The following is a 243,793-nucleotide window of genomic DNA, read 5'->3' on the forward strand; positions in this document are numbered from 1 at the left end:
TCTATAGTAGGGTCTACTATGGTTAGGTCTAAATTCTGCTTGCTGAGGTATGAGAAGTTTTATTTCTGCAAAGTATCTAGGTAGATATGGAGGCGATTTACAACGATTTTCTCCATAAACTTCGAAAATACATTTGTGAGAGCAATTGGTCTGAAGTTACTTGAGTTATTAGCGGGTTTGCCTGGTTTTGGAAGTAGTAAGGTACTTGAAGTCTTCTATGAATTGAGAACGTATTCTATATGCAGGCTGACGGAGTACAGCTCGGCTAATCTGGTGTGAAGTATCGGCGGTGCAGCCTTTAGGTGTTGAGTGGTGATTTTGTCAGGTCTGGGTACAGTGTTCTTTCGACGTTTAATGGCGTCCTCGACTTCCAAGGGTTGAATGGGTTCTAATAAGTTGGTGGCTGATGGATGGTGTTGATCGGCAAGGTCAGCTGCTGACAGATCTTCATGATTGGAGATGATAGTTTTGATAGTCTGAGCAAGACTTTCAATATTGCGTGCACTCTTGGGGTTGATGGAGGTTCCTGTACCTTAGTGGTGCATAGTGTTGCCAAATGTTGGAGTTTATCGGCATCAGTAGAAAGGTGTACTTGTCAATGACATTTGGAAGTTGTGCTCTTGTAGAGGTTTTGTGATGTTTCTTGATTTCTTGCCAAAATTGGGAAATATTGCTTTTTTGCAATTCATTGAGCTTTATACAGAAGAAATTAAACTTGTCTTCTTTGTATTTCCTGATCATGAGTTTTATGGATCGGTCGATTTAGCTCAAATTTGGTGATGGCTGAACGATGTTTATTATACAATTGTTGTAGATAGCGCTCGTGGCGAAGGTTGTTGAGGATATCTCATAAAAGTCGATTCGTGCCTGGAATTATTTTGTAATAGGAATGAATTGTTGATCCGTGTTCTGAATGCAGGTGGAAATCGTGTTGTCAGTTTCTTCGATTGAGAGTGGTGTAAGTGCTGTTGAAATTCTCTGCAGGTCTGCTACCAATGCTTCTCTATAGCCACCCCAATCTGCGTGTTTGAAGTCCTTTATAGTTTTGAATTCTACTGGATATTTTGGGTTGTAAAGAGTTGTGTGTAGCGCAACATGTCGGAGTGAAGACTGTAATTGAAGCAAGAGGATGGGCTAAATTTTAGCAGGCCTACAGTGCAGAAGATCTTTTTCTGTCTTGGTGTCAATTTCATCAGCTCGTTGCGTTGGTCTTTTAATCTTGAGTTGTATTGATGGGATAATCATCATAAATTGAAGAAGTTTCTTTCCATTAGTGTTTGATGTAGAGTCTCCAAGCAGCTCGTGCTGGGAATTAAGATCCAAGGTCAGCAGTAGGTTAGGAATGGTTGCGAGGTGATTGAATAACGGAAACTAGTCAGTGACCTTGGTACTAGAATTATTGTGCATCTGCTGCAAGTTGAACTTTGATAAACAAGGCTGTGATCGTGTCTGATTGTGTGATAACCCTGCATAGATGCTCTGATTTTTTTGCGTAATGTGTTTCATTGATGATAGCTATGTCTATAGCATAATCCTGAATGTAGGTTAAGAAGTTCTAGCATTTTAGTGCGAAGTCCCTGAATGTTGATGAATAATATTTTGGTATTATTGAGTTTGGATCTTTCCTATACATTTGTTGTTTTACACATCACGTCGTGGTTAGTTTGATTTTGGAATATTGAGGCAGACCTATCCTTGAGTTGAATTCAATGCTAATTTTCTCATGGAATATTACCGCTGTTGCCTTTTTAATGAGCAATTGAGTTTGTCTGCTTCATTGCCAGAGTTAGGACGGCAATGACTCATTGGATGATGTTTTGTGTAATTTCTTCAATGGCTTCGGTGTGTGGGTTTTGCGAAGAGGAATTTTCTGTCTGTGTGGACATGCTGTCCTGAGACGTTCCCTGTTATTTATTATGGGCAACAGGTGCGTCGAAGATTTTTAATGGAACTGGTTTTGTTCTATCAGTGGGATATAGTGTCTTAATAATTGTGTTGATGTTCTCAGGTGTGATTGTTTGTGGTCGTTTCGGGCAGGTACTGCCTCCTGTTTTGTGTCCTTTGTGCATTTCGCATAGAATGGTCTCTCTCCAGTGATTCGGCATGCAGGTGGCTTGATTACGGCCATATTGCTAAACATTTGAAATATGAAAGCGGTCGGCCTTTATTTCTTGATGTTTCGATTATAGTGGTTGTCAATGATAATACCGTAAGACTTTGCTTTGCACAACATTTAAGCCATTTTAAAGAAAATCGCATGTAACTTACAAACGTATAACACTGTATTTTAAACATATAATAGCTAGATATATAAGGAAAACATTCGTGCAAGTTAATTAGTAAACATTCAGTATGACCATAGTTGTTGAAATATAAACTTTGGTGCAAAGTAACCCCATAGTTTGGGTTACTTTGCACAACATACAAAAAAGTTTGTTAAGATACGAATATAAAGTTTCTGTGCAATGTTTTCCCTTCAGTATTTATACATTTTACTTTCTACACAAAACTGTATACAGTTTACAAATATTGATAGTAAAATGAGAGTACTGGTATCGATACTTAGTATGAATTACCAATATTTGTGAAGAAAATTATGTATTTTCTGGTACCAGCACATGAACCACATTCTAATAGTTTAGCATATGTCTCACACAAATGCCAACTCAAAAACAGAAAAAAAAGAACTGATTTGCCTTGGTTATTCCTTATGTCGAAGCCTTTGTGTCTGAAGCCCCTCTCAAACTACTTTTCTGGATCCGCCATGGTTCATAATTTATTTTCCAACAACAAATTCATCCGACATCTACCTAAATAGGAAATTTACCTAAATTTAGAATGAAGGAGGTTCGAGTAGTAATAATTTCCTATCTAAGCAATATTTTGAACCGGTGCAAAGTAACCCCGAGTAGAGGCTGAAACCGCTTTCTCTCAGTTTTACTTTTTTTATGACTTTAAAACGTTTCACATTTCAATTTCAACTATGGCATCAGTCCCATTATACACAGCAGTATTCTACGAAACTGACTTAATTTTGACGGAAAATCTTGTACGTGAAATCTTTCAAATTTTGGCGGTCTTGACAGTGACTGCTTTCCATACCTCTATAACAACGAACCCTCTCAGTAATTAGAACTGATATTAACCAAAACATTATAGCCAAAATACAGTTAGATGCAGTCTTGGGAAGTAACGTAACGCAAGTAACGCGTTACTTTTTAAGTAACGTTTCCTAGTAACGCGTTACATTTTTTCGAAAGTAACTGTAACGGTAACGCGTTACAAATTTTTAAGTAACATACCTAGTTTGCGTTACATTTCGGATGAGTAACTGCAATATATGTATTTTTTTCAGAAACAAATGTTTCTTACCTGTAAGTGAATTTCTCAGAATGAAACAATCGAGCATGTACGTATGTCAGTGACTGACAGTCACCGACACACAGAGAAACAGATAAGTTCGTAGCGCCACTTGCTCTTTTTGGAAGATGAGGACAGCCTTAGGGTAATCACGTGCACTGATTGCAAGCACCTGGAAGATTTTGTCGTGAATTTTGACAGCTCCAAATCAATACATTCAGTGAGTGAACTAGGAGTGCAATGATACCGGTAGTCTATTTTACTTTGATTGGTGTTGTTTTTATAAAGATGGAGAACGAAAATATTTTACCGTTAGAACATTTGAAAGAATACTTTTTTCTGAAGAGCTGAGGATGATGGTGGACAGAATTTAAAAGTAAACTGTCTGAAGTGCCCCGGCGGAAAATATTTATCAACAACTAGGGTGACAATTAACGATATACAGTAAGGGATTAATATGAATAAACTGTGTTCTGATGAGCAGGCCTACTTTATTACTAGAATAGTTTGCTGATAGTATGTAATATTGGAGTTCATTTAGATCAATTTGCTTATCCTAGAGTCCCGTTGATTATAGAGTTTGAAACTAAAAAGCATGCATCAATTTTAAGAGTTACTGGCAAGTTTTGATTCACCCCCAGTTCATGTGTTCTCATTTTATTAGTTGTAGTGTAATATTTCTCTATATCCTGTATTTTAAATTTTACATAACAACATTGTTATTATTATATAATTAGTTTAGCAGAATAATAATAAGCAACAATTATTTCTAACGCATAGGAATGAGCAAGGGTCAAGCTAGAACTCGACTCGACTCGAATTTAAGTCGAGTTTCGAGTCAAGTCAAAGGTAATATTCTCGAGTCGAGTTCCGAGCAGATTCAGTTTTCGCGTCGAGTTTCGAGTCCAGTCGAGTTTGATAAATGGTTCGTTCGTTTTAACTCGTCTTGAAATCATGGCCTGATTACACTGGGAAGTGAAAGCCATGAGAAATGTAAGCTAAACGGTAATATGGAAAACTTTTAGTATTGCTCACGAGAGGTGACACTGCTCGCATCTCGTCTCGATAGCGAGACCACAAGAGATTTTTTATAACGAGCTCAGCTCGGCTCGGCTCAACTGAGTAGATAGTTCGAGCCGGCTCGCTTGGGGTTAACCATCGGCTCGGGCGGGCTTGGTAGGGATGAGACATCTGCTCGGTTCGGCTCAACTGAGCCGAGGGCTCTCGCCGAGTCGGTTGGGTGAGCTGTTGGCTCGGCTCACTTCTCGGTTCGGGTCGATAGTGAATGAACCTGTGAGCCGAGCTGCTCGAGCCGTTGACAATTCTAAACCTGGGCCGAGCAGTTTTGAAGATATTTGGCCAGTGCCCTATAATTTTTAACAGTGTTTGGCTCGAGCCCGAATATTCAGCCTAGACCCTCAACCCAAATTCAGAAGCTCGTAAGCAATATCCTTGACTCCTAGACTTCACGACTACCGAGGTTGGCAATGAACTAGTTTTTTAATATTCAAATACAAACCGCCTATCTTTCATGTTTATATACAGTGTTGTTATAATTAATAATAATAATAATAATAGTGGTAGTAATAGTAGTACGGAAAATTGAAGTAATAATTTTTTTCGCATATTTAAAGTTTCGGACCTAAAAGTAACGCGTTAGTAACGCGTTACTTTCGAAATAAAGTAACAGTTACATTTTTGGGGCAAGTAACGCGTTACATTTTAAGAGAAAGTAAAGTAACTTGTAACGCATTACATTTTTACAAGTAACTTACCCAACACTGGTTAGATGTTCTATCTTACGGTGGCAGTTGAAACTTCCTCCTTTACTGTTCATGGTTTTACCGCTAGAGGACTGTGAAACTTTTTTCATATTTTGTGCAAAGTAACCCCTGATGTGCAAAGTTACTCCGTCTTATGGTACCATTAGTGATCAAACCACTAAGTGGTTCCGGGTTATATGAGAAGACGCACATAAGGGGTTAATGGCCTTTATCAACTTAATTCGGATGAGATTCTAAAAATTAATTTTTTTGATGCAAAAGTTCTTTGACTTCGGCAGTTGTGTAGCTTTGGTCAACACTAGTGATGACACACGTGAAAGTTGCCGTCGCTTATTGAGGTTTCCGTCGTTTTTCCTCATTGCTCTTCCATGTTTTCTCATAGCTCAGATCAGTGGATTTGAAAGTATGTCCGAAAAGTTGTCTGTCTATGAGGGAGGCGAACTTGATTCTAATGCCTCGTATGTTTTTTTTGTAATTAAAAAAAATTGTGTATTTGGCATTTGGCATTTGGCAGTTTTCTGCCGATTCTGTTGTTAAGGGCTTTCTTGTCTTACAGCTCATAGTGTAGGTTACTAATAGTAACGCAATTGTCTTCTTGTTGGTTGAGTAAGTTGTTCTTGTGGAGCATCCGGTGCAGCTTCAGTCTTGTTGGGGCCCTGTCAGATTGATCATCACCATCATGAGAGGAGGTGCTTCCTGAGTCGTAATCTGCAATGTCTGCTGAGATCACCTTGATGTATGAGGCGAATGGGTACAGAGTCAGGGTCAGAGTTGCTGGTGGTGCTATCCTGTTCTACAGGACTTCGCGTGGTGGAAATAGCTCAGCGCCGAGAGGGATCTCCGGGGAGTCTATAGCTGGTAATAAGGCGTGAACTTGTGTACCTTCTTTAAATGATTCCCAAATGTAACTGTGGTAGCGTAACTTATCGCTCCGATATTTACGGAGATTTTCTAGTTGATCAAATTCTGCTCCTTTTTTCAGCGATTTATTTTGGGTGGGTTTTCGTAGAGTTTTGAGGTTCTTGCTGCTGCTTCCCGTTGTATTTTTATTCATGGTTGCCATGGTGAAGTCCTGGAGAGTGATTGAATCTTAACACTGAGGATGTCCTTTGATTAGTTCTTCAGTGACAAAAACTCCACTAGAAGGGAGGTTCGTTGCTCAGTAATGGGAGGTCATGTAGAAGAAGTAGAGTAATTGATGATGTAGAGAGCTACTTCGTATAACACCGCAAGGTATCAAGGACTGTTGTGTTGTTTGTGTATATGAATGTGCTAGTAGTAGGGGTTCTGAACTAGAATAGGGTACAGTCCCTTTGGACTAGGCTATTCCTACGTGCTTCCCGGCTGTCGGCAAAGCCTGTGTATACAATAACGTTTGTAAGACAGGATCACTAGAAAGGAGAAAAACGTATTGTAATATGTAATGTTACAGAAACACCCACATACGACATTTCTAAGAAATCAATATTATATATATCCCTAGGCTCCAGCCTACTCAATGCAGGCGCTAATCCAGGCCTCATCATCATTTTCAGTAATACGGTTGGCCAGGGTAGTAATATCAGGTTTCTTTACTTACACGATATTTAGAACCTGATGAAATTTGCTAACAGATAGACAAAGTAATAAACTCCGTTTTCCTATCATCTATACAGATCTTTGGCCGATCAAGTGGCGCTCGTTCAACTAGGTGATACGCCCATCCAAGGCGCCAATACTTCTGGACTAGAGTTCGATACCTCTTAATTCAGATAGTTCCTCTATTGTCTTACGATGTTGAATCAACAACGGTATAATTTTAGTGGTCCCGCCGTGAGTAAGAAATTCTGCATGCCAAAGTTGATAAATGGCTAACTAGGAACTCAGTAATATATTTATGCAAATTTTTAAACTTTCATTTTGTTGTTTAATGCTTTCTATCTGCAATAGTTTGTAAATATTGATAGATATACGACAGGGAAAGAGATCGAAAGCTTTCTTTTTGTAACATGACTATGTAATACTTTCCTTGGTGACAAATTATAACAAGGGGAACATAGTCAGTGAAACGAATTCAGAAGCTACCCAAGTGCAAAGTTGTGAAACACAGACTCTGTGGCCAAGCCGAACCTGTTCCTGCCCGAGCTCGGCCTTCAAATAAAGTTATCTTTATTCCATAGACGATTGGTTACTTGCCTTCCAAGTTTCCTTCAGATCCGGTCAGTAGTTGCTGAGAAATAAAGTAGGCCTACCAATATGAGCTGAACCTGACCCTGGCCGAGCTCGGTCTCCAAATGTAGCGAGAGTTGTCTATTCCTTAGAAAGGGGTCAAAGTCAAAGGATAAATGGATCGTTTTGTTGAATTATAGAGCTCCGGGATTATGGTTCCTTGCCTTCTATCTGTATTAGAATGGCATCTTGGAACGAATCTAGTACTGAGAGTTGTAAAATGAGCGGAAACCCATCGCGTTACCTACTAGATCTTTTTATTTTGTCTTTGAGCCATAGAATAAGCAGAGTCCACAAGCAATGGGAAGGTGGCAAGTTCAAGTTACATCTGTTTACCATCCCCGCAAGTGGGGGGAGGGGAGGGGTGTCCAGCTTGTAGCTGCTTTATCCAATGTTATTTACATGTGTTTGGAAGTTAAGTTCGGTTATCCGAGTGTTATGCTTGAGTCTCGTGGTTCTGCTTTCTTGTTGAGGAGTTTGTGTTGTCCATCGGCTGCTTGAGGATTGTTTTACTTCGTGTGATTCTTCTCTCTTGTAGAAGTGCGTTGTTTCCTCCGTGAATATTGCATAAGTGAGAAACTAAATTATTTACTTGAAAAACTATGGTTGTGTGTTCATTGTCGATTAGATTTTTTACAGGTATATTAGCCGTTTTTGCAGTTTTATGTGTCTTTCTTCGGTGATGTTGGTTCGTTTCTAGTTTTGTATGTGTGTAATGTGTGTGTGTCACCATGCGTAAAGGGATTATTTTCTTTAAGAATTTGCTGCGAAGCTTTCTGTGTGTCTTTGTATAGCAGTGGCTGTTTTGCTGGCGCTATTCTCATTGTAAGAATGGAGGCCTGTTTCAATATTCTTAAGGTTGGTATCTATTGGAAGTTGTCGAATTACTTCTTTTACAAATGGACCTTTCTTAGCCATTTCCAGGGTATATTGAAGTTTGAATTGTTTACAGATCTGTATCAGTTCTTCGTACTTGACTTGGGAATGACACTTGAATTTGATGTGATCCTTAAAGGCTGCACAATATGGAATGTCCTTATACACTGCTGATGCTCTAAGGGTTAACTTGTAGCCTTTGTTAGTAGGATAGTCATAAATGGGAGAGACTTGATGTATAAGGAAATACCTTCTTTGTGAGGCTCGACAAGAGATGTACTGCGGATGTCTCGATTAGAAGTAGTGGTGGTGGATATGTCCATCTTTCCTCCCCTCTAGCATATCTAGATGGCCTCAGATATAGCAACATTGTTACAACTGTTTGTAGTGGGTACAGCTACAGTAACCACTGGTCGTGGTTTTACTTTGAATTTAGCCATTTTTAAGGGTTGTCTTCTGGGAGTTTCTTGGAATCAAAACTTGACTGCTCCTGATTAGGGCCCATCTTCACCTATTGGTTAGCTGAATTATTTCGAACAAGGGCAGGTGATGAATCGATTCCGGGACAAGCAGGAACCACGTAAACTTCTCTATGATGTGATCGAGTACCGTATGTGTTTCTGAACATCAGGAACATGTCACTGTACTTTGCATGATGTCGAGAGTATTCAACAAAGCGGGATCCGCAGGTATCTCCATCTCAAATCTTTTGTGCCGGTCGTAGAGAGGCTCTGCTTGCCCACTCTACTTAGTTCAGATTCAGCCAGTAGTTACCGAGAAATAAAACAACATGCGATGCAAGCCGAACTTGTCCTCGGCCGAGTTCAGCCGTCAAATATAGCAGTCTTTATTCCTTCGATTATGGGCTAACCTTACGCCTAGAGGTATATAAGAAAAGTAGAATCATCGGGAATAAATGGGCCATTTTACATGTAACCAGAATAAATTTTCAATATAACTGCACTACGGGAACGGGGCAAGCTTGAGCCGGGTCATCACCTCCTGGGTGCGCCACTGGCCCAGTTGTTTAGAGGAATATAACTGTTTTGAAATATCAGCTACCTTGTTTACACACTGCATTTCAATGGAAATACAACCGACAGTAATTTAGAGTTAATTCATTTACACGGATTCCTCAACTCGGAGCTGAACATCGTTGTTTTGAAATGATTTATTTTCAGAAGAATACGCGAGTCCTTAGGGATGTAGCAAAGGCGACCTCTTGCTCCAGAAATCTCCGGGATGTGTAAAATCGATTGTTAAGGTGCACTTGTTCTTTCTTGCTATCATCTCCAACTATCAAAACAAAACCGATTCCTTTGATATTCTGTACACAAAACAAACATTTTTTTTACACTAAGGATTTATCCCTCGGTTGGTCGGTGAAGGCTTGTCTTTGCAATAAGTCTCTTCACCGTCCCACCAATTCCATCTCAGGGATCCTTACCGTGACTTGTAGAAAAAAATCTACTTTGTTTTATATCTAAGTCTTTCTATGCTTACACACGTTACATAAAATCTTTCTATTCTTATATCGTGTTGCTGACCCATCTGAAAAATAATAGATCTTCCTGAAGAAATTCAATCAGCTTCTTTTGAAATGCATAAACAGAGCTTGTATTGCAAAGCAATTAGGCCTACTTATAATGCAAAGATATTTGTTGCAAAGATCTGCACATTCAGTCCTAAAGTAGACATAAAAAAAGGTAATTCAGTCATTTTCTCAATCTGGATTTCATTCTGGACAATAAAATGTATAATTTTCCGAGAAACTTCAATTATAATGCACTTATTTGACATTAAGTTCTCTTTTCTTATGAATTTATTAGTGTATGAAATGATATGGACTTACATTGTGGCTTTCATTTTTTAAGACTTATTTTTACATTAAGGCCTGTTAATGTAAAACATCCATCAGTGTAAACATGAAATTAGTAAGCTTTTAAACTTTTCGATTTAAGAAAAAAATCTGCAGGAAGGACTTCCGACGCCAGACACATTTAATAGTTTCTGCAAACTCTTGTAGCTATACATTTAGTTCAGCAAACCATATCCTGTGATTTCAAGTCTCTGATTATACGGGCTCCGTGTAACTTGGGTTCCTGTCACCACGGCACGGCGCGTCCTTAGGTTGCGAATCGAGGATAAGGCTCCTAGATATAGAGGTTAGCTGCGAATATACTAAATAAGCAATCACGGACAAACGACATGGAGTGGTCCTCCAGCCTGGGGATTTGAGTAAGGCTAACAACCTCATCTTGTAAAAAAATGACAATTGTTCAGAAACATTCACAAAAGCCTCGGAGAAGAACTGATAACTTGACACGACCTTAGCAAAAGAAAATGGACATGAGATTTGGAACATGGAATATTAGAAGTCTTTATAGGGCAGGCGCGTTAAAATCCGTAACGAGTGAGTTAGAGAAATACAGGATGGACCTAGTAGGAGTTCAGAAAGTTAGGTGGAAAGGAAATAAATCTGTGAATTCCGGAAATTTTACGTTCTCTTACGGAGAAGGAAATAAAAATCACCAGTTAGGAACAGAGTTTTTCGCTCACAAACGAATATCACCAGCAATTAAACGGGTTGAATTTGTTACTGACAGGCTTTCTTTTATTACTCTTAAGAGACGGTGGTGTGATATTGTTTTAAATGTACATGCCCTAACTGAAGATAAGGATGACAATATAAAAGAGAGTTTTTACGAAGAAGTGGAACGGATTATTGACCAACTCCCGCGATACCATATGAAGATTCTATTAGGGGATTTCAATGCCAAGTAGGATGAGAGGATATTTTCAAACCAATTATAGGGAACGAAAATCTGCATCAGGAAAGTAATAACAACAGTGTTAGGCTCGTGAACTTTGGAACATCCAAAAACCTAATCGTGAAGGGTACAAAATTTCCACATCGTGACGTTCATAAATACACTTGGACCTCACCAGACGAAAAAAAAAAAAAACACACAATCAATTCATCATGTTTTAGAAGAAGGCAATCTAGCATCCGGTCGTTTAAAGGAGCTGATTGTGACTGATAACCACCTGATAGCAGCGATAATAAGAGGAGTGCGCTAGTGTTGAGGATACTTGGATTCAAATTAGAGACAGCATTAAAATTTCAACAAAAGAAAAATTGGGACACGCTTAAATACGTAGGAACAAACCATGATTCGACCAGGAATACATTAAACTAGTAGAGAAGAGAAAACAGGCAAAATTACGTTGGCTACAAAATCCGAATGAAATAACTACACAAAATATCGTAGACATCAGGAGGGAAACTTCCAAAACTTTTAGAACAAAGAAACGCGATTTTTTGAAAGCTAAAATTAAAGAACTTGAAGATAATAGTAAAAATAAAAACATTCGGGGCGTATAAAGGGATCAACGAATTTAAGAAAGGCTATCAACGTCGTGCTTATATATTAAAGAAATCTGACGGTACAGTTCTCACTGACACGGATAGCATCTTAAATAGATGGAAAGATTTCTTTGACGATTTGCTTAACACACAGACAACAACTAATGCTTGGAGAAAAGATACACACCGCGGAACCGTATATTCCAGAACCCAACCGAATAGAAGTAGAAACCGTTATAAAGAAATTAAAGAAACACAAATCTCCGTGTGTAGACGAAATTCCGACTGAGTAAATTTTAGCTGAAGGCGAAAAATTGTGGAACAAGATACACAAACTCATTCTCCTTATCTGGAACAAGGAAGAATTGTCACAAGAGTGGAAAGAATCAATCATTGTTCCAAATCACAAGAAATGCGACAAAACTGACTATAATAATTATCGAGGCATTTCTCTTCTGTCAACAACCTATAAAATCCTTTCAAATATTATATTAGCAAGATTGACCCCATACGCAAATGAAATTATTGGAGATTATCAGTGCGGGTTTAGACGAAATCGGTCAACTATCGACCAAATATTTACCATTCGCCAAATATTCGAAAAGAAGTGGGAATACAATACCCCAGTACATCAACTATTTATTGATTTTAGGAAGGCTTACGACTCGGTTAGGAGGGAAACATACAACGTTCTTACAGAACTTGGAATACCGAGAAAGCTAATTAGATTAATTAAGATATACTATGTTTAAATGAATCTCAAAGTAAAGTCTGGGTAGGAAATTTTTTGTCCACGAGCTTTCACGTCGAAAATGGCCTGAAACAAGGAGATGCGTTGTTGCCATTATTATTTAACTTTGTTCTGGAATACGCTATAAGGAAAATCAAAGATAGCAACCAGGGCCTCGAGTTGAACGGTATTCACCAGGTTATGGCATACGCTGATGATGTAAATTTAATAGGTGATGATAGGAAAACAATAGAAAGAAATGCAGAAATCTTATTAAACGCTTGTAGGGACATGGGTTTAGAAGTAAATGCAGAGAAAACTAAATACATGGAAGTGCGTCGGGACCGTAATATGGCAAATTATGGATGCGTTAAAATATTAAATAATACTTTTGATAAAGTGGATACTTTCAAATATCTTGGAACAATATTAACAGACGAAAAAAATATTCACGAAGAAATTAAATGTCGACTAAAAGCAGGGAATTCGTGTTACTATTCGGTTCAAAATCTCTTGTTGTCGCGAACTCTGTCGAAGAAATCGAAGCTTAAAATATATAAAACGATAATCATGCCTATTCTGTATGTTTGCGATACATGGTCGCTTACTCTGAGGGAAGAACATAGACAAAGTATTTGAGAACAAGATCCTGAGACGAATATTCGGAGCCAAGAGAACAGGATCGAGGAATGGCAGAAACTTCATAACGAGGGACTACATAGTTTATACGGTTTACCAAACATTGTTAGGGTCGTCAAGTCTAGGAGGCTTAGGTGGGCAGGTCATGTAGCTAGGATGGAAGAAAGTAGAAACGCTTTCAAAGTCTTGGCTGGAAGATCAATCGGGAAACGACCATTAGGAAGACCTAGGCGCACATGGGAGGACAATATTAAGATGGATCTTGCAGAGATGGAAATACAAAGTAGAAACTGGATCCAGTTGGATAAGGATAGAAGTCAGTGGAGAGCTTTTGTGAACGCGGCATTGAATCTCCGGGTTCCATAGGCCATAGAGTGAGTGAGTTAGATTATAGGGCTTTCAAAATTGAAAACATTCATAATTTCTATGATTACATTTGAGATAAAAAAAAATCCCCATAAATGAATATGTCAGTTAATAGATTTAAGATAAATTTTCCAGCTACGACAGAAAAATACCTTTTAAATTAAATTTTCCCTTGTTGGTTTATGCTGGTTCTTCTGCACTTTATGGCAAAGCGTATATTTTGCTGGACTTAGTTTCTCTTCGTTTTAGGGTTGCCAGATTTTGCGTTTTTCTGGCATTGTATGTTTATTTTCTGCTTAAAACTAATAAGTGTTATATTTAAATTTTCGTATATACTAAAAGTCTATATAAAAAGTAGTCGTCCCAGAAAATGAAAGCATATATCCCTTCAAAATTATTCCTAATAAAAATCACAAATCCCTGTGAGTGAAAATGTTTGAGGTGATCCGTAACAAAACCCTTGTTACTTGGGTATTAGGATGTTTTTTTTTTCTTTCATTTTACATTGTTTACAAAAGTGAAATCATACAAAACATTGTATCATGCACCACGAAACATGAATAAATCGTTATAGATTTAAAAAAATGATTGGCCCAATTATACATCTTCTAAAATATATGGATATAACATTCATACATATACATACATACATACATACATATTTGCCCATTCAACTGTTAAAACAAAATGAAACACTGGCCATTAACATTATTTTCTTTAAATTATGCTTCACAAGTTTTGTCCAGAGAGGAGAGGCTGGCTCGAATTGCATTGAAATCGGATTTCATAACGGGTGGCTCATTATTGTTCACAAAAATTAGTTTACAGTCTTCGTCGCACTCTTCAAAGAATTGGTTCCGTTGGTCGCCATTTTTTAGTAACGATGGTCTACTCTCCGAATTCTTAGATGGCGACGGTGGTTTGTACCTAGCACTGACGTCCTTGAAAATTAAATAGGAACATGGACGGTTCACTGATTCACTTTCACCGTTCACTGGGTCAGCGTCTGATTCCGGACAGACGCCACTTGGAAAGCTAACAGTCGGAGTCACAGGGATATAGAGAGAGCTTTCCTCACCATCGAACACTAATTCAGTGTCACCTATTGGCACATATTCTGCTTCTGGTAAACTTTGGTTCGCAGCTAATTTAGGGCTGTTTGACTCATTTGATACTGTCTCTGCGGTTGGCACACTGGAATCTTTTCTCTCGACAATTGTTTTAACACTACAATCACTGAAAGATTCTTTACAAAATCCCATTGGCAAATACTCGACTTCTTCACTAAGATTAACACCATTTCCATCCATCGGGAGATATTCCACTTCATTAGAGGTCTCACTATTCAACTCGTTGGGCTCAGTTAATAAGGGTTCAGGTTCGATTTCCGGTATGATCCCTAAATGAGGGCTCATGGGAAGATACTCTGCATCTAATTTGTCACTCTCCTGAATTTCCTCGGCTAAACAGTGTTCGTTTTCACACACGAGTTCTTGCTTTGCTACATATTCTAAGTTCTCTAGCGCCCTCCCGTCCACCTTACCCTCCCTTTCCAGATCTTGCCAATGTCTGGTGCAAATTTTCGGGCTCTTTGGCAGAGTGTTGGAATGTTGGATGTGATCCGCGACACTTAGGGCGTCATCCAGAGTCTCCAGTTCTTCGGGAGACGACGAACAGCGAAGACTGTCAAGGGAAGCGGATGTGCATCGGCTCGATGGCGACCGTGAACGTGAAGGCACAAAGTCTATTTCCGAAGCTTCCTCAGAAGGCGGCAACACTACTTCACCGTTAACCTCGATGCAAGGGGTGCTTGGGGTACTGGGATCAGAGCAAATGTTGACACTTCGACATGCCTCTTTTCTTCTGGTTCTGGCTGTATCACGACTAGATTTCATTTCAAAATCCGTGCAGGTAACACTTCGATGAATTTTGTTTGGATCATCCATCGGTGATTTCACGGGCAAACTTGAAGGTTCCCAGACAGTGCTGCTGGTAGATGTCCTTCTTCGTGGACTAGGGTCACGGGATAACAATCGTATGAGTGCTTGACCGGATTTGCTTAATAACTTAGGAAATAACTTGGGAGATTTCGGACTCCCGTTGGGCGTTGGAGATGAGCTGCGTTGTTGGCGTAAAGAAGTGCAGGAGATCGAGTGGGTTCTGTCAATCTGTCCGTCGATGTCATCGGCAACACCCAGATATTTTTCCAGGTTCTTCCTATGGCCATTGTAATGATCTCCCTCTGAAACATCTCTGTTGATTAAAACAGGTTCTGAAGTTTTTCTGGTTCGTTCGTTCGTATTGAATATTCTGTTGTCGGTTGTCGAAGATGTACTAAAGTCGATGGGTTCCATAATGGATTGTTCTTTCGAAGGTTCATTCTTGCCAAACCCAAAGAATCGGAAAAAGTCTTTATGTCTGGGAGTTTGTGGTGTATGACTCGAAGATGACTTTCTTGGGGGAAGAGGAGGAGGATTAGTCTCTGCCCCGTTGATGATGCTCAGTCTTAATTGTTCAACATCGTCGCATTCAGCGATGTTTCCTTCCTCTATTTGATGCTGAAGCATTTCCGAGACGCTGTCTGGAATCTCCTCATAGACTCCGGAAGCGATGGACACTGAGGACACTCGGCGGTTTACGAGCATTCGATGGCTCCATCTTTGGTCCAACGAGCGAAGAACGTCCTCATCAATATCTTCGTCGAATTCAAAGTTTCCAATCAGCTGCTCCTCACCCAAAGACTTCTTCCGGAGCTCCACCAAGTCCTCGGCGCTGCCTTCCGCTTCTGGATGTTGGATTGGGGGTATCATGAGATCGAATCCAGCCGAGATTAAAGGAGGGCCAACGTTCTTTACACTTGTTGGTGGTGATGAAAGTCTAACTGATGGATCGTAATATGTTGAGAGTCGAACTCCGGAATCGCATGAGTCAGTACTTGAAATAGTACGCGTTCGAAAGAGAGGGTAACACGAGAAGTCAGGACTGCCAGCTGAGAATGCGTCAGACAGACGTACCCCGGAATCCCGGTTCCCAGCGTCACCGCTCCAATTCGACTGGACATCGGAAGAGCTCCCGCACACCGACAGAACTCCAAAGCTTTGTCGCTTGGCCGCGGAATCTTCTGCGAGGCACGAAATGTCTGTCTCACTCAAGCTGCGGCGACGCGAAACTGTTGCGTGTGTTGCGGGTTCCCTTCCAATGGACACAGCGGGTCGCCTTTCTCCAGCTGCCAGCTCCACGGTGCTGTGTGCCCGGCGTCTGGATAAAGGAGAGTCCTCATCCAGTTGAAGGTACCTCCTCGTTTGAGCCTCTTGCTCTGGAGACAACGGAGACAAAGGAACTTCATGCATCTGGCGAGTGGAGGATTGAGATCGAACCCAACACAACAAGGAATCAACAAGGTCAGGTGCCTGTTCACTGAATAAGTAGATTTCGCCAGGTCCTGCAGTGCACAATCTGGAAAGAAAGAAAAATAAATTAATTGTAACGTGTGGTACGCGAGTATGAAGACTTATTAATTGTGTTTTACAGAACATGAATAAGGAGAATTTTTTTTTACCTCACATGGAAACATTTAAATGTATGTACTCTGCGGTATTCGTGATTTGTTATTTACCTCAAGACTAATATTAAGGGAGTTGAGTAACCTTTGTTTTTAGCCAGTTGATTTAAATGGAGAATTCCTTTTTCATTGAAAGGAACAGGATATTAATAGTTTGGTTTTAGGCCTACTTATTCTTGTTCAAGACTACTAAAGTTTTCCTCGTTTTCTCAGTTTTACATTATATGTAGGGTTATTTTGTGGAATATGGGCAGTCCGATAATATGGGCAGAACTAAGCTTTTCATAGTACCACTGGAAGAGGAATTAGGTAGAAACGAAACCTGGTAGTTGGGAACACTGTTTGGAGTATTGGCACAACGAAGAGACAGCGTCGTGGTGTTCGGCTTCAAGTTCGTGGTATTTTGGAAGAAAAAAGGGAGGCAATCTGCATATTTTCTATTGTACATTTTATTGTTTGTAAAATGTAAGGTATTGCAAATAAGAGATTCACGCGAAATAAATGTTTGGGTAGAAAAGTCACCTTGGTGAATGTAATCTGTGAACATTGCATCATAGTTATCCGAAATTGGAGTGGACTTGTACGATGTCTTCTTGCTGCAGTGTTGCAACTTACTAAATAATATCACTATGGGGAAAATGAGCACATACGTTTTGTATAAAACGGGCAGATGCATTGAACATAGGATAAGTACATTTTGGAGAAAATCGAATAAAAGGATTCGCATAGTTAAGAAGTTCTTCATCATGAAAGAATACAGGCATATTTGAAAATACATATTTCTGAAAAATTATAAATAAATTTACTAAATTATTTTCTTCACTATTGTACTTAAGTAGCATTACAACTTGACTTCTTTCTATTCGATTCGCTGAGTGGTCACAACATTGGAGAATTAATCCTTCGATACAATCCTTAGCATTAATATTGTATTAGGTACTAAATGTGAAAATATATAATCTTGAATCGAGCACAGGATCCATAATATTAGAAGTGACCATATGAGATTTAAATTATGCGATTAGTAGACCATCTTCCTCCTGGAAGTCACATTCATATGACTGATAGCGGATACATAACTTCTGAGGTATTCTTCTCTTTCATCAAACAGTTTGTAGCGTATTTTAGTGTTACTTTAGACAACACCGCGCTTCTACTTGTGGATGGTCACGACACTCATTGTAGTAATCCTGCAATGCTGACATATTGTAAAGACAATGGGGTGTGCTTGGTGTGTTTTTCTCCTTACACAACTCACTGGCTGCAACCAACAGACAGGTCTCTCTTCAAACCATTGAAGAAATACTTTTATGAGTTTGTGCAAATGTTTGTGCGTAATCACCAGGGTCGCGCTTTCACCAAACTTGAATTTTGTGACATATTTTCACAAGCATGGCAAAAGTCAGCACATGTAGCAAATGCCACCAATGGATTCCGTGCAACAGGAATTTGGCCGTTTAATCCACATGCAATTCCAGACGAGGTTTAATCGGAGATGACGTGGAATGTGCTATCCAAGCAGAGTCTTCGGCAAGACGATCTACAAGCTGCAATGCAGAAACTTTACAACAACCTGATGAAATTCCAGGTCCCTCCGGCATGCAACGATGTTGCACAAACTTACAGAGGCAACAGCAACACCTTCCTAGAACAACTCTGACTTTATCAACACCATCTGTTACACCCAACCCAGCGAATACGGCAGCAATTCATCGCGAGAAAGCTTCACAACAACCTGATGCAACTCCTGGTCCTTCCGTCATACAACGATGTAGCAAAGGCTTACAGAGGCAACAACAACAACAGCTCCCTCCCACAACACTTCTTTCATCACGTTCGTCAGATTCGTCGATAAGTTTGGTGGAGGACCAACAGCAAAGTCTACCAGACATTCTTCGTTCTATTTCTCCCGTTCCGAAGATAAAGCTCTCAGTCAGGAGAGTGAACTCTCGATGTCGATGCACCAGAGAACTGACTAATGACGCGGAAATAAATGAATCAGTTGTTAGAAAGAAAAAACGAGAAGAGAAGGCAAATTTTCAGCCATCAAAACGAGGGACAAAAGTAGCAACAAGCAATTGTGTTCAATCGAAATGTCCTATTTGTGCCGTTGATTTTTATTCTGAAACACATGGACAAAGGTGGGTTGAGTGTCAGATGTGTGCGTTGTGGTATCATGAGTTGTGCGTTGGTACCGGGTCTCGAGGTGAGTTTATCTGCGTTAAATGTAAAATATAATACAGACGTTGCAGTGAAACAATGCTCATTAGAGAAAAACTGTACGTGGTGTATAATGTATCCAAGTATGAGCGTAGTTTGAGATCGTGGCTTTGATCTCTTATTATTTTTGTGTTTCGTAATTTATTGTTCTTACTTTTTCATATTTTTTGCATTTTCTTTTCGTGAATAATGGATTAAAAACGAATTGGTTAAAACAATTATTATTATAAGCAAACAGTACGCCTGCCCATATTATCCAAACTACCTGCCCATATTACACATATACTTCGGTTAATATGGGCATTTCAAGTAAGGTTAGTATTTAATATTTCCTCGCAAGACCCTTACATATTGGTGAACATAAAATCCATGAAATGGTAAGTAAGGTATCATTCTATGTTTCTGTAACATTCCTTGTCATATTATCTAGTGATGAATATAAGTAATATTACATTTTGTTTTTTTCTGCCCATATTACCCAAAATTACCCTAATATTATTTCAATTAAATTTTATTTGTAAATTTAATAACAGAATTTTCACGAAATTAGGAAGATTTCAATAGATTTGAAAAAGAAATAAATAAAATTTCAGTTCATTTCAAAGAAAAAGCTCTCAATGCATGAGCTACAGAGCATATATATTTTTTCACGCACTAACGCGGACTAATTCAGGAGAGTAATGCTCCCGGAAGTAGGAACGAAACACGCAATTCTGATTGGTTGGCGTTATCTATTTGTTGCCACATTGCATTCAAATAGCAAAAATGAAACGATTGTTGCTGTCGGTCTTCGTGTTCGAGTGGGCTTGCGCTATATTCTAGTAGTGAAATTCTCTTTTGGCGTGAGTTCAAACCCGGCCCGAGGAAAATTTTTCTTTACATTTTTTAACACTTTTTAAATTAAAATAATATGAAACTAATACTCAGAAAAGTTATTTACTTACTTTTGTATAGATAAGTAGTAGTAGTAGTAGTAGGAGCGGGTTAGAAGCCCCGCAGGGCTCGTTTTGTTCCCCTTGTACTCCATGATATAAAGTTTGTCACCAACTTAAAACAATTGGCTAGGATAGCGCGTAAAACAGCTGGCTAGAGTAGCACGCGAAAAAAAACGTACTTCTGGGAGCATTACTCTCCCGAGCGGGTCGTGTTTTAAGTTGGTCACAAGGAACCAGGTGAGGTTAGATTTACATCGAAGTTGCACCACCCAACTGTGATGTAATGTCACGTGGTATTATCATGAGGATCAAGGTGGAACAAAAGTGTCCTGCGGGGCTTCTAACGTTCTTCGCTAGCTCAGCTGTTTCGTAACGTAATTAAATCAATTTTTATGCATTATGTATTACGTACAAGGGAAATGAGTATTATTTGTTATCTTATTTTAATAATAAAAGTGTTATGAAAATTTAAAAAAAAATTCCCTTGAGCCGGGTTTGAACCCTCGCCAAAATCTATTTTCATTATCAGACCGTGCGCTAGCATACTCGGCCAGGAAAACTGATAGCAACCGGCGTTTGATTTGTGCCATATGTATGCTACGTGACGAGAAATGAATAACTCCAACCAATCAGAATCGTGTATTTACCTCGTAAGGCTAGAGTCGAGCGTGATTAAAATATAAACGTAGCTACAGGATGAACATGGTACTGATATTCAACACCTTTAATGGAATAATTAGTGCAAACACTGACAAAAACTTTTGTTTCAACCATAATTGTTTACTTTGCGAAAGCTATTGATAGAAAGATAAGCTTATAATGCATTTCACAAAAATTTATCATCATTCATTCTCGGAAAATTCCGTTTGCTGAGGTAAGAAGAGAGCCATGAGACTACCAGATGTATACTTGGGAGATGGACAAGGTATGTTCTCCTATTAGTGTGATTCTGAAAATTTCTAGAGAATAAAATATTTGACGTATCGGTGGCGTAGTGGTTAACGCATCGGCATCGGAGGTTCCGGGTTCAAGTCCCGTTCCAATCAATTACTTTTTCACTCTTTCTGTGTGTTGCAAGATTCGCAACTATAAAGGATTTGGTATGTAAAATAAAAGATTGGTTATTTGTTCATTTCATTAGTATATAAAATATTTCAATTCATTTCTTCTCTCAAAATTATGAGAAACAATATCAAAGAATTCATCCCTCTGTGGTTAAATCTTTTAACATGAAAATTTTGTAAAAGCTAAGTTATATTCGAACATACTTGACTAATTTGCAATGGCGTATTTAGGATTTTATTGCGGGGAGGTCTATATAAGGCGTGAATAAGCACTTATATTTACTTATATTTTTCCTTTTTTGTGCCGACAAATTTTAATGAAGTTGTGCATATAACAAATTGATTTTTGGGGGGGCTTGAGCCCGATAGCCACCCCCTAAATACGCCACTGCCAATTTGTATTCAGTATTCTGCATTATTGGAAACATTTTCTGCGTTTTAACGAACAGATTAGTTTGACATTTCGAGACTAAACGTGTGGGCGTATTCGTTACGTTGAATTGTGATTTCATGATTATGGTTTTTGTATTATGCTGTTATGTAACATAATTTATGAAGAATAGCAACTCATTTTAAAAGTGATCAAAAACATTATTATTATTTATCCGAGATGCGTTGTTCGCAGTGCAGTCTGCAATGAACTGAGCTGAAGGTGGTGGTATAAAATGGGCGATCGTTCTGATTGCCAAGGAGATATGTTTCTTAAGTTAGTTTTGTGGGTTCTGACATACACTTTACAATGTTTATAATATGCTTTATCACTGTTATTCCTGACTTCTTTAATTCGTTTGCTAAATTCTTTATCTGGGAGCCATGGATTTCAGAAGTTTTTGTTGCAACTCCATTTTACTCATTATGTTTATATGGATAATATAGTAACAACTAATTTTGCGATGTTCACACAGCTCCGTACAGCTATTTGAGGACTAAGTATTAACTGGTATTAAGGAGTAACTATTTTAGGACTAAGTATAAACTGGTATTAAGGAGTAACTATTTTAGGACTAAGTATAAACTGGTATTAAGGAGTAAGTTTAACTATTTTAGGACTAAGGACTAGGTATTAACTAAGGCAGCAACACAGTCTCTGATACTACAAGAGTGCAAAAGCTCAACACAAGGTTAGTGTTGTCAGATCTGTAGATTAAAAAGTACTAAAACAAAAATTGAGATAGTATCGAACGTGTTAGCTTTAGTAAAACTATTGTTCGTTGTGAATAGAATACTAAAACAGATAAAACTTTTAATGTATAATATAAAACTAATAAATGGTTATTTCATACATGAAAATAGCGCATTTTCTGAAGAGTTATAGCCTGCTAATAATTAAAAGGAGCCCAAAAAAGTAGCATGTCGCCCAATTTAAAAGTTTGGTAGAAAGAGCACTTAAAATGTCGCCCGATCTGCTCCTTATAGCTAAATCTGGCAACACTAGTATTTATACTTAATTATTACAAATTAGAAACGAACTTCCATTCAAAATAAACAAATATTAGTTTAAGTAAAATGCAGAAATTATCGTAAATGAATAACTGAACAGGACAACAAATTTTAAGTTATTGTAGTGAACGTTCCATTACATCATTATTCCTTTCTTCAAACTAACTGTAAAACGAGATAATATTAAGATTTGGACAACGCAAAATATAGGAGTAACTATCAGATAGAATTTTAAGAATTTTAAACATACGTATTTCAACTGGCTTGACCAAAGCTATTTCCGATTGAAAACAACATGTCGAGCAGGGACGTGCACAGGAATTTATTTCGGGAGGGGTCTAAAGCGTTTCGGGGGTGTCCAAATACAATTTGAAGCTAAATTGTATGAAAATTTCTAAAATTGCCCCTAAAAGTAGACTACATTTTCAAAAAAAAGTCGGGATTTCGGGGGGGGGGGGGTCCGGACCCCAGGACCTACCCCCTGCATATGCCCCTGATGTCGAGAATTCTTACAATTATTCATCCAGTATCGTATGTTCTCCAGATTTTAATAATCCCTTTGCTCTTTTACTTAATTCGAATAAAAAGGAAAAAGGGTGTGACTTTTCTCTTGAACTCTTAGGTAAGTAAAATTTTGTTAGACTAATATACACCCTCCATTCCAAAAGAAACCGAACGTTTTAAAAAAAAAAAACAAAAAAGCAATGTACATTTTGGAACAAATCATTTTTATTAATCAATGTATTCCCCTTCTGCATCGATATACATATTTGCACGCTCCAACAAGTTGTCAAACGACTTCTCCATGTCCTTTATTGGAATGGTCTTTAGGACGGAGGTCGTCGCCTTCTCAATGGCATCAATCGATGCGTGCCACTTTCCTTTCATCGCCAAATGCAGTTTCGGGAACAGATAGAAATCGCACGGAGCGAGATCTGGTGAATAGGGCGGATGATGCAACCGAATAATGTGATTTTTGACCAAAAATTCAGTTACAAGTCGCAAACGATGTGATGGTGCATTATCGTCCAAAAGAGTCCAACTGCCGATTTCGCGATATTCGGGCCGAATACGACGAATTCTTGCCAGCAAACGCTTCATGACGCCCAAGTAAAACTCTCCAGTGACTGTCTGGCCGGGCTGAACAAATTCTTTGTGGATAATTCCTTTTGAATCGTAAAAACAAATCAGCATCACCTTAACTTTTGACTTCACCAAGCGACTTTTTTTGGGTGTTCCTTCATCCGGTGCTCTCCATTCAGCACTTTGCAGCTTTGTTTCGGGCTCATATTCAAAACACCACGTCTCGTCACCAGTTACAATCGATTTCAAGAAGTTTCGATCCTGCCGAGCACTTTAACGATGTCTTTGCAATGCGCAATTCGATCAACTTTTTGGTCTTCGGTGAGTTTGTGTGGTACAAACCGCGAATTAACCTTCTTAAGGCCCAAAACTTCGGTCAAAATGCGGTATGCGGTTGTTTGAGGAATGCCTAATTCTATTTCAATAACTTTCACCGATGATTTTTTGTTATGTTTGATGAATTCACGCACTTTTTCGATGTTTTCTTCCGATAATCCGGTTCTGGGACGGCCTGATCTTTCGTCATCATCCAGCGTCTCTCTACCCGATTTGAATCGCCTGAACCACTCGTAAACTTGCGTACGGGATATACACTCATCACCATATGCATTTTGTAGCATTTGGTGCGTTTCACTAAAAGTTTTACCCAGTTTAACACAAAACTCAATTGCAGATCGTTGTTTGAAACTCATTTTCCGACCGATGTACACAACACACTGACAGTTGAAACGCAATAACTTTGTTGCCGTGCATCCAAATGTCATGACATTTATACCAGTTGTCAATGAGGGACTACGCCATCTACCGGTAAAATATTACAACAGATGGCACTAGTGGTACTATTTGTTTTCAAAAGTTCGGTTTCTTTTGGAATGGAGGGTGTAAATGCAAGGATACATCTTATAGCAAAGCCAAAGATTTTACTTTTTCACTTAAGTTATTAAATACTTGTGTTATTTGTATTTCATTTTTAGGATATAGTATACATGAAGCTGCATCAGTTTCCGAAGGCGCAGGACGCTCATACTTTTAGGGATTATTCATTGAGTATGTACGAACTTACAAAGGGGGTAACAAAGCGACTTTTATTTACTTATCGACTGATACGAAAATAAAAAAGAACGTACCTGTACTTCATATCTGCATGTGCAGTGCCCTTGTACTTTATTTATGACTATGTGTGTGTGGGGAAGGGGGGGATTTAACGCATATCGTATGTCTTGTGCACATGGATACTTCTTACTATTGCACTACGTAGAAAATTTATGGTATTTCATGTAGAAGTGGTAATAGAACACAGAAGAAACGCAGATCAGGGGGTTCTCATGTATACTATTACCCATTTTTAAATTCTTTTTCATACATTAAGTACAAGGATATGAACTACAAAACTATGTTTCGAATATGTAACTAGTTACGATCTAAAACACAATCGCATACTTTCTATATATTTACTTGATAAATACATGGTATGGGATGGGGGGCACAAGAACATGATGATTACTAGTAATTCTCCAAGTAATCATCATCCATTTTTGACATTTTCTAGTTTAGATATGCTGTAATCAAAGAGGCACTCACTAATTAGCAGGCTTAACATGGAAGGAACTGGTCACTTGTTTGATTGAATTAGGATTTAGCGATTCGTTCAGCAGGGAAGCCATGTAAGAAAGATCTGGACTACAGTTCAATGTGGGATTCGAACCACATGAGCACCCGCCGGAAATCGAACCCGGGTCTCCCACGTCGAAAACGCATATGTAAATCACGAGTGGGCTCAAGAACTGGTCAAGTGGTATAATATATGGAGTACAGTATTGTATGGTTCAGAGACTTGGACATTACGGAAGTTAGAGATATTTACAGCGCTTCGAAATGTGGTATTGAAGGAAGAAGGAGGCGATAAAATGGACGCAGAGAGTAACAAACGAAGACTTTTTTTTTCATAACAGGTAGGAGAAAAGACGACGTTTTTAGCCAGAAGCCTTCATAGAAAAGTCAATTAGATTGGACACATTTTGAGAATATATTGTCTTCTACATATCGCCATGGGGGGAAGGATGAAAGTAAAGTAAGGAGTAGGAAGAAAAACACAACTTATCGAAGATTTGAAAAAATAGAAGAAAATATTGGGAGTTCAAGAGAAAGCTGAAGTTCGAGAAACAGAGAAGAAACATTTCTAAGACCTTAAGTTAAAAATAAACTATTTATAACTACCAATAACTCCAACGATTTTAAGAGTATATATCTGTGTTACATGGCCGAAACTGTAACACAGATATATACTATTAAAATATATAGCTATACTGCTTTGGTCAGTTGGAGTTTTATTAGAAATTTTGAATTTTCCAAAGCTGTAATGAATAAAAAAACTATTCCTAGTCTCAGAATCTGCTGACAGGTGAATTACTAATAATAATAATCTAATCTGTCTTTTGAATCTATTTGAGTATACCATTCGTGCAGTAGGATAAGTATGCCTAATTTCGCAGTACCACATAACGTGAAGAATTACGAGCTTGGGTAAAGTTATGAAAGTAGTTCTCCGCATGAATAATAGATGGCAGGTACTCCTTTATGAGAAGAAACGACGTCCTGCTCTTCCACCTGCTGGGTCCCTCAGAAACTAGATGAAATAGAAAAAGCAGTAGAATTTTTCGTGCTCGTTGGGACGTGAAGTACAGCTGCTTATTTATCAGGTATTTGTAGCCAGTGATTTATCTACAACCCCCAACATCTCCAATAACCCCCTAAAATTTTCGGACACCCCCGGTAATAATTTATTTAACCCCCCAACTAGGGGATGGAATATTAAAAAGATTAATTTTCTTTCTGCCTAAAGCCCTCCAGGACTTTGTAGAAAATATTTTAAATGATCAGAAAATTTTTAGGGAAATGCAGCACCAAAAAGCTTGAACCCTAGCGTGTTTGTATGCAGTTCGAAACTCATGTATAAAATGGTTATAGTAACGAGAGCGGGAACTACATCCAAGCGGTCAAAATGCAAGGAAAATTCTGACGATGACAAAAACCAAGGGAAAAATTACAGGAGTATATATTGGCCTACCAGTGCACACCCTATACGATTATTTTTTCCCTTCAATTTTCATATATCCTAAAATGTTATCTATTTTTTCCAACTAAAATAACTTTTTCTTTCCTTTAAAATGCTGAAAACTCAATAAAACGTAAAAATGTTATAATAAAAGTGCAGATCTGCTTTAATTACTTTCACACATACCGATTTGAAAAGTTCTGGGTATTCCTATTTATTATACCTTTAATACATTTGAAATACGTTAATTACAGTAAGACCATTCATTTTAATTATGAAAAGTAACCGTGATTCTACTTGATTTTTAAAAAGTCGTTCTTGTGTGGTAGCATGTAGGAGTCTTTTATTTTGAGTAATGTATAAATATCTATTTTAATTCTATAATACTGATCAATTTTTTTAAGCAAAGATCAAAATGTGAAATATATTATATACTTACTATAACAGTCTTACGTCTTTTATTGGGTTTTCAGCATTTAAAAAAATGTTATTTCCGTAAAGTCAAGAATTTCAGATAATATCTAGATGCATAACAGTTGAAAAAAAATCATTATTTTACTAATCTGTGCCTATGATTCTGTCGCTTGAATTTAGTCCGTTTTGTCTGAATTTTCCTTGGGGTTTGTCCTCTTGAATTTTGTCCTGCATTCGTAATTACCTGTTTGGTAATTCTAACAGAGGCTGTAAGAAGAGTAACTACTTCTTCAAGTCTCATCATAAATTTTAGATGTTATTCTTCTTGTTCTTCTCGGAAAACTGACGAGGATAAAGTTCTTTATCAGCAGTGTTATTCACATCTACTTTAATAAAGATGAATGTAATTTAAAAAAAAAAAACTGCAGGCAAATGGCAAATTGATTGACAATTGCAAGAAAGCAGTTTGACATTTGAAGCATAAAGAAAAAAAAAAGTCAAACGAGATTGTGATTGTTATTAGAGTTGGAAACATTGAACATTGCTACGAATAGTTAATGTGCTGCCATCTATAAACTTACTTTTGATAAATTGACCTATCGAACCTTGTAGTTTTGCAAGGTAATAAGAACAGTCAACATGTTATAATATTGAGAGTGAAATTGTTTCGAAATTGTGTCGGGAAGATGAGAAGTTAAAAGAGAATAGTGTATTGTGGTTTGTATAAGGAAACGGGAGCATTGTGAGTGCGTGATTAATATTCCCTACTTCTAAATTTATAACCTTTTTTTTTTATTTGTGAATTTTCGGTTAATCGACAAGGTGAGTATTGGTCACCCACTTAGGAATGGCCCCGACTCCTATTAGATCATCTGTGCATGTACTTAGTAGTATTTGTTTGGTAATTGATTTCTAAGTTAGATTTTGAGACTAAATGAAACCTTCAAATTTAAGTCGAATTATTATAAATTATTGGAAATTGAATGAATTGTGAAAGACTAGCTAAATTTCGCCTTCCGACATTAAACCGTGATTGCGAGGCAGTTTCACCAAGGAATCGGTTTGTTATTTGTTATTATATATTTATATGTTTTCCGTTAAATTATTTGTTATAATAAATTGTCTCAATTGAAACTGATTCCTTCTAATTTAAAAACTGTTTAATAACCCTTTCTCCAAGTCTTGTTTTCCGTAACCACTCGGAAAATGCAGTGTACTTGTCGTTCCCTTTGACATGATTGCTGCACATTGTAACTGAAACGAGCATCAAATAAACTTAATTCGGTATAATATCAAATTATTTCACTAACTAACTAACTAACTCTATGGCCTATGGAACCCGGAGGTTCAGTGCCGCGTTCACAAAAGCTCTCCACTGACTTCTATCCTTAGCTAATTGCATCCAGTTTCTACTTTGTATTCCTATCTCTGCGAGATCCATCTTAATATTATCCTCCCATCTGCGCCTAGGTCTTCCTAATGGTCGTTTTCCTATGGGTCTACCAGTCAAGACTTTGAAAGCGTTTCTACTTTCTTCCATTCTAGTTACATGACCTGCCCACCTAAGCCTCCTAGACTTGACGACCCTAACAATGTTGGGTAAACCGTATAAACTATGTAGTTCCTCGTTATGAAGCTTCCGCCATTCCCCATTCTCGTTCCTCTTGGGTCCGAATATTCTTCTCAGGATCCTGTTCTCAAATACTTTCAGTCTATGTTCTTCCCTCAGAGTAAGCGACCATGTTTCGCAACCATACAGAACAAGAGGCATGCTTATCGTTTTATATATGTGGCAAATTATTTCACATCAATATTTTATTCATTTTTTCAGTAGTTCATCTCTAACATGCTAAGAGTCACAGTACGTAAAAAAGTGCCACAGTTCACATCCTCAAGACATGTTGGGCCATATATTAAGTAAACAATACAAGAGGATGCATAAGGCGACTCTTAAAAGAGAATATTAATGTTCTACATCATAACTTCTTTCTTGGCATCATCTTATCAGCTGATTTGTCTTATATACATAATTCTATACTACAATATATACAATAGTATCATATATACTTCTATTTTTATATTTATATTGTCAATGTAAATAGCAGCAATACAAAATATCAATATCAATATTGAAATACTTATTTATTTTATTTTATTTATTTATTTATTTTTGTAGTTTCAATCAAATCAAAAAGGTCAGATAATCAGAGATAATGGCCGTCTTACGCATCCTTTTGCATTGTTTGCTTAATATTTGGCCAAACATGTCTTGAGGATATGAACTGTGGCACCTTTTACGTGCTGCGAGCAGTGGCGGTTTTAGCGTGTAGGCCGGGTAGACACGGGCCTACCCAAAAATTTTGAAAAATATATTAACACTAAAAGATACAATAAAGAGTAAATATATTTTCCACTTTTTATATTAATGGTAAATAATTATTTAATAAACAGCATCAACCACTGCTGTAAAAGTAATTACTTATTGTCATTAATCAATCAAATATTCATATGTATCCATACGCGAGGGAGCAGACCTACCCAAAATTAAAATTTTAAAGCTGTACCTGACTGCTAGCCTTAGCATGTTGGAGGTGAACTACTGGAAAACTGAATAAAATTTTGTTGTGAAATGACTTGATACTAGACAGAAGTAAGTTTGTTTTATCTTCTTTACAGCTACAATGTCAAACGGCTTTCTTGCAACTGAGTCAATCAGTTTTGCATTTCTGTGCAGGTAGCTTTTTTTATTATTATTATTTAAATCGCATTCATTTTTACTGAAATAGATGTGAATAACACTGTTAATAACAGAACTGTATTTAGTCATTTTTCCGAGAAGAATAAGTAGAATAACATCTAAAATTTATGATAAAGAAATAGTTATTCTTCTTACAGAATCTGTTGCAATTACTAAAGAAAAATTATCGTGAAGAAATCCCTCCATGGATAGAATTCCTCGTCTTGAAAGATAGGCACAACGGGAATTCTCGTTCTGCCTAAAGATAAGATAATTTAAAATGTTTTCTACAAAGTGCTGCAGGGCCATTAGGCAGAACGGGAAGACATCATTAAAAATCTTGCTATTTTGGTTCTAAAAAACAGATTGAATTCTTGTTTTTAAGTGCCAATAAAATAAAACTACTTACTTTCGACAAGATAAATTTTCAAGCAAAGCACACAACGCAAGATTGAACGGAAATCAATCTTTACACGGCTACGATCATCACAACGTTTGATCAATCGATTGCCAACGATTTTATCTCGACGTCACACCAAGCATGAGAAAATTTACGCTAATTGGCTCTGGTTGAGGAAGGAAATCCAATGCAATCGTTGGTTGCATCAACGAATTTTAAAAAGTTTGTAAAGAAAATGCTAATTAAAAAGACGATAATAGTATACGACACTAATGCAAGATTGCAGCCCCCAGACTTTTTTGAATACCTCCTTAAGTTCAAAATTCTGGATAAATCACTGTTTGTAGCATAGGTGTTAGAGCATAGTGTATCATGTGCATGTAAATGTGTAGAGATCACAAGTAATGTAATGATATATGCAAACTACTGGAAAACTATCCCTGACAGCGAAATTCTCATTTCAAATTTGAATTTATCGCTGTAAATTCCAGTAGAACTACAATTTTCATCCCACAAATTGAACCTTTGTAAAACAGCATAATTCATCCCTACAGTGACCGCGAGGACTCATGAAGCCTGTGCACTACACAAATCATAGAACTCACGTGTGATGCATCGGAAGAATTGGGGACGGTTCGTGGACCTGCCTTCCGAATACACTCTTTAGAAAAAGTGAAATAGCTGCAGTGCACTAACAATGTTGCCAAACTTTGAAGACATGGCAAACGAGCGAAAAAAAAAGGACTTTAAAACTATAACGTCAACACTAACAGTTATTCAAAGTAAATAGTAATAATAATAATAGTAAAAATATAAAATAATGACCAGAACAAAACAAAACTTGGGCTCCTTCGTGGCTAAGTGGTTAGCGTACGCGCCTTTGGCGTGGGAGACCCGGGTTCGATTCCCGGCGGGAGCTCATGTGGTTCGGATTCCACGTTAATCAGTAGGTCCACGTCTCATATAGCCTCGCTGCTGAACGGGACGCTAAACTAAACTCAACTAAAATCAACTCAAAACAAAACTTAGCGGCAATTCGACAACACTGTACTCTCAGGAGATGTTCTCCGTATGGGGCAAGAAACGACACTGGCAAAACTTCATGGGTGGGGGTTTACGACGGGACACACCTTCGTGTTCTATTGCTTGGTGAAATTGGCGAATCTAGGTCAAGCTTCACGAGTCCTCGCGATCACTATAACAATAATAAGTACAGGGTTGGCCTCGGTCATACAGGAGCATGAGCCATCACATTTTAGTGCAAGCGCCAAATATTTTTGACCAGATTTTTGTCATCTTCTAAGCAATGATATCATATTGGAGAGTAATCAATTAACTGAAACTGTTATACAGACCAACTAAAATACTGATTATTGGTTTCGTTTCAAATTACCTACACCGGTGTTTATTGATATTAAGGAGGGTAGCATTTTTAAAATGACCTGAGGCAGCAAAAATTTAAAATACGGACCTGGGGTTGTCCAAAGATCCAAAGTATGTTAGGAGTGAGGGCTGTACCAGAAATTTCTTGGCGATATAACTATTTTGGTTATTTAAATTGAGTTAATGATTATGGCTTTTACTGTTAGTAAATTAATTGACTTTTTATTTGAAGAAGTTTCTATTCTGCAAATTATTCGATGAAAATTTTGTTAGCTTAAGGGAAGTGAGGAAGAATTTGGAGACAACACAAGGAGCAGTGGATGCACTTGCACTCTACTTACCCTGTTGTTTGAATGACGCAGATTTTATTTTGGTCTTCTAGTCTCTCGGTACTGGCCACATAGAACCTCCTCAGGTGCTTGACATCCCACGTGACCTTCACTTCACCAGTGGCAGGGTCGCGGATCGTTATGTCGTCGGTCCTCAAGGTCAGGTGACCATAGGCGCCAGTTAATCCTGACGCCCCGGAATAAGAGTTATCAATCAAGGAGACTGGAAATCCCACTTCCACACCTGCAAAATACATATGAAGAAGAGATTTGTCCATTAGATAACTTTAAAATAATAAATCCTAATCATAAAAGGGAACTTATCAGTCTGTGTGAGAGGATATTCTAGATTGTTATGCAACCTTGCATAAGAATTTGTAATCAGGAGCGTCACTTCAGATTTTACTTGGGGGGGGGGGGGCAAGAACCCTTGATTCAAGTAAAATTTCTCGTTTTTCACTGATTTACCATTATTCTTTTGATAAAGTCTATATAAATGTCAAACTCAGGGGGGGGCAATTGCCCCTCCCTGCCCCCCCTAAATGACGCCCCTGTTTGTAATGTTCTTTGTAGAAAGACAAGGGGGACAATAAGAACTCCTTGTAATGAACAGGGAACGTCTCGGTGTGTCACACTAATTTCTAACAGTAAACAGGCACGCTAATAGATGTCTCTATGTGCGCTATTACTTGCCTGCCTGATCGCTAGTGATGTCGCTACCTGCGAGATTGCTGTTGAATAATTACATAAAAAATATGGAATTTGAGGTGGTTGGTGAAGAAGCTAAACTTCAAATCAATTTAGCCCCGTTAACTTCCACAGGAAATAATTTAAACGAGAACCATATTACAACCGAGAACCAAGCCCATAACAAGGCTTTAATTTCATTCCATTATTTATTTATTTATCAACCGAAACTTTTTCCAACGAACTATATTTCATATTCTGTCGTGCTGGCCAAAGAGCCGTTCATGCTATAAGCAACCCATAGCCCTCCTTGCTGATATAGTGGCTTTGATGAACATAGTTTCGGGTTCGAATCCCGTTGGAAGATAATTAAAATGTTAAACGCATTACGGTGGTTCGGATTCTGCCTTATAGGCCTACCGTAGATCCAAGTGTCATATAGCCTCGATGCTGAAAGTGAACGCTACACTTCCAAAACAACATAACAAAGGCAATCAATTTATCTAATTCCTACAGAAAATGTCATCAATATTAAAAGTTAGAGATGCTAAGACGGAACCTTGTGGTACTCTGTCTTATTTGAGAAATATTTGAATTCTCCATTGATAAACAATCTGAGCGAGTTTTGTTAAACATGTTTTGGAGAAATGCAACCTATTATTATGAAATCCTAATGCACGTATTTCCTAAATTGCCGTCGTTCACGCAAGAAGCCTGTTTTCAAATACTGTACTTTAGAAATACTTTTGATCAGAGTATCTCACTATCGGATTCAGAAGGGTCGGATTCCCTCTACAGTAATTAAATGGAGGTTTGCATTACGGAGGTTTACACTATACAAGAATAAAATAATGCACTATTAAAAAGCAGCCTTTATGCGGGGAGGTCGCCCTGGATCCACCAATGTAGTCTATTTATGATAGTTATTGTAGACTTAGTTGTTCTAAAACCAAACTGAACAACTAATTAGGTTATAATTGTTAAGAACTTTCGTTGTATACTAGCTGAACCTACGCTCTCTACACAGCGAATCATTCACATATATACATGAATCTCCTTGTCATTCCTCACAACATCTGTACATGACCCTTTACAGACACAAATGGAAGACGTCTTAATAAGAAAATCAGCAAGGAGTACTATAAAGGGGAGGTTTTTCGATTATTTTTTCAATATCTCGCTCGCACAGTTTGCAAGATTGGGCCTACTTCCGGTTGGAGTTTCTAATTCATGTATGATCAGTGTTTTCTTTCTTCTTGCATGCAGTATGTAATAAGCAAATACATTACATATACAATTAATTATAATGTCAGTGATATATAGTGTTCATTGGAAAAATACTCCAAACAATAAAAGTCATCTTGCGTTAGACTAGAAAAATGGTTCGTTTTCATTATCAGTTGACCATGAAACAAACGCCTGAGGGAATACAACTCCTATACACACCTGTGCTGTGTTGGAATGTGTAAGTCATAGGATATGATGCTTTACTTTTTTTTTTTTTTTTTTTTTGTAATTTCAACATTTCCAATGCAGCTCTTAAAAAATGTAATAAAGAATTAACAGTCACGGTTTTTAAATATTCAATTGAAACTGAACAATCTACACAAAATTTGGAATAGACCAGCGAAAACGGCACTTTCTAGCACTTGTGGATTTCGAGATCTCATTATCGAAAGGATTGGAGACAAACATGTAAACTTTTCTTTGGAGACAAACATAAACCTAGCATTTTAATACCACAGATAAAACTATACAACACATTTAAGTAACTCATTAACTGTATTTATTATTTTTAAGTATATTGAGCAGAATCTATTATATTTAAATGCTCAATCTAATATTTATCCATTGAAATTGCCCTCTGTGTTATTCTTAGATGAGCCTCGATGTTTCGTATTGATAATTAAGTGGCTCGGAGGAATATAATAATAAGTGCCACTTCTAGTGACATTGAGTTATTAAATGGAATGAGTTGGGATCAAACTACAGAACAGTAAGTAGGTAGTTTTTTAGTTCGAAAATGAGTTAATTTTGAGTTTAAAGTCCCGTTCAGAAGCAAGGCTATATGAGACTTGGACCTACCGATTAACGTGGAATCTTAACCACATGAGCTCCCACCGGGAATCGAACCCGAGTTTCCCCACGCCAAAGGTACGAACGCTAAACGCTTAGCGACGAAGGAGTTCTAATTAGGTTGGAAATGTACCTGCAGACATGGGAGAGGAAGCATCTTTGGTATATGACATTGCATTTGAATTGTATGGGAATTGTACTTCTCCGGTTTACTTGTAAGTGAGAAAATATGACATATCATTCATTGTCTTCCACAGAGTTCTTCAGTTAAAGACACTGCACTTAAAAACACAAACCATTAGTATTAACTTTGGAAAAGATACCTAAATCATAATTTTAAATTTTAATTTTGTAAATTCACTAGCCTCTTCGCGTAGTAAGAAGATGGAAGAGATAAAGTAGAAATGTAATTTGATGATACAGCGCCCAGGAGATAGAAACAAACAAAACCCAGCTAACTGACTCCCGTGATCTTAATGCCTCCGCCGAGGTTCGCCCTAATGGAATCAGCAAATTACATCCTGGCGCGTCACTCGGAAACAGAAAACAAGTGGAGAACAACAAAGCGTGGGCACATGCTACACAGGAGTTGTGTTAAGCAACTAAGAACAGCACTTCACTTTTATGAGTGCTACAGCTACAACGGAATTTTAGGAGACGCTTCTTCTTATCCCATTTGTTTTACAGCATCCACACGAGTCATGAATTCTCTTACACGTTTCACTTGCCAGTCATCAAAATATTCAAAAACATTTTACATCCGTTTAATTAAAGAATATATTAAAAGGATGCAAATAAGCAACAATATTTTACTGGTCCAAGGAAAAAAAAAGCTACTAGGCTACATCTCACAATAGAAATCATTTACTTACCTTTGGCATGATATTAAATATTCGCCCGCAGCGATGGTTATTTGCATCCCTGATATTATATTATCTATCTATCTAATATATATATATATATATATATATATATATATATATATATATATATATATATATATATATATATATATATGGCCGGATTTAGGGGGATGCACCGGAGCACGTGCACTCCCGTCCGTTCTGAATATACACTATCTAAAGTGAGGAACTGACAGTAGAAATAGCAACACTTTCCTAAAATTTCATGTCACATTTCCGTTTCGGGCTTAAAAGAAAGTGGTTTTGCTAAACACAATAGTTTAAGTCAGTTCCTCACACACATCAAATCCTGGATCCGGACGATTATATATATATATATATATATATAGGCCTATATATGTACCCTCAAAAACGGAAAGCAGATTTCAAATCCTAATAAAGTGAAATTAAAATGAATTTACTTCCAAATGTGAAGGTATATTATTCACATCACATTCGCCTTATGGAAACATATGCATGGCGATTACAAAATTCAATACAGCATTCAGTGGCATAGCGAGATGGTAAGAACAGGGAGGGGGGGGGGCAGCCAGAACCCACTCGGAAACATATACAGAATGATATGTATTTATATCATGAGTTTTACAACTTTTCATGGGTTCTGCAGAAGTTTTCAACTTAACTCTCTTCCGATGGATATTATGGCTAGGTTGGATGTTGACATTGTGAACCTCAAGGTATTGTTTTACATTTTGCGTAATAGAAAAAACTGAAACAAGCTATATCTAATATTTCAAAAATTTTCCAATAAAGAATTAAACGCAACGCATACTATAAACTTCCATAAATATACATATTAATAGCTTCAATTATATTTGTCTTTCAAAACACTGGAGACCTAGGCCTTCCACAGACTCATGCTAAATCCCGCAAATTTGACTTTATATCAATTTACTTTTGTCAAAAAGGTAACAAAAAAAAATATCCGTAAATAGAATAAAATCGCTTAAGTTGATTACTTGTGTTAAACTAAGTCACATGTTGATAGAGTAACAAGTAAATCTAGTTTCAAATTTGTGAAACCATGATCGACTTTTAAACTATGCAAATTCAATAGTTTTAAAACCAAGTAGTCGATTTATAGCTATCGGCTGCAATAGAGGAATCATCTGAACGAGGGAATCTGTTCATCTGACTCGGAATCCCACGTAGCCTCTCACGTTGGGGTTCCTGGTAACTCCCCTAATTATCAAATCGTAGCCTCTCACGTTGGGGTTCCTGGTAACTCCCCTAATTATCAAATAGTCATGACTGTATATAGTCAGAAATCACATATTTATGCAACACATGTTTCATTGAGGTGACAGCCCCTCCGGCTCTGCACCATAGTACCACGTTTTATATACAACATTTTTGGTGCACATATCATGTGCAGGAACAAGAATTGTGCTTCTAGACCAATTTAGTGGAAAGATATCTTGTTTTATATGGAACCATCCTGAAAATAAATGTAATTTACGTCAAAAAAAAAAAAAACAGACAAAAAATTGGATAACTTTGCCTCCCTTTCTCCCTCCATACCATGTAATGGACCACTTCATTTCTTCACATACAATGTTTATGTCTGTACCCCAAGGGGGGAATGACCCTTCCAAAAAACTTAGTGCAAAAACAAATTAACCCTACCACCCCTCCGCCGTAGTAGCCCTTCATATAGCGACGGAAAGCTCCATCCTTTAGAAACACATTGATACTGAATTTATCTTCCTACCTTATTAAGGACTGAGTTAAAGGTTTCATGCTTCGACACAGCAGTTGTGTCATTGGGCGGTTAAAGATTAAATCTGTTCTTTGCATATTGAATTTACATCTCCTTTTGTTACCGTTTTCGCTCTATGGAAATGGATATTAGAACCGGAAGTAATAGTTTTCTACTGTTTCCGGTTGCAATAAACGAGTCAAGACAGAGATAGAACCTGTTTTTGTGGTACCAAATTCATATCAGAAGCATCGCTATGACGATCAGCGTTGAAATTCGAGATATATTTCCACCACTTCCGGTTTGAATAAAAATTGAGACAATAAAAAGTGGGACTAATAATAATAATAATAATAATAATAATAATACTTTTACAGGATCCCGTAGCATTAATTTAAACTAACTGTACCTGCGCTCTCTACACAGCGCATCATTCACATATGAGCATGAATTTCCTTGTCATTTCTCACAATATCTGTACTGTTCATGTCCCTTTACAGACACAAATGAAGGATGTTTTGATAAAAATTGGCAAGGGCTATCATAAAGGGGAGATTTTGTCAATATCGCACCATTCGCAAGATCTGAACCTAGTTCCGGTTATAGTTTCTAATTCATGTATGATCAGTGTTTTGTTTCTTCTTGCATGCAGTATGTAATAAGCAAATACATTACACACACAATTAATTATAATGTCAGTGATCTATGGTGTTCATTGGGCAAACACTCCAAACAATAAAGATACATTTTAGACTAGAGAAATGGTTATCCTTCGTTTTTCATTACCATTTGGCCATGAAACAAACGCTAGAGAGATATACTAACCTCCGTATTAGGGATGGCCAGATCCGGATATTTTTGGATCCGGATATCCGGATCCACTTGGGTCCGGATATCCGGTATCCGGATATCCGGACACTGGATCCGGATCCGGATCCGAAAAAACGGATCTTGGATCCGGATCCGAAAAAACGGATCTTGGATCCGAATCCGAAAAACCGGATCTTGGATTCGGATCCAAAATTTCGGATCTTGGATCCGGATTCGAGAAACCGAATCTTGGATCCGGATCCCAAAATCCGAATCCGAAATTTCGGATTTGAAACTCCGTGTCAGAAAATTCGGGTGTTTCGAATCAGCAAAATTTTCGAAATTATTGACAAAGTGATTTTCATTCCTATGCTTAAAATAAGATTTTAAGACACTTTTGGTATCTGATCGTGTGACAGCCTTGCGTTCTCTTCATTCCAAATTTGATTGAGTAAAACTGTCGACTTAGGTGAGAGCAATCTCATTGTCAGATTCGATTCTAGTGGAAATACTTGACCGAAAAGGTAGTAAATCTTTTTTAAAGCGGTCGTCCTGATGGAAATTTGTCCTTTGTTTTCTGTAACACTAGTCAAATGCTGGGATGAAACCTTAGTCTCAAGCTTCTTCATTAGACTCAGGCTGCTTACTTTTCTAATTCTTTCTGAGTTATTGTGGTCACTGAATGAGGTCATTTCCTAGTTGTGATGGGCTAGGCCATTGCTAATGGAACAGCCCATAAAATATAGATCAAATCAAATTAAGGAGCAACTTCCTTTTCTTGCTCTTGATGAGCTTTTTTTCTTTCTTTAAAAATACGTTTCTCTGTGACCGTACCACTCCAGTTAGAATTAAGAATTGTAGTAGAGATGAAGTTCTAAATGGCAATTAATGTATCAAAATCAATGTATTAATGTACTGTATGTGTATACAAAATACCATATGGAGGCACGAGCAGTAACACGTATCTTTGTAATTAGTAATCCACTACTTTAATTCTGCATAGGTTGTATAAGGAGCTATATCATTCATGTAAACACATAGGTGGAGCCAGGGAGAGGGCGAAAAATCGTTCGCCCCTACCCAGCGCCACCATTAACAGTGTACTTTAGTAGTAATTTGTGGCAATTTCAGATCATCTAAGTAATTTTTCACTGCTAGCATCCCCAACCGCCCCCTCCAGGAGTCCGTTCTGGATTCGCCCCTGCGCAAACATAATATACAACTCATTCAAGAGTACATTTTGGTAGCTTTTTAAAATTTTTATCTTAAAGGATTGTCATTTCTCGTGGCTACTTATGCAATTTTGTCCACAGGCATACATGCAATTTCCAGTCATTACGCAAATACATTTATATACTGTACTTAATAGACCTCGGCTAGTTGGGGGCTTCGCCACTAGACCCCCGTTACTAGGGCCTCGCACCACAAAAGCCTCTAATCATAATCAGTTTAAAAAGAAATGTCTGGGGATTTGCCCTTAGACCCTCTGATATCTCATTTGATCGGCCTATGACCTCGTACCTCGTAAACCTACAACCATACCGAATCTCAGTTCAAATATCAAATTGTATGTAATAACATTCTGGTAACCCGAGACATACCGAATTTCAGTGCGAGTACATGGGGGCTTTCCCCCCAGCCCACACATTTGCTCGGTCTACGGCCTCGCACATCATACGCCTGCAAACATAACGAATTTTTATGGGGCCGCGGTGGCTCAGTGGTAGAGCGTTAACCTCCGGAGCTTGGGGTCCCTGGTTCGATCCCAGATCGCGCCGTGTGGACTTTGTGGTGGACAAACACCGTGCTCGTGGGTTTTCTCGGGATTTTCCTGTTTCCTCCCACTTTCTTCATTTCATTTATTTCCCATAATCACCGTCTCCTTTAGCCTAACCGGCATAAACGTGGGACGTAAAACTCAAGGATTTCATTTCATAACGAATTTTTGTTCAAATAACAAGTTTCATTTCTCTAACATTCCAGGATTCCGAGGTATAAAAGTCTTTTCTCTCCTCCCCTTTTCTTCTCCTCTAAGACATACATCAAAAAACGCTTAAGTACATACCTAATTATTTCAAATGTAAAGTCCAAATACCAAATTCTATGCTCCTAACCTTCAGAGGTTCCCAGAAATCGACATGGTATTATAATAATTACAATCCCCACTCTCTTTCCTTTCCATCTCTTTTCTTTTCCTTTTTACTAAAACGTCAAAAAACACTGAAACACATGTCAAATTATTTTCAATGAGAAATGCAAATACCAAATTTCAAGTCTCTAACCTTAAAGGATATAACATATTAATACAGTAATTGTAATCCCCACTTAATTTTCTTCTCGCCCTTTTTCTTCCCTTCTGGGCCATATATATATATATATATATATATATATATATATATATATATATATATATATATATATAACGTTGAAATACGTATCTAATTATTTTAAGTGAGAAGTCCAAATACCAAATTCCATGTTTCTAACCCTTTAAGTTTCCAAGATATAGGCATATTATTATACTAGTTGCAATAATTGCAATTACCACCCGCTCTTTTACTTCCTATATCTTCCCTACCCCTTCTAATTTAAATATCAAAAAGCACTTAAACAAGTATCAAATTATTTTCAATGAGAAACCCAAATATCAAATTTGAAGTATCTAACGTCAAGAATCATCAATATTTTCCACCCCGTTTCCCCCCTTCCTCGTCGAATTTCCCAAAGTCCTTCCTTAGTGGTATCCTACGTCACAAAGCCTATAAACTGTCCAAATTTCAGGTTTGAAGCTTATGCGATTTGGCCTGTACGGTGATCTGTCACTCACTCACTCAGTCACTCAGGACTTTGCCTTTTTTATATAGAGAGATTTAAGATTTTATGGGAAAGCCATGGATTTTGTCCTAAGGCCGCCAGTGTCTTAGAAATGTAATAGCTTTGCTATAAAATTTAAGCAATCAACTGACTGATCTGCGTCTATATGTATTATGTAAAATACCGCTTATGATATTTATTTTGCTCGTAATAAAAAAAAAAAAAAAAAATAGAAATGATGACGAAAATTCAAAGACGTCCATGATTTTAGCGTAATGCTGCAGGAGTTTAGATCATTGAATTAATCATAAGAGCCGACTGTATAAGATAGACTACATTAAATTCCAATGTGGCACAAAGAAAATATGCAGCATTACTATGCAGTTTTTCAACGTTATAACTCATTTTGAAAATATTATCATAGGTCTCACAAACAATTGAATTTTAATCCTAACTCGATTAATATATAACAAAAGGCAGATCTATACAACTACTGACTTGAGATGAAAGTGGCATACTTGTAGTACGTTTAAAGATATACTAAAGACTAAATGATGGGGTGTGCGCAACAATGGTCTACACCCTGAAAAATGTGAAAATGACATTTTGATGTAATCTTTTGTCATTTAAATTGAATTGTCTTCCCACTGAGTTAGATAAAATTCACCTAGTAAATTTTATACATATGGATATTTTAGTTCTGAGTCTCAATCTAAGGCCTAAAATATTCAAAACAGGAGTCCGAATCTGAACTCGAAACTTCGGATCCGGATCCAAGATACAAAACTTCGGATCCGGATCCAAGATCCAAAACTTATAGGATCCGGATATCCGAGATCCGGATCCGTCTGGCCATCCCTACTCCGTATCCAAATGTGTGGCGTTGGAATGTATAACTCGTACGATATGATGCTTTACTTTTTAAACTTTTAATGTTTCCAGTATACCCCTGAAAATGTAATGAAGAAATAACTGCCATTTTTTAAATATTCAAGTAGAAATTAACAACCTACAGAAAATTTGCAATCGATCAGTAAAAACGGCATCTTTCTAAAGCTTGTGGTTTCCGAGATATCACTGTCAAAAGAAACGTCCACAAACGTATAAACCTAGTATTTTAATATATAGATACTTAAAAGTACCAAAAACTGAAAAAGATTGCAACGCACTGACCATGTATACATCTTTCCAAAGTATTTTTTTTTTTTTAAGGGGGAGGGAAGAGACGTTTGTTTCTCGAGCGTAAGTGGTAGGAAAAACGAGAATTAAGGAATTGGATACTTAGAAGGGGTGGATGTTTCCAGCGCTTCCTACAACAGAGGATCTTACTGTAAGAATCGTGGTATTCTAGAATATACGTAGCACGTAAAGTATCAGTTTTAACGATTATTTCCTCAATATAATATTCCTAAAAAATTTACTGCTATTTCCACTCGTATTCTCAAATGATAAAAACCCACGGGTGTATTGTGTGTAATTCTTTGAAAAAGTCCATATTATCCACAAAGCAGAGCAGAGGCTTAGATTTCAGCATCTGTGAGGAGAGTATTAACAAGATTCTCTTCAGAAAGAAATACGAGTGAATGACCCTGCCAGAGCAGATGATCAATCACAGTCAAAAGCCAGTCACCCAATCCCCTCAGTTGTTCATTGTGAAAAACACCCCTTGAAGGCGCCGGATTGTCTGATGCGTGCACACATCGTGTGAAATCCAATGAAACACGCAATAGGTGCCCGCACTGACTGTTATCTGCCCAATTGATGTAAAATAGCCAGACATACGTTTATGTCTCGTTGGGAGTATTATGAGTTTATAAACGGGGAGGCTTTCATTGGATTCTGTCTGACCTTGAAATTTTCAAGAGTTCTTTTTTATTCCACAAAATTTGCAATAACAGCTGCTGTGTACTCTTTCCCTTCATCTTACTGTTAGACGGAACTAATCCAAGTATTCAGAGATAAATAGGTTTTAATAAAGTGGGAAAATCACCCTCTTCCTTTTAATAAATTGCTTAATATATACTCATGACACTGCCGCCAGTTTGACATAATGACCCTTACAAGAGGAAGTTTTATCTTAGATCTCCGACACGATTTTTTTTTTTTTTTTTTTTTTAATTTCCGCTAATCCTATCAGTTCTATGAGAAACTTTTAAAAGGGAAAATTCACAAAAGAATGCATGGTAATCCAATGAAAATCGTCGTCTGTAGACCAACATACATTATACTGTAGTAGGTAGATTGAACGTATATTTGCGATGCAAAGAGTCTTTATTCGATTCCACGTCATGTAATTTGTAGTTAGCATTATGTACAGAATTCTTCCATTCACGTCTTCCCAGTAATATATATAGTCGTTGATCCAGGATATAATCAAGGGAGGGGCGAAACCATAGTTTGTCGCTTTATCCAGCGTAAAAACAGTATTGAAGTCCATTTTATCCAGTATATACCTGAGGGTCAAGGGGGGAGGGCTATAGCTCCTATAGACCCCCCTTGGATCCGCCCGTATTATATAAACTATTTCTATTCTACCAAATTTTCTCTATGATTCACTTGCATTTATCACTGGTCTCTCTAAATCTCTATTTAAATGACTGATTTATTTATCAACATATGTCTTTCATAACTACTGGCGCAAATCCCAGGGGAAGAAGGGGGGACATGTCCTTTGGAACTGGGGGACAGTCTCCCAATAATCCCATTTAAAATGTGTTTTTCGGGGAGAAATGTGTTTTTGGGGGGATTTGTGTCCGACTGCCACAAAAGGAAATGAGATGAAATTGATGCACCGCCAGAAGAAGTCTCAAACCTGCCCCCTTCCAATGTTGAAGACAACTCTACTCCCCTGATCCTCCACAGCATTGTTTCTCAACTTTATAAATATTTTGAACAACGTTTCAATGTTATATATGAAAACGGTCTTACAAATTCCCCTATAATATTGACAGATTTTCGCCGATGCTTATAACAATCATTTTCCAAAGAGACACTATGAACTATAATAAACAAGAGAAAAATATGATAAGCGTAAACTAATACAAATAATATACAAAAAAAAAAAAAAATCTACTACTTGTATAAACTCAGAAGAAAAGGCTTAAAAATATGGTTTCATTTAGGTCTACTGGTATACTTGAGGTCGCATGGCAAAGGTTACGAAAAGTTCGCAACTTTTTATGTTGAAATGAAATGGTAAATCAAATAACCATGAAAATATAAGGAGTTCTTTACCCAAGTCGTATGTTCGTTACCCTACTGCCTGTCATTTGTGTTCCTGAAGTCCAATAAATGCGTATTCTAATTTCGAATAATATTGTAGTGCGCCTCCTAATTTTGTGGAAATCTTTTCATTAGAGTGTACTTGAATATCTTCTACTTGTTCCTGGTATTTATATAGTTTCTCGAAAGTTACCTTTAGCCTCCCACAACAGCCAACTGAACATACAGAAAAATGCCAGACACAATTTTGCTTTAAACAATGTCACACATTCGGACTTCGTTGGAATTAACTCTATGGCCTATAGAACACGGAAGTTCAATGCCGGGTTAACAAAAGCTCTCCATTGACTTCTATCCTTAGCCAACTGGATCCAGTTTATACTCTGTATTCCTATTTCTGCGAGATCCATTTTAATATTGTCCTCCCATCTGCGCCTGGGTCTTCCTAATGGTCGTTTTCTGATTGGTCTTCCAGTCAACACTTTGAAAGCGTTTCTACTTTCTTCCATTCTAGTTACATGACCCTCCCGCCTAAGCCTCCTAGACTTGATGACCCTAACAATGTTTGGTAATCCATATAAATTATGTAGTTCCTCGTTATGAAGTTTAGGCCATTCCCCATTCCCGTTCCTCTTGGGACCGAATATTCGTCTCAGGATTTTATTCTGAAATACGAGTGTTGGAACAAAACACTTATTTAAGGAATTGAGAGGAAGGTTATTCGAATAATGTTTGTACTAATCTCAGTTACATCTAGTAGCAGCTAGTGAACAAAGCACTTCGTCGTGAAACGTCACATCTTTAATTTTCTCTTTTCCTGGCGCGGGTAAGTTCACGCGTCCAGGCTATACCAAGTCCTGTTCCCTGTTGGGCGTAGTTAACGCTTTGGTGTACGTGTTTAGTCTGCAGAATAGAACCGTATGCCAAAGCGCTGAAACACGACAAAGGCAGTGGCTTTGTGGTATACTTCGGAGGCGTTAAAACATTCCAAAGACACGGAATTCATGGTATAATCCGAAGGTGTTAAAATACGCCAAATCGAGAGACCTTGTGGTATACTTTGGAGGAGTAGCGTATCTAGAAGGTAAAAACTGGGGGAGGGAGCAGACAGAACCCAGACTATGATAGGTATTAACTTACTATTAACATTAAAATTATATATAAATAATAGCTAAAATTATTTTTCACTCAAAATCTGGGGGGTCTAGGCCCACCCGGCACTGCTTTGGAGGCGTTAAAACACACTAAGAACACGAAACTCACGGTATAGTTTGAAGGCGTTAAAACACGCCAAAGCCAGGGAAGGTTTAAGGTCAATATTCAATATTAAAGTAAATAGCGAGTGTCTACTTTCTTGATTGTACGTTTCCCAACAAGCATATAAAAATATGTAAACAGAAAATAAGTTAATATGTATATAAAATCTTACCTTAAGCGACTCCTGCCAATATATTGCTAATAATTTGAAAGAATAATCTTAAGAAGAGATTGTCTGCAAATCTTTGTTCACATGTACACTCAATGATATTAACGGAAATAAGAGAAAATCTAGTTTCCTTGTTTGAAGAAAATTATTTACCACTACGCATTTATCATTAATACGTCAGTCGTTCTTATTTCAAAGGTCTCTCTCAAATTGAGTTATCATTATTTTTTTGTAATTCAGGTGATCAATTGCTTATAAACTGACAGACAGGCTTATTTACGAAACGGTGAAAAAAACATACTACGCAAACTATGTGGAACGTGGCTTCCAATCCGAAATATACGAATAAAATCTATTCCTTTGCTCTTTTAGACTACATTAATAGAAAAAGCTTGAAAATGAAATCTTTCAGTTTAACGTCCCACGGTTATGCCGGTTAGGCTAAACGAGACGGTGATGATGAGTAATGAATGAAATGGTGGAATGAAGAAACTGGGAAGAAACGGGAGAAGGTCGAGGAAACCCACGCACACGGTGTTTGTCCACCACAAAGTTCACTTGGCGGGGGCTGGGATCGAACCCGGGACCCCAAGCACTAGAGGTGAACGCTCTACCACTGAGCCACCGCGGCCCATGATTAAATCAAGTGAATGATGGAATGGTTGGTAGAATGAAAATGTGCGAGGAAACGGGATCATCCAGAGAAAACACACGGACACGATGTTGTCCACAAACTTAGGCGGGGATCAAACCATGTACCCCGCCCAACAGAGGTAAGCTCCTTAACATCAAGCCACCATGCCCCCCTTAGGAAGGGCTGGATTTTAAGCACTGCAGCCATATCAACACTTGATTCAATACTTCCAAATATAACATAACCTGAATTTAGAAGGCAACTGATAGCCACATTAAACATTATGTCAGATGTCAAATTCGCTATTAATGAGGGTTTTGAAGACAGTTCCTAGGCAGTGTCATAGAAAAAGAAGACAAGACCTGGCCTATCACTATGAGACTTCAGTACGAATAACTAATAACAGTAAATGGATCATCCATTCGAAAATATTTAGCTATGAATGCTGCTGATCCCAGGCTTCATCGTTTATGTGACAGTTTGAAGAGGCTGAAGAATTCTGATTTTTAGAAAAATTGAATGAATAAATATATGAAGCTACACTCCTTAATATTAACAAGTAAGATTACTTCAGCGATTTTCTACCTGTACTAACTCTATGTCGAAGCCTTTCCTGTCTTCCTTCTGACAGGATGATTTCACACTGTCACAATCTATGTTTGCTTATAGAAAGAAATATCCCGTACAATGAGATATTTTAACAAAAATAGACAGTAAGTGGCGACAGCTCCTTTCAGTGCTGACTGTGGGTTCAAGGACTACAGGTTGAAAACCAATGGTATATTTATTCTATATACATATATGTTCTTGGTAATTCGGCAATCCTTAATTAATTTAATCTCAGCTAAAAAAAAAAAATGTCTTACCTTGATCAAACTTGTAAGTAGAATCTGGAGGTCTGAGTAAGGATCGAATCTTGTTCATCCAGCGCTGGCTTTCAGTCTCGCACTGCCCCGCCAGGAAAAGCGCCGGCTCTGCTTTCGATAGCAACACAAATGCATAAGGCCTTGACCTGTGTTGGGCAGAAACACAGAATAACACCATTAGTAAAAGAAAAGAAAAAAATATTCTTCACCCTGTTTACGTCAAAATACACCTTTCGCATGGAAATTAGAATAATAGCTTTGTTGTATGCTTACGTCAGGGCTTTGTCACGTCGCCATCGCAATTGGGTTTCATAAGTTCAAAAGAAGCTTAAGGAAAAAAAAAAAGAGAGAGCTAAGTATACTGGGTGTAGTTGTATAGGGTGCATCAAAAGTGAGATTGAAGTGTGAGAAGCAATATAATAAAAAAATTAAAACTCAAGGTGAAGAAGAATTAAGCGCCATCGGTCCCTACATTTCATTATTCTCCCGAGGTTTGTTGTTGTGAATGAGATATACGAGCAGCAGTCAAAAAGATCCCGGAATGATGGTGATTTTAGCTTAGCGTCCCTTTCAGCAGCGAGGCTATATGAGACACGGACGTACTGATTAACGTGGAATCCGAACCACACGCCGGGAATCGAACCCGGGTCTCCCACGCAGGCCCGTAGCCAGCCCAAAAACTTAGGGGGGCCCGACTGAAGTTAGGGGGGGACGATCCAACCATATGATAGTTCATCACCATATTATAGTACTTTTGCAAGCCTACTGTAAAACTTTTAGGGGGCCAGCAAAAATTTAGGGGGGCCGGCCCCTCCTAGACCCCCCTGGATGCGGGCCTGCTCCCACGCCAAAGGCGCGTACGCTAACCGCTTAGCCACGAAGGAGCTCTTCCAGAGAATGATGTTGACTTTCAGTATTAGCGATGCAATCACAATGAATCTTATAGGGTACAGTCCTTAGGTTATCTAATTATGAATTTGATAAGTGTGAACAGCTCATAACAGACAGTGTATGAGTCGCGCAGCTGAACGGAGGAGTGTGTGTGGTCATCAGTAAGAGCAATGTCACAGTTCGAGCAACGCGCAAAAACATCAAATTCAGATGCAAAATGGGAAAATGTGCTTCGATAGCCTTAAAAACAGCTTACCAGTGACAGCGCTTTAAGGAAACAGCACCGGTACCCATTTCGCAACCGTAGAACACATCAAAACCAACGCGAGGGCTGAACTTCGGAAGATACCAAAAGAGGTCTTCGCAAGGGCGCCCATCAGGGGGGGGGGGGGCAAGGTGGGGCGATCGCCCCCTAGAGGAAATTGTACTTCAGAATATCAAAAATCCAATAGAATTTTTACATTCGTTACAGCAAAATTGGAAACTATTTTTGAAACGTCGCTTATACTTGCCTCGGAAACCACAACATGGGCGCCCTTGGGCCTTAGTTTTTTCACCAATCGGAGGAACGGTGGAACAAGTCTCTGTGTTCCGAAGATGCCTACTTTGAAGATGATTAAGTAAATATGTATTTACATTGTGATAATAAAGAGTTAGAACAGAATTCCGGGAACTTCTTGACTGCCCCTCGTACAACTAAATAATACTATCACTGGAATAGATACATCAATCAATCAGCATGCACTTGGATCGCAGTACCATTCCACCAAAGACAGTGCAAGTAGAATATTTTAATCCATATTGTTTGATAGACCGCCTCGCACGGTTGTCGGCTGCTTTCTATCTACGAATTGAGTACATTTTGAGTTTAACGTCCCTTTCAGCAGCGAGGCAATATGAGACGGGATCTACTAATTAACGTGGAATTCGAACCGCATGAGCTCTCGCCGGGAATCGAACCCGGCTCTCCCACGAAACTTTATCTACAAGTTCAATGTCTAAACCATAGATTTAATCTTTTTCCAAACTGATCGCTGCACTTTAAGTCATTGTGTAACACCGCTAGTATGAAGGATGAGACCCTCTATTAGGCCTACCAGAGGACAGGGCAGCTGAGGGAGGTTCAATACTGTTGCTAGACAAAGGCCTCTCTCGAACGTTATGACTGAGAGACATTTAATACAGTGAGAGACAGTTGATACACTCAAGCCTCTCTCCGAATTCTCTCCTGCCTCGATTTGACTAGCCTCACTTATGTGCCCCGCCTTAAAAGTGGGTCAGAGGCGCTATTCTATCCATAAGGCTTGAATCTAGCAAATTTACAAAATTTATATAAACTAAGTATTTATGCATTAAAGATGAAAGAAATAGCTCTTATAATATATCACGTGTATTTTTGTTTGAAGTGAACATGTGCGTGTATTGCAAATATTACGTAATAGTTGTTGTTGATGTGCCGATGGTCGACAAATTTTCTTTTGTGTGAGTGTTCGCACCTTTTAGTTCGCGTGACGACTTCTCCAAACCCCTCCCCGTCTCCCACGCAATTACACCAATATACGTGTACATCACATCTTGTAGTAATAATTATAAGATACTGCTGGTGAAAGTCCTTGGGAAATAAACACAACAGGGAAATAAACACAACAGGAAAATACAAAGAGTATGGAAAGAAAGAAGAACCGCTACACAGGAAATTTGTTTACAAATGTACGCTCCTTAGCAACTTAAACATACAATACTTAAATTATTTGGTGTAACCAGTGGCGTATTTACGAGTTTGTTTCGGGGGGCTTTGCTAACTTTCGGGGGAGGGGGCTTTGCCTGGAAATGTGAAAATTCTGCAAGATATTTACTTTACTATACTAAGTAAGATTTCGGGGGAGCTTAAGCCCGGAAGTCCCCTTCCCTAAATACGCCACTGGGTGTAACAGTCCTTTAGTTTCAGGCACAGCCCAGATCAAGAACTCGAATCAATCATCTGTCATCGATATAAGTACAATCGTATCCATAGGCAAAGTAATATAAAACAAAGCTATTAGAAGATCTTTCTTACAAATCTAAGTTTCAAAAAATAAAATAAAATAACTCTGGACGCTACGTAAAAATTGAAATTCGAATTCTTCAACGGTTCAACAATGGAAGTTCCCTACCGCCATCTGGATGTCAACAATTCTCCGCATTTCTTCCTACCCATCACTCCCCACGGAAAAAGTATTTATGTATTTCAATGTCCCTGATAGGGCAATATGCTCCATTTATTATCAAGTGGTAAATAAATAAACACATACGATACATTACAATATGAAAATATACAGAGTCCGCCAGAAAAATGTATACACTCGTTTTTGTCATCCTGTATCACGATACTGGCATTGAGAATTCGCCCCCAGAAAGCAGAAAGGTGCTAAGCGCCAAAATGCAAATTTCTCAGGACATGAATAAAAACGAATGAAACATTAATTAATTCCAATTCTCTCTCTTTTCTACAATTCAGTTTTCACTGCAAACCTTTGATATTGTCTCGTGCCACTTGTCTCATTTCTGCACAACATTAAACATGAAATGGGTGGTCATTATATGCACCTAGTTCGAAATCAAGGAAAGTGGCGCTTAGCACCTTTCTGCTTTCTGGGGGCGAATTGTTCTGAAATTTAAATATGTTGTAGTACGGTTTTTCGCTCAACAGATGTCGGTACTGTCAGCACAGTTAATAAGATAAGAAAATGGCAGGAGCACGCTTGACGTTCGAGCAGCGTTAAGTACTCACATAACGATTTTTTATAGAGGGACTTTGGCTACGGGCATATAATTTGAAGTACTCACCAACGACTTCTATAAAAAAAATGGTACGGAAGTACGGCACGATTCTGAAACATGGATATTTGGATAGGGCACATACTAGTTCCTAAGTGAAGTCTTGACCTAACAACGGTAGGTTCCATAGCTATGGAGCTATGGACCTTTAAAGTTTTTTTCTTCATATTTTCGGCAGCCTATAACTCCGAAAGGAAGCATTTGTGCACCTAGGTTTGTCTATACATTTTGTCTTATTTTGGTGTCAGGTATCACCTCCCAAATGTTGTCGATGTTGTTTTGAAACACCCTATATAGCGCAAAATTACGGTTAAAATGAAATATTTAAGTTTTACATACCATGGTTTTACCGGCTAGGCTAAAGGAGACGGTTAAGATGAGAAATGAATGAAATGATGGAATGAAGAATGGGAGGAAACGGGAGAACCCAGACAAAAGCCACGCACACGGTGTTTGTCCACCAAAAAGCTCATTTGGTGCGAGATGGGGTCGAACCAAGGACCCCCTGCACCAGAAGAAAATTGTAGTTAAGTTTAATTTTACTTTAAGTAGCTTATAATATTGTCCAAGAACAATACATAAAGCAATCGAGATCACATGGTTGAGGTAAATTATCATGCGTAGTTTTCGAACTCTTATGACTTTAAGAGGCATCTCGTTCCCTGCCAATCTCATACAGTAGAAAGTTTTTTTTTTTTAATCTAATCTAATACTTTACTTATTTATTTATTAATGTACTGTGTATAAAAAGTATACATTCGTAAATAGAAGATTGTGTCTATTGTTTGATTTGTCCGAACAGTAACGCGCATACTAATAAAATTAAACACCCAGTTGTTGTATCGATTGGGTTATCTTCTGTTCGAATTCGTTTGACACTTTAGTTATGGGGTCCACGGTGGCTCAGTGGTAGAGTGTTCCCCTCTAGTGCATGGAGTGTTTGGTTCGATCCGAACTCGCGCCAAGTGAACTTTGTGGGGGACACACCGTGTGCGTAGGTTTTCTCCGGGTTCTCCTGGTTCCTCACACTTTCTTCATTTCTCACTATCACCGTCTCATTTAGCCAGGGAAGATCTTTTTTTTTTTTTTTTCACTTTACTGCTCAACTATACAATTATTAATTAGTCCATGTGTGCCGTGCAATAGGTTCGTTTTCTGCATGTGGTGTATGACGAATTCTTAGGATTTCATGTCTAGTGGATGGCGTCAGGTCTGACACCTTTCTGGACAATTTCTGACATTATCACATAGGGTACCATTGCCTTTATTTCTCGCTTCCTAGACATACCCTACCTCTCCTTGCCTCTCAATTACGGTAGCTCCCCAATTGCCTCACAACGCTCAATCAATACTTGAAAATTGATCCCGAAACCGTCTATAATTTATTTAGTAATTAAATTATTTAGTAAATAATTTAGCAAGATTCAAGCACATCATTTCTTCTTTTCAAATAAAATAACGAAGAGCAATATATTGTGCAAGAGAAGAAATAATAAGTCTGTCCAGGATGTAAAAGAAACTATTGCAAAACCATAGGTGAAAGGTCCTGCAATATTATATTATAAGCACGTATAGAACAAGTGAAGAGCATAGCATCACACAATAGCAGAGGAAAGATAATGGCTGAGAACTTTTAATCTTTCGAAACACAGAACCAACAACATCCACGGTGAAAGCCCTTCCCAGGAGAAAAAGAAAATAAAAATAATTTTCGTTGTCTGGCAACTATGACTATTGTACCGGAGTATTAGTTCTGCCGTTTATTTCCTTCAAATTTTCCACAACCACATCCTCAGGAAATGTATATGTTATTGATGAATACTTCAGCCCATTAGACAAAACGTTTTTGACAATATGGGTGTAGTCTCATCTACTACTGTAATACAAATACCAATGGTAGCAATTACAATTTATCCAATACTGCAAATGATTACCACAGTTGTTTTATTACGCTTTTCTGTTCTCATAAGGTTAGGCTACAAGCACCACGTAGAAATTCGGACTGTGATTTATAGAAGTATTACTATTTTTATTCGCCTTCCTGTTGAAATAAACAGAATTTCGAAAAGATTGTGTTCCGATATGCTCAAAATTGAAAAATTAGCAAAATATCATCTCTCTATGACTTACGGTTCCCCGAGTTATGGTTTCTTAAATCTCCCGAAATTCGAACTTTTTGGCCAGTATCTCGGGAACGGTAAAAGTGATGCGAAAAATTCCATCACTTCTTTCAGATAGATTTGATGTTCTATGGAATGGAGGACTCAAAATTGAAAAATTCGCAAATAACAGGCGCGCGCACACACACACACAGAGAGAGAGAGAGAGAGAGAGAGAGAGAGAAAGAATTGAGTAACGAACTTCTTAAGTTTGTTGAAAAAATAAAAAAAGAAAGCACAATCTGAAGTGACGAAAACAAAAGAGTGGTCAATCAACAACAATCGCCATCTGGTAGTTACATCTCCCTACCATTTACTCTTTCCTATGAGTAATCTGTGAAATGGAATCAAGTGAGACAAGGCAACGCAGCTGAATAGTGATTGCATTTTTAACAGTGGACTGAGCCGGCTCTACCATATGTCCAACATATGAATTTACACGGGGCAGCAAAATCTGCCATATTTAAAATAAATATTACCTCTTAGAAACAGACTTCATGATGATGGTAGTTAAATTTCCTAAACTGGCCTATTTGAATACTGCATTTATAAATCATATTTAGGACGCATTAGTTTAAGATCACAAGGACAGTGCTAAAGCAAATGGTCAAATAAATTCCAGCATGAATTGCTTGATTGTTGTCAAATACAAAAACTCAATTTTCGAACAGTAACGAACATCTGTTCCATTTAGTTCGTTATCATAGTTTTGATATGAAAACTGGTCTTGTCTTTATCACAAACAAGTTCCTTATCTTTGAAGATGGATTAAAAAAAATAACAGATGTAGAAGGAAAATCAAGAAATAAAGATAAAAAAAGCTAGTTGCACTGGAATTGCAAACTGATAGGCCCTATATTGAGACAGAAGGTCGATATTGAATTCTATAAAAAGGATTACTATCTTTCCTGTGCAGGTGTGTTTGCTTTATCTTTCACTAAGATAATATATTATTATTTATTCTAAAGAGAAAACAGACACAACGAGATTATAGTGTTTAGGACTTTCTGAGTGCGAGTGCATTTCCCACTTCGTTGTCCGTGATGAAGCAGCATGCTTAAAATTGTGGGTTTTAAGGTTTGTTCTTTCTGAAGAACTAAGAGCGGCAAATGATACAATTGCACGGGGCGGCAAATTGCCTAGGGCCGGTCCTGACAGTAGAAGATGTATCACCCAATTAAACGTGAGCGACTATGGTCCTTCGTGGAATTACAATGACAATGATATGAAAGGATGCACCGAGAATTGTTCGGATGCTATAAAAGGATTTTTTTTTTTTTTTTTTTTTTTTGTAGACTATCAAAAAGGTTAATAGAAGCTACGCGTAAAGGATAAATAACGTATCACACTGTATACTGTCATCACCATAATAGCCCCCGTCCCACGTCGTTTATTTTTATATTAACTGACTCACTCACTATGGCCTATGGAGCCTGCAGGTTCAATGCCGCGTTCGCAAAAGTCTCCACTGACTTCTATCCTTAGCCAAATGGATCCAGTTTCTACTTTGTATTCCAATTTCTGCGAGATCCATCTTAATATTGGCCTCCCATCTGCGCCTAGGTCTTCCTAATGGTCGTTTTCCTATGGGTCTACCAGTCAAGACTTTGAAAGCGTTTCTACTTTCTTCCATTCTGGCTGCCCACCTGAGCCTCCTAGATTTGATGGCCTTAACAACGTTTGGTAAACGTTATGTAGTTCCTCGTTATGAAGTTTCCGCCATACACCATTCCCATTCCTCTTGGGTCCGAATATTCATCTCATCTTGTTCTCAAATACTTTCAGTCTACGTTCTTTCCTCAGAGTAAGTGACCATGTTTCGCATCCATACAGAACAACAGGCATGATTATCGTTTATATACTGTCCCTCTCGAGACAAAGAGGCGTATCTCATTTTCTTAACTTTTCCAGGAGACAAGTTTAGACCTTTTCTCATTTATTCTATCGTCTTTTTTTTTAATTAGTTTGTTATCCTTCGTGTCAGGTATGTAACTCAGTGTTCGAAACAAAAACAGAGGCGATATTTTATTACGATTTTGACTTGCCATACCGGCTATTTAAATGTTGAAATGCAGTAAGGGTATATTGCCTAACAATCGAATTTCTATTTACACAATGACTCAAAACCATGGGAGAACTTTTCCGTACTTACGAGTGGGGCTCCCCTTATGTTCTATTATAGAGAATTATTCACAAAAATGCTCGAAAACCGAGTTTTCACCTTAATTTCCTACGAGAAAACTCCCGAATTTCCACTCGACTGAGGGATATTCCAAATACCCGGAAGATCCACCCCCACAGCAGACAACCCCTAAATCCGTCCATGCTCAAAACACGACATTTGTATGCATTAAGACAAGACGAGACACACATACATAAGAAAGAAACAATTCAATGCGGGACAACAAAATATAAACTAGATGAAGTTCTTTGGAGGCACCTCATTTTGAAAACAAAAGATATGAAAAGAATAACAAAAATGTCGGCGTTGTCAACAGAAATTATTTATACGTAAGAAATGAAATATTTTTACGTGTAAAGCTATTCGTCAAACGTCAATTACTGTGTATAGAAATAAATTTACTAAAGGTATTTAGAATCTACTTTCCAGTGATGGTATGTTATAGTTACTGGAAAACCAGAATGGTATGGCATACCACCGCATACCGTCTCACTTCGACCACTGATGTAACTTACGAGATCAAATTAAATTTTGACAGAACACGATAAAATGAACTTATGATAACATCTTTAAACTTGTCTCCTTGAATAGTTGTAAAAATGAGATACGCCCCTTTGTCTCGAGAGGGACGATATTTTAAGCTTCAAATTCCTCGACAGAATTCGCGATGGCAAAAGTTTTTGAACTGAATAATAGAAAATTGTTTTTATATTATGAACAGCAAATGGACAACGATAAAGGCAATTTAAGAAGTATTAGTCAAAACAACCAATAGCAAAGCTGGTAGAACTATGTACTGACCACACAACTCTTAATTTAAACTTATCGACTGTCGGCTTACACTCAGAACTTCGTTCCAGTAGCATCATTTCAGATTTTGCCACGGGAAGGCAAGGAGATGTCATGGTGTTCCACTGACATAAAAATTTCACGTCCATTTTGTTACTATACTAGCAGAATACCCGTTCTTCGCACGGGGAGAATAAGTTTCATTTTGGACATAAAGGGCTCAATTTGGATTTAACGGCATCGGAAGTGTCACTGTTCATCTCAGCGACCCCGAAAACTGATTCGACACTCATATCAGTCATTTTCGATCATTTTTTTTAGAAAATATCTCCCCTCCTTCCCTAAGTTGAACCATCAAAGTGAAATAAAAACCTTCCCAGGTTCGAACCTCATCTATGTTGAAAATTTGATCGAGATCGGTCTCGTGGTTCAAGAGTTAAATCACAAACTTAGTTACTTTTTTTTTTTTTTTTTTGTATATAGATTAGTATACAATTGATTAAAAATTATGGATTTCTCAAAGAAAAGGGTCAATTGCCCTGCTCTCCGCAAGTGACGCCTCTGCTTCGTGCCAGGGACTTCAGTTCAAGTACCCTTACAGCATCCAATACATAGGTCTATAAAAGTTGGAAGGGCAATAAAAGGAATGAAGACTCCAATGCGTGGTACTTTACAAATATTCAAAGGGATTTTTGGAATCAGTTTTTTTTCTCCCATGCTTTACAATTACTTCTTTCTTTTAAAAAAAAACACGAAACGAGAGGGAATTGTGCAATAAGGGGAGAGTACTCGGTTCGATGTTTAAGGGTCAGTGAACCTAGGCGTCTGCACGCACACGTTGTGTATGTTCCTCTCACACAGACACTATGACTGCGTTGTACTACGCCTTTCATTTGCTTCTCATATCTAGGATTCGCTTCGGCTACGAGATAGGATATGACTCACACTATCAACACATGCTCACCGGAAACAAAGACCAAACAAGGGATTTAAAAAAAAAAATACTTTGATTACATGTGTTTCTTTTCTGTTGCGAACTAGACTCCGCCTTCCGTCAAACACATCTGCATTCAAATTGCACCTTTCCAGCCGTTGCATATTGTACACAATGCATTCGAAGAGAGATGAAAAACATTTGAGCACCCAAAATAAACGACAGAGGTCTAACACCCGTATTCAGCATCAAAGGCTATCAACCCGTTTTCAGTTGCGTAGAATCTGAATTGCATGCATCCTCACCGAGAATCGAGTCAATCTCTGTCGGACAAGACTGAACATAAACCATATCAGCAGTGTCACATACTACTAGAGGAAAACAAAAATGAAATGAAATCTTCGAGTTTTACGGCCCACGCATATGCCGGCTAAAAGAGATGGTGATGCGAGAAATGAATGCAATGGTGGAATGAAGAAAGTAGGAAGAAATGGGAGAAACTCGAGAAAACTGACGAACACGGTGTTTGTCCACTACAAAGCCCACTTGGCGCGAGCTGGAATTGAACCAAGGACCCCACTCACCAGACGTGAATACTACCATCGAATCACCGTATCTCCCTACGGGAAACAAGGAAGTCGTCTTCTAATCTTGAAAGTAAAGTACGCAGTAAGTAAAAGAATACAGGTTGGCAGCATAATTGTTATGCGTATCTCCTGGGTTCACTTTATGGTGTGAACGCACAGCTGCGTGGTTCGGATATACGTGAATCTGTAAATCCACATTTTGTACATTACTACTGCTGGAGGGTAAATTAACTGAAAGAGGAAGATATAACATGAATCTTCTGGAAAAGACGGTGACTCAATTGGTCGGATTCCTTAAAAAAAAAAAAAAAAATAATAAACAAATAAAAAAATAAAAATTAAATGAAATCTTTCAGTTTAACGTCCCACGAATATGCCCTTTAGACTAACTGAGACGGATGATGAAGTTAAGGGCACATCAAAATTCAGCTCTTGATGTCCAAAATGAAACGCAATCTCCCCGTGCGAAGAACGGGTATTCTGCTAGTACAACGGTACGTTTGTATATTTTCTTGTCTTGTATTATTATTGTCTTGGACAATAAGTTATTCGAAATATGTACTAGGCTGGCTGCAGAAGAAGAGAAAGAAATGTTTTAAAGATATTGTCGATAAAAGATATTCATATGTTCTAATTTAACAATGAGATTGTCAATACGTGGTAGGCAGGACAACCAGGTAACAATAAAAATAAATATAGAATTATAAAAAGAGCAGCTTCGTCAGGGACGACTATATAACAAGTTAGCTAAAAAATTAAAGGAAAGTAAAAATGACTGAAGGAAGTGTGTTTATTATTTTAAATGTGGCTCAATTTTAGATTAAGGATTAAAGAACCAGTGTTTGATTCATCGTTGTACTAGTATACAAATAAAAAAGAACTATAAAATGTTGACGGTTAGATCCTCGTACACAGTTGGACCGATTTTGATGATTTTTGGTATACGTATGGGTCCTGGCCTAACTTAGGACTTTGTCGCATTAGTTTTCCGGAAGGACTTATCCTAACGGGGGATAAAAGGGTTCAAAAAGTTATGGCAAAAATACAGTATCTCACTAGGAAGTCAAGGTGGAAACATGACACTTGTTACATAAAGTCCTGATTAAAAATAAAGGGACGCATGTCCTAGAGTTTTTGAAAATTTCTGTTTTAAGGAGGAACCAGGGGACATTTTCTACAGAAGATAAAAACGAATGTGACGACCGCTGTAAAGAATTTGACAATTATTGGCACATGAATGACCATGGCCTAACTTAAGCTTTTATCATTAACGGCACTTGGGCTAAATTATGCAAGTGGGAAAGGGAGGTGACATGTGAAAATAATCGAAAACGTCTAAGCCAGAAGAAGTGGAAGTCAGAAGAAGACAATTATTGTGTTGAAAGTGCTATATGATTTTGTTTTTTAATATATTATCAGAAAGCCTTACTCAACGTCTTGTTGTGTTTAGTTTGAAAATATAGTTTTACAAGCATTACCTTCCATTAGTCACATTTCTTTTAGCATAAGAGCATAGCCGTGGGACGTTAAACTGCAGTTTCGTTCCATTTCACAAAATTCTGTTTTCCAAGTACTAAATAATTACATAGAGAAATATTTGCATTAGTGAGTTATCCAAATAACGAATTTTCAAAGAATCAGTTATTAGAATTTTAACGGCACTGATTAGTGATTCTTTGATTTCCAGGATGGTAGTTTGAAAAATATGGGGAAAAGTGGGGTAGCACTGATAGATAAGTTCATTCCCATTTTTCTGAATTTTAATGAGTAAACGATTAAAGACGAAAATGAAGAGCAGTAGTGTACACAGAGTTTCGACAAGGGGGGATTCAACCACTCAATCTCTCATAGTTTCGAGACACGTGATATTTTGCTATACATATCGTATTATGGTAAATGCTTATTTTTCTATAGGGGAGGACGGTCGTTCGGTACTAGAGCGCTTACCTCTAGTGCGTGAGGACCATTCTTTGATCCCTGGCCAAGTAAGTTTGTGGTGGACAACATCGTGTGCACGAGTTTTCTCGGGGTACTCCCGTTTCCTCCCACTTCATCATTCCACCAATTCTTCCAACATCATGCACTTGGTTTAATCATCGTCTCCTTTAGCCTAAAGCAGTGGTTCTCAAACTTGTTGTTACCGCGACCCACATTAAATATTAAAAAATACTTTGTGGCCCACCTACGTTTATGGTGATATTTCAAACATTAAATTTTGTAAATCATGTTTCTAATTTTTTCATATAAAGGTAACACAGAGCTAACACTATTTTCTGCGCAATACCCTACCCCGTGACAGATTTTGACTCAGCCATTTCCTTTCCATCTTAACCCAGCATCTCTACTGACTGTACAGCAGGGCAGGGTTGTGAGTAACCACTTACTCTTCATCCCATTAACAAACGCTTTCAATTTTCATTTCCTGAATGGCGCTTACTTTACATCATATGTTTCTGCATCAAAATAAAATTTTCACAATTAAAAGGAAAAATTTCTCGCGACCCACCAAAGAAACGGCCCGCGACTCACACTTTGAGAAACACTGGCCTAAAGGGTATAATCCTGAATTGTTAAACACAAGGATTCATTTTTTTTATTTTTTATTTTGCTATAAAATATCGTAGAAAGGCTGGTTAAAACCCGGAAGCGCACGCTACTGATGAAAAGTGTCAAAAATGTAGAAAGTGACCCAGAGACTATCTACACTAAAAAAAAAACTACTTTCAGACACAGTAGGACACTTTACACATTACCGACACTCTTTGAACACCATCAGATGACACATATTCACCCATTTGAGATACTGTGTTGTCCAAATATGACCCAGGTGTATGTTCAAAATGTATATAATCATTTTGTTTACGAACGGTTTGCTGAGAAGAAGTAGAGAATTAACGCATTTGGACACGCGAAGCACACTTTATAAACACTATTTAATCAAGTTTCACCTGATTATCTGTACTAAAAGTGTTTAAATGGTGTTTTAATTTTTACAGTGTACAGAATGTTATCACATCAACTCGGAATTGTTTCTTTAACACCTTTTGTAAGTTTGACTCCCCAATAATTACAATGTGATAAATTGCGCACCCAAATACCTAGGGATGCGCACGAGACAAGATTTGTGGCTGTCTCGTCTCGAAAATGTGCTGTAAAAGTGATGTCTCGACTAGAAAATGTATATTTCTCTATTGGAAGAGCCGTGGCTCGACTCGAATTTTGTCAGGAAAATTCTGTCTCGACTCGTCTCGTGCGCATCCCTACAAATACCTGTTCGAGCTTAGAGAAGAGGCTTAACTCGTGACTTTTCCGACATTTTGCAAATCTTTTGAACAAACTTTCTGTGGGAATTTAATATAATTTAGAAGAAATAAGTGAATAATCCGAAGAATACAACAACTAATGGCCATCATTATAGTTTGTAGTAATATAATGGAGTAATAAGCCTATTGTTGAACTCACCTGGATTTGCTTCTGCAGAGGATTGTATCGTCATGGAGGATGGCAGAATACACTGACTGCTGGTGCTGTTCCTCGTTCTCCTTTGAACTGAACACTTTGACTTCCACTTGGATGGCACTGCTATGACGTTGGGGCTTCCGGTGAATTACTAGCCATTTCCGATTCCAGGCCTACACAAAAAAACAAACAAACAACACGTCATCACAATTGCAAACGGATAAAAATCTTCATAGATTTCAGACCAAGCGTAAACACGGGACAATGAATAGGAGAGCCAACATTTTAATTGCGCAAAATAAACAAAATCTGAAAAGGCTGCTCCATACAACATTTCTATTAACTAGTGTACTTGATTGTATGTGTGGGCTTTGCAATAATTCTAATGCATCTTTGTTTCGCCTAGAAACAAAAGAGTATTAGCACTACGGCAAGAGGAAAAAATGTTGGAATGACTGGGGGGACGATGCTCTAAACCCACTGATGCAAATCTCGGGGGGTAAGGACATGCCCCCTCCAATTTTGGAACTGGGGGACTGTTTCCCCCAATAATCTGATTTGAAATGTGTTTTCTTGGGGGGAAATATGATGATTTGTGTCCGATTGCCACAATGGAATGTGAGATGAAATTGATGTCCCCTATAATAATCCCCGCCTCCCAATGTTGAAGACAACTCTGTTCTTCTGATTCTCCACAGCATTGTTTTTTAACTTCATAAATATTTTGAACATCACTTTATATATAGGGTGATTCTTTTAAACCTCACGGATTTCATTTGGGTCTAAAATCTCTAACTGAAGTCCGATTTTCATGCGGTTTGTGGCAAATGATCAAGGAAGAATGGCAGATTTATAGAACTATGTTTACTGTGTTTAAATTCATCCGGCTACGTCTGAAGAAAAACTGCAAATATTTGCCAGTGTACCTTACAATTGGAATGAGGTGCGGTGCTGTGTGGAGATTTGAGTTTTCTTCGATAGATGACAACTCGCCAAAGTCAATAAGAAACAGGAAACTGGACCACTGTATTGGGAATTGTGCTGTACAGTTCTTTGATACTGTATGAGTATGATCAGGACACAACGAGAACAGTGTGCTCTTTGGAGCAACATGAGTTTATTGTTAAAAGGTTTGAAGAACGGAATTTGTTGTTGCTACACAAAAGGCATTTAGAAACAAAATTTGCCTCACGTTCTACCCTAAACAGGAACATAATATGGTAGCTAGTGAATAAATTGGAAGAAACAGGATCACTTCTGAGTGAGACAGAAGCATCAGACCCCGCAGGCAGATGTTATAGACTCCTTAGGTCGCCCAAGAAATCTCTGTCATTTGTCGCAAGAAACTGCCTATAGCTATTCAACATGTGATATATGGGTGTTATCATTAACGCTAAATTTATATTCTCACTAACAGTTTGTATTCTGCAATTTCGCTTCAAAAATCCAAAATATCATTCCAATTGTAAGGTACACTAGCGAATATTTGCCGTTTTTCTTTAGGCGTGGCTGATATTATTCCGGACGAATTTAAACCAGTAATCATAGTCCCAGTCCCATAAATTTCCCATCCTTCCTTAATCATATAAACCGTCTTACCCGTCTCCCCCAATGTTAAAGACAGATTTGCGCCTCTGAACCTAAGATCTATCGATTACGTCATCCCCTTACTTGCTACCAAAGTAGATATGCACCTAATCTACGTTCATCTTGAGAACAAATGAATCAACATGAGTATGGTTTTCTGTGAAAATAATCTTTCTTCTCAAGTCACAAGTTTTTCGATTGGTTTAATGCAGCTTTTCTTATCCTCAGCCCTGTACTTTTTCTTTCTTGCATCTTGTATTTATTTGATCAGTTGTTACCTTCGCCCCTTTGTAGTGCCATAGATCCCATGTTGATTTTCAGACAAATGGCACGTTTATAAAACTGTTAACTTCCTATTTAATAATAATTGCTATGTTGCCTTTTTCTTTACCTCTTTCTTTCTTTCTTTTTTAATATTGGCTTTAAGTTATTATGAGAAAAAGGAAACTTGTTTGAAATTTACTGCAAGTAACAGAAGGTTGTGTGCAGTGTAGCACCGCCCGATTCCCTGTTCAGATCAGCTTGCATCATTCCAGGATTCTTTCTCGAATAACATTAACTCTAAACTCAAGGATGTGTAATTCAATGTTGAGAGAAATTATTTCAGTTTTCCTTGTTTCCCACCATAATCCACGCAACTGTTTTTGCTTTAAATATTACCTGTATCATCTTAACGAATCGACTACACGGAAATTACAGCTTTAAAAAATGGGACAGGAGGAAAAGGAATCAGGAAATGGAGTCTACAACGGAAAATATTTCGACTTCCTCGTTATGCAGTTTGTCAAATAGGAAAATTAATTTTACGAAGCAATTTCAAGATGAATCTCTCGATTTATACTCCTTGAATGCACTAAAACTGGCTGAAAATTAACGATACTTTCGCACGTAATTTGTCCACTTTTAACATTTACTTTGGCTACTGAAACATCGCGGCGCGCAATATATAAGGGATTTTCAGGTAGATATCTTGATCTGAGTTTTATTCTAGTTTACGTAATTACGAAAATGAAATCTTTGAGTTTAAGGTCCAACGATTATGTCTTTTTGGCTGAGAGAGACTATGATTAAAGCAAAATTAGTGAAATGAGAAAGTGGGAGGAAAGGGAGTACTCCAAGAAAACCCACGAGCACGATGTTGTCCACCACAAACTTATTTGGTCGGTGATCGAACCAAAGAACCCACGCACCAGAGGTAAACGTTCTACCAATGAGCCACCGTGCCCCTATACGTAATTACGAATAAAGTATTTTTACCACTATTTTATTCGTTTTGTAATATACTAGCAGTCCTGAACTAAAGATTTATGACAATCGTAATGAATGCAAAGTAGATAGGATTATCTGTTATTAGTCTTTAATGAGAAAATCATACGGGTAAGCACCGATTGAAGTTGATCCATACATCTTAATGTTCCAGTGCTAACAGTTCAACACTTAGGATTGGCGTCTAGGATTTTTTTGTGAAACATGCTGTGGAATCACTGGTACGTGAACAATATTCTACTATGGAAAGCGAGAACTGGCCTTGGACAAAACTAATGCGAATCCTATAGATAGTGGTTCAATTGAAATGTTAGTACCGGTATGCTTCGATGAAGTGGCGTACGCAAGGGGAAATTTCTGGTTTAAACTCCCCTCTTGACCAAGAAAATGGGGTAAGGGCCTCCAAGAAACGGAACTGCAGAGGCGTACGAAAGGTCATACAGTGGGACGAGAGTCACGTCAAACTGCTCGTGACAGCCAAATACACCATTAGTGTTCGGGAATTACGTGACCAATACAATAGTGGACGGACAACAACCATGCAGCTATGCGGCATATATTTGCACACATGAAGTTCCACAACAGACGAGTCAATCGTCACCCATTCCTCACTACTCGTCACCAACAACTTTGTCGCGCTTGAGCACAGAAGCACGCTAATTGAACCGCGGATGATTCGAAAAGGGCGTGTTGATCCGATGAATCACGGTTTGTGCTGCACGCCTCTTGGATAGGCGTGTCCATGTTCGGCGCCAACAGCACGAAGCAATGGACCCCTCGTGCATGGTGCGTGTTGTACAGGCAGATGGGAACGGCTGTATGATTTGGAGATGCTTCTGTTGGCATGGACTGGGACCGTTGGTGTGCACGCACCACAGAGTGACATCCGTTGTGTGTAGCTGTTACTGGATCAGGTATACCCTACAATGCAATACTTCCACTCACATGGAAACGGCATTTCCCAGGACGACAATATCTAGGTACATGGTGTCACCAAGCCAGAAATGTACTTCCTTGGTTTGAGTAACATTCTACTGAGCTGCAGCATATGAACTGGCCCCCAAACTCACTTGATCTAAATCCCATAGAACATGTATAAGGTGATTATGTGGAACGAGCTCTTCGCGCCATGATTCCTGCACCGGCGTCTGTAAGCTCATTGTGGAATGCCACTAGGAATATAGAGAGTGATTCTTTATAGGGTTTACAATTTCAATCAGTTATAATTCTTTATTGGAATCACATACAGACTTAGTTTATATGTCATTATACTGCAAAACACGAAGTTTTTTTGGTGACAAATCCATTACGGCTCAATGTGTTCACCTGCGGTCATCCTAAACACATCCCAGTGAAAGTCAATTTCCTGCCGAACAGTAGCCAGCATTTCGGGGGTAACGTCCGCGATGGCTATTGTGATGTGATGTTTCACTTCATTAACATTATCAGGAGGGGAGGGGTGTACACCTTATCTTTCACAAACCCCCCACGGAAAGTGGTGTGTAATCTGGAGACCGTGGCGGCCAGACAATTGGTCCACCACGACCTATCTGAGAATTCATGTCGGGTATGTTTATCCGCTTCACTCAGTGGTTGAACTAAGGACAGTCTGTATGGCTTCATGAACAAATATCTACGCAATACATGCCAAACTGTGGTCTGAAGAATACCATTTTCTTGTAATGCACGTCGTGTAGATTTTCGAGGACTGCGGACAAAACTCTCCCTAACTGCTTCTACCATATTGTCAGTCACGGATGAGCGCCCTGGAGTCTCTGTGTGTTGCACAGAACAACCTGTTTCAACAAATGTTTGTACTGTTGGTCTACTAGGTGGTTCCTTGCCGTATTGAGTGCGAAACTTACGCTGTATATTCCGTGCTGACTTCGTTTCTTCAAACCAAAACATACACTTAGCTCTTTCCGCACCAGTCGAAGACTCTATTTTGAACGACTGACCGGTGGCGCCGCGTGTGGTCAACTCCCCAATTACTCACTACGTGAGTCAAACTTGAAGTGTTTTGCAGTATAATGACATATAAACCAAGTCTGTATGTGGTTCCAATAAAGAATTATAACTGATTGAAGTAAATCCTAGAAAGAATCACCCTGTATTGTGTCAGATCTCCGTGGATTCATATTAGCAACTTGCAGAATCCATTCCACGCCGTTTACAGGCCGTATTTCGACCAAAAGATGGACCAAGAAAGTATTAGGTAGATGATCGTAATTCAGTGAGCACTCAGTGTATTTTCTATCCTCAATTAGAAAATTCCAGGAGAAAAGTATATAGAAGGTATGCAAATACTCGTATTCATGTAATCAGTTCAAATGCAGTTTAAAAGAGTAAAAATCCAATTCATTATACTAATATTTCTATATATAATAATAATAATAATAATAATAATAATAATAATAATAATAATAATAATAATAATAATAATAATAATAATAATAATAATAATAATATTGATAAAATTCTGCAAAGCTTTCGAGAATGTTTACTTCTGGATATTAATATAGAAGGGACCAATGGCATGGCCACAGTAATCCAGCTCTCTTAAAGGTGATGTAGTCTGGTGAGGAATGGCATAGAAATACATTGTGACGGTTGATATTGTACGATAGTCTGTGCATCCTCCAACTGGACTGGATTTAAGTCCCAATTGTACTTCGGAGCCCACGTCATTTATAAACCTCGATGTTGCATGATGTCGCAGAAACACATACACTCGAACCAGGGGGTGGATCCAGGGGGGGGGGAGCGATCGGGGCGATCGCCTCCCGCCAGAAGAGGAATCTTTCTTATTTTATATATAAATAAACCCATCCATAAAATGTTTGGAGTTCTTAAAAGTAGTTCTAAGTAGCAGTATTACTACCGACCGCCCCCCCTCCTGGATCCGCCCCTGACTCGAACTGTATCATATAAATAATACACTAGTATTTTAAACTTTATTTACATTTTGTTATTTTAGCTTTATAAGTAAGTAAAGTAGAAACTTGTATTAATCAATCTACTCCTCCACTTGTTTCGACAACAGAGGACGACAGCAACTGTTGGCCAAGGCAATTAAAGAAATGAAAAAAATCTGATTGTCCTTGTGTTTAATGTTGTGTTTCATTTACCCAGAGAGAAACCATTGTGTTGCTTTAGTAGCGATGGCGACACAAACCAAGCTTCTGAAAAAAAAAAAAAAAGTGTGAAGTCGTTTTAACATGGTTGCAAGGGCAGAACCAGCGAACGGAGACCGGTGATAAATTTTAATTTTACACCTTCGTTATTACGTAAGCAACCCACCCACAGTGCTTGTACATATTGTGAATAAAACGCAAATAAGTATAAATTTATCAGTTTATTAGTGGGAGTGTTTCTCCGAAAACTTAACAACATATAAGCTATCTAGTCAGTAAATATTTATGGTATGTATATCCTGAATGGGTATGCAGCCTAAATGAAGAAAAATGACATTTTAATTTAGAACACTAATAGATATTGTTCCTTTAGCTCCCTTTCCCCCCCCCCCCCCACCTAATTCAAGATACCTGGTAGTACTTTCTATTTCGGCTTTGGCTTGTTGACTGAATCAAAATTTCGGACTAGAAAAACCAAAATGAAATCCTACAGTTTAGAAATTGAATTAAATGTCTAAGTTTTGCTTGTATGAATATTACTACATCTCTACATATATTATTACAGTAGTTTTAAAGAACATGCATAGTTCTGTCACAAAGTGAATTGAACTCCGCACACATTTTAAGTATTTATTCAACGATTAATTGTCGAATTGAAAGATTTCAATAGGCTGTAGTGATATAGCAAGGCACGCTCAATCATCATTATAATCGGTATTCTGCTATTACTGGGAGGTCACTTGTCGGTAATTAGAACCTTCCATACAGCACGGTCCTCAGCTAACGTCATAGTAACCGTTTATTAATTGTAATTTTCTTTCGCCCCTCCCTCTTCTTTCCATTGTACCTTCTACTAGGGATGGCCACAAAGTTCCGGTTCCGGACCTGGATCCGAAAACCCGGTTCGAGACCTAAATCCGAAGAACCGGTTCCGGAACCGGATCTAGAACCGGAGCCGTTCAGACCCAAAAACCGGTTCCACCAGGAACCGGTTCTGGCCATCCCTATCTTCTACCACATCTCTTATACAGTTTCTTACCAATCAATGTCCCAACCCGTTTCTTTTCTTTTGATTATCATTCAGTCTTCAACAACCCACCCAACAGAAGTCTAGCTATGTCCATGGATAAGAAAGCGTTTAAAAGAAAACAAACTGCACATACGTTCTATCCCTTCGTTATGTATTAATGGTCTCTGAATTAAATTTTGAACTGAAAATAAGTAATAAGAAAAAATCGAGTACTATCTCGATCGAGGAGGGAGGGAAGTATAAGAGGGAAGGAATGATTATCTTTTAAAGTATCTCTTCACTGTTGGAGTCATATTTCTAGAGAAGACAGCAGGTACTGTTACAAAAATCGCTAGGTTGCGATGGTATCTCGGAAATCACAAAAGCGTTCCCAAAATAAAAATTCCAAATTTCTTTCCTTATCTGTCTCAATATTTTAGTTGAGAATATGTACAAGGAAATTACTCAAGCTATGAACTAATCGAAAGTAAACTACTTCTAAAGATGTTGTGTAAATGTGTTGCTGGTAGTCGAATCGGCATCCGGAAAATTGAAGATCGACAATCGAGTTCCTGTTAATGCATCAATCACTTGTAATATACGCGAGTATTGTAAAAAGTGATATTTTCTCCAAACTCCAAAGTTATTATTTCAGGTGTTTGTATACTTATCTTAATATTAGTACATGTTCATTTATTTATTTATTTATTTATTTATTTATTTATTGTGTGTATAATTTAGGGGGCTAATACCTGGAATCGCCACTGGATGCATCCGTCGTAGGTTTTGTTTATATTCAGTTACGCTGCCCTTTCTGATATTCAGTTACTTCTGTCGTTCGGATTTATGGTTTACAAGAATTTTTTTCTGATATTTAATATTATATCAGTGTTTTCCTGGTCTTACTTTAGGAGAAACACTAGATTGAAAAGTCTTCCGAAAATAAAATTTCCGTGCGCTGCTGTTTCCAACCACACCTCAACATTAACTTCGGGGATAACCGTGTAACATTTTGAGCGTTCAATATACATATGAATTACATGTTAAAATCCACTAAGTGTCAACCATTGACCTGAAAACTTATTTTGCCAGCTTGGAAACAGAGGTTGACAGAAAAGTTGCTAGTCATCCTGCACACTTACTGTGACATCAAATACATGGAGGCTATGTTAGGGGAGAGAGTGCCAACTGTATACAATCATTAAGTATTCCAAGGCGCTTTCTCATTCGCTCCGGTCAACACTGTCTGCTGGTATCTGAGGCTCATTTGTATTTGCGTAAGGGTTTTGACGTAAACGACTGAGTGCGTAAATTCCACGGAGGTAATTTACAATTACGCTCTTCCCGCATGTGAGGTGGAGAAATCCATTCAGTTTAGAAATCCGCTTGTAACGAAATAGAACAATGTTATTTTCCTCATTAAGTTCAGGGGTCAATCTCATTGAACCTTCTGGATCAGTATCAACAGGTTCCGAGATCGACTTTGTTGTGAACTGAATAGAATTACGTTTTTAGTAATCTCTAAGACCCTGTTAACAAGGCGAATATGGATTTATCTCAACTTAGTTTACGTGTCGACATGAAGGCCAGAGGAAGTCCTAACTAGCGATGTAAAATACTGGGTATTTATTTCAGCAGGTAAATATCTGGGAATTCACCCAAAAGTGGGTGTTTTAGTGCATATTTTGGTATAAATATTTGGATTACCTTCTTTCTTATTTGTATCACCTCCAAGAGCACTAGTTACCAACAAGCAAACTTTTTTCTCTAGTAATTTAAGATTGAATTTCATATATATTAATTAACACCGTATTGATTGCCTAATTATCAACATTCACCATCACTGCCTTCCCACCAACTCTACATTTCCTGTATTAGCGTGTTAACCAGTGGTCAAAGTGAGACGGTATGCGATGGTATGACATACCGCCTCTGTTTTTTCAGTGATGAAGGTATACCACCTCTGTTTTTTCAGTGATCAAGCACTGGAGAGTAGATGCTAAATATCTTTAATAAATCAATTTTTGTACACAGTAATTGACGAACAGCTTTGCACGTGAAAAGATTTTATTTCTAATGTAGAAATAACTTCTAAGTTGAGAATACCAACATTTTTATTTTCTTTTTCCTACATTTTGTTTTTAAAATGAGGTGTCTTCAAAGAAGTTCATCTAGTTTATATGTTGATGTGCCATATTAATTTTTTTCTTATGCATGTGTGTGTCTTGTCTTAATTCATATAAACGTCGTTTTTTTGAGCATCGGCGAATTTAGGGGTTGTCTGCTGTGGGAGGCAAATCTTCCGGAGGTTTGGAATGCCCCTCAGTCGAGTGGGGAGTCAGGAAGTTTTTACGCAGGAAACTTAATATAAAAACTCGGTTTTTGAGTATTTTCGTGTATAATACTCTTTACTACAACATAAAGGTATATGTTTTTCAGAAGAGTGTTAGTGGGGGATCAAAGGCTCTCCATTCTCCGCCCCCCGCGTAACTACAGAGAAGCTCTCCAATGATTTTCAGTCATTATATAAATAGAAATGCAATCTTCTAGGCAACACATCCTCACTGTCTTTCAACATTTAGATAGCCCGTATGTCGAGTCAAAATCGCAATAAAACATACCAACTCTGTTCTTTCTCTACTCCGAACACTGCTATTATCCCTAGGAACTGGCCAATTCTTCCATTATTCTAATAGGCGTTTTCGGAAATCTGTCAGAATAAAACTCAACCCGACAGTCAACTATAAGTTATGGATTTTCCTTCCATGATAAATACTTTATACCATATTGTACAAATATTCACCAAATGTTTGTTTATGAAATATCACAAAATCAAATAAGTCACTTTTGAGAAAAGTAAAACTAGCTTGTTCCGGATTTCACTCAGAAAAATTACGCAGAGCCTACAATATTATAAGCTCGTTAGTGAAAAAACCGTTCGAGCAGTTTTCGAGAAAAAGATGACCGTTTTTAAAGTTTCACATTCCACTCCCCAACCCTTATTTTGGGGAGTTGGAAGAAAATTCGAACCCCTGTCCTCTGGTGAATCTTGTAAAAATAATAAGTTTAAAATTTGGTTTGGATACGTCGAACAGTGTATCCTACAGGGGAGTGTAAATACATCGATACAAACAGACTAACATCGATTTTTTTTTTGTATGCTCGCGATATGAAACGTATAAATCCGTTGAAATCTCGGATTTTTTTTTTTTTTTTTTTACGATCACCATACTTTCTTACGGCTAAGCGGTTAGCGTAAGAGCCATTGGCGTGGGAGACCCGAGTTCGATTCTCGGTGGGAGTTCATGAGGTTCGGATCCCACGTTAAGCTGTAGGTCCGCGTTTCATATAGCCTCGCTGCTCAAGGGGACGCAAAACTAAATATCAAATCAAAATAATATCTTATCGTAGCTCGAAAACAAAATGATTTGGAGCTCCGATATATAATAAACGATTTTAACGTGATCCTTGTGACACGATGGTCTGGATAAAGCTAAGAAACAAGAACTGCGAGAAGAACCAAATGGAAGCCTTACAAATGCTCTAAAATTTAGAAACAGTAAGGGACTGTCCTCAAAGTATCTAACAATGATATTTAGAAATGTGACCAAACGTACTATATTGGAACTTGAAGGCGGAGCAAATAGGGTTAAAATGCGGGAACCAATGAAAAATTACCAAAGAGTAACAGCGTTCTCTTAGTCGTATTTTGAGTACGAAGGACCATCTATTAAAGAGTAAGAAGCACCTTATAATGATGAACGGAAATGACAGCAGACAATGTATAAATGACCTAAGAAGTTTTGAAACTATCTCAGCTCTGTGTCTGATTGCTCCTCTTTGGGGCATATTGCAAATTGTATCGCCATTTTTGGATCAAAAGATCCAATATATTGCATTACAAATTTTCTTGTAAGCCTTATATCTGGAGAACTACATATAGTATAGCCAAACTCAAACTAACACTTAAGAGTCTTCATTCCGGCGAAATTAAAATACCGCTAATTTTACAGTAATTATGTGATATCTTCAAATAGATAAAAGATAATCGAAATGTGGAACAAAAGCGCCCTAGACAGTATCATTTTACATGAGAAACCGTTATCACGACTCACTTATCTGCTTTCGATTCCGAGCCATTTTGAAAATCGGCATTTATTTTCGCGTTTCTAAACAGCTGAAAATGTAAACCCACTAGGTGACTTGTGATAACGGTACCTCACGCAAAATAATATTGTCTAGGGCGCTCTTGTTCCATATTTCAATTATCTTTTATCTATTTGAAGATATCACATAATTACTGTGAAATTAGCGGTATTTTAATTTCGCCGGGATGAAGACTCTTAACTCAGTATGATGTGCTTATTCCGTGGAAAATACGAAAACTCGATTTAGGGGTCGTTCAAAAATTTTGTGACCCCTAATCCAAGAATTAATTATTGACCAAGATTGCAATCTTTTGATGTACTTTTGGTTTTTCCAATTTTCTTTCACTATTGCTGAGCTTTACTGTAGCGTTCTAAGTTTGTGCTGCTACTACGTTCCAGATTATTTTTTAATTCGAGGTAACTACGCCCTGATAAAGGTTTTCCCTTTATTTTCTCTCTCCTTTTGCAATGCGATTAATTGAAATACGAAAATATATTGACCAATGGGGATGGTTCAACTGCATAAAATAGCGTGCGTTAAGAAAAATATAGCAAAAGAAAAACAATAATCAGAATTGGTTCGATACATTTTGTATGTGGAAATAGTGTAAATTCTTTTTTAGCCTGACTTGGATAATCAAGTGAATAGAGGCTTTGAAAACAAGTGAAGACTGACTGACGTCCCTCACTCCATAGGGAACATCATTGTTAACTTAATTCTAGAATACCTGAATATATCAGCCTCGTTTAACGTTGGAAGATAAAAAGGAGACGTGACATTTTTAATCAGACAAAGTGAGGGCTGACTTTCCATCTCATTTCAAAAGTCCTCCTCTGGAACTGGAAATTTACGATACTCGCTGACCAGCTGACAGACGAGGAAAGCATTGTTACATGCTACACAAGTAATGTCATCCCTCAGAAACAGGAAATAACGCATACTTTCAACCTATGTAAGGGTAGACACAAAATATCAAAGAAACACGCAGAAACCCACGCATACGTGTATGATTATCTATCAGATACACAATACAAGGGTAAGTCATGCATTATATATTTTTTTTGTTTTAAAATTTAAAATTGTTATCTATGGGAAGACGAAATTAGATTGAGTTTTCTGTTGTGGATTAATAAAGTGATTTTAGTTTAAAAGCAAAAGGGCGTGGTTATTCAGAGATTATTATGTCATATACAGTCTTCTTCAATAAATCCTGGCCTACCACCCTCGTTTCAAGAGCCCTGTATGCACACCGGACTTTTCAAGGCGAGTCATAACAGAATTTCCATGCCTTTCTTTGTGCATACAAGAGAAAAACATCGGAACAGAACCTTTATGTTGTTTACGGGAATTCCTCACTCAGGGTGTAGAGAGTTTTGACAGTGATATAAGAAATTCCAAATAAATAATGTTTTCAAAAACGCAACAGATTGTTGGGTGCCTCTTAGGGTAGGACTAACTCAAGTCTTAAATTTGATTGATATTTTTTTTAAGCTTTAGGTGTGATATTGTCACAATTTTGTTTGCGTATTTAATTCAAACAAGTTTGTGCAAATTCTCCTACGAGGGAAAACCCTGTAATTGCTATGTGCTTCTTATTCCTCGGTGGAAAACAATGGTTGAGAAATCCTCTTCCTCCCTTCCACCAGCTGGAAAAAGTAGTAAAACACCAAGGCTACGAAATGACCTTCGAAGTGACGCAATTAACTTTTCCGCTTAAATCATGATTTATCATTTTCACGTTTCCCCTTTGCTAACAAAAAGATTTTAGAGTAATAAAAAAAAAAAAATCATGGGGCCGAGAGACTATGCACTCCAGGAGATGCAAGTTCATCATCTTGTACGCTAGTACTTCACCCACACACAGGTGACAAAGAATGAAGATTTATTTTCTGCATATGCAGCTTTCTTTCCTCGGTAACAAACGACATTCAACAATTTACTTTGTATATCTCGAAGTCTCTTCACACAATGACATTAATACTCAGAAAAAAAAAAATAACATTTCTCTCTTAGGACTTAACCTTTAGACTGTTGTGGTAATAAGAAAGTGCTATGAAATGGCTCTCTAGAAAAGGGTTTGATTATTGTGTAACATGTTATATCTGTTACAGAGACTACAGTGACATGCGGACCTGCAGTTTAAAGGTAGAGTAATCTAAGATATATATAATGGAAACCGATCTCCTATACTAAATGAAATGTATATTTAATGCCAATTTGTTCTAAATTTAGTATGAATTTAGTACAGAGAACAACTTCTGGAAGATGGACCATATTATAAAATCACTAAAAGGATGCAACAATAGTATCTGCGCTTTACACCAGTGACCTTAAGAACAATTATGAGCGCACACAGTACGGGGTGCAGGGTGATGCAGGGACTGGGACCGTTGGTATGCATTGACCACAGTGTGACATACGTTGTGTATCTGCATGTATTAGAGGGTCACGTACGCTCTACAACGTAACACTTCTACCCACATGAAGATGGCATTTTCCAGGACGACGATGAAGGTGCCACCAAGGACTATTTCCTTGGCTTAAGGAACATTCCAGGGAGCTGTAGCAAACGGCTCGCGACCCACACTTTGAGAAACACTGCTATAGAACATTTATGGGATATTGTGCAACGAGCTCTTTACACCATGACTCCTGCACCGACATCTGTGGGGTCATTGAGGGATGCCAACAGGAATATATAGTGGAAATATATCAGCAACTATGAGAATCTATGCCACGCCGAATCGAGGCCGTCCTCTGACCAAAAAGTGGAGCAACAAAGTATTAGTTGGTTGCAATTCAGTGGGCACTCAGTGTATTACGGAGAATTAAAATAGCAAAAATGCAAGATATGTGAACTTTTGAGTTTCACGTATTTTCTCAGCACCGGGGCTACAGGATATGAGACATGGCTTTAAAGTGGAATCCGAACCACCATAATGCGTCCAAAAATGCCCTTCCAACGAGAATCTAATCCGTGACCTCATGCACTAAAGTCGTATGCGTTATTCACTAGACCACTGAGAAGGACTAAGTAGTTAATTTAAAAAATCGTATAATCATATTAGTACAAAAATAATGAATGACTTATATTAGGTCTGTTATTTTAAGGAATGGCATGGAAAATATTTAGGCCTACTTGACAAACTTCCAGATGCAGCTTTAAAGGCCTATTGACACTGGAATTTCATCGATCAGCATATTTTTTTGCACGATCTACCCTAGCCATGGCAACTAAATATACGTTTCTGATTGATTGCAGTTTGCAGTTGACCAAACTTTCTGGTGCATGTATTGTAGTAATAGAAGTAAATTGCCATTTTGTGTGTTGATAAAAATATAATTATGTTTGGGTTACACTTTATAAGAACATGAAGCATATTTTTTTCACGTGCTACCCTTTAAAAATATGTATTTTAGTTATAAGGAAGCGGGCAAGGTTCGAAGCTGGACCACCCGAGTGTGACGTAATGTTACGTGGTATTATCATGGGGGTAATGGTAAAACAAAACGAGCTCTGAGGGGCTACCAACCCCCTTGACTCGTTCAGCTATGTTTCGTAACGTAAATAAATCACTTTTGTGCATTATATATTACATACAAGGACAAATGAACATTATTTATTATCTTATTTTAATGATAAAAGTGTTATGAAAATTTAAAAAAAAAACTTTTCTTGGGCCGAGTTTGAACCCACGCCAAAATCTATTTTCATTACCAGCCCGTGCGCTAGCATACTCGGCCAGGAAAACTGATAGCACCGGCGTTTGATTTGTGCTATACGTATGCTACGTGACGAGAACCGGATAACTTCAACCAATCAGAATCGCGTATTTAGCTCCTATGGCTAGGGTCGACCGTGATTAAAAAATATGGCATCGATCAATATAAACAGTGGAAAAGAAAATTTAATGCATTAGCTAGTGAATAGGCCTGTATTTAAAGACACTATTCAGGCATTCGATTGTTGGAACTAGGAAAACATCTCAATCAGGTTAGCTCATCTCGGGATTCGAAGCCGGCGCCTCGCAATTGGAAACCTAATCACTAGTAAATGGTCGTTTAATCTTCATTTGTTCTTCCCTCTTTCTCTCTAATTATTTCTGTGTTCTATCTAAATCTTTCATACGAGGAAATTACAGAAATACAAATTCGATAGTCAATCAATCGATCGAATCAAATGTCTGAGTTTTACTTTTCTTCCAATTCTTCTTTCCTTATTTTATTCCAAATTCGCTCATAAAAATCTCATTACATCAGAACTTCACACATTGTACCTATTTTTTGTAACGCTTTTTAATAAGGAAATTGAATTTCTTCAATTCCTTAATAGTATTATTCTCCAATAAGCCTATTGGTATAATTATTGAAGTTTATGTTTTTCAAATACATTGGAACAGTTAACTTTAAGAATTAACGATGGTCAGTGGTATGGCGCTCACATCTGGTGCGATCCCAAGTTATGTTGGTATATGGTGCACAAGGTTATGTTGGTATGTCCGTGGGTTTTTGAAGAAGACTGTTTTCTGCCACATTATCATTCCACTGTTTCCTTCACTTTCATTACTCATCCATCTTCTTTAACCTAATGTCAGACGTTAAATCAAAGACTTAATATTCATTTTAATTAACTTTAGTAGAACAAAGATTTTTCTATTGATTAGTACATAAACATCGAAATGGATGTCAGTAGTCTGCCAGTGCTATATGGAGATTGTAACGCCAGTGCTATATGGAGATTGTAATGCCAGTGCTATATGGAGATTGTAACGCCAGTGCTATATGGAGATTGTAATGCCAGTGCTATATGGAGATTGTAATGCCAGTGCTATATGGAGATTGTAATGCCAGTGCTATATGGAGATTGTAATGCCAGTGCTATATGGAGATTGTAATGCCAGTGCTATATGGAGATTGTAATGCCAGTGCTATATGGAGATTGTAATGCCAGTGCTATATGGAGATTGTAATGCCAGTGCTATATGGAGATTGTAATGCCAGTGCTATATGGAGATTGTAATGCCAGTGCTATATGGAGATTGTAATGCCAGTGCTATATGGAGATTGTAATGCCAGTGCTATATGGAGATTGTAATGCCAGTGCTATATGGAGATTGTAATGCCAGTGCTATATGGAGATTGTAATGCCAGTGCTATATGGAGATTGTAACGCCAGTGCTATATGGAGATTGTAACGCCAGTGCTATATGGAGATTGTAACGCCAGTGCTATATGGAGATTGTAATGCCAGTGCTATATGGAGATTGTAACGCCAGTGCTATATGGAGATTGTAATGCCAGTGCTATATGGAGATTGTAATGCCAGTGCTATATGGAGATTGTAATGCCAGTGCTATATGGAGATTGTAATGCCAGTGCTATATGGAGATTGTAATGCCAGTGCTATATGGAGATTGTAATGCCAGTGCTATATGGAGATTGTAATGCCAGTGCTATATGGAGATTGTAATGCCAGTGCTATATGGAGATTGTAATGCCAGTGCTATATGGAGATTGTAATGCCAGTGCTATATGGAGATTGTAATGCCAGTGCTATATGGAGATTGTAACGCCAGTGCTATATGGAGATTGTAATGCCAGTGCTATATGGAGATTGTAATGCCAGTGCTATATGGAGATTGTAATGCCAGTGCTATATGGAGATTGTAACGCCAGTGCTTCTCTGTATCTAGGTATATGTATCAAGCGCTCGAATTCTACATTTCATTGTCTAAACATACATTTTTTTAACTGAATTATCTATACTATTTTACTTCAGTTTAAGTAGAAAAAATTGATTTTCCTAATATTGGTTGTATAAGTCATTTTCTACCTTCCCCGCCGTCAGAAGAATGAGATTACCTCAAACGTAAGAGGCTACGTTATATAGTAAGCCACTTTTTAACATATGATTCACTGAACCTAATACAAGAAATAGGGATCTTTATATTACAATTCAAAGAAAAGTTCCAGGGAAAGTTGATATAGAAGAGAAAATAGACTGTAAAGTGAACAGAATCGGAAACTCCGTTGTTGAGAATCCAACAGCTGTTGAGTTTCGTATTGGTCATGATGACTAATGATTTCACTTGTTTGTACTTTGAGATTAGATTTCTTGGCACGAAAGCTAAAAAAATGATCTGTCTGCATTTGCATATGCTTCAGTGTACATATGCAAGAGAGGTTTTTTCTTCTTTTTTCCTTTCTTAGTTTGTAAATAGTTTTTTTTTTTCATCAAAGCTATCAATGTATGATGATTTTCTAACCAAGATTTCTGGTTTGTCAAGTTGACGCTCTCATTCACTTATGCATTATATATATATATTCTCACACTCAGAAATAAGAGTCTTTCCTTCGGACTATCAAATAAATAAATAATAGATATTCTATCATTACTGATTGGTCATTTAGTGCATTTCACAGTTATCAGTTGATCTGTTCTTCCCTTTGTCTCCTCTGTTTCCTTCTATCTCTTAAGAATTTCCTATTAAACAATATCTTAATCAGATTCTGTTCTTTTTCATAATATTTTATATTAGGTCATTATTTTTTCTTATGTCAAATCTTGGAACTTTAATTTCATTCATTTGCATACTAACTAGAAGTTGACATTTTGTACGGATAACTAAATGAAATTAAGTCTAAGTTTTACGTCCCACAGTTATGCCGCTTAGGCTAAAGGAGACTGTAATGCGGAAAATGAGTTAAATGGTGGAATGAAGAAAGTAGGATGAAATGGGAGAACCCCGAGGAAACCCACGCACGCTGGTTCGTCCACTACAAACCTCACTTGGCGCGAGCTCACGCACCAGAGGTGAATATTCTACAACTGAACCACTGCGGCCCCTCGTACAGAGAAGGAAATCGATGACAAAATATTCAAATAATTTTCACTCTTATAATTTTATTTAAAGTTATTAATTGTTCTCTACTAGTAGGGAGAGTGCATGGGATCCGGATCCCAACTCAACATACACTTGCACACTTTCTCAATAAACCTATCACTGTTTAACAGAAAAATAATTGATGTAGCATGAAAATTTGATCTTACACTTCATCTGTACTCTTTCTGTTGTAAAAATCTTCGTTCTATTATTTTTTCCTGCAAATATAGGTGGAAGTATTTTACAAGTACTTATCGTCTTTTCGAGTGGAGAATATTACCCATTCAATACTACATAAACCTACTGGCTTCTAGTATTGGAACCCCCCTCCCATAAAAATTTCTGGGTGCACGCGTGTTTACTAATGTAAGAAAAAAATCATTACTCCCAGGACCTGCCGACAGCCTATATCATACTCCGTTATGCAACCAACAATGCTTTGAAGCTGGCATGTACAGTATAATACAAAGGATGTCTTAATGATTTGAGTTTTCTTTAATTGAATATCCGACAATTGAAGAGTGTTGTAGAAAACAATGTAAGTGCCACCTTGAAATTATTTCACTTATTTTATTTTTTTTTTATTTTAATAAATTTATGCCTTCGTTAGATTTTCATACATAGCTTCACTTTGTTATATGCTAGGTTGTATTTCTAAGCAATAGTATTTTCTATTTTGTGCCACTTGGGCACAATTTACTATCTTTTGTCTCTAGTGTTACTTTTGTCTAACTGTTGTTTTTGGCACTTACATTCTTTTCTACAGCGAGTCTTCAATTATGCCCCGACGCTAAGGCAGACTATGATGAAGTTAGACCCCTAATGAACAAAACGGTCGAATAAAGAAACAGAAGAATACGGAGAAAACCTACATACACAGTGTTCCTCATTCACAGAAATACACTTGGCAAGGCCGGGATCGAACCGGGATCCTCATGTATCATAGGTAAGCGCTCTGGCATACCAATGAGCCATCCCACCCCAACCCTGTGATTTACTTTTTTATATTATGATACCACGATAGACAGCAATGATTGAAGGTAAAGAACATCTTATAAATAGTTTTAAAAAAATAACGTTTAAAAAGGCTTTATAAAATGAAAAGGGTAGGTTTAAATGAAAACATGGAGGCAAGGCTATGAAATCATTGTGCGCGCTTAATTATTAAATGAATTATAACGAATCACTTAGAGCGCTCAATGCTTTTATAGCCTGTCACATTTCTTAATTTTACACCAACAAAATTTTCCCCTTCTTATGCATTTTATGAGAGCATTCTTTTAAAAAATAGTTAAGGGTTATTTTTACTTTAGAGCGACAAGAGAAGTACATTCTTGTAATTGTAAAAGAAAAAAAAATCGACATGTCAGCAGATTACATTATTCACGGCCCCTACATACCAAAAAAGTGATTTTTGGATATCTGTTCCTCCAATTGCCCGTGCGCATGTACTGTACATAGATCTCGAGGCCATATCGTTCAATATATCGGGACCAGATTTTAAACTTGAAGTTCTATTAGATTCTTACGGACAAAGCCTTACAATTTTTTTCCTATCCCAAAATAGGGATAATTTATTAGAAGGTTAAAATAGAAAATTACCTTTTTTTTTTTTTCGGAAACTGACCTAACAATGATGTTTATATTTCATAATCAATATTGAAAGAAGAGTTGGGATAGTTTTCAAAAGTAGTACACGAGATTTTATCCATATTTCATGAATATGTCCTATTTCGTTAATAAGCCTATAATATAACATAATTGTTCTTGCGAAAGTTCTGAAAGAATAGTTTACTGCTCTGGATGTTTTGTTCCCAAAATTTATTAATATATATATATATATATATATATATATATATATATATATATATATATATATATGGCTCTGAATATTTACGAATATATTTCCACCTGTCTCTCTCTGTCTTCACTTTTTGCCCTCACTTCCTCCTTGATTTCTAGTTATAACCTACTAAAGCCTGTGACAAACATCTTGGCATTTCAGCTAAACAAATAAAACGCAAGCTCTGACGCGACGTTGCCAAGTAAGAAAGGGGTGTGGCTATGGCTTGGCTAAGCAAAAGAACTACAGCGCGATCAGGTGGCAGAGGATAGACGTGGATGTGTACAAAATAAACGTGGCAATACCGCAGCCCTCTCATTTGCTAGCAGCATTTAAAAGGAACTTGGAGCGCCGCCTTCAAATGCCAAGATGTTTGTCACGCCGTTTATTTTTCCCCATTCTTCTCCACATCCGCATCTCGAGCGCTGTAAACGTTTGCATATCATAAAATTCGATTTAGACTAAAGGTCTAAAGCAGCGTTTCCCAACCTTTTTCAACTGGCGGCACACTACATGTGTAACTTGAATTCTCGCGGCACACCCATATTATATATATATATATATATATATATATATATATATATATATATATATATATATATATATATATATAACTATTATTTGTAAATATAAAATACCGTGGTATTTTTATGTGATACTGATCTTCTTCTTACAGAGAAGAAAGCTCGATCACTGATTTTCCCCCGTGGTAATTCATTATGCTTATTTTTCATTCTGATTTTAAAATAGAAAACAATTGCAATGAAATTTACGACTCGGGTTTTTAAAAATCCACTTTCTCTTTCGAAAACTGTATCTAACCTTTAACTAAAAGGGAAGATCACTAAATAACGAATAAATAAACAAATCTCCTATACTTTTAAAAAAACACAAATATAAGTAATTTGTATGCATGTTTGCTCTGTTGAATTTATTGAATGATAAATTAAAATTTCAAGTTACGAAATAGTCTACAACAATAAAGAAGCAATAATGGTCATGACAATGATAAATACGTTTTTCAACATTAAAAATGTACAGAAAAGTAACACAGTATGAAACTTAAAATTGTAGATTTATAGTAGAGGTTCATAGTAATGTGAAATACAAATATATATTTTCCCCTGTCTTGCAATTTGGTTCCTATAGAATTAATAATTTGTTTTGATTTCCTCGCGGCACACCAGCGGCCCATTCGCGGCACACCGGTTGGGAAACGCTGGTCTAAGAATTAAAATGTTTAGGAATAAATTTTATGTAATAAACACATACAACGAATGTACAGACGAACTTCTGTTATTCTCCGTTGAATTTTGCATTCTATGGGGTATAAAAGAAGCAACCAATCTGAGTCGGGCAATATACAGAAAGACTGACGCTGTATCTCCTGGCATCAGACGCAGAGGAGGAAGAATGTTGGCTACTTATGGGGCCTGGAGCCTTTATTTTTTCCCTTCTAAAGAAGAAATTGGAAGCATGTGGTGAATACGAAGGTATTGCAAAAAGTTTCAGGTCTGATATTGAAATATGACTTCACTTTGCATATATCGCCATCTATGGAAAAAAATAATGTATCATTTTCAACTGTCTAACTTCATTTTTTCTTTATTTTGGGGGAAGGGGGCGACAATTTGAGTCAATCGCTGTGTGGTGAGTGTTATTTATGACAATTATCTAATCCACACGACTGTTTTTGCCAAAGGTTGCAGTGCTAAATGCGGATTGTAGGGTGGTTGCTGAATCACTTTGAAGCCACACTCTTTTACTACAGACTTGGTAACAACAGGCAGTGAACTGGAACATTCTCATGGACGATGCTCACCGCACAGCGACTGATTCAAATGACCCCCCCCCCCAAAAAAAAAATGACGCAGCTAGACAATTAAAACTGATGCATTATTTCTTCCATATATGGCACTGAATACCATTAAGGCTAGTTTTAGACGGAAGCATTTATCGCAGCATTTCTCGTAGCAAAAATCGTATCATGGATATCCTACCGTGTAAAGTAGCAAATGCTATAGCATTTCTCATGCCATGGCATATCCTATGGCATTTCTTGTCGATAGAACCTGCTCTATTTCGTAGCATTTTCCCCAGCATTTATGCTCCAATTGCAGCGCCGTGGTATGTTAAATTGAATTGTAGTAAAGAAAAATGAGTTGGAATAGGGATACTATTATTATGTTGATTAAAAAATATGAGGAACATCCTTGTTTGTACAAAGTTAAAAGCGTGCAGTTTCACTATACGGATCCACACAGATATTCATTTAAAAAAACTTTTCCTTTCATTTATTGTACCTTCAGCAATCATTTCTGAGGTGTGCTCTTGCATTCTCCGGTGCAGGTTCACTTTAACAGGTGGCAACGTGTAGTTTTACTATACGGATCCATAGTATAAGTAGTAGTAGTAGGAGGAGGAGGAGGAGGAGTAAGTAGTAGTAGATGTATTAGTAGTAGTAGTAAGAGTAATAGTAGTGGAAGTAAGTAGTAGTAGTAGGAGCAGTAAGTAGTAGTAAGAGTAGAAGTACTTAGTAATAGTAACAGTAGCAGTAGGTGTAGTAATAGTAAGAGTAGTAGTAGTAGCAGTAGTAGGAATAGGAGTAGGAACGGGTAGTAGTAGTAGTAGTAGTAGTAGTAGTAGTAGTAGTAGTAGTAGTGGGAACGGGTTAGAAGCCCCGAAAGGGTTAGTTGGGTTCTGTTCTCGATACAAAATGGGGAAATTACAGACTTGCCAAAATTTTATGGCAGCTTATTGAAGATTGCGTGCATTTCAGGTTCGACTTCAATTTCTATATTTCCACGTAAATACGCATCTCAGATATAAGTGCACACCATATTTCCATTACTTATACACTACTCTATTAAAATATTAGAAATTTCTTCTGTGAATTTTAAAATCTATGGATCTGTATAGTATAACTGCACCGTTAAAAGTCCTTTGTATCATAATAAGCATATGCGAAAAAGGGTTTTACAAGAAATAGTGACTGAAATATCTGTTTTTAGTTTTGGAGCCATAATTGCGCTCTTCTCCAGTGATTTGTTTGCTACGTCACGACAAAATGCTTATCAAAATGCTACTGTGTAAAAGCACAATATATTTTTGATGCCATAGAATATTATACGAGATTTTTGACAGCACATCTGCTACGAGAAATGCTACGATAAATGCTTTCGTCTAAAACTGGCCTAACGGCTTATTACCAGTAGCCCTCTATTACAGTCTCAAGTCGGGAACTTTCGATTCTCGGCGGGAGCTCATGTGGTTCGGATTCCACGTTAATCAGTAGGTCCACGTCTCATATAGCCTCGCTGCTGAAAGGGACGCTAAACTAAAAATCAACTCAACTCAAGTCGGGAACTTCTCTTAATACCCTCGATATTACGTTAAGTGATAGGCTACCATTGAGTCCGAACATTTAGAACTATTTTCTCTCTTCTAAGGGAAAAGCATACTACAACACTTTCTCTTCTGCACCTTACTAAATTTCTTTACATCAATGAGCATAGTGGTACTGCTGCTAACCCTGCAAAGAGTGCTTCCTCCTATACTCGAGGACCTTCCCCCACAGATTGCCTGTATAGTTCTTACCTGTGGTATAGTTCTTGGTTATGTTAGAATCAACACGTTAACTTATAAACATCAGAAAGCACGGGCGTCTCTGGCGGTTGGGGGTTGAGGGGGAAACGTCCCCCATATTTTAAAGTACAAAATATTCAATATTTTATTCTAATTTAATTTATTTACTAACGACAGAATAATATATAGATAATTATTATATTTATTTGGAATATAATATTCAGGCTGTGAAACGATTGTAACTTCTTGATATACTTCAGGGGCCCGTAAAGGTAAGCAGAAAGGTAACAAAAGGAATCGAAGATAATGGACAGGTTGGGATAGGTAGACCATTTAAATCACTTTCTTTGATGTCCTCCTCCCTATATATATGCCAGAGACGCAAGTGTCATAAAGCCTTCCTAAAATAGAGCAGCTTCTCTACTTTTTACCCGTAGTAAACAACCAACAACCGAGTTATTCATAACAATATAGTAAAATAATCTTTTTTGTTACCTTCCAGCCAGTGAGTCCTCTCCTCCTGACACGAGATGGAACTTTGACATCCAGGTACCCGCATAGCTCAACCTCTTCACACATCCCCTTCCCCTACTCTGAAAATAAAAAAAATGGGACAATTAGAGCTTGGTGTTATACCTGAGTTCACACAGTTTTCATTGCATCATCTTGAATAACTCTTATCTTTTCCCTTTTCAATTACTCAACTATAAATTAATAATGTTTACAATAGTATTAATGCTTTTACAGCACAATTTTTAGATTATGCTAGTTGAGTTGAATAAAATTTTTACAGTGTTAAATCCAGGGGCGGATCTAGGACCGACTTCTTGGGGGGGCGGTGGGTTGTCATACTGTTACTTAGAGCTACTTTTTAACAGCTTCAAACTCTGGAATGAGTTTTATTTATATGTATAAAATAAGAAAGTTTCCTCTTCTGGGGGGCCATTGTCCCGACCGCCCCCCTGGATCCGCCACTGGTTAAACCTTCCTGTCTCCAAAAAGCAGCTTCTGCTCTTCAATTAGTAAAGTTTAAAGAATATGAGAATTTTCATTTCGTACAAAGAAAATTAAATCTTTGAATTTAATGTCGCTATGCCCGTTAGGCTAAGGGAGACAATGATTAGAACAAGTGAATGATAATTAAACAATCAGTGGAGTGAGGAAGTGGGAGGACATTGGAGTACAGAGAAAACTCACGAGCACGATGTTGTCCACCACAAACTTACTTGACCGGGAATCGAACCAGGGTAAGCGCTGTACCGCTGAGCTACCGTGCACCCTCATTTCTTACAACGGTTTACGGTTAAATTCAGTAGCTACATGAACAATCTATGTATTGTTTCAAGTACTCTAAATTCGGAACATAATATTTCTGTTGACTTATTTTGCGGTAGAGTGCGAGCGATGTTTGGAAATTTAATGTGGTACCCACAGAATGACAATTTAATTCATCATTTACCATTTTCTGGAGAAAAAAGCTCCCTCCTGGATGAGTAGCGTACTCCTCTTTGGTGCAGGAGACCCGGGTTCCGTTTCCGGTAGAAGTCATGTGGTTCGGATCCCATGTTAAGATGTAGGTTCACGTCTCACATAGTCTCGGTACTAAAAGTTATGCTAAGCTAACTAACTCGACAGTTTATGGAACCCGGAGGTTCAATGCCGCGTTCATAAAAGCTCTCCACTGACTTCTATCCTTAGCTAACTGGATCCAGTTTCTACTTTGTATTCCAATCTCTGCGAGATCCATCTTAATATTGTCCTCCCATCTGCGCCTAGGTCTTCCCAATGGTCGTTTTCCGATTGGATTTCCAGTCAAAACTTTGAAAGCGTCTCTACTTTCTTCCATTCTGGCTACATGATCTGCCCACCTGAGCCTCCTAGACTTAGTCACTAATAATGTTTGGTATAATGTATAAACTATATATTTCCTCGTTATGAAGATTCCGTCATTCTCCATCTCCGTTCTTGTCGGGTATGAATATTCACCTCAGAATTTTATTTTAACAAATATTTTCAGTCTACGTTCTTCTCTCAGAGTAAGTCACCATGTTTCACAGCCATACAACACAATAGGCATGATTATCGTTTAATATTTTAAGTTTCAAATTCCTCGACTGGATTCGCGGCGATATAATATTTTGAACTGAATGATAAGACGAATTTCCTACGGTCAGTAGACATTTACTTTCTTCCTGGATATAGCTTGGTTTCTTAACATTGATCCTAGATAGTTCAAAGTTTTATTTGATATTTTGATGCATCCATAATTTGCAGTATTACGATCCCGACGAATTTCCATGTACTTCATTCGTCTGCATTTACTCTAGTACAATATTTCAGCTTGTGGCGACGAGAACTGTATGAGCTTATACTAAATGATTTCATGGTTCTTTCATTACTTGATCTACGTAGCTCTAAAACTATGGCGGCAAACAGTAGCTAAAAAGTTAAGAAGAGTATCTACCTTGTGTAGAACAGACCACATATCGAGTAAGAAATCAGTATTCCAGTATGGAAGGAGCTAAGGATTTCCCATTATTATTATTATTATTATTATTATTATTATTATTATTATTATTATTATATTATTATTATTATTATTATTATTATTATTATTATTATTATTATTATTATTATTATTATTATTATTATTAAATCCGAATTCGGAAATGATGATTATGGCGTGGAAAACTACTGGTGCTGGAGTGGAACAGATGATGAGGGATTAACAAGTAAACACTGGGCATGATTAAGCGGTCAGTTTACGATCCATTAAAATCGTGTCTGCTATCAACTGTGAAATCTGCATGGATACCTCGTAAAACCTGCTCTGTTTATTTGTTCTTGCTTGGTACGAGCAGAGGGCGTTACTGAAGAATTAGAAAAAAGACGAAAACGCGCTAGCACTGACCTTTCGCCGAGTCAATAATGTGACGACACAGAACAGAAGTTACTTTAATGACACTTGGAAGAGAAGCAGAAACAATTTTTCCAAGAAAGACAGGGAAAATAGAAAACACAAAGGAAGGACATATTATGAACTTGAAGACCAGGAAAATTGTCCATTCATCGTAAACTAAAATTAAATCTTAACAGGATATCATAGAAGATTCACTCATTATTTCGCCAACGATCGTTATACTGTATGGTTAAACAGTATTTAAAACGTCTTTAAGGATAATAGCGTATTCTTCTGCAGAGAAAACTAAATACATGGAAGTGCGTCGGCACCTTAATACAGCAAATCATAGATGCGTTAAAATATTAAATAATACTTTCGATAAAGTGGATAGTTTCAAATATCTAGGATCAATATTAACAGAGGAAAATCATAAGTATTATTAATCACCACGAAGAAATTAAATGTCGATTAAAAGCAGGGAATTCGTGTTACTATTCGGTTCAAAATTTCTTGTCGTCGCAAATTCTGTCGAGGAATTTGAAGCTTAAAATATACAAAACGATAATCATGCCTGTTGTTTTGTATGGCTGCGAAACATGGTCGCTTACTCTGAGGGAAGAACATAGACTGAAAGTATTTCAGAACAAGATCCTGAGACGAATATTCGGACCCAAGAGAAACGGGAATGGGGAATGGCGGAAACTTCATAACGAGGAACTACATAATTTATATGGTTTACCCAACATTGTTAGGGTCGTCAAATCTAGGAGGCTTAGATGGGCGGGTCATGTAGCTAGAATGGAAGAAAGTAGAAACTTTTCAAAGTCTTGACTGGAAGACCAATCGTTAAATGACCATTAGGAAGACCTAGGCGCAGATGGGAGTACAATATTAAGATGGATCTCGCAGAGATAGGAATACAAAGTAGAAACTGGATCCAATTAGCTAAGGATAGAAGTCAGTGGAGAGCTTTTGTGAACGTGGCACTGAACCTCCGGGTTCCATAGGCCATAGAGTTAGTTAGTTAGTTAGTCCCACAATTGTGCACCGAGGCTAAGGGAGATTGATGAGATGCATGGTAATAGTGGGAGGAAACAGGAAAACCCACGCACACTGTGTTTGTTCACTACAAAGCTCACTTGGCGAGAATTGGAATCGAACCAGGTTTAACATTTGTATGTTTCTGATCATTGATATCATCCATGTAAATTAACGTGTCTTTAAAGTTCTATACGTATAAATACTAGTAAAACAGTGGGTTAAAAAAACATAGCTGTAGCCCGAAAGCAGTTTTAGCTTCTTCGCTTGCTTGTTCCTATGCAGCAGAATGGTCAGAGCATGAGCCTTTGGTATGAATGGTTCCAGCTTCGACTCTAGGAGGAGTGCATTATTATTATCTGTGTTAACGATTCATTATGAGGTAAATGCGAAGCTACCTACGATTGCTAGATCTCCGAGTCCGCCTGGAGTCCCCGGGTTCGAAACACGTTCTACACACGAATGAACTAAATTTACAGGCTAAAATATCTGTTAAATTTCCTATAATTATGTATGGCTTTCATACTGTACCTTATATATAATGAAAGTGACTATGTGACTCCATAACTCTTGAACCACCCCACCAATCTCGATCAAAATTTTCAACATAGATAAGGTTCAAGCCTGGCATGGCTTTATCATACTTGGACGGTACATCTTAGGGGAGGGGGAGGGGAGGGGGAACGTATTTCAAAATGATCGAAAATAGCCGATATTAGTGTCGAATCTATAGCCTAGTTATCAAAAACAATAGAACGGAAAAGTCGGACGGAACACCTTTGGCGACTACTCTCGACAAGACGTCGATTATAGTCGCCATTCGCTGGTTAGGGAAATTTTCTTTTTCGTCCACAAAACTCGATTTACGCAGTGAAAGGGTTAATTATGCTCTATGAGCTAAAGGAGACGGACGATTGATTAAATTGAATACTTGCGCAATAATTGGTGGAAAGATATAGAACTGATGGACACGAAGGAATGGATGTCTACCACAAATTCGAACGGTCTAGAAAAGCATCGGAGTTTTCGCATCACAGGTAAGGCTTTATTACTGAGTATCCATTCCTCATATACACCATTCCAACATATCCCTGGCATTTAAAGGTCTTCACTATCACTACAGCGAAATTAAACTACCGCTAATTTTAGAGTTTTTTCTGTAATATCTTCAAAACAAATAAAAATACTCGAAAAGCAGAAACGTAGTGAACTAGATAATACGATTTTGCATGTGATACTGTTATCACAACTCATCTATCTGCTTTCGATTTGCAACTGTAGAAAGATTTAGCATTTTTTGCGGGTTCTGTAAATAGCGGGATACCAAAAGCGAAGCGGATAGGTGAATTGTGGTAACAGTATCACATGCAAAATCGTATTATCTAGTTCACTACGTTTCTGCTTTTCGATTATTTTTATTTGTTTTGAAGATATTACAGAAAAACTCTAAAATTAGCGATAGTTTAATTTCGCTGTAGTGAAGACCCTTAACATGAGCATTGTTGAAACCACGCCTGTCATTGTCGCAAACTTTCAGACAATCGCCCGCCATTTCTAAATTTTGCTCCATTTTTAAGGTTTTCGCTCATGTAAACCTTTTATATGAAGAAGAGCAGAAGCATGGGAAGTGATCAGAAAGCAACACGAGGAAACAACTCATGTCACGTATAAAGGGAAAAAAGACGTCTAGAACGACCTTGCTCTTTGCAACAGGATTAAAAAAACAGATGAAACACGTGGTAGATTGTCTTCCTTGACATTGGTGATGAGCTGTGGGCGTTTATGGGAGGAAAATAAATATTCAACTATAATAATTATTTTAAAACGTTTAAAATGTTCATAGTTAATTAGTATGCTGAAGCGATGGCTTCTTCCTTACGAAGCAATCAGTGATACGTAGTGTTAATAAACGTTATTGTTGTTCTTTTGTTGTTGTGTGCTCCACTGAACCAGAACAATAAAACATTAGAAGCCCACACAAATCATCTCTAACGTTGCAAACACAACGTTTTTACATATTAGGTCTACACGATGGGTTTAGCCTAACACATTATGATAAATGTCTAGGCTATATTCAATATTACATGGGGCAGTCAAAAAGTTCCCGCAATCAGTGTTTCTTCCAGACATGTTTTTTGGGGGCACTGCTTCCCAAAGCTCTGAGTGTCTCTCCCTGAGGAGAACAAAATAATACGCCTATAATAATAATAATAAATAGAATAGTACCAGCCCCCCCGAATACTAAATGTGCCCCTCCTCCGGAACATTGTTTCTGAAAGAAACACTGCCCGCAATGTTGTTGTAGTTCTGGCATTTGCGATGCAATCATAATGAATATTGTGCAATACAATCTCTAGGTTGCCTATTTGTGAATTTAAGAAGTATGAACATCTCTTAACAGTGTACAAATAGTATAGCTAAACGTAGGAATGTGTACTGATCAATTGATGGAATTTCACAGATCGAGCAACGCGCATATATCAAGTTAATGTGTGAATTAAGGAATATCAAATCCAGAGAGTTCGATAGCCTTAAAAGCAGTTTAGTACCATTGGATGTTTGGCTCTTACCAAAGCTAAGAATGGACCTTTTCCGTTTCGACAAAGTAGAAGAGATTAAAACTAATGCGAGAACTGAACTTCCGAAGATACCAAAAGAGGCCTTTGTCGGTGTTTCCACCAATCGGAAGAGTGGTGGAACAAATGTCTGTGTGTGTTCCGAAGGTGCCAACCTTGAATATCATTAAGTAAATGTCTACTTATATTGTGGTAATAAAGAGCTACAACAGAATTCCGCGAACATTTCGACTGACCCTCGTATTATTATCATCATCATCACCATCATTTAGCAAAAAAACTTTAAACATGAGATTGAGACTAACAAAATTATATAAGTGAGTAAATATCCATGCGCAGTTTGAGGAGATTGAGAAAACCAATTTTTTAAACCACGCCATCTACAAGAAACTGATAAAGAAATATACACACTAATCAAGATGTTTATGACACTAGCAACACAAGAATATACATTATGGTTAATGAAGAAAGAGCCCAAATTAATGGTTAACTCCAACTAAAATTTTCGTTTAACTATAATATTGCCAAAAGATCTATCAATTGATAGGTCGCATCACGCTCACCAAAATGATATACTTTAGGATACATTGTGATGCGTAGTTTGAGAAAATTGTAAAAACGAAGTTTCGTGGTGCTAAACGGTTCATGTTTCCTTGGTAGTCTGATACAGTCGTTTGTTCCTCTGCTAGAATAATTTGCTATAATTAAAAAAAAACACACACACACACAATTAAGTACTACATTCTATATATTGTTTCATATTCCCAACAATGACACACACGTAATACTTGCAAGAGTATTCGTGTGAAAATAGTCAATTTCATGCATGAAAACTTTTATAAGACTTGCACTTGAAATCTCCAGTTAGGATCTCGCAGCGAGCTATGACATCACGTAATTGTCAGCTTAGAAGCACGTTTAGTTGAGTGTTTCTATTGAGATCGTAATATGTGTAGTTTGTGAGAGACAGCGCTTCAGAGAATTAGTAGTAGTGCTTTGTTTTGTCTTGTATTTGTCCTTGGTCCTAGGTCACGTAGCCAAAATGGAAAAAAGTGCAAGGGCTTTCAAAGTACAACATGGATCCACTTGGGCTAACGGCAGAAGGCCACGACAAAATAACGGGCCCGGGCAAATCAAAATATTAACTACAAATATATCTACAACGATAACAACGTAAGAGGATATTACTATTCCTCAAATATTAAAACAAAATTATTTATGCACAATACAAAAACAAGGATTGGTTTAATGGAGATAATGGTTTTGTTTGTTTATTTGAAAGAGAATTCCTAATTTCTTGATTTTTATTATCGAGCCACCAGCTCGCTATCACTGTACTAAACCAATTCACAACATATAATTAGTTATAATATTCAATTTCTTATGGTGTTCCAGATCAATCAGGGTATATGAGAGACTTTCTTTATTCTTCCAAGAGAGAAAAGTTCCGAATATTTTCATCTGGTATTTCTGATACGTACGTGATAGCCATAGGCAGATACCAAACGGCGAAATAGTATTTTCTACTCATAATAATACTTGGAACTGTTAATTACAAATATTACTTTATTCTCTATATGCAGTACTGAATATTTTAAGTAATAGCTTTCCGATGATCCAATGTACTCCTATTATCGTAGAACATCGTTAAAAGAACTTTATTTATTTATTTATTTATCAAATTCTCAGATACAGCATAACTTTGCCATTTTACACAGAGAAATGTTGACAAAAGAAAGAAAAACAAGACATTAACAACAACAAACAAACAAACAAACAAAAAACAGTGTCAACAAAGAGTGTAAAAGTAATATTCACAAACAGTGTAAACTCTTAATTGCTCTTTCAAACACTGGGTAACTCTAAGAAATGTTCACATCAGTTAGTTGATTATAACAGTTCGGTATTCTGAAGAAAAAAAAAAAAAACTGTATAATTGCCAACCTAGAGCGGGTAAGATAGAAGAGGTGGATATTTCGGGCTATATGGGAAGGGACACATACTAATAGGTTTTGAAGCAATGTTTCCGATTTTAAGTTTCCATTAGCTATTTTATGAAGAATTTCAGGTCAGAGATATTTCTGCGTACTCCCAGAGTCTGGATATTAAGATGTCGCAAGAGTTCCTCCTTAGATAGTATTCGAAGTACGGGAACACGATAATGGATTGTAGCAATATAGAAACTGAGAATAGAATCAAGTCTTGAGAGATGTGTAGGTGGTACCATGGCCCATATGAGAAAGCAGTATTCGATCTTGGGCGCTATTAGAGTTTTATAAAAAGTTGCTAACGATGAAACAGTGCGTAGTTCAGTAAATCGGTAAAGAAGCCCCAACACGCGCATTGAATTCTTAAGAATTGAGGAGATGTAGTTAGAAAATGTGAGTTTCGAATCAAAGATGACACCAAGATCATTATGACTAGCAGAATGTGTGATAGGAGAATCATTGATATGGTATGTGGAGGGAACAGGAGACTTCTTCAAATTAATAGTAATACTGTCACATTTCTTACTGTTGAGTTTCAAGTGCCACATTTCACCTCAGTCTATAAAGGTAATTTATGTCTTCCTGTAAGGCAATTGTGTCATGGAGACACAATATTTCTCTGTATACAATTGTCAGCAAAAAGCAGAAGACCACTAGGATGAGCTGATAAGTGCGAGTAGAGATCATTCATGTACAGCAAAAATAGCAGGGGCCCACGTACACTCCAGTGAGGCACCCCTGAGATCACGAGTTCGGGGTTAAAAGTCGCCCCCTGAAAGAACAACTCTGTTTACGGTCCTTCAAGTAGCTGATGATTAAAGAGAGAAACTTGCCATGTACATTTATTGTATTAAGTTACATAGATGTCACTGTTGATTGGTTAATTTGGAATTTAGCGTACTTTAAAGCACCGAGGCTACGATAGAAATGAAATGAAATGAAATGAAATTTTGAGTTTTACGTCCCACGGTTATGCCGGTTAGGCTAAAGGAGACGGTGATAATGAGTAATGAATGAAATGGTGGAATGAAGAAAGTGGGAGGAAACGGGAGAACCCCGAGAAAACCCACGCACACGGTGTTTGTCCACCACAAAGTTCACTTGGCGGGAGCAGGGTTTGAACCCGAGACCCCTAGCACCAGAGGTGAACGCTCTACCACTGAGCCACCGCGGCCCCTGAGGCTACGATAGACGTGAACCTAGCATTTAAAATGGATTCCGAAGTATACAGAGTGCCCAAAAGTAGGTATAAAGTCCCGTACTGACCGGCTCGTGGCATTTTATGTAATTTACTTACTGTTATCCATACAAGCAGTGACTTGCAGTTTCTTTATTATTTATTTTTAATCTCTTTTCACCCACTTTCCCTTAAGTTTGGGACAAACAGAAGCAATTAAACTAATTATCTTAATAAACTAAAATGTCATACTATGTAGGACTATATGTTTACTTTTGGGCCACCCTGTATAAGCTCCCACCGGAAGTCGAACCCCAAGACTTCCGCTCCGAAGGCGCGTATGTTACCATATAGATAGTCAAGAGGAATTTCGTATCCAAATCACTGAGTAAGATTTCTGCAATCATTCCAAAATTAAGACCGTTTCTGGTTTCAAGCACCTTCAAACAAGAATACTTTACAGTTCTCTAAACGTAGTGAATTTGTGAAATTTACAGCAGAGTGAATCAGTCTTGCGATTCAAGGTTTCATTTACGACCATCTTTCTATCAATTCTCACGAACCAATGCTTTTGATCTAAGCAACAATTTCACAGTTGTATCATAGCTTACGTAAGAAATAATAAAATATAGAAGATTTCCTTCTAACATTAAAAAGAATAATGGGAAGAAGGGAAATGGCGGATAGCAACAAGGTCTGTCACGGGAGAAACTTACTGCTCAAAGGTCAACAGATTACTGTTTATAAATTCAGAGCACAAACAACGTGAACAGGAAAAAAACATTCTATTTGTGTTTTGGAACGCTATTTCGTTCAACAGGAATGAGGAAACGCTGGACGGGTCTTTTCGTAAATGTTTTCATTGTGTTAGGAAAAGTATACAACTATAACACTTAGCAAATACTAAATTCTTTCTATATATAAAACCAAGACGAGAAAATCAGTGTTTGCTGATGACTTGACACTCTAAAAATCGAGTTATGGAAGCTTACGGAATGAAGAGAGTTGACATGAAGATTTTTGTTCTTACGTTCCACGATAACTTCTGTAAAATTATCCCAATTTTAATAAAATTTGGGGTTTGCTTTGCAAAAGTTTAAAAACGTAGCCTATTATTTTCGGTTGGTTAGTTGGACGAGAGTTCTGTTCCTTTCAGTACAGAGGCTATAAAAGATGTGGACTTGCAGCCTAACGTGGGATTCAAACTACATGAACTCCCGTTGAGAATCGAGTTGAGTTGAGTTGAGTTGAGTTGAGTTTAGGGTCCCTTTCAGCAGCGAGGCTATATGAGACGTGGACCTACTGATTAACGTGGAATCCGAACCACATGAGCTCCCACCGGGAATCGAACCCGGGTCTCCCACGCCAAAGGCGCGTACGCTAACCGCTTAGCCACGAGGGAGCTCCCGTTGAGAATCGAATCGGGTCGTCCGCGCCACCTATACCTTGAGACTGAAATTGCCCAAGAAAAAGGAGGTTATATAAACCCCAAGTTGGAAGTTACAAAATATAAATAATAACACGTCGAAAAGGTTTTTAAGAATGACCGTAAAAATTATTCGGTTTTCATTAACTATCGTCAGTAGTTTGTCTAAGACTTTCAAATTATTCCATTGCTTGGATTAAGTCAAATGAAGCCGTCAAGGCAAATGAATCAATTTACTTCAAATTTATTATTATTATTATTATTATTATTATTATATCTAATAGTTTCATTAAAGTATTACCTGAATTTAATTAAATACGGCGCGTAGTTTCTTTTGAGGGTTCCGAATGAGACGGTCTATCGAGTAGATTAGAAATCTGCCAAAGGTAACTGACTGAAAACTTAATTTCGAAAAAATAATATTTCAAAGTCAATTTTGTAAAAACACAAGTATAAAATCCTATTTGGCATGGAGTGTGTTTTGGAAGTAGAACTCAGTCAAGAATAAGCAAATGCATTCTCCATTTAAAAAAAAAAAAAAAAAAAAAAAAAAGCTCCTAGGAAGCATGGCGCCACTAGTTGAAAATGTATGGGAACAAAGTTTTAATGTGATAAATATTTTCGTAATGTCCCCCACATATTATGTACAGGGCAAGTCAAAATGATGAACTCAATTTCAAAAATTTATTCTGTGAAACCCAATAAACCTATGCTATTGCGAGATATGTGCTAACAAAGGTAAACTGTTGAAGTTTTCTTCAAGTGTTCTATGTGAGCACGTTGCGTAACACGAGACACATCAAGCCGATATAGTTTATTTTCTGCCAAACTTTATTTTATTTTATTTTATTTATTTATTTATTTTTTTGTAGCACGCTGCAGTCAATATTAGCCAGCACTTTATGCCTTTGGCGTGGGAGGCTCGGGTTCGATTCCTGGCGGGGGCTCATGTGGTTCGGATTCCACGTTAATCAGTAGGTCCACGTCTCATACAGTCTCGCTGCTGAAAAGGGACGTAAAACTCAAAATCAACTCAACTCAACACTTTATTTTATGCTCGTTCCTCCGTCAGCGGTAGAAAGTGGAAATTCTGCCTGGAAACTAAACTTCGAAAGTTAACCTTTGGAAGCATGTGTCTGACAATAACATATTTATTAGATTTTACAGAATACACTTCTGAAATCGAGTTCCTTATTTTGATAGGCTCCGTTAAGAGGTGTCCACGAAATCACAAGCAGTGTTATTGGAAATTGATAATTTTTAGGAAGACAAACGTAAAGCTGTTAAAGATTGAATCAATTCACTCCTACCCTCATCTAATTTTAACCCCATGCAATACTTTTCTCTAAGTTTGAAAGAGAAAACACCCTGTTTTCACGAAGATTTATGGGAAATAGTATTTTTTAAAAATGGGGAAAATTCATGTTATTTTAAGCAGATTTCGACCTCACACTTCACAGCTCAAGAAAAATTACGACATACTACATCAAAAGCAAATAATTTTTATGAAAATTATTATATTTTGTACGTGTACAAGAACAAACTTCCAGACTGGGTTTGAATTAACCGCGTTTCCTACAACAATTTTAACCCCCAAGTAAGCAATTATGACGATTGGAAATTTTCAAGAAAATATTGCACCATATAACTAACTCTATGGTCTATGGGACCCGGACGTTCAAAGCCGCGTTCACAAAAGCTCTCCATTGACTTCAGTCCTTAGCCAAGCGGATCCAGTTCCTACTTTCTATTCCTATCTCTGCAAGTTCCACCTTAATATTGTCCTCCCATCTGCGCCTAGGTCTTCCTAATGGTCGTTTTCCAATTGACTTCCAGTCAAGACTTTGAAAGCGTTTCTACTTTCTTCCATTCTAGCTACATGACCTGCCCACCTAAGCCTCCTAGACTTGACGACCCTAACAATGTTGGGTAAACCGTATAAATTATGTAGTTCCTCGTTATGAAGTTTCCGCCATTCCCCATTCTCGTTCCTCTTGGGTTCGAATATTCGTCTCAGGATCTTGTTCTCAAATACTTTCAGTCTATGTTCTTCTTTCAGAGTAAGCGACCATGTTTCACAACCATACAGAACATGATTATCGTTTTATATGTTTTAAGCTTCAAATTCCGCGACAGGATTCGCGACGACAAGAGATTTTGAACTGAATAATAACACGAATTCCCTGCCATATAACATTCCCTGGAATATTATACCACGAATAATAACACGAATTGCATCATATAAAAACATCTTTTTAAACGAACTCGTTTAAAATAATTTTGTTATAACGTTATGCAGATGTATGAGAAAATTCCAACTTAAGGTTGATTCTCCCTTCCTTCACAAACCTCCCAGTTTTATTCCCGATTCTTTACAAATTTAAACCCGGAGCAGTAGGATTATTTCCCAAACAAAACCATTATTTCATTAAAATCGGATAAATTTTACTAGTTCTAGAACACACACACACACACACACACACACACACACATGAGTGAAAGGGGCAAGCCCTTTAACAAGAGGAATCGTGATCTCACAATTCAACAGGAGAGTAGCAAGATTGAAGTCAGATCCAATAGACACAGATGTCACAAAGCTAATTATTTTTCCACACACTTCGTTGCATAATTTCAACCCCCAATTACTGCTCGTCAGGATTATGAAACTTGGATCAGGTGTAAAATTCAAGAAGAAAGATTCAGGTCTTACCAGATCATATAACATGCGTTGCGCCTTCCAGAGTTCTAATAAATTCTCTACACATAATCACTAAAGTTGCTGCGTATATAATAAGGTTTCTGTTTTTCGGACACTTTCTAAATCACTTCTACCGTTAAAGAATAACAAGGAAAGATTGGTCCAGTAATACAACGATCACTCAACGTACCACGAAAGACAAACAGAACTCGAAACACTCACTCACATTTGTAATAATCCTTGGTGAACTGTGGTCACTGCAATGTTTGTTGTGCACTGAACGCAATTCAAGACACGAATACCTTGGAAACAACGGTTCATGTTAGTGACACCCTCACACACAGTTTATGCTTTCGATTACGCAACAACAAAAACACAAGTTCACTGAGGAAACACAAGATAAGATTTTTTTTTCTTCTTCTTGCTCAAAGCGTAGAAGTCCCAAGGTGAGAGTCAGCAGCAAAACTATCTTCTCTTTGCTTGCTTTTCCTTTCGAGACCGAACCGGGAAGTCCAGCGACCGATAACACAAAATCAACACTCACTATGAAAATACTCATCGGAGTGATTTTGTTGATTTTGTCTTTAAGGGAAGTTTATTTATTTTTTTTCGTCCAATGAACATTAGAGGGGTGATTATGAGACGAGAGGTCGTCTCGTCTCGAAAGATGTTGTGAAACTGATGTGTTGTCTTGAAATTTCTGTCTAAGACTTGTTTTAGGGTCGACCGTACTAAATAAATCGTCTACTCAACAGACTCCTTTAGCTAAATATGCTGAAGTCCTGCCACAGTTTAACCTAAATCAGAGGCAACAAAGTAAACCTACAACGTACGTATTGCCCTCTTCTATTTCTGAACGCGAGGACTATGATAAGAACATATCTTGCTTGATGGTCTATGAATCCGTCATTTGGTTGGTTCATTGAAAGTGTAGCGTCCCTTTCAGCACCTAGGTAATGTGAGTCGTGAACCTACAGCTTAACATGGGATCCAAATCACATAAGCTCTCGCTTGGAATCGAACCCAGCCTCCAACGGATCATATGCTAATCATATTACCACGAGGGAGTTGGAACCCGTCACTTATTCTAGATATATGTATCGAGGTGGTTAATCTATATAAATTGTAAGACGTGACCTTCATAATCCCAGGACATAACGCAAAAGTCTCAGTATCCTAGGTCATGCATGGAAACTAAGTTTAACTCTGCATTTCTATCCTATCCATCGAACTGAAATTTGAAGTTACATCTTAGATTTATATTGTTATGAAGAAGTTTTAACTGGCTTCCTTTAGATTCTTTACTCCTGTCTCTTAATCTGTGAACGAGCTTAACCCTGAATAATAGAAGTGAAACCTTTACCACTGACCCTCAGGAGTTCATTAGATAGCTCCATAAATTTTGTACTAATCTCTTCCACCCCAATCGTGAAGTTATGAGTTCAAGTTGACGAAATGTACTTGACGAGAAAAAAGGGGCTTATAAAAAAAATGAAGCTCGTTGGACTACTCCTTTGGAGAAATGTAAGAGAAATGAGGTACTGAGTGAGTGATTTGTATTTACACCTTTTCTCAACAGCGAGACTATACGAACAAAATATATGGCTTTAAAATGAAATCTGAATTACTGTAATATACTATGTTTTCCCTACAGGGGACCAAACCCAGAACTTCCTGAACCAAAAATCACTTGTTACTAAAACTAGCGAACTGAGCAACAAAGGCGACGATTTTTAACACAGAGTTCAATAATTTCTTCTTGTTAATAGTGAAACGAAGAACATTTTCTTTATGAATTTAAGATTTATTATTATAATAGAATTCAATTATACTTCCCGTTGTTTTCTTCAAACGTTTTAAAATTTAAGTTCTCATAAATACGCATTGTAAAGACTTCTAAATTTTAAGAGAATAATTTGCGTCCATGGATTGTGTGAACGTCAGAAATATAGGACATTATCTATTGTAATACAAATAGAAACAAACAGGCAAACAAATATTCTTCGTGTTATCATTTATAAGTAAAATTTCGATTCTTTAAAAATCTCAATGCTTCAAACGAATGCAGTTAAAAATGCTGCAGCTCAGGTATCCAATCAAATATAACTTATTTATATACGAAACTTTCTAATGAACGGTTACTCTGCTATGCACAGCACACAAAAGACGTGCCGGCGGGAGCTCATGTGGTTCGGATTCCACGTTAATCAGTAGGTCCACGTCTCATATAGCCTCGCTGCTGAAAGGGGCGCTAAACTAAAATCAACTCAACAAAAGACGTGCTTAGAAAGTAAGTTTCCCTAGGGCGGATAACCCAAGAAGACAACCGTGACCTTGAAACATTTCCTCTCACATATACAGCACAGGTAACACTACTTTTCAACGTTATTCACAGCCAGAATTCGACATTGTCAAATCGTGGGATCAACTTTTGTATTCCGATGTAAAAGTCAGCCCCTTGGGAGTGAAATCAATGTAAGACATCCGTCTGCAATTATCAAAATACTTACAGCCAGGTTTGTAAGGTGTAAGAAGACATGAAATCTCTCGGAGCGAAATCTGGGATATACGCTGCGTGACAACCGATCTTCTACAGTCGTTCCATTGGGACGTTCAACTCCAAGGGGGTTGACGTTTGCGACATCGGAATACAAAAGTTGATCCCACGATATAACAAGTGAGTTCCGAAGGTGAAGAAATCAAATGAAATCTAAGTTTTACGTTCCACGTTTATGCTGGTTAGGCTAAAGGAGACGGTCCGAAGGTGAAGATGTTGAAAATAATTTCATCTGTGCTGTATCCGTGGCAGCGAAAGTTTCAAGGTTACTGCGTATTCCTTGTTTCTGCAGTTCTAGGGAAACTTAAGTTCTGCATGCTCCTCGTAGTAATCTATTATACAACACATTTGTTAATATAAAATGAAAACTATCTCTGGACCATTTTTGGTTTACTGCCGACACTAGCGACATCATGCGGTGCACCTGTAAAGCATTTGCTTCCATCGGAGTCAACAACGACATTCTTAATAATTCGAGGACTAGTGTAAATACAAGATACTGTTGTGATGAAACGAGAAATCAGGTTGTTTACTCTCATAAATTTTGAAGAGGTCTTGTCTCAATTCTCGTAAAGCTTTTTTCTTCTCGTGCTGAAATTTTCTGCTAAATTTAAAAATGAAATCTTTGAGTTTAACGTCCCATTATTATGTATTTTAGGCTGAGAGAGACAATAATTAGGCCTCAGTTAAGTGAAAAATGATGGAACAATTGGTGGAAGGAGAAATAGGGAGAAAACGAGAGTACCCCGAGAAAACCCACGGAATACGATGTTGTTCACCACAAATTTAGTTGGTCGGGATCGAACCAGAGACCCCACGTACCAGAGCTACCTCTGAGCTACCTTGCTTCCAAAAAATGTTAAAAATATATCCTGTATTTTTCTTAGTGGCCCCGCGTAGCGTAGTCGCTAACGCTGTCGCCTTCGGTTCGAGCGGTCCCGGGTTCGATTCCCGGTGGGAGCACTAGGTCGAAAAATAAACGCTTTTTCAGGCCAGCCACCCTGAATGAGGTTTTCCTGGATTTTCCTCATTCACACCAGACAAATGCCGGGGTGGTACCTAACTTATAGGTCCCAGGCCGCTTCCTTCCTTCCTCAATCCTTTCTTCCTTCCCTTTCCCCGGATTGTGTGCTCGCCGAAGGACGTCATCCCTCAAAAACGTGAAGGGCTAAATGGCCTTAGATGCCGAACGCCCAGAAATCTAACTCCAAACTCCTGAATTTTTCTTGATTTCATCTAGAAGCTATCAATCCTTTACAAGAGGTACATGAAAGGTGTGTTATAACAACATTTAAACCATATTTATTATTGAAATATATCGTGTACTGACTTACGTATCTTTAAATTTTAATAAATGATCTTCTTCATTGTGTTCCCATAATCACTTGATCAATTTATTGGTTTATACTATGCGTTATTGTAATTTAGACCTAAGACATGGATAGACTACGTAGGTAGTGTTGCCCCCCCAAAAAACTAGTGAAATTTCTCAACTCGTCTCGAATTTAAAATGGACTTCTCATCTGGATTCGTTTACGAGACGAGAATTGAGGCCAAACGAGAAATTTATCATCTCGACAACAGCATGAACTGTAGTTTAAAAAAAGAACAGCTTAGCTTCGTATTTTGATCGTTTGCTGAAGTTTAGCGACCCTATCCATCACCAGGGCTACATGAGACGTGAATCGACAGTTTAAGGGGAAATCCGAGCCATTCTAATGCGTTCAACCCTTTGGAGTTCTAGTACCTATTTTTAGGTACTAAAGTAGTATCTTCATTATTTGATTTAAAAAAATGGCAATAAAGCTTTTTACTTCGTTTGTTTTTTCAAGCATAAAGGCATTGTAGAACACGTTACGTATGGTTTCACGCCTTTCTGCGTCTTGACATAGGGGTGATGTCGTCATAACTTTTAAAAAATACGCCCATTTTTATTATTTTATGTCGGGCTTCTTTCGCACATAGAATACTGAAATTTTGGACGAACATTCAGTCCATCGAGTAGTATTTATCAGATATTTTCAGATCTCTGCGTTAACACAAAGGGGGAGGGTCCAAAGGGGCAAAATGGTAAAGAAAAGGGATATATTTTTTTTTACCAAAATTCCCCCCTTTTCGCGATTTTCCCACCTCAGATACATGATGAAGACATGCTAATGGTACCGTTTGAAAGGTGAAGAGAATGAGGTACAAAACATGACCCTAGGACAAATAGAGATGTCAGGATTTTTTTTTTTTTTTTTTTACCTGAGGTCAGGGTCTTTTGCAGCAATCTGGGTCACTGTGGGCATGATTGGTAAATATTTTCCTTGCTCTTACTATTCAAGATAGAACCTTAAAATTTTGTACACACAGTTTAGTACACTCCTTTGTATCTTTTCAGTTGATTTGCAGATCTCTGCGTTAACACAGGAATTCCAGAGGGGTTCAAAATTTGAAGAAAGTAAGTCAGAGAAAAATCCTGATTTCTCTAAAAATGTCCCGCCTTAGAGAGATAATAGGGAAATGTGAATGATACCGTTTGAAAGGTTGTTCTATTGTGAGAAAACAAGGTACGAACCATGATCCTACGATAAATAGTTATAATGTTGTAGCCGTTTGATTTGAAGTCTATAATTTACCTTTAAAGAAATCCGGAATTTAACAGGGTCAATATAGTACCACTGAAAATCGAACCCGAGACCACATGCACCAAGGGCGCACGCGCGCTATCCAATAGACTAACGGGTAGCTTCGTGTTAATATGCTGTATATTGTTTTTCCTTGGAATTTCTCCAGTCTCCTACCACTTCTCCATAATCTTGACGTTCATAAAGGAATCAAAGCATAAAATTATACAAAATGTATGTATAATAAAATTAATTGTGAAGAAGTTTAATCAACCTCTGCATAGCGAGAAATAAGTGAAAACTTTCGAACTTCCCAAACATATTTGAGGGAGAAAAATGTTTAGTTCATAAATTAATTACAGTAACATGACCTTGCTTGAGTTGCTGCTTCTTCCATTTTGCTTTACATCAAGTGCAAAACTGCAATTTGTTAGAAAAATAGTTGTTTCAACCCCTTCCCGTTCAATGTGTAAAGCTAAAAGCGCATGAGTGATGGCCACTGCAGTCGAAAAGCCAAAGGAGACACACTTTTCACACGAAATGAATTCTATTGGACTGGAGCCAACGACAACGACCAACTGAAAAGTACATTTGTAGGGCAAGGTCATGTATAGCATGAGTACTTAATAACACAATAAGCATCAGTCGCTTCAAGTGGCTCGAAAGAGAATCGATCAACAGTTCGTAAATGATCCTCACTTCAACATCAATACGTGCTTTCAACAGGATTCCAACTCATTGCTACCCGTTTCATCTCAACTTATTTTTATTTGAATCTAACGTTATTCTTTATTTTAAGTCTCTCTCTCTCTCTCTCTCTCTCTCTCTCTCTCTCTCTCTCATTACTGAAGAATGTAATCAGTCGTTGTTAAAAGGGATCGTTCAACAGTTGAACTTCGTTGTGCACACCGTCGTATTAGGACTATGGTTCTCTGACAACCTTTCAGTGGCGGATCTAAAAGGTAAAAATTAGGGGTGGAAGTCGGAACCCAGACTATGACAGGTATATCATGAGTTTACTATAAGTTTTCAAAAATATATATCTAAATAATTTAAATTATTTTTGTCACTCAAAAAACTGTGAGGGCTAGGGCCCTTGACCCCGGGCTGGATCCGTCACTGCAACCCAGTTCCATATTCGGCAATCCTCCTCATTTGGGCTTTGTGCGAGAAAGCCCTGTGAGCTCCTCGTAGACAATATCGTGTCCGTGGATTTTGACGAAACTACCTCGTATCATCCTTCTTTTTATGCCACAAACTCTTCTACAAGCATCCACTTTCATAAAACGCTTACCTGCTTCAGCCGAAACGATAAGAAAAAAAAAAAGGCATCTTAAAATAAACACTTTTACACCAATGCTCCATTGATACTAAATTATAGTCATCAGTTGAGTATTTTGAAAGTTGTTTGTAAAATTCAATTTTAATCACTGGCGTGGAAGACCGGGTTCGATTTCCAGTGGGAGCTCATGTGGTTCGGATTCCACGTTAATCAGCAGGTCCACGTCTCATAGCCTCGCTGCTGAATGGGACGTTAAATTTAAAATTGAGTTGTTGATTTTGATTACGTTATTCTTTGTGCTACATTGTAGCTGAATAGTCAGCGTGTGTGCTTTTGGTTCCAGGTTCAATTCCAGTTGACCGACCCCAGTGAGACAATAGTGGAAATGCTTGACTTACGAGGTAGCAACCTTAAGCTTAAAAATCCAAATAATGACTAAGGTTAGAGTTCAAATTGTGGGCTCCCACAGATTTCCATGGGGAGTATCATCTCAGCCATGTTTTTAAACTTTATTCGGCTTCTTAAAGACATTACCAGCAAAAAAAGATTTATTTATTTTACTACATTGATCTTGTACTAATTTCGGTGAAAATATGCCCGAGAGATTAGATGTGTAGCATTTGATAAATCTCATTAAGGTAAACAAAATGATATGAAATAATGTAAATTCTGATGAGTCATTTTTGAGAAAAACTTGGTATTTTATAAACCTAAAAACTGATTCTATACGACAACTACGTCACCAATTAAGATGAAGCTGATATTGAAGGATGTCTTCATCAAGTTTGGTAATATAAATCTGGTTAAAGAGTTTATCATAATCTCAATAAGTTTCGTTTTTGTTTAACAATAACATTGTCCAAAGATAATACATCTCAATTAATATATAACATCGAGCCAAACAAAATGGCATACATCAAGGTACATTCTCATATGTAGTTTTCGAGAAATGAGAAAAACGAACTTATATGGCGTTAAAAAGGGTGTAGTCCGCTACAAAGTTGATACAGTTGATACGTGTCCTGTTGGAATAGATTATTTATGAACTGGATATAACAAAATATCTATTGTCCTATTGTTTAATCGATTACTTACTTGTCACACACTCGTTCACTTACTTCCACTGACTCCAGTAGCGTAGCCAGGATGTATGTTTGGGGGGGGGACAAGTGCTGTTATAGGTACATATAGAAAAAGTACAAACAAAAAATATATAAACATAAAAATATATAAAAAAATTACAAACATCAAAGTACCAAAGTACATTGTCGGACCTCTTTGGGGGGGCCGGCCCCTCTTCCCCCCTTCCCTACGCCACTGACTCATTCATTTAGTTACTTACTTGTAACTCACTTATCACTCACTCATTCACTTACTTGCAACGCACATACACACACACACACACACATTGTCACTTAATCATCCACTTATTTACTTACTTGTAACTCATTCACTTACTTGTCACACACATGCTCACTTGTCACACACTTACTTACATGTAACGCACTCATTCACTTACTTTTAATTCACTCACTTGCCACTCACTCACTCACCATAGTGACATACACTATAAGCTAGAGAAACGCTTGATTATGTTTCTGTAGTGCTTCTAACTGAAGTAATTACATTTCAAGCATAGATTAACATTAATACGCACTTTTTTCTGTAAGTTAACTACCCGAATTTTAACATTTTCATGATAAAACTTTTCATGTATGCACACCAATATGGCTTCTGAGGATCGTGTATGTGCTTCATTTTCGTTACGTGAAGACCAGCTGTCGGAATAAATGAGTAATGGTTCGAATCATATCATCAACTTAGCAGTATTCCAAAGCAAATCTCTGAAAATCAACACGAAATTGTTTGCGATATATTTATTATTATAATAAGTTTCATTCTCGCTCCCAGCAGTTCTCACACATGCGCTGACAAACAAAAAACATTCAACATTGTAGAACATTTCGCAAATCTCACTGCAGGAGCCGTGTTATTACCTCATGAATGCAACAGTATGCAGGAAACATTTGCATTCGCACGCAATGACCATGTGTACAATTGCAACATCAGCCAGGCGAAGCGCCAACAGAAAAGTAATTTCGCCTGACATCTGGTAGTGAGTGCATATTTTATCTTTTCTGCCTCACACGAAACAAGTAACCCAGTCAATCACCCTTCACATTCATTACAAAAGAAATACTTTAAGGATTCCGGGAAATTCGCGAACAACATTGGCAACAACATTACAGCCGACTTTGTAATAACTTTCTTTTACAACTTTTTTTTTTTAAGGGGGGGGGGTCCGGCGGAAAGTGTTGCAGTGAAGCTCAAACCTCAGCACCTGTCGTTTACTACTGCGCCTTCAAAAATAAAATACGAGACAGACGACGTCGAGGCGATTTGGCTACTTTTCATCGAAAGAAGACGAAGGACAGAGCTAGGGCTTCGAAGCTGGGAAACACTCGAAGTATTTTGGATAGATCAAACGTGCCAGTTGCTAGGTTCTTTGTTCTTGTGGGACGGCAACTCTAAACAACTTTGTTCTCGATTTGTTTAGTAAATTCTATGAGCGGAGACCTCCCAAGGTTATGGATACACGATTTCTCTTTGGATCTTCCAAGGCCTTGAACTTGACAATTGGTCACAGCATTAAATTAGAGTTTTCTTTCTTTCTTTCTTTCTCTCTCTCTCTCTCTCTCTCTCTCTCTCTCTCTCTCTCTCTCTCTCTCAGAAAGAAAAGAAAACTGTTGCACACAACGGGTGTTACTTGAATTTGGGTTATAGTTTTTTTTTTTTTTTGCTTATAGTTTTTTTTTGGGGGGGGGGTAACTAATAAGCGCCAATCACATGTAGTCAAGATTATTAAATCCGAATGTTAAGACATCACTAGTCAAATCTTGAATTACATATAGAAGCAGAATGCGAAACAGTGACGGATATAGGCTGGAGACGGGGTCCTAGCTCCTCCCAGATTATGAGTGAAAAATAATTTAAGCTATTATTTATATAAAAGGTGTTTCAAAACAACACTGACAACGGTTTGGAGGTGATTCCTGACACCAAGATAAGACAAAAAGTATAGACCAACCTATGTGCACAAATGCTTCCTTTCGGAGTTATAGGCTGCCGAAAACATGAAAAATTGAACTTCAAACGTCCATAGCTCCAAAACTATGGGACGCACCGCAGTCGGGTCAAGACTTCACGTAGGAACTAATATGTGGACTATCTAAAAATACATGTTTCAGAATCCTAAGGTACTCACGTAGCAATTTTTGTAGAGGGAGTTTGACTACGGGCGTATAACTTGGAGTACTAACCAGTGATGTAATGCTAAAATTTTGGTGGGTATACCTTGACCGTTTTAAAAATAATAGTGTATACCCAGTCCCGTATGCTAGTACTTTCGTAAATTTAAGGTGAGTATACGCTGCACTATAAAAATATTAGGTGAGTATACGGCGTATACTCCCGTATACGCCCCATTACATCCCTGGTACTAACCAACTACTATAAAAAATGTTGCGGAAGTACCGCAGGATTCTAAAGCATGGATATTTGGATAGGGCACATATTAGTTCCTAAGTGAAGTCTTGACCCGACTACAGTAGGTTCCATAGTATTGGAGCTATGGATCTCTAAAGTTCATTTTTTCATGTTTTCAGTAGCCTATAACTCCGAAAGGAAGCATTTGTGCACCCAGGTTGGTCTATACTTTTTGTCTTATCTTGGTGTCAGGAACCATCTCCCAAACGTTGTCTGTGTTGTTTTGAAACACCCTGTATTTGTGAAAGTTTAAAGTAAATACCTATCACAGTCTGGGTTCTGGCTTACTCTCAATTCTAGATCCGACACTGGTGCGAAATCCTGGAGAATTGCGGAAAATTTCGTATCTTAATATTTCGGGAACAAAAATTCCCCAAACTAATAAACTTACTGACTGGTTGGAAGTGGTGAATAAAGTGATATTTTGGTCAGAAGTTCGCAAATTAATTACAGAGGCCCAAATTACGATAAGTAATTAACCCCTTTTGGACGACCGTCACGAATTCGCGACATACTATATTAATGAGTGCTTGTGAGAGTTAGGGTGTAGCAGTGGTCGCAAATGCCAATCGTAACGAATTCCCGACGTAACCGCTCACTCTGCCATCTATTGAAGATTTTGCCTACTTTTTTGAGGGTGAGGACTTTGGCGGCTATAGAGCAACGTGTTCCTGCGTTTTTCTAGTTTCATGTGTTGTTCCACTGCAAAACTGTGCTTATAATATTTTTTTAAAAAATCTGACATCTATGAATGGTCATAGGGTGCAAGAACGCAATGATGATCCTTTCGGACCAAATGTTTCTCGAGATATTACATTAATGTTGTAAGACACTTTTTTCTAAACATACTAGAAATACATAGTAATAAAATATTTTTCGCATATTTTTCAGTTGGTCCAAGTGTAGTAACCCTAATTCATATAAAATATGTAACTGAATATATTTTTTTCAAACTATTTTGCATAATTCCGGAATTAAGGAGTTTTAACTCTTAATTCCGGATCGGTAATGCTGAAATTAAGAACTCGGTCTAACAATTCAGATAGATTTCTTTCAAATACTCTTTTATCCCTCTCTCCGTCCACTTCGACTGTTATAATTTTGCACCCTGCATAGAAGAACGAGGCAACTAATAATAAAACAGAAGTTACTCGATCAATACTTCGTGACTCGTATATAACACTGAGCGATCTGCTCCTAATCTCATCTGAATTAACATCAAATTCTTTTCACAGAGTTAAGACCCATCAGCCATTACCGGTAGCTATTTTATTTCTTAACCTAAATTGAACGGTTATCTTCAGGTACAGACTTAAGTCCCAGTCACCTATATCAATGAGTTTTGTTATAAATACTTTTTTTTTTGTAAGGTAATAATTTTAATGCAAAAATTGATGAAAATGATCGATGGTAGGTGGAGGATCCCAAATGTTCTTAACGTCAATGTATAAAGTAAACATGGCCCTGCGTAGCGTAGTGTAGCCTTTAGTACGAGCACTCCCGGGTCGATTCCCGGTTGGAACACTCCGGCGAAAAAATGTAAAGTTTTATTAGGCTAGCCATCCTGAGTGAGATTTTCGAGTTGTTATTCACACCAGGCAAATGCTGGGATGGTACCTAACAATGGTCCCAGCCCGCTTCCCTCCTTCCCTTCCCATTCCGTTCCGTTTTCCTTTCCAACTCCCTGAGCAGTATGATCGCCAAAGGAGGTCATCCCTCATAAATGAGAAGTTAACATTCCCGAAAGTCCAGAAATCTAATTCCTAATAAACAATAAACAAACAATAAAATATATTTCACTAGTAAACGCAACTTAATACAAGCATTTACCTTTTCTTATAAACTTCTCTGCCTCGTAAATATTTTCATAGTTCTCCTTCAGTAGTAATTTAAAGATTTTTAGTTTCAAGGATCTAACTCGTCTTTTCAGTCCTACGGATTAGCCATATTTGTAATTCTATGCTCTGTGACGTCATAATTGGCTTCTCCCATTCTCAGGGAAACAGACAAATGTGCTGCCAATGAAGTCAGTGGTGGTAATTACGAAAGTAATTCTGTTGAAGACGATAGTTCTGCAATTACATAATTTGTGGATCGAAGACTGTTTTATACTGTTAACATTTCTTAAGACCTTATTCCCTTTGGTTGTTTATCTCTGTCGACGCTTCCAATAGTCAGTCAGTTGGAATAATGGCCGATGAAAACACGTGACTGCTATAGCTCTACAAATATGTACGCATGAGCATTTTTAGGTAAGGTATATGACGTACGTTCAAGATACCCTTCCGCATTGAGCTGTCGTCAACGCACATAGGTAACCGAATATTAAGCATAGAGTTAGGCTCTCAATCCAAGCAAGAGTTATTTTAGTCCAACGTCCTTCCAGCGCCAAGGCTATAAAAGAAGTGAACCTACAGGGATTAGAACAAGGGCTCTGTTAACCATATACTCACAAAGGAGCTCTCCCGGAAGAAGTTAGGACGTATCGCAATAGTGAAGGTTTTTCTTCGTAGTGCATAGTATTATTTTCTTATACCGCAAAATATGCATGCTCCTAAACATTCGTTTTAAGGTCCAGTACTGTTAATGCTTCACTTCTGCATAGAGTAGTTGATATAGCCTACGCAGTCTGTCAACGCCGCTATTTCGGGGTCTCTAGACTGCATTCCCTTTCACTTCATTGAAGCTGTACGTGAAATTTCACTATAGTGTGTATTCTAAAAACGGCCTTCTTACTACTTGGATTGCTTTGTGATCATCACAGGTACTCTGCCATTATTGGCAGATCACTTGCTGCAACTGAGAAGTTTTCATGCTCTACGGTCTTCCACTAACATGTTCGTCTTCACATACGATCGTTCTGTTTCGATATCGTCCATTAATTGTAGTCTCCTCCGCCTTCTCCCTCTCTTTCCTGCCACCATATTCTGTGGCACGTTCCCCATGATACAGTTCCTTCTTAGCCAATGTTCCAACCAGTTTCTCTTTTTCTTAGTAATATCAGAAATGGTGGCGGAGAAAAGAACAATTTTAAAGACTTAAAAATTCGTTTTCCGCTCGACCCAGCCAATTCTCTCCATTCTTCTCCACACTCACATTTCGAAAGCTTCCAGTCGTTTTTCATCGTTTTTGCGCAGTGATGCAAATAAGCAACAACAATACTAGCCCAAGAAAAAAGCTATTAGCCCACATTCCACAATAGAAATCATTTACTTACCTTCAGTATGGTATTAAATACTCTCCCACATCGATGAACCACTCGCCCCGGTCGAGTGATAATTTGCATCCTTTTTTGCGTTATGTCCTATATAGTACAACACTCACACGAAGCATTTTATGAGTCTTTTTCTCAACTCTTTATTCAAGATCCCACAAAATAGTATTTTCCTCCTCCTAAAGGCTTCTTTCGCCATTCTTATCCTTTTATTTCACGTTCACGCTTGATGTCATTAGTAATAATACTGCTTAGCTATCAGAAACTAATCACCTGTTTTATTCTTTCCCCTCCTTCTATATTTAACACCAACCGCTTCGTTGCAATCACCATGGCTTTTGACTTTCTAACATTTATTTTTATCTCATATTCTTCACAACCTTTCTCAAATTTTCTAATTGATTTTCTCGTCAGATCTGCAACAAGATTGTTTTGTGAAGTGTTTCTAACTTGTGGCTGTTGGTATTGAAAATCTTCGGTGCAGTCTTTAAATCTACGTACTTGACATATGCAACCCGACCATCCTTGGTGTGTTTCTGTCTGCATAACATTCTCCCCCTTTCTAACACATCTTCCAAAGAAACGAGTCCGTAAGTGTAATTTTTCTCCTTACATTTTAAAGATATCGAGATTTGGAGAAATGCGTTATTTCACTCCTCCGAAATAAAGTTCTGAATACAATAACTTACTTTTAGACCCTTAATTCATCTTCTAGTGACATATAATAAAAGCTATGTCCCAGTTAGGCACACACATTTTGCGAGTACTTTTTAGATACTTCTCACTCCATATTCCATATATTGGCGTTATTAAACTGTAGTGCGTCGAGCATCGAACGGCGTTCTTCTTCGTCGTAAGCTGCACTTAAATGCCTTGAGGAGACTCAGAAATCACCAATGGATGGTTTATTTTGAAATAAAAACGGGCAGAAATGTAACGTAATAAAATGAATTTATTATTACAGAAAAATAAATTTATATGCTGCACTTCCTCACACTTCTACAGTTATTAGCTGAGGAAACGGTAATTCGTGCTTCTGATTGTGAGGTTAATAAGTCCAAGGGGAATCGAGTTTCGAAGCAACGACCACGCTGTTATTCTGTGCTAAGAGAGAGTACAAACACAAGCGCATTCATCAACCGTAGTTGGAAGGTTAACAAGTGTCGAAAAGCGGTTGATAACTCATGTGTTCTAAGTCACCGTCAGGATGCCTGCTATGAAAAGTCAATTTTTGAATCTGAAGAGGTTGTTAATTTTGGTAAGGCGATGTTCGAGTAGTGATGATAATCCAACATATGTCAGTTGAGTACCCACAATTCTAACACCACCAATTGACTTCTGTCACTGAGTTCGGATCGTGTTCACGCACCAACCGTGGCGGCGCTAAACGTGAAGTTATGGCGGTTGATTGCAAGTACAAATGATGCACAAATTAATAAAGAGGTTAATGGCAGGGAAAGCGAAAGATCACGCACACAGTTCAAAAATGTAGGTATCTAAACTTTGAAAATAATAATAATAATAATAATAATAATAATAATAATAATAATAATAATAATAATAATAATAATAATAATAATAATAATAATAATAATAATAATAATAAACTCCGTGCTGGAGGTTCAAGGGTTTTCTTGAATGATTATTTCGAAGGTAGTCCAAAGCCAGCCCAAAAGTGTATCCAAGGGGTTATTGTAATCATTTAACTTGTTAGAGTACGTAGACTATAGACATACCTTTTCATTTTTTTATGGATAGTTTTTTTAGGTATATATTTTGTACAATCTGTGATTCTAATTTCACTCACTGTGGATATCCATGCTTCAATAAGTTAGCATACTGAAAATGTAATATGTACACTCATATCCAAAATTATTATCGCATATCTGTAATAGTCTTGTTGTGCGAACATAATTGGATAATGATGTCGCAGAGTACTTTTAACACTTTTAGTATGTGTACAATCAGCAGACATATATGTGTTGTAAATTTCATGTCAAAAGAGTTGTAAATAAGAATATCAGGAAAAAAACTTTTCTTGTCCATTTTGCAACATTTTGCTGTGCTCATTCTTATTTTCGTATTTATAATTTCTTCTATAAAATTTATAAAAAATATTCATTTCCCGATTATACACACAGTAATAGTATTAAAATTACCCTGCGATATCATTATGCAATTATATTCGCACAACAACACTGTTATAGATATGCGACAATCATTTTGGACATGAGTGTACGTATAGCGAGTTATTACTGCTTTCATATTCTTAAACAAGACTTGTGGCTTGCTTTTAATATGTATGGAATATATATATAATCCCCACCCACCCCTATAAAACAACATGCTGCGTACACCGCTGAACTTGCAGTATGTGCCCAACGAAATAATAAGTTAATACTACAGAAGAGACTGCTAAAACGTCAACAAGCTAAAAACTGTGACAGTCAACAACGGGCGTACGCAAAAGAGGTTTCCAGGTTTTAACCCTAACCCTTTAGCAATATATTATGCAAAAATAAATGTTTTCTATATTAAGATATTGAGCTTGGAAGCTTGACCTCCCGCCATTTCACTCCCCCCCCCCCCCCTTCCTCTTGAGATTCGCGTACGCTACTGCAATCAACCAACAAATTGAAAAGACGCTCAAATGCATGTGTTCAGTTTCCGGAATTGAAAAGATTTGACATGCAAATAAACTTGAACAACCATGTTAACAATTTTGGTGAGCCTTTAAAGAAAGAAAAAAAAAGTCCCATTGTAGAGCAGAGCAAAGCTAATCAGTGGCAGAGAGCGAGCATTAAAATTACTTCTGGAAACAAGCAACGCTAGTTATGAGAATGAGCGAATTATTAGCGGAGAAAGAAAATTTGCAAAACGAAGCATTTTATGAACGTTTGCATTGTTAGTTGCTTTCTTCTCTGTTAGAGAATTCTGGCGTTTTCTATAGTTAAACTTAACCTTGAAACCCTCCGCTTTGGTTGGAGGTCGATTGCCATGATATCGTTTCCTCCAATTTTACGAGTACACGAATCACTTCGTCAGAGAAAGATATTAAATAGAGGTTGTTACCGGGGTTAAGTGATTCGGAAAAAATATGAAAGAAGATAATGAATTCGCTCACAAGCTAATGAGAGATAGAAATGAGTTTTCCAGCATCTCCTAAACAAAGTTATCATTTGCAATAAAAACGTTAAGTACTATTGAACACAAAAGTAAAAGATCTAAGAATAGATTCTCCCCCCCCTCCCTCCTTTCCAAGTTTATTTGCTTCCAACTTCTACGTCGTTACACGTTTATTCTTGTTCGAAGTACTTCCATAATACGTAGTTCTTCGTTAGTACTAATAAACACTATTTATACAAATATATATCGGGTGTTCTAAAAATGGCGCCCATAGACTACAGAGCACTGTTCTATAAATCAAAATAAAGCAAATAATATACATTGTATACCTTTCAGGTCCTCGTCTATAGACACGAATTGCACTATTTGGTAACGTCGCAGATAAAGAACCATAGAGTATATCTACCAATTCATCAAATAGTTCTTTCCAGATAGCAGTTAAAGTCGATTCACGTTGACACTAGCAGAACTTACCAGAGCAACAATCGATGTAACTGTCTGATGGATTCATAGAGTAATGCTAATGGTTCTAAGATAATATGCGACGTTGCGACATAGTGAAACTTTTGACTCTCTATAGGGGTAGGAGGCTCCAGAGGATATAGTAGTATATATTTTCGCTTTATTTTGACCCGAAGAACAGCACTCTGTTGTCTGTGTGCGCCAGTTTTAGAACACCCGATATATTAAAATTTCTGGGCGTTACCGAAAGCTATGGCTACCTACGGGGGATGACGTCCCTCAGCGAACATACTATCCGAGGAAGTGGGAAAGGAAACAAGTGGCCTGGAACCTGCATATTAGGTATTAGCCCGCTATTTGATTGGTATGAATTAGGAAAACTCAGGAAAAAAACTCACTTAGGATGGCTGCTCTGAAAAAGCTGTTACACTTTTTCGACGGAATGTCTACATCAGGCATCGAACTTAGGACCGCTCTCACATTTCTAGACTTCTAAACTATGTCGTGCAAAAGTATGGGGAGTCATAAAGAATAGAAAATAGAGGTATCTAGAAATGTTTTATTATGGTCACATTAGTGGTCATTATAAGATGGTAATATTAGTGCGTCATTCACTCCACACAATAACTCATGAAAAAAAATATTTATTTATTTATTTTCATTATTATTATTATTATTATTATTATTATTATTACTATTATTATTATTGCAACAGCCACTTATCGATTATCGCAGCCGCAATCAGTTATCAATCACGCGAGTAAGGTGACAAACACTGTGCCTATCCATAGCCTGTTTTAAAACTACAGCATTCCTAGCTTCTATGCAATCTGCACAACAGCAAACAAATTATGGTTGCCTATAATACAAGGATACTAAAAATAGCTATCCATATGATATACTGAAATTGTATTATCTTTACTGTCTTTAGAAGAATTTGTTTATTTCTACTGAACTACTTCATAAACCGTACAACATAAGTATTGTTCAATCTATTATGGAAATAAGACATTTTGACAACATAAGATAAATATTCAAACTATCTTTGGAAAGTAATGGCCAGAATTAGAGGCTCGAAATCTTAAGTCTCGGCATTTTTTCTAAAAATTAGAGTAACTTGCGAGTTAATCTTTAATGGTACTTCAAAATAAGATTATATATTCACAAAGGATAGTATATTGACTTCGAAATGAAGTTTAGAAAACTAGGCGTACATGTATTTCCAAACATAGATTGATCTCGCCATATACCAATTTATCCAAACATTGTGTATACATATATTTCAATTGTATAAAATATGTCTATTTTCGTATAGGATGATGCTAATTTCCGTCTAAACACATGAATGAACAGCACATGGTGTTGTAACAATCTAATGGACCATTTTCAATTACGTGCTAACTTCAATTAACATGTGAATGGTACAATTATGAATTGAAATCACAAAAAAACATACCAAAATAACTTGCGTTGAGCGCCCTCATTCCACTTTTCCCTTGGCAGTCGTACCAGACTAAAATTAGATTGTTATTGGCTATGATTTAAAATGGAATCATTTAAGAGGAAGGAGGTAATGAAATTAGTAGTCAATTTATCGACATTGAAAAGAATCTCCTAAATAGGTAGAGGGGGAAGTTTGGACAATGACCTGTAAGCATAAAAATAGTATACTTGAAGGGAGAGTTTATTGTGTGGCTGTCAGGATGTATATTGTAATGTTGCCAAGTGCAGCGGACATTATGTTCTGTAGCGGAAAATTGTAGCACTCCAATGGTAAACGTAAACACACTGACAAAACATGGTAGTTAATGGTTAGACAGACAAAAGGATTAAACGTATGCACTGATACAGTACATATGCACAAAGGACCAAGAGAGGACCCAAACTCTGAGAATATTCGTAGGTTTCGCGATGTAGCTAACTAGACGGTGTTACGATTGAATCGGGGAATAAGATATTGGGAGTTATAACTTTCATACAGTAGGTAAAATAGTGGGTTTAACTTTAGTGGTGCCTCTCAGTTTTTACGAAAAAAAAAAAAAAAATGGATTTGGATTCTTGTGAGGTATTTATTTCGAAGAAACAACAGACGAATGCCTAATTACAGTTTTCCATCATCAGATGGTAATACACTTTAAAATACATATATAATAAGTAATAACACAACAAAATACATATTTTATACGTTAAAATACACATAGCACGATATACAGCTAATTTATTTAAAATGAAAATTTTGTTTATAACTTAAAATGTCTATATCTGAATGTCCTTGTGACATGTTATACAAAAAACATTTCTCTGATGCGATATATCCAATGCTTTAGTCCTTTTAGTCGAGAGATGGAATATGCCATTATGAGTTCTCGTTGCTCCATATGGGACGTGGATTTTGATTTCTGATAACAAATATTCTGAATCTATTGCAGTATGAATTATTTCATGTAAGAAAGATAAAATGAAATGACTTCTTCTGCTTTCAAGCGATTGTAATGAATATTTGTTTCGAAGATCTTCGTAGTTCTCAAATTTTGGACACATCATTGTTTCTTTATATGTCAAAAAGCGCACAAATTTATTTGGAATGTTTTCGATTTTGTTTACTTATTTCTTACTATGTGATCTTTAGGTGTACAAACTTGGAAGTAAAGTTATGTTTAACACGATAAATTATATGTAGAAGTTGGTACTATTTGTTAGTTATTCCCGTATTTGTTGTATGACAATTAACATTGAAACCGGGAGTTAATTCCAACGACTTCTGGTTAAAGTAGAGGGTTAAGGAGTGAGATGGAACCGATTCTTGGGACACTGAGTCAATTCGAATAAAACGTTTCTAGGCATCTTTTACCGTTTTTGCTCTGCTACCTGTCGACAGATGAATATCTGACAATGGTGATCTGCGACAATTGCGATTACGTGAAAACTACAGACAATTGCGGTCACTTTCTTCTAAAGGTCATTTCAAAAATATGACTTCTGTCAATTGTGACCAAGTTGATATTCATCTTATATTTGTTAATATTTAGGGTTAATAGGGTTAGGGTTAATTTAGGGTTAATATTTTATATAAAGTTTAAAAACTAGACAAAGACCGTTGAAAGACAATATTACCTAGGTTACTTATATTAAAATATACGAATAACATACACATTGCTACGAGAATTACGACAGCATGATATCTGTTGTGTGTTTTGTTTAAGCTATTTTTACGTTACAATCCACCCCCCACCCCCTAGGTTGCAATGGAGGCTGAACTTAAAAGAATGACATTGCAGATGCCATTTATCTAAGCGATCCTGTAAAATAGGAATTTAAAACTAATATTGGTCGTTTGTCATTTTTATGTCTGCCCCTCCCACTTCCCCTAGGTGTGCTCAGGGGGTCTTGACTCCAATGGGCGCTGAACTTTGACTTGAAAAGCATCGAAACTGTCGCTAATGAGCTCAAGGTCCCCGAAAACTATGGATTTGATACTAATCAGTCGTTTTCGATCATTTTTGTATGTCTTTCATCTTCACCTTCCCCTAGGTGTGCGAGCGGGTCCTTGCCTCGACAGTACTCTTTTCCAGACTGCAAGTAATATGTGTACTAAGTTTCGTTAAAATTGCTCCCGGTGTTCCAGAGTTATGATGGAACATACACCCACATCCATACCTTCCAACAACACCCCCCCCCAACCCACACACATATTCATTATATTAAGATTTCATATTAATATTTACAAGAATCCTTATTCTCATTTTCGAAATTGACACGTTATATACAATCTTCTGTTCGTGGTAACTAAACCCTGTTAAAATTTAAGTATTTAAATATTACAGTGATTTGAGTAATTTTAACAACATTACTTTCAAACCAAAAACAGTTATATTAATTGCACGGCTTGTCTGTGCAAATGTGACAGTACGTCAGGTCTGTCTGAAAATGGAGCAGGTGGCAAATCTACGCAGAGACATTTTCAAGTCATCGACACGAACACTTTTCTTTTTAATGTTGGAGACAGGAACAGGTGTATGCAGATAACTTTTAATGACGGGAAGTGCGTGCGTTTCTTATTGTGTATGGAGTCCTTGAACTCGGAAAGTGAACTTGGTTACTGGAACAAGGCCAATTCAAAACAGATAACATTACAATTTCTGCATTTTTTTAAAATTGTAACAACGACTTCTGGGTAGTTGGAGCATTTGGCTAATCAAACATGACCAACACGCAAATTCCTGGAATTCTGTCGTTAAAATATACATCAGACATATAAGGAGAGATATTAACGAGAAAGACAACCATCTTGCGGTAGGTAATTCAATAGTGCCAGGTCATGAATAGAATTTACTTCACGCAATAATTTTAAATCTTTTTATAGATTTTTGTAATTATTTTCCAAATGAGCAGACTAAACAACGACTGATGTTTTCATTTATTTATTTATGGAAACGAAACTCGAACTTCGAAGTTCAAAATATAATGTTAGTAAAAGCAACTTTTGATTAATAAAATGCTATTTTGTAAATTCGTGGTAAAGGTCTAGGATTTTGGCGAAGCTAACGAGAAATTTCAGCAAAACGAATGTCACGTTTATGAATTACCTGGAATGATTATTATTTTTTTTATGTTTTATGAAAACCTTTATTGCTAAATGGTTAGTATTCCTGTCTTTAGTCCAGAAGGTCCGGGTTAGGTTATCAGTAGAAGTACTGTAGCTCGGATGCTAAGAAAAGGCAGGTCTCTGTCTTGTGTATTTGGTATTTCAAAGAGATGTTAAACTCTAAAGATCTAACTTCTAAAGAAGAGTGTGCTATTTGTTTTATTTATTTGTGGTCTTTTGTGTATCAATCGAACTTCTCTATTAGAGTATTTCGAAAACAAAAGCGCTTGTTGCTTGTCGTCGAAACAAAAGCAGAAGTTGGAAAATGTGAGGAAAAACTACCCATTTTCCATGAATGAACAGAACAAAAGTAACACACATGAAAAACGAAGACGACAAAAGCTGTGATATGGGAGCAGAAAGTGCCATTGTCTTTAGTCGAAGACGCTCCCTTAGACGTTGTCATTACAGCAAATTGATTTTTTCCCTTTTCTCCAATTATGGGAGACGGCTCTTCTCCCGTTTCCATTGTGGGTTCTAGATCTAGTTAAAAGAAAACGAGCTTCTTTCGGCCACCAATCAAATTCCACCAACGGTGTTTCCACTGCAATGATACTCACTGATGGGACTTCGATTGGTTCTCTTAGGAAGGGAAAGATAGGCACTGAAGAATCCTTCAATGGTTTATCATTTATTGTCAACTGTGGGGATACCAGTTTTATAATCAGGTTTCTGTGGGGTTTGGGGAGATAACAGGTGATTTCTTAATGTTGATGTGTTCAAGGTGTGTTAATCCTTAGTAGTGTAGGGCTTCCTTATGGCCAAATAGTTTATAGATTTAGCATTATAATAATTGTGGATCTGGTTTTTATTCCCAGAAGAAGTTGACATAGTTCGGGTTCAACGTTAGGCTGGTCTGCGTCTTATCCAGTTTTGGTACTGAATAAAGCGCTGTTCAATCCTCAGTAATACTGAAGATTCATGGAAACTGTCCGATTTTGGGCGAAGGCTGTACCTGCTATGAATGAACGTCATTAGAAGAAGTCGGTTCCGTGGTATTTCTAATCCAGCTTTTCTGGAGAGGAGAGTGGGGTGAAGAACGATCCAAATTGTGAGGGTTGATCTTCCGGGTTGACGGTCCGTGCATCCGCCAACTAAACTGGGTCGTTGTTTGGAACCCATCTTAATAATATGTCCCATCCTTCATAACCCTAGTATTGCATACGGATACAAAAACTCAGTTTGTCATTCTTTTTCTTCAAATGTTTTGTCCGTAAACAAGAGTTGAATATACTAAAGAGCTTTGTATTAACAACATAAAAACCAAACCGCTTGGCGTAACAGTCCGTTTTGTAAGCCTCAGCCTACTCCAGCGCCATCTGTTAGCAACTGGCTGAACTACGTCCAGCCTAGCAGCAAACACATGATTAGCGCGCTGCGACGTTCTGTCCCTAACAGGCGCATCAGAAGCTTTCTAGATCTAATGGCCGTCACCTCTTGTCACGTGATTCCTCAGTTTGCCTCATGACGCTGGGTGGACGCCAAAAATTCAGAAACATCGGCCGGGAATCGAACCTGCGACCACGCAAACATGAGTCCAACGCTCTAACTACTAGGCTACGTTGTTCCCCATAAACAAAATAACGCCTTTTGTAATCTCACGGAATCTGGACAAAAACCGGAAAGCATAAAGATGCCCAGGCTTTGCCAATATTTTAATGTAGTACATGCTTACATTTCATAAGTACTTACTGTTTAATCACCTCGTTCGATTTGTTTGTTCATTGACATTCAGCGCCCAGTTTCAGTACGAAAGCTGTATGAAATGTGGGCCTACAGTTTAAGGTGGAGCTATAACTCTGCCACCAGTAGCAAATACCTCATTCAAAATAACGTGAATTCCTGATTGCACGCTGCACTTTCAACTACAGCACTGTATTAAACAACTTATTGCGTATCATTCTATTCTTAAATATTTTAGCGTCTCATACTCTATAAATCAGAGCTTGTATTTTCCCTATTTGTTTATAAGTTCCATTCCTCTCCTACTTGGAAGTCGACAGCTGTGAGAATAATAACATGGCCAAGTATTGCATCGATCACTTAATCTTCTGAAGGCAGTGGTGTGAAGGGGCTTATTTGTAGGACCGTTGCTCTCTATTGACATGAGCCGAAGCGATTGGATGACTTATCTGCCAATGAGAGGTAATAATATTTGAGGAACAGGAAGGTGATGAACAAGAACAAATAGGATTGCTCCCTCTTTTCTACAATATGAGTGTACCAAATGAGACCATAGCCATAAACTAATCAGCGGATCATCAGCTGCTGTGATGGAAGTTTATCCAAGTGATTCACTACCCGGGAATTGTTGCCAACTCATTACAAAAAATAAGAACTAGTATTTCACATCGAAACAATCAGGGCATACATATATGTATTTTATTACTGACACTTTTCAAGCAATTTAACTAGTGTTTTCTGATACTAATTAATAGTGCCCCAAGTACCACAAATTTGTTATAAAATTAAAACTTCCTTTAGTACAATTCTGATATAGGATCTACTTATATACTATACATAACTTTGGATATGTCACTTTTGTTGTACGTAGTATCGACAATTTCATTGTTTCTATCAGAAATACTAACATAATGATAATGGAAATTATTAGAAGCGACTGCTGATTACGTAGGTAGTTCTTTAGTTTTGTTATTTATCCACAGGTCCTACCTGCTCTGGTACAAGACTGTATGAAATTTTTCCGAACACATTCATTTATGGATTTTTTTTTTTACCTCAATCAGATTTTATTCGAATTTCAACAGCACTGACTCAAATTTAAACAAAAAATTGCACGAATTAGTGTTGTCACTAACTTTATCGTCGACAATGGAGACTGTTCGACAAAGGAACTACTTTTAGTTTGTTTGCAGTTTAACGTCCCTATATCAGTGAGCGCCGAGACTATGAGACATTGATCTTATGCTTAGATTTTAAACACAAACTTCCCACGAGAACTTGGAACCCGGGTCTCTAATACCGAAGCTCAGTACGCTAACCCAGAGTTTCTGAAAATTTTATTTTTCTAATTAGGACCAACTTTATTAGTCACAATGTTCTACAGACCATAAACTTTTGTCCCTTCGAAAACAAATTTGTCATTTAAGAAAATCTTTTGAGGATATGTTAACCCGTTCTATGGAAAACCTGCAAGTACGAATAAGATAGAAAAATCCACCTATGTAGCATTTATGAAGTAATATTTTTTAAAAAATCTTTTAATTTTACCTTTCTTCTTTTGGCTAATGTTCAGTCTAGGAGAAATACAAGGCCAGACCTCAAGGACCATAGTTTGACAAACTATTCTCGCCATTTAGTCACGAGTGAACTTGTCCAAGTACTAGTGCTATAATCAGCGGCGGAAATCTGTTTTCAATGTTGAGGGGGGCGGATAAAACAATCTCCATATTTTTTAAGTGATGTTCAAAATATTTATGAAGTTGAAAAGCAATGCTGTGGAGGATAACAGGAGCAGAGTTGTTATCAGCATTGGGAGGCGGGAATTGGGGGTTGGGTAAAAAATACATTCTTTTTTTAAAATGAAATAAGCCAAGGGACATAAATTTCATCTCACTTTCCTTTGTGGCAGTCGGACACGAATCATCACATTTCTTCCCCAAAAAAACATTTCAAAGCGGATTATTAAGGGGGCAGTCCCTCAGTTCCAAGACTGAGGGGACATGTCCCCCTCATCCCCCGGGATTTATGCCAGTGGCTATGACAGTGTCAAGGTTAAAGAAATTCAACATTTTACGATTTATGTATTGCGAAATTAGAACTGGGCGAGATAAATAAGAGTAACAATGCTACAAGTGTATTTTATTATTGTCTTAACGTTTATTCCATATTATTTTACAACCTGTACTATAAATAAAAGGTACGGACTACCGCACTAAACTTTCTTGAACTGAATTATGTATTTTCGCAGTTATTAATGAAACATGCTTGTGAAACACGAACAAAATAACAAGGCCTTTTAAGTAAACTTCACCTAAAGAAAGCTCATGCCCAAAGGTACACTACCCGTTGAAGATTTTTCCATAAGAAATTATTTATGCCATATGTTAGGCTTACTAATGAAATATCTGTTTATAAAATATGAGTGGTATTTTACATAATTGTAGAAACATTTTGTAATAATGACATTTATTTATGAAGCAGGGTAGGAACAAAATGGTATGACTTGTTTTAAAGAAAAGAGCTCCTTCGTAGCTAAGCGGTTAGCGTACGTACCTTTAGCGTGGAAGACCCGGGTTTGATTCCCGGCGGGAGCTTATGTGGTTCGGATTCCACGTTAATCAGTAGGTGCATGTCTCGTATAGCCTCGTATTTGAACAGGACGTTAAATTCAAAATAAATTCAACTCCTTTTAAAGAAAATTCTAAAAAAAATCTCAAAAATATACTTACCCCTCGTAGATTTTCTAAGCACAAATGTGATACACTATATTATCAAGTTATCAATGAAACATTTATTTATGAAATATGAATAAAATTGCGTGAGTAGTTTGAGAAATTGCAACCTGAGAAATTGCAATTGAGAAATAAGTAAACTACCCTTATTTGTATGAGTAGGAAGAAAATTGGAAAACCTCCCTTGGAGGATCACATAAAAGCCTTAAGTTTAAAATTGGCTGACTTGTAATACTTCCCAAGTGTAACACACTGATTTTGATAAAATTTGGCAGGTAGATACGATCTTTATTTTCTGCGGAAAAACAGTTTTAGGGGGAAAAAGCTCCCACCTAAAATTTTAAAGTTGACACACGAAAGACAAGAAGTGAACCGAAGGGAATGAAATTTTGCATAGATATTGTAGACGTAAAATGAGGGAATACGTGTTTCTTAATTTCCTGGAAAAAACAGTGGTATTGGGTACGGGCTCCTGCAAACCTTTGATCATGAAATATCAAAAGCGCAAATAATAATGTCAGAAGTGCCTAAAAGACATGAATTACAACGAAAACTTTGTGTAGGGACAATATGCAAAAAATAAACTAATACTTTTTCTTTCCTGCTGAAAAACTGTTTTAGAAACAAAAGCGCCCACTCAAAAGTTTAAACTCGACGCCTGAAAGGCAAGAAGGAGTATACCGAAGTGAATGAAATTTTGCACAGATATTGTAGACGTAAGATGAAGGAATACGTGTTTCCTGGGGGGGGGGGGATAGGAACAAAAAAAAATCTGTTGGGTGGATCGAAGCGTTGGGCGGTGTAAGGAGTGGACTGAAGCGAATGAAATTGTATAGATATTGTATATCTAAAATAAGGCCTTTCGTGTTTCACAAGTGCCCCTATCAGATTTCTTCAAATTTGGCACATCAACAATAAGCACAAACAGTATAGCGTATTTTATAGTATTTCGGGAGGCGCCTTTAACCCTTACAATGCTTTTCCGCATAAACAAAAGCACATGTCGATTTATTTCCTGTTTACTGTTGATGTGCCAAATTTGAAGCAAATCGGATGGAGACACTTGGTAAACACGAAAGGCCTTATTTTACATATAATATATCTACACACAATTTCATTTGCTTCAGGCCACTCCTTCCTGAGCTATTACGGTAATATTTACTCTTTTTCGGAGGGGGCCTTGGCCCCAACACTGTTTTCCGCACAAATTAAAACACGTGTTCCTTTATATTTTTCGAATTGTCCCTACTCAAAGTTTCGTTGCAATTCTCCATATCCTTTAGGAACTTCTGACGTATACTTATTTGCACTTTTGATATTTCGTAATCAACGGTTTAGAAATTCTGTGCCCCACCCAACCGTTTCTTACCCCCCTCCCCTTGTAAAATACGAAACACATATTCCCTCAATTTTACGTCTACAATATATGTGCACAGTTTCATTCACATTGGTCCACTTCTTCTTGCCTTTCAGCCGCCAACTTTCAAAATTGTGGGTGGGTGTTTTTGTCCCCTAAAACAGTTTTTCCGCAGAAAATAAAAAAAAAACGTATTAGTTTATTTTTTGCATATTGTCATTTCATAAAGTTTCGTTGCAATTCATGTCCTTTATGCACTTCTGACATACTGTTATTAGAACTTTTGATATTTCAAAGTTTCTGGAGGGGTCCGTGCCCCACCCAATCGTTTTTTTCCGGGAAAATACGAAACACGTATACAGTCATTTTACGTCTACAATATTTGTGCACAATTTCATTACTTCGGTCCACTTGTTCTTGCCTTTCGGGCGTCAACTTTCAAAATTTTTGGGTGGGGGCTTTTGCCCTCTAAAATCCTTTTTTTCGCAGAAAGTAAAAAACGCGTATGTGTTTATTTTATGTGTAGTATCTACCTGGCAAATTTTATCAAAATCTGAGTGTTACACTTGGAAAGTGTTACATGTGAGACATATTGAATGGTATGGCCTCTAGGTGAGTGCACATCACGACTAACGGAAGAACAGACGGACAGATGTCGAAAAATCACTTTTTCGGTAACAGTGGGCTATGAAACGTGTAAATCCGTTCAAATCTAAAATTCGATGTTTTTCACGACAACCATAGTTTCTCCTCTCCTTTTGCTGCTCGAAAGTAAGAAAAGAAGAAAAGAAAGAAAAAGAAAAACTAACTTTTGGAAAGTATTCTGTGGATAAGTTCGTTGAGTTGGCAGCTGTGTTCTAGAGATTGTCTCCGCCAGCCGTTCCCTCAATTACATTATAGACAGCATTCGATAGCATCATCATCATCCCCGTGTGATGAATGGTGAGTCACAGGTCGTCTGTGTCAAAGAAATTAACTCAGGTACTGTGGAGACATCTCCTTTTGGCCAATGGCATTATCCTAATCAGCCAAAAGCCATCCGCATCTTGGCCACTGCGACTGGTGGCACTCTCCCTTTTACAGCTGTCAATAACTATTACAGGAGAGGGAGAGATCTCGTGGGGAAACGCGAGTCTCTTGCGGGAGGAACAAAGTGAATTGGCGACTCCTTACATCAGAATACATCGACTTCTTTCCACAAATACTGTCTATTTGTTGCAAGATGCATTTAAATCTTATTGCACGCATAAGTATGTTGTTAACTCCTCTCACGCACTAACCTTCGCGAAATTGATAAAGCAAGCTGGACATAAAATAAAAACATTAAAGTTTTGTTAGAATTAAGAAAAGGTTAGACGATATTCTGTCTTTTACTTGTCTTAATGTAGAGTATTCATGCAATGTGGGAATATTACTATTATGAGTAATCAGGCCCGTATTTATATATTGTGTGCCCCTGTGCTCTAAATAATCCCCCCCCCAAAAAAGGACCTACGTTAGAGTTGAATTCACAATTTTTGGGGTTGCTGAGATGAATAGTGACAGTTTTAATCCAATCCAACTTCAAGATCATACTTCACTCCCCAGAGAGGGGACGACATTTTAAGAGTAAGTTAATCGAAAACGACAGATAATAGTGTTGAGTTCTTAGTTTTCGAGGTCGCTGAGTTTAACGATATCAGTTTTCATGATGTTTAGTTCATTCTCACCTTTGGGGTGATGACATTTTAAAAATAATCAGATAATCTAGCTAATTAGTAAGTACTGTAATTAGAGCGAATTAAACGCATATTTTCTCGCCCTTGCGCGAGACTTTGCGGGTTGCTACTTTTAAATATTTACTTTATTGTGAATATTAAAGAGAAATCCAAAATTTAGTCGCCCCCTAAATTCTACCGCCCTGTGCTCGAGCACAGAATAGCACTTACCTAAATACGGGCCTGTGAGTAATGACTAAGGGATTATCGAGGAATCAGATGCTGAAATCATACCTTTTTTGAAAGGTTACATAACTCTTAATGATTCGATTAGATATTCTTACTTTTGAATAGATAAATGTAGATCAGAGTTATATACGGGTTAATTCTGTACTGTGGGAGCATAGGATTTACGAAATGTTTAGTGGTGAAAACATTTTTCTCGCAAAGAACTAAATGTTATATTATATTATATATAGGCTATAAACAATTCACGGAAAGAGCACGCCAGTCTATCTTGTGCATTTTGGTGATAATCTGTGAACGAATTGCATTGAATTGTTTGTGTTCCCTGAAATTAATGGTACAACAGTAGCGTCTAAGGAGGGGGGGGGAGTAAATAAAAGTAAGATATACCGATCGACAGACCTCATAGAAGACAGACGAAGATAATGAAAGGAAACAAAGTGAAATGAAATGAAATGAAATGAAAGCTTTCAGTTTAACGTCCCACGATTATGCCTTTTAGGCTAAGGGAGACAAAAGATTAAGGCCAGTGAATGACGGAATAATTGGTGGAATGAGAATATGGAAGGAAACAAATACTCCGAGAAAACCCACGGACACGATGTTGTCCACCACAAACACACTTGTCCGGGGATCGAACCAGGGATCCTGCGCACCAGAAGTAAGCGCTCTACCACTGAGCCACCCCAACAAAATAATAGGGTAAAAGTAAGTTGCCACATTAATTTTCGAAAATGAAAATGATTTTTACGTCCCACGGTTGTGCCGGCTAAGCTAAAGGAGACGGTGATGATGAGCAATGAATGAAATGGTGGAATGAAGAAAGTGGGAGGAAACGGGAGAACCCCGAGGAAACCCACGCACACGGTGTTTGTCCACCACAAAGTTCACTTGGCGGGAGCAGGGTTTGAACCCGGGACCCCACGCACCAGAGGTGAACGCTCTACCACTGAGCCACCGCGACCCCACTAATTTTCGATATATATATTTTGTAATCCTAAGGAATTAAGTTGTACGATGCCTATAGTACCTGTTAAGATGAAACTCATACTGAAGAAACACTTCATCAATAGGGCAAGATGCTGTTATACGCAGTGCGGTTAACTAGGCACAATCTAAGATTACTATTAACTGTTACTCTTCAATTTTTGTTTAATTAGAACGCCCAAAGATGAGACAAATCCATTGATAACCGACATCATGCTGAACAAAATTATACACAGTAGCCCAAAAGTAGGTATACAGTCCCGTACTGATAGGTCATGACATTTTATATCATTTACTTGTTATCTACACACGTATTGACTTAGTTTCTTCATTAATTATTCCTAATTTCTTTACACTTATACCTGAGGCTTGGAACAGACCAAAGCAAATGCATTATCTTGATAAATTAAAATGCCATACTTGATCGATGCTGGTCTGTATACCTACTTTCGGGTCACCCTGTATATTTAAGGGTAGAGTGCTCAAACGTGTGTCGTTCGTTCTCAATAACAGACATGTTTATTCTGTAGTAACGGACTTTATTTATGTATTTAATAAAACCTAAAGTAACAGTTATATCTATTATCTGTCTTCTAAGTGATGCACATATCTATTACTTTTAATCGTCCTAGACAATAGTAACACCAAACTCCAAAAGTATCCACCGCAAAACTTTAGCATATCCATGCCAAGAAGTAACTACAATTACAAAAACCTCATATCAATTATAACATATTCTCTGTTTTCTTAGCTACAATTATTTTTTCACAAGTGACATTACTGACACCACCTTTCAATAGGGCTCTCAGACTAAAACGGCTGGAACACCATATCGGTCATTTTTAATTATTTTTATATGTCAGTATCCTTCCTTACAGTACTAATGGGGCTGGATTTAAACGGCATCGGAAGTGTCACTGTACATCTCAGTGACCCTGAAAACTATGGATTCGACACTAATATCACTCATTTTCGATCATTTTTATATATATTTCCCCATCCCCTTTCTCTAAGCTGCACCTTCAAAGTAAAACGATAAAAAACATTCCAGGCCCGAACTTCATCTATGTTGAAAATTTGATCGATATCGGTCGAGTGATTCAAGAGTTATTGTCACAAAAGTAGTCAGTTTTGTGTTTATTTGTATAGATTTATAGTATGAACTTGCTTTTTGCTGAAACATGAGAATTAAATAATAATTCAACACTCACCAATAATTATATATATATATATATATATATATATATATATATATAACGTCTCATGAATGATATTGACTTATATTTTGGTGTAAATCTAGGATATTTGGAATTTGACAATTTTTTGGAGCATAAATTATGTAACTGCGAGCCCTGCCCCTCAACAATATTAACTACACCTAACCATCTTTCTATCTTCATTTTATGCATGCATTTATCAATTTTGCCCAGCGATTTCTGTGCCACTATTTTACAATATAATAACTAATTATGTATACAAAAAGTCAAGGACATCTATTGGCGCCATTTATTTCTCGCTATCTGTTCCTCTCCTACCCAATCCAACATTTTTTTTTAAATATGAGGCAATCGTGAATCACCTGTGAAACACCGCAATTTTTACCGCAAAATAATAACCTTCGGAGCATTCAAGTACCCACCGTTCAAACCTACATTTGTATACATATGTACTCGACCAGCTGTAACTGAAGTTTAGTTGCGATCATTATACCTTCCCAGAAGACACCTGCTAGCAAATGCATTTTAGTACTCCAGATGTTGGCAACAACAGATGTTTAATTTTCAGGAATGAACAGTTTTATGATAGTTTTCTTATATATACATTCTATGCACTTTTTATTATACGTAAAATCTTATTTAATCTAATTTTCTCTAGAAATCGGTATATGTGGATTAATATCTCATATCCTTGTTTTAGAATTATATAACAATTATATTGTTGACATTTACACGACAACAAGGGATCTGCTGACTGTACAATCACACACAGACAAAAGCTTCCACTTGAATTCGATGGTAAAACAGTCATTTTAAAATGTTGAAGATGAATTTGAGGCAGGACTGAAGGTCCGAGGGGGGCGTTGTAAATACTTTTAGCCTACGTTCTTCCCTCAGAGTAAAAGACCCTCTTTCGCAACCATACAGAACAACAGGCGTGATTATCCTTTTATATATATTAAGCTTCAAACTGCTCCACAGAATTCGCAACGACAGAAGATTTTGAACTGAATAATAAAATCAATTCCTTGATTTTAGTCGACATTTAATTTCTTCGTGGATATGGCTTGGGTTTGTTAATACTATTAATAATAGATATTTGAAAGTATCCACTTTATCAAAAGTGGTAATTATTTGATATTTTAACGCATCCATAATTTCCCATTAACATGTTTAATACAAATAAAATTGAGTTTCAATAATCGTGAATACGCACTTTTAAAATTGACCTTCATCCTCAAAATTGCATCCTTTGTATCTTTGTGTCAGACTATAGATATATAAAGGATAAGGAAACTGGGAAATTTGTAGGAGGTTACATTTTCCATTGAATTAATCATAAGCTCAAAGAACAATGTACATTGTTTGAAACATCTCTACGCTTAAATGTGTCGAATGATGCATTAATAACAGCAAACGATAGGATGTTAACTGTGTACTCTACAGAATTTTCTACGTCCAATTCTTTGGGTTTATTTCCCTTGGTAACATTCACCAACGATCACAGTTTTCCTCTCCATCAAAATAACACTATTGTTATCTTTTCGGACATTTTGTTTCTATACACTTGGGCATTGTATTGGAGTCATGTATAAGGTTTGCTATGGATAGAGGTCTCCAAGAATAGAAAATATCGCATCTGCAGATAGTGAGATAAACATATACACACAACTTGCTTCCTTATAGCAATTACGATTTTACAAATAGTATACTAACATGATAATTATAAATACCTGCCTTACACTATTGTGAATCATATGATACATCAATCAAATTCAAGTAAACACTAAAACAATTGCTAAACAAAATGCAATAGATTCCATGCAAGTTATAAGTTACGAAATGGATATTTAAAAAATACATCCTCCCAAATGCAGCTTTTTAACACGAGAATTGTCAGTTGGTAATACCATAGCGTCAAATAATTTCAGAGCATGTCACTGTGTTTTATTTTACTTCTCATAAGGTATGAGCATCTTTGTCCCGAACGCTACAGTGGAACTGAGATAAAAGAGTCTTGAAAAAGAATAATAAGCTACGGCAAACAATCTCTCATAAAATCATATTAGTACTTCATACGAAAGGAATTTTACAAGGGAAAAAAAAAGTGAAGCTATTTTGCTCAGGTAGGTATTTGCCCCAAAAGAGTAACGACATGTTAATACATAGGTGTATGGGCGGAGTTATGGGGGGGGGCATGGGAGGACATTGACTCCCCAACTTTTTGACAAAAAATAATAAAAATGCCACCTATAAGATGGCCACCTACTAACATCTCCAAGACCGACCAAAAGGTCTCTCTCCCTCACTTGCCCCCCGGCAGACAATTCCTAGCTCCGCATATGCATAGGTGTAATTTAATATTACTTTAAAAAATCATCATGACAGTTCTTGTCTTTTCACGAACATCCGCCATCAGAAAAAAAAACATGAGTTTTATTTCAAACGCGAAATTAGAGCTCCTTCGTGGCTAAGCGGTTAGCGTACGCGCCTTTGGCGTGGGAGACCCGAGTTCAATTCCTGGCGGGAGCTCATGTGATTCGGATCCAACGTTAAATTGTAGGTCCACGTCTCTTATACCCTCGCTGCTGAACGGGACGCTAAACTCCCAATCAAATCAAAACCAACCGAAACTATGGTAAACTTCATACCTTACTTTATGGAGACTCAATTTTAAAACAGGAAGTGGTAATAAATTTAAACAATTTGCGGTTTTAACAGAGGATTTCTGGAAAACTAAATCTATTAAGAATCACCGATACACTTCTTTATCGTTTTGCTCTATTGAAGTCAATGTTGAAATCGGAAATGATTGATTTCTACCACTTCTGCTGAGAATAGTGTTTAAGAGAAAATGTGGGGGACACTGTATCGAATAGGGATTTTCTGTTCATCTAGGTGCGCCAAATATCGACTCTTCATCTTGTGGGTATACTCCTAACTCTTGGTGTTACTCCATACAAAGAAGTCGCATTTCGGCATCCGTGCGTATAATTACCCCAACAATCTTGCAGAGTCTACTCAAGTGTACTGCGGAGAGATGGCATCTCTGCTTGGATATGGAGGGCGATCATATCGAACTACTGTGATTTCGTTGACTTATGGTATCTTATTTGATATTATAAACACTTCATTTGAATTCAACTACTCCTTCCCAGAAATGGCTACGAACTTCTCTGGCACCCTGTATATAAACTATTTTTGCTTTCTCTTGCAGTTTTCGCTGATATCTGTCGAGAGAGGATGGATTTAGCTGTTCTATAACATAGACTAGTGGCGTACGAGGAATTTCGTCACGGGAGCTGAAGCTTCAATCTCATATCCCTTTAGAACAAACGTAATTTTAGTATACATAATCTAAATATAATAAATGTTTACTTTCTCGTAGCATCATGGTCGAGGGCGAATTTAAACCCGAAACCTCCCTTGCGTACACCACTGACCAACTATTTTACACTAGAAACATTTCTTTTGAAAGCAGAGAAATATTTAAGAAAAAGGCGACCAGGAGTGTATATTATATATATAAAATCAAACAAAGAATCAATGTTAAATGTCGATCCTCCTAAATACGAAGAAGAAACTCTTCACTTAGGCCTGTTTAGCCAATGGTAATATGTGAAACTATGAGTAGCCAAAGGGAAATCTAATGTTGTCCCTGAATGATCACAGGGAAACTTAATTTGTCTACTATGACCATGTAATATTTTCTGCTTATACACAAGTGCAAGTCAGGTGGCCAACCCTTAAAATTATTTGTAATATATCCCAAAATCCAGTGGTGTACGCAGAATTTCATCAAGGGTGATTTAAGAATTCAATCTGATATCCTTTCAGAACGAGTGTGATTATTGCATACATATTTTTAATATAGCACATGCTTGTTTCTTCATATCGCCTTAGTCAAGGGGGCTAAAAACCCCGAACCACGTTACGTACGCCGTAAATAAATAAACCCCGTAAATAATGGAACTTCGTCAGGACGGTAAATAGGAAGAGTTTTTTTTTTTTTTTTTAATGTTCCTTTGCCAGCTTAACACCAAGAACTGAGCTAATTCAATATGTATGTATTGTACTGCACATTAAAAAAAAAAGTAAAAAAGAAAAGAAAGAAAAAACCTTTAATAAAATACATGTTATCAAACTTTCACTTTCTATGAGTCTGCTTATGTCGTGTGGAAATCCCTTCGCTAGTCACTCTGCTTGTATACAGACGTAGAGAAGAGAAGAGAAGAGGATATAGGAAGGTCGATGCCAGGCACGGATGCAATGGAATCTCAAGCGACTTCAGATAAAATTCCATCGTTAACACCCATAATGGAATTGTAGCAATGTGGAATGGCATTATTTCTTTCAAAATTCAAGTGGCTACTTCCTCTTACGACGTAAAGCATTCAGAAGCGGCTTCCGCAACAGCGATCAACAATCCTGCTTCTTTATAATACGAGACATGCTGAAGGGAAAAGTTTTAAAACCCTTTCGACATTAAAGTAGGTAAATGTCGAACAAAGTACTATAAAATTTAATATTTAGACAAAAAAAGTATTTTTGACAACCGAACTTGTGAGAAAACAAAATTGTTTTATGTGAAAAAGTTTCAGCTTCTTTTTACAGTGGATTATTTTGTCAGACTTTCATGTAGTCCGTACAGAATGACTATATTTTAGACCAGTGACTCTCAACCGATGTGTCGCGACACACTGGTGTGTCACGCAGTCCTCTAAGGTGTATGTCGCGAAACTTTAGAATTTAAAAATCCTGAAGAATTTAATGATAATTAGTTAAGATCAAGACAGATTGTACCAGTCAACACCTCCAGCAGTACCAATAATGCTCAGTGCTATATAGAGTCATTATAAAAACTAATTGGTATTATTATTATTATTATTTATAATAAAAATATTAAATGTGTCGTGATGTAATGGACGTCCACTAAAGTGTGTTCTCAGCAGGCATGTAGCCAAGTGGGGGGGGGGTTGGGGTCCGGATCCCCCTTCGAAACCAGAAATGAAAAAAATAAGGAAAGATGAAACAAAATGAAATGAGAAAAAGAAGGATCAGCGTTAAAAATAAACTACAGGAAGCATTTGGTTACTGTTTCTTATGAGGAGATTTGTATTACTTGCAATACATGGTGGCGAGGTGAGCGAGGTATTCTGAAAGAGTCAGGGAGTTTGAAATTTCTAGAAAAGTTGCGGAATTCTCAGAATTTCTGCTACCAGTGCGGGAGATTTCAAGCTTCCGAAAGCATAGTGCCGTTGTGTAACAGCGTGGACATTTTTTTTTTTTTCATAATTTTTCGTCATCGCATCCTTGCAATATCAAACATGTTATTTCAAAAACCATTTTCTAGTGCTCCTTTAACCTGTCATTTGAAACAGACAGTAGTTGACGGAATAATAAAATCAAAAATATATGTGGAAAGAAAGTTCTGTTAACATTTTTGATTCAACAGAAAAAGGAACGCAGATATTGCAAAATATTTTACAAGACATTATTGAGTATGTACTTTTTATAATAGTGAATATGTACTTTTTTATAATAGTTGAGGTCATAATGAAAGAAAAATTGTTTATTTTGAATAAACAGAGGAAGGATGTAAATATTTTATAATCTTTTTCAATACGTTTTTTTATTTTTATTTTACTCGAGATTTCCTCATAGTTTATTAAAATACTTACCAACATATCCTCACACAAACCATTGTATATGTTGTTAGTAAAGTATTTTAGATTGATTGAGCTCGTGGGCCTTCAGAATTTCATGTCACGCCCCCCCCCCCCCACCGTTACGAAATCCTGGCTAAAAGAACCAATATAACGTTCCAGTAAAATAGTTTAGAATGATCGAGCCCCTGGTGTGATGACCACAGTATTTCATGTCACGGATCCCCCTCCCTTCACGAAATCCTGGCTACGTGCCTGTTGTCAGTCAAAAAAATAAAAGGTTGAGAACCACTGTTCTAGACACTGAAAGAAATGGAATTATTCAATTTTGTTTTGCTATCTAGGTATCATCTGTCACAAAAGAAAAAAATGTTTTTCGCAGGATAGCATCTTTTACCCCTTACTATGAGAATGAAAGTTACATGTTGAACCAGAATTCACTGACCCCACTCTCAAAATTTGACAGGACTTAACTAACGACCCACTTACCCACCGATCTCTAGCAGAGTGTATATTTTCTGCAGACGATGAATCGATTAAGAAAGACTATTTGTCGGTGTCGCTATTATCGTATTTGTTTTATGAAAATCAACGTTGAAACCGGTAATTAATTTCTACCACTTCCGATTTGAACAGAGATTTAAGGGGAAATAGGGTCATTTGCCCAAGTGTCTATTTCCTCAAGTCTCTAAACTAGAGTCATTTCCTAAAGTGGTTATCTTTTTTCTTAATCTGATGATCATCAACCGAAACAGAAGGGACACCTGCTGCATTCTTAGCAAATACCAGAAAGGGGATGGATGGTTTCGCTGCAGGCTATTATGAAATATCTCCGATAGACAGGGTTGCAGTGTGTCACATAAAATTGTGTTGCTTTTAAAAATATGGTAAACTAAGCATAGTTGAAACTAGTTCAACTGAAAAAGAAGCATAAACTAAGACTTTACAATATAAAATGTCTGTTTTACAATAAATTAACTGAACTTTTCTTTAAAAACATATCACAACCTAAAAGTACTGACTAAATTATCTCAATGTGAAAGCGAAGCAAAAATAAGAAGTTATGTTGATTAAGTATCGAATTTCTATTGACGCCGTTATTTTATTTTTTTAGCCTAACGTCTTATGATTATGCACCGAGGCTAAAGGACACAAGCATGAGACGGATCACAATGCTGGAGTAAAGGAAGTTGGAGAAAACGGTAGGATCCGAGAAAACCAACGCACACGGTGCTCACAACAAAGCCTACTTTGCTCGGGCTGGAATTGAACCAGAAACCCCACGAACCAGAGGGTTGACGCCATTAGGACCAAGTTTTCAAATATATGCTGAATAAGTCAGTTTTATTATTATTATTATTATTATTATTATTATTATTATTATTATTATTATTATTATTATTATTATTATTATTATTATTGTTTCGAAAGAGATGTTCAATTTTAATTTAAAGTTACGTTCTTTGGTCAAATGTTTTGTTATTATCCTACGTACTAGGCATAACTCTTACTAGTAGTTCTATCAAAATTTCCTTCAATCTTAATTAAGAAGAAAAGACAATATTAAAATAGTATATGGTACATAGTTTGTGCTGCACTTACTAATCGTAAGATTCCGAGTTCAAATCCCGAGTCCGTACATCCTGGTTAGGCCATCCAGGCAAGCGTGGATCCAAGGTGGGGGAGGGATCGGGCGACTTGGATTAAACTTTAATTACTACTTAAATAGAATGGATTTCAGATTACTTAAATTTTGGAAAAGTGACAATCTTAATGTGTGGAGGAGGGTTAATTTATAGGCATTACGTTACATCGCTTCCAAATGTTCAGAAAATTTTTAACAGGCTACAGTATATACTTATCCAAATAAAGGGATATTTTAACCAAACCGTGAAGGAAATGTAGAGACGATTACTTCAAGCACCACACCATAACTGCATTGGACAGGAGATTTGGATGAGATCCCCGATTGTATTTTATACATTCCCAATGTTTTCCAGAGTGGGGTATTGTATTGCATAGTGTACCTCAAGAACTTTTGAAAGGGGGAGATAAGATAAAATTCCAAATATTTTATTATTTGTGAATAAAGAAGGAAAATCAAATTTACTTATTTTAGTTAAATAAACAAATAATGGGGAGAGAGAATATCGGGATTTGGTATTTGGAACCTGAATATCAGGGAGTGGAGAAAAAGTATGAAGAGTAGGCGAGAAGAACGATGAAAATCAATTTGCAATTTAAAACAGTTAAAAAAAAGTATCTCAGAAATGTGAAAATATGATTTTTATCGTTCGTCCCACATACTCTTCATATTTATGTGGAGAGGGGGAGTATCAGGAAGAGAAGTGAACATGCGCTCTACAAAACACAATAGGAAGATATTATTATTATCACAGTTATTACATATCCTCTCCCATCGAATATTTCTGCCAAAGCCTATGTAGTATATAGACCTATAGTCAAATTTAACTTCTCTCAATTACGCTCAAAGGCTATAGGAGACATTGATGAATGAAAGAATGAAAGAAACATGCCATAATTAGAATTTATATATAAAAAATATGGTACATTTGAAAATAATAGGGTATTATGCGAAAATTTCTATAAACTTATTTAGCAAATAGTCCGAAGAGAAAACGTTATTTAGGCAAAATTCAGTTTTTTATAAACTATAAAAGTATCTATAGTACATAAAAGACACATAAACTAACCAATCTCTGGTAAGGTGCACTGCTGGGACATAAGCGATACAGTTGAGTTGGATCAGACCCACTGCTGCTTCAAATGGAAAATGTTGAAACGACGAGTTTTAAGCAGAGCGTTTCTATTTTAGTAATTTAGGTTTCATGTAATAAACTCTGCTTCTTTCAGAACAGGAAAGTTACCTATTACTATGAAAAATTAAAAAGAAAGAAGGAACTTCGAAAGATTCATAAAAGTAACGTATAATTCGAGGGTAGTTCAACACTAATATAACGCCAACATATCTGAATAAAACGCCGACATGTACAATCTCGAAGATTACTAACATAATAGTTGGATTAAGTACATGAGAGTATTACACTTGCAATACACAAGCTTCAGAAAAAGAAAAAAGTTTGGTGCTGGTGTGTCCAAACAAGTAATTGAGTATATTCTTCATTTACTCCTCCGATCTACAATCAATTGCTGGAATATCTTGCTCTAGTGAAGTTTTCTCCTGATGGTACACCTTCAATACGTGTCGTCTGCTCGAACTTGCTCTTATAGGTAAAAACTGAGAAATGGGTGACTGGTGTGAAATAAATCTTCTGTATAAGAAATATAGATACAAAGCCAGTGCGTTTTCATCATACGATGCACAAAAGTGTAATTGGAAATGTTATTTCGGATTCGAAGTACATTTGTTGAATATACTCACAACTTATTGCAATTAACTATTTCCCAAGTAATTTCTAACAAGTCTTGTTCTCTTTCTGGAACAGAGACAAAGTCGTGTCACTTCCTGAAAATTAATGTGAAAACAGTTGAGTTGAGTTGATTTTGAGTTTAACGTCCCGTTCAGCAGCGAGGCTATATGAGACGTGGACCTACTGATTAACGTGGAATCCGAACCACATGAGCTCCCGCCGGGAATCGAACCCGGGTCTCCCACGCCAAAGGCGCGTACGCTAACCGCTTAGCCACGGAGGAGCTCCCAATGTGAAAACAGTATTACATCACCCATACTTCCTCCTGTAATTTCATGTATTTATACATTTTAACTGGTTGATGAAATCTGCCTTCTTTATGAAAGAGTTTTAAAAAATCAGAAAACTACTCTTGAAAGAAACAGACACAAGCCTACTCTATCATTTGTAACTTCATATCTACCTAACCTACAAAAATGTATTATATATCAAACGAAATGAAATTTTACTTCGAAAATATTTTGTTATAACTTTCAAGACCGTAGAATTGAACGTAAAGTAAGAAATCAAGGAAAGCATCATTCTTCTATAGACAAAGGCGGCCAAATTAGGTATGGCAGCCATATTTGCTGAAGCTTAAAGCGCACTTCCAGGATATGCCTATACTTGATGGAAAGAAGCTGCCCTGCAAGTTTAATTAAGTTACTTTTTTTTTTTTTTTTTAGTTCAGACTACTACATACTGGACTAAAAAGTTTGCACTTAATTAAACTTCTCAAATATATATCAACCCACAGACCAAACTGCTCAAACTATAAACTTGAAATTTGGACAATATGTAAGATTTATGACATAGGGTACTACTAAAAAAGAATTTTTGGAAATTCGACGGGGAAGGGGGAGAAATAAGAATGGAAATTAACTTAATAAGATGGCCATATCTCCGAATTCCTTAAAGTGACAGATTTGAAATTTGGTATTGAGATTTTTCATTTAAAATAATGTGATACTTTGTTTTTCAGCGTTTTCTGATATTTTACTAAAAGGGTAAGAAAAGAAATGGAAAGTGGAAAAGAAGTGGGGGTTTGCAATTATTATATATCGATATTTGGAATCTCTGAAGGTTAGAAACATCTGATATTTTAATAAAAAGAGGAAGAAAAATGGTGGGGAAAAGGTAGGGAATGCAATTATTATGATAAGATGTCACTATACGTATTTTTTACATCTGGCCTAGAAGAAAAGAAAAAGGTGAGGATCACAATTACAATAAGATGTTCATATTTTTGGATCCCTGAAGATTAGAGGCATGAAACTTGGTATTTGAACTGAAATTCGGTACTCTATAGGTTCATGGGATGTAAACCCGTGGGCCGGCCGAACGCAGGTTTGGGGGCAAAGTCGCCTGGTACTTGAAATTATCAGTGTATTTCGGCATTCAGGATGGTTGGAGAAATGAAAGTTAGTATTTGAACTGAAATTCGGTGTGCTTGTACGTTTATGAGCTACGAGACAGTAGGCTGAACATATGCAAGAGTCTGAGGGCGAAACACCTAGCTAGTCGAAGTATTACTATTATTAGGATCACGTAGTGGTACTTATAAGATTACAATGTTAGTACATACGTCCGTTACTCCACACGATAACTTTTGAACGAATGCGAATTTTTAAATTCTGTTTTTTGCCATAGATAGATAGAGTGATTATCTCGAGGGAGTTCGTTGATGGAGGTGATTTGCCTACCGGAAGTAGTAGAAATGAGCCATTTCCGGTTTCCACATTTATCAGAGGAAAAACGGAAATAGACAGAGATAAACGGTTTTCGGAAATCAATTACAAATTTCAAGGACAACTTTCATCTTCATCCTTAACACACTAGTGAAATCGCAAGTTGTAGAAATAAGACACATCTTCTTTTATCGTTGATCACTATATAGCAAAAACAGTAATATATAGCGAAAACCTGTTTTCGTAATCGATTAAACGTTTCAAGGACAACATTCATCTTCATCCTTAACATTCTAGAATAACCGGAAGTAGAAGTTACTCTCTTCCGGTTATAATGCTGATCACTGTAAATTAAAAATGGTAATAGATAGCGAGAAGCAATTTTCTTTAATCAATTAAGTGTCCCAAGAATAGCCTATATTCCATTTCAACACTAATCTTTCTACTCAAACCGGAATTGAAAGAACCATACTACAACTTCCAAATTCAATATTAAATGATAAAATATTACGTAATCCTCTTTACGGATTATAATAATACATTCATATCTAGGGATCCCGAAAGTTAGAAACATGAAACTTGATGTTTGAACTGAAAATCGGTATGCTTGCAGGTGTATGAGATGTGAGGCCGTAGGCTGAGGAAACACGGCGGTTTCTGGGCGAAGTCCCCAGACAACCGAAGGCTAGTTATTAAATACATATTTTATCGTATTCTGATTATAAATACAGTAGCAGAAGTTTCTGTTTTCCTTACAGGAAGATAAAGTGTAATAAATACAATACCGGAAATTTAAATTGTCACACTCGGCACTTTATGTATAAATAAAAGGAATTTTCAATATAATAAATATGACCTTCTTTTTGCTCTTGAAACATGTGTTCCCTTATTTTTAACTAAAAATCTATGTACTGAATTCCACATCTCCAACTTAAGCGAATCTTCACATTCGACAGTCTCTGAAGAAAGAAAGAGAAGTTTGAATATTATAGAAATGTCTCCGCTAGAAACGGCATTTTTGAAAGCGCTAAAAATACGTATTCTCTTATTATAAAGAAGAGTTTATATGCTGAGTTTCATCTCTCTAATTTCATGAATGTGTGAGATACTGAATTCTTTTTTTAAAAAAGAAAAAAAACTTTAAAAACCTCTTTATTTCCCTTGGAATACGTGCTCCAAAAATCCTTTCTTATCTCTTGCCTCCGTAATAAAAGGGATAGGCCGTAGGCCGGGAGTGCTCAAATAAAGGCCTCTGTGCGATCATGACACAAATAAGAAACCTCGAGTGCACAAAATATGATGCAAAGATACTCCATTGTGTAAAACAGTTTTTGGCAAGTGATTTTTTTTTTTTTTTTCAAAATCACCATCCTCCACCCTCGAAACAAATATTGCATTATCACTGAACACAAGATTAGTTAATTTATTTCGCGCTGGAGAAGAAAACAGAATTTGGAGATAGGTCAACATATTACGTGTCACGTCTTTATACTTTCATATTGTCAGCATATTCTTTAAAAAAGTAAACTGCTGTTCTCTATTAACATATGGTATCATTTTCAAAGTAAACAGCAAGAATAATTGTGCATAAATGAAATTCAAGAATCCTATTTTAAATTGTCTAAAACTGGTACACAAACAAACTTAAATTTTCCCCTTCACGAAAGTTACACATTTAGCGGCACTTATACTGTGGTGCTAGCCGGTGATGTTCACTATTCTCTTTTTTATAGGTGCTAACTAAAAATGGGTAAACGTCAATTAAAGACATATCGTGGATATAAAATTTACTATATAATAATATTACGTATATGTTATACTTCTTGCTATTTACCTTTTCATACAAAACATCTTCCCGTATTTTTCACAAATCAAAATGTGGCAATTAATCGTGTTATAATAAACGTCTATTATATTTCTTGATATTTGCCTCTCTATGTAACAGGAACAATCTCTTATATAGCCATAATTTGTAAAACAAATCTAACCATGACAACGCAATATCGAATATTGTGTGCTCGCAATACCATAAGCACTTTATTTCATTTCTTTGTGCGCTAGTGGAGTACACCCGAGGAATATTCTGTCAAAAATTTCAGTTTATTTTTACCTAAAGAAGCATGATCTAGGCGATGATAAGAGAATCACTTCCATTCTTGTATATAATAATACTATATAGATTATGGAATTAGTGTTACCCAACATAATGTCGAGAGAGAATTTTTGAGATGACACCGAACTCTTCCAAAAACTCATTTTTAAAGACAACACTTTCAAGCCTCCTTTTTAAGACGAAACAGCCTTAAATCTCTTCTCTTGGCTAATAGGCCTACTATTCTTAATCGTTGTTATACCCTACGCATAAAACATTTTGTTTCAAACAATGGAACATTTAATATAATCTCCTTCAATACAGCTCATTTGAATTATACTGTACATAACCTGAGAAATTAATGTTATTTATTTAAGAATTCGTACATACTGTGTATCGTTTGTAATTAATTATTCTCTTTTTCTTAAATCTTTTAAGCAATAAAAGAAATCCAGTTTGTACCTTGAATTGCTCAGATACAATGTTTTGCCTTCGTAATATGGAAAATATGATATCTAACTTGTGGCAACCCTGCACATATTTTATCATATATGAAAATCTCAACCCCCGTTCTGGCCATTAGCCAATATTTTCGCGCCTGTGATGGATTTCCAGTTCATGATCAATAGCAAGATAAGACACTTGAGCAAATGTCCCACATTTTAATAGTTGAGCAAAACACACTTGAGCATCTGACCTGATACCTTTAAGGGATGACATGAAACCTATTCTTGAGATGCTGAATACGTTCCAAGACACCGCCCCTCGATTCTCTTGCCTGGTGCATGGGGTCCTTGGTTCTATCCCAGCTCACGCCAAGTGACCTTTGTGGTGGACAATCACCGTGTGCGTGGGTTTTCCCGGGATTCTCCTCTTTCCTCCCACTTTCTTCGTTCCACTATTCCTTCATTTCTAATCACTACCGTCTCCTTTAGCCTTGTCGGCATAATCGTGGGACATAAAACAAAGATTTCATTTCATTTTTCCTCTTGCAGTTTTTGCTGTGATATCTGTCGACTTACTGACACTGCCGTTCCATATGACTTCCAATACTTATCCATAGCATAGTTTAGAGATCTAAATAATAATAATAATAATAATAATAATAATAATAATAATAATAATAATAATAATAATAATAATAATAATAATAATAATAATAATAATAATAATAATAATAATAAATATAAAAGTTTTAATTAACTAATTGAGTGCAATTCTCATCAAAGTATCCTACTTCGAGCTCTTATGATTATATATGTATATATAAAGAGCTCAAAGTAGGATACTCCCACGAGAATTGCAGTCAATTAGTTAATTGAAATCTTAGCGTTGAGTCTTTATACCTAGGTATATAGCAGCGTTAGAGAGTGTGGACAAAAATAATTTATGTAAACGAATATAGGTGAGAGATACAGAGTCAATAGCAAACCGGAATACTCCTACTCTGCTCTTCTAGCACAGTTGGTGGTCCCTACGTAGGTCGGTATGGTTGAGAATAATAATAAAGTGGAAAAATACGTTGATCAACCAAGAATTTGCCTTCATTCATCAGCATTTTCCAACTCTGACTTTCAATCGCTATTTTTTTTTTGGGGGGGGGGCTTCTTTCGTAAGAGTTACATTGGAATTGATTTAATTGGCAAATGCTCGGCAAAGCGACCAAGGGCCGACGTTGGTAGTTAACTAAACTACTGTTTCCCCACTGTCTAGGCTTTGTTAAGTCGAGTCTTTATCATTTTGTTACACTAATTTATCACCTCGTTTGATTAACTGATGCGAAATGGCAGTTATTCTATCAAGTTTGAAACGATTTTCTTTTTACGTGTAAAATCCAATGAGAGTTGTCTTCGATTAGTGGTTCTCAACCTAATTTCTATCACGACCCTCATTTTATCACATCCTCTTGCCAGCGATCCCCTTATAATTTCTGGTTTGTAAGAAGCTTGTGTGGGATTTTTAATTTACCTATTGCAGAGATCACGATATCGATCTATTTCTATAATAGTAGAATCCATTTCTTGTATATAATGGATAGAGTAACATCCCTAAAAGTGAATGGATTAAAACCAAAGTTGGCCAGTTCATTCATATTACAAATTTCGAATCAGATTCGTCATACCGTTTCAAAAAGGGAGGTCGTTTGAAAATTTTTAAACTTCATAACTCCCTTAATTTTAGATCATATGATAAAAAATAATAAAGGTTTAAAAATTGACTTGTTAAAATTGAGTAATTTAAATCAGTTGATAATGTGCGTCACGAAGATTGAACCAGACATTGCCGCACTAGTGAATTCACACCATGACAAGGGCGCCCATGTTGTGGTTTCCAGGGGGGGCAAGTATAAGCGAGGTTTCAAAAATAGTTTCAAATTTTGCTAACTAATGTAAAAATTCTATTGGATTTTCGATATTCTGAAGTACAATTTCCTCTAGGGGGCTAGCGCCCCACCTTGCCCCCCTGGTGGATGCCCTTGCACCATGATCAGGTATCTCATTAGCTTTCAATTTTAATTGTAATTCAATATTCAGGTATTGCTGCATTTGTATTTTTCTGGTATTTCAATATGGAGTTCTCATTAATTTCATATCGTACATCTTTCATTTAAACTGATTTCTAACAATTCTGCACCTGTTGAAAATGTTTAGTAGACCTATATTTGCTTTTCTTAACAGTATGTATAAAAATAAAAATACGCCTATCAGAACAAAATTCAAAATAATATTTAAAAGTATTAGATTCTTATTATATTTATCTCTTCCTCTTATCTTCGCGACTCCCATGAAACCTTCTCGCGACCCCCAGGTTGCGAAATCCTGTGTTAAATAATCTTTAAAGCTTTTTTTTTTTTTTTTTTTTTTTACATGCTAACTGAAAAGTAACTCACTCAGACACGTGGACAACAATTCTAAACTCCCTTTATAAACATTACAAATAATCCTGAAAAATCAATTCCGTCTTTTTTATGTTTGGACGTTAACTCATCTGCTGCCATTGCGACACCAACATAAACTCAAAGAAAAAAAAAAATAGATTGTAATGACAGTCGTTGATTGTCTCGAGGAGGATTTGTTAAACGAAAATACCAGCTTCCATTCCGTTGAGGAAGTTCACTAAATTGCTAAGAACTAAATTCATCCTCCCCAAATACACACCATGTTTATTATTGCTCGTTTGATGAAATTTTCCATCATCCTACAACTGGATACAATCGTGTAAAATCATTTACTATATGACGAGAAGATATTCCCTTATTTTAGTTGATGAGGACGCTGATTGGTTTTTGCGATATACTCGACACATGCGCAAAACTAAGCCTCTTCTTCCCTTGATCCATCAACCCCCAGACAGCAATATAACCGTAAAATTGTTGTGTTGTCTGCTCCAGCAAATTTACGAGCTGATTCAACACAAGCGACAGTTAAACCATGTTTGGTTCTTTTTCTACAACCAACTATACCACCAGAACAATTCACTTCATTAGTCTGTGCATTTCTTTTTCTCTTTAGTAAGTTACAGATCGTTTTCATGTGCCTCTTCATAGCCCCATGTCAGAATGCTATACTCCACTGAGCTTATTCAGTACTTAGTAGTTTTAGATAAAATTAGATCAGATTTCTAAAATATACTTCTATGGAATGTCTACAAAAAGGAAAACAATGTTCAGAACGGTTGCAGGAAATTTATTCAAAACATAACCAGACCAATGCAAATGTACCAAACGTTAAACTAAAATAATTATTGTACGTGGGTCGTTCAGTATATAAGTTTCCCTAAGCTATATATAAAAAAATTAAGATTCAATATATAAGCTATACATACATATGTAGGTGGGTCCTTCCTTACCTCTGCACATAATCCCATTAAGTACCCGGCTATTTGAGGCGATCGCAAAGCGTATTTATTGCTTATGCGTACTCTTGGAATACGCTGACCATGGTATTTAAATGTAAATGGCTAATCATAAACGTGAAAGCAATAAAATCGCTGAGAAAACGTCAGCTCGAGCGTATTTAGTGCGGGTCAGAACAACAGACCGCTGCTGTTTAAAAGATTTCAAAAGGAAGGAAAAAAAGGAAAGACGTGTTGCCAGACAAAGGGATTGTAGCAAGAAACAGCTGCTTGGAAGATGGTTTGTGCAGAGTATTGGAACTCTGCTATTACACACCTGGACCTGGCAAAAAGACCTGGAAACCCTGACTGGCTCACAGTATGATTTACACATCTGGTGAAAGTAAAATTACTGAATAGCCATTTTGGCCGCGTTCGCTACAGGGTTAACGCTTTCTCGACTAGCCTAGGACTAAGACTCAGATATTTGTCTCACTGTTGTAGCACAAAATATGTCCGCCTGGGGGACAAACAATCAAGAAGTACTTTTAGTGTAACGTCCTACGTTTATGCCCGTTAGGCTAAGGGAGATGGCTGAGTGAATGATGGAAAAATCGGTAGAATAAGTATGTCTAAGGAAATGGGAGTACCTCGAGAAAATCAACGGATACTGTTGTCCACCACAAAGTTACTTCACCACGGATGGAACCCGGTATCCTATGCATCAGGTTAGCGCTCTACCAGTGAGTGAACCACGGTGCTTCGCTCAAGAACTACTTAATAGATCACCATTAACTTTGGCCAAGGTATAGAGGTTCGTAGATCCATCCGCCGGAAGCGGTACAAATCAACCATTTCCGGTTTTAACGTTGATCGTTATAGAGCGAAAACGGTAATAGACAGCGAGAAGCGGTTTCCTCTAATCAATTAAGCATCTCACGAATACATCTTGTCTCCTTCGTTAACTCTCTACTAAAATTGGAAGTTATAGAAATTCAGTTACAAGTTCCGTTTCCAATATTAATCTACACAGAACAAAAATTATGAGATATAGCAAGAAGTTCTTTTTCTGGGAATCGATTTGGTGCTCTCAGAACAGATACCACCTTCTCTTTTAACCCTCTCATACAAACAAACCACTCCTCCCGGCTTCAACGCTAATGCTACAGAGAGAGAGAGAAAAAAAAGCGAGAAGCTGTTTTTTATAATCAATTCAGCATTGCAAGGATATATTCCACTTCCTCTCTACTAAAACTGGAAGCGTTTTTTTTTTAATATTAAGAAATTATCACACCATAACCAAATTCCTTCACGTGGTGTACACATGACAGAGCTACTGATTAAACGAAACTGAAAACATTTTATAAAGCAAATATTTTTTAACGTTTGTAAGTAACTTATTCTTGCTTATAATAATAGCTTTTTAAACCAGATTTTCTCTGTTTCGGTTTATTGGAAGCGCCGAATGAATCCGAAATATTTTTATGTTTACAGCACAACAGCATAGAGGGGGTTGAACTCGTTAGAGCTTACTATTTTATTCAAAAACTTAAAAAAAAAAAAAAATGTTGTCTTAATGAGTTCTTTTCTTTCTTTAAAAGTCCTCGAGTATTTCCATGATAAACATCCAGTTTTTTCCTTGTCCGCTGAACCCTCTTTTGAAAATTCCAGGGCCTTAATTGAAACTCTTAATCTCTCGTGTTTTTCTGTATCGTCTTAGTTTCCTCTTCTAGAGCTGAAGAAGAGAACAAAAACTAAAAGCTTTGAATGAGCACAACCCTTTACGCAAAAGTTGTCCACAACAACAGAAGGCACTTATATACAAATAGCTTTGGACAGAGGTCGCCAACCTATTTATCTTATGTTCTCTACGCAAGGTCGCTACCAAAGATTTTTGTGATGTTTCACTTTTTCCCCCCGTTAGAAGTAATGCCCGGAAATAATTTTTTAAAAACTACTACTGCAAATGGTAAGAAAATTAAATTTAAAAAGGGATTAAGAATATGCATAATTAAAATGTCACAAAATAAGAAATATTATTTTGAAACTCGGAAATAATAGAATTAGCACCTTAATTAAATATTTAGGCCATACGCGTACTATACAGTTAATTTATAACTGTAAGTAGTATTGACATGTTGAGTTAGTAACTGAAGTTTGTCAGTACTTTGCACGTATGCATACAGATACACACACACACACACACACACACACACACACACACACACACACACACACACACACACAATGATATATACAGGGTGTTACAATATTTTCAGAACAGATTCCTCACATGAAAATAAGAAAAAAAGGTTCATATGCATATGTGCTCCAAAGTGGATATTTTCGGAGTTATAGGGCCTGAAAACGTGAAATAAATAAGTAAATTTAGAAGTTCATTGCTCCACTACTATTGGACTTATCACAGTTGCGTCAAGACATCACCCAGGGACCTGGTATGTGAACTATCCAAATATCCATTTTTAAGAATGCTCCAGTACTTGCACACCAATTTTTAGAGAGGTAGGTGCAAAGTGATCAAGTACTCCCAAACAGCCTCTCTAAAAATGATTGTGCAGGTAGCGGAGGTTCTCAAAGGGATATTTGAATAGTTACATATTGGTTCCTCACTGATGTAACACCTTATGATATATATATATATATATATATATATATATATATATATATATATATATATATATATATATATATATATATATATATATATATAAAAAGAGAGAGAGAGAGAGATAGAGAGAAACCACGCAACAGCCAGATAATTTTCATAGATCATCTTATGGTATTTTCAGAGAATTTAGCAAGTTTTAAGTGATATTTACGCTAACTGAAATAAATAAACAAATGAATAAAAAGACTCAAAGTATGACTAAAGAAAGAAAGGTTTTTGAGATATGCTTGTAACTTTTTTCTGGGAGGAGGGAGAGGGGTGTGGTACTGAGAACACTCCCAAATCTCTAGACTGGACAGAACTACTAGCATTCACAGACTGACTCAACAAATGTTCCAACCCGAACCCGTTTAGTTTTTAAGATATCATAATTTCATGTGATTCAGTTGAGTCGTGAAATGTCAAGCATTGGGATAAAGATAATTAAAAGTTAAATGGCTTACCAAGTAGGAAGACAGATACAGTTCTACGAATTATTCTTTCCCGTCATGACGTAATTAATTGTGTGTTTGTGGTTTGGTGGTCGCGTGTTCACCGAATGATTCTATGAAGACAACTCTTCTCCGTTGTTGCTTTGTTGTGATACAAATAGTTCGTCGTAGTCATCCACGTGTTTGCACAGCAGGAAAGATGGCAACAGGTACAGTACACTTGCTAGTAACAATTGGATGTCAAATAGAAGAAAACGATTACAGATATTGAGAATACTATGCACATATTTACTATATTTTGCTGCGATATTTTTAACATCTGTTTACTTTGTATTGGAGACAAGTAGGTTTATAGTGTGAAAAGATCTCTAGCTGAAGTTGCAAAATGTAACATAAGAAGTGTTAATGTCGATAAGCGGTAACCAGGTTTCGTATCCGATGACCTATCTCAAGGACTGTAACATATTTTCTTGAATTTCATGACAAGGAATTATTTATAGCAAACGCCAACTAGTGGAAGAAAGGATTGCATGAGTCTCCAGATAGTGTAGAACTATTTTTAACTACATGAAGCAACCATCCTTTGACTGGTAGAGATAAAGTTTACGATTACCGACGGCAAGATTCGAGCACCCCTGCGCTAAATCTTTGATTTTAAGATAACTGCCCCCTTTAATATCAGCCATTAATATTGTAACCAGTGGCGTATTTACGATTTTGTTTCGGGGGCTTTGCCTGGAAATGTGAAAATTCTGAAAGATATTTCATTTACTTTACTATAGTAAGTAAGATATCGGGGGGAGCTTAAGCCTGGAAGCCACCTCTTAAATACGCCACTGACTGTAACAGTCTTCTGTCACATTCACATTGGCAGGTAATACAGAGTATGAGGTAGTGGCTGGTTTATGATAAGGTTAGCTAAAATGTGTTTTCTTAATTAACATACAAACTTGTGATTAGAATAATCCGTGTAGTGAAATTTATGGTTGGGTGAGAAGTGGTCGTAGTACTGAGTATGTTTTGTTTTAGGACGACCAAAACCTTCGCAGTTTAAAAAAATTAAATAGGGTCAGGTTGAAGCTCAATGGAAAATAATTGTAAGAAGGAAATGAAACCTTTCAATTTAATGTCCCTTTAGGCTAAGGGAGGCGCAATATTAAGGTAAGTGAAAGATAATGGAAGAATTGGGGGAATGAGAATGTGGTAGGAAAAGAGAGTACCGAGAAAACCCACGGGCACAATGTTGTGCACCACAAACTTACTTAACCGTGAACCGAACCAGGGGTCGCACGCCACGCAGACGTACCAAAGGTAAACGCTCTACCAGTAAGCCACTGTGTCCCACAATTGTAAGAAAGGATAAAGGGTAAAACAAAAGCGTTTGTGAATTTAGGCTTCTGCAGTTTGGCGTAAGTCAGAACTTTGTTCTGTATGGTCTGGCAACAACGTAAAGTCTTATTGAAGAACTTTCTTGTTTAGTTTCCAAGCCAGAAAATAATAATAATAATAATAATAATAATAATAATAATAATAATAATAATAATAATAATAATAATAATAATAATAATAATAATAATAATAAAACGCCAGACTAGTCTTCCCCATATATGCAACCTTCCCGTGTTGTTGTTTGCTACAATGGTTTTATTCGTCTTCCTAGCTCATTTTCTCCAATCTTTCCTACAACTAGTATTGAGTACGACACTATAAAAAGGACTATAACAGTAAAAAAATACTTGAAAGGCATAATTTTATAGTGCTTTTATAGGAAATTTTATTCATAAATGGATTACAAGATATTAAGATAAAATTACAATTTAAATAACCTTTTAAAAATCACGTTTCTACCAAAAATTCATTACATAGTTTATCTTTTTGTAAAGGTTATATAACTTTTTTTTTTTTAATTTTACGAGCGCATTACACTTTTACTTTTAGACATATAATTCTTGAAAAGTATGAATAGTTAAAACAAATAGTATAACTCGCTTTTGGAAGATTTTTAAACTATTATTTCTACGATTTTAATTTCGGATTTTCACTCTTAAAAACAAAACCCGCCTTGCAGTTTTGGTGGCATAAGAACGCCTTGAGACAATTGTAGATAATCTTTGATGAAGCCATTGTTATAATGCCGAAATTGCTTTATTCCGAGTTTCGCTTATCTAAGTAAGAATTATCACAAAGCTAAAACGTTCATTTTCAATTTGATTATACCTGTATTTTTCTTCACAAATAGAAATTCAATTCTGTTTATATTCTTGTTACGTACTACCACATATACGTGTAACAAAATCCTCTCAGACTTTAACCATAATTTTGTATCAAAGACAGTTATGTTTGCTAATATCAGCAGCCTAGAATTTAATAAAAAGCTCAATCGAGTGTTTGTAATTTTGTCTCTGAAGTTCGAAAGTATGGTCGTTAGTTCTAAATGAGAAAGTAAATGGTTTCATGAAGGTGTTTCAACTCTCCGAGCTACGCTGTCTCCGGCTGGAAGACAATCTTCCCATAAGTACATTAACGAAAAATTCTCTCTTTTCCCTAGATTTAAAAAGAAAAAAGAAATCGTTCTGTTCGCGTCCTGAATTGTAATAAAGGGGCGCGGGAATAAATTAGAAGTCACTAGAAAAACCTGAACCATTCGTGAACGAACTATCCTTATTTTTAACTGTTCTCAGTTTTTGAATGTCTGCACGCTTTACAGCTTTGTAACAGCAGCGTCGTTTTAAGTTTTGTTTGGGGAAATACTCCGATATAGACCTAAGTTAAATTTCACATTTTTATTACAATATTATTTTACTACTGATATTAGCTTTCACAAGAAAGGCGACAAAACTGACTGCAATAATTATCGAGGCATTTCTCTTCTGTCAACATCCTATAAAATCCTTTCAAATATTCTGTTAGCAAGACTGACCCCATACGCAGATGAAATTATTGGAGTGCGGATTTAGACGAAATCGATCAACTATCGACCAAATATTTACCATTCGCCAAATACTCGAAAAAAAAAAAAAGTGGGAATACAATACCCCGGTGCATCAACTATTTATTGATTTTAGAAAGGAGTACGACTCGGTTAAGAGAGAAACATTATACAACGTTTTTACAGAACTTGGAATACCGAAAAAGCTTGTTAGATTAATGAAAACGTCTTTAAATGAATCCCAGAGTAAAGTCCGGGTAGGAAAATTTTTGTCCACGAGCTTTCACGTCGAAAATGGCCTGAAACAAGGAGATGCGTTGTCGCCATTATTATTTAACTTTGTGCTGCAATACGCCATAAGGAAAATCAAAGATAGCAACCAGGGCCTAGAGTTAAACGGTATTCACCAGGTTATGGCATATGCTGATGATGTAAATTTAATAGGAGAACAATAAAAAGAAATGCAGAGATCTTATTAAACGCTTGCAGGGACATGGGTTTAGGAGTAAATGCAGAGAAAACTAAATACATGGAAGTGTGTCGGGATCGTAATACAGCAAATTATAGATGCGTTAAAATATTAAATAATACTTTTGATAAAGTGGATAGTTTCAAATATCTAGGATCATTATTAACAGAGGAAAATCATATTCACGGAGAAATTAAATGTCGACTAAAAGCAGGGAATTCGTGTTACTATTCGGTTCAAAATCTCTTGTCGTCGCGAATTCTGTCGAGGAATTTGAAGCTTAAAATATACAAAACGATAATCATGCCTGTTGTTGTGTATGGCTGCGAAACATGGTCACTTACTCTGAGGGAAGAACATACCCCCTCCATTCCAAAAGAAACCGAACTTTTGAAAACAAATAGTACCACTAGTGCCATCTGTTGTAATATTTTACCGGTAGATGGCGTAGTCCCTCATTGACAACTGGTATAAATGTCATGACATTTGGATGCACGGCAACAAAGTTATTGCGTTTCAACTGTCAGTGTGTTGTGTACATCGGTCGGAAAATGAGTTTCAAACAACGAGCTGCAATTGAGTTTTGTGTTAAACTGGGTAAAACTTTTAGCGAAACGCACCAAATGCTACAAAATGCATATGGTGATGAGTGTCTATCCCGTACGCAAGTTTACGAGTGGTTCAGGCGATTCAAATCGAGTAGAGAGACGCTGGATGATGACGAAAGATCAGGCCGTCCCAGAACCGGACTATCGGAAGAAAACATCGAAAAAGTGCGTGAATTCATCAAACATAACAAAAAATCGTCGGTAAAAGTTATTGAAATGGAATTAGTAATTCCTCAAACAACCGCATACCGCATTTTGACCGAAGTTTTGGGCCTTAAGAAGGTTAATTCGCGGTTTGTACCACACAAACTCACCGAAGACCAAAAAGTTGATCGAATTGCAAAGACATCGTTAAAAGTGCTCGGCAGGATCGAAACTTCTTGAAATCGATTGTAACTGGTGACGAGACGTGGTGTTTTGAATATGTGCCCGAAACAAAGCGGCAAAGTGCTGAATGGAGAGCGCCGGATGAAGGAACACCCAAAAAAAAGTCGCTTGGTGAAGTCAAAAGTTAGGGTGATGCTGATTTGTTTTTACGATTCAAAAGGAATTATCCACAAAGAATTTGTTCAGCCCGGCCAGACAGTCACTGGAGAGTTTTACTTGGGCGTCATGAAGCGTTTGCTGGCAAGAATTCGTCGTATTCGGCCCGAATATCGCGAAATCGGCAGTTGGACTATTTTGGACGATAATGCACCATCACATCGTTCGCGACTTGTAACTGAATTTTTGGTCAAAAATCACATTATTCGGTTGCATCATCCGCTCTATTTACCAGATCTCGCTCCGTGCGATTTCTATCTGTTCCCGAAACTGCATTTGGCGATGAAAGGAAAGTGGCACGCATCGATTGATGCCATTGAGAAGGCGACGACCGCCGTCCTAAAGACCATTCCAATAAAGGACATGGAGAAGTCGTTTGACAACTTGTTGGAGCGTGCAAATATGTGTATCGATGCAGAAGGGGAATACATTGATTAATAAAAATGATTTGTTCCAAAATGTACATTGCTTTTTTGTTTTTTTAAAACGTTCGGTTTCTTTTGGAAAGGAGGGTGTAGACAAAGTATTTGAGAACAAAATCCTGAGACGAATATTCAGACCCAAGAGGAACGGGAATGGGGAATGGCGGAAACTTCATAACGAGGAACTACATAGTTTATACGGTTTACCCAACATTGTTAGGGTCGTCAAGTCTAGGAGGCTTAGGTGGACAGGTCATGTAGCTAGTATGGAAGTAGAAACGCTTTCAAAATCTTGACTGGAAGACCAATCGGGAAACGACCATTAGGAAGACCTAGGCGCAGATGGGAGAACAATATTAAGATGGATCTCGCAGAGATTGGAATACAAAGGAGAAATAGAATCTAATTGGCTAAGGATAGAAGTCAGTGGAGAGCTTTTGTGAAAGCGGCATTGAACCTCCGGGTTCCATAGGCCATAGAATTAGTTAGTTAGATTCACATACACACACTATAATACATATTATATACTGTATACATAACCAACTTGTGGAGGCAATCGACAACCCTGAAATCGCAATACTTTGAAATCTTAAAAAGAATCTGAAAAAAATAAATAACATCTTTTAGTTTAACGTCCTACGTTTACGCCCTTTAGGCTAATGTAGATGGCCGATTAAGGTAAGTAAATGGTGATTGGGTAATTGGTAGACGAATAATGTGGGAGGAAACTGGAGTATCCCGAGAAAACCCACGGACACTATGTTCTCCACAACAAACTTACTTGTCCGGGGCTCGAACCAGGGACCCGACACACCAGAGATAAGCTCTCTATAACCGAGGCATCGTGCTCCCGTATGGCATCTCTCAATTTGTTTATTCAATTCTAATCCAATATCAATTTTCTTCATTGAAAATCTAAATAATGAATAGCCACTAGACCAAATTTCCTGAGTACGTATCTACACATTGTAGATGTAATGAAACTCGGTTTTTCCAGATTTTCTGCTTATCGGAGGCTTCCATTATCGTATTAATAGCAGTTTCGACAGATGCGTATACTTCCTTAAACGTAGTTGTGAGTTCTGTCGGCTTCTATAACATTACAGCAATAGTTTCCGGTAATTGTAATTATAAGTTCTGGCAATTTCATAATTTTATGCAATGTTGTAAACTTTACAAATGTTCCTCTCATTTCTGTACTCTTGAACGGATTAAGATATCAAATTGCTGTAAATGATATTGTGATCTTTAAGTTTCTTATAAACCATGTAAGTGATTGGATATGATAGTTGTTTTAGAACTTCTTCAAAATTAAACCATTTAAAGAAAGTAAAAATTTTCATTCTTTTCTGGTTTTGTTCCTTATTAAAATAAATCGTATCAAATGATCATAGTATTTGACATTCAAGTACTTGCGACAGTCCTTCATACGTCAGTTTTACTTGCGTTATTACTGTTCTAGAGTCGTCCAAAATTTGAATGTTCGTGGATGCTTGTGATGCTGTAGCGTCCATAGTTTCAAACGGTGAATAATAAATCTGATATTTTAAGTTTTTTTGTTCAACATGTAAATTTGAAATATATAATAACCGGAATACAGTGTCATTTAAAGATTTTATATATATATATATATATATATATATATATATATATATATATATATATATATATATATATATATATATATATATATAGTGGCGGACCCCCCCTTGACGCCCAGATATACACTGGATAAAATGGGCTTCAATCCTGCTTTACACTGGATAAAACGGCAAAATATGGTTTAGCCCCTCCCTTGATCATATCCTGGATCCGCCCCTGTATATATATAATGTTCGGTTCGCTACAGTAAACAATACCCCCTGCCAATATTTCTGTTACAAAACTTCATCGATTTTTATCGATTACTTTAAAAGCTACAAAGACTTTTCCAGATAAATGGTCCACACTTATACACTACTACACGCTTTTATTTAAGTTCATAAGAAAATATCTCCGAAATTTTAATAGGAACATTTTTGTAGCTAATTTTCAAGGCTACAATTTTCTAGTTACTTTTTGATATGACAATATTTACAAGATTTTCATGGAGAAAAAATTTCTTGATCTCTGTTCCGCTCTATTTTTTTAGGAGGGGTCAATGAAATGAAATGAAATCTTTCAGTTTAACGTCCCACGTGAGACGATTAAGGCAGGTCAATGATAATGGAAGATTTGGTGGAATAATAATGTGGAAGTATCCCGGGAAAACCCAGCACAAACTTACTTGACTGAGGATTGAACCAGGGACCCCACACAGCAGACGTAAGCGCTCTACAACTGTGCCACCATGCCCCTTTAGCAGGGGGTCAAATTGATGTGAACTTTTGACAACGTCAATATGAAAGCTAACATGAGCTTCCTGGGAATATGTCCGCAGACTGTCTACATTTCACCCTAATTTGACTATTTATTTATTTATTTATTTATTGCTCAGATCAGAAGAATTTAACCGAAACGAGCTGTCATAATCACAATTTTTTTCATCATTCTTATTTATGTACTATGTACCAAGGATGTTATAAATAGAGGATCTGCCCATATGTATCGTCATCCTATTAAATCGATGAAGGCAAAAAAACAACCGAGCATCGGCACGTCTGATTGGCTACTCTCGTTTCAACCATCGTCTGATTGGCTACTTTCGTTCCCGCCATGATTATTGGCTCAAAACATTGCGATTCTATTGGGCGGAGTGGACAGAGTAGGGGTGGCGAAACTGTGACGTATGGCTTCAAGATTTTGTTGTAAGGGCAGATCCTCTATTTTATAAGATCCTTGCTATGTACGCTATAATATTCTCGAATTTAAAAATGGTGTCTACGATAGTTAACAAAAATTATGTTACAGTATTGTGGTTTTACCAGCCATCCAGTAGCTTAAAATATAAATTTCGAATACATCCACATTGTTTCGTATTTCAACCAAATATTTATGGAATAAATCAGTTGGTTAATTATTAACATTCTTTAGAAACAAAATTAAATCTTTACACTCTTACGGATACAATGCATAGATGATGTAGTTTATGAATTTACGGAAAGATTTGATCAAACAAAAAACAGCAGCACTGTTGAATTAATTCCATTACTATTGTATGCAGGAAATTACAGTATTATGTATGTACGGAAATATATTTTGAAATGATTCCATTATAATATAAATGGAAATTTCCTACTCTTCCTGTTAAAAATACCAATCTTCCGGTCAGATATGAAATTAATATCCTGTATTTCTGTGATCGTTGATTATGAAATGGCATTTTCTAGTTACAGAACACCAGAAATGAGTAGTGTCAAATCAGTTAATACGTTCGGAGAAAACGAAAACGATAAAATTATGAAAGTACATATCTGCAAGAAAAACTTCAACAGTTATGTGAGAAACCAATAGCAATTAAAAACAAAACAAGCAATAACATCCTCGCATCTTAATTCTTTAGGATTTTAGGGTTTTTAAATGCGTGGGCTTTCGGCATCTATGGCCATTTAGCCCGTCATGTTTGAGGGGGCATCCCTCAGCGAGCATACTACCCAGGGAAAGGGAAAGAAGGAAGCGGCCTGGGACCTATATGTTAGGTACCACCCCGGCATTTGCCTCGTGTAAATGAGGAAGATCCAGGAAAACCTCATCCAGGATGGCTAGCCTGAAAAAACTTACACTTTTTCGACCGAGTGCCACCATCGGGAATCGAACCCGGGACCGCTCGCACCCAAGGCGAGAGCGTTAGCGACTACGCTACGGGGCCCCACATCGAACGTAAAACCGGTGCACCCAGGGAGTCTATCGGGTTCGGACCCCACCCCAAAACTTCCTAACTCAACACACATCTGTACATTTTCCCAATAAAACTATACCTACTTGTTTAACAGGAAAATGATTGATGTACACTCATGTCCAAAATTATTGTCGCATATCTATAAATATGTTGTTGTAGGAATATAATTTGATAACGAATGAATTGGCGCAGTATTTCTTATAATGTTAGTATGTATATAATGCATGTGGCAAAATTTAATGTCGAAAGAGCAGTAAATAAGAACAATAAAACGAAAATAAAACTTTCTTGTCCATTTAGCAACATTTGTTTTATTCATTCTAATTTTCGTATTTATAATTATTTTCCTATGAAATTTGCCACAAATATACATTTCCCGATTATACACATAGTATCAGTATTAAAAGTACCCTGCGAAATCATTATACAAGAAGACAGTTATAGATATGTGATAATCATTTTGGACATGAGTGTACATAATTTGATCTTATACTTCATCTATACTCTTTCACAAAAACAATCTAATTCTATAATTTTTCTTCCGAAAATATAGGTGGAAGTATTTTATAATTACTTATCGTCTTTTAGGGTGCAGAATAAAACTCGTTTAATACTACCTAGACGTAGTGGCTTGTACTATTGGACTCCTTTCCTCAAAGCCTGGATTCCTCCAAACAAAAATTTCTGGGTGCGCGCCTGAACGTAAATCAATCACACTGAAAGCTAATGCTAAGCATTATGCCACAATTTTCGTAGATTGTTCAATAATTATTTTTTTATTTAATATTTTAGATTAATTAAATCAATTCAATGAAACTTATAAGCAGACACGTACACAGGGATTCATTTCGGAAGAGATCTCAAGCTTTTGGAACGTGGTTCAAATTCAATGAGAAAAATTATATTAAACACTGAAATTAAACTAAATTTACGGAAAAGTTGGGATTTCGGGGAGATCCGTACCCCCAGGGCCCATCCCTTGCATACATGCCTGGTTCTAAGAGAAGCAACGGAATACATATTATGTATACACATGACACGTGTGTAACTATCTGCTGTGTCCTCTGTGAAACGGAACTGGAATTATTATCTTTCACAACGGAGTTCAAGAGGTTAAAGCACCAGAGATTGTTTGAAGAGGGTTTCATCAGCAAACAGACGACGATCAGTCATTAGATTGAGGACTATTGTAAGAAATGTCAACAGGGAGCTAAGGTTCACAGACAATTTCTGTTTTTATACTATATTACTGGTTGTATTTCGTCACATGTCTTCACATGTTTTTAGCAACCTTACTACGAGTCGAAGTATAACTTAACCTTACGAGACTGTCAAATCAAATTACATAACTTACTATACTATTACTTTTGCAAGTTGCAACAGAAATCTAACACTTTAATTCGAACCCAGTACTTGTACTTTAAAAATACAATGCCTGACATTAGTCACTGAATAGCACAGGTTAGGTTGGTTGATTGATTGAGCAACTACGGTTCGGAGGGACAGACTGTTAAAGAGGCTACGAATCACTACTCGTGCTTGCATCCTCAAAAATCAACAAGATGGAACCCAGGACCCGCGAGCATTATCCATTTGTCCACGAAAAGAGATCCTTCCGGCGGGCTTTGCCAACCGAATACTCATGTGCAGAATACGTTCTTTAGTAACTTGTGCCTCAGTGCAGGCCCCTGACAGCTAGATTTTGCTACTCTCCGGACAAAATTTCCTGGGAGAAACCCTATTCACCCAATGACAATGAGAAGCTTATGTATATGTTCACTCTCTGTATGCATCTTCTACTGTTTGATGGAACCATGAAGACGAAATATTTGAGTTCAAGGTTAAATTCAATTCCATTGGATAATAATTTAAAAAGTTGACGAAGAAAGGTTCTCTATTCCTTAATAGATAATATTATATATATATATATATATATATATATATATATATATATATATATATATATATATATATATATATATATATATATATATATATGTAAAGGAAAGAAAGTAGATAAAAGAAGACAAAGTAGCGTTGCACAGAAGACAACAGTTGAAGATTATGTTCTTAGAAAGTATCTGTCTTATCTCGTTGGGAAACTTAAATAAATGATAGAATGAGAAAGTGGGAAGGATTCGTTAGATTTGAGTTTAGTTCCCTTTCACCACAGTAGTTACATGAGACGTGAACTTATAGCTTAACATTGGATCCGAACCAGATGAACTTTCACCGGGAATCGAACCCGGGTCTACTGCGTCAAAGACGCGTACTCTAACCACATACCGTTGAAGAGCCTCAAAGTGGGAAACAAATAAAGAATCCACATAAAAACAAAAAAAAAAAAAAAAACTTTTTCACAATATAAAATGGTCCGGAATTGAACAAAGGGTCCTTTGCACCTGACGGCAATGCTCTACCAGTGAGACACCCTCAAACTATTAGCACCCACGAGACGAGACGTACATTTTTAAATTCGAGACGAGATGATTATCTTGACGAGTCTGGGTAGCAATGAAATCTCGAAAACATTGTTCTAGTGTTACATCATTCATAACATAAAAACTATATAAATTGATAAAGGGATTATACGAACAAAATGGAGATAATTTGCTAATGTTTCAAGATACGTGTCATTACACAATATATCAAATAATAAATACTGTTTATATTTGATAATTTCTATAACCGCAAAATAAAACAATCAGAGCTCATAATCAAGATTTTAGCCTGTAGCGTACAGCTGGGCAAACGGTGGGCTGAAATAGCTGGTTTATATTCATGCAAATTCATTTAAAATAATCAATGACTTTAAAGTAGAACCAAAGAAATCAATAAAATCAGATCCAGTTAATTTGAAAGAGAACAAAATACCTTAGATAAATAAAGACAGAGATACTCAACAGTGTTGAACCAGTTTCTCTTCAAAATTACGTTGAAAATTAACTATAGTCAATAATGATTGATTTGTTTGATTTCATTTGGAATAAAATTTATGGAAAGAAACTCAATTATTCAATATACCTCTTTCGTATAACTAAGCCCAAAAGATTTATATTTTCCCAACAAATTATTTTATTAATGTTATCAGGAAATACATAATACTGCAAACATTAATTTTCTTTGCACAGATTACAACTAACTCTATAGCGTATGCAACCCGGAGATTCGATGCTACGTTCACAAAAGCTCTCCATTGACTTCTCTCCCTAGCCAACTGGATCCATTTTCTACTTTGTATTCCTATCTCTGCGAGATCCATCTTAATATTGTCCTCCCTTCTGCGTCTAGGTCTTTCTAATGGTCGTTTTCCCCGATCGGTCTTCCAGTTAAGACTGAAAGCATTTTTAATTTTGTCCATTCTGGCTATATAACCTGCCTACCTGACAGTGGCGGATCTAGAAAGTAAAAACTGGGGGTCAGTCAGAACCCAGACTATGATAGGTATATCATGAGTTTCTTATAAACTTTCAAAAATATATAAATAATAGCTTCAATTATTTTTGTCAGTCAAAAACTTGGGGGCTAGGCCCCGGCTAGATCCGCCACTACCGCCTGAGCCTCCTAGACTTGACGACCCTAACAATGTTTCGTAAACCGTATAAATTATGTAGTTCCTTGTTATGAAGTTTCCGTCATTCCCCATTCCCTTTCCTCTTGGGTCCGAATACTCGTCTCAGGATCCTGTTAAATACTTTCAGTCTATGTTCTTCCCTCAGAGTAAGCGACCATGTTTCGCAACCATACAGAACAACAGGCATGATGATGTACGTATTATAATTATAGAATCTATATAATTTAAAATTTATGAAAATAGAAGATCTAATGCCTCGGTTATCAATAGAGCAGATGTGTTAGGGGGCGTATACGTTTCCCACTACCAGCACAAATGATTGCTCAATTAACAGCATTGACCTATGTGCTCGTACCTTGACGTATTGATCTTGTAGAAAAATAGAAAGTGCTACAATGGACTTCCTATTTTTCGCGTGACGCAACGTTCTCCAGTTATAGTAATAAGTGAAGATAAATACTTCGCATATTAATGTGTGACAAAGGAAGTTTCTATCCTGACTCAAGGGCATTGATCCTTTGCAGTTACAATGAATGAGATTAGCCATTCTCACGCTACATGGAAATGGACGTTGCTTCTGTCAACTGTATGCAAACATATTCAAACACAATAGAGCAGTCTCTGTACGCATGCACACACGTACAAACAGGCAACGACGCCTTTATATGGGAGTCCTTGGAAGCCACATTTAGATTTAACTACTTCGAAAATTGAATAGAAAAACGCACAAGTATTCGTAACACAAACAGTCAGGTCTTCTTCCGTTTGTGAAATTTATCTTCTTCGGCACGGAGAACATTCTTCCAAGAAAAGACGAGATAGATATGTCACGTCTGCATTAGAGTTTTCACCTGAGTTTTACGGTGAATCATTATCGAACGATAGGAATTATAAGTAGATAGTTGCATTTATTTTCACTCGTTCATTAATTGTTTCTAGACTATTATTATGACAAGGAGTTGAGCAGTGTTCCTAGTTCAAAAGAAATACTCCCAATCAAGGGGAATTTTATAGATAAATTTAGCAAAAAGGGAAAAGGGAATTTTTCGATAAAACATGAAAATCGAGGGAAAAAAACTCGCGCTGATTGATTGACCAATATAAATGCTTACTTTTTCTTTCTTCTTCAGAAATAAACCAATACATCAACAGCTTGTGTGTGTGTGTGTTCAAAGTAGCATAATTTGCAACTATTGTAGGACAGGTGTTTTTTTTTTTCTTTGTGTAAAAAGACAGTGAAGAAAAAGGTGAACAAAAAATAGAAGCAAGAAGCATATGAATAAAACAAATATGGTTGACACTTCCTTTCATATAGCTAAATTAATCTTATCCCATAACTTCTGTCATAGGAATTAGATACTCAACAAACTAGGGAGAATTTGTTAAGAAAAGGAAAAATAGAAGCAAAAAGCAAATGAATAAAACAAATGTGATTGGCACTTCCTTTAATATAGCTAAATAATTCTTATCCCATAACTTCTGTCATAGGAGCTGAACATTTAACAAACTAGGCAAAATTTAATAAAAGGGAAAATTTTGAGTCAGTTGACAGAAATTTTCTGAAAGAAACCTACGAACACTGAAGCTGAGGCGTTTCACTTGTAGTCAAGTGAATAAGCCTTGACATGTTCCTATTTTGAATATATCAACTGTATGTGGAGTTTTGCCTTGAGACAAAACAACGGATAAACGGAAAGCATTCTCACCAATCCTCACCAAGGAAGTAGATCTCGCGGATGGAGGTAATGCGTGTCATAACTAAATTAAGATCCGTCTTTTCGACTACATAAACTAAAGCCATCCTTATTTTCATCCTTTACCAATCAGAAATGATTCACACTACTTCTCTAAGATTCAGCTTTATATTATTCTCTCATTGCCTTGGCCTCCTCAAAAATCTTTCTTATATTCTAGGTTCATTTCCTATACGGTATGCCCCCTACTCCTGTTATTTTAAACGTCTATTCGTCCTATTTGTTGGAATTAAGCATTCATTTTAGCACCGAGGTTATATGAGACGTGGATCTACAGTTTGAGGTGGAACCCGAACCATTGTAGTGCGTTCAATACTCTCCAATCGGGAATCGAACCTTGGGCTCCTATGTCCACCAAAAGTTCACACACTAAGTATCAGACCAGCGGGGAGGGCTCATTTTGTCTTGTACGGCGATATGGACATTCTACACTACCGGAGAAACTTCACTACAATTTACGCCATTTTTTAATGCCACGTGTAAAAAAAAATAAAAATAACTTCTGTGTAACATTCACTGCTTTTTTTTAAAAAAAATATGATCGACTTAACTTCTGATATAAAACGAAGACGCCTAGCATAAAATACACCAGTATTAAAAAATAGTAGTTTTCCGACACAAGATTCTATAGATCGCCCCGACGTACATCAATATTTCGAAAATAGAATTAGTTCATAATACGTACAGTATCAAATTTGTAACAGACCAAGAAAAAAATGAAATACTTCAATTTAACGTTCACGACTATGCCCATTAGGCTAAGGGAGAAAATGATTAAGGCAAATGAATGATGGAAGAATTGGTGGAATGAAAATATGGGGGAAACGGGAGTACCCCCAGAAAATCCACGGGCATGATGTTGTCCACCACAAAGATACTTGGCCGGGGATCGAACCAGGGACCTCACACACCAGAGGTAAGCGCTCTACCACTGAGCTACCATGCCCCCTGTTTGTTTAGTACTCGAGTTATTTGCCATAGAAGTTAGGGTTTGGAGTTCAACCCCCGAGTTTGATAGTTAATAACTCAAGAACCAAATGCCTGCACACCATGGTATTTTACATGCGTATTAAGCTTATTAAGGTTTAGTAACATTTGAAATTTGGTTAAGTGGAGACCTTTAGTTCCCACAGTTATTGGCCACCTAATTTCGGGCTTGGTTTTAAACCTGCTACGGAAGTATTTATAGTTAAGATTTGCTAAAAAAAAAAAATCAATCAAGACACGACTCTTTTCCGCTCAAGGTAAATTTACTAGTAGCATTGTATATTGTTGTAGCCAGATTAACTGTTGCAAAAGCAGTCTGTGTCTAGGAGTAGAAGAAACGCTGTAGCTCTGGGTATGTTGCAGCTGTTTTGCATTTTCTCTCGATGCAACGAAGCGGAAGGGAAGTTTGGTTGACTGAGTTTTCATAGCTTTTTACGTCTTTCGTCTGAGAACCACGAAAACTTCTTTTTTAAAAAAAATCAAGTGTTGGAAGGACCAAAGATGCTGAGAGTTCAATCGTATCAGGAAAATATGCAGTTAAACACACTAGAACTGAAATTGTAATTATTTTTTACAGTTCATACACTTACTAGGCTATAGTGTATGAACTATTATTTTTAAAAAGAAATCTTAAGGCCTTGATTTTAGACTTGAACAAGTCGCACTTTTGCATCAGTCAATTATTTGTAAATACTAAATGTTTGAAATAAAAGGTATGCACTTAAATAAAATAAAATGAGATCTTTAATTTAAACGTATTTGGGACGATTATGTCCCAAAGCCAAGAAGAGAATCTAAATATTAAAATGGTAAGTTTATGTTTGTGGCCAATCCTTTCGATAATGAGATCTCGAAAACCACAAGTGCTTGAAACGTGCCTTCTACCATCATTCACTTGTCGATTCTAAATTTCGTGTAGATTTGCCAGCTCTCATTCAAAATTTTTAAACAACTTATCTTTATTCTTCTATTTCACATTTTAGGCGTCGTTTTGGTCCTATTAGTTTAAGGTTGCAACTAGGTTTATACCCTTGTGAAAGGCAACCAGCAGAGGAGCTATGTGTAGCGGGTTGACGGACATTTCAGGCGCTTTGCTTTAATCTGAATGACAAAACGTATTGTAAGCTGCCAACTTCGAAGGCTTGTGGACCCACAACGAGGCGTACTCGGATATGGAATTACAACAAAAAGTATTTGCATTTGTTATCGTCTATCAACTTATCCAAGTTTACCACAAACTCACCTCAACATTCTATGTATTAAAATATATTTGTTTATAGCAATTCACTGCCTTTGAGTCTTCCTGTCCTTTACGTGTGTCCGTAAAGGAACTTGCACAGATATACTGAGAAGTGGGAAGGAGATTCACTCTTATATTAGAGCTATGCGCTGTGTAAATAGTGCAGGTTCAGCTAGTAATTAATGAAAAGTGGTTGATTCTGAAATAATTGATGGAATTAGAATGTGGTAAGGAACAGGAAAACTCGTAGAAAACCCAGTGACAAGATGTTCTCCATCACAAACTTTCATAGCCTACGATCTGGGATCGAGCCTATAGATGAACGATTTACTTGAAAGCACTCTGTGTATTTAAAAAGAATGATAAACATCCCCCCCCTATTTTAACATTTCTCAAAAAATTACTGGAATCAAAGACTGATAGTAAAGTTCCTCTACGTACTTATTTGTTCTATCATTTTGAATTAATTTTCTGATTGGGTAGAGGATAGCTCAGTGGTAGAGGGCTTACCTCTGGTGTGGGTGTCCCTGGTTCGATCCCCGGCCAAGTTAGTTTGTGGTAGACAACATCGTGTCCGTGGGTTTTCTCGGGGGTACTCCCTCATTCTCATTCCACCATGTCTTCCACCATCATTCACTTGCTTTAATTATCTCTTCCCTTACCCTAAAAGGCATAATCATAGGACATTAAACAGGAAGATTTCATGTGATCACTCAGTTTTCTATTCTTCCCTATTCTGAACGAGACCTCCCCCCCCCCACATGTACTCTGTGTTATGTGGTCCGTGCATTTCAATCGTAGCCCTCATCCAGATATTTTTCTTTCTTCCACTTCCTTCATAGCTAATACCATGATTTCTCTATGATCGTAATGTGTCAAATCTTCCGAAATAACCTTCATCCACTACATATTATTCTTTTTTTTTTTTTTTTTTTTATCTCAACACTTTTCCATTCGATATCCTAATTTTCAATATTGCTCACTGAATTTAGAATTTAAAACTTTAGAATCTTACTACTTGAAATGTAGTTAGTGCGATTAGTGCTGGAAGTTAGAAGAAAAGCTGATATTGGAAAATGTTTGGATAACTTGCAAGGTGAATCTGTTGCATTGTTTTTTTTTCTTTCTAAAAAAGAAAAGAAAAAGATTTTTCATGGAAAAAAAGTTCCTCAATATTTACACTACTTTCTGACTTTCGTTTTCTAAACAATCACGTAATCCAAATCTTCGATACTCAACCTCTATAAGAATTGGTAGCAAAATATTAGACGCACTAATATGTAAGTTTATCATGAAAATGAAGCTTGCATTCATAAAACAATACGCGAACAAGTCATACAGAATAGTCCACATGAAGAAGTTCTTTTGAAGAAAAACAAAACTTTATCGGAAATATCGACAGAGAACTCAAGAAAAGACTGACAAAAGAATATGCACTGAGCGCAATATTGCATGAATGTGAGGCATAGACTTGCAGAAGGAAAACTCAGAAGGGAAGCCTTCAAAATATCGGGCTACAAAAGACATTGAAAATTAGATGGTGGTTACTCTTTGTTCTGTTGTTCTCTGCATACTCAATAACGTGATTCTTCCATATCCGTATTGTGTGTCCAATTATTCTTTCCCTTCTTTTCGGAAGTCGTCAGTATACTCTTCAGTTTTTTGTTTTGTTTTTCTTGCCATTTCCAATACTATCATTTGATGCTCAACCCTTTTAAATTTTTAGCTTTTTTCAAAAGTTAAATTATAGACTTTCAGTCAATCAGCTCTACCATTATCCTTACTTATCCTAGAATCATGGTTCGTACCTCATTCTCTTCAGAATAGAACAGACTTTCAAACGATATCATTCACATGTCTCCATCATGTATTCGAGGCGGGAAAATCGTTTGTTAATTGTATCTGAAATCGCATTTGAGGCGGATTTGTTAATATATTTATCCGTTTTTTACGAGTTTGCCCCTCTGGACTCTCCCTGTTAACACAGAGATTTAAAAAAATCTGAAAAATACTGTACTGAATGTGTGTGCAAAATGTCAATCTTCTAGGTGCAAAAGTAAGACCACCAAAAATAATAAAAACAGGCATAACAAAAATTTAAAAAAAAAGAAATTATGACGTCATCATCCCCTGTCTTGACGCAGAAAGGTATAAAGCCATACGTAACGTGTTCTACAATACCTCCAGGCTTAAAAAACATTACTGGTACTTTTTAATCGAATAATGAAGACACTACTTTATCACCTAAAAATATGTGATAAGATTTAAAAGGATGAAAATATATTGATCAAATATTATAATACAAGATACAATGAAATAAAAAATCTGGCTCTGAATGTAGAAGAATAAAACCAGCGTCAAATTAATCCGGAGATTGCTGATTGAAGAAATGTCGATCACACTTCTCGTCCCTTTTAACATGTTGTCTTTTAAACCTATTTCTCACCAAAGAAAGGAAAGAAAGTTTAAACTATCTTTAATCACTACGGCTTCCTTGTTTGCATTTAACATACACATGTCTTTTTGAAGCTGAACATCTAGGTGTTTTAACAATAGAACGGTTCAAGGTTAGCAAATAGGTTAACTGCACATCAGAACCTGGCACCACTGACTATGAAAGAAGAACTTTTTAAATGATATGAATTTTAATGGCGCTACCTTCACCTTGTGAACTAGTTTTGCAACGATTGAACCAGAAGCAAACTATTTGAGGAGAACAATATTCGAGACGCTGTGTCGTTAAGGAAAACTAAACATTTACATCACTAACGTCACTTTTTCCTTTTATTTTTCTTTAGAAATCTTTTTGGTTTCGCGATTTTCTCTTTCTTTTTTCAAAGTTTTCACTTGTGCAAGCACGAGAGGATTAAAAATATACACAACATATTCAGAGTCGTTTGAAACAGATGCAATTTAGAGTCAATAGGTTTGTGAGATACAATGACAGGTAACAGATATTAAAAGCCAACTGTGACGTCACAACACTGCCAGCTGTTTGTTGGCTTTCATCCACATTGAAACGACGCCCGCAGCTTTTCTGACGTTTGTCGTCGGAGCATCCGCAATATCCCCAAACACTGTACCACTTTCCATATTAATCTAACGCAACGACCTGCCAACATAATATACGCTGCATCATCTTCATCGTCAACATGTTGCACGATTAGAATAGAACTAAAGAATAGACATTCCAAGCAGAATGAAACCAAAAATAAATATTATTGGCGCCCAAGTCCAGTTTTGGGATAAGGAATTCAGTATGCCCACGCAAATGAAACAGTCTCTTTAGAAGTGATTTTATTTAGAACATGAATGGGGCGTCTGTTATTGGGAACCCAAAGAATCGTAATACTCTAGCTTTGTTCAATTCAATAGAGTCCACATTCCGTATTCTTTGTTCTATCTTAAGTCATAGTAATGAGATGACGTGCTTATAAACATATTTTTTCTCAACTCTTAAGTTTGTTTAGTTTATGATAGTTTACTAAGACTCGCTTACTGTAGATTCGAGAGTTTGATTCCAGGTTGCACTGTGAGAACTATTAATCAACCTTGGGCATTTCGAAATCAAATTAAAAGAAATAATGAGCTTAATTATCCTAGATAAAATTTCAGCCAAGGTATTATCAAGCAGTAGAATGGTATACGATCGAACATTTTCAAAAACAAAGTATATCCACCCCTCACCATACCTCTGATTTAGAGTATACGCTGAACTATAAAATATTAGCTGGATATAGACCGTATGTGCAAGGGCGCCGATTTCTCTGAGAATTGGGGGGGGGGCATTCAGATGCAGAAAGCATATATGAGGATTTTAAGACAAATTGCAATCAAATTATGCCAAATATATTAAATTTACAAATACAATGAGGGGCCCCGGGCCCCCTCGGCCCCCCCAGGATCGGCGCCCTTGCGTAGGTGGCATTCCTTGTACTATCCGCAGTGCTGAATATCAAACTGATACGTTGTAGTCTTACTATTGCACTTACTGCCGGACCGGTGCGGTGGCCCGATTCTGTGCACCCGTCAACTGCAACGGATTCAAGATCCGGTCACAGTCTGAGCGCCTAGTTAACAGAAGATCCCGTTCTTCATAACCTTGCTGTTGTATAATGACAACAAACAGAAACTCGAAGCTATTACGTTTACTAACTGGGTGCCAGGTACAGTACATTGAAATGAAATCTTTTAGTTTAACGTCCCACGTTTATACCCTTTAGGTTAAGGAAGGCGGATAATTAAGGCAAGTGAATGATGATGGAAGAATTAGTGGAATGAGAATATAGGAGGAAACGGGGGTAGGTCGAAAAAAACACACGGACGCGATGTGGTCCACCACAAACTTACTTGGTTGGGGATCTAACCAGAGACCCCAAGAACCAGACACAACCGCTCTATCACTGAGCCACCGCAACTTTCTATTTACACGAAGTTGAGTGGAACAAGGGGGCACATGAACAGATGTTCTAGGTGAACGCAAAATGAGCCGAAGCCTTTTAAATTACGTCTCATGCACAGTTTGAAGCTGGAGTTTGTCCCGTTATACCCCAACACATCTCAATTATATTTCTATTTTATATACTGTACATTAAAACTTCCTTGTGTTACAATCCCGCTCATATGTTACGTCTTGAGACGTTGGTTGAGCACATCGGATCACATTGCCATTAGCTGCTGGTTTTCTGGTAATGTTCATTCATCCTCACTAATTGCATCATAACTCTGAACCCAGGGACACCCACAAGATTTTTTCCAAGGGAGAGGGGGACAAAGCCTGTCCCAGAAACAGTCCAAACACAGACACACGCACACTTCACATACAGTACATCATATAAAAGAAAATTATTTACGCATATATATCCTTGTTAAACACAGTAAATGTATTGTTTCTACTATACTGCTAAATTAATATATATTAAATTATGTAATATGTGAGAGTAATTAGTATATTTTGACATGTTCTTCAAAGAACTGGACACCTTCAAAAACCTACGAAGGCAACTAACTCTCTTTCCCCCACTGCGGGGAACCATGGCTGAGCCAAACATAAAAACCGAAAATCGCTAAATATTTTCTGACGCAGGAACAATTTAAGCCGCTCTGCTTGTGTTTTTATTAAAAGTCTTGAAATGCAAAATTGAGTGAAAAGTTTAACTGGAATTTTAATTGTGCTCTATTCACAAGAACATTTAATCGTATGGTAAACAGGTTTGCTAGTTACGTATTACAGCAGAGGCGTATTACGCATTACAATGGTAGTTATCCCAGACTTAATCCCTGTTTGTCATTTGGAACAAGCGTTTGACCGAAATGAAATATGTTCAGAGGTTAACAAGAGGCCATCATTCATTCATCGCTGTCAAACATGATTCAAAAATGATTCATTGAAATAGATGCTGCCACCACAAACAATTGGCTAAAACCAGAAATATCAAGCATTTATTACAACAGAGGATATCAACAAACTAAGAGATATTCGCCCACAGGAAGTAAACCCACATTTTAATCTTTGACATTGATCTTAAAAGCAGTGTTCCGTTAATAACGTTTCGTCCGTTGAGACGAATGCACAAAGTAGATACATATTACGTAATATTAATTATATTTCTCTTGAATCTAATGAAGATTGGAAATTATTAAAAACAGCTGAAGTTATTTTATAGATTAAATTGATACCTCTCAATTCAATATTGAAATCAATCTGCAGTTGTAATAATTCAGAATTTACCTTTAATTCTTAATTCATGTTTAATTTAAATCAATTCTCTTACCTAAATACGACTGAATCATAAATCCACTTCGATTATTTCCGTGAGAACTTCCGAACTCGCATAATCCATATTTTGAACGGATTTTAAATTCTATCGATCTGACAGCACCGTAACTAATGACTCGTATACTCCACTGCTGTGGTGAACTGACTTAGGAGGCGTCGGTAAGAGAGGAAGTATCATGTTAGTTATAGATACATGTTGCTAAACACATCATACGTCTATGACCACAATATGATAACTATAACAAATAAAATTTATTCTTCAAATAAAGATGCTTTAAACAAATGCGCTATTTTAGTTTGATTTCTGATTATAGAAGATCGCCCAGAACCTTGGCAATAATTTATACCTGTAACTTCAGGATAGCCAACCCTACACGGACATTATCATCATAGGTATCAATAATATTTTGCTATTATTGGAAGGTCACTTGCCACAACTGAGTAGCTTCTGTTTTAATGTCATCCGCCAACTTTGGATTCCTTCATTCCTCTCTCTTTCCTGACACCATATCTTCTAGTACGTCCCTAGTGATACTGTTGCTTCTCAGCCAATATCCTAAGCAGTTTCTCTTCCTCTTTCAATTACGTCTAAAATTGTTCTTGTGTTCCTCCACCATTCTAACATCCTTTCATTCGCACGTACAGTCTTGTAGCTGTAATTTTCTCGAAGTTTGTCCAGTTTCCTTTTTCCTATTCCATTTAGTTTTCCATATGGTTGAGTTTCCACTCTTAACCTATGTGCGAAGGATCTAAAACACATTTTCGATTCTAAACAATACGTCTGCTAGGTGGAGAAAGCATAATCCGGTGTAAGTTTCACTTTATTTTTGTGAAAATAAGTTTTCCTCCCTTACTTATCTTTGATCTATTTGCCCTTTAAAGTTCACACGTTTAGAATTTTAAACAAAAATTGCAAATCTCTATCATATTTATAAATCAGTTCAAGATATAAACCACTGTAAGTTCCATATGCAGCTCACGATTTTGGAATCCAGCGGAAACATTTTTTTTTAAATGGCGGAAACATGTCATGCTTAACGTGTCCATTCACTTTCATTTATGAATGCTAAACCGAAAGTTTCATTTTATTTTTCCAATCAGATATTGTATACGGCACATTTTCATATCTTATACTTTCTCGATTTTATCAGAGAGCTCCTCCATGGCTAAGCGGTTAGCATACGCGCCTTTAGCGCGGGAGACCCGGGTTCGATTCCCGGCGGGAGCTCATGTGGTTCGGATTCCACGTTAACCAGTAGGTCCACGTCTCATATAGCCTCGCTGCTGAACGGGACGTAAAACTCAAAATCAAAAATCAATCAATCAATCAATCGATTTTATCAGCTTGATTGTGCTAGAGTCGAACACGTGTTGTGTCAACAGTCGGTTTAATATGACACTAGTGTTCTTTAGGATACTTCGTTAAATATTTATCAAATTTAAATAATAATAATAATAATAATAATAATAATAATAATAATAATAATAATAATAATAAAACTTCTAAAGGATACACACGATTTGATCTTCTTGGATCAAAAAAATCCAATATATTTCAGGCAAAAATTTTCTGGTAGGCCTTTTATCTGGAGAATTACATATAATGTAGCCAAACCCAAACTATCACTTAACTCAGTATGATGTGCTTATTCCGTAAAAAATACGAAAACTCGATTTCGGGGCCGTTCAAAAATTTTGTGAGACCTGATCCAAAAACTAATTATTGACTAAGATCGCAATCTTTTGATGCATTTTTTTGGCCATTCCTAAAATATTTGTTAAAAGTTTATACAAGGATTTATTTCATCCAAACTCAGAGAAAAGTATTTAAAAAAAAACGAAGATTTTTACCTTTCAACTTGTCAAAGTCGTAAAGAGTTGAAGAATGGTTCACAGGCACTGTTAAAATGGATTTAGAAGAAATCACTTCTATAGATTGTTTCTCGACACTAAATTATGTATTCAACTAAATGCACCAGTAAAATTTAGGATTGTTACTCGATGTCACTGTTTGCAGTTCCTGCACAACGACTAAAAATTAAAAGAATCAAATTAATATGTGAACACACGGGAGAAACGTCAACACTTAACTGCAACAGTTCGAACATCAACCGTAACAGACATCAATATTCAATTAGCAGAAGGTCTAATCCGTTGTTTTCGCTTTTGCACCAACACATTGTGCAAATTCACCTACAAATTGTAAATCAATATTTTGAACACAAAGAAATTCTTACACGTGGTCACAAGACAGCTTTAGAGAGCTTATAAGCAAGAAAAAAATACGTAGACTTGAGAAACAAGCCCATCAGCTGATAAATATATTTATTATTACCTTTTTTTTACAGTTTCACACATGATTGCTACATATTTCTGTATAAAAAAAATATACGTATTTTTGCTGATTCACTCGTTTAACGCCAAATACTATCGATAAGCATTCAGTTTATTTGGAAAAAGGGATTAACACAAATCACTTGCCATGTTATCTATGTATCAATGTTTAAAGTGGGAGGACGGTGTAAGAAATGTTTATCGTATAACGATTAAATTGTTATTTTCAGACATTTAAGATAGGAATTTACAAATGTCGTACACGAAAAAAATATTTAAGTTATTTGAGATGAACGAATATCGCTAACAAACGCCATTCCTCCACTTGCGTCAATGTTTATAACTCGAGGTAAATTTCCAGTATGTAGGGAAATTATAATGGCAAAGTTAACCAAATAGGAAAAGAAAAGAAAAAAATTTCAGACAAAATGCTGAAATTTTTCAAGTAAACATTCAGGTGGAGTTGTACACCAGCTATGTCCCTGCAATTTATGGGCCTCCTACATTCTATTCGAATTCATGTGCATGGTTGTGAAACATGGTCGCTTACTCTGAGGGAAGAACGCAATCTGAAGGTATTTGAGAACAAGATCCTGAGATGAAGGATCAAGACAAACGGGAATGGGGAATGGCGAGGAACTGCATAATTTATACGGTTTACCAAATATTGTTAGGGTAGTCAAATCTAGGAGGCTCAGGTGGGCAGAATGGAAGAAAGTAGGAACGCTTTCAAAGTCTTAACTGGAAGACTAATTAGGGAAAACTATCATTAGGGAAACCTAGCGCGGATGGGAGGACAATATTAAGATGGATCTCGCAGAAATAGAAATACAAATTAGAAACTGGACCCAGTTGGCTAAAGATAGAAGTCAATGGAGAGCTTTTGTCAACACGGCATTGAACCTTCGGATTCCATAGGCCATAGAGTGAGTGAGTGAGTTATTTATTAACAATTTGGAGGAGAATGGCAAGAAAGAATATTGCTACGACTCAATAATGGAACAAGAGATTGGTCAAAAAATTTCTTGAAGACTATAATGATGTTGTCGGCTAAGAAATCCAACTCACTTGTCAGAGAAATGTAAGAACTATAAAACTATTAATCTCATATTGCTCTCCCTCAGGGTTGCCTCTAAGTTGATACAAAGTAATTATGTTCATCGACTTACTAATCTTATCGCTTGTGCAAAGATGGATAAGCACATGAAGAAAGTCGCGTGAAGTTGGCCCAACCACATCGTAGAAATACAAAAAATTTTATGTCAAGATTTAGTGCTTAATTAGTGCTAATTAGTGCTCAAGACCGCAGAATTAGTGCTCAATTGGTTTTCGAGATATATTGATTATTAAGATGGTTGGGCCAACTTCACGCTTTCTAAAAGTTGTTTCAAAATTCAAATTAAACGGTATAGGTAATTAGTGCTTAATTAGTGCTCTTCATCCCACATGGTCCCAGAATTAGTGCTCAATAAATAAGGGTATACGGGGCATATGTATTTTTGGGGTAAATGTGAGTTGGCCCAACCACTTCGAAAGAAATCAAAAATTTTCATGTCACGAATTAGTGCTTAATTAGTGCTTTCAATCCCGCATGGTCCCAGAATTAGTGCTCAATTTATTCTCGAGATATATTGATTATTAAGATGGTTGGGCCAACTTCACGCTTTCTAAAAGTTGTTTCAAAATTCAAATTAAACGGTATAGGTAATTAGTGCTTAATTAGTGCTCTTCATCCTACATGGTCCCAGAATTAGTGCTCAATAAATAAGGGTATACGGGGCATATGTATTTTTGGGGTAAATGTGAGTTGGCCCAACCACTTCGAAAGAAATCAAAAATTTTCATGTCACGAATTAGTGCTTAATTAGTGCTTTCAATCCCGCATGGTCCCAGAATTAGTGCTCAATTTATTCTCGAGATATATTGATTATTAAAATGGTTGGGCCAACTTCACGCTTTCTAAAAGTTGTTTCAAAATTCAAATTAAACGGTATAGGTAATTAGTGCTTAATTAGTGCTCTTCATCCCACATGGTCCCACAATTAGTGCTCAATAAATAAGGGTATACGGGGCATATGTATTTTTGGGGTAAATGTGAGTTGGCCCAACCACTTCGAAAGAAATCAAAAATTTTCATGTCACGAATTAGTGCTTAATTAGTGCTTTCAATCCCGCATGGTCCCAGAATTAGTGCTCAATTTATTCTCGAGATATATTGATTATTAAAATGGTTGGGCCAACTTCACGCTTTCTAAAAGTTGTTTCAAAATTCAAATTAAACGGTATAGGTAATTAGTGCTTAATTAGTGCTCTTCATCCCACATGGTCCCAGAATTTGTGCTCAATAAATAAACGCATACGGATGATATTTCGAATTGGGTTATAATTGAAATTTCTTAATTAAGCTGTACTTATTCCTATAGAAAATATTCCTAAACATATAGAAAATATTTTTGTAACCTAAAGATTGTTTCATACATTTCATTTGTAGTATATCTTTTCTTATAAAAAACATGTACCCATAGATATTGTACTGCGACCTTTGTCAGTCCTCGCAGTGCAGTTGACCCTTTCCCTCGCGAGGAAATTTATTCATTGTCCTCACTCTGTTTGGGGTACAGAAACTTGTCTTCGTCCTTGCGTATTCTCTTCCTCGCAGTGGCCCTCACACTCGTTCACCCTCACCCTCGCGAAGGAAGTTGTCTGGTGCCCTTCCTCGCCCATGTCCTTGTGTTGGGAATTTGTCCTCTCCCTCGTGCAATCTCGCCCTCCCTCTCGAAGCTTGTCCTCGCCCTGGTGTACCCCCGCACTTGCGTCATTGTGGGCAAAGAAATTTGAGAATGAGGATGGTCTCAAGAGGGTTACCCTTGCGAGAATGAACACCTCTTCATGAAGTTACATATTTTTTTATATAAGAATTTGGGTACCAACACTTAAAAATTACTTATTGTCTTTAGGACTTTATATTAACACCGACTCAATGCTAGATATAGTGCCTCGTGTATTTGACCCGAAAACTTTGAACCCCTCCCAACATTTTTTTTTGGGGGGGGGTGCGCCTGGATTTAGGGCTATGCGTTTGACGCCTGTAAGAAAACGTGTCACTTCCAATAGAAGTGCCTACAATAAGAATCGGATAGTTCAACTTAATACGTGAGGATAGTTAATAACAATGAGCAACAGCCTTTGGCGCGGGATGCTCGGGATCGATTCCCGGCGGGAACTTATGTGGTTCGGATTCAACGTTAAGTTATATGTCCACGTCTCATATAGTCTTGCTGCTGAAAGTGACGCTAAACTCAAATCAAACTAGAAACAATTATCAACATCGGCACCTTTGCTATCTTAGTCAGCGTTTTTCAGCTCAAGAATGTACTATTGAATCAAAAGCAGTTTAACGACATTTTATCTTCATTTAATTTTTTCTACCCCTCCCCTGCAAAAACAATTACGCCTGCCAACAGTTCACTTACAATTGCATTAGAAATAGTATTTTATTCTGATTACAGTTGCATTCTGTTATGCATTTGGAGCATAAGAATCATCACCATTTGACATCTAAACGCTAATTAGTTTTTAAGTATGAGGTATTTGGAAAGGAAAAGGACTCCATGACTTACATTAAGTAAAACAATATTGTTACTACATGCCTTCCATTGCTCCAACAATTGGACTTGGTTTTGCTACGTTTCTTTATTTGAAACGCTTGAAACGCTAACAGTATTGAAAAATGAATGCAACATTATCAGAAGTTTGCTTAATTTTCAGCTTACAGTAAAAAGGATGAAAGGAACAGATGATGTCTGACAGTGGAAGAAAATGAAAAGAAACATAGACACTAGAGACTAGTAGAAAAAAATAGATTTTTATAACATAATAGAATATATGAACGATCATAACTTATACAGTAAGGGTAATATTAGCAGTGCAATAACACTAGAAAAAACTCATTAATATTGGTTATATTTTATGTTACCAGACATACTTCAGAATGCAAATGTTCCAATTCTTATAATACAATAAATTTTCATAAAACGAAGTAGATCATTTTCATTATTCTACATAAAAAGTATACCCAAATTCATGTTATAATTCAGTATCTAATAACGAAATGATCCAATCGGATGATCCAATCGGATTGCCGAATAAGATGGCCAAGCATATTGTTTCTTCTTTTTCCTATTATCTTCACGATCTGTCGTCCTTCATTAAGTTCCTTTAGTACGTCTTCACACACACAATAATACAGTACCACAAATAAAATAGTCTTAATCATATTTGCATTTTGTTTGTTTACAGATGATTAGACAAAAATTTACATAAAACATTTTACCCCAGAATTAACCCTCCGTTATAAAGGTAGGTTCGTGCAACGCCACTGAAAGATGGGGTGTATTGCACCCCATCACCTCAAATAGCTTTGGCTATATTTTTAGCACATTTTTAATGAGTTGGGATATAATATTGCTATTATATGATTTTACTATTATATTATTGATTGTTTTTGCTTTTTTGCTTTCTAACCCGTGGAGTCATCTAGTAGTTACAACTATAAGTCATACACCCCATCTTTACGACGGAGAGTTAGGAAAATGTTAAATTATCATATTTCATTCACCAAAGTCACCAATTGAAAACATGTAACTTTAGAAAGACAGACAATACACTACAAGGGCGCACTTACGGAGGGTCTATCGGGTCCGGACTTCCCCCAAACTTCGTAACTTAATATATACAATATGAAGGAAAGGTAACGGAACTTTTTCTTTACAGATAACCACTAAATCCATCTATTGAAGCAACTTATCTGCTCAACAAAACTGCAATCATGAGAACAGATTAAAGTGTCAAGTTATAGCAAGAAAAGTGAGTGTATCTGGTGTCACCTTGTTACAAAAACACGATGGAGCAAAAAGCCAATATTAAATTTTGTTTCAAGCTACGTAAATCATTTAGACAAATATCGGAAATGATGAAACAAGTGTATGGCGATCAGTGTTTATCTCGTATACGTGTGTTCGTGATTTCGGGACGGTCGTGAGTCCTTGAAAGACGAGCCAAAACCAGGCAGACCGGAAAACAAAAATCTGGTGGAACAAGTGCGAAAAATGATCGTATACGATGCGAATTTGACTGTGAGATGGATGGCGGAGGAATTAAATATAACGAAAGACATGGTTCACGAAATTTTACCAAAGGCTTTAAAGAAACAAAAAGTCTGTGCTCGATTTGTTCCGCACACCTTAATTGCTCGCGTTGAACATTGCAAGGAGCTGATTAAAACAGCCGGATGGAACAGAACATTCCTGAAATCGATTGTAACTGCTGACGAGACTTCCTGCTTCAAGTACGACTCGCAAATAAAACTCTAAAGTGCTACTTGGAAGTCCCCAAGTTGACCGAATGTGGCAAAAAAAATTGCGTTTTCAAAAGTCACGTGAGAAGACAATGTTGATTTATTTTTTGGACGCGTGTCTAGTTAGACCAACCACCAACACTAAAACGACCGGAACATATCTCAGAATTATGGGCTATTTATGGGCTAATTAGTTGCTCTAATCCCAATTTTTGGGCTCCTACTATTTAGCGAGAAATCGAATTCAAAATGGGCGAGTCTAGCTTGATATCAAGCTAGAACCACCCATGCGGTAACGATGCTCCGATCCAACAAAACTCAAACGCCGGAATTATGGGCTATTTATGGGCTAATTATTGCTCTAATTCCGAGTTTGGGGGTGTTACCGTTTAGCAGGAATTCTTCATTAAGTTGTGGGATTCGTCTTAACTTCTAGCTACAAACCTAGTGCTATAACACTTCGATCAAATAATTAAAATGCCGGAATTATGGGTTATTTGTGTGCTGGTTAGTTACTCTATTGTCGATTTTGGTTCATCTATCGTTCGCATGAAATCTCATGCAAGATTTGTATTGATTTCTAGATAACATGGGATGATCACTTCAAAGTTGCAGTGTGGAAACGTCGATGTCTATTAACTGAAAATTGATTTATTTGCATTCTCAGCGAATGCAAATATATATCTCTACTAGTAAATCCATGAATTGTCTTTTCACGTTTTTATGTTCATTATATTCATTATGAATAAAGTGGGAGGAAATGGGAGAGCCCCGATAAAATCTAAACACATGTTGTTTGTCAACCACAAAGATCCCTTGGCGCGATCTGGGATCGAACCAGGGATCACGCGCACAATCGGTAAACGCTCTACCTCTGTGCCACTGTGCCCCCAGCAACGGCGAAGAGGCATTTCTCTTGCACAAAAAATTTATTTAAAATATAATGATATTTCACTATATAAATTCTATATATACACTACTTACTTCCAAACATAATGAAGATAAACAAGTGAAAAAAGAATTCATGGATTTACTAGTAGAGATATAGAGAGCCTGGTGCTTGAGCCTGGAGCCTGGTGAAAAAATAGGATTAGAGCAACTAATTAGCCCATAAATAGCCCATAATTCTGGCGTTTGAATTTTTTCGATCGGACCATTGTAACCATATGGGGGGGTTCAAGCTTGATATCAAGCTAGACTCGCCCATTTTGAATCCGATTTCGCACTAAACAGTAGGAGCCCAAAAATTGGGATTAGAGCAACTAATTAGCCCATAATTCTGGCGTTTGATTTTTTCGATCGGACCATTGTAACCATATGGGGGGTTCTAGCTTGATATCAAGCTAGACTCGCCCATTTTGAATCCGATTTCCCGCTAAACAGTAGGAGCCCAAAAATTGGGATTAGAGCAACTAATTAGCCCATAAATAGCCCATAATTCTGAGATATGTTCCGGTCGTTTTAGTGTTGGTGGTTGGTCTAACTTGACACGCGTATTTTTTGGGGCTACGGTAGATCATTGGTAGAATGTTTACCTCTGATGCATGGGGTCCTCGGTTCAAACCCTGCTTTCGCCAAGTGAACTTTGTGGTGGACAAACACCGTGTGCGTGGGTTTCCTCTTGGTTCTCCCGTTTCCTTCCACTTCATTCCACCATTTCATACATTTCTCATCATCACCTTTAGCCTAACCGGCATAAGCGTGGGACGTAAAACTAAAAAAATTCATTTCATTTTTTCATTTTGATTTATTTTTATGATTCCGAAGGTATTATGCTTCGGAAATTCGTTCCACATGGTCAAACCGTTAATGGTGAATATTATCTGGGTGTTATGGAGCGTTTGTGGAAGCAAATCGTTCGCGTAAGGTCCGAGTGTCAAGCACCAGGTAGTTGGTTTTTATGTCGAAGTTCGTGACTTTGCTTCTGCATCCTCCGTATTCGCTTGATTATCACTGTGTGATTATTCCTTATTCCCAAAATTAAAATTGGCTATAAAAGGAACCTTTTATGACAATGTTACACACTTCCAGTCTGCCGTGACGACAGTCATTGAGGCGCTTCCAAGAAAGGACATTAAAAACTATGCTAGCATTGGTTGAACGTGCCCAGCGGTGTATTGATGCGGAAGGGATGTATTTTGAATTTAAAAAGTGCAATTGGTAAAATACTTAATTCATTTTGTTTAATTTGAAAAGTTACGTTATTTTTCCAACATACTGTGTACATTTGCACCCTTTCTTAATAAAATTATACGTGCTTAGCAGATAAATCCTTCATATAGGCTAAAGATTTGACCTTACTCATCATCTGTACTATTTCTCTTCTGATAAAAACAATCTAATTTTATCATTTTTCGTGAAAGTATAACTGTTGGTATTTAAAAATTATTTATATTTTTGTTTTCGGCTGTTGAATAATACCCATTAGATACTAGATATACATAATGTCTTGTATTATCGAAACCTTCCCAACAAAAATTTCCCTGTTATGCTACACAGTTGTGAGCAACTCAAATTTTAACAACGTTTACTTTTAGAACAACATCATAAAAATAAAAGTGAAACAACCAGATAAATATAAGATGTATCAACCTGTGAGGAACCGAACTCAGAAGCTCCCGACGTGCAAAGCTATGGAACACCTCCTATCCTGTCGAGCCAAACCTCTATCTGGCCGAGTTCAGCTATCAAATATACCAAGATTTAAAGAATATTTAGTTGTAGTGGGACATCTTCAAATTTGAATTTTACCTACCTCAGCATTTTGTCTATTATTTGTACATTTTCGTACAACCAAGAAAAACTGTACCATTCAAATAAACAAAGGAGGCTCATTAAAAAATTTGAGCCACTTCGATCAAAAGTAGTGCGACATCTTCAAATTCGAATTTTAACTAGCTCAAAACTTTGTCCATTCTTTGGATATTTTTGTACAAGCAAGAAAAAATGTACTATTCAGATAACAAAGGAAGCTCTCTTAAAAATTTGAACCACTTCGATCAAATGTAGTGCGACATTTTCAAACTCGAATTTTAACTAGCTCAGAATTTTTTCCAATTTTTGTACCTTTTAGTACCACCAAGAAAAAAATTGTACCATCCAAATAAACGAAAAGGTGTCTCATTTTAGGATTTTGGGGTTGCATTTAGTTGTAGTGCAACATCTTCAAATTCAAATTTCACTAGTTCATAATTTTGTACAATTTGTTTACAATCAACAAAAAATTTTGTAACATTCAAGTTAACAAAGGAGGCTTATTACAAATTTGGGCTATTTCGATCACCTATAGTGTGATCTCTTCAAATTCGAATTTTAACTAGCTCAGAAGTTTGTCCAGTCTTTGTACCTTTTCGTACCACCAAAAAAACAAAACTATACCATTCAAAAAGTGAGGGAGGACTATTTCAAAATATTCGCCACTTCGATCACCTTCGGTGCAACGCCTTCAAATTCGAAATTTTACTAGCCCAAAATTTTGCACTATATTTGTACCTCTTCGTTCCACAAAAAACAAAATGATACCATTCAAGTAAACGAGGAAGGGCCATTTCAAAATTTGTGGGTGAATTTAGTTGTAGCGCGACATTTTCAAATTCTAATTTTAACTAGCTTAGAATTTTGTACTATTCCTGTAGCTTCTTGTACCACCAAGAAAAAAACTGTTCCATTTACATAAACGAAGGGAGGCCAATCCAAAACTTTTTGAGTACATTTAGTTGTAGTATGACATCTGAAACATGAATTTTGACTGGCTCAGAACTTTTTACTATTATTTTGTCTACGGAGTTCCTACAGGAAATGTTAGAAAATTTGATTCTTATCAGGGAAAGTAGGATAAATTACTGAAAAGTACCTTAATATCAGGAAATAATTGATAAGTTTTTGATAGGAAAAAGTAGGCGTTCCCGAAAATTTAGGAAATGTATACATCATTAAAATTTCAAAATTTTGGCCACTTCGATCATCTTCAGTGCGACGTCTTCAAAATCGAACTTTTACTAGACCAGAATTTTGTACTATTTTTGTAACTTTTCGTTCCACAAAGAAACAATTTCGAATTTGAAGATGTCGCACTAGAACTAAATGCAGTCCAAATTTTGAAATGGCCCTCCCACCTTTATTTGAATGGCACAATTGTTATGCTTGCTACAAAAAGGTACAAAATTAGTACAAAGATATGAGCTAGTTAAAATTCAAATTTGAAGATGTCGTACTACAATAAATCGGCCCTAAAAATTTTGAAATTGCTGTCCCTCGTTTATTTGAATGGTATCATTTTGTTTCTTCGTGGAATGAAAAGGCACAAAAATAGTACAAAATTCTAGCCAAGTAAAATTTCGAAGTGGAAGACGTTGCCAATTAATTTGAAAAGTGATCGAAGTGGCCAATATTTAGAAATAGTCCTCCCTCGCTTATTTGATTGATACAAAATCTTTTCTTTTTGGTACAAAAAGGTACAATAACTGAACAAAATTCTGAGCTACTTAAATCCAAATTTGAAGATGTCGCACTACTAAATGGACACCGAGATTCATCCCCGAGAACTTGCCCTACAAATCATTGAGATTCGGTCAGTAGCCATCAAGAAATAAACCTGGAGTGAAACTATAAATTCTCGTATGTAAAGTGAAGTGTAAATTATTTTGATGCCTCATAAAACATAACTTGCATAAACAACTTACAAATCAATACTTTAAACAAAGCTATTACGATTACAACCTCATTATTTGAGCAAAGCACCTCGGTCCAAATCAGTACTACATCCTAACAACAGTGGGGTTAATTTTACGTAAATCCAAACCATAAATATGCCAGATAAACTCTTACTTCCTGAGCATTAATTCTAAGGACGTTAAATGAAGACTTCTAAAAAAAATACTAAATCCTGAGAAAAACTTACATTATTTTTTCCAAAATTGGCTGGGTAACATACGCATATGTCGAAACTATAAATATGCCCTCCAAGCCTTTATTTGTTAAGATCTAACTCTCGGTCTATCTGGGACAAAAAGCACTAATTACACATTAACACCTGCCGTGCCAAATTTTAATTTTCTTGTAACTGGTTCAGTCAACTTCAAATTTACCCCAAATATAATTGTGACACTTATGATCACATATATAGAACACAAATTATGGTACAATGCGGGATTGAAAGCACAAATTAGGCACTAAAACCTGACGCGAAATTTTTTCATTTTCTTCTAAGCGGATGGGCCAATTTCACATTCACCCCAAACGTACATATAAGCAGTATACCGGTACCCTTCTTTATTGAGCATTCTGGCATAATGTGGGATTGAAAACACTAATCAAACAATAACGCTTAACGTGAAAATTTCCATTTTCTTGTAAGTGCTTAGGACAACGTCATATATACCATGTCGCATATGTACTTACTTATTAAACAAAGTCTCAGACCTCGCGGGATTGAGACCAAAAATCAGGCACTAATTGCTGACATGAGAAATCTTTATTCTTTTCTAACAGTAAGTAGTTGGGCAAAATTCACATTTACAACAAACATACATATGCCCCATGTACACATATTTATTTAGCACTAATTCTGGGACCATGTAGGATGAAGAGCACTAATTACTTATCCAGTTTGATTTTAATTTTGAAACAACTTTTACAAAGCGTGAAGTTGGCCCAACCATCTTAGTAATCAATACATCTCGAGAATAAATTGAGCACTAATTCTGGGACCATGCGGGATTGAAAGCACTAATTAAGCACTAATTCGTGACATGAAAATTTTTGATTTCTTTCGAAGTGGTTGGGCCAACTCACATTTACCCCAAAAATACATGTGCCCCGTATACCCTTATTTATTGAGCACTAATTCTGGGACCATGTGGGATGAAGAGCACTAATTAAGCACTAATTACCTATACCGTTTAATTTGAATTTTGAAACAACTTTTAGAAAGCGTGAAGTTGGCCCAACCATCTTAATAATCAATATATCTCGAGAATAAATTGAGCACTAATTCTGGGACCATGCGGGATTGAAAGCACTAATTAAGCACTAATTCGTGACATGAAAATTTTTGATTTCTTTCGAAGTGGTTGGGCCAACTCACATTTACCCCAAAAATACATATGCCCCGTATACCCTTATTTATTGAGCACTAATTCTGGGACCATGTGGGATGAAGAGCACTAATTAAGCACTAATTACCTATACCGTTTAATTTGAATTTTGAAACAACTTTTAGAAAGCGTGAAGTTGGCCCAACCATTTTAATAATCAATATATCTCGAGAATAAATTGAGCACTAATTCTGGGACCATGCGGGATTGAAAGCACTAATTAAGCACTAATTCGTGACATGAAAATTTTTGATTTCTTTCGAAGTGGTTGGGCCAACTCACATTTACCCCAAAAATACATATGCCCCGTATACCCTTATTTATTGAGCACTAATTCTGGGACCATGTGGGATGAAGAGCACTAATTAAGCACTAATTACCTATACCGTTTAATTTGAATTTTGAAACAACTTTTAGAAAGCGTGAAGTTGGCCCAACCATTTTAATAATCAATATATCTCGAGAATAAATTGAGCACTAATTCTGGGACCATGCGGGATTGAAAGCACTAATTAAGCACTAATTCTTGACATGAAAATTTTTGATTTCTTTCGAAGTGGTTGGGCCAACTCACATTTACCCCAAAAATACATATGCCCCGTATACCCTTATTTATTGAGCACTAATTCTGGGACCATGTGGGATGAAGAGCACTAATTAAGCACTAATTACCTATACCGTTTAATTTGAATTTTGAAACAACTTTTAGAAAGCGTGAAGTTGGCCCAACCATTTTAATAATCAATATATCTCGAGAATAAATTGAGCACTAATTCTGGGACCATGCGGGATTGAAAGCACTAATTAAGCACTAATTCGTGACATGAAAATTTTTGATTTCTTTCGAAGTGGTTGGGCCAACTCACATTTACCCCAAAAATACATATGCCCCGTATACCCTTATTTATTGAGCACTAATTGTGGGACCATGTGGGATGAAGAGCACTAATTAAGCACTAATTACCTATACCGTTTAATTTGAATTTTGAAACAACTTTTAGAAAGCGTGAAGTTGGCCCAACCATTTTAATAATCAATATATCTCGAGAATAAATTGAGCACTAATTCTGGGACCATGCGGGATTGAAAGCACTAATTAAGCACTAATTCGTGACATGAAAATTTTTGATTTCTTTCGAAGTGGTTGGGCCAACTCACATTTACCCCAAAAATACATATGCCCCGTATACCCTTATTTATTGAGCACTAATTCTGGGACCATGTGGGATGAAGAGCACTAATTAAGCACTAATTACCTATACCGTTTAATTTGAATTTTGAAACAACTTTTAGAAAGCGTGAAGTTGGCCCAACCATTTTAATAATCAATATATCTCGAGAATAAATTGAGCACTAATTCTGGGACCATGCGGGATTGAAAGCACTAATTAAGCACTAATTCGTGACATGAAAATTTTTGATTTCTTTCGAAGTGGTTGGGCCAACTCACATTTACCCCAAAAATACATATGCCCCGTATACCCTTATTTATTGAGCACTAATTCTGGGACCATGTGGGATGAAGAGCACTAATTAAGCACTAATTACCTATACCGTTTAATTTGAATTTTGAAACAACTTTTAGAAAGCGTGAAGTTGGCCCAACCATCTTAATAATCAATATATCTCGAAAACCAATTGAGCACTAATTCTGCGGTCTTGAGCACTAATTAGCACTAATTAAGCACTAAATCTTGACATAAATTTTTTTGTATTTCTACGATGTGGTTGGGCCAACTTCACGCGACTCATGAAGAACTGTTCCGAAGCTATGGACAATATAACGTATAAAGTTCATTCAACGAACCTTCTGATCCTGATGTAAACATTGCAGAATTGTATTACTCCGCCAGTCATCGGATGATTGGCTATCGGTCAGCGCTTCTTTCGAGAAGCACGTGCTTGTACCCTGTCGATGTTTTACTTATTCCCCGCATGTGACCATATTGTTAACTGTGATTCGCGCTAAAGTTGGGTCAAAACCACTTTCAATGCATGTGTATTCTCTTTTATTGCATTAATTCAATTTAGTTCTTAGACAAAGTGTTGTTTCTGTTGTCTAATTCTAAGGAATTATGGTAATGAGCCTTATAAGCAAGGACTATTTTCTTCTGCCGCATGGGTGTTCTAAGGCTCTCTAACCAATAAAATCAAACAATCACCACGTGTATTTGTTTACATGAGGTACTGAACGTTCCTTGAATAAACTTTAGGGGTACATAGTTTTCCTGATGATCGTTCAATACCTATATTGCATATTGTAATGATTCTCTACGAAAGAGGTTAGTTCAAAATAGCAGGAATCCGTAGAGAATGCTATTTAAATTTTAATATATAGTGACCTGAAATATGAAGAGAAAAACAAAATTATTTTGTAGAAAATTTATAACATTCCGTCACTTATAAGTCTCATGTTGTTGGATTTGGACAGAAAATCGTTGCAAAATGCAAGTTTCGTTATAGAACATAGGGAACGTTCCAACCCCACGTACATTACAGTCAATCAAAACAACTGTGCTAACAAGCATTTGCTGTTACGAAAGAACAGAATCAGCAATGGCAGCTTTAAACCAAAGCATGACTATCACCACAACATAACGAACATTGTTTTAAATAGAAATGAATGTACATAAATCCAAATTATGCTATGCACATAACTCACTCACTCTGGCCTATGGAAGTCGGAGTTCAATACCCCGTTCACAAAAGCTCTCCATTGATTCTATCCTTAACCAACTGGATCCAGTTTCTACTTTGGATTCCTATTTCTGCGAGATTTATCTTAATATTGTCCTTTCATCTATATCAATATAGGTCTTCCTAATGGTCGTTTTCTGATTGGATTTCCTGTTAAAACTTTGAAAGCGTTCCTACTTTCTTCTAATACATACCTAGTTCCGACATACCTAGTTAAAACTTCATTTCTTCCATGCTTGTACATTTAACACACATTCGATAATAATTTAGAATTACAGTAGTAGAATCTCAACTTTGGTCACTTTACCTAAATGTAACTTTTAAACACGACCGCCCGCCCCTTTATTTTCAAAGGATGTTAAGTTTTTGAAAGTACATGTGACAACACACTAATTTACTTACATACTATAGTACTTCATACATTTATAATATCATACTTTATTTACTGAAGTTAAGAATATAACATAAATAACTTGTTTTAGATTCTGTAGACTTACGTTCACGCATCCATCAATGTATGTATTCGCGACAGTGCTTTCCCTGGAATCAGACTTTTGCCTTCGAAAAAAAAAAAAAAAAACCCTGCTTTTAAGTTAACACCATTACTATTTTTATTTAATATCGGATTAGCATATTTTCCCTTGAGTCCATTAACTTAAAGATTCTTTATCGAAGAAAATCCTTCATGTTTACGTTGACAACACTAGCGCCATACCGAAACCGAGGAGGTTCAGCGGTACAGCGCTCATCTCTGGGGTGTGGGGTCCCTCGTTCGATCCCAAGTCCCGCAAGTGGGCTTTGTGGTGGACAGAAACCGTCTGCGTGGGTTTTCTCCGGATCCCCATCATTCTACCATACCATCCATTTCATCAGTGCTCTTTTCCTTAGCCCTGACGCATAATCGTCGGACAAAATAATAATAATAATAATAATAATAATAATAATAATAATAATAATAATAATAATAATAATAATAATAATAATAATAATAATAATAATAATAATAATAATAAATTAAGCGCCTTGTATGAATCAATTAGTAACTGTCTTGCAGTAATTTAAATATAAAAATTGACGGAAATAAGGAGTGGTAATTAAAGATGGTGGATGAATACAAAGGAAGTAAAGAAATTTGGCTTTTGATATTAGAGAATTCACACCAATTTATTTCAGAAAGATGATGATCCGAAACATATGAACACTGAGACAACTCACTTAATGTGAAATTCAAACAGATTGTCAAATTGTCCGACGAAGATTTGTTTTCATTGTCAAGGCATTATGGAAGTAACGGTAGGCAGAAGAGAATCTCTTTTTTAAAGAATCTCTTTTCGACGTATCTATGCATAGTATGATCTGAAGCACCATGAAGATAAGCGCATTCACTGTAGGAAGAACGGTAATCATTGAGGCATGATGGGAGATAGTCCTAACTGTTGACAAAGGAAAATCTACTTCAGTGGCTCCCCCTATCATCTGTTCTTGACAACTGTGTGCAAAGGGATCGACGGAATAGATAGCTTTCCAATGAATGAAATCCTTCAAAACACACATTTAATGAACTTCACATGATGAACACACATACAGTAAATTAAATTAAACCACATTTCTTAATATTTAATATCCACTAGGTTTGAAGGCAAACCGTAATTCTATTAACAGCGTTTTTTTTATGCCACCATCAGTTCTATTGAAAAGTAATCAATTAAAAAGAAGCACTTATTATATATGATAATACAGTATTACTGACGCAGTACTTATAATTATTACATATTCTCTCTTGTTTAGCAACCTATTTAGAGAAAATCAGTGTTGTACGCAGAAATTAGTCAAGGTGGTTCAACCTTCCAAGTTCATATATTTTCGGGACTTTGAATACATACATTTTGAATACCTAATATCAAATGTCTAATTTTACATATTTTGCTCAAGGGGGAGGTTTAAACTCCGAAACAGCCCTGTTGCGAAAGGCACTAATAAAAACTATTTCTACACTGTAACAAAGGAGTTTCACTTCATATTATAAAATTATGGTAGACAAATTTTTAATTTAATGCCAAACATTACGAACTTTTTGGCCAAAGGAGATGTCATAAAATTCACGAATTATATTGTTTACCACAAATTCATGTGGTTCAGAATCGAAATACCTCTCAAATCAGGTATGGAAGTTCTGCCAGAGGTAAACCACCATGGTCCCTCAGAATGATACTTCATCCATGTTACAAATTATTATAAATCAATGTATTAGTCTATGTTGTCCACAACAAACTATTGATGTCTGACTAAGTATACTCAAACCAGTTTTTCTTTCTGATTATATCGGGGAATGTGTCTGTTTATTCAAACTTAAATTTCTAACCTGACAAATAAAATCAAAACAGTAGCACGTTTTCTGGAATGTATAGCTTGCATACAAAACATTTCTTTCCTAAAGTATAGCCAGAACGAAAATTTTGGAATTTTGTTTGGATTCATTCTGATAGAGATAACCCATTGGTTCACTGTCTTTGAAATAGTACACCATTATCCTCTACCACGTCTACTATGGGAGAATTTTCAAAATAAGAATTTAGAGGTTCACCTGTAGTTTTAGTCCAAGACTACAGGGTATGAAAATACTAATGTAAGTCATCACGAGGATCTAAACCTGATGGTTTTCACCATATGTCTAACTCGAAATCCGATATGTGAACTTGAGGAGCTTGACTCTTCACTTGATGAAATTCTGTGTACACTACTACCTAACTATATACGTACACTCATGTCCAAAATGATTGCCGCATATCTATAACTGTCTTCTTGTAAAAATATAATTTGATAATGATTTTGCAGGCTACTTTTAATACTGATACTACGTGTATAATCGGGAAATGTATATTTGTGGTAAATTTTATAGGAAAAAAATTATAAATACGAAAATAACAATGAGTAAAACAAAATGTTGCTAAATGGACAAGAAAGTTCTATTTTCGTTTTATTGTTTTTATTTACTGCTCTTTTGACATGAAATTTGCCACATGCATGTCTTTGCCAATTATACACATACTAACATTATAAGAAATACCGGGCGAATTCGTTTTCAAATTATATTCCTACAACAACATATTTATAGACATGCGACAATAATTTTGGACATGAGTGTACTTTATCTACTAAAAGCATAGATGGAACTGATAAAAAAGTCTCCACCATTTAAGAAATACGTGAATTGAAGTTAAAAAGAAAAAATAGACAAATGGGGATTACCTCAAAGCTTCGGTTTCTTCTGTCATTTAAAGAAAGAAAAGCAGGAGAAATTGAAAGTAATGGAGAACACCGTTGGTATGCCACGAACAGTATCAGTGTCTCTGCCAAGGTCGCTCAACAAACTATAAATACAAACGTACCATGTTGACTTACTGCCTCTACGCTTGTGTGTATAAAAGAAAGGCCAAGAACAAGGTATCCAATTAACCTTTATTTCCTTTGTATTCAGTAGATGCACTTTTAAGCCTGAAAAATAAATAGCTACATATATTAGAAGTGACATTCTCAAACGAAAGCTGCAGCACTTCGGAGTGAGATGAGTTACAAAGATCGCGACATCTACCGTGGATAAAAAACAACAAAAGAATATCGAAGTAAATTAATAGCCTTGCCTCTGACTTCATTCTTGGTTACTTTACAGAACTCAGGTCATTATTGGATGTTTGTACGTATTTTACGTTTCTTCCCGGCTGGATTAAATCGCCAAGAATCTAAATGGGAGTGGATCATAATTCTAAATTCAACGCCAACTAGTACGACACAAATTCTTAAACCTTTGCGCTCATTCAACCATCAAAAATGTGTAAAAGAAACATCCTCACCTATGGTGACATACCCTGTCCTGATGAAAAAGCAGAACCGTTTAGAATTACTCAGGATTCTGATCTGGACTTGAACCAATTACTTTTATGAAGACATTACACCATTACACTACTTCTCAGCTACCAGTTACTTTTATCTACATCTTTGATCTACTGCAAAATCTGTATCCATCAAACTTTGAAGATAATAATAATAATAATAATAATAATAATAATAATAATAATAATAATAATAATAATAATAATAAAATATTATTATTATTATTATTATTATTATTATTATTATTATTATTATTATTATTATTATTATTATTATTATTATTATTATTATTATTATTATTAATTACAAAGTGTTCTAAGCTTTTCTTTGGCATAAGCTACACAAGCAGAGAACATTTTCTCCCTGGATCCCCTGACTGAGCCAGATTTGTTAAGACTTCTCAAAGATACACCCTTAGTTTGTGTTCATTGAAATTTTATATGATGCATACGTAATTATTTTTTCTGATACTGCTGCTAGAATCTACGTATTTTCTATGTAGGGTCTAAGTTCCTTGTATTTTTATGCACGTTACTTCTTTCCATGGATTCATTAATTCATAGCCTCTCTGTTACCCGAAGCTAACATTCTTCACTTCATGTTTATAAAAATACGCAGAGTTCAATTCTATTTCCAATACTTTCGCTATCTTATTTTAAGCCTCAAGATTATTTTAAAATAACTAGTAGCAATTATTTATAAGCAGGTAGGCCTATACAAAAGGTATCCCTTGTTAGCACCATACAAAAAGGAAAAAAAAATCAAGCTATTGTATCAAGCATTTCCGATACCAATTAACGTGTGCTACTTTTCGGAATATCTTATACTAACTTCCGATCTTTCATAAAGTCTCTCTCTGTCAATGTATTACAGTTTTCTCTTGGTATTTCTCCTCCAATACTGTGTCCGGGGCAGTTCCTCCTAGTTGCCGCACTCAGCGAGTTCTGTAAGAACAATCACTGCAGGACAGTGTCCTTGAAATTGAATTAAATCGATTAGCGTCGTATGTCTATATCCTTTTAGGCTAAAACAGGCCGAATAATTAAAGAAAAATGGATTGAATGAGAATGACAGAAAAAGAGGTAGAAAAAAAAAAAAACACCCGCACGAGGTTTACCACAAATTTCCAACGTCTTGGATAATACCAGCAACCTTATGAACCACGCTACCACTGAGATACCGTGTCCTCACGAGCAGGGCCGGATCTAGGGGGGGTCAATTCGGGACATTTGCCCCGGGGCGCAGCTGGTTGAGAGTATGTAGGGGCGCCATTTCGATGGAAAATTGAGAGAAATTAGGGCAGATATACGTCTTTGCCCCGGGCGCAATATTTCTTAGATCCGGCCCTGCTCACGAGAATGTTACTGTATGTGTTTGATTTGTACCCCCACCTGTCTCAAGAGCTCTCTCGTAGCTAAGGGATTAGCGTACGCGCCTTTGGCGTGGGAAAGCCGGGTTCGATCCACGGTGGGAGCTCATATGGTTTGGATTCCACGTTATCAGTAGGTTCACGTCTTATACAGTCTCGCTGCTGAAAGGAACGCTAAAATCAAATCAAATTTAATTATCCACCTGTGTCAAATTTGTAATGGACAACATCGTGTCCGTTGAGTTTCCTCGGGATACTCCAGTTTCTTCCAAATTTTTCATTCCATCAATTCCTCCATCATCATTCACTTGCCTGAATTAGCCATCTTCCTTAGCCTAAAATGCATAATAGTCGGACGTTAAACTGACAGATTTCATTTTTATCCAATTTTTCACCTTTCCCATGCATATAGCTTATTTTTCTCCTTTTGTTTGTGCTCTCCGCGCTTATTGCTCAACTACCTCTGAAATAATGTTGGTATTCTCCAGTTTTCTGTTACTAACGCATTATTTTAACATCTATTCAGTATTCTATGTAAATAAAGTTGAAAGCAGATGATATGGATTCGTGTCTGCCATTCAGATTTAAGTTCTGATATTTGCATTTTCTTCTTTTCCTAGTTCAACGTCAAGATTTTGTTTTAAAGGTGGTAACAGCAGAGGAAAAGATCGATTTACTTGGTTGCAAAACGCTGTCCTCACGAACTATTTTATTTTAGGTCATGCCATCCTACCACACCCAGCTAGTAATTGGGGAAACACGCCACCAGAGAAAATTCTCCACCAGCCATGGCGAAATAACGCAGCATTCAAACATATACTAATATAATAATAATAATAATTATATATAGGCCTATATATATATATATATATATATATATATATATATATATATATATATATATATGAGCTTTTCATGCTGTAAGAATGCGCTATTCATTTATTTACGTAAATTAACAGTTCGATCGTCGATATACCTTGAGAGATTAACATCTCAATGACAAAATTTTCGCCAATATTCACTACAAATATCTAAAATATTTGTGTGTTTGTTTCAAAACATCTCTGGAATTTGCAACTAACTATTTCTGTTAAACGCACAATAAACAGACGTCCCATGTTCAGTTACGTGGGGAAAAAGAAATTACATCGACAAAAGATAAAGGATTTTATGCAGAGTTACGTATATTATAGAAGGTACGGACCACAGCACTAAATATTTCTTAAATTATGATGTGCTACAGTTATTACTGAAACATTTATTTATAAAATACCAGCGTCAATTACCAGCTTCACTGGGGTAAAATAAGAAAAAAATAGCAATATATTTCGTTAGTCAGTCACTTTTTACCATTAGTGAATCGCTCACAAATCAATAGAAACAAAGAAAATATAATGAAAATCAGAAAATACGTAATCTATATAAATAAAAATTAAATATTACTATAATTATGGTCTGACTTTGGATTTAAACAACATCGGAAATGTCACTGTTCATCTCAGCGGCCCCGAAAACTATGGATCATTTATATATATATCTTCCCCCCTGTTCCCTAAGTTGCACCGTCAATGTGAAACGACAAAAAACATCCCAGGCCCGAACGTCATCTATGTTGAAAATTTGATCAAGATCAGTCGGTTGGTTCAAGATTTGTTAAGTTACAAACATACTTTCATTTTAATAAATGTAGATAGATGAATAAAACTATAATAGACGTTTTTGGAACCTTGGAAAACTTACCTCCAAGAAAAACTATTCCTTTTGAGTGAGGTTGTTCACGGAATATTAGTTTGTCAAATATAAACAAAGTCTTTAGAGTTGATTCTGAGAAATAGTAAAATCTTCACCCTCCAGTAAACTGTCATTTTTGCACGTAGGAAGAAAATTCGATCCCCTTCCTCTACAGAGTTGTATTTAAAAAAAAGAAAAAAAAAACTAAAATTTATTCTGAATACGTTAAGCGGTGTTGGCATACCTAGGATACTTTGCTACGGGAGGAGGGACATTGTCCCTTACGGCTGAAAATAGCAAGAACCTTACTTGTGGTCCGATAGTGTTTTAGGTGGTTGGTCCCCCTCTAGTTACGCCTATGACTGTATGGTATCAAGGCTAATGCAGGTATATCGGAACTAACGGACAGACGAACAAACGGGCAGACATCGGAAGAGCCTATGGACCATGAAACGTGTAAATACGTTGAAATATTGAGTTCTTCATCTTACTTTCATAATCACCATATTTATTTTCCTATCATCGCCCGAAAGTAAAAATGTTAAATATTTGGTTCCCCCACAGATTGTGCAAGATCAGCTTGTGCTGAGGGGTTAATGAATATAACTTACTATATTTCGTGAAGAAAAGAACTCATTTTCTTAAAGAAAAAAATAATTAGATAATCGTGCGTTTCATTTTGATTTTAATTCCAATAAAAATTTGAACCTCTTGGACTTATTAAACACCTATGGAAAGCTATTGGCGATAGCAAATACTCTTAAGGATGAATTGTCTCCATACTGAGGAATCAGGATCTGAATCATAAGGAAACCAGAAGACTAGACACGAATAACGAATGTTCCAAAAGATAACAGACTGACTACATCATCCATATAATCAAGGGTATGCATCTACTCCCACTGAATGGCCTGTACTCCCCCTTTACCACTCATCCATTTGATTCCGTTCTTTCCGTTCGGTGAAATTTATTTTGGGAATAACGGTGGTATGTTTGGAACGTATGTATTACATTTTCTTTAAAATTTATTGAAAACTGTACTCAAATTCTCTTTCTATTCTAAAGCTACTTACGAAACTAATTTAATGAAACAAAGAACTTTTGTCGCTGAATGTACCATTTTCAATGAAAAATTCCGTTCCCCCAAATAAAACCTGCCTGGGGTATCTCTGTATATGGTATGGAGGTAAATGCCCTATTCAGCACCGAAGCTATATGAGGTATAGACCTACAGTTTAAAGTGACATCCAAACCGCGTTCAAATTTCAATGCTCTCCCACCAGGAATAATCCGAACCCTATGTACCAAACGAGCGCGCTAGCCACTAGATCAACCAGGGATCATCTAGGTGGTGTGGAAAGTATTATTATTATAACTCATTATAAAACAATACTTAGGGAAACCACGTCAAACACGCTAGAGCTTCAATAGTGATAGTAATGATCGTGTAACTACCTGAACAGCAGAATAACAAACATTAAATCACCGACGATGATGTTTCTCATCTGATCATTGGTATCAGTGACAAGAGTTTTTCTTGTTTCAATCTGCGACCTTCCTTTTTTTTTTCGTGTGTGTGGTGCGTGTGAAAACCTTGAATACATTCCCACGTTTAGAACATGTCAAATTGCTTTTATTTCCTCTTTGAGAATGCAATTTCGTAAGGTATTAACATGGATTTAATCACACAAAAAATCTCAACGGAAATAACTTTATTCACAGCTCGAACACTATCTGCTGATCACATTATAAAAGACCTCTAACATTTTTGTTAAAACTATTTTTATAAATAGGAAAAATCTAACGGAGAAAAATGAACAGTTACGGTTTACACATCACAATGGCGAGGCGTCATGTTCGAATCTCATGACCAGCCATTCTCGTATTGCTCCTCAGATTCACTATGCTATCTTTAGATGTAAGCCCTGACAGACTACCTTTTAACACTCTTCCATTAGGGAGCAACCACACCTTGATGTACGCGTGCACATAATAATGCATGAATTGTAATATATTATATAAACTTTATTAACAAAGTAGGCCTAAATCAACATGGGCACATTCACGCAGGTTCCACTGGGTTCTCTGTGCCCCTTAAAATAACTTCGTGATTCGACATTCGTTTGTACACTTTCTTAACAAAACGGTCACCGGTTACAGATAAAACTATACTTGTTTGGCAGAGAAATGACTGACGGAGAAAGATTTGAAAGTGAAATGAAATGAAATCTTTAAGTTTAACGTCCCACGATTAGGCCGGTTAGGCTAAAGGAGACTGTGATAATGAGAAATGAGTGAAATGGTGGAATGAAGAAAGTGGGAGGAAACGGGACAACCCCGAGAAAACCCACGAGCACGGTGTTTGTCCACCACAAAGTCCACACGGCGCGAGCTGGGATCGAACCAGGGATCCCAAGCACCGAAGCTGAACGCTCTACCACTGAGCCCCGATAAAGATTTGATCTTACACTTCATCTGTATTCTTTCTTTTCTTGTAAAAAACAATCTCGAGCCTTTTTTATTTCAAGCGTGCCCTCAGAAAATGTGAAACATGCTTTGGCTCCAGGAAATGAAGTGAATGATCTCGGCTGTGTTGCCAATTTTTCGTTCAGTCATTTAGGCTTGGCGAGTGATGACCGTAGATTACTTAGAACAGCTAACAAGAAAGTGTACAGAGAAGCCCGTGAAGTCGTTCAATGTAGCAACCATGTCCGCATCCAATCATTGAAGAATCTCTGCCACAGCAACCTGTCTCTCCTCTTTCGAGGGAAGTACGGGAAAACACACATCGACAGCAGCATCAGAAGGGGCACACTTGAAATAGAAGGCTCTAGTTCTATCATCTTAAGAGTCTTCATCCCGGCGAAATTAAAATACCGCTAATTTTACAGTAATTATGTGATATCTTCAAATAGACAAAAAAATAATTGAAATATGGAACAAGAGCGTCCTAGACAATATTATTTTGCGTGAGGTACCGTTGTCACAAGTCATCTAGTGGCTTTCCGTTTTCAGCTGTTTAGAAACGCGAAAATAAATGCCGATTTTCAAAATGGCACGAAATCGAAAGCAGGTAAGTGAGTTGTGATAACGGTTTTTCATGTAAAATAATATTGTCTAGGGCGCTCTCTTCCACATTTCGATTATCTTTTATCTATTTGAAGATATCACATAATTTCTGTAAAATTAGCGGTATTTTAATTTCGCCGGGATGAAGACTTTTAAGAAACAAGGTGTAGTTAACAAATTACTTATCGTCTTTTCGGGTGCTGAGTAAAACCGTTCCAATACCACATAAAAGTAATGGCTTGTAATATTGAATTCTTCCAAGAAAAAATCTGGGAACGCGCCTGAAATATTCTATAGTACTTAACATATCAAACGCATTTAGTGTGTGAGTTAGCAAAATGAATATACTTTGACATGTACTTCAAAGAATTGAAATCTTTTTCAAAATCCACGGGTGGGCAATTGGCTCATCTTGTCTCAGACCTCCTGCGACAATGTATGGGGAAAATAATAAAAGTGGAGGAGGTTATGCAAAGAACATTTAACAACGTGTCAATTCATAGAAATGCTCATCAAACGATTAGGTAAGTAGAAAACACTTAAAACAAAGTTAAGTCGATACCACAAAACAAACAACTCTAGATTTCTTTCCAAACAAAAGAGGGCGCCCGCCACATGTTAAACATTCGTTATCAGTCACTTGCCATTAGATTACATGGAAAAGCCACAAAACAGCGATGTCTTAAGACTTGTGTTGTAAACTCCTGAAAGAAATGTTGCTAAATTAACTGATAAAAGAACTTACTTTCGTTGATAAAGTTGGAAGAATCAGAACAGGCTTTGAAAACAGTACACAACGACCATAATTTATTTTTCTTGAAAAGAACGAAATCAATACTTTTGTATATTGATCCTAGTTGTTATGTAAGCTACCTGGTATAATCGTGGCTCTACCAAACATTAGATAGCATGTTTTGTGGCTTTGGAACTTACTATTCTAATATAATCGTACAGTCTGCATTATAAATTCGAAGACTTCGTGACTTGAATAAAGACATGATTAAAGATTCAAATATCAAGGGTGGATAAGTTTCGGTGATCTTCCGACTCTGATATTAACAGCTCATGAAGGGCTACTCTCGACCAAATAGTTTTTAGTTAGCCCTTATGTACTCAGCACATCGATTACCATCACCATTTTTGGCTATCAAGACATTCTCTCTCTCTCAAAAAATAGAGTGGATATCGTCCCGCAAAGAACTCGCAGTACACGTTCCTGGATCCCAGTACCCCAGCCTCTATGCGGTAATTCTTCAAGGATTCTGACAATTCTTCGCTTTTAGTCTCGCGTAGAGGCTATCATCCAGGAATTCGAAGCAGAAGATGAAAACGTAGTTGGATAAAAACGTAGCAAATTGAGAAAACAATCTCATCTCTAGATTCTAGCAATTGGTAAACTACGGACTTTAGCCGAATATAAACTTAATTTCATTTATTTATACATATTCCTGGACATTCCTGACACCTATGGCCTTAATTCTGTTACGTATGAGGGATGCCGTTCCTCGGAGAGCACATTATGTGGGGAAGTAAGTGTCCTGGAACCCGAATGTTAGGTATCATTTCGGCAATTGCCTGGTGTAAATGAGGAAACTCCAGAGAGAGAGAGAGAGAGAGAGAGAGAGAGAGAGAGAGAAAGAAAGAGAGAGAGAGAGAGAGAGAGAGAGAGAGAGAAAACACCCAGGATAGCTGGTCTGAAACAACTGTTACACCTTTTCGGCCGACTGTTCCCACTGGAAATCAAACCCGGGACTCCTTGCATCAAAGGGGAGAACATTAGCTAATACGCAACCGAATAGAAAGAAAAACTTGCTGGTAATACATGCAGGGTTCAAGATGGGTCATCACGGTACAAAATGATTCTTGAATTCATGACTCGAGCGGGTAAGAAACATTTAAGAGCCGAAAGTGAATTTCTAAAGGCAATCGGTGCACTGAAAAGATAAAAACTTAGTAAGGAATTACGAGACGTTCCGTTTTAACCGGGACATTCCCTTTTTGTCAATGTTGTCCTTTCTTTTTTAAAAAAAATCTCAAATGGGGCGCCTAAATATTTACTTTTAAAGCAAAATTGAACAAAGCGTCTTATGCTTAAAATATAAATTATCAGAAGAAATTCTACACTCTTTCGTTAAAATGAATATATAAAGTTATTTTTGGCACCAATACCCATTGACAACTTTTATGCGATGCATCGAAGTGGCTCAGTGGTAGAGCGCTCACCTCTGGTGTATGGGGTTCTTGGTTCGATCCCAGCTCGTGGCAAATGAACTTTGTGGTGGACAAACATCGTGCTGAAGGTTTTCTCCGGGTTCTCCCGTTTCCTCCCACTTTCTTCATTTCACCATTTCCTTCATTTCTCATCGTCACAATTTCCTTTAGCCTAGTCGGCATAATAGTGGGACGTAAAACTTAAAGATTTCATTTTTTATGCGATGGAGCCCTCACTGCTTGGCTTGTGTGTGTCTATGGTGGAAGTTGTCCTGGGTTTGATTCTCGGCAAGCACCAAAAATTAAGTTTGCAATCAATTACTTTCATTAATCAAAAGTTTCCTTTAGCCTAGAAGGCGTAATTGTGGAAAATTAAACTAAAAAAGTTTCATTTTATTTCATTTTAGGCCATGCCTGGAACTTTTTAATGCTCTCGGGTGCTTAGAACTTTCGAATGCGTTATTTGTGAACTTTGTAACTTTGAAAACACTGTTGGCGTCCAATGTGATCTAGAAATCTGAGGTTGACAGGCCCCTCTCCCCTTCTGCAGGGGCGGATCCAGGACCGACTTCTGGGGGAGCGGTGGGTTGTCATACTGCTACTTTTAAGGGCTCCAAACTTTGGGATGGGTTTTATTTATATATATATAAAATAAGAAAGTTTCCTCTTCTGGGGGGGGGCAATTGCCCCCCTGGATCCGCCTCTGCCCTTCTGATTCATATGATATCAGTTTTTTGCAAGTGAAAAGCCTGGTCATCTTAAATAGCATGCATGTTAATTATGTTACGTAACCGATTCCAGACAAATTTCACTATTCAGTGCAGTAAATCTCTGTGACTGTCATTGAGAGACGTACGTAGGAATTTATTTTGGGGGATCAAATTCAATACGAGGATAAAATTATATTAAAAGTTGTAAAATTACCCCTTAAATTATACTAAATTTACAGAAATGTCGGGATTTCAGGAGGGGGTCCGGACCCTTTAAACCCTCCCCTACGTACGTCTCTTGTATCAGTCAGTCTCTGGTGTAGTTTTCTTACGTAGACCCTAACAAATTAAATAAAATATTTCAGTTTTACACGCACGATTATGCCGGCTAGGCTAAAGAAAACGGGAGAACCCCGAGGAAACCCACGCACACGTCTGCCCACACGAAGTTCATCTGGCGCGATATGGGATCGAACTAGGAATACAACGCACTAGAGGTGAACAATCTTCCACTGAGCCACCGCGGCCCATTTAACCGACTAGAAAGCCGGAAAATCTTGGACACAACCAACACAGCGCTCTCGCCTAACAGTTTCAAATTAGAAGTTCTAGAGCTAATTTATTTATCTTTATTTAGGAAAAATACTCTTAGCTCTAGAATTGCATTGAAACTGAGTATAATTCAGAAATAAAACGCACACAATCTCCCTTGATGTATCTGAAGACATCGAATGCTTTCTAGAATCCAGTTTCTTCATCGATGTAAGCTTCCACTTTATAAGTCCCATTAAACATTTATAGCTTCTATTGTTGTTCAGGAATTTGTATTAATACAAAAAAAGCAACGTGTAAGGTGAATCTCAGAAAGCTTCAAGCCAAGATTCTGGATGACTGCATTAATTCTGGAACACTAAATATTCCTAAAATTTGACTATTGGCAACGGTTGTAGAACGTGTTTTATACCATTAAAGACTTTTGAAATGCAGATGTAGAGAAGAATTGTAAGAAACTTAGCTGAGCTGGACACAAAACATGAGGAAGTGTTGGTCAAAGAAGGGAGATAATGGGTGGAATTTAAAAAAGAAACTAGTTTAGAAGGAATTATATTTGACTATTGGCAACAGTCTATAACGTGTTTTATACCATTAAAGACTTTTGAAATACAGATATAGAGAAGAATTGTAAGAAACTTAGCTGAGCTGGACAGAAAACATGAGGAAGTGTTGGTCAAAGAAGGGAGATAATGGGTGGAATTTAAAAAATAAACCAGTTTAGAAGGAATTATATTCTAAACGGGTGTGTACAAACTATGGCGGAATGAAAAAGAGGGAGGGTAAACGGGACCCTCAACTCATGGACGATATTTAGGCTATGGCTAACAAGGATGCGTTTCCGATAAGTTACCACCCCGCAGCGAACGCGACCTACGTGGCTACTCGGGAATTTTACTTTCGCCAGAGTTATAAATCATACTGTGAGCCACTCAGGTTTTCCATTCAAAGTCTTTATTATTATTATTATTATTATTATTATTATTATTATTATTATTATTATTATTATTATTATTATTTCCCGCGCCGGAAGGGTAGAATCAGAATGACCTGCTTCAGTTGGTTTCTTGTGAGAAGACATGAAGGTCTTGCTAAAATCCTTTTGCCTGGCAACACGTCATTCCTTTTTAAATTTCTTTAGATATCTTTTACTGATTCCGAAACAGCAGGCGGTCTATTGTTCCGAAACGCACGAAATATGCTCAATGCCGACGTATTCTGCGCATTTTTATTGCTTTCGGGTTTGTAGCGCGTTGTGATTAGCCATCCACATTTAAATACCTGGTCAGTATATTCCAAGCGTAGTCATGAGCCATAGAAACGCGTTGCGGACGCACTGATGAGCCGTGCACTAAAGCCGACAATTACCACGTCGAGAAAGGTTAACTGAGGACTTGGGGCAATCCCCCGACACATACACACCATCCAACTAAAATTGCAGAGTGCTGAAGATGAAAGTGTCAACTTTGGATCGGATCAAGCAATTTTGACTGTAGATCTAAACATGCGCCGTATCACTGTGAAGTGCGTTCCACGTGTGTTAACCGAGGAGCAGGAAGAGAACAGAAAGAAAATCAGTGAAAAACTGTTTCTGATTAGCAGTGATGGTGTCAACTTTCTGAAAATCGTAACAGAAGATGACACTTGGGTTTACGATTACGTTGCGGCATAGAAGGGTCAGTCATCATGGTGAGTGGAAAAAAAATCGCCTAAATCGAAGAAAACATGGATGAGCCCTATCAATTTGAAGCTGCTCTCGGTAATTTTCGTTGACTGTCAAGGCAAAATCCATCACGAGTCCAGTCCACTGGCCAAACCGTCAATCAGCACTATTATGTAGAAGTTATGAAGCGTTTGTGGGATTCTATACAGTGGCTTCACATGTGGTCGAACCAGAGTTTGTTGCAACACAACACGCCAACTCATTAATCATTCCTTCTGCGCAGTTTTCTAGCGAAAAACAAAACAACTTTTGTATAGTCACTACTTTCTTCAATTGATTTCGCTCCGACAAACCTTTTCCTTTTGCCTCAAGTTAAAGTCCCTTGAAAAAACACTGGACCAAATTCGACGTAGGAGTTGTTTCATACCTAATGAAGCGTTCCCGAATTGGATAGTACGTTGGCATCGGATTGTTGCTATTCAAGGACGGTACTATACTTGGAAGGTGACAACTAAGATGTATCTGTGATAATATATTGTTACTGACAATCCGCTTTTTAAATTAGAGTTCCTAATTAGGCATCGTTTGACTAATTAATCGTAATTAATTAAGCCTAATTACGCGTAATTAACAATTTGTTATCGATATGAAATCGCTGATAGATCCTCTTCAGTTATAAGCCTCATCGATATTTATTTATTTATTTATTTATTTATTGCGTTTTCAACTATGATAACAACTATCCATCGACTGATGTCAGGAAGGAACCAGTAAGAGAAAAATGTTTATGGAACCACCGTTCAGAGTTGAACCCGTGCGGGGGAGGGGGGGCACCGAGTTCAGACCTCCAAAGTTCCTGACTCAACACACATTTGTACAGTCCGCAGCAAAAAACCTGCAACATGAGCATGTAAGTTTAGTGAAACTATGAAGTCTTTTGCTCCAAAATAAGTATGCATGGGAGGACGCCGAGGTTTCTCCTGGCGTGATTCGTGCCACTCAGACGTTATGTTAATTCAATGTGCTGTTATGCTTAGTTTCACAATAAATTTGCATCGTCATGTTGCAGGTTTTTTGCTGCGGACTGTACACTTTCCTAATAGAACTATACTTGTTTAGCAGAGAAAAGTACTTTACAATTACTTCTCGTCTTTTCGAGAGTAGAATAATAATCTTTCAATATTACATAGAAATAGTGGCTTGTAGTAATGGACACCCCTCCCAACAAAAAATTCTGGGTGCGCGCAGGTCACCCTTCCATTCCTGCCGAGATCTGAAATGAAAACGAAATGACGTCTTTAAGCTTTACGTCCACGATTATGGCGACTAGGCTAAAGGAGATTGTGATAATGAGAAATGAATGTAATGGTAGAATGAATTAAGTGGGAGGAAACGGAAGAACTTCGAGAAAACCCACGCACCTGGTGTTTGTCCACTAAGAAGTCCATTTGGCGCAAACTAAAATCGAACCAAGACCCCATGCACAAGAGGAACTCTCTACCACTGAGCCACCGCGGTCTGAACACCCATAGTATGTAAATATATCAGTTTCTGGAAGTCAAACACAACACTTGTTTTCCTTAAAGTACATATCGTCATTTCTTTTTCTCTCAGTCTTTTCCAAGTTATGTGGGGTCGATGTTTCTGATCAGTCTTCTCCATAAAGCCTTGTCTCGGAATTCTTTCCCTCGTCACTACCAGCAATAAACACGAGAAATAGAAATCCAAAAGGTCAGCGCCCTGTCTGTTTGTAATTTCTTTGCACAGAGTCGATAGCGACGTCATTTATGTGAGCAATACATTTTTTTTCCGTATAATACCCTGAAAACTCCGAACAAGATGTCTAAAAATATTTTATCAAGTCTCAATCATTACAAAATGCATATTTTTAGTTATTTCAGAACATCTAAAACTACTCAAACGTCTTCTTAATGTTGATATACGTGACACTGAATCCTTAATCTTACCAGGCAATGCATTTAGTTAATTTAAAGCGGTAATCCAGTATTGATACATTTCTTAGAGAACTTATTTTAATTGTTGATAAATATATTCAGGATATTATATTAAATACAGACATTTCAGTAAAAGGTAAAACTATTAGATCTGTAAGATTTGCAGACGATATGGTGCTTGTTGCAGAATCTGGAAAGAAAATCAATAGGATGTTAGAAAACTTGAGGAAGGGCTGTGAAGAATATGCGATGAACATAAATGTTACAAAAACAAAAGCCATGGTGGTTGGAACGAAGGGGTATGTGTCAAATATAAAAGTGGGAGGGAGAAAATAGAACAGGTGAATAGTTTTCGATGTCTGGGTAATATTTTTCAGTAATGACATGAAGTGTGAACGTGAAATACAAGCAAGAGTAGGAATGCCAAAAGAAGCCTTTAAGAGGAAGAAAAGTGTTTTGTGGGACCTTGAATAAAGAGTTAAGAAAAGAAAAAAAAAAAAAGAAAAAAAAAGACACAAAATTGCTTCGTATGGAGTGTTCTACTGTATGGAGCGGAAACATGAACATTATGTAAAAGTGATTAAAAACGACTAGAAGCCTTCGAAATGTGGGTGTGAAGAATTGAAAGAATTAGTTAGATCGAGTGGAAACGAATAAGAGGGTGTTACAAATGGCGGGGAAGAAAAGAACACACTTTTAGATATTATTAAGAAGAGAAAGAGAAACTGGTTGGGACATTGCCTATTGCCTGAGAAGAAATTGTGTCATGAAGGACGTGCTAGAGTGTATGGTGGCAGGAAAGAAAGGAAGAGAGCGAAGGAGACTACACTTAATGGACGATATAAAAACCGAAAAATCGTAAGTGAAGACGAAGAGACTAGCGGAAGACCGTGGAGACACTAACATATTACTTTAATCTCTTACGTTTCATTTTATAAATCCCATTTCTCCAACCTTGCAACACTAGAAGCCATGGATAAAAACTTGGAATAATCAATATTTCGTAATGTAAATAGTTATAATTTCAAATCAAATTTTGATTAGTTCAGAAGTACATACATTAGAAATGAAAGCTTTCAGTTTAACATCCCACAATTATGCCCTTTAGGCTAAGGGAGACTATGATTAAGGCAAGTGAATAATGACTAAAGAATTGGTGGAATGATAATGTGTAAGGGAACGAAAATACCTCTAGTAAACCTATGGACACAATATTCTCCATTACAAACTTACTTGGCCGAGACCATACGCATCAGAGGCAAAAGCTCTACTACTAAGCCACCGTACATTTATGCTTCATAGTATTTATCTCTGCTTTCTAGATCTGAGTTCCCTACATCTGAATCCTAAAGTGCCTCACAATTAAAAAAAAAAAAAAAAAAAATGCCCTCAGAACGATGGAACCCGCCGCGATCCAAACAGATGGGAAACCAAAATAAATTGGGGTAAGAAGTTCCAGTTTCGACCATTGTATCTTTTAGAAAAAGTATTCCCGGGGGGAAGAACTTAGTATTCGGAGGGGTACATACTATTTTCACGGTTTTGGTATAATTTATCATTATAATATAGATGTATTATTTTGGTCTCCTCCGGGGGGCACTCTCAGAGTTCCGAGGACAGTACCCCCCCCCCAAAAAAAAAACAGGTCTAGTAAACCTGGTTTCGACTACTGTAGACGACAGAGTATTTAATATTTGACAGTAATTATTATACATTTTTCCACAGCCCAAAACAAATAGTTTAATGAAACAATTAAGAATCTTACCTTCAAGAACTCGTAACAAATTCACTTTTAGATTTGACGCTGTCGTCAATATTCCAAATAATTTACAGACTTAATTGACATTCTAAAATCGATGTCATGAGAACTTTGTTTTTTCGAATACACCAGTATCACATCTTTTTAATAAAAAATCGAAACTACTGAATGTCACTTCACATGATTGGGAGTGAAGGCCTTGCAGGATATTCGCGTGCACCTGGGCATTGCAGGACACTAGGGAACCAGTCTGCTTTCCCGACCAGACAACAACAAACCAGACACGCGGTCACCGGCGCAGGAGAACAACACAACATAAGCGAGCACCTATTCCTTCGCAGCCAACCCCTGCCTGCGAGAGTCTCCTCTATCATCACAATACAACGAGGAAGAGCAAGAAGCCGGCTGCTGAGCGCTGTGGCTTGGCGCGTGCCACAATGCGCGCGCAACTTTTACTACTACGGTTGGATTTCGTATGACATTGAAACTTTTTCTTTCTATTTTTGTTAAAAAGAAATTCGGTCTGAATGCGGTGGGGTGGGCAATGCGGAAATTTCAGTGGTCGGGTCGTTTATTTATTCAACAGCATTCGAGACTTCTGAAAGTGAGGTGCTCCTTTTGTAATATTAAATAAATAATTGAAATTATTTATCATTATTAGAACTGTTTGATTGTGTTACGGTATCTATATAGTGGAAGAAATATGCGTGTGTGACGAATTCAAGTAATCAGTGAATTGAGAAAAAAAAATTGTTTTACGTCCTACAGTAATGCGGTACAGGGCAAAGGAGACAGTGATGATGAAAATGAATTAAATGGTAGAATGAAGAAAGTGGGAGGAAACGCAGAACTCTGAGAAAACCCGTGCACACGGTGTTCGCCCACCACAACGCCACGCGTTTGACCCGAGTTCGATTCTCGGCGGGAGCTCATGTAGTTCGGATTCCACGTTAATCAGTGGGTCTACGTCTCACATAGCCTCGGTGCTGACAGGGACGCTGAACTCAAAATCAACTCAAACACAAACCCTATTTGACGTGCGCTAGAATCCAACCCGGAAACCCACACACCACAGGTAAACATTCAACCACTGAGCCATCATAGCAAGTAATCAGTGAATTGTGGACGTATATAATTTTACTTTACTTTATTTATTGGATGAAGATATTATAGCGGTTAAGTGACACATTTAACTTAATTCTATGAGTATTTTTGAACCTGTATTTACAATTCAGGCATACTTATAACCTAATTATGGGCGTCGTTAGAGGATGGACGGGTGAACATGTATAACATATTACATTACAATTTGTAATAATACAAAACTAATTTGACTCATTTGCCTACATGTTTTGGCCACAAATTAGCAAGATGTCATACTTGTATTTCCGGCCATGACGAAATGGCATCCGAGATTTTTCGAATCCTCGTTATAACAATCTTCCAACACAAACACTAAAAGAACATTTTGTTAATAGACAAGGAACGAAATGTCATTCTACTCCTAATAAAAAATCATATATACTCGATTGAGTACAGTCACATTGCAGAATTGAAGCAACAGGTATTTATATCAGGTAGTAAATTGCAGATTAAATAGTATATTGAATCACACTAATGAGAAGAAAGGCACTCAGCGTACTCAGCGTAGGCCATAAAATAATTATTTATTTTATCTTCTGTTCTTTGGACATTTGTTGAGCTTCGAAATACAAAGTAGAATTTCAGTGTTATATCTAGTCTACAAAGCAATTTTTGATTAAAAATAAACATGAATTTTAGAGAACTATGGAGAAACGAGATTTTGTTTATGATATTTCTCGTCTCAAATTCCAAAATGCACTTCTTGTCTCGACTCTCGTCTCGTTTTCTTAAGGGGGATCGAGACAAGACGAGAGATTACTCATTTCGTGGCCAACAGTAATCAGGTTTTAAGCAGGGCCGGCTCTACCATATGTGCTTTTGCATGGAGTGGCAAAATCTGTCATAACTATATTATTAAAAATAAATTTTTCTTCTTGGAAACAGACTTCATGGTGATGGTAGTTAAATTTACTAACCTGGCCTTCTATTTGAATACTACATTCATAAATCAAGTTTAAGTCGCATTAGTTTAATGTCACATGAACAAATGGTCACACAAATTACAGCATGAATTGCTTGATTGTTATCGAGCACTACAAAAACTGAATTCTCGAACAGTAGCGGACATCTGTTCCGTTTAGTTAGTTATCACAGTTTTGATATGAAAACTAGTCTTGCCTTTGTTACAAACAAGTTCTTTAATTGAAGCTTTAAATAAGTTTTTAATTTTCTTTTTAAACAGAGATAGAAGGAAAATCAAGAAATAAAGATAAAGGAGATAGTTGCACTGGAATTCGAAACATATATTGAGATTGAAGCTCGAAATTGAATTCTATAAAAAGGATTACCATCCTTCCTCTGCAGGTGTGTCTGCTTTATCTTTCACTAACATAATGGATTATTATTTAAAGAAAGAAAAAAACATACACAGCAACATTGTATTTGTAGTGTTTAGGCCTTTCTGAGTGCGAATGCACTTTCCTTCCCTTTTGTTGTTCATGACGGGGTAAGATACTTAAAAAGGTAGCTTTTAAGATGTGTTCTTTCTGGAGAAAGGGGGCGGCAATGGATCAACGTGATCATCCAAATTTACAAAAGTATACTCTCAGGTACTATTTATTTATTTATTGAACAAATTCCCAGATACAGCATAACTTTGCCATTTTTCTAACTTTTTTTTAACAAAAGAAAGAAAAAAAAACAAGACAACAATAACAACAACATAGAAAAAAGAGAGTAAAAGTAAAACTATTCCGTCAAAGCTCGTTTAATTGCTCTTTCAAACACTGGGTGGCTCGAAAAAATGTCCACATCAGTTGTTACTTGATTATAACAGTTTGGTATTCTATAAAAAAGAGACCTCTGTATAACAGCCAACCTAGGACGGGCAAGATGGAATAGGTGGGTATTCCGGGTGATGCGGGAAGGGACACGTAAGGATAGTTCCTGAAGTAATATTTCCGATCTTAAGCTTCCATTAACTATTTTATGTAGATATTTCAGGTCAGAGATAATTCTGCGTACTTCAGGAGTCTGAATATTAAGATGTCTCAAGAGCTCCTTCTTAGATAATATTCGAAGTGCAGGAACACGAAAACGGACTATAGCGATGAAGAAACTGAGAACAGAATCAAGACTAGAGAGCAATTACCAATTTTTATTTTCGGTAATTTCTAAATTGTACATTGAACCAATGTACAGTACACTTATGTCCAAAATGATTGCCGCATATCTATAACTGTCTTCTTGTAAGACATAATTTGATAATGTTTTTGTAGGATACTTTTAATACTGATACTATGTGTATAATCGGGAAATGAATATTTGTGGTAAATTTCATAGAAAAAGAATTATAAATACGAAAATTAGAATGAGTAAAACAAAATGTTGCTAAATGAACAAGAAAGTTTTTTTTTTTTTTCGTTTTATTGTTCTTATTTACTGCTCTTTTGACAAGAAATTTGCCACAGACATGCCTTTGCCGATTATACACATACTAAAAATGTAAGAAATACGGGGCAAATTCGTTATCAAATTAAATTCCTACACAACATATTTATACACATGCGACAATAATTTTGGACAGGAGTGTACATTTCCCAAATTTTTAAAGAGGTATCGTTGTACCCATGTTCTATTCAAGAGAAGAGACCAATGTTCTCATTAATATGACTATATCTGGTAATGAACTGGACCTTGGGGCACTACTTTCAAAATCTCGTCTCATACTAATTTCAATTTTCTTATCAAAATTCAGAATCCGTGCCAAAATATAGTTACTTGTCGTTTTAGCAATTTTTTTTTTAATTCACAGAAGGGGATAGACAGCACCACCCAAATTTACAGAGTTGTGTATTCGAGTCCTAGAGAACGTTCACTTTTTTTTTTTTTTTTTTTTTAAACATTCACAAATGTAAGTAGTAGTCATATGTAACCTTCCCAAAATTTAAAAATGAAATGAAATGAAATATTTAAAGTCTAAAGTTTAAAGTTTAAAGTTTAAAGTCTAATGACTAGGCTAAGGGAGATGATGATTAAGGCAAGAGAAGTAAATGATGATTGAAGAATTGGTGGAATGGGTAAGTGGGAGGAAACGGGAATACCCCGAGACAACTGATGGACACGATGTTGTCCACCACAAATTTACTTGACCGGGGATCGAACCAGAGACCCCCACGCACCAGCGCTCTATTAATGAGCCACCGTGCCGTTCCCAAAGTTTTAAAAGGGAACAACAACATACTCACGTCTCATGAAAGAGGAGGATTTCTATACTCATCCATATAACCATTTAACGTTATAAAGCCTCGTCAAAGAGGTCAAAAACCTCCCAAATTTGAATTTTTGGCAATTTTTAACTCATAAAACGGAACAAGATTGATCACCAAAACTTACAGTGATACTTACCTCAGATCCTGTACTAGCATAACAGATTTTTATTTTGGCAATTTCCAAAATTTAAGAAGGTGGTCCTATTTGCCCCTCCCAAAATTTGATAGTAGGTCAATGTATCCATTGCCAAAATTTAGAGAAAGTGGTCCCATGAACCACTGGGTTATTGACCCCGGCCAGGGACTATTGGCTTTGAGGCAGAGGCTACCAAAATTTCAAAAGTTCTTGTTATTAACCAGCCAGAGTGAGGGAAAGAGAGGTACTACCAAGGGCGGATCCAGGACCGTCTTCTGGGGGGGGGCGATGGGTTGTCATACTGCTACTTTTAAGGGCTCCAAACTTTGGAATGTTATATATATATATATATATATATATATATATATATATATATATATATATATATATATATATATATATATATATATATATATATATATATATATATATATATATATATATATAATAAGAAAGTTTCCTCTCCTGGGAGGGGGGGGCGATCGCTGCGATCGCCCCCTCTGGATCCGCCCCTGGGTACTACTAAAAGAGAGGCACTACGAGGCGTGTCCAAAAATAACCGAACTTCTGGTATAAACTTTGTATTACTCAATTTAGAACATTTTAAGCATTGTTCTCCTCAACTTAGTCCCTTCTACTGGCAACACATCTTTCCTAACATTTCTTCCATTTTTTGGAAAGCTCCCTGGAATGGACTTTCTGTGATGTTGTGCAGGCCTCTTGTCACATTGCCCTGAAACCCCTCTATAGCTTTGGTAACGACATCCTTTCAAAGTGATTTTAAGTTTGGGAAACAGGAAAAAGTTTGCTAGGGTTAGGTCCGGAGAATTGGGTGGATGATGATTGGCAGATAATTGTGGATAACGAGTGAAGCGTATGAGTAGACACATTGGCACGGCGCACCATCCAAGTCTCGTTTTCTCACAGTTCAGGCCTGTTTTTGCGCACACCATCCCTCAACCGCGCTAAAACGTCCTGACAACAACTGTTTGTTTACAATCTGACCACTTGATACAAATTCATGATGGACAATGCTTTTCCTATCAAAATAATACAACCAACATTACCTTGATCTTTGATCGACTTGGCGAGAAGACCCTGAATGAATTTAAAAGCAACTGGAATGTCTCTGTAAATTTTTCGTCAAGCTTGAAGCAAAATTTTACACAAAAAGTTGCTCTTCAATTTCTCTCATTGCCACTGTATCATGATTTCGATGATAGCTTGTGCACGTGCTCACTTCAGCGGCCGCAGCTCGGCGGCTAACGGTCGTAGCGAAACGAGGCAAATGGTAATTTGTTGTCTAAACCTGCCGCTAGGTGTACCCAGTAGCCACAGTACGCTCCTTCTGCCAATTGGCGCGGTATTTTAAAAATTCGCTTTATTTTTCAACACACCTCGTACATACTACTGACTAGTAGATTGTATCCATTACTGTGTGATTTCTCCTAATCGTGACGTATATATTATTAATAGTTGTAATAATCTGGCTACACTGCTGTTGGAAATAGTGAATATTTGCTGTTACGTGAATGTTGTGGGTCCCTGTGTTTGGAAGCTTGAAACATTGTGAAAAGTTACAAGAAAAACAATGAAGTAAAGAATAATGATGATTTTTTAATTTTTTTTTCGCTTTAACAACAATCCTGTCAAACGTAAAATATCCTTGAAGTTTTCAGAAGAAATAAAATTGACTTGAGTGAAGGCCATGTTGCTGTTGAAAATAAGTACAGCAAAACCACAAAACAGCATGAAAAAAACAATGCTACTCGAATGAATTGGTGTGATGAGATCAAACACAAAGTATATTTACACGGTTCTTAACTTGTACGTTTCGGTCCTGACGTCATTTGTGTGCACACAATGTTCAACAACTTACATCATGTATTTTCTTTTTCTTCTCAGATTGCACTTCTTTATCTTTGCTTGATCAGCATTATGGGTCACAAAACCACAAAATGGCTGAATCACTACCATTTACATTCATCAGTGGAAGCTCTCTTTTACAGAAAATAAAGCTTAAAAAACACACAGGGAGTAAACATCTCCCACTTTAATTAAAGGATCATTTTTGTATATACACGTACATGGGCGTCTCTGGCATGTTAAAATTGGGGGGGACGGAGACGACTAGAATGCTAGTAGACCCCAACTAAAGTTACGTCAAAATTATGAGTAAACTGGAATCTACTTTACTAGTGGTATCCGCTCTTTGTACTTTTAGCAACACAATTCATCATAATTTTCTTCCATCACTGTTAAACCATTTGCCCCTGAAAAATTAAGTTTATATATAATATGGATCTTAGGTAATTTCTTCATTTTGACATTCCTACCGGTGAATTCCTATTCAGTGTTCTTAAACGCATTTGTAGCATTGTAGTTTTATAGTCCTCTTATATTTCGATTTTTTAGCTAACAAAATCTTAACTCTCTGAAAGAAGTCTTACAATGACACTTGATTTGATTGCGAATTTCGAATTTTTGATTTTCATTCTTCTTCTGTATTCTTAATAAACTCAAAAGGAATATTATCTACCTTTTTGGTCTTCATTTCCTGTATGTTTTTGAACTTGTCCAATGATCCATCTTCGTTTACTTCGTTTTCCGTTTTAATGTTTAAAATGCACAGTTTATTCTTGGTGTCATCCGGCTCCTCAATGTATTCTTTCCATCTTCCTCAAACTCAATTCGCTCATTAAACACTCATTTCTATCTTTAGTTTCTATATTGTCATAGTAGTTGTCCCTTGCTGCCCTTCTACAGTATTCGCATGAAATTTACTTTCATATATAATATTCAAATTTCTTTATCTTTTGAAATTCCACTTGTCACCTTCGCTTTTTTGTATATTTCCCTGTCTTTGAAGATTTTCCTTCTTAATTCGCAGATAAACTTTCTATACATCCTTGCCTTCCCTTCTCCAGCCTACCTTCGTCATAGAAACCAATTGTTGCTGGTTAAGCAATGAAAAAATTGGTGACTAACCAAGAAGCGTAACTTAAAAAAAAAAAAATCTTTCTTTGAAAGTGACACACGTCAAATGGACATTCTAATCACAATAACCCAATGTTTAAAAACAGACATAAATTTAATTTGTTCTACCTATGTTTTTACTTCTTCCATATAGATTTAAATACTTTCAACATTGATCCATTTACCTCGTACCACAAACATTTGGGGGAACACGTTCCCCCTGTCCCCCCTGCCAGAGACGCCCGTGTACACGTATATGTAGCCTATATGAAGAAAAACATAAATGGGTTCAGAAAAGAATAGAGACCAGACTCGAACTGGGAATGTTTCAGAAGTGGAAATTGAAGTGACAATTGAATTACCTGCTGCAAAATAAAATTAAATGAAATCTTTTAGTTTAACGTCTCTCGATTATGCTTGTTAGACTAAGGAACACGGATGATTAAGGCAAGTGCATGATGATGGAAGAATTGGTGGAATGAGAATGTTGGAGGAAACAGGAGCATCCAGAGAAAAGCCACAGACACGATGTTGTCCACTACAAACTTACTTAGTCGGGGATAGAACCAGGGGCTCCACGCACCAGATGTGAGCGCTCTACCACTAAACCATCAGTTACCCTTATATGTTGCGAAAGAAAATCAAGTGAAAGAAAATGTGATTGAAAAACCATTCACTTAGAGAAAGGGTCGGTAAGTAATTTTAGGTGGGGTCCGGATACTTTTGAAAATTTTTATCGAGGTCAAAAAAAGAACAACTCATATTCCTTACTAATTCTTTATTTTAATTTTCAGTCACAAAATAATAATGAAATACACTACATAGGCATAATTGTATTCATAAAGTCAATCGGAGAAATTACAGTTAGGGTCTTGAGCAATTTTTTTAAAGTTAGGTTCTTACCATGAGCAGCTTATATGAAGAGTGTCTTCAAGATGGGCGGCTTTAATCTTAAGTAATATTGTTCTTTTGAAAATTCATTTTTGAAAATGGTTTCATGTGGAGCCAAACATAGTGACGAGGCATATGGCTTTTTTTTTTTTTTTTTTTTTTTTTTTAATCTGCGAAATTTTAGAATCTTGCTGCAAATTCCTTCCTGACATAAAATTTGAAAATACTGCAGTGTCTATTTCAGAATTATTCTTATATTTAAGAATTGTTAGAAAGTGAATAAATTCTTAACTTACAATGACTTTTTCAAAGATGTCTAGCTTGCGTCGAAGAGAAGATACACTTTGTATCAGATCATATAATAATTTTCCATTTTCTTGTACCTAGGTATTGAACGTATTTACCGGTAAATATTTCAGAATGTCTTTCAGGAAAGTCACAGATAACATACTGCGTTCGTTTGCTTGGAACTTCAGATGCTTCCTTGCTTCTTGGGTATCCAAGTTGTCTACGGTTACTTGTTTTATTTGCCAAAACAGGTTCAATCATTTGACTTTTACTTAGCCAACGAACATTGTTGTATTGCAGTAAGTCAAAATGCGCCGAATCAAACTCTTTGAACTGTCTGTGATGAAGAGCAGAACGAGGCCATAAAATTAATCAATTTGATCAAGCTGTCCATGACTTCTTTCAGAGTGGCACTAAGTTTTCCACAAAGGGCTGCTTGGTGAATTATGCACTGATAAGATAGTATTCATATCCTTGATTCTCTTTATTAGTCCCTTTTCTTCAGCGATCATTGATGCAGCCCCGTCAGTTGAAAGAGACATTAATTTATCATAACTAATGTTTCATTTTGTCATGAAGTCTTCAAAAGTCTTGCTTTACTTTCAATATCCAGAAATCGCACGAAACTAGACATTTGTTCTTCATCAACAATGTTACATGATCATCAAGTGCTATGACATAGCAAGGCGCCTTCTGGGGAAGTTCGAGCAAACTACACCATGAGCATAAAGTCTTGCCTTGATTATAAAAATTTATTACGGAATAACCGTTGGACAGAATAATGTAAATTCTGATGCGTTACATAGGTTAGTATTACAAGTTTTTAAAGACCAATAGATGGCACTAGTGCTACCCAAGAGTGACGCAGTACGTTACTTGGCGCGCGCGGGTTAGTTGGCGAAATGGCATTGAAGCAGGAGAAAGTGCAATGCGTGCTGTGGTATCACGAAAGCAAATCGCCCATCACTAACATAAGTAACATAAATGGTCTTTAAAAAAAAACTTGTAATACTAACCTATGTAACTGACCAGTATTTACATTATTATGTCAAACGGTTCTTCTGTAATAAATTTTTGTAATCAGGGCAAGACTTTATGCTCACCCTGTACTTTTATCGCCAGCAGCCAGCCAAAATTTCGGTTTTTTTGTATTGCTTCTTGCCGACAATGGATTACTTTGAATTGCGGCAACAACCTCCTTTTTATCTTTAAAAGGTGCAGCGGTCACTTCCAACATATCTGCATTTTTTTTTACCACGTCAGAATCTGAAAATGGCTTCTGGTGTTTATTAAGCATCCAACACACATGCAACGCTGTTTCTGCAGGTTTTTGTTGCTTGGTCTACAGCGATTTAGTAGTCTGCCTTTTTTTTTTTTTTTTTTTTTTTCAAGAATCTAGATATGCCTGGAGTTTTGATTCACGAGCTTCACTACTCACTAAGGATGGCCGCGGAGTGTCTATCGATGCTGTGACCAAGTTTTTTTTTTTTTTTTTTTTTTTTTGCAATAGATAGTTAAAGTGATTATCTCGGCCTAGTTTGTTAATGAAGTCAATTTGGTAAAACTTACGGTTAGAGCCCCCTCGTAGCTAAGCGGTTAGCGCACACGCCTATGGCATAGGAAACCCGGGTTCAATTCCCAGCGGAAGCTCATGTGGTTGGAGGTATACCTACCCTCCCTTATTGAAAGGAACGCTAAACTCAAAATCAACTCAACTTTTAGAGACGATAGTGACTTCAACGGTGACTATGCATAGCCTATTTTCCATTATTCAAACAAAGATCTGTAGAATGCTAGAAGTTACATACCGTGATGTTAGATGGCAGCAGTGATTCTTTACACCGGACATCTACCGGACGAAGTTGAATACTATTTACTGCCTTTAGCAAAGTTTATTTGAAATTAAAGTCAATAATCTTCAATCACGTTCTTTTAATTGACTCCAAGTAACTTCACTTTTAGCTGACTTCATTTAAAAAAAAAAAAGTTTATTCTGTAACAGCTGTATTTTGTAAGATCAAAGAAACATAACAATCTGTACGTAAAAATCTGAATGATTTTCAATATAATTGCATTGCTAATACTATGAAATGCAATTAGTATAATCTATGGTATTTAAGATAGAGTTATCAATCACTGTTATCAATGAGAAGTGACAGCGGCAAAAGTCGATGGCCATCATACGAGCAATGTTACGGTGATTCTTTCCGAAGGATGAGCTAGTTCAGACAGTGAAGTAGGTGGAAGTTTAGTTATTATGGCATTGTTTCATTTCACTGGATAACTAAACCCACTGCTGTTATTCAATCAATAATGGCTGCCAACAACAGACCGCCTGCTTTGACGATAGTCAGGGACAATGATGATAACAAGGAGGAACTTAGAAAAAGGTTTTCGAGTGGACAATATCTCGTGTCGCCAGTTGGAATTATCAAAGTGTTGGAAATTGTAAGTTTTTGCAGTTTTTTGTTAATTCTTTTTTGTTGTTATTTAAATATTACTCTTTACAATCCACATTCGAAGCCCAATAATTATCTTTTCCAAGTGAGCGTTGAAGATATTGGAAGAACGTGTTCAAACCATGAGTTTCCACTTTTTTGTTCTTTACAATACTAATTTCTTTAAAGAGATTTAATTTAATATCGATTCCAGGAACAGGATATAAGTCTTAACAGTTTAATGTTGGATCTGAACTATATGTATTCTCACCGGGAATCGAATTACAGTAGACCCCCGTTTATTCGAGTCCCGACTATTCGAGCCTGAAGGATTAAACGTACTGTTATCCCTATTTAGTTATTATACTGTAATTCACGCCTTTACTATTGTAAGTATAATACTGCAGAAAATCTGTCGTTGTCGGAGTCCCGATTATTCGAGATTTGCCAGTTCTACATTACGATTTAGGACTTTTAGATTTCTGGGCTTTTGGCATCTATGGCCACGTTAGCCCGTCACGTTTTAAGGAATGACGTCTCTCAGCGATCACACTATTCGGGAAAGGGAAGGAAGGAAGCAGCCTGGGATCTATAAGTTAGGTACCAACCCGGCATTTGCTTGGTATGAATGAGGAAAACCCAGAAAAACCTCTTTCAGAATGGCTGGTCTGAAAAAGCTTTTTACACGTTTTCGACCGAGTTCTCCCACCGGGAATCGAACCCGGGACCGCTCGCACCGCAGGTCTACATTAGCTAGGATATTTGTGACCTTACTGTATAATCAATCATATGTGGATCAGAATTTTGAATTCAAGATTAAGTTTTAAGAATGATAATCAACTTTTCAGATGGGCAGTATACAACGCACTACGAGGTAGAATAAAATAAGAACCATACTTGGATCAATTTTTCGTTTTCCTTCCCCTCCTTTCCTCCCGCTTCTGAAGTATAGGTTCGCTGAATGTAAGTCGCACATTTTCAGAATTTTTGTTCTATTCTTCGAATCTTCATTCTTGCTCATTATATCTACACCAATTAAAGCTAAGTATGAACAATTAAAAGTATCTCTAATGAATCTGTATTTTTCTTTAAAAAATGACCCGGTCCCAACGGCTTTACTTTACAGAATGAGTTTGGTAACGAAAAGATTGATAAAAATATTTCCACAATTGAAAGTGAAATGTCGATTCAAGTGTATTAAGATGGCCAGCCACACTCTTCTTGATATGCACTGAATCATAAACTTATTTCTCTTATTTATTCACGGGTCAGATGTGGCACACGGGCAGCCATTTGGACACTATTGAGCTACATATTGATATGGATCTGTATACTATTAATATGCTCATTAAACAAGAAAATGGAAACGAAAGTTTGGTGAATGATTCGTTTTACAAAATAAGAAAAAAAAAGTATATGTTATCTTTGTGTAAATTTCCCTAATGATTATTAAGATCATACACTTGTTGAGCGACGGTAATAGAGAGAACTGCATTTTGGCCATATGATTACCATACGTGGGAAACCCAAGTTCGATTATCGCTCAACAAGTAGTAATAGATCACCAACGAAGATAAAAACAAGACATGTACCGCCTTATGCAGAGTCGTTTCGACGTATGATTAGCATCATGCTAAAACACTGACTACTGCAGGAGACTTATGTTAGTCGAACTCTTTAGTATGGCTCTAATCGCGCTTCAAAACCACTCTGCATAAGGCCCATAATGTCTAGAAGGATGATTAGGTATGTTTCCGGCCTCGGAACGCAAACATGACACCAGGTACACAGTGATAGGGTGTCGAGAATCTTGCGCCCGGGAAATTTGCGCCCTACCCCAAAAGAGGGAAAAATGCGCCATCGATGTACACACGGAAAAGAAAGTATTTGACAGTTGACAAATTTTCTTTTGCCAATAACTCGGGAACAAATGAATTAATTTGGATCTTTTTGTTGTTACCCTTAGAATAGTTATAACTTGACAACTTGCCAAAGTCGATACTCTAATAGGATAATTTATTGTTGAGTTATTAGGAAAAGAAATTTTATCAACTGAAGAATATTTTCTTTCGTGACTGTACCTGCACCGGGAAGTTTGCGCCTTGCGAGATGAAAGAACTTGTTCGAGCTCACACATATGCTTCTGTCATTAGCTGCTTGTGATAGTTTGGGGTTATATAAGGGGAGAATAAACTTCAAAACCAAATGAACACAATGGACCAACGCAAGAGTGTTTGAAATGTAACTGGAGCAAGTAAACACATTGTTACATAGGTGAGTTTTCTTGATAATATTGCTGAACTAATTTTACATTCACTTTACATTTACTTTTCTATATTTTGTGTCTTGGAAAGCCAAACAACTTGCAAGGATTGTGGACAGAGATATCTGGGAAGAGCCAAACAGCTTTATGTAGATTAAATTATACTCACATAGTTAGTTTAGTCAATTATATAGCTATATATATACCAGTAACTTACACTTTTATTGTATATATTGTAGTATAATGAAAATTGTATTCGCATGGACTAGTGTACTAAAAATTGTATTGTTTTTTCGTTTGGTTTGGAATATTATAATGGATGAAGTAACAATCACTGTGACGACGAAAGCAGGCCCTGTGCGGTGTATGGATTCCAGTATCGTGTGAAGAAGCAGAGTTGGACTGTTACAACAACTTGGCTGTGTGTGAGAGAGAAGAAAAATAAGTGCAATATAAACTATGTGAGGCAACAAGAGCGAAAGAGATCTTCGAGACCCGAATTCAAGACGAAACATCGCGTTAACCGAGGAAAAAACTGAAGATGGACAAGAATTCAAGCTTTCTTTTGCTGGATGAAGGATGTTGAAGATGGTTGGCTAGCAAGAAATGGCACTGTGCCAATAGAAGAAAAAGTTACTGCATTTATGGATTACTTTGTGAACAAGTGGATGCAAAATGTGAATGTGCCGATCGATGTCTGAAATAGCGAAAGTGTAACAGCATCAAATAAATAATACTATTGAGGGGTGGAATAAGTTCAAGAGCAGGGTTAACTCGCATCCGAATTTCTTTGTGCTTTTAAAAGCACTGAAACAGAAAACTGAGCACAGTACTTTGCATTATGATAGAATTTTCCTTGGTTTGGAAGGGGAGGGGAAGTATATGTACGACTTGGAACAGAATTGAAAAGGCACTGCATAGATACAAAACAAGATCGCCCAAAGATATTCTGAGACTAGACTAGACTTCTTCACTCCAATTTTTGAATGTAGGCTAAACTTTTCAGACATTGAGAAGATATTGTTGTGTTGGAGAAGTCTAGCCTCATTCAAAAATTGGAATGCAAAACGAGGAAGCAATGTAAACACACAGTAATAAGGATGACAAAAGAAATCATTTCTCGGCAAAGAATAACAAACGATGACAAAGGACAGAGTTTCCTACATAATATTATCAAGGCACACTAATAATAATAATAATAATAATAATAATAATAATAATAATAATAATAATAATAATAATAATAATAATAATAATAATAATAATAATAATAATAATAATAATAAAGAAATTACAAGGGAAAGAGTTTCCTGCTTGAGCTTCTCAATACGCCTGGAAAAGGAAAAACAGGTTTGGTTCACTTTTCTGACAGTCCTAAGCCTGGTTCAAGTGTGAGAGAAGCTTATATTACACGACACAAAAACAAGTTGAATTTTAGAGCGCAAACATGCCAGTGCAAGTATATAGCCGGCGCATTTTCCTCTCTTTTTGAGGTAGGGTGCAAATCTCCCGGGCGCAAAGTTCTCGTATCCCAGTGATAGCGTGTTATTTAATACAGTTCCCTTTCAGATTGACACACTTTGAATTTTGAAATATGAGTTCATTTACTGGGTAAGGTCGGAAACTTATCAAATCCCCTTCACACACGTAATCTGTATTTTATGAAACCCTAGTCCAAGTAGTAAATATCAATTTATTAGTATATGTTGCAATAAAGACCTAAAATATTTTTAATTTTTTTCTATGATTGTAGGATCTATTACAATTTTTACACATTAGTCGCAACAGGAGAGAAATATTGCTAACTTATGATGTGTACACATGACTAATGTAAGATAATTTGCCATGTCTACATATCACACACTCATATATCCGCTGCCACATTATTCTCACTCCATAACGCTCAAATATCAAACGTCATTTGACGACAGAATTGCATTTGTTGAACACTTTTAAGACATTTTTAGTAGTAAATACAATAGTTGTGAAACAATTATTATTAAACCGATTCCAAAATTATGGGAAATTTGTTTTAACTTATACTTACATCAATTTTTATCTGCATTATATTAACATATCTCACAACGGCGGAAGGCAGGCAGAGAGGTAGGCAATGGCGATCACCTAAGAAAAATGGGTTATTACGTAGTTTCATTTGCAAAATATATTGAAACAAATTTGAAATATGTACTCCAATCCCTCTACAATAAGTGTGTGAAATAAAAAGAGGATCATTCTTGCAGTTCGGGAACACAATGGAAAAAACTCAAATTGCTACTTTGGTCGCCATTCCCATCACATTTTGGTAATGGCGATCACATTACAAGCTTAATAAATACACACAGTTTCATAGACAGTTCAATTTTTTTTTTTTTTTTTTTTTTTTTTTTTTTTGCTACACTGAGCCTTTGAAAGACTGAGAAACGTCAACTGAATGTTTTATTGACGTTTTTTCAAAGACACGTCATAGATATATCCACGTGGTGAGTCCACAGCAGTACAGTCAGCATGCACCCACGATCCACAAAGGTTACACCGATACCAAAGTTTCAGTGTTTGACTCAAGTAGGCGTATTACCTATCTTAGGTCTAGCCTTTTTTATAATTTTTGGCTAGAAAAGTATTCCAAATGTTTGTTAGGAATGGCGATCACCATGATGGTAAACCGATCACGTTGATCGGCATTCCCAACATTGCGTCATTTTGAAAATTGAGCTGGTTATACTGTAAAACGTAGAGTATTTGAAATATAACTATGTGTCGTGCATTAGACGTAAATATAACTTTTTATGAATCTTAGTAACTTCAAGATCTTACAACTTAAAATTGTAAGTATCGTGAGTTGAAATATGCAGATCCTTATAAGAAAATCAACAAAAACAAGTTTCAGCACACTGTAGACTTCAGTATTCTCTGACAACTTCCTCGACAATACATAAGAAACCTTACTACAAGAGGCAGATGGCAGCACTAGTTTGACTTCTCCTCGGGTCACGCAAGAGGGCAAGAGATGGATCGCCATTCCCAACTAATCGCCATTCCCTTCCTCTCCCCTACCAACGCACTGGGCAATATAAAGCCTTTACATAGCTATATACAGGGTGGCCCAAAAGTAGATATACAGTACTGATCAGCTCATTGCATTTCATTTCATTTCTTATTGTTATCCGTCAGGTAGACTTAGTTTCTTTATTATTTGTTCTTAATGTGTTTTTACTTATATCTGAAGCTCGGAAGATCCGAAGCAAATAAACCCATAAACTAGAATGTTATATTTGATCAATTCAGGGGTGTATACCTACTTTTGGGCCACCCTGTATAATTAAAATTACCCTTATATTTTATTGCTACATATTAAACGATGTAGGGCTTACATGATCTAAATTGTCTCACTTCATTTTATCAATTAGACAAATAGCAATTATGATTAGCTGTTTACTAGGAAAAATAATACAGGGTGTTTCAAAAAATGACCTGATTTTAAAAGTCCATATGTATTGATAAAAACATAGTTAAAAATGGGATAAATTGCAAAATACTCACAAAATCTTCAGATATATGTGTGCATTAGCAGCAGCACGAACAACATCTAGTCGATAGCTAAATTCCACCATTTCATTGGAAGTGCGAGGCCGAGTTGGACTCTTACCTTTGCACAAGCATCCTGTTTCTTCAAATTGGCGATACCAACGACGAATGTTTTTGGGCGCAGGCGGATCAATGCCAAAACGCCAACAAAAAACACGCTGGATCGAAATCACTGACTCAGTCTTTGCAAACACACACACTAAACGCCTTCTGTTGAGCGGACTCCATCTTACTTCTGACTGACTGCAAACTGAGAAGACTGACTGACATCTAACGGCGATTTTCTGAAACTGTAGGCTAACGCCCATTCAAACAACACTCATTTCCTTGCCGGCACGTTCCATGTTCCGTCCATCCAAAATCATGTCATTCTTTTTGAAACACGGCGTATTATTACGGAAGAAGAACCTTCGGGACTATTTTCCAGTCGTACACTGGGCTTCCTCGGGATTTTCCCGTTTTCTCCCACTTTCGCCATTACTATTATCATCCACCTTATCATCACCGTCTCCCTTAACCTCAGTGTACAATTTGTCTAATCGTGGGACTCCCCTTTCCTACCCCAGTAGCTGCATGAAGTGTCCATGCATTTCGCTTGGGGAAGGTAGCAACCCTAATGCAGCCTCTGCTGTGGTCTCAACAGGGAGAGTCCGACCAAGATTAAAGCTTCATAATACCCAAACTACCTCTCAGGAACCTATTGTGCGCCAATTTCTACACTCTTATTAGTCTTACTCTTTTTCTCATCATCACTATCTTCTTTAGCCTAACCGGCATAACCGTAAGACGTAAAACTCAAAAATTTCATTTCTTATTAGGCTAATGAATTATAATCCACCTATTTCCCTGCACGATCTTTTTCACAGTAACTATGTCAACACCCTTTACACTTTTCTATGGGCGTCCACTGTGAGAATCATCCTCGAAGAATCTTCTGCTATTTTTCGATTTAGAAACCATGCCTAAGCTCAGCAAACACTATTCGAAGTCGTTAGGCAATTTCACTTTTTTAATCATTCACTTCTAACAGAAAGAAAATAATGAATATTTAAGAATTAACCACATTTTCCATATTGTCAAAGTTAACAGTTCTTCTACATTACATTATACGTCCAGTGTAACGCTTTGCGTTGCGCTTCGCAATTTTTGCGAAGACTGGTACGGAATGGAGCCTATAGTCGGTCCAAGTACATGATGAGGAAGCTTTGTGATACAAGGTTCATATATGACTCTGACAATTTGTATTCAGTAAGGGAAAGATTTAATTTCCTGAGTGAAGAACTCTTCCTCATAAAGAAGATGAAATACAGTACAACATCCCACCGGGGAGGAGCGGCTTATTCCATCTCCGCAATGGACAACTAAACGTGCCATTCGATCTGGGAATGTATATGGTACATCAACACGTAAAATCGAGTGAACAGGTCTTCTCTGGCTAGCAGCCAGTAAATACTGTTATATCTTGCGACGTTTCGAGGGCTGACATCGTCCTCATCTTCAGGCGAATATGAGGGTATAATAGAGTATATGGAATATATATACTCATGTGTGTATGATTGGACTCTTCTGACTTGTGGTTGAAATGGCGGGTTCTGATTGGGACTTGAAATGGTGCGATATGATCGGTGTCCACGTTTTACTCAGTTGGAATCCTATGTCTCTGTTAAGGTTCGTTTTTTCTTGTGTGATTGCAACAGCTTCTTTTATCCTCCTGTTCCAAACTCTTGAGCATTTTGCTATTATTTCAGTATCTGTGAACAAAATCTTATGTTGCTGTTTGATGCTATGTTCAGCCAGTCCGGATTTTTCTGGTTGGTTTAGTCTGATGTAACTGTTGTGTTCTTTGCATTTGGCTTCAATGGTTCGTTCTGTTTGTCCAATATATGACTTACCACATTCACATGGAATGCGGTAAACTCCAGGAGTTCGGAGGCCCAGGTGGTCTTTGGTTGGTCGTATTAATTTTTTTATTTTTGCTGGAAGTTTGTGTATTGTCCTGATGTTGTACCTGGTAGTCTGCTGAGCTTTCCAGAAGTGTTCCCGGTGTATGGGAGGCAGATTGTGTTCTTCCGTTCTTCATCACTGTTTCTTCTGCACTTTTGTCCTTGTTGACAGTGTCCTTCGTTCTGGTCCTTTTCAAGGCCATATTTATATCTCTCATTGAGTATCCATTCTGTAGCATGGTGCTGCTAAGATGATTAAGTTCCTATATTAAACAATCCTTGTCGGAGATGGAGACTGCTCTATGTGCTAAGGTGTTGAGAACTCCAAGTCGTTGAGCTTTGTGATGGAAACTGTTTGCGTTCAAATACAAATCTGTGTGTGTTGGTTTCCTGTATACCCTATGGCCTAGGATGCCATCCGGTCTTCTGTATATCATGGTGACAAGAAATGGTAGACGTTCTTCTTGTTCAACTTCTATCGTGAATTTAATATTGGGATGCTGGTTATTGAGATGCTGCAGGAATTCCTGTAAGGAGTTGCGTCCATGTGGCCAGATGGTGAAGTTTACCGCATTTCATGTGAATGTGGTAAGTCAGATATTGGACAAACAGGACAAACCATTGAAGCCAAATGCGAAGAACACAACAGTTACATCAGACTAAACCAACCAGAAAAATCCGGACTGGCTGAACATAGCATCAAACAGAACATAAGATTTTGTTCACAGATACCGAAATAATAGCAAAATGCTCAAGAGTTTGGAACAGGAGGATAAAAGAAGCTGTTGCAATCACACAAGAAAAAACGAACCTTAACAGAGACATAGGATTCCAACTGAGTAAAACGTGGACACCGATCATATCGCACTATTTCAAGCACCAATCAGAACCCGCCATTTCAACCACCAGTTAGAAGAGTCCAATCATACATACATGAGTATATATATTCCATATACTCTATTGTACCCTCATATTCGCCTGAAGATGAGGACGATGTCAGCCCTCGAAACGTCGCAAGATATAACAGTATTTACCTGGTTGCTAGCCCGAGAAGACCTGTTCACAATACGTCGCCAGGAAAGCTTCAATAGATACGTAAAATCGAGTTACGTATAATAGAAATGGCCGGCTCTGTTCAATCTACCGAAAGAAGAGAAACTTGTCTCGGCTCCGATAGTGTACGTGATACTTCAGCACATAAAATTAGATAAGCAGAAACTTCCGCTCCTGTCGGTGGAGGAGAGGCTTTTCTATCTCTCAAATGAATAACTAACATATTCCATTGAGTCCGATACTGTATGTAGTGCCTCAGCACGCAAGTTTGAACGTATGTTGAGGTAGGCAGGGCTGGAACTTAGGCTCTCTTGGATTCCAGGAGCTCCCAGAAATGGTTGGACTTTGACGGATTGGCGTCACATCTGGGCTTCGGTATTTTGCTGTACTTCGGCACCAAAAGGTGGAAGTGAACTTGCCTTAGCGCTTGAGAGCCGGTGGAGTATCACTCGGTAGGGAGTTCACTCTACCAGTCGATATAACTACGTAGAAGATTGACATTGGCCTTTATCCTATTACCCTGCTTGCGATTATGAGTTTAAGGCATTCGAATATGCCATGTCTTCTAATGAGAAGCCTCTATACGACCGAGGACCTACAGCTCGGTTTAAAGGTGTATGATACCGACCTTCATCCGGAACAGAGAACCAGTGTAGAGGGCATTTTTACAATCTTGTCCGTTGTTGACTTAACTGTTTATACACGGAAGCATTATTCAGCGACAAAGTATTCCCTGAAATTTGGAAATGAGGTTTATTCCTCATACAAAGAGGTCCTTTAAAAAAAAATCAAAACAATAGCGTTGGTCTCCTGGAATTTCTGTTCTACTGCCTGGAAGAGAAAATAAAACTCTCACGGGCAGAGGATTCCGCGACAATCAGTGGGTTGTCTATATATGCAAATGACCATACAAATCCTTAGATATTTTCTGGGAATGAACTTTCTACTTTCTTTCGTACCGTTTTTATGAATAAGCATAGCGCAACACTCGTGCGCCCAATGGTAATGGATTCTTTCCTCTCTTGACGTTTAACCATCCTTAATATTTATTTCTTTTTTTATTTTTTTCTTTATAAATTACGCAACTGCTACTATTTAAACATTTTCCAACTCATGTTCATTTAACTACTTGATTTATTGCTATTGTATGTTTTATTGAAAGAAATGTTTACTTTGCAGATTCTGTTCAGCGCAGCGTCAATTGTATTTTTGACTGGCAACCTCTGTCCTGACTCTCCCTCCTGGTATGGGTGGCTTTATCCGATGTCCACGCTGATAGCAGCTGGGCTCACTGCAATCATTTATGCAATCTTTGTCCTGGGCGTTGGCAAGAAGAATCCTTCCACGTGGGCCACTGTGGTGAGAAAACAAATTATTATTATTATTGTACATTACAACTATTTCTAATAAGAAGTAGTCATAATTTCACAATGCGTTTTGGTCTGGGTGAACACATAAAGTCTGGTGAGTAGGGCCTGGAAGTTGAGGAAAAATCCTCTTTTTTACGAAGACGAGGCTTAACATATGCTTATTTTGGGTCATTGTAGGCCAGAAAATGGTGGATTTTATTTGTTCACTTTTGCCTTTTTCGGTGTTTTTTGTTTATTGGCCTTTTAGAAGCTTTTTATAGGTCCTAACGTCTTTTTTTGCACTTCATCTTTCGACAATAAATTTACTAGCCATTAATTCGAATCACCACCACCTCTTAAACATCTTTTCTTTGGTAAAGAAAATTCAAAAGATAAGACATTCTTCAACGACTGGCTGATAAGACAAAATCTGCAACAATCACAAGTAAGATAAGGAGGCGTAACAATGTCCTCCAGCAGGGGGAGGGTGAAGGTGGAGAAGTTTTCTTATTTTAGTTTGAACTTCAGTTTGGAAGAAGGACAGACATGCCTAACATTAAACCTAAGAAAAGTTCCTTTTTGCGTCGGTTTGTGTCTGAATTTGGAGCAGAAGTTTTTTCTACGGATGGAAATATTATTTTCTGCAAATATTGCGAAGTGAAAGTGAGTGCAGAAAAAACGATTCCATATCCAATAGCACATTGAACGTGAAAGTAGCTTCCCGGGCCGCGGAGAAAAGGAAAAACTGCTTCTCTTAGGACAAAGTACTAGTGGACATTCTAAGTCGTCTCCGTTTTATAAAGATCTTTGCCGTGCCTTAGTTGGAGCAAATATGCTGTTGGCAAAGATAAACAAAGAAAGTTTCAAAATGTTTTTGGAGTAGTATACAAATTAGAAGATTCCTGACAAGTCGACCCTCCAAAAGGAATATGTGCACCGCTGCACCCTTTCTTTCAACTGTATATTGTATACTACAAAAAGCTTGTATTTCTTGAGCATTACATTCATTAAATATGCAATTCAAATCGCATTGGGTCTATTCTTACGTCCTTTTTTCCAGTTTTTAGGTCTTTTCTTTTAGATATTTATAGGTCTTTTTATAGGTTCTTTTTGGGCAATTTTTAGGTCTTCAACTTCCGAGCCCTACTGATGAGATATAAAAGATTTATTCAAGGTACCGGACATAGTTGGGACAACTTTGTTCCTAGAAAGTGTACAGCGTAGGAATTTAGTGGTGATTCACACTAGAAGGCGTTTTAACAAGTTCTAACCCTTGCAAAACACTTGGTAATTGTTGGCATAATTGGGAATTCCAAAATGTTGACAATCAACGCATTAGTTTTAAGTATATCTTAGCAAATACACAATTTGGTCTAACAGTTTCCACCTCGCAATTTTACTTCTTTTGAAGGGTCCAATAAAAAAGAAGTCGCATAGTGCAAGTCTGGAGATCTCCGGGACCATCTCACCAACTCTTCATATATCAGGACCAGCGCGACCCAGGCCCGTAGCCAGCCCGAAAATGTAGGGAGGGCCCGATCCAACCATATTATAGTTCATTTGCCAATACATACGCCAATATCTTACATTTCCTCTTGCGCACAAATAAAAATTTCGCCTGCACATATGTGCACAAACGATTGAGATCATTTTGGAGTTAATCGGTGGAGATGGGGAGTTACCGTGTAGACAGCTCCCTCAAATTAGTTTTTTAATTATCTTAAAATTGCTTTGAGCACAATTACCAGTTTTCCGTGCATAAATGATGCACAAACGTTTGAGACTACAACTTTGGTGAAATGCGGAAGAGGTCGGGAAGGGGAGTAGTGTCTAAACGGACGTCTTTCGAATTACTATCCCGGTCGAACGATTTCGTACATTTCGTAATGGCTACCATCTCATCCGAATAATAAAGTAGTGTAATAAGAAAATATAAAACAAGATGAATTTCAATTATATTTTAAAAAAGAGTAATTAAATACATGCGAAATTTTCATTATAATAAATGTTGGAAATCCGTTAAAATTAAATATTTTTAATACACATTAAATAGGGAAAAGGGAAGGATACTGGAAGTAATTTTGTAGTTCTCAAAATTTCGTTACATTGGCGATATTTTACTGTACCATAGAGTTAGTATAAATTGCTATATTAGTAAATTACTAACTTCTGTCAGTAGGCCTATATGTGGAATAAATTTAACTGTAAAAACCTACAAAAATAATTAAAAATCAACAATGCAGATAGAACTAGGCCAACATTTATTCAAATTGCTAAAACTTTTTATTCCTCAATGTTTATTTTTACCGTTTAGATGTATGATTAAACTATATACTAGAAGACACACAGATATTTCCAGTTCTAAGACATCTAGAGTCGTGTACCAAACATTGTTAGGGTCATCTAGGCTAGGAGGCTTGAATGGGCAGATCATATAGCCAGAATGGAAGAAAGTAGAAACGCTTTCAAAGTTTTAACTAGAAATCCAATCGGAAAACAACCATTAGGAAGACCTAGGCGCAGATGGGAGGACAATCTTAAGATGAATCTCGCAGAGATAGGAATATAAAGTAGAAACTAGACCCAGTTGGCTGAGGATAGGAATCAATGGAGAGCTTTTATGAACGCGGCATTGAACTTCCGGGTTCCATAGGCTACGGAGCTAGTTAATATATTTAAAGTGGTTGAAATTTAGTTATTTTATCAACTAAAGTCAGAAGTTGCCTTATAAATGCACCCTTTCCTCAATGAGTGATGATCAGGGAGGGGTATTCATTCCATTAGAGTAGTGATAGCGAAACGCGATGCATTTATTACCAAACAGCTATTTTTGCAACGAAAAACAGCTTAGCTTTGTCTTTCCTTCATGACAGAACAGTACGCTTTTGGCCCAAGATATTATTGTGATAAATCTGCCCTCATAAAACATATAGGCTATTTTCCTTTAGGTGTCTCTTAGGTTCTGAATAACAGATATCAGTTTAGTATGGGACATATTACTCGAGACCGGGCGTAGAACTGACGATAAACAGACTGTAACATTTGGATATTTCATAGCATTATGGAAATAAAGCACCGCAATGGGCTTTTGAAATGCAAGACCTTTTCACAAATAAACTCACTACCGAAAACTCAGAACTAACAATACCACCTCTTCTTCTGTGTTATTGGAAGCCGCAGTAAAATGTTCATAAATAAGACAACAATATTGACCAGTACTATTCTTTTGCTGCTCTGGGCCGTCTTGTTTTCCATTGAAGTGGGGAAAGAAATGTAGTGTTCAACTTACAACTTTAAAAAAAAAAAGAAAAAGAAATAAAGAAACAAGTAAAAGAAAAAGAAAAAATGGATGCGGATTGCATTTGGCTATAACATGAATTAAGAAATTAACACTCGTGTGAAATTAAGTAATTGTGTTCTTGCCATAAAAATAACGATTCACTTCTTGGGCTGCGTAACGAAAATTTCTCGTTTTCTGGCAGCATTATGGATTTAGCACTTGATACGAAGTTCCGTATGGAAATATTTAAAAAAAAAAAAAAAAAAATATCATCTTAGGCACCTGTAGAATGACAATACTGTTTTCTCTACTTCTTCATTTTTTTATTATTACACTGACAAAAAATGTATGTGGCTTACGTAAAAACGTAGGTTAGATGTGTAAATCCTGTAGTTTTTGGACTTAACGTACACCAAACGTATAACTGAAAAAGTATATTTTATACGTACTTTCCGTATAAGTGTTCCGAATAAACGTACTATTTATTCGAACGAAAGAATTGTATATAGGCGGTCAGGATCTCACAAACAGATAGCTGACGTATGCAACATATACGTATACATGCGTAATATAAGGAAGACTGTTAGATATCAGACATCCTGCAACGGCATGATGTAATATCTAAGTGGGGAAAAAGGATAGTGCGTATGTAGCATATGGATAATGTATGCTCCGTACTGATTTCTGTAGTAAACATAAGGATTCCGTATATGTGTACAATATGTCCTTCGGATAACGGATTTTTCTCAGTGCACACTTGTTTGTGATATTCAAACATTGTTTATGTTATTTTTTATGTGCACGTAAAACAGTAAAAATAAATAACATTTTCCACTCCAATTGCTGTCAAAACTGCTATTCACAAATCAAAATCTAAAGAATATATATATACAGTAGAGAGTCGATTATCCGAAGTAATTGGGGGACATGGGTGTTCGGAAAACTGTTTGTTCGGATAATCGAACTGTACTGTACTGTACTGTACTTCTACAGCCAGTGCCAAACCGACAGAAGTGTGCTGATTGTTGAAACACAGCGACTGGTGGCTTGGCCGGTCAGCAGCGCCTTATGAAGGCCCCATTAGAAGCAATGTTCCGCCAGCGGTGGCTCAGTGCGGCGACTATTGTGGGAAACTTGGTTTGGGAGTGAGGGGGATGATGGACGGTAGGGTGGGAGAATAACAGGTGCGAGCGAGTACACAGTTCGGTTAAGCGGTCGTTCGGTTGACCGACGTTCGGATAATCGACGCTCTACTATATTTATTGAGTATTTCAGCAGTCTTAATCCAGAGGGAGGTCATTTTTAGTCTGTACTTGATAAAATACCAACTTAAGTCATTCTTTGTGTCTCTAATATGTAATATTTCATCAGTTTTTAAAATAACATTCTCCCCTTCTTTGTGGTAAGATCTTGTCTGACTTGTAATGGGTTTTCCTCATTGTCATACAAGATATGCCCACGTTTATCAAACGAATCGTTTTCCATTATTTTGCAGAATTGAATGATAAAATTTCCGATGGATTACATCTAAAATTTCGTAAATACAAAAGGAAAGACTTATGCACACAAATAAACTATAAGAAAGCTCAATTAATGTTTCATAGCTTATACAAAACGAAAGGAAACGAAGTAACGAAGATACACTTTCAATCAAAAGAGGGGGGGGGGAATAAATTTGCTACAATTTTGATAATAACATTAATCTTCGTCTGACAATTATAGTAGCTTAGTTACAAACAAAACAATTCGCAATAGAAACCATTAATTACTGTACTAATGATACATTTGCGTCAATATGATGTATAATTGTTGTTAATTGAAGCTGATTTGATAGCAGAGTTTTGTAGATATGTTATCATTTAATGTACTAATCGATAAACAACCTTATCCTTTCTAAAGGCTCAAGTAAACAAGTGTTACTTTTAAAAGCCTCTGATCATTGCGACATATCTATTATTAGCACATCAATAATCAATCATTGTCAACTTACGTGTTAGTCTGAAGAAAGACATACATCACAATATTTTATGCATTCAGGTGATTTATACTCGTAAATGGGACAACAAAGATCATCACTGAGTAAGAACAATAAGAGTGTATAACATATAGCACATACCTAGTTGTGAGAACAAAGGCTCCCAACTACAAGAAAAGTTAGCAAGTATGAGTTTTCCCGAAATCAGTTGTCAATGGAAAATAAGCGGTTTAGACCCTACATTAAAATATTCGTTTGCGTTTTATAAACCTTCAGTGACGACAGAAAGGTGTTAAAACTCCAGAACCAAACGCAATATAAAGTAAAACCTTAATATACGTAAGCCAAAATAAAAATAGATTGATTTGAGATCTAATCTACGTCATAATAATTGGCATAATAGACAATGTTAAGTAGAATTAATCTTGCGTGATCTACTGGTAAAGTTATTGGTTTAAGATTCGCTACAAAAACCAATTATTTCCTAGATGAGTTAGTGGTAGCTCTCATCTCTACTTGTACCCAAATTCGTGCCGTGTGTCCCGAACATATTTCCACTTGAGCGTTATGGGGAAAAATATAGTGCTCGGCTACTTGTTCCATTCATTTTATTAATTATTTTAAATGATACATTTCCACCGAATGTTATTCCATTTCATTTCATGTTTTAAATTATCCATTTCCACCGAATGTTATTCCAAATCATTTCATGTTTTGCGTCGACCAATAATATACAAAGTCTGTTCAAAAAAGACCAAACTTTCGCTGTTCTTAGTTTATTGCTCATTATATGTACAAACTTTTAAACGCTGTATCTTTGAAAGTACTCCCTTCTACTGTTAATACACTGCTGCCTTGTTTTCTTGCAATTTTGGAACGCCTGATGGAAATCACTTTTTCCATGGCTTGGAGCACTGTCGTCACATTTTTTTGCATTTCCTCTCTGAACTAAGTATGACGTCCTATCAAAGTGGTTTTAGCTTTTGGAATAAGAAAAATATCAGCCGGGGCCAAATTTCGGTGTGGGGCACAACGGAAGTGCGAGGGTTCGTCAAATAAGTTGCATGTTTTTCACTCAGGATTTGATAGCAAGCTTCTATACTTACGAACGTCTTCAGTAACCTCGCAAACGGTAAAACAATTTTCAGTAATTACTGCACGCATACCGGTAATCTCAACATGCGTTGGTCATCTGTTGACATGGAAGGTCGTCTGGTCCTTCGATCTTTCGCAACAGAACTTCTGCCCTCCTTAAAACGCTTAAACCAATCAATCATAGTTCCGCGTTCGGCTCGTACAGTCATCCAAATATGCTTGGTTAAACGGGATACGAACAAAATCTCGCGGCCGAAACATCGCCGCCCAAAAACCTTGCCGGGCCAAAACCTCGCCGCCAAAAGCTCGTGGGCCAAAATCTCGCCTGCAGCTTAATAAAAATTCAGTGTAGTATAACAATATCTGCTGCTTTTCTTATAACTAAAAAGAAAAAAAGGAAGGAAGAGAATGGTGTGGTGAGAATAGGGGTGCCGAATTCTACTTCGCCCCGGGCGCCGAAATCTCTAGCTACGGCTCTGTATATATATATATATATCCCCCTCCCTTTTGTTGTGCCGACAAAGTGAAATTATAAAAGACATCCTAGGCTCGAACCTCATCCATGTTGAAAATTTTATTGAGATCGGTAGGATGGCTCAAGAGGTATAATGTAACAAACATAGTCATTTAATTTATATATATATATATATATTTCCAAAGCATGCATTAGAATTTTCTTGTCATTATTTTAATGTAATTATGTGTTATTACTAAATATATACATATAGTAATATATAGAACATTCTACATTGAAGAAATCGTCGTGAAGAGGTTTTATCGTGATGACATTTCTTCCCAGGCGACACTACGTCTCGCTTACTTTAGACCAGGCGAGATTCTGTGTCGCGAGATCATTACAACGAGGTTTTGGTCAGACGAGATTTTGGCCCGCGAGGTTTTTGGCCCCACGAGATTTTGGCCCGCGACGTTTTGGGTGGCGAGGTTTTGGCCAGGCGAGATTTTGTCCGGCGAGGTTTTGGCCAGGCGAGGTTTCGGCCCGGCGAGATTTTGGTCCGCGAGGTTCAGGCCGCGAGGTTTTGTACCCAAACCGGTTAAACATTTGGAACGTTTCCGTGAAAGTTTTTTCCCTATTTTACGTAAAATTGCACATTGACGCACTCTTCTTCCAACTCCTTCATTGTTGGTTTTCCACTTATCCGACGAGCAGTTTATGCATGATGTCACTCAATGTCTTTTTACTCGAAAATTAACTCATTGATCGGAACCCAATAAAAAGCAATATTTACCAAGGTATGTGGCTATGGTAGTCGAAGTACATCTGCGGTAATTGACCCACTAATTTAAAATGTTCGGTCTTTTTTTGAACATACGTTGCATATACTAAATTTTCTTTTGGCTAAAATATGCAAATAGGTCGACGTATTTCTTAGAAGTTCTGTTTTTTTTTTTTAATATTCCCCCAAAATTACTCATCAACAAATGATAATCTATAGATCTGGGACACAATATATAGAAGTGAATAAGAAAGGAAATTCTAATTCAGTTAACAAATACTGGAAAACGAGTCATAACAATTTTCAATTTTCTCTGATTTTAATGGTGAGTCAATGACAGATGTGTGTAATATATTAAGGTTAGTGTAAAGGGACAAGTTTTGCCGATAGATGTCACTGCAGTCTTCGTATCTCTATAGATCTGGGACACAATATATAGAACTGAATGAAAAAGGAAATTCTAATTCAGTTAACAAATAATGGAAAACGAGTCATAACAATTTTCAATTTTCTCTGATTTTAATGGTGGGTCAATGACAGACGTGTGTAATATATTAAAGGGAGATGTTATGTTGAATTTGTTACGAAACATTTCATTTGAAGTTATTTGGGTACTGTATTTAGTAAGATCATTATTGAAATCTGTCCCACTACGGTAGAATGTCTGGAAACAGTGACAAGGTGAAATTTATGATATGCTTATCATTTATCTCGTTGTAAAGGAGATAATTTTAAACAAAGGAAAAGATTTCCAAAAGTAGATAAAGCATTTTGTAAACATAAAATGCTACATTACCCAACATATAGTACATTTGAATACACAGATGGTTGTTAAAATAGTGGAAATACATTAGAAAATTCAATTTACCTGGACATACGAGTGAAACTACCGTAAGTGTGCAGAACAACTCTGACTCATTACGAAAATACAACGTGGTCTATTTATAATGTTAGTAGTAAATATCTTACAAATCGTAAAAGGCAGAGACGCAAACTTTTGTACCAAGAAAGTATGGGGAGGGCGACAACGTCCTAGGTATTTTGTAACATCACCGGATGAACATTGTTGCCAACCCAATATAAAGTTCTGTTTTTTCAATGGTATTACGTCAGATTATTACATATTTCAAATCAAAATGTCAAACGAAAACTTAAAATACCACATTTATTATTCAGTGTTGCAAACTAAAGATGTCACAGTATCACAAACATCCAAGTTTGTAAACCTCTATCACACATACAGCACAACGGAGATGGACATGATAATGCATATCGAAAGAACCTTAGTGTTTGATACCATGGTCATGGTATGACTTGTTTCGAATGAATAGGAACGAAGTTATAGGGATTGAAAATTTTGATTTTTTTGAAAGGCTTTATTTAGAGAAAATGCTTGGGTAAGTATCATATCTAGTTACTTATGTGGTTTACAATGCAGGTACAAATTATTTTGCCGTTTAAAGCATTTCGATATTTCAAACCATTCCTGAGATACGATAAACATTGATAAAGTTCGCAACACTGCTGAAAATGGCGTATTTATGGAAATATTTGTTGTTTTCCTTCTCTTTTTAGCATTACAGCAATAGATTTTAGTAGTTGTAATTAGAAGTTATAGTCGCAATTATATGATTTAAGCAGTGTTGGAAATGAAAGTGTTTTCGGAATGGAGAAATCTACTCCATTTTCATAAGATATAATGTACGCAACATTATAGGTTACAAATACAATATTTATTTAGGAAATATGAAGAAAATCATCTGAGTTATTTTAGAAAAACCATCACAAAAGGAACATACTCTTAAATGTAAACTACTCCTTGTTGATTGCTACATATGAAATGGTACATCATGTATTGTTAAGTTATTATTAAAACCACACCATAAGTGTTCATTTTGTTTTAGAAATGTGAACAAATTGATAGACATTTTTAAGAAAATCGCCCGAAAATATACCCAAAATAAATCATCTGTGTGCTCAAACCCCAGAACAATTTATTATTGGCATGATTACTGTCAATTAAGTGTGTCGTGTACTAAAAAAGGTTGGGACCCATTAGGCTAAGTGATTTCAAATTGTCGGTTCGCGAAAATACACTTTAAACCACTTTCGGCCAACTTATTTTCGCAATTGCGAACCTTGGTGACCATTAGCGTACTAGGACCCACCATTTGTACTGCTATGATTATCCTTTCTCCCTTCAGAGTGTATTTTCTCTGTAGTCTCACACACAAAATATTTGAAATGCTTCCACCGCTAAAGAGTTTCTATTCATATACATATACTCCTTACTTAAATGATTTACGTATGTTAGATTTTGTAAAAAATTTATTTTCATTTTCCCAAATTTCAGCTTTCTAAATATAAACATTTCGTTTTCTGTGTTTCTCTCAATTACATTAAGTTGTCTACCCCAAAAACAGCTTCCATTATGTTTAAACTACAAATATTTCAAGATCGTTGTAAAATACAAAGATATTGTCATTGTAAAATACAACAGTATATTTATTGTCTTGATTGAACAACATTATAAAGCAGTTAGTTGACTTTTGACGGGAATTCCATCTACTTACTTCCTTTGGAAAATTCCTCACACCCTTTCTTATCTTGTTAAACATGATATTTCTTGAGCGCACATAAGATAACTTTAAGTGTAAATTGTTAAAGCGAATATTATACAGTATTACTATTAAATTGCGAGACAATACCTATAAGTAAGGCATACTGCATGCTCGATTTTTTTGGGTTCCTATATCTCAGAAAAGAAGAGTTTACGATTTATGTTCACCGAGTTTGTCTTGTCCTTTTATTCATCACTCAACATATTGTGTATGATGATTATTATATTAACACACTATATATATATATATATATATATATATATATATATATATATATATATATATATATATATATATATATATATATATATATATATATATATATATTAAAATTAACAATAATAGTGTATTCTTTGTTCTATTTTCGTAGGAAATAGTGATCTCACTGGTTTTAGGGGCTGCTATCTTAGTAATCTCCATCCTTACAACTACTGAATGCAAGAGTGAAGATCCCAGGCATCGACTGCCCGGTGTAAGTATAAAATACACACTCAAATTCAAGCATTCCTTTGTGTAATGAGTACAGTTCTAATGTCTTTGTCGGTAATACGCTGCTGCATATTTAAAATGCGACGCACAAAAATACAAGTGGTAATAGTCCCAAATCTGGCAGACAAGTAACTAACGGCACAGAATAGTACTTTTATTAGTCTGTGTGATGCGTGACAGTGCTGCGCAAGTTTAACAGAAAGTCCAGTGGTCAGTAACGCGTGGATCCACAATGGGTGTCATGATAAGTCATACAAAGGACAAGACTTGGATGTCCTTTCCTCCTCTATATATTCTACAAATTGGGGTCAATCTAATATCTCCTTCCTGCTATTACATTAAACAGAAATATTTTTAAAATAAAAATATCATGTTAACTATTGCATACTGTACCAACAACCTTATTTTCTTTTATATACGCGTGAAATACAATTCAGATTTCCCTAAAGATAGCTACACTGAAAAAGTATAACTACATTGATTCTCATTTTCCGTTTGGGATAATTGGGATCATTAATAATCCCATATAATAGCATAATGAATACCAATACATAATGAATAAACTAATTTTTAGCTACAGTGATCATCATTCACCGTATTATATTAGATAAAGCTAAGGTTATTTAAACAAACAAAGCTGATTGTCTCATTTTAATTCATAACAAAAAATCATTTCAAATTATACAGTAAATAATTTTATCAATTTGATTACTGTGATTACCATTATTCCAGACAGATGAAGAAAAGTGTACATTTTGAGCAAAAATAAAGTCTGGTAAAGACACTAGAGAGAATCAAACAAAATATGTACCGTGTTATGCAAAAGTGAACTAAGCGCCAAATTTTGAAAATCCACGTAAATGCGACGATTGGTTCCTGATAAGCATTAAAACGTCTTGCACAATCGAAAAGATAGGAAAATCAACACCTTTCCAACAACAACAAAAAAAAAAAAAAAAAAAAAAATCACTTTTGATTACGGCTACACTAATGCTGGACATCAACCTTTAAACGTAATTTTCTCAAAAGTATGAAAGTGGCGCTTAGTTCGTTTTCGCAGGATACGGTACATATGTGTATGGGGTACTGTTAACCATAGTTAAAGTACATGTTATCCGTTAAGAAGATATATATACGTTTAGGTCAGGGGCGTCATTTCAGACTTCGCTTGAGGGGGGCAAGATCACCACCGACATAAGACTTTCACATTTTATACTAGTATATTAGTAGGCAATCTATTAAAGTATATGTATTCCTCAAAGTCTTGGGGGGGGGGGCAATTGTCCCCTCCTGCCCTCCCTAAATGACGCCCCTGGTTTGGGGTCAAAATTTTCGATATTTTGTGTTTTAAAACTTTTTCTGAAAGGTGCGTGTATAAAGAAAAATTATTTTCTGTAATGAAGACCACAGGGGAAAAAGGAGGTAAGTCAAGACATGGTCGGAAATGACTTGACAGCAGAATAATGTAGCCTGAAAGGTGTAGTTTGCATGAACAGGGGTAAAAGTGGATCTGAAAAAGTAGAAGGACGTTTGACGTCACTCCATCCCCCGTGCGTATCTTTACCCATTGTATTTTATTTAGAAAGTTGGGGGACGGCATAGATATTTTTTTAGAAGCGGGGGAACGACTTCCGCCCGCGTTTTCCTTCACTTTTCAGTCATCTAAATCCTACAGTAAAAAGAAGGTTAGTCACTAAGAAATTTATTGCTAAAGAGTTTGCATACAGTGGAAGGAGTAGGTAAGTCAGTAAAAAACAGGGCAATTGTGCAAAATTATATACCAAATAAATGACTTACCTCCTTTTCCCCTGCAGTCTTCAAATGTTATACTGATACGTCAACGGGAAGTGCTTTTAAAATTTTATTCCTCATATGTAATTATCCTTTTTTTAAAGTTTTTTTGCACGTAATTGGGCATTAATAACGAAACTACATCAAAAGTATATTAAGATTGTAATAAAAAGGAAAATTATGTTTGCCATATGTCGGAAATACACTAAATATAATTATTGGTAATCGCGTATTTGTGACAGAAGGATGTAATTGTGATACCTCAATGTGAATGAACTATGTCCAATGCAGAGTTGCCAACTTCAGAAAAAAAATTCGATTTTCCTCCTTAAAATTATCGTATATAACAAAAAAATATAGGGGGAGAGGTGGGAATGGCGATCACCTAAGAAAAAGCTGGTATTACGTAGTTTCATTTGCAAAATATATTGAAACAAATTTGTAAATACCCTCCAATCCTTCTACAATAAGTGTGTAAAATAAAAAGAGGATCATTCTTGTAGTTCGAGGACACGATAGAAAAAACTCAAATTGCTACTTTGGTCGCCATTCCCATCACATCACAAGCTTACACAGTACAAGCTTAATAAACATACATAGTTTCATAGTTAGTTCAAGGTTTTTTTTTTTTGCTACACTGCGCCTTCAAAAAACTGAAAAACGTCAACTGAATGTTTTATTGACGTTTATTCAAAGACACGTCACAGATATATCCATGTGGTGAGTCCACAAGAGTACAATCAGCATGCACCCACGATCCACAAAGGTTACACGGTTACACCGATACCAAAGTTTCAGTGTTTGATTCAAGTAGGTGTATTACCTATTTTGGATCTAGCCTCTTTTATAATTTTTGGCTGGAGAAGTATTCCAAATGTTTGTTAGGAATGGCAGTCACCATGATGGTAAACCGATCACGTTGATCGACATTCCCAACATTGCGCCATTTTGAACATTGAGCTGGTTATACTGTAAAACGTAGTTTATTTGAAATATAACTATGTGTCGTGCATTAGACGTAAAGATATCTTTGTATGAATCTTAGTAACTTCAAGATCTTACAACTTAAAATTGTAGGTATCGTGAGTTGAAATATGCAGATCCTTATAAGAAAATCAACAAAAACAAGTTTCAGCACGCTGTAGACTTCAGTGTTCTCTGACAACTTCCTCGACAATACAGAAGAAACCAGGGTTGCCACACTCGAGACTCGCGATGATGCCAAACACGGGTCTGAATTATGCTAGATTTTTGTAAATTATGCCAGATTTTCAAATCATCTTTCCTAACTAATTTTAATGACCCGCCCCTATCTATCTTCATTATTTTAATGAAGTGTTTCAACTGTATTCATGTTCAAAGCTAATATGACGTGTCAGGAATGATAATGAAATAAATTGGTAAATGGCACATTATAGGAAAGGAAGGTCGAATTTACGTTTTATGAATGGGTAACATTTTAAGAACTATATACACAACATGCCGCTTCCGACACAGGCCTGAAGCATTTCTTTTAGTGTATTACTTGCTGTCCCCTAACGCCCATATCCCTCCCCTATCAAATTGTAAATTGAAAGGGACAGAAACATCCCAGATAACCAAACATTCAGGTTTCAGTTGACACTAATAAAACTATGGGTAAGTAAATATGTTTCGTAGAGCCACGTTTTGCTATTTTTGAACATTTCTCTGAATTCAACAATAAATTACAACCTCGGAAATACTGTCTGGTCTCATTGTTCCAACCATCGCTTCAACTAAGAAGAATAATTCCCGACGGTCCATGAACCATCTTAATTTTCGTTCTTTTTCTGTTCATCAGAGGGAAGAATGAAATTATGGTAGATTTGGCCAAGATGCTAAAGTCAAGATGCTAGATGCTAAATGCATGTGAATTATGCTAGATCTAGCACCAAGATGCTAGATATGGCTCCACTGGAAGAAACCTTGCTACAAGAGGCAGATGGCAGCACTAGTTTGACTTCTCCTCGAGTCACGCAAGAGGGCAAAGTGGGCTGATCGCCATTCCCTTCCTCTCCCCTATATTTGTTATGTATATGATAATTGTAGAAACATGTATAATATTATTAATAATACAATTCAGACTTGTAACTAAATTATGTTAACTGTAATATCCTTAAACTCGGTATAATTTAATGTTCAATGTGTTTGTAGTCATTGATTTTGAAATTGGTATTATTTAATATTTTCCTCGTAGCGTATTTATTGCTGGTATGAAAACATACTGGGAATTATGCAGAGTCGTTCTGAGTCTTTAGTGCCATACTAAAGAGTTCGACTAACATATGTTTCCTGTAGTAGTCAGGCCTTTAGTATGACTCTAATCATACGTCAATACGGCTCTGCATAAGGCGGATTGTTATTAATGACATAATTTGTTCTTAAATGTATTACATATATTAATTTTTGTTATTATTGTTTCAGCCTCTGGGTATAGTTGGAGCGGTATTCCTTTTCATAAGTGCTGCAGGAACGTATATAATGTTAAAATATCGCAAAGAGGTACCTCCACCGACACCGAGTCCCCTGGACACGCTGAGAAGCCAAGCAAGGAAGCAATCTGCAAACGACGTTTAGCCATGAATTAATAAGCGATCTGAACAAAATTTGCTTAACTATTCTTCAACAACACCAGAGTGTGTTGAATTCGTTCCGTATGAAAATGTGTGTGTTTGAGAGTGAATTTCTGTGACTATCGTTGCATTTGTAGTGACAGATTGATAAAAACATTCTTCCTGGAAGCTAATTGAAAGAGAAAGGCGTGTTTTTATAAAAATGTCAGCATGTATATATGTGAAGTTACTATGTACGTAAATTGACAGACCTGCTATATATAAAACAAAACTCTATACAATATGCTTGTACTGTACCTATGGACAATGTTTCTACGTAGCTTTCGAATATTGCAATCCAGCAATAATCACAAATATATTAAGACTTTTTTCTAAAGAAAATAAAAAAGAATTTATATAATATAAAGTGATATTTAATTCATGTAGCATTTATTAAATTAAAAAAATAGCAGAAACGACCAACGAAATTTTACAATCTCTTTTTCAAGAAGTGTAATGTTTCAAACTTTGTTTACTTATTTGAATTTGATAAAAATTG

The 243,793-nt window shown here is 36.8% G+C and overlaps 2 protein-coding genes across 3 annotated transcripts; one reads left to right on the top strand and one right to left on the bottom strand.

The window, feature by feature from the left end:
* Positions 1-13,764: 13,764 nt before the first annotated feature.
* On the bottom strand, positions 13,765-207,288 carry LOC145683012 (uncharacterized). Of its 2 annotated transcripts, none has more exons than XM_081754368.1 (6): positions 206,902-207,288; positions 84,880-84,977; positions 60,931-61,100; positions 47,110-47,255; positions 31,965-32,196; positions 13,765-16,786 (listed from the first exon to the last, which is right to left on the bottom strand). In XM_081754368.1, the coding sequence occupies exons 2-6, from the start codon at positions 84,961-84,963 to the stop codon at positions 14,053-14,055; spliced, it is 3,366 nt and encodes a 1,121-aa protein (XP_081610494.1). In that variant the 5' UTR covers positions 84,964-84,977; positions 206,902-207,288; the 3' UTR covers positions 13,765-14,052. The 2 variants fall into 2 exon arrangements, with proteins under 2 accessions (XP_081610494.1, XP_081610497.1); XM_081754371.1 differs by lacking the exon at positions 206,902-207,288 and adding an exon at positions 98,202-98,511.
* Positions 207,289-217,764: 10,476 nt separating this feature from the next.
* LOC145665763 (uncharacterized) lies at positions 217,765-243,552 on the top strand. The gene is made up of 4 exons (XM_081732894.1): positions 217,765-217,989; positions 228,006-228,185; positions 238,752-238,853; positions 243,107-243,552. Exons 1-4 carry the CDS (start codon positions 217,855-217,857, stop codon positions 243,257-243,259), a joined length of 570 nt encoding a protein of 189 aa, XP_081589020.1. The 5' UTR covers positions 217,765-217,854; the 3' UTR covers positions 243,260-243,552.
* The last annotated feature ends 241 nt before the right edge of the window (positions 243,553-243,793 follow it).

This window comes from Thermobia domestica, chromosome 1, assembly GCF_964235325.1.
Source record: "Thermobia domestica chromosome 1, izTheDome1.hap1.1, whole genome shotgun sequence".
Taxonomy (NCBI): Eukaryota; Metazoa; Arthropoda; class Insecta; order Zygentoma; family Lepismatidae; genus Thermobia; species Thermobia domestica.

What these genes read in the sequence shown, in the direction of transcription:
- LOC145683012 (XM_081754368.1), bottom strand. Translation starts at nt 84,963, where the DNA reads ATGTGTGAAGAGGTTGAGCTATGCGGGTACCTGGATGTCAAAGTTCCA. An exon ending in CTCTGCAGAAGCAAATCCAG is followed by an intron (nt 47,256 to 60,930) that starts GTGAGTTCAACA and finishes TGCCCAACACAG; the next exon opens with GTCAAGGCCTTATGCATTTG. An exon ending in TGCGTCATTCAAACAACAGG is followed by an intron (nt 16,787 to 31,964) that starts GTAAGTAGAGTG and finishes CTTTCTTTCCAG; the next exon opens with ATTGTGCACTGCAGGACCTG.
- LOC145665763 (XM_081732894.1), top strand. Translation starts at nt 217,855, where the DNA reads ATGGCTGCCAACAACAGACCGCCTGCTTTGACGATAGTCAGGGACAAT. An exon ending in TTATCAAAGTGTTGGAAATT is followed by an intron (nt 217,990 to 228,005) that starts GTAAGTTTTTGC and finishes TTTACTTTGCAG; the next exon opens with ATTCTGTTCAGCGCAGCGTC. An exon ending in CTTCCACGTGGGCCACTGTG is followed by an intron (nt 228,186 to 238,751) that starts GTGAGAAAACAA and finishes CTATTTTCGTAG; the next exon opens with GAAATAGTGATCTCACTGGT.